Source organism: Leuciscus leuciscus (genome assembly GCF_965113295.1).
Source record: "Leuciscus leuciscus genome assembly, chromosome: 12".
In the NCBI taxonomy this organism is placed as follows: Eukaryota; Metazoa; Chordata; class Actinopteri; order Cypriniformes; family Leuciscidae; genus Leuciscus; species Leuciscus leuciscus.
In genome coordinates, this window is record NC_138736.1 from 16,299,633 (window position 1) to 16,511,224 (window position 211,592).

General features: G+C 39.3%; 5 protein-coding genes and 1 long non-coding RNA gene across 14 annotated transcripts; 4 read left to right on the top strand and 2 right to left on the bottom strand.

Annotated features, from left to right (window-relative positions):
- Window positions 1–26,739: 26,739 nt before the first annotated feature.
- Window positions 26,740–51,008, bottom strand: ftr56 (finTRIM family, member 56). 2 transcript variants are annotated; one of them, XM_082186723.1, is made up of 14 exons: window positions 50,369–51,008; window positions 50,134–50,229; window positions 49,784–50,017; window positions 49,526–49,673; window positions 49,408–49,449; window positions 45,503–45,648; window positions 45,334–45,418; window positions 45,121–45,251; window positions 44,937–45,036; window positions 35,186–35,331; window positions 35,017–35,101; window positions 34,804–34,934; window positions 34,560–34,719; window positions 26,740–33,587 (listed from the first exon to the last, which is right to left on the bottom strand). In XM_082186723.1, the coding sequence occupies exons 1-13, from the start codon at window positions 50,939–50,941 to the stop codon at window positions 34,600–34,602; spliced, it is 2,037 nt and encodes a 678-aa protein (XP_082042849.1). In that variant the 5' UTR covers window positions 50,942–51,008; the 3' UTR covers window positions 26,740–33,587; window positions 34,560–34,599. The 2 variants fall into 2 exon arrangements, with proteins under 2 accessions (XP_082042849.1, XP_082042850.1); XM_082186724.1 differs by lacking the exons at window positions 26,740–33,587; window positions 49,408–49,449 and having other exon boundaries at window positions 34,585–34,719; window positions 50,369–51,007.
- Window positions 51,009–51,669: 661 nt separating this feature from the next.
- seh1l (SEH1-like) lies at window positions 51,670–74,355 on the top strand. Of its 2 annotated transcripts, none has more exons than XM_082186752.1 (9): window positions 51,670–51,943; window positions 55,442–55,492; window positions 56,044–56,190; window positions 56,848–57,059; window positions 57,143–57,241; window positions 59,718–59,858; window positions 62,596–62,753; window positions 63,776–63,923; window positions 73,785–74,355. In XM_082186752.1, the coding sequence occupies exons 1-9, from the start codon at window positions 51,833–51,835 to the stop codon at window positions 73,966–73,968; spliced, it is 1,251 nt and encodes a 416-aa protein (XP_082042878.1). In that variant the 5' UTR covers window positions 51,670–51,832; the 3' UTR covers window positions 73,969–74,355. The 2 variants fall into 2 exon arrangements, with proteins under 2 accessions (XP_082042878.1, XP_082042879.1); XM_082186753.1 differs by lacking the exon at window positions 73,785–74,355 and adding an exon at window positions 64,805–65,972.
- Window positions 74,356–76,043: 1,688 nt separating this feature from the next.
- Window positions 76,044–166,021, top strand: ldlrad4a (low density lipoprotein receptor class A domain containing 4a). Of its 4 annotated transcripts, none has more exons than XM_082186785.1 (7): window positions 76,044–76,183; window positions 100,362–100,822; window positions 110,877–110,979; window positions 111,782–111,919; window positions 160,118–160,272; window positions 161,215–161,268; window positions 162,237–166,021. In XM_082186785.1, exons 3-7 carry the CDS (start codon window positions 110,949–110,951, stop codon window positions 162,765–162,767), a joined length of 909 nt encoding a protein of 302 aa, XP_082042911.1. In that variant the 5' UTR covers window positions 76,044–76,183; window positions 100,362–100,822; window positions 110,877–110,948; the 3' UTR covers window positions 162,768–166,021. The 4 variants fall into 4 exon arrangements, with proteins under 4 accessions (XP_082042911.1, XP_082042909.1, XP_082042910.1 ...); XM_082186784.1 differs by lacking the exon at window positions 110,877–110,979 and adding an exon at window positions 76,945–77,006 and having other exon boundaries at window positions 76,061–76,183; XM_082186783.1 differs by lacking the exon at window positions 110,877–110,979.
- A 1,269-nt stretch (window positions 166,022–167,290) lies between these two features.
- On the bottom strand, window positions 167,291–172,813 carry fam210aa (family with sequence similarity 210 member Aa). Of its 4 annotated transcripts, none has more exons than XM_082186807.1 (5): window positions 172,674–172,813; window positions 172,337–172,376; window positions 171,270–171,659; window positions 168,801–168,912; window positions 167,291–168,467 (listed from the first exon to the last, which is right to left on the bottom strand). In XM_082186807.1, exons 3-5 carry the CDS (start codon window positions 171,629–171,631, stop codon window positions 168,201–168,203), a joined length of 741 nt encoding a protein of 246 aa, XP_082042933.1. In that variant the 5' UTR covers window positions 171,632–171,659; window positions 172,337–172,376; window positions 172,674–172,813; the 3' UTR covers window positions 167,291–168,200. The 4 variants fall into 4 exon arrangements, with proteins under 4 accessions (XP_082042933.1, XP_082042935.1, XP_082042934.1 ...); XM_082186809.1 differs by having other exon boundaries at window positions 171,270–171,701; XM_082186808.1 differs by having other exon boundaries at window positions 172,337–172,379; window positions 172,674–172,798.
- A 409-nt stretch (window positions 172,814–173,222) lies between these two features.
- rnmt (RNA (guanine-7-) methyltransferase) lies at window positions 173,223–190,609 on the top strand. Its single transcript, XM_082186766.1, has 11 exons — window positions 173,223–173,347; window positions 173,721–173,878; window positions 175,083–175,221; window positions 175,361–175,483; window positions 176,028–176,143; window positions 176,293–176,474; window positions 181,681–181,845; window positions 182,138–182,255; window positions 187,806–187,907; window positions 187,998–188,031; window positions 189,802–190,609. Exons 1-11 carry the CDS (start codon window positions 173,329–173,331, stop codon window positions 189,837–189,839), a joined length of 1,194 nt encoding a protein of 397 aa, XP_082042892.1. The 5' UTR covers window positions 173,223–173,328; the 3' UTR covers window positions 189,840–190,609.
- On the top strand, window positions 178,562–181,228 carry LOC309511626. The gene is made up of 2 exons (XR_014210737.1): window positions 178,562–178,652; window positions 180,667–181,228. It is a non-coding gene; the product is annotated as an uncharacterized lncRNA (long non-coding RNA).
- Window positions 190,610–211,592: the final 20,983 nt, after the last annotated feature.

A 211,592-nucleotide genomic window follows, 5' to 3' on the forward strand; every position in this document is an offset into this window, starting at 1 on the left:
TGCTTGTTTATTTAGCACTACAGGAGTGAAAGTTTAGAAATCCAGTTAAAAGTTTTTAATACTTCTTTGTTCAAGAGTGTATAGGATACTAATGTATGTGAAGAATAATACAGGGCAGTTGGATTTAACAGACTGTACTGTTTTTCTTTATGTTTACGGATGACATTTAGTCAATGATATTAGGAAAACGTAACAGTTGCTGTTTACAGTAAATAAACGTGTTTAGGTCAGAAATAGCTAACAGCTGTTATTCGTATAACATTCACGGTGGGAATGTTACATTGTTGTCATTAGATGTCTGTCCCAAAACCTTGTGTTCCCTAACAAGACAACATTTATGTCGTTAATACACGTTAAAAGGTTTTGATTTCAATCTCAGCCTACACTGTTTTTTTCAGTTGCTATGACAGATTAACAAGTAACGTTATATTCATTTAAAAAAAAGTTAAACAAACAGACTCAGTTAGTTCACAAACATGATGTCTAGATAGGCAGTTTATTGGATTCTGAGATACAGCTAAGTTACACAGTTTCACTCACAACACTTCAGTTTACATCAGAACAACCACCATAACATCCTGGTTTTGCAGCTTCACTTTCATTTGATCCCCATTTCAACAAGAGTAAAAACGAAGAACAGTGAGAGCACACTGAATTAAAGTTAAAAAAGAGACAGATAAAGGATATAAAATGACATTTCTCTAACGGCTAACGGTAACTTAGATTGCGTGGCTCATTAGCATGCTAGCTGACTTAGCTTCACTTACTAAATAAAGGTTCTGCCAGCGGCCCTCTGAATCTATGTCCTCAAACTCCTGCTCCATATCTCCGTCAATTCCTTCCGCTTTAAGCTTGTTTTTATTTATTAAGAATGAACGACACAACTGTAGAAATCACTCATTTCTCGTCCTCACACTGAACCGTCAGAGTCTGTCAGTGTTTGTCCGTGTCGCTGACATTTGCGACGAGAAGCTCAGTTCTCTGCGCATGCGCGTCGAGGAGAGCGGCGCTGGTCTGCTCATGCGCATTGAAAGACAGCTTCCAAGATTTCAAAGCATGGCGAACATGTCGAACATTTTTACATTTGTTGGACAATTTTTTCATATATATATATTTGGTATATATGTGTGATGCTCACTATTCAATTATAATTAAAAAAAAAAAAACAATATATAAAATAACATAATAATATAATATGAAAATATATTTTAAATGTGTAGGTTACTTAAAGGCACAATATGTATTTTTTTTTATTTAAAAATATAAAAAATCACTATATCCATGTTATATATTTTTTAAAGTTGTGTATTTACATTATCCCGACAGTTCCAATTAACTTCTAAATCCAGAGAAATTAATATTTTAATTCGAAGACACGGACCGTGTCTTTATTTCCGTTTTGTCGCCGTCAATGCCGTCATATCCGTGTTGTCTCTGGTTTCCGCTCGTGCTGCCATGGCAACCAGAGCTATGAACCAGAGCCCTCTGATAGTAACCAAACTGACGCGGACAACTGTGTAGTTCGCAATGTCTATTTGCACGCTGTTGTTGTTTCGTTCAAACATTATGGACCATGGTAAGCAGACTTTGGATAAAAAAAGGAGAACTAAACCGAGAATCAATATCAGCGCGGTGTTTTCGAGATGTCGAGAGCTCCCATGGACACTATATAAACGAGAGCTCCACGTCCGAGACTTCGACAACTCCTACATGTACTTTATTAAACAGGTGAGCACATTTACATAAAACTAATCAAGGTTATATAGTTCAACAATGATAAAATGTTAGAATATGATCTGTATATTATTCTAATGTTGATCTAGCTAGCTTACTGCTAGTCTCATACAGACAAACTAACGTTAACACATACATTTGAACACATTTAAATGCAGTTTAGAGTGATAGTGTAATGTTAGACCAAGTGAAACAGCGCTGCGTTACCTCACAAGTTTAATTTGTCTAATAAACTGACCTGTGAGTAGTAATTCTGCGTGTAGTTCGGTAGAATGAAATGTCCATATTCCTTTTATATCCGCGGGACTCGCATCGATTTGGAGCTGATAGCTGTCTCTTAGCAATCCCGAACTGCTTCATATCACAGTCATGATAAAAGCATCGATGTATTCAGTAATCCATATACATTATTAGATCGGTCGGCTTGACGTTGACGACAAAATCCATAATTCATAGCAAATGTTGCGTCATCAATCTACGCCTTTGTTATTGTAAATAGGTTAGCGACCCCTAGTGGAGAAAAAATCCCATATTGTGCCTTTAATACATTTAGAATAAGGCATTTTACAATATAGTCTTCTGTATTCAGCAAAGGAAAGATATGCATGTGCTTAGATAAGTGTCAGTTCAGTTTTAAGTGAGATGAACATGTAACTGCTGAATACCAGATATTTCAGACACGAAGATGTTCATCTGAATTTATACAGTATAATAGAACTTACTGTATAAATAGATATCTCCACAGATGTTTTATTTTATTTATTTATTTAAATTTTATTTAACTGGGACAATGGACAGTCAATGACAGCCCCAGAATTAGCTACAGAGCTAAATTTCATCTGCAGTCCCTGGGCAGGACAAAACTAAAACATTCATCAGCAATAACATACAATACAATTCCCAGCTAACAAATGAAAATACATTCCATAGTACAAGAATACTTTCAAAAACATTACCCTAATGAAAAAAACCTACAAAGATTATATAACCAATAACTAAAACACAAGATGTTCAATGATTACAAGTTTGACTCATCTTTAACCATATTTTCAAATGTACCTTAAAATGTGCAAAAGTAGGACACCGTCTGATAGTGGTTGGCATATTATTCAAGTTATTCACTGCTATTGCAGAAAAAGCTGAACAACCAAAATTAGCTATAGTATTTAACAAATTCAAAAATGAAAAATTTTGAATTTATGATGGAGAATCGTAATTTATCAATGACCTTGCACTTGTGCTATTTCCTGCAGAATGTCTGAATCATCTATTGAACTTCTTACAAAGTAGACTGAAGGGCAATTCCATGCAAAGGTCATCTTTACCATGAAAAAATAAAGTTTTAACCAAAAGAACAAAACCCTTTTTAAGTTCAGAATCATTTCAGACAGTCTTCTTAATGTCAAAACAGCCATTATGCGTCAACAAAAGTGCCATGATGGTTTGATTGTTGATTTTCCAAACAGATTCTATGTAGGCTATTTCAGACGCGTCACATCCATAACAGGGTTTTTGTCACATCCATAACGCTGGTTTTTCCTCATAATACACTTCATAAATATATATATATATTAAACATTGATATTTTTATGTTCAGCTAAGACCCCTTCATCATGTGGATAGCAATATTTATACATTGGACTCAAAAGTTCACAGACTTTAAAGGAAATCGAACAGTATACCAAAAACTCTGTCATTTCCCGTCACATCCATAACGCATGCATATTTTCCTTTTTTGGGGGTGCTTAAATATATTTTAGAAAAACATATTTTGCCTGTCAATTCCCCAGATTGGGTGCTCTGAGAATATGCATTTCCAATTTAAATATTATAAGAAGTTTTTTTTTTCTGAGACATTTCACCTGTCATTATGAGTTCAAATGTCACATCCATAACGCTGGAATTGCCCTGAACAGATAAATGGAAAGCCAATCCTAAACATCCGGACAGAGAGGCTGAATGAATGTTGTCTGTACTCTCTGGAGGAGGGTTATTGTGTCAGAAACATGAAGAGGACAGAATTCCTGCACTTATATCCACATACACGCCTATTCTAGAGGAGCTATGCTCTACAAGGAGTTTAGTCTGTTTGTTATTGTGACAGAATAAGTAACCAGAGGAAGAGCAGTCCAAGCTCCAGGATTCGGTATTATATCGAAATCTCATTATCCCGTCCCTTACTAATGCTCTCATATGACACTGAAATATCTACATCATGACACCCACTCCACTCCACCTCCCAGTAACAGCATCTACACTCACATCAACCAGACCTTGAAAACCATGCTGAGGAAGTATGTTTCCAAGGCAAGGACTGTGATAAGTGGCTTCCATTCCTCTTGTTTGCATATAGGGAGAGTCTCTACATGGCACTTCTTGCCATTTGAACTGCTGTATGCTCTCCATGTACTGGATGTATTGAGGGAGAACTGGGAGGCCACTGATAAACCAGGCAACAAAAACATTATCTCCTATGTGCTAAAGATGAAAGAGCATAGGCAGAAGACAACAACCCTTAGATGAGTAAACCTCCTGCAGTCTCAAGCACGCCAAAAAGAGTGGTACGACCGAACAGACAGATCCCATACTTTTAAACCAGACGAGAAGGTCTTGTTGTTGTTACCAACGAGTAAGCATAAACTGTTGGCTAGGTGGCAGGGCCCCTATAAAATAAAGCGGAAGGTGGGCCCTGTGACATATGAGATAGAGATCCCATCCAGGATCCAACCCTCACAAATCAAGTCAAGTCAAGTCACCTTCATTTATATAGCGCTTTTAACAATATGGACTGTTTCAAAGCGGCTTTACAGTAATAATAGGAAATTAAAGTAACAGAGATTGTTTTGGCTTTACAGCAGCTCTAGAATAAATATATTGTCCAGCTAAAGTTAGTTTTGATTGATTCACTACTGTTGCAAAGATCATTAGTTAATAGTTATTAACTTAGGGGCCAGGGTGCCCCTTGGAATAGGTTCCAAGGTGCAAGCCTCTTTTGTGAGGGTCTGAAATCAGCTCGATGAAGCACTGGAGCCACTGAGCAGGGCCCCTTCCCTAACACCATAATAATAGAGCACATTAGCATCAGTGGTTCGCCTGCTCAATCGCGAGTTACTGTCATTAACTTTAGATACGGCCTGCTGGCTAGCTATGCCTTCGTCACGTAACTGCATATTACCTGGTTGCGATAATTTACAAAACAGCTCGCTCTCCTTCTTTAAATCTCCTAAAAACAATTGATATTAAGATGAGGTGGATTCATTTTGTGTAGAGCCTTGATGGAGAGCTGAGAATGCCCACCAACACCCGCCTCTGCACTGCAGTGAACATTTTACACCGGATCATTTTTTTTAGTTTTACTAGTCTCATTAATGTAATATTTTTTTAGACAAATTACATTTATTTACTTTAAAGCTGCAGTCCGTAGCTTTTCCTCTTTGCCACCATCTCTATCAACTTTTTGTGAGTTGTGCCTCGACACAGCACAGTCCCTGCATCCCAATGTGCATACTATCCGCCCTATCTGCCCTAAATAGTATTGACAATTACTAATGTCACATACTATTTAGGATGGATAGTATGCACATTGGGACGCAGGCAATATTTTGAGGAGAATGTGTGGCTGTCCGTCACCGCGCCGGTGTGGATACTGTCATTCAGAATCACAGATTATACTTTATGGAAGTATGATCAACATAAGAGTTTTCACTGGAAAATGTCATCTGAACAAGTAAGTAACTTTGTTCTGACCAACTATGGAAAAAAAAAACATTGCAGTAAATCGCACTGATTAAATCTAACGATCGCTTCATGTCACGTAAAACCGTGCAAATTATACTTTGTTCTCAAATTGTAATGTTAACAACATCAGCATTGCGTGACTACATTTAATGCCCTTCCGATATTTATCCTTGTTTTCGCATGGGCCCGGTTGCAGTTTCTTTTCTTCTGTAGCCACTCCGAAGTCTGAACGAAGTCTTTTGCATTTTACAACGGGTGAATCTCGTCACTGGTGATTGTCGTTTGAACCTTTCTGGATCCACAATAAGTTTAATTATAGCCTACTAGCCGAGACACCTTCTTTATGTGTACAGATGTGACGTAATGACGCAAAGACGTGCTCGAATTTCCCACGGAAATCTACCAGTACCACTGGAATTAAAAACATTATTACGAGCTTACCGTTTTGAATCGAGCTAAGGCAAGCAGATCGTTTTGAACACGGGCTGGTTATGTACTTGCTAAAAAAAATTATTTTGGATAATTTTTAGCCCAAAAAAGTTACGGACTGGTAGCCTGACGTCGTCATACTCAGATTCTAGTCAGAATGTGAGTCTGATACTGCTCCATTGGGGCGTGTTTCAACCGAACCAGGAAGGAAAATGCCTCTGCACTCAATTGGATAGACCTACAACCAATCAGAGCAACGGAGTAAGTGACGTATGTTTTTCATTCATGTTTCCGATCGACAAATGCTTTGATTGCGGTTCTCTGTTCCTCTTTTAAAATGAATGCGCTGCCGATATCTTCTATAACAGACGTGATGGCGGAATCTACACATAATGTTTTATAAACAAAGTTCGGGAGGAGCACGTTCAAATAATCAATCCAATCAAGTTGTCATCAAACAATTACCGTCTACACTATCAGCATGAGAGGAAGCATATATTTATTCACTATGTCAACTCACCTAACATTCCTTGACAGTTTTCAGCATCCCTCCACTCACTCTCGGCTAGCTTCGACAGCCTGGAATACGGGGGGAGTACTTTGGGTTCGGGCCGAATACCGAGCCCGGAGCCTCTCCTCGGACAGCACGCCAAATATGCATTTATTCTATTTGACTTATTTGTAAGTGTGAACTCGTGAAATAACAATTCTCCAGCGGCAGTCATCTTTGTTGTAAACGAATTCAACCCAAGCACTCGTTGGTGACGTGGATGATTACGTTCCCGTTGCTCATCTGTCCATCATCGTAAAGCCCGCCCTGACAATTTGATTGGTCCGAACAATTTTTGTTGCTCTTTTTCTGGACGTTCATCGAGCTTCATCGTGAGCTCATCGATCTGAGAGGCATCATCTGAATGGCCTTGTATGGCCGTGGAGTCTCCCATTTCACTGGGTTCACCTTCCTCTTCCTTAAATTCCTGGACCTCCTCCACTTCGTCCGCCCACGCTTCCTCCTGCACCTCACCAATAGACACCACACATCAGATGTGTGGAAGTATTTCATCAAGGATGACAAAAATATCGTAATTTGCCAACTCTGTAAGGAGCCGTTCACATATCGCGTCTAAAAACGCTCTCCTTCTTTCCACAAGTGCTTGCTTACTTCCATGGCGTCTGTCGTTGCTATGCAACCATGAACTGCGCTCTCCATGATGATGAGGAAGTATCAGCAAAGGATTAATGATTTCTAGGCCTTGCATTAGCTTTACCACTAGATATATTTATGGAGATGAGAAATAAAAACCCGCCCTGTACAGCTATGATCAGCTGTTCGGCCAAGCTTTCGATGTTGTTACGGAAATGCAAGCTTATCGGTTGGTTTTTGTCTCATGACCATAGACAGTATATAAACTGGACACAGCGACCCCATAGGTTTCAACAGAGAAAAGTGAAGTCAATTAGAAGCTCTCACTTCCTGATGGGTGACCGTACTGCACAGACCCAAACTGAGCTTGACGACGTAGATGTGACGTGAGCAACCTGTCTGTCTTCTAGAAGCTGTGCCAAGAGAAATCTGAATCACTCCCTTCCGAAACTTGCTGAGACGGAGAGTGTGAGTAGGAGGTGTCCATGAGCTAGGAGCAGGAGCAACTTTTGCTAAGTATTCTGATTAATTACTTTGTCATTTTGCCTCCACGTCCCCCCGATTGCCCGTGAGCTTCTCCTCCTGTCCATACGGTAATTTCTCTACTGTGCGACAGAGAGTTGCGTGGTTATGACGAAATAGTTAGCCTACTTTTACAAAAACTGCATCTACGGGGCCATAACGTAAGATACAAGGTAATGGAGCCTTTTATACATTTTCGTGTTTCTTTAGAAATAAATAATGGACAAATGGAGTCTTTAAACGCCTCATATGTAAAGTTATTTGCTGTCAAAGTGACGCCAAAATGAATGGGAGTCAATGGAATGGTAACAGCAGGTGGGGGTCCGCTAATCAATGGCGGCGCCCGGGGAAGCTTCAGTGTTTTCCGAAACACTGCCCCCTGCTCATGACCTGCGCACCATTTGCGGCATTCTGAAAAGTTGAGATGTTTTCATCTCGCCACGGCTTAGGCGTGCCTGGAAAAACGAGTACGCCGCGAGCGCGATGCTTCCATTATGACCCCTCATTTACACTGCACACGTCTGCGGTGCATTACGTCTGCGACAAGGTTTTATTCCATCCTCCACGCGGTGCCAACTCACACCAAGAGCATTTCAGAAGCGGAGCGACTGGATGCGTGAGAGTTTGGGAGTTTGCACAGGGTGTTTATTTTGAATTTGACAATGTTTTTTGACTTTTATTTTGTATTTCCGGTGCAACCTGGACGCGCGTCCATCAAAAATAGACTAGGCGCCTATATTTAGCGAAGCGGCGCGGAGAGCCGCTTCTGGGAAGCTTCTGAAATGAGGGGTTACACTGAGGGGTTACCCCTCATTTACACTGCACACGTCTGCGGCGCATTATGGCTGCAACACGCCTACCGGAGCTGAAATTGTGAAGGATGCATGCAGCCATCACAAGTGTGTCAAAATGTTTTGGTTGCAGGTTGATTCTGTTAAGAAATATTCTCCACCTGGAGGACAAAATGCCAAAGGCATTTTCAACCACCATCCTTGCTCTTGAAAGTCTGTAGTTGAAAATCCTCTTTTTGTAACTGAGGTTTGCTCCGGGGTATGGTCTCATCAAGAATGGTTTGAGTTGGAAAGCTGCGTCACCAACCATGACGAATGGCACATCACCCAGGTGGGCAGCACCAGGTAGAGAGGTACTGGGTGGCACATGCAATGTGTTGGTCTCCATTCCCCTCCCCAAATCCGAACTGGCGTACACACCACCATCGCAGGTTCTTCCGAAGTCCCCCACTTGAATGAATCGGAACCTGTAGTCAGCATCCACAAGCGCCAAAAGCACTATGGAGAAGGTCTTCTTGTAATTGAAGAACTGACTTCCAGACAGTGGTGGTGCTTGTATTATTATATGTTTGCCATCTATTGCTCCCAAACAATTTGGGAAATTCCATTTTTCACAGAATCCTTGGGCCACCTCTTTCCAAGTGTCTTGTGTTTGCCTGGGTAGGAACCTCTCCATCATCACCTTTTCAATGTCTGCACACACCATATGGACAGAGTTCATGACAGTTGCGTGCCCTAGGCGATAGCTGAATGCTAAGCTGACCATTGAATCTCCAGAAGCCAAGTACCTGTGAGGGAAGAAACAAAGGAAAAGTATTGTATTCATCTGTGTGTCTTCTTTGTTTCAGTCGACATGTGCAGGGTGAGATGGAAGACATTAAGAGATGCTTTTGTGAAAAACAGAAAAAATAAGAATCTGCCTAGTGGATCAGCAGGTGGAAGTCAAAAGGACTGGAAATATTCAGAGATAATGTCCTTCCTTTTGCCCCACTTACAGCCAAGAAGGTCTGTATAAATTTCAAACATGTAATTTACATTAAATTTAACAGTGATAAAATATTGTTGACTAAAGCAACAGTGTAATCTTTCAATTATTATTAAAAAGGTGGTAAGAAAGTATAACTTAAATTTATAACATTCCTATGGAATTTTTTTGCATGGCATAAAGAAATTGCAATGACTAACTAGATGGGTAAAGTTAGTAGACAAACTTTAAGTTGGCTTGAAAAAGCCTAGCCAGAAAGTTTTAAAAAGTTTTAAAAGCTTAAAGTTTTAGATAGATAGATAGATAGAGAAGTACGTTGGCTTTCTCAAATCAACTTAATTATTTTGTTTTTGCTGTTGCTTTTTATACAGTTCGAAAAGCAACTTGACCCTGCAAACAGTCTATGTGGAACACAGTGTAAGATCTGCTTCCCCACTGTCATCATTGGGTACAGATGAACGATCCAGTACCCCTGGTATTGCCATACAGAGGTCCATATCTGCATCTCCGGCCCAATCACTTGCTGCGCCAACAACCTCAGAGGAGAGGCAAATGCCCTCTAGGTCCCGTAGCCCTAGGGAGCGGGCATCCTCACCAGTAGTGGTACGTGCTACACAAGAAAAAAGAAGGAGCCACAGAACACAGACCACAGACATTGGGGAGAGGCTGATGTCCTTACTTCAACTAACCACAACTATAGTATCATCCCCACTAGCGCACGCATTCTTTCTGTTTACTTCTGCACGCAAACTTCTGCTTCCGGTTGAGTGAACTGTGTGTGTGTCTGCCGCTGCTCACCGGGTGTCTCTCCTTCCTTGCTATCGCTGGATTCCTTCTCTGTGTCATTTACCCCCGAAATCTAGTGGATTATCGCATCTCCTCCCGGTGTCTGCCGAACCTTCCTGCTCTATCGCTGGAGCATTATTGCTTTGCTGCTGTTGTATCAATCCGTGGATTAATGCTACAAACTTTGCTACAAACTTGCTCCTCCAGTTCTGTTTGCCACTGCCCGGCACGCCTGCTCTTCCCCTGCATGAGCTCTCTTCCTCTCTCCCCTCACAGTGACTACTGCAGAGGTGAGTGTGTCTCTACCCGCTTGCCTCGTTGTTGTCCCCAGTCTGTTCAGTGGTTGGCGTACTAAACTGTGCTGATTACATTGCGGACTGGGTTGTGTTGTGAGCCTGGTTGGCTAACATGTAGCATTAGCGTGGTGTTTCTGTGTTGCTTGTGGCAACTTTACTGTGTCGATGTCATGTTTCCCGATGGCAGCTGGATTAATGTCCTCTCAGCTCACCTTATGCTGTGCCTGTGTGTTTTTTGTAACTTGGCAATGGAGCCTGTTTACACCCCTGCTACTCTCAAACTTTTTCGCTGCCACGCCCCCCTGGACCCGACGCTGTATAAACTCTGCTGCTCGCTTGGAATTATTCATCGTCCGCGTTATGCTCATCGTTTCAAAAGAGAACCGACTCTCATCTATGAACATGATGCTCAAATCCCAACTGTTTACACGCCCGACCGTTGTCGACGATACCAGCCAAAGAACAGGGGAATTAACTTTGACAACCTTCGTCGCCCTCCTAGGCTGCCTCCTCCTGCCTCGTTATCATGTCAGAACTTTAACATTGGCCACCTAAATGCGCGCTCAATCACAAACAAAACGGCCTTAATAAACGATATCATCGTGGATAAAAAATGTGACTTGTTTTGTCTCTCAGAGACCTGGCAACAACCCGGTGACTGCATTAATTTAAACATGCTGACTCCCCCTGGCTACTACTTCTTATCCAAACCCAGATCTGTAGGGAGAGTGGATGGGTTGGCTGTAGTGTACCGCTCAGATCTGACTGTTAAAGAACTTAGCCCATTTGAAGTGACATCCTTTGAATATATTGCTGTGAAGGTTGTTTCTACCCTACCCCTTCTACTATTGCTAATCTACCGCCCCCCTAAACCATCTGTAAATTTTCTGTCTGAATTGAATGAACTTCTCACTGTTATTTCATCTCTTTGTTATGCTATGATTATGTTAGGGGATTTTAACATTCATGTGGATACTAATTGTTCTTACACCTCAGAGTTTAACTCTGTATTGGACTGTTTTAGTTTGACACAGCATGTTGACTTTCCTACTCACACTCATGGCCACACTTTGGATCTGCTCTGCTCTTCTGGTCTAACATCTCTGTCTCTGGTTCCATCTCAGGTGTCTCTGACCATAAGCTCATTGAATGCCGTTTTCATATGATCACTCCTCCTCCCTCCTCAGAGAAAACAACTATCACATATCGTAACATCAGTTCAATAGACCACAGCATGTTTGCTGCCTCTATACAGGCCTCGCCACTGTTTGACCCTGATGAGCTCTCGTCCGAGGATGACTTGGTTGCTACGTACAATGGCACCCTGACCAGCCTGCTTGATAGCTTAGCCCCTGTCAGGACTAGGCTTGTACCAGCAAACCGTACTTGCCCCTGGTTCACCCCTGAGCTCAGGAAACTTAAGGCCGCTGGCCGCCGTCTTGAACGGCTATATAAGAAAACTGGCCTTACAATTCACTCCATGCTTTACACCGAACATACTCAGACATAATAGGGATGCCCTCAATGCTGCCCGCTCAAACTATTACTCATCACTCATAACCTCCTCCATGTCCAGGCCTAAAACCCTGTTCAGGACCATGGACAAACTCCTCAAACCCCCTGTCACTGCCTGTTCTAAGACCCCTGAGCAGTGCCAGGCCTTCTTACACTTCTTTGATGACAAAATTAGCCAAATTTACCACTGCTTCAACCCCAATGCTATCTCTCTCTCTTCTTCTCCCTCTCTGGGCCCTCAGCCCTCCCATTTCACCGCTATAGACTCCCTCACTATCACTGACATTTTTAAAGGGATAGTTCACCCAAAAATGAAAATTCTGTCATAATTTACTCACCCTTAAGTTGTTCCAAACCTGTATGACTTTCTTTCTTCTCCTGAACACAAAAGAAGATATTTTGAAGAAAGTCGGTAACCAAACGACTGATGGACTCCATTGACTTCCATAGTAGGAAAAAAAGAATACTATGGAAGTCAATGGGGACCAGCAACTGTTTAATTACCAACCTTCTTTAAAATATCTTCTTTTGTGTTCAGGAGAAGAAAGAAAGTCATACAGGGTTGGAACAACTTGAGGGTGAGTAAATGATGACAGAATTTTCATTTTTGGGTGAACTATCCCTTTAATAAGTCCAACTCTTCATCGTGTCAGCTTGACCCTGCCTCCACCCCTCTACTTAAAGCCTGCAACACATCCTTATCTGAACCCATTGCATTGATTGTAAACACCTGCCTCAACTCTGGTGTTGTGCCTGCTGCCCTCAAGACTGCTGCAGTCACACCCATTCTCAAAAAACCGGACTGCGACCCAACATCACTATTAAACTACCGCCCTATCTCCAACCTCCCCTTCCTGGCCAAGGTACTGGAAAGAGTGGTGGCCTCACAACTACACACCTTTCTTAATCACCAAGACCAGTATGAGCCTTTTCAATCTGGCTTCCGTTCATGTCACAGTACAGAGACTGCCCTTATATGCATAGTTAACGACCTCCTCCTGTCTGCTGACTCTGGTTCACTTAACATTCTCATCCTCCTTGACCTTAGTGCTGCTTTCGATACCATCAACCACAATGTTCTAATTGCCCGTCTGTCTGCTATTGGTGTTTCTGGCACAGCACTCACTTGGTTTCAGTCTTACCTCTCCAACAGAAAGCAGTTTGTAACACTTGGTCCACATCAGTCTTCCAAGTCCCATGTCACTCGTGGTGTCCCCCAGGGTTCTGTACTTTCTGGGCCCCTCCTCTTTCTCATATACATCCTCCCTATTGGCCAGATTATACGCAGCCACGGTCTTAACTTCCACTGTTATGCAGATGACATCCAACTCTATCTTACCACTCCCTCTCCCTCTGACCCACCACCATGCTCCCTCACTGACTGCCTTTCTGACTTAAAATTATGGATGCAAAACAATTTTCTCAAACTTAACACAGATAAAACCGAAATTCTGCTGATTGGCCCTAAAAGCATCCTCTCCAAATCTCCCAGTCTCACTCTCAACATTGATGGTTAACCTGTCCACCCTACCCCTGTTGTTAAAAACCTTGGCATTCTGCTTGACTCCTCCCTTAGCTTTGATCCTCATATCAAATCACTCACTAAGACTACCTTCTTTCACCTCCGTAACATTGCTCGCCTCCAACCCTTCCTCTCTGTTAGTGATGCTCAGATTTTGGTTAACTCCTTCATTATGTCCCGTCTAGACTACTGCAACTCACTTTTCCTTGGTCTCCCTGCTAAATCACTTCAAAGGCTACAATATATTCAAAACTCGGCAGCCAGGCTCCTCACCCATACCAGACGATCAGCACACATCACCCCCGTTCTCCACCAACTTCACTGGCTACCAGTTCCGTCCCGGATCAAATACAAAGTACTACTACTCACCTTCAAAGCACTCCACAACCTTGCTCCCCCCTACATCCGTGACCTCCTGACCCCTTACACTCCTTCCCGCTCACTCAGATCCTCTGACCAAAATCTCTTGGCTATCCCCCGCTCCAGACTTTCCACCCTGGGTGGCAGGTCCTTAAGTGCCTTGGCCTTCAAATTCTGGAACCGCCTCCCACAACCTCTTCGTGACTATCCATCTCTTCCCTTCTTCAAAGCACATCTCAAGACCTTTTTGTTTAATGATCACTTCTCCACACCCAACTCATAGCTTCATACAGATAACTTGTCTTTGTTGTATTGTTTTCTTTGTTTGTTGTTGTGTTTCCTTGCCTTCCTACTATGTAAAGCGACCTTGGGTTTGAGAAAGGCGCTATATAAAATAAACGTATTATTATTATTATTATTATAAGAGCCTATTCCAAAACCACACATGCCAGATGCTGAACTATATGAAGCGTTCCTAAGCCTTGTGCCAATGTTGCACAGATTGGATAAGGACAGGAGGCAACAAGCCAAAATAGAGATCTTGACTACCCTACACAACCTAGAAAAAGCCCAACACCACCAAATTGTCCCCCCACAACATGCAGCTGGTTGGCATCCCCCCACTCAGGATGTTAGAGGGCACTCCACTCACATCTCCAGGCCAGCAGGATTTCAGACTATTACCTTCCCTCCACAGGGTACACAATGGGAAGACGAGAGCAATGAGGGGTCTTAGGGAAAAACTGGCTCAATTCTAAATAGCTACTTGTTTTTGTTGAGTTTCAGTTGTTCGTAAAAAAAAAAAAAAAAACCCGAAGGGTCTTCACCGCCGTGGCCACCCGAAGGGGCTTCACCGCCATGGCCAACCGAAGGGGCTTCACCGCCATGGCCACCCGATGGGGTTTCTCCGCCATGGTCAACCGAAGGGTCTTCTCCGCCGTGGCCACGCCCACAGCCTGCTCCGCCGTGGCCACGCCCGCTACCTGCTCCGCCCTGGAGGCTTCCTGCCTTGTCTCCCCCGTCAGCCTCCAGGGCGCCCACCCTCCCACCCCTTTGGTCTTTCTACGGCGCGAGGACGCGCCTACCGGGAGGGGGGAGTATTGTTACATGTTATGTGTTCTGAGTTCTGGTTTTGAGTCTGTTTCTGTGTTATCAGTTTTCTGTGATCTGTTTTCCCCTGTCTGCTGTTGGATTTTGGTTTAGTCCTGGTTTTCCCGGTCAGTTTAATGAGTTCATTTGTATCACCTGTTCTGCCCTCGTTAGTTTCGTCAGCTGTGTCTTGTTTTCCTGATCTGTTCTCCCGTGTATTTAGCCCTGAGTTTTGCCTTGTTCAGTGTCGGTCAATGTTTATTGTTATGGTTATTTTTGTCTGAGCACACGCTCCCTTTTTGATTGTATATATTTTTTTTTATCCTGATTATTTATATAGTTTAAGTGAAAGAAATTGCATTTTTACGTATGTTTTACGACAATAATTGTTATTAAGCAATAAGGTATAATGGGAAATATTATATAAATTATATATATAATATTAATAATATTATAAGGTATAATATATATACTTTTTTTTTTTTATTACAAGCATGTCATGTCATAATTCTTAAACAGAATTATGCTTGTATCATATTTGTTATAGAAGTTCAATGCAGTGTTGTTTTTTATTTCTTTAGACTTTTTTGTTTGTTTACTTATTTATTTTGCTAGATCCGGTTATTACAGTATTTAGTTTCTTTATTTGATTTTCTCTAGTTTTAGTTATCAGTTTTATTTTGCTTTTATTTCTTGTTGTCTTGGCCTGTTGAGTCTTGTCTTGTGTTTTCTCATGTTGGTTCCTGTCCCGTATCCTGGCCGTTGATTCTCCTGGTCTTGCTGATTCTATGTCCGGTCTCATCACCAACTGTCAAGCCTCTGGTTCCCTGAGCCGGTGCCTTGTCTCCATCTTTGGCCGTCACATCTTTGCTGTCTCATCTCCGACCAACCTGTTCTCCAGTTGTGTGCCCTCGACCCCCCTGTGCCCTGCCCTATTGTTTGGTCTGTGTTCCTACCTCACCTATCTTTGCTGTTATTTTGTCAATAACACCCCTTGCTTATTCTGCATCTGGGTCCTTCCTCTCAGAATTCTTGACACAAGGCATCATAAATGCTCACCCAAACCAACACTGAAAAAATCAAATAAAATATGAGCTATTACTCAAATGGACATGTGGTATCAAGTTTCACATACATTGTTCCATTATCACATCGCCCTTTTTTCATATATGCTCACTTTATTCTTTACAACAGAACTGTAGAATAAGAGTTCTGCTAAGTAAAATGTTCCCAACATCCCATTCATTTATACATATCACAATAAAAAAAGTCACTTCTCAAATCTTTGCTCACATTAAGTTTCAATGCAGTTTTGTCCTTTTTTGTGGCAGTTATACTCCCTTTCTGGCACTCATCTTCCTCTTTCATTCTAACTCTCCCATCTCTTGTTCCACCCAATAATCACACACAGAGCCTGAAAAATTCAGTGTTACAATACTGAATCTACCACTTCCGTCTATGCCTTAAAGACAAACTTAAAACATAGTTTTAAGTATCTTCCTTATTATTTGCCAATGCATTATGTTCTGTGTTCAATGTTTAAACGTCAAATTGCAGATAACTTAATCGTTTTAGGACACTCCTACTGGCTGTGATGGTTCTTGAACATTTTCTCACCCACACTCAATAAAATGTTTGGGTTTGTGGTGGATTTTTAATAAATAAGATAGTAAACAATTTTTTTTAGAGCTAACCTGTGTTAAACTTCTAACCTGAATCTAACCTGTGTTAAACTTCTGACCTTAATTCAACCTGTTAAACTTTTAACCTGACTTCTCCTTTGGGTCTAACATTATGACAAACTTTTACCTGACTTCCTCTTCTAGGTCTAACAATATAACAAACTAAATTTTACTTCTTCTTTTAGGTCAGGTCTTACTAACCTTTTGATAAAGGTTGAACACAATGTCACCAAAACGTTGTTCTTTGCCTGCATTATGTCATGATATATATTGAGTAATCAACTGACTGTTAACCCTTTACAATGTTTTTTTGATGATTTTGCTTATGCCAGTAACAGAGGGTAAAGAAGGGAGGGGCTTGCTTTACCAATTGAACCAATCATATTGATAGAAGGTGACATGTTAGTCACGCTGATTTTATTTTGATGTGTCTGTCTTTGTCCTATAAAACCTGATGTATTCTTTTGCTTGGGTGAGATTCTCTGAGAATTGCTCGAGTACTCTCCCGGCCGTAAATAAAGAACTCAAAGGACATTTGCTGAAGTCTGTCTGTCAATTTCTGCTGCGCAGCAGGTGAGATAGTTTAGAGAAATAGATTATATATTGAAGCGTCGATTGGAGACATTAGGGATCGTCGATTGGAGACGGCCCAGGGGGATCGTCGATTGGAGACAGCCCCGGTAGACTTAGGTCAGATGAGATAGGACTTAGTTAGGTTTAGGAAAACGACAGGTTACACTTTAATAACTGCATGCTATGAATCATTAGTTTAGCATTAGTAATTAGTTAATTCATAAATGATTAATAGACATTAATAAGCAGTTTATAAATACAGCTATAAATGCGTTATTCTTAATTTATAAGCATATCTAATGTGTTTAATAATTGTATTTTCATACTTTATTCATGATCAATTATCATTTCTAAATTATTACATTATTTACAAACCAGTTATTTAGGAATTGTCAGTGGTTCATAAGATCATTTAGAAAGTGTAAGTAAATGATTAATAAACTATTTAAATGTACATTTATACATATTATTTAGACATATAGTAATAGTTACTCAGTGTAACGTTTGATCAGGCACCAGTCCATCAGAGGGAGCCATCACCTTAATATTGAACTCTGTTACTTCCTGTTCCTGCCACATAATTTCCTGTCTTGTAATTTCCTGTCACCCTGTATTTAAGCCATGTGCTATCACTGCCTTATTGCAAAATATTGCCAGTTCTCTGCCTTACTAAGCGTTCTACCATTCTCTTTTGATGACTACAGTTATGACCATTGTTTTGCCTTTTGACTCTTGCTTTTGGATTGCTGTTTTTTGGATTTGTCTGCTATTGGATTGTTTTACCTGTGCTTCGACCAAGGCCTGTGACCTGACTACAAGTTGTGACTATTGTTTGGATTTTATGCTCAGATGCTTTAATAAAGACCCGCTTATGGATTCCACTCAGCCTTACAGAAGGAATGTCTTCCTTACAGAATACTTCGCCTGGCACGAATCCAGCGGAAATCTCTCAACTCCTCTCTACCACTGAGTATCAAAAGGATCTGCTCAATGGTTTTCAACACCAATTAAGGACACTGCAAGCCTCAAATGAGCATCTGACACAGTATATTCATTCTCTTCCTGCCCCACGTCCTGACCCGGTAAGATTCACTTTACCCGATAAGTTTGATGGCTCTCCTGACAACTGTACTGTTTCCTACGACAGTGTTCTATTTATTTTTCCAATCAAACTGAAAAGTTTAGCCAAGACCATACCAAGTGTTCCTTTATCATGACTTTGCTTACCGGGAAGGCCTTAGAGTGGGCCACAGCTGTTTGGGATCACGACACTCGTATCAAACAGTCATACAATTATTTCACTCAATTGATTCGTGATGTCTTCCAATATCCTGCTAGGGGCATGGACGCAGCTTCTCAACTAACTCAGCTACGTCAAGGCAATAGATCTGCTTCTGACTATGCTATCCAGTTTCGCACCCTTGCAGCCCAAAGTGGGTTTAATGATGTTGCTCTGAAGCACATTTTTCGTTCAAGTCTGTCTGCTAAATTACAAGCAGAATTGCTTTGTGTAATGGGAGATTTTTGATTTTCATTACTTACTTTGATTTTCATTAACATACACAGGATTGACTTCTATGTGTGCTGCTGACCATGTGATATAATGATTGATGTGGAACTTCTGTGAGGCAGGAGAAGAGGGGGAGATGCCGAAGCCCTGACCCCTAAGGTCAAAGGGTGTCCAATTTAGGACTTGCAGGCTGCAAGTTAAGCTAAACTAAAGTTCAGTGTATAATAGGATCACTGGTGGAGTGTCTTATCCGTCTATGGAGTGTTTAGAGAACCTTGAAGATAACAGTATAAAGATTGGCCTGCCTCTCTCTCCTGGTCGCACTTGTTCCACAGACTTTACTTGTGACTTCTGTGTGGCAACTGGGCCTTCTTGCAAGAATAAATTACTTTTTAATGATCATTTGATTCCAGACTGTCTCTTACGCCAAAGATGATTGTTTAGTGAATTAAATTGCCACAACACTTTGCTAAGATGGCTCCCTTGACTTCTCCCAGTTCGTTACCCTTGCTATCAAGATTGACAATCTCTTACGAACACAACCAAGTCCCAAGTGTGACGGGGCGCATAGCTACCGTCACGGTAGCGACGCGCTACCTATTCCAGTTCACAAAGACTGAGTGCAAATGTTGCCTGTATTTGTTTGTCAAGTGTGTCAATGTGTTTTGTTAATCCTTATACTGTTTGAAATCAGCGGTAACCTAACCATTATCAAAACCCCCACAGTAATCCCGTAGTTTTCGTGTGCACACTTATAATATCTAATACTACGGTGATTTATTTGCTATAGCTACTACTATCAATGCATATCTTACTGTTTAAAACATGCCATTTATTTCACAATCATGATCAGTTTCAATAACCACGCAACATATGTTTTGTTAATTATGTATCTGTTTATTTAGTTTAAAAGGAACATCGCTTTGACATACCATCTGTGTGTCTTACTGGCGTCTCTGGTTTGTTGATGTAAAGGAATTTTGCCGCAATGGTGGGGTTTAAATGACGCTATGACTTCCGGGTCAATTGGAAGTGACCCGGAGTTTGAGTTATTAATTTTTTGGCTGTTAATATGACTTGTGGCTTTGCCAAATGTTAGCTGGAACCATATAAATAATATTTTGTAATTTTCTAGTTGTATAGTTGTAGCATTTCGGCTGTTTTTAAGCATTTATGGCTATTCACCTGAGCCACCCCTGTATTGTAATATTGTGTTGGTATGTGCCAATTTCAGGGGTGCCTTCAGTTCTATAAAGACTAGTAGCTTCATTCTCTTGGGGGGAGAGCATGAGATGAGAGGACATAAGTCTGTGTGATGCTCTATGTATAGTGGCTTGTGCAAAGGTCAATTTCTAAGCAGCTGCAAAATTTTGATTGTGTTTTTTTTTTTGACTCTCATGTCAATTTATTTTATTTACTAAACAGTATTTTTTTTTTTCCTTTTTGTTTTTTCTTGTAAATTTGTATTGCCTTTCTTTGGCCTTAATTGGGGTAAATAAAAAGATCCCATCTGTTTCCAACTCATCCAACTTCTCCTGAGTGTTTACATCAGCTCACGACGACTCAGCCACATTTACCCCTCAACACCAAGTCAGCTTATTATGTGCCTGTTACTACTGCTCAAATACCATGTCAGTCTAGTCCTACTGAAGCCATGCAAATAGGACGAACTCACTTACCACCTGATGAACGGAGAAGAAGATTACTCAATCAACTCTGCTTCTACTGTGGTGAATCAGGTCATCGTTGTTCCAACTGTCCTGTTAAACCCGTGGCCAACCCCTCTCCAAATTATTGAGTGAGTCACATGTTTAATACTTTACAAATCAGTCTATGCTTGTCACTTCCCATCATTTTGTCAGTTGCTAATCAAGACCACCATTTCTCAGCGTTAATAAATTCTGGAGCAACTGCTAATGTGATTCATCAAGATTTAGTGAAGCAGTTGAACATTTCCGATGACCAAATGTGAATCACCTATTGCTGTTACTGCCGTTGATGATGGTCCCATCGGTAAAGGTCATGTCACTCATCAAACACTCCCCATAAACCTGCTTCACCGTAGAGTTGGCCTGCTTCACACTGAAGAAATCACTTTCTATGTCATATCATCACCACGAAACCCAGTCATCCTTGGATATCCTTGGTTATCTTCTCACAACCTACAATTTTCATGGAAGGAAAAGGAATTGGTCCGTTGGTCACCTCATTGTCACGCTCACTGTCTGGAACCCACCAAACTTACAGTCTGCACTACCCATCTAGCCAAGAATCCTTTTCCATTACCAGATAATGTCCCCAATGAGTAAGCTGACTTGGCTGAGGTATTTTGTAAAGACAGGGTCACCAAGTTGCCACCTCATCGCCCCTCGGACTGTGCAATCGACCTCCTTCCTAACACCTCTCCACCTAAAAGCCATGTTTACCCATTGTCCATTCCTGAAACCAAGGCCATGGAAGAATATATTGAAGAAGCCTTATCTTATGGATTTATTAGACCATCCACCTCTCCCGCAGCATCTGGGTTCTTCTTTGTTGACAAGAAAGACGGTAGCTTAAGGAGTAAACTTCATTGACAACTTCAATCTCTTCTGGAGTCAAAGACAACTGTTTCATCAGGATGGCTGCCATCCAAACAAACTTGGCTCAAGAGTGCTAAAGGACAATATCTACTTCTCCCTCAATCATCCTTCTGCAGCGTGTGCCAATCCACTCAATCTGAACGGCACACACACACCTGGACACAGTATGAATGACCACAGGACTTCACTTCAGAATGGACATGATGTTGACATATCACACAAGGACAATGATTACACCACTGAGCCACAACAACCTCTGCTCACGGACACAATCTCAGCTGAGCCCTGCCCACAGAGCTCATCACAGACAGACACATCAGAACTGCTCCAAGATTCAGCACCCAAGGACGACTTCCTGGAAAACAGCCAGAGAAGCCAGGACAGCATATTACAGCCTCCGATAACACCGGAACAACAGCCCCTTTCACCAGACACTTTTTCCCTCTCGCCAGCAACTCCACTTCTGTGCTTCTCACAGAAAATGGAAGAACTGGTGTATGCTGGAACCAAACTATCCCACTCTTTTGCTGCAAGCCCCCAGATATCAACCAAAAAACGTCAGGCACCGCTACCACCAAAGCCTGCGGCTCCAGCTCACCCTCCCCCTGCCTCTGTGAGAGCTCTTCGGCCTCTGCCACAACGCTAGGGCCCACACCCTCCTCCATCTGCTCGAGGTGAACCAAAAACAACTGATACCAGCTCTCAGTGATATGTGTCGGGTCCCCGCTTTGATAACAGTAACTTTCTCAAATGTTTACAGAACAAGCGGGAACCCAGTGTGCCTGTATCTTTCTCTATTGCTGTTCTATTACAAGATAGAAAGTCTAAGGCCTTCAATAGCCGTACAGCAAACTCAACTAATCTGGTGCCTATTGCACGTCTAACTAAGATTGGTGTAGGGAAAAAAAGTAAGACTGTTAAGTTAGCAATTTTAAACATCCGCTCACTTAAAAATAAATCACTTCTAGTCAATGACTTAATAACCACAAACAACCTGGATTTTATGCTTCTAAATGAAACCTGGCTAGAAGACAGCTGCAGTGCAACAATCCTAAATGAAACATCCCCTCCTAACTTTACTTTTATGAGTGTCTGCAGAGCTGTTAAAAGAGGTGGGGGTCTAGCTGCTCTTTTTAAAGATATCTATCAATGTAAGCAAATATCATTTGGGAATTACACGTCTTTTGAATATCTGGGTATTGTGTTAAAAGGTGCTCCACGCATTTTACTCATCATTATTTACAGGCCTCCAAAATACTCTCCAGCCTTTGCTGAGGACTTTACAGAACTGTTATCAACAATTACCTCAGAGTTTGACTGTTTTGCCATTGCTGGAGATTTTAACATTCACATAGATAATGCAGAAACCAATATGGCAAAAGAAATCAAAACTGTTTTAAAAACTTTTGATCTGACTCAGCATGTACATGGACCCACACACAATCACGGACACACTCTAGATTTACTTATTAGTAAGGGTCTAAACATCTCATCGATTGTTATTAAGGATGTAGCACTGTCTGATCATTTCTGTATTTTCTTTGATATATTGATCTCTCCTGCCATTGAAGCTAGATCTGTGTCTGTCAAGAAGAGATGCTTAAATGAGAACACTAGTGTACTATTTATGAAGGCTATATCCTTAACACCAAGCATATCTGCTGACTCTGTTGATTTTCTCCTGGATTCTTTTAACTCAAAAGTTAAAAGTGCAATTGATGATATTGCTCCTGTGAAAGTCAGGAAGAAGAGTGGCAGACAAAAAGCACCTTGGAGAAACTCAACAGCAGTGCAAAATATGAAAAGACAATGCAGAAAAGCAGAGCACATGTGGCGGAAGACAAAACTTGTAGTCCATTATAACATCTACAAAGACAGCCTTCATGCTTTCAATATGGAACTAGGCAAAGCTAGACAGACTTTCTTCTCAAATATTATAAACTGCAATTTAAACAACACACGCACTCTTTTTGCTACTGTAGAGAGACTGACAAACCCCCCAAGCCAGATTCCCAGTGAAATGCTCTCAAACAGCAAGTGCAGTGAGTTTGCTTCTTTCTTCTCTGACAAAATCAATAACATCAGAAAGGTGATCAGCACATCCTTGAGTTGCGCTGGGGTCAGACAGATCAGACCACCTGAGAAAGTAGTAACTTTGTCTGATTTCAAAAAAATTTATGGCAAAATTTTGGAAGAAACCGTACAGCACCTTAAAACATCAACATGCGCTCTTGACACACTTCCCACATCTTTTTTCAAAAGTGTGTTAAACAGTTTAGAAGCAGATCTTCTAGAAGTGGTAAATGCCTCACTTTTTTCTGGGAGTTTTCCAAACTCCCTGAAAACTGCAGTTGTCAAGCCCCTCCTGAAAAAGAGCAGTCTGGATAAGACCATATTAAGCAACTATAGACCGATCTCAAATCTTCCTTTCATAGGCAAGATCATTGAAAAAGTTGTCTTTAATCAGCTGAACAAATTATTAAGCTCGAATGGATACTTTGACAATTTTCAATCTGGTTTCCAACCGCACCACAGCACAGAGACAGCGCTCATAACGATAATAAACGATATTCGCTTAAATACTGATTCAGGCAAATTATCAGTGCTGGTACTACTCGACCTCAGTGCTGCATTTGACACTGTCGATCATAACATACTTCTTGACAGGCTGGAAAACTGGGTGGGGCTTTCTGGGATAGTCCTAAAATGGTTCAGGTCATACTTAGATGGGAGAGGTTATTATGGCAACATTAAGGATGCTTATGTAGCTAAAGCCAGACCCCCCCTCGGTAATTCTGACCATAATGTTATTCATTTGCTCCCCACCTATCGGTCAGTTTTTAAAACAAGTAAACCTGTTACAACGGTGGTTAAGGTGTGGTCAAGTGACAGTATAGAGGAGCTGAAGGGATGTTTTCTCTGTACGGACTGGGACATTTTTTATCAAAATGCAAATATAGATATGGTCACTGAAACAATTACGGCATATATCTCCTTTTGTGTGGATCTAGTTATCCCTCAAAGAGCTATTAAGAGGTATCCGAATAACAAACCATATGTTACAGGGGGAATTACAGATTGCATTAAAAAGAAAAAAATGGCCTACAGGTTGGGGGATACAATGGGACTTAAAGCAGCACAAAAGGACCTTAACCAGCAACTAAGGGTAGCACAAATACAATATAAGGAACAGGCTTAACAATAGTGGGCAAAATGTAATACTAATGAACTGTGGAATTCAATTCGAGGAATGACCAACATGACCCAGAAAAATAAGCCATTGTTCGCCGTCAATGAAATTGATAAAGCAAACGAACTGAATCATTTCTATAAGAGATTTGAGACAGACACTTTTAAGGAATGTCATGATATTTTAGGTAATGTAAACTGTAATATCAGTGATGATAGAATATTAATCTATTCAGGGGATGTTACAAGGGTTTTTAAAAATGTATGCTCTAGTAAAGCAACGGGACCAGATGGGATGTCATGTTTTCTTTTAAAGACATTTGCTGAGGAGCTCACATCAGTCTGGCATCGCCTTTTCCAGCTCTCAATTGATACGCATACAGTACCAGAGCTTTGGAGAAAATCTATTGTAATCCCAATTCCAAAAAATTCATGCCCTCAGAACAATAATGATTATAGGCCAGTGGCCTTAACATCCAATGTTATGAAATCATTTGAGAAGATTATAATAGGAGAGCTGCGTAAGGAAGTGGAGTCATCCTTAGATCAGTATCAATTTGCATATAAAAGCAATCGTGGTACTAATGATGCGGTTTCTACATTAACGCACCTTGTTTTAAAGCATCTGGAGAGTCCAGCTGCTTATGCTAGGCTGCTTTTTATTGATTTTAGTTCTGCGTTCAACTCCATTCAACCACACAAACTGTTAGAGAAATGAACTAATCTACAAGTTAATCCTTTTATAATTAATTGGTATTATTCCTTTTTAACAAATAGGACACAACAGGTGAAATTTAACTCAGTGTTGTCGGATGTTGCAGTAATTAGTACAGGGGCCCCGCAAGGGTGCGTAAGTTCGCCACTTCTGTTTACTTTGTATACAAACGACTGCATTAGTCAGCAATCAAATCAATTTATTATAAAATTTTCGGATGACACAGTAGTATTGCAATTGTAGACAAGTGACTGCAATATTGACGACTACAAAGCTGCTATAGAAGCGTTTGTGGGCTGGTGTGACGACCATTATCTACAGATCAATGTTAAAAAAACTGAAGAGGTCATCATAGACCCCAGATCAGTGACGGATAGGAGCTCTGTTGTGGTTCATGGTGAAGCTATTGAGCAGGTCACTTCGTACAAATATTTGGGGGTTTACATTGATAGTGAGTTTAAGTGGCACACACATGTATCATGGGTGTGCACAAGGGTCCACCAGCGTTTACATTTTTTACGGAGATTGCGATTGTTTGGAGTGAGCAGTAATATCATGTTGATTTTTTATAAAGCAACGATTGAGTCTGTTTTAAGGTATGGAATTATTGTTTGGTTCGGAAGTTTAACAGTAAAATTGAGAGCCCAAATAAATAACGTGTTGAGAGTGGCTGGAAAAATCATGGGGACACAGACAATTAGCTCTTTACAGGATATTTTTGAGCTTTGTATCACCCAGCAGGCCAACAAGATTGTATTAGACTCTTCGCATGTGTTGTATCCTGAGTATACGCTGATGAACTCTGGTCGGAGATACAGGGTTACAATATGCAAGTATAACCGATATAAATATAAATTTTTACCGCTGTTTATTAAATTAATTAATGAGCAACTTCAGGAGGATAAATAATGGTAATAGAGGGTACAAGAGGCAGGAATTGAGGGCTGTGTTGTGTTATGATATATGTTATATGTACTGTTTTTATTATGTGGGTTTTTGGGATTGAAATGTGTTTTATTTTTATTTTCATTTTATATGTTGTATGTTATATGTGTTATGTCTTGATGTGGCAGCAGTTTCCCTAATCTAAAACAAATTTCTCCTAAGGGAGACAATAAATGCTACCTTGACCTTGACCTTGACCTTGATTATGTGAGTATAGGAGACCATAAGTCTGAGTGGACATCCATGATATGCAGTGTAACGTAAACGACTCTGGGTAAATGTGAATTAGCTCAAGGATATAGGGAATTTTGGAAATATTAATAATTATAACTCATGGTCATAATAATTCAGAAATCGCATGTACATTTATTTTATCAATTGTCGAGATTACCTTGTTCTGTAACTGGTTTGGTCATCAGTCATTCGTCCAGCGAATAAATGTAAGATTATCACAGTTAAGAAGGGGTATCCCTTTACAAACTCCAAGAAAGTTTTATCTTCTGGCCACGAACATCAAACTTTCTGAGTTTATGAATTAAGAACTACTAAATGTAGTCTACAATATCGAGCTTTGTAGCTTAGATCTTTTAGTTTCATTGACTTATAAGGTGGGTTTTCAAACACAGAGACAATTAAAAGTATAAATGGGTTTATTAATAAAATGGCACACACTAGAGATTATATAAGCTACAGATATAAACGTACGTAAAAATGCAAACAATAAACAAACAAACATTTAACCGAACCAAAACATAAAACATAGCGTCATCAGAATGAAATGAAATGAAAGAAAGAAAGATATAGAGAGAAGGGAAAAGCTAGTAATTATTACATACAGAAACCTAAGTTCACGAGACACCTGGAACAGCTTTTATAGGAATCAATATAGCCTACTTGCAAGATTCTGTGCTCTTTCGGGTGAGGCTGAGGCTGAGGCAGGAAGCGAGGATGGTGTCCTGTTTCTGCTGCGTCTTCCGGTGTCGCGGGAAGCTTAAAGGTAGGGTAGGTAATCCTGTTCAGAAACACTTTTTTTTATACTGGGTGAAATGGTCCTTCCATCCTGATAGTAGTCAATACATTATGTGTTTAGAAAAAGGAATGAAAAAAATCAGACCTCTGTAGCAGCTGCAGGACAGTAAAAACTCTGACCAATCACTGCCATTCGGTGCGAATGTAAAGAACCAATCAGATGCCTTCATGTCTCGTGCCCGCCCCGAGCCCCACTGCGCGCGCTGCCCGGCGTGCACTCATCACATGTCACCGTTCCCGGAAATATTCAGCTCAAAGCACCTGCATATGCAGTCAGCGAAGGCAAACAAGGCAAAAACTACTTCCTCGGACCCTGCCCGCGCTCTTGAACGACCTCCTCTGCTTCGCCCTCAACCCCGGACCTGTCCTCGAACCGACGATGCGGTACTTGTCTCCGGACTCGGAGTGTACGTTAGTCTTCATTAGAGTCAACAATGTTTTCATCATGGAAACTCTTACATGCAAAACACCTTATATGTTATGAATCTTACACGAAATTCATCTTCATCACAGTGTAACTGATGGTAATGGAAAAACGTGTATCAATGCAACCTGTTTTTAGTTTTGCCTTATAAATATAGCTCGTTACCGAATGAAACTTTACCATTATCGATATGCTAGCTTGATAGTGAGTACTAAAAGAAATCTTATTTGTTTATATTCATAGTGATAAAGTTAGGTATTTTATTACATGTGATTCTGACATGATATCACTGTATGTACTGCGCTCCTTCCTCTCCACTCGTCTCAGGTAATAAATGCGTCTTGTTCCAGCCTGAGCGTTTGGCGTCGCGCGTTCATGTGTTTTGGGGGCGTGGCTTTGGAAGGAGCTCAGAAGGGAGGGGGTGGAGTGAATGGAAATAATGAGCTGTGTTTATTGCAGATTAAAAGGTCTACAGTCACTCGATTTTTATATTTTCTTTTTTCAGAGTACTTACATTTTAATTATGTATTGGTATATAAAGACAGTTTAAACAAATTTGGAATGTTTTTTTTTTAGAAAAATGTTTACCTACCCTACCTTTAAAAAGGCTCACTGAATGTAACGTTACCGAGAAAGTTCAGATTCATCTCCCGGGCAGGGAGAGGTTGCAAATCTTGGTTGCAAAGGACGCAGCTACGACTCGAACATGTGTTCGTTCGATAGAAAAGGCCAGGGCCTCCTTCAGATGTTCCTTGGAGAAGCGCTGCGCCGGGGAGAAAAGGAGGAAGGGCGACAGCAGGAGATGAGAGATGAGAGCGTTGAGAGTTGAGAGAGAGCGTTTAACAGGCGAGTTCCGTCTTTTGAGGGAATCCCGTGTACGCCTCCTTTTGCGTGAAGGGCAAATCGGATCTTCTGATCTGAAGCGGGAAGAGGTTTCTTTGTTTGTGAAGAAACGCCCACTTTGACTGTCATGTGAGAGGTCGAAAATAACATTCATATTTAGAAATATGGTATTTCCTGGAATAAATGCATATTATTGTACTTTGCAGTCAAGATTCGACTCCGACGTGTTTTTCCCATTACATTGACACCTCGAATGACGTTTTTGCATGAAAGAAATACAGGGTTACATAATTTCCTCATAATCACTAGCATAGTGATTTTGATTAACATAATAACGTTGCATAGATACCTCAGACATTATCTGGCCAATTATACACACATAAAAATACATATCAAAAACATTGCTATTGGATCATATGTGTGGAAATGTCTGGAATGTTGGCTTGCAGAAGAACTGGCTGAGCTGCAGCTTTGGAGTCATAAAGTTTATGACCAGGTCGAGGTCGGGTTACAAGGCACTATTGAGGAACCTTCTTTCAGTGAACCTTTAGAATTCAAAATTATACTCTAGCAAACCACACCTCTATTATAAGGCAAACTAACCACACATGCATAATGGAATTGTACATATATTTAAAAGAAATATTGCTTATCCTGAGTTACACACAAATGTTGGTCTCTTGGTGTGTGTGTGTGTGTGTGTGTGTGTGTGTGTGTGTGTGTGTGTGTGTGTGTGTGTGTGTGTGTGTGTGTGTGCGTGCGTTGGAATGTCATGAGGCTGTAAAGTCACAGGGAGTCCATGCTGAAATGGGGGTTTTAGAGGGGATTCTCCAAAACAGGGTTCCCTATGTGACTCAAATGTCCCTCTGGGGAGCCACAAAGATGCAATTTTGACCGTTCAAGCAGACTTAGAGGCGCCATGAACAAACTCGTTGTCTAAGGAGACAACGAAGGATGTGTTTGGAGATCAGGATTTACTAATTTGAACAGCATGTGACCGCATGTCATAGTCATTGTCGTTACAGCAGAGTCCCTCAAGGCTCAATTCTTGCGCCACTCCTGTTCAACCTGTATATGCTCCCAATGAGCCAAATAATGAGAAAGAACCAAATTGCTTACCACAGCTATGCAGACGACACACAGTTGTACTTAGCCCTATCGCCTAACGTTTACAGCCCCATTGACTTCCTGTGCCGATGCATTGATGAAGTCAACAGTTGGATGTGCCAAAACTTTCTTCAGTTTAACAAAGATAAAACTGAAGTCATTGCGTTTGGAAACAAAGATGAAGTTCTCAAGGTGAACGCATACCTTCACTCTAGGGGTCAAACAACTAAAAATCAAGTCAAGAATCTTGGTGTCAAGAATCCAGTTTCAGTAGTCATGTCAAAGCAATAACTAAATCAGCATACTATCATCTAAAAAATATTGCAAGAATTAGATGCTTTGTTTCCAGACAAGACTTAGAGAAACTTGTGCATGCTTTCATCACCAGCAGGGTGGATTATTGTAATGGACTCCTCACTGGCCTACCCAAAAAGACCATAAGACAGTTGCAGCTCATACAGAACGCTGCCGCTAGGATTCTGAGCAGAACCAGAAAATATTAACATATCACACCAGTCCTCAGGTCTTTACACTGGCTCCCAGTTAGATTTAGGATTGATTTTAAAGTATTATTACTGGTATATAAGTCATTCAATGGCCTAGGACCTCAATACATTGCAGATATGCTCACTGAATATAAACCCAACAGATCACTCAGATCATTAGGATCATATCATCTAGAAATACCAAGGGTTCACTCTAAGCATGGTGAGTCTGCTTTTAGCTATTATGCCAGCCGCAGCTGGAACCAGCTTCCAGAAGAGATCAGATGTGCTCCTACAGTGGTCACATTCAAATCCAGACTCCAAACACTTCTGTTTAGCATGCATTTACTGAATGAGCACTGTGCCACTGTTCGTCCGACTGTACTGTACTGTACTGTATTTCATTTTATTTTTCTAAACTGTTTTAATTATTCTTATTTCTTTTTATTATTTTAATTTCTTCTATGTAAAGCACTTTGAATTGCCATTGTGTATGAAATGTGCTATATAAATAAACTTGCCTTGCCTTGCCTTGCCTTAAGACCTTGTATTGACTATCGAGCACTCAACGCAATCACTGTTAAGAATCGTCATCCCTTGCCTCTTATTCCTTCTTCTCTGGAGCTATTACAGGAGGCCCAGTATTTCACCAAATTGGACCTCAGGTCTGCCGACAATCTCATTAGAATCCGTGAGGGTGATGAATGGAAGACAGCTTTTCTCACCACAAGGGGGCACTACGAGTATTTGCTTACGCCTTATGGGCTGGCTAATGCTCCTTCAGTTTTCCAGTCCTTTGTTAATGAAGTATTCAAAGATCTCTTGAATCAGTATGTGATTGTCTACATAGACGATATCTTAATCTATTCACACTCCTTGGAAGAACATATTTGTCATGTAACCAGCACTGTCAAGGAATTACAGCGATTTCTAGGCTTTGCAAACTTTTACCGTAGATTCATCCCTGACTTCAGTACCATAGCTGCACCCATGACCTCACTTCTTAAAGGAAAACCCAGGAAGTTAGTATGGCCAAAAGTGGCTAAATCAGCATTTAACAGGCTCAAGTCCAGTTTCACCACAGCTCCAATTCTTAAGCATCCTGACCCCAAACTTCCTTTTATCATAGAGGTTGATGCTTCGGACTGTGGAATTGGTGCTGTCCTCTCCCAGCGTCATGGAACGCCAGGCAAGTTACACCCCTGTGCATTCTTCTCACGAAAGTTAACTCCAGCAGAAACAAATTACGATATTGGTAACAAGGAATTACTATCTATCAAGGCCGCTGTTGAAGAATGGAGACACTGGCTAGAAGGTGCCCTTCATCCCTTTCAAGTCATTACAGACCACAAAAACCTAGAGTATATCAAAGACGCCAAGATTTTGAATCCTCGCCAGGCAAGATGGGCACTCTTTTTTACGCGTTTCAATTTCTCAGTCACATACCGTCCAGGGAGCAAAAATAGTAAGGCAGATGCATTGTCACGTATCCACAACTCTGTCGATTCACAGATGAGACCAGAAACTATTTTACCACCCTCCATCATCATCGCACCCATCCAGTGGGATATTATGGAAGAGATTCAACATGTCCTACATGAAGAGCCATCCCCTCCAGAGTGCCCAGCTGGGAAAATCTTTGCTCCATCCAGTCTTCGCAACAGAATCATTCAATGGGTCCACACATCCCTTGGTTCTGGACATCCTGAAATTAATCGCACCACCGCGTTGGTCAGAAATTCATTTTGGTGGTCCACATTATCTGCAGATGTTAAGAGCTATGTAACTGCTTGTCAGATCTGCGCTCAATCACGTACACCTCGACAACTGCCGGCCGGACTACTAGAACCACTACCCATTCCTCAACGACCCTGGTCACACCTATCCATTGACTTCATCACTGATCTTCCTAACTCTCAAGGATTCACCACCATCATGGTCTCCATTGACCGCTTCTCTAAGTCTTGTCGTCTCATTCCATTGAAAGGTTTGCCCACTGCCTTGGAAACTGCCCAAGTTCTGTTCAATCAGGTTTTTAGAATTTATGGACTACCTGATGATATCGTAACAGATCGAGGGCCACAGTTAACATCACGGGTTTGGGGAGCCTTTTGCAAACATTTAAACATCAATGTCAGTCTCACATCGGGCTATCATCCTTAAGCTAATGGACAAGTGGAACGTCTTAATCAGGAAATTGGTAGATTCTTGAGATCATACTGTAGCCAGGAACAGGAAAAATGGAGCATATTCCTCCCATGGGCAGAGTATGCCCAAAATTCCCTCAAGCACTCATCGACTGGTTTGACCCCCTTCCAATGTGTCCTAGGATATCAGCCTCCCCTATTCCCCTGGTCTGGGGAACCATCTGAAGTGCCTGCTGTGGATGATTGGATTAGGAGAAGTGAACAGGTCTGGGACAGTGCTCATGTCCGTCTCCAGCGAGCTGTTCGATCTCAAAAGATCCAATCTGATCGACACCGACGTCCTCATCCTGAGTATCAGCCAGGTCAAATGGTGTGGCTTTCCACTCGTAACCTACGCCTGAAACTTCCTTGCAAGAAATTAAGTCCAATGTACTGCATCTCTCCTTCCTTTCATGTGTCCCTCCTGAAACCTGCCCACGGCTCATCGAGCCCCGAGACCACTGACGAAGAACCTCCTCCACCACTCGAGATCGATGGAGCTCCTGCCTACCTAGTTCGGGAGATCCTAGATTCTCGCAGGAGAAGGGGTCAGATGCAATACCTTGTAGATTGGGAGGGATACGGCTCGGAGGAGAGATCGTGGGTAGCAACTAAGGACATGTTGGATTCATCACTCATCAGAGACTTTCACCAAGCTCACCCGAATCATCCGGCTCCCAGACCATGGGGTCGTCCTAGGAGAAGAACACTAGGGGAGGGGAATCTGTAACGTTTGATCAGGCACCAGTCCATCAGAGGGAGCCATCACCTGAATATAGAACTCTGTTACTTCCTGTTCCTGCCACATAATTTCCTGTCTTCTCATTTCCTATCACCCTGTATTTAAGCCATGTGCTATCACTTGCGAAGTATTGCCAGTTCTCTGCCTTACTAAGCGTTCTACCATTCTCTTTTGATGACTACAGTTATGACCATTGTTTTGCCTTTTGACTCATGCTTTTGGATTGCTGTTTTTTGGATTTGTCTGCTATTGGATTGTTTTACCTGTGCTTCGACCAAGGCCTGTGACCTGACTACAAGTTGTGACTATTGTTTGGATTTTATGCTCAGATCCTTTAATAAAGACCCGCTTATGGATTCCACTCAGCCTACATCTTCCTTACACTCAGTGTGTTAATAAATGGTTTATTAACATGTATTCCTACTGTAATTCATGATTAATTCAGGTTAATAAAATATTTAGTAGTTTTCAGTTAACTATTTTTGTGAGCTCATCTAAAGTTAGGACCATTTATGCCTCTTAAAGCTTTTACAAAGGAGATTTAAAGGCTTACAACAGGAGCAACTTTATTTACATTAAGAGAGGTAAACTGTAGATTTTGATGTTTTGGGTTCATTCTGACGCCGGTGAACCCAAGGTGCTTCGTGTACTTTGCCACTGCTATGTTGTAATCAGGGTTGGGGAGTAACGGAATACATGTAACGGCGTTATGTAATCAGGATACAAAAATCCAGTAACTGTAATCCGTTACAGTTACGTCAAAAAACATAGTAATCAGATTATAGTTACATTTTGAAAAAAGGGGGAATACTTTCAGGATTACAATGGTTTCATTTAAAACTAACTAAATAAATATTTTGGCATAATAACACTATATTAAGCGCTGCTTGATTATACAGTAGTTCCTGGTTCTGTTGCCAGTAATGACTCACGTGTGCCACGCACTGGTGCATGTGCAAATAACAGCTTTCTACAATCTCCTCAGACGCAGATTGAATCACTGCTGCTAGTAGAAACGATGCTGCCTGCGGGTAAAATCGCTTTTAATTCATGGAAATTCCGCTGCTATTTTGTAGAAATTAGGAGAGTAGCTTTTTTAGTACCCAAAATGTCCTTTCTTATCTTTTCTCACATAACGGGGTGTTCGCTGTCTAGGTAACGTAGTGGAACTCCCACTGCCAACGCCCCACGTCCAGTCAGGCAAATTAAGAAAGATCACGGCTTTAGTCAACATGTAGGCCTATTTTAAAATAAACTAAGATGTAGATTGTGTACATTTTTTTTATTTTTTAGTTAAAAATTAGTTAAAAATAAAACAAAATAATCTGTAATACCATACATTAGCCACTAGATGTCTGTATAGCCCTTTACATAAATATATATTCAGGCATGTGTGTATATTTTGCAAATATTGTACACTGGACCAAATTCTTAATAAATAAAAAAGAAAAAAATGTTTTAATAATATTTCTTCTTGCTTGACTTTATTTATATACGTGACCTTGAAGTAATCCCAAAGTAATCAGTTACATTACTTTCATATTATAGTACTTGGATTACGTTACTGAATACTTTTTTTATGAAGTCATTTGTAACTGTAACGGAATACATTTTTAAAGTAACCCTCCCAAGCCTGGTTGTAATAAACTTCATCTTTGAGATCTTCATCGTCCACATCATTTTTTCTTACAGTAACCTTGGCTAAAACGCTTGGCACGCCAGTAAGAGTTGGTTACAGTTTTTTGAGTGGCTTCTTTAGCCTGGTGAGCCTGAAGTACGTCCAACGCCTCTTCAACCTGTCAGACAAAACATTTATGCTTTTCAAACACTTCATTCCATACAGTTTCCATACAAAAACAACCATTCAGAAACCCTCCAACCTTGGAGTGCAGAGACTCTGGAGACTCCAGCATGTGGAGAAGCTCAGAGTTGTCGAGTTCCAGCAGCATTCCAGTGATTTTGCCAGCCAGGCTGGGATGCATATTCTGGATAAGTGGGAAGAGACGTTCACCTGCAAGAGGAAAATTAAGCATGAACCTCCTTTAATAGTGTGGTGTGAAGAACAAATAATCAGACAACTCCACAATCTTTACCTAGCATCTGCATCTGTTCCTGTGGAGGAGCAGCGGCGAGCATGGAGGCTGTCAGCGGTTCCTGTCCTTGCACATGCACTGCAGGCTAACCAAGAGAGTCAATCATTAGAGTAAACTCAAAAATCACATCTTTCATATGTGAAGGGATACATGTTGCGCAGAGTCTTACCTGCTGCATAGTAATCTGAGGCTGTGTGTTCATGTGCTGAGGGTTGCGGACACTGGGTGCATATTTGTACTGAGGCATGCCGCGAACTTGAGGGGCAGAAGCTGCAGCCGCTGCAGTGGAGGGCCGTGGACCCATAGTCTGAGCAGCTGAAAGAGCAGTGAAATCAAACGGGTTTAATTCAATTCATTTCAACTTATCAACTTAAAAGTCTACTTAAAACAGTGCACATTTATGAATCTTAATTTTTTTTCTTAACAAAACAGGATATATGGATATACACTATACTACTAAAAGTTTTGAGACGTCTGCCTTTACATGCACATGAACTTTAATGACATCCCATTCTTAATCTGTAGGATTTAATATGGAGTTGGCCCACCCTTTGCAGCTACAACAACTTCAACTCTTCTGGGAAGGCTTTCCACAAGGTTTAGGAGTGTGTTTATGGGAATTTTTGACCATTCTTCTAGAAGCGCATTTGTGAGGTCAGGCACTGATATTAGACGAGAAGGTCTTGAGGTCTTGAATCACTGAGCTCCTGAGAGTGACACATTCTTTCAAAAATGTTTGTAGAAGCAGTCTGCATGCCTAGTGCTTGATTTTATACAACTGTGGCCATGGAAGTGATTGGAACACCTGAATTCAATGATTTGGAGGGGTGTCCCAATACTTTTGGCAATATAGTGTATATATATTTTTTTTCTTCTTAATGCTTTTGTAAAATATTGTCACAGTTCTATTATGTTTGGACTTCTAGTTTGTTTATCTTCAGTCACATGTCTCCTTTGTTCTAGTTTCCCACCACACTTTAATCACTATGGTTACTGATTATGATTATTCAGTCTGTTCAGCTGTGTGTCATCATTACCCTCGTTTGCCTTTCTATTTAAGTTCCTGTGTTTATTCTTCTCCTTTGTCTGGTTACGTCAATGTATTGTGGTTGTTTGTTTGTTTGCCTGCCTGCCTGGTTTGGTTTTCCTTCTATGTGGACCATTAAAGCCTTCTGACCCTCATCCTCATCCTCATCCTCATCCTCATGTGATTTATACAACGAGGTGTGACAAATATATTTGACTTGTAACAAATATTCAGATGACACCAGAGTTAAAATGAACCAGAATAGTTTATCTTTTTAATGATTGCATTTCTTAAACTTTATTGAAAATAATATTAATAATACAATTTTTAAAAAAAACCTTGGCTGTTTTGAAAAGTTTTTTGATGTACTAAAAGCTGCATCTGATCTGGGTCAAAAAAGAACCAAATGCATTATGAGTGTATTTTTAGAGAACTGTCATTTAAACCAACAGTCATTGTACATTTTACTATATTAAACTTTCTTGGCTGCAGAGTTTTGTCTCTGATTTGAATTCAACCAAAAACGTACTCGGTTACTAACGTAACCTCGGTTCTCTCTAGAAGAGGGAACGAGTACTGCGTAAGATATCTTACGCTAGGGGAAAATCCTTTTCCGCGAGATATTGAAGCCAAAAATTATCCTTAATTTTGTAATAATGCAAAACGCGTTGCAGCAGCAATGCAGACATAGGCGAGACAGCTCGCGCGCCTATTGGCTGCTCTGCGGCAACTGCAGCAGCCTATCGAGCGAGGCCTGGCGTGACGTCAGACCCAATCAGGGCACTTCGCGCCCGCTGCGTCACGTCCCGCCGAAATGGGCGTGGTCTAGGCCTATAAATATCGCTCGCAGGCAGCTATTATCTGGTTTTTCATCATCGAAGCAACCAGAGCGTGTGCATTAGGGCTGGGGTAAACGATTATTAATTAAACGATTAGTCGGGCGATTATTTTATCGATTAGTCGACTAATCTAACGACTAATTGGAATTATTTATCCTGTCTGTTATTCGCATATCTCTGTCGAGCCGTTACTCCGATGGATTTCAAACTCGACAGCTGTCTGGGCACGAGTAAGTGCAGTGCCAAGTTTGACGTTGTTTGGATGAGAAATGCAAAAGATATGTTAAATATATTGGTAAAAGAAGCACTTAGAAGGTTGTGGTTTAAAAATAAACATTCTGACATAAACACACTGTCAGCTACAATGTTTACTTCTGAATAATATAGTATAAATGTGATAAATCCTTTTTTTTTTCATGCAATTAATCCATTGAATCAATATAAAAGTTAATTTTCACATTGAAACTGTTGAAAATACACAACAAAGTAAGTTGATCCACATATGACAGCCTCTGAACTCGGTCAATACTAATCTGGACTAAACATAGGCTACATTCAATCAGCCATCGCTAGAAATACCTTCTGAACGACGGCGACCTTCTTTTTTGACGGCGATCAGCTGTAAAATGGCTTAGGTCCTGCTCGGTTTTCGTTGACTTTGAGTACAAGAATTGAAAGTTTTTTAAAAGATCCCCTGGGGTTAACGTGTCAGCATTCGACAGAAGTTTGACGCTGTCGTGTGAGAACAAGCATCAGTCGGCATTTCTCTTCCTCCCGCGTGCCTCATCTTCTTAATCTCCTCACGTAAATGATTCGATTTCGATGGCTTACGTTTCTTCCCTACGGCAGAATCCACCACAGGTTCATCAATGTATTATTTTTTTTGTTTGTTTGTTGATCAAAAAGTGCAAAGTAGATAAGGAAAACTAGGATGCCGGGTGTCAGAGCGCCACCGTTACTGTTTACAATGCGTGGAATGGTGCGCTGTGATTGGTTGAGCGGATTTGTGGCATTCTGCAGAGAAAGGAGACGTGTGTGTGTGGCGAGCTGTACCTCCGGGAATGGTGCAAAAAAATAAATAGATAATAAATAAAGAAGCGTCGACGCAAAAAATATGACGTCGACGTAATTTTGGCGTCGACGCGTCGACATCATCGACGCACCGCTACAGCTCTAGTGTGCATGCACGGCAAGATACGCAGTACTCGTTCCCTCTTCTAGAGAGAACCGAGGTTACGTTAGTAACCGAGTACGTTCTCTTACGAGAGGTCTCTCGTACTGCGTAAGATATCTTACGCTAGGGGACCCAATGTAAAACGCCGTGCATGCTGAGATCTGACACCAAAGACCCAAGGGCGAAAGCCCGGGGTACATATAGTGCACAATCACTCAGGGAACTCACAGGGAGTCCGGGAAGAGGGAGGGGTGCAGCCTCACTCTTCCACATATAGTAGCGTCGATGGGACGCGAATTTCATCATACAGACAGGGCGGGGTACGGCCTGAACTGATGGGGAAATGTGGGTCTTACACAGTTTGCCCAGCTTTATACTGTCGAACATTGAGCTGTGCTCAGCAGACGCAGCATTCTGAGCTGATCGCATCAGGTCAGATAATACTGGTGAATTTAGACCGACAGCAGCCTGGCCTGCAGGGCGGGAACCTCTAGGTTATAAAACCTTATAAATGTAGACGGGGAGGCCCAGCCTGCCGCCATACAAATATCTTGCAAGGCAATCCCACTTGACCAGGCCCACGAAGAGGCCATGCCTCTCGTGGAGTGCGCTCTGACACCCAATGGGCACTGCATGCCCTTGGAGGCGTATGCCAGCGCTATAGCATCAACTATCCATCTGGATAGGCTCTGTTTCGACGCGGCTAGTCCCTTAGAACGTCCGCTAAACGAAACAAAAAGCTGCTCCGTCTGTCTGAAAACAGACGAGCGAGACACATAAGCTCGTAATGCCCTGACTGGGCAAAGGAGGCTCGCGTCTCTTTCCTCATCAGGGACCGGTAGGGCTGACAGGGAGATAACCTGCGCCCTAAACGGTGTGTTGAGGGATTTTGGAACATAACCGTGCTTAGGTTTGAGTATAACTTTTGAGTCATTGGGCCCAAACTCCATGCACGCCGCGCTCACAGAGAGCGCGTGCAGATCCCCTATGCGCTTCACTGAAGCGAGAGCCAGCAAAAACACCGTCTTGAAAGACAGGTGTTTCAAATCGATTGACTGTAAAGGCTCAAATGGCGCACCTTTCATGGCTTCCAGAACCGTAGAAAGGTCCCATACGGGGACTGAGGGAGGTCTGGGAGGATTCAGTCTCTTAGCCCCTCTAAGGAAGCGGATGACTAAATCGTTCCTTCCTATTGACTGACCAAGCGTTGTTTCTGAGAACGCTGCTATAGCCGCCACATAAACTTTGAGCGTGGAGGGGGCCCTGCCCCCATCCAACAGCTCTTGTAGGAAGGAAAGCACCTCCGTCACACCACAGTTTGTGGGTGACACACCACGGGCTGTGCACCAGCCCGAAAACACCGACCATTTCAAAGAATAGAGTCGTCTTGTAGACGGAGCTCTAGCCTGCGTGATCGTGTTTAATACTCCTTTAGGGAGTCCAACATGTACCCGTTGATGGCCCAGACATGAAGGGACCATAGTTCCGGGTGAGGATGCCAGATCGAGCCGCGGGCCTGTGAGAGGAGATCTCTCCTCATTGGTACTGGCCACGGGGCAGTACTTGCTAACTGCATCACGACTGGGAACCAAGGTTGGTTTTTCCAGAACGGAGCTACCAGCAGTACTGAGCATCCTTCTTCCCTGATCCGTTCTATCACCTGAGGCAGGAGAGAGACGGGGGGAAAAGCATAGAGCGGGCGGCGGGGCCACCCATGGGCCAGCGCGCTCCTGCTCTTGGAGAAAAATTCTTGACAGTGAGCGTTTTCTTGAGACGCAAACAGGTCCACTTCCGCTCTGCCAAATTTCTTCCACAGCAGATGGACTGTCTGTGGGTGTAGAGACCACTCGCCTGCCGGAACATTGTTCCTGGACAGTCTGTCCGGTCCTATATTCAAGATCCCTGGCACGTGCGCTGCTCTGAGCGAGCGCAGGTTGCACTGAGCCCATACCAGGAGGCGTTCTGCCAGCCTGTACAGTTTCTCGGATCTGATGCCGCCCTGGCGATTTATGTAGGACACCACAGACATGTTGTCCGAACGGACCAAGACGTGGTGACCTTTTATTTGGGGACAAAAACGCGTCAGCGCGTTGTCTACTGCCAGCATTTCGAGGCAGTTTATGTGCAGGAGCTTCTCCCGTTCTGACCATTGGCCGAAGAACGGTCTGCCCTCGAGCAGCGCTCCCCATCCCGAGGTGGACGCGTCCGTGGACACCACTTTCACCCTCGAGGAAGTCCCCAGGCTTACACCTGATTGGTACCAGTCGTTCGCTTTCCAGGGTTTCAGAGCTGTGACGCACTTCTGATTGACCCTGAGGCGAAGCAAACCGGGTGCCCACGCTTCGCGTGGGACTCGCGCTTTCAGCCAAAACTGCAGCGGGCGCATGCGGAGCAGACCCAGCTGGAGCACTGACGATGCTGAGGCCATGAGACCTAGCATCTTCTGAAATCTCTTGAGCGGGACAGACGCGCCGCAGCGAAAAGAGTTCGCTGTGCGTCGAATGTCTACCGCGCGCTGTTGTGATAGTCGCGCTATCATGGATAGTGAGTCCAGTTCTGTGCCCAGGAAAGATATTTTCTGACTGGGTGACAGGGAGCTCTTCGCCCAATTGACACTCAGACCCAAATCCTCGAGGTGATCGAGTAAAATGGTCGTGTGTTCTATGAGCACTGCGCGAGATTGCGCTAGAATCAGCCAATCGTCCAAATAGTTCAGCACTCGCATGCCTCTCATTCTGAGGGGTGCGAGCGCCGCATCCATGCACTTCGTAAATGTACGGGGTGCCAGGGACAAACCGAACGGCAGGACTGTGTACTGATATGCCTGGCCCTCGAAGGCGAATCTCAAATATCGCCTGTGACGTGACGCTATCTGTATTTGAAAATACGCGTCTTTCAGATCTATTGACACAAATCAATCTCCTTGGCGAATCTGCACAAGGATTTGCCTGGTCGTGAGCATCCTGAACTGTCGCTTCACCAGCACTTTGTTCAGTTGCCTTAGATCTAGTATGGGTCTGAGACCCCCGTCTTTTTTCGGTACCAGGAAGTATCTGCTGTATAGCCCTCCTTCGCTCTGAACTTGAGAGAGAGGCTCTATGGCCCCTTTGCTCAATAGTTTCGTCACTTCGGCTCGAAGTAGATGTGCTACTTCTGTTTTTACCGTGGTCTCGACGCGCGCCACATAGCGGCGAGGGCGTCGGCGAAACTGCAGCGAATAGCCTCTTTCTATAATGTTCAGCACCCACAAACCCCGGGTAGTTTTTCCCATGCGTTTGCATGGATAGCTAGGGGTTGAATACGAAGCGCGCTCCGCTCGCTCAGCGATGGAGAAGCTTCGGCGTGCTGTAACACAAGCGTGGCGCTCGTGACATTTGAGGCATGGGGCGCGCTGATGACAGCGGGCAGATTGCCCGCGCTCGACTCCTCTGCGGTGGTTAACCGCGAGGGGAGGGCTGGGCGGTTCCCGTAGGAACTGTCATGTCTATGTGTGGATGTGGGCGCGGGACAGCGGGCACATTTATCACACCGAAAGCATCGTTCGCTTGCGTGAAGCGAGTGCACGTTGGTTTCGTTTTTACAGAAACCGTGAGACATGCATAACGTGGTGTTAGTGGGCACTGGGTAGTGGGCACGTTCACCATGTTTGAAGCGCAACCGATCTGAGTCGGTTTTATGTGCGCGAGCCCTGTGTGACAGGCTGTGCTTGTGTGTAGGGATGGGCACTGGGCAGTGGGCATTCTTACTACACATGAAACACCATCGGCCATGGCCGGGACACCAGAAAATACACTCTTTTGGGGATTTATCTGGGTAGCCGTGAAAACGGCATTCGTGTGCAGGCAAGCGGGTGACAGAACCGACTTGTTGGCTGCAGAAAACACTGGAACAGTCACATTTTCTGGAACTGGATGAGCGAATAGCTTTGGTGTGAGTCCGGCCGCAGCGGGACTGGAACACCGTCGTTTTCCTAGCTGTGCTAGGACGACTTCGGGGCCTCGGGCTTCACCGTGATCCTAGGTCGCGAGCCACGTCCTGCGGGGCGGCGACCGGATGAGCGGGAGCGCGGTCTCGCGCTTCTGGCCTGGCGGCGCTGTGAAGTGGAGGCAGTGGACGGTGGCTGTGGCTGTGAGCTCTGAGCAGACGGTTTCGCACGGCCTGCTGCAGAGCTGGAGCGCTTCGGGAGGAAGTGCTTCATAGCCTGAGACGCTTTCTGTACCTCTGCGAATCTCTCCGCGAAGTCCTTGACGGAGGATCCAAAGAGGCCTGTGGCGGAAAGCGGGGCGTCGAGGAACGCGGTGCGTTCAGACTCGGCCATTTCCGAGAGCGTCAGCCAAAGATGTCTCTCAGACACGGTGAGAGAAGCCATAGTCCGTCCAATGGCTTGTGCTGCGGACTTAGTAGCACGAAGAGCGAGGTCCGTGGCACTCCTTAAGTCCGGTACGCAGATCGCGTCAGGTCCTTCCTCATCCAGCTTACGGAGGAGATCGGCCTGGAAGATCTGGAGCGTTGCCATGGTGTGCAACGCTGACGCAGCTTGCCCAGCGGCGGAGAAAGCGCGGCGGAGCAGGCTTGACGTCGTGCGGCAAGCTTTAGAGGGTAGGGCCGGCTTAGCGCGCCATCCAGCGGAGGGCGGGCATAAGTGGGCCGCTATCGCCTCTTCAACCGGCGGCAGCGAAAGGTATCCTTTGTTCTTGGCATCGTCAACGGCGGAGAATGCCAAAGAAACAGCAGGACGCACTCTAGCAGAATAGGGGGCGTTCCAGGACTTGGCGACTTCTTCGTGTAACTCAGGAAGAAAAGGCGCCGGTCTGGACGCAGGCGAAGCGCGCTCCCCAGGCAGGAAAAATCCATCCAGCCGGTTGTGAGCGGGCTGCTCAGGCGAAGACCACTCGAGGCCGAGGCTCGCCGCGGCCTGCCCAATCCTCACTGCCTGACGCCAGGATAGAGCAGGAATCATCCTCTCCCAGCAGGGCTTCCTCATCCGCGATGTCAACGGAAGCGGCGGCAGACGGCGGCCGCTGTCCGTCAGGAAGCGATACAGACGAAGCCGGGGAAGCAAGCGGGCGAACCGGCGAGCTTTGGCGGCTGAGGGAGGGTTCCGGGGCCCGCTGGGCACGGCGCTTTTTACGGCGTGACGCCGCGGCGGGCGGGGGAGCAGTCTCGGTGAAGACGGCTAGGCGAGTCCTCAGAGTCGTCATTGCCATCAGCTCGCAGTGAGGGCATCCGCCGTCAGCGAGCGCGAGAGCTGCATGTTCCTCACCCAGGCAGGAAACGCAGATCACGTGGCGGTCCCCGTCGCTGAGTGTGGCTCTGCACGAGCCGCAGGAAGGCATCTTTAAAAAGACGCTAGCTCTTTTAGAATGTGTGTCGCGGCGGCGACACACACACACAAATACAGAGTAATAAAGAGAAGGATATAAGCGCCAGAAAGCGCAGCAGGAAGGCAGGAAGGCGGCGCGGCCAGCGACTTCAGTGACTCGTCCCGCGTAAGGTGCTCTCTCTCGACGGCGCGGCTTCTAATCCAGCTCCAGCGATGCGTGTGCTTCGCTTGAAGGATGAAAAATCAGATAATAGCTGCCTGCGAGCGATATTTATAGGCCTAGACCACGCCCATTTCGGCGGGACGTGACGCAGCGGGCGCGAAGTGCCCTGATTGGGTCTGACGTCACGCCAGGCCTCGCTCGATAGGCTGCTGCAGTTGCCACAGAGCAGCCAATAGGCGCGCGAGCTGTCTCGCCTATGTCTGCATTGCTGCTGCAACGCGTTTTGCATTATTACAAAATTAAGGATAATTTTTGGCTTCAATATCTCGCGGAAAAGGATTTTCCCCTAGCGTAAGATATCTTACGCAGTACGAGAGACCTCTCGTAAGAGAACCTTAGATTCAGTCATGTTTGATTAGGGTTGGATCTAATCCAGGGGTGCAAAACTCTGGAGCTTAGCTTCAACCCTAATTAAATGCACCTGATCCCAGAGGTGGACAGTAACAAAGTGCATTTACTTGAGTCCAGCACAGGTTTGCACAGGTTTGTGGGTGATTTAAGGCCGCGAAGGATACATCCGATGCATCCTTCAAACGAGGTCGAATGAAGGACACGAAACGAAGGCTGCCTTCCAAGGATCCTTCAGCGTCATTTGATGACGTCTCAGCCAAAATAGGCGGCCTTCGTAGGATGCAGTCTTCCGTTCTATAAACACCCATAGTGTATATTCCTTACACGGCTCCATGGAATACTTGATTCTGATTGGTCAATCACGCCATCCAGCGGTATGTTATTCCTCATAACATACAGAAAATTCCTCATTTTCTCACGTAACGGGGTGTTCGCTGTCTAGGTAACGTAGTGGAACTCCCACTGCCAACGCCCCACGTCCAGTCAGGCAAATTAAGAAAGATCACGGCTTTAGTCAACATGTAGGCCTATTTTAAAATAAACTAAGATGTAGATTGTGTAAATTTTTTTTATTTTTTAGTTAAAAATTAGTTAAAAATAAAACAAAATAATCTGTAATACCATACATTAGCCACTAGATGTCTGTATAGCCCTTTACATAAATATATATTCAGGCATGTGTGTATATTTTGCAAATATTGTACACTGGACCAAATTCTTAATAAATAAAAAAGAAAAAAATGTTTTAATAATATTTCTTCTTGCTTGACTTTATTTATATACGTGACCTTGAAGTAATCCCAAAGTAATCAGTTACATTACTTTCATATTATAGTACTTGGATTACGTTACTGAATACTTTTTTTATGAAGTCATTTGTAACTGTAACGGAATACATTTTTAAAGTAACCCTCCCAAGCCTGGTTGTAATAAACTTCATCTTTGAGATCTTCATCGTCCACATCATTTTTTCTTACAGTAACCTTGGCTAAAACGCTTGGCACGCCAGTAAGAGTTGGTTACAGTTTTTTGAGTGGCTTCTTTAGCCTGGTGAGCCTGAAGTACGTCCAACGCCTCTTCAACCTGTCAGACAAAACATTTATGCTTTTCAAACACTTCATTCCATACAGTTTCCATACAAAAACAACCATTCAGAAACCCTCCAACCTTGGAGTGCAGAGACTCTGGAGACTCCAGCATGTGGAGAAGCTCAGAGTTGTCGAGTTCCAGCAGCATTCCAGTGATCTTGCCAGCCAGGCTGGGATGCATATTCTGGATAAGTGGGAAGAGACGTTTACCTGCAAGAGGAAAATTAAGCATGAACCTCCTTTAATAGTGTGGTGTGAAGAACAAATAATCAGACAACTCCACAATCTTTACCTAGCATCTGCATCTGTTCCTGTGGAGGAGCAGCGGCAAGCATGGAGGCTGTCAGCGGTTCCTGTCCTTGCACATGCACTGCAGGCTAACCAAGAGAGTCAATCATTAGAGTAAACTCAAAAATCACTTCTTTCATATGTGAAGGGATACATGTTGCGCAGAGTCTTACCTGCTGCATAGTAATCTGAGGCTGTGTGTTCATGTGCTGAGGGTTGCGGACACTGGGTGCATATTTGTACTGAGGCATGCCGCGAACTTGAGGGGCAGAAGCTGCAGCCGCTGCAGTGGAGGGCCGTGGACCCATAGTCTGAGCAGCTGAAAGAGCAGTGAAATCAAACGGGTTTAATTCAATTCATTTCAACTTATCAACTTAAAAGTCTACTTAAAACAGTGCACATTTATGAATCTTAATTTTTTTTCTTAACAAAACAGGATATATGGATATACACTATACTACTAAAAGTTTTGAGACGTCTGCCTTTACATGCACATGAACTTTAATGACATCCCATTCTTAATCTGTAGGATTTAATATGGAGTTGGCCCACCCTTTGCAGCTACAACAACTTCAACTCTTCTGGGAAGGCTTTCCACAAGGTTTAGGAGTGTGTTTATGGGAATTTTTGACCATTCTTCTAGAAGCGCATTTGTGAGGTCAGGCACTGATATTAGACGAGAAGGTCTTGCTCGCAGTCTCCGCTATAATTCATCCCAAAGGTGTTATATCAGGTTGAGGTCAGGACTCTGTGCAGGCCAGTCAAGTTCCTCCACACCAAACTCGCTCATCCATGTCTTTATGGACCTTTGATTTGTGCACTGGTGCACAGTTATGTTGGAACAGGAAGGGGCCATCACCAAACTGTTCCCACAAAGTTGGGAACATGAAATTGTCCAAAATGTCTTGGTATGCTGAAGTATTAAGAGTTCCATTCACTGGAACTAAGGGGCTAAGCCCAATCCCTGAAAAACAACCCCACACCATAATCCACCCTCCACCAAACTTTACACTTCTCCTGGCAACCGCCAAACCCAGACTCGTCGATCAGATTGCCAGACAGAGAAGCGTGATTCGTCACTCCAGAGAACATGTTTCCACTGCTCTAGAGTCCAGTGGGGCATCCTTTACACCACTGCATCCAACGTTTTGCATTGCACTTGGTGATGTAAGGCTTGGATGCAACTGCCCGGCCATGGAATCCCCTTCCATGAAGCTCTCTACGCACCGTTCTTGAGCTAATCTGAAGGCCACACAAAGTTTGGAGGTCTGTAGCTATTGACTCTGCAGAAAGTTGGCGACTTCTGTGCACTGTGGGCCTCAGCATGCGGTGACCCCGCTCTGTGATTTTACATGGTCTACCACATCGTGCCTGAGTTGCTGTTGTTCCCAATTGCTTCCACTTTATTATAATACCACTAACAATTGACTGTGGAATATTTAGTAGTGAGGACATTTCATGAATGGACTTATTGCACAGGTGGCAACCTATCACTGTACAACGCTTTTTTTTCTTCTTAATGCTTTTGTAAAATATTGTCACAGTTCTATTATGTTTGGACTTCTAGTTTGTTTATCTTCAGTCACATGTCTCCTTTGTTCTAGTTTCCCACCACACTTTAATCACTATGGTTACTGATTATGATTATTCAGTCTGTTCAGCTGTGTGTCATCATTACCCTCGTTTGCCTTTCTATTTAAGTTCCTGTGTTTATTCTTCTCCTTTGTCTGGTTACGTCAATGTATTGTGGTTGTTTGTTTGCCTGCCTGCCTGGTTTGGTTTTCCTTCTATGTGGACCATTAAAGCCTTCTGACCCTCATCCTCATCCTCATCCTCATCCTCATCCTCATCCTCATGTGATTTATACAACGAGGTGTGACAAATATATTTGACTTGTAACAAATATTCAGATGACACCAGAGTTAAAATGAACCAGAATAGTTTATCTTTTTAATGATTGCATTTCTTAAACTTTATTGAAAATAATATTAATAATAAAAAAAAATAAAAAAACCTTGGCTGTTTTGAAAAGTTTTTTGATGTACTAAAAGCTGCATCTGATCTGGGTCAAAAAAGAACCAAATGCATTATGAGTGTATTTTTAGAGAACTGTCATTTAAACCAACAGTCATTGTACGTTTTACTATATTAAACTTTCTTGGCTGCAGAGTTTTGTCTCTGATTTGAATTCAACCAAAAACCTTAGATTCAGTCATGTTTGATTAGGGTTGGATCTAATCCAGGGGTGCAAAACTCTGGAGCTTAGCTTCAACCCTAATTAAATGCACCTGATCCCAGAGGTGGACAGTAACAAAGTGCATTTACTTGAGTACTGTACTTAAGTACACATTTTGAGTATCTGTACTTTACTTGAGTATTTTTTTCTGGAAACTTTTTACTTCAACTTCCCTACATTTGAAAGACAAATATCGTACTTTTTATTCCACTACAATTCTGTCAAGGTCCTTGAGTAGAAAGTAGTAACGTCAGTCAGGGGATGATTTTAGTTGCAGGAGTTGCATTTGGGTTGGAAATGAAAGTCGGGTTGACGTCAGAACCCGACAGATGTTGGTTTCTGACGTCAACCTGATTTTCATTTTCAACCACAATACAACGTCTGTCCAATGTTGGAGATTAAAGGATAACTATCGCCAAAATGCAACCTAGGGTCTTTTTGTTAATCTACCCGAGGCAAACTTTCGTTTAAAAGCATAATTAGAATGGAAACGCCACTTAAGTATGACCGTATTTTCATTTTCGGTCAAATTGCCGTTTGAATGTGTCAAGCCTTCTAAGTGTTTTAAAAATAGTGATTTTTGATGCTATCATAGTAATGCCCCAAGCACTCCCATTCAAAAGGCAATTTGACCAAAAATGAAAATACGGTCAATCTTAAAAGTGCTGTTTCCATCCTAATTATGCTTTCAAACGAAAGTTTGCCTCGGGTTAGCATTTTATATGCACAGGTTTGTGGGTGATTTAAGGCCGCGAAGGATACATCCGATGCATCCTTCAAACGAGGTCGAATGAAGGACACGAAACGAAGGCTGCCTTCCAAGGATCCTTCAGCGTCATTTGATGACGCCTTCGTAGGATGCAGTCTTCCGTTCTATAAACACCCATAGTGTATATTCCTTACACGGCTCCGTGGAATACTTGATTCTGATTGGTCAATCACGCCATCCAGCGGTATGTTATTCCCAGATAACTACCGCTGAAAACAGATAACACAGGCTCATCCGTATTACTGAAGTCAGCAGCGCTATATGCTTTCTAGGAAAGTTTTTTCTTCGTGGAAGTTTTGCATTTGGTGAGCTAATAAAATATTAAAACTCAGTAAAATCAATATTTTGTGTACAGTTGTTTAATTATGCCATCCAGTATCATGGACTCGCTCTCTCGTTTCATACAAACGAAGCTGTTGCCATTTTGTGACTATTGTTTTGTACACTATTGGATAATAAAACTGTTTAACGTTAATCTGAAATCAATATCTCTTATCTTCATAATTATTTATGTGGCGAAATGCTGTGAAATAAGTGGTATGACTGTATACTGTATCTCTTAAATGTTCAGCTAGTTTGAACTTGCCGCCCTAGCAACTGCTCTCTCAGCGGAAGCTTTGCGTTTAAAGACTTAATAAAATATTTAAACTCAGATCAGTATTTCGTGTCTAATTATTTACTTATGTGGCAAGTAGCCGTGTAATAAGCGGGATAATGTACATCCAGCCGATTATTATCTCAGAATAAACCCCCTTTAGGCTGATGCAAGGCTGTTCATCACCCTGTCGGGGGTTTATTCCGAGATAACAACCGGCTGGATGTACATTATCCCTTACTTAATACTGAGATGCTTTTTGGGTAACTCATCCAAACAACATTATCTTCAAGGAACCCTAAGATGTCTTCTCTGTAAAGAAAAATTGCTAAATTTATTAAAGAGGGGGTTAGAGGGTGTGAACTCATTTGTGCTGTGTACCATGTTTACAATTTAAAACACTGAATTATCAATATCATATCACGATTTGTGATGTGTTCATTTAGTTTGAGGAGTAAATGAGTCTCCTGTCACTTACCTCTTAAATCAAAAACTACTTTTTCTGTTTTAGTCCTCTCTGCTGCAATTGATATATGAATTCAGTAATCATTTTTAAGCACTGTATTTTTACATCATATTTCAGTATATTTAAATACCTCTGCCAGATATTTTTTCAATCACCTCTCCGCAGAAATCCTCCAGTTTCTGCCTCAGTTGAGAAACAGATTTTCCTACATCATTATAACTGACAGTGATTCTAGGAACGACTGAAGATCCAGCAAGGACAGGGAGAGTTGGGAAACTCTACACAAACACAAAGACAAACAACCTGAAATTAAATTTAGCAAACTACTAATGTATATATATAAACATTGTGTAAGTAATCTTTAATGAAAAGTCTAAAGGGGTGCAACCTGGAGAAAAAGGATGTGATCAGGTGTTTGGGAAAGCTGCTCCAGCTCAGCGTCTGTCCTCCTCAGATCATCAATCTCCTGCTCCAGTCGCTTCAAGAGTCCCTCAGCCTGACTCAGTGCAGTCTTTTCTCGATCTCTGATAATCTGTGTGACCTCAGAACGTCTTCTCTCAATGGAGCGGATGAGCTCAGTAAAGATCTTCTCATTATCCTCCACTGCTGTCTGTGCAGAGCGCTGTAGGACACACATTACAATGACCTCTAACTGCTTCTCACACAGTCTGCTGTCCTTCTGTAGGACTGGAAAATAACTCTCAACTGAGTCTGAAACCAGTTCTTCTCCAAACTCACCTTGTGATTCTCTATAGCCTCTTTCAGCTCCTGAAGCTTCTTCTCTCGCTCATGGATTTGCAGCTGGAATTTTCTCTGTGTCTCACCCAAGTGTTTCTGTTGGATAAAACAACAGTACATCACAAAAACATGAGTGAAACTGAAAGTACAAATGGTTTTTGAGTAAATTTTGCATTTGTTTTCATCTAAGATAACTGAATAATCATGTCAGTGTGCAATGTCTTTCAGTCCTTACCTGTTTCTCACTTCTCTCTGCTGCAGTTGATGAAGTGTCATGATTTTTGTGTTCATCCACCATACACAGAATACAGATACACTGCTGGTCAGTACGGCAGTAAATTTCCAGAAGTTTTTCATGCTTACGGCAAATCATCTTCTGAAGCTCTCCAGTGGCGTCCATCAAGTTGTGTCTCTTTCCGCTGAAGAGATTATCATGTTGTTCAAGGTGGTTTTGACAGTAAGAGTTCAGACACTCCAGACAGAACTTGACGGCTTTGTGCTTTCTTCCAGTACAGACGTCACACTCCACATCTCCAGCTCCAGCAGGAACATCAGCATGGAGTTTAATTTTCTTCAGTTGCTCCACCACTTCAGCCAGCATGGTGTTTTTAGCTAAGGCAGGTCTTGGACTAAAGGTCTTTCTGCACTGAGGGCAGCTGTAGACTTTTCCCTGTTCTGTTAGATTCCAGTAGTCTGTAATGCAGCTCATACAGTAACTGTGCCCACAGGGAATGGCCACTGGATCCTTCAGTAGATCCAGACACACTGGACAGCTGAACTGGTCCTGAGAAAACCTGGCTTCAGCCATTTCACTACACGCACACAGACAGCACAAAAGTTTCGTTTTCCTTGAACTGGAGAGCTGATGTAATTTCCTGGTCCGTGATAGAGAGATAAAGAATGAGCAAAACATTCATAATACAAAGGTCCAATAGATGGCAGTCTTGTAAAGAAATGCTGCGTGAGCTTGAGATAAATATTGGAGTTTGTGAAAAAATGTGAACCATGCACTAATTTGACAAATTATATTTATGACTGTGTAATATGTCCTTTTTGACAAAGGTAAAAAAAAAAACACTCACATTTTTACTATCCACAAGTGGAAATTCTGTGGATACTCAGAAATGATGCTAGTTTGCGTGTAGACAGACCAATTTGGTTGCAAAAAGTGTCTTCATATTTTGGTTTACCTAAATAAATAATTCATAAAATGCGATCTTATTTAATCTAAATTTCTAAATAAAAAACAACCCTTCTATTCACCCTTCTATTTAAAATGTAATATTGAGCTGAACATGTTGATATTTAAGATTCACGAATTTTATATATTTAACATGTATTTAATATATCAAAACATTAAATGCTTGTTTTGTTAAATGTGGTAAAATTGCCTAATTTTTGGTAACTCGTTCATTCGGCACCTCGGTTGTGTGGTTAATAGTGGCAGTGTGGTTAATAGTGGCAGCAGTAACTCCGCTAGTGCAGTAGGTGGCAGTAATCCGCTCTCAGATGATTTTCATCTCCAATAAAGCAGCGAGCAACGTTCTCATGTAAAAAAACAAAAAAACAAAACATGGCACCGGTAGAGTTAAAAATTTCTGCTGAAGTTTGACTAAACGCCTATCTGCTGTTTCATTTAGTGAATTGTGCGAGATATTTTCTTGGTGGCGTCAAGAAGTAACGTTAGTTTTACTAGAAGATGTTCGTGGCGAAGAGCATCGCAGCGGATCATAAAGATCTGATTCACGATGTTTCTTATGACTTTCATGGTCGCAGGATGGCGACTTGCTCCAGTGATCAGAGCGTCAAGGCAAGAAAACACTGTTTTGTGTGATCTGTTTAACTGCACAGGACATTATAGAGACTTTGTCCAAACTTATATTGAGCTGCCTACCTAGAAAGTAAATCCTGCACGTGCCTGTGACACCCAAAAATGCGGTCTAGACGGGCAGCTCACCATGTTTTGAGATCTAGCTAAATATACATTTGACAGAAACTTTATAAGTGATTGAATGGGCTTTCCTGCAGCTGTGCATTAGTTTGGGAATACTATCCCTTAAAAAAACGGTGTTATGTATGTAAATAATAATAATAATGTTTTATTTATATAGCGCCTTTCCATTTATGTTAAATGTGACTGTATAAACCATCATGTTATTGTTATACATGCCTATATATATTTTTTTTGTATCTCCAGAGTATACTTTATGAGAGGGTATAGGTTAAATTCTATGAAATTAGATATTTGGTGTATTAAATAATTGATTGATCGATTGTATTGGAGACAAATATGTCTGTTAATCTCCATCACGTTGTATTTAGCCTAATTCAGTAGTAAAATATGTTCCAAAAATGGTAAAGTTGGTTTCTTGACCATTTTTTAATTTTCCTTTTTTTTAGTGATTACCTCTGTTTTGGTGACGCCAACCACCGTTTAAAGTCACACTGAAATCAAAATTGAAAATTCTTATTTTGATGGAATATTGCACTATTTATAATAATTGATTTATCTGTGCACGTCATTATTATTTTAATTTGTATGCCCTCATAATCTTAAATCAAAATAACGTCCCCTTCCTCTTGCAACATCTAATCTCTTATGACAGTGTTTGCTGGTGTGAGGGTGGGACAACTGTCAATCACATCACATTACATCACAGCAGTAGCAAACCACAACGACCCAATAAATTCCGATGGACAAAATCAAGTCCCACCCTACATTATTTCTTGTTCAAGAATCAGTTTCACTCTGATATATAGTTGTGAATGAAATTATTCAACCCCCATTGCAAATCAGTATCATTGGCAAACTTTACAGACTTTCAGCTGTTCGCAATGAACAAATCAAACAAAAGTAATTAAAATAGCTCAACACAATAAATGTTTCAAGTGATTTCTGCAAATTCAAATGCATCTTTTAGGGCGTTTTTCCACTGGGTTCGTTTGCTGCGGTCCGAACCCGAGTGCGCTAGTTCCCGGCGCCCCCCGCAGCGTTGGTCTGGTTTCACACTCAATTAGTTGTATCGAACCCAGGTGCGTTTGCAGTGATCTTACGTCATCGCAAACGCACACGGAAAACGCATGGAGAATACAACTCGACTGAGCATAGCTGTAATTTGTCTGTTTTTTTGGTGATATTATGCACAACATAGTGAGAGACAACTACGTTTTTGTTCATTACATGGTGTAATTCAGCACATATCCAGGGGACGCCGTGTTTCTGCTGCTCGCAGAAGATTTTTCACTGATGCGACAGTGATACGCATGCGCGGGATACTATACTTCCTGAACAAGCACGTACCCGAGTCCGTGTTGCTTGCACATTAACGCGAACCGCGCCACGGTTCGGGAGCAACCGAGCTCAGACCACCTCCTCCAGGTAGTCTCGGGTTCGGTACTCTAGTGCGCACCCGGGTCCGATGACAGCGTTCACATTAGCGATTTTTCATGCGAACCGTGCCCCGGTCCGCACTAAACTGCCAGTGTGAAAGCACCCTAAATGACTTCTGCAGTCTTAAAATTATACAACCCTCTGAATAGAATTCCTCACAACAGCACAAATCTGCAAAACAGGTGTTATCTCAAGCACACCTGATGCAACTAATCAAGGGCTTCATTAGTTGCATCAGGTGTGCTTGAGCTAGAACACATGAAATATCTGAACTGGCTAGGTTTGTTGAGTGTCACGTTTGACTGCATGTTAGAAATATGGCTAAGTCGAAAGAATGGTCCAAAAAGTTAAGATATCATCACCCTTTACAAACAAGGAACAGGATACAAAAAGATATCGAAGGCACTCAATGTTCCTAGAGACACTGTTGGAAGCATAGTTTGCAAGTTCAAAGTTAAAGGAACAGTGGTTACACTACCTGGAGGGCCAGAAAAAGGAAGCTATCAACGGCTACAACCAGTTTTCTGGGAAGACGTATTCAGAAAAACCCTCAAGTGACTGCAAAAGACCTGCAGCAACACTTGGTGGTAACAGGCACTGAGATTTCAGCTTGCACAGTAAGGCGCATACTAAACACATGCCAGAACTCCAAGGCGTACACCCCTACTGACCCAAAAGCACAAGAAAATTCTGCTCCAATTTGCTCAATCATAGATTTAAGCCACAGAGTTTTTGGGTTTCTGTTCTGTGGAGCGATGAAACAAAACGAACTTTTTGGCCCTATGGATCCGCGGTATGTCTGGAGGAAGAAGAATGAAGCATATCCTGAAAAGAACACTCTGTCTACAGTTAAGCATGGTGGGGCTCGTGATGCTCTGGGGCTGCTTTGCATCCTCTGACACTGGAAACCTGCTGCGTGTGGAAGGCAAGATGAATTCATTGAAGTATCAGAAAATCCTAAGGGAAAATGTGTCCTGGAAGATTCTACAGTGGCCATCACAGTCACCTGACTTGTACCCCTTTAGAAGGTGGTTGCAGCATGCAAACCAAAGAATATTACTGAACTGGAGGCCATTGCTCATGAGGAATGGGCTAAGATTCCTCAGAAACGCTGCCAGAAGCTGGTGTCTGGTTATATAGCTCATTTGCAGCAGGTCATAACAGCAAATGAGTGTTCTACTAAGTACTAAAGATGCTTGCCATGAAGGGGTTGAATAATTTTGAGACTGCAGAAGTCATTAAAAGTATCTTTTTCAGTAGAATTTTGGGAAACCACTTGAAACATTTGTTGTTAAACTGCTATTTTAATTGCTTTGATTTGTTCATTGCAAACAGCTGAAAGTCTGTACATTTTGCCAATAAACCTGATTTGCAATGGGGGTTGAATAATTTAGATTATAACTGTATATCACAATAGGGAATACAAAACTTTTGCTACTTCCGTTTTAGACTTTAACCGTGACAGCCATCTTTGTGTCATGGCCCACAACAAATTTTGGTTCTACAGATGTTTACGGAAACCTCAATAATATTTCAGCTCGGAATGGTCTAAACTGCTTGAAACAAACTGAGAGCAAATTTCAAGTTATTGAAACAATTTCTTGTACCTTAGACTTAAAATTTAACTTTACATGTAATGATCAAGAACTCTCAAAGTTTAGGGTTAAATAAAGTGAAAAGAAAAAGAAACAAGAAACAGATGGTGTTGCAATACATGGGTAAACACAAAAATTAGGAAAACCAAAAATGATCAAGCAGCCTCTGTTCATCACATGATATGGATTGACAGATTTGGAGCTTGGGGATTCAATTGATAGCAGCTTCAGATAGGAGCTGAGGTTAAGCTGTGGTTCTTTATCTTATTAGCACGCTTATTTATATTGTTGACAAACGTTTGGCTGTTGTCAACTGTTCTAGGTCTGGGACAAAGGTGATGATGGAGAATGGCACTGCACTGCTAGTTGGAAGGTATAATATTATTATTATTATTTTTTTTTTTACTTTTATGTGCTTTGGGGTAAATCTTCATGTAACCCTAAACTGCATAACTGACTTTAGTTTCCACCCTCATTCATACGTTGGTTAAAAAGGTGGTATACAAGTTGATGCATATTCATTGTAGCACTTTTTTTAATTTTACCAAACAAAAATATTAAAAATAAAGTTAAAGGACTGGTTTCACAGACAGGGCTTAGATTAAGCCAGGATTAGGCCTTAGTTCAATAAGGACATCTAAGTAGCTTTTATAAATGTGCCATTTATAAAAAACATTACTGGTGTGCATCTTGAAACAAAACAATGGCACTGACATATTTAAAAATATTGTCAAACATTCATTTTAATCTAGGACTAGGCTTAAACCTTGTCTCTGAAACCGGGGGAAAGTTTGTGTACCTCTAAAATAAAAAAGCAACACACTAAATGTGAAAAGAATTAATTAATTTGATCATAGACACCTTATTTGAGGAATTCCTAAAACGGTTTTAAACCACATTCTTCCGTCTTTCTGTCTGTTTTAGACCCATAGTGGTTCTGTTTGGAGGGTGACATGGGCGCATCCTGAGTTCGGTCAAGTGTTGGCATCTTGTTCGTTTGACCGCACTGCGGCTGTGTGGGAGGAGATAGTCGGTGAATCCAATGACAAACAGCGTGGTCAGAGTCACTGGGTATGTAAAATGATTTATTTAAAAATGAAGTTATTTACAGCCCTAATTTTTTTGCCAAATTCTGTGTTCATTAAAGTTTTAACAATAATAGTGCCCTATTAAATGTTAAATTTTTTCAGAAATTGTGTTGTCTGTTTTCTGGATTCTGTGTTTTATGATTTAATAAAAATGTATTATAAAAAATTATGGTAATCAAATGAATGCATAAAACTTCAACAATTGAATTAGTCTTTTAAAATGTAATCAAATAATTTCATAATATTAAATTCCTTTTTTGCAAAGAAAGTGCGGCATAATAGAGGTTTACTGTTTAAATTAAAACATGGACAATTTTCTTTTTGACTGGATTTTGCAATTTTTCATGTCATAGGCCCTTACTACTTGCTTTTCCTGTTACTCAAATAGTAGAGCATGCTGCTAGCAATGGGTTTAATTCCCAGGGAATCAAATGAAGTGCATGAAGTGAAAAGTATGGTATAATTACATTGATTTCAGAGTTGCTTTGGAAAAATTTTCTGCCAAAAGTTCAAATGTAAAATTGTGATTTTGAGGGTAACTTATGAATTTTCTAAAAACAAGTTGGTAACCAATCATGTTTTTGTGCAAATCTGAAGCAGTGCCATAGATCTTCTATTAATTTCTTCTGTGCTTCTCCAGATTAAGAGAACCACACTTGTGGACAGTCGTACATCAGTGACCGATGTGAAGTTTGCACCAAAGCACATGGGCCTGATGTTGACCACCTGCTCTGCAGACGGTGTGGTGCGCATCTACGAGGCCCCTGATGTGATGAACCTCAGCCAGTGGTCACTGCAGCACGAGATCTCCTGCAAGCTCTCATGCTCCTGCATCTCATGGAACCCCTCCAGGTCTGAACGCCATCTACACACAATAACACATGAATTTGAAAGAAGTATTCTTGATTGTCACAACTGTTTGTTCTGCCTTTTAGTTCTCGAGCTCATCCTCCAATGATAGCTGTGGGCAGTGATGACAGCAATGTCACATACAGTGGCAAAGTGCAAATCTATGAGTATAATGAAAATACAAGGTATGAGTTTCGCTTCATGGAATTTCACTACTTAGTGCAAAGAGTTACTCCTAGTGACAATTGTTAGAAATTCTTTTAGAAATGTGGGCGTTTCCTCAAAGTTAAAGAAAATATCCTAGTAAAGAAATAATTCAGAAAGCATCTTAACCCTTAAAAGAGGTCTTAAGATCCAACATTTTTAGGAGTACGGACAAGGACTTTTAAGAGGCTTAAAGGATACTCCACCGAAAAATGAAAATTCTGTCATCATATACTCACTCTCATGTTGTTTCAAAACTGTATGAATTTCTTTCTTCTGCTGAACAGAAAGGAAGATATTTAGAAGAATGTCAGTAACCAGACAGTTTTAGATACCATTGACTTCCATAGTAGGAAAAAAAAAATACTATGGAAGTCAGTGGTATCTAAAACTGTCTGGTATGAAGAAACTGTATGAAGAAATTCATACAGTTTTGAAACAACATGAGAGTGAGTATATGATGACAGAATTTTCATTTTTCGGTGGAGTATCCTTTAAGAGTTTCTTTAGCAGCGGAGAAAATGGACGAAACATGAAAAGGGAGAATAAATGTGTTGCACACAATGCATGTTAGTGAGTTGTTAAGATGCTACACATTAGGTCGTGGAGGGATCATGTTTGTGACTGATCTTATTAGAGACACGCAAACATCTCCGACACAGCGCAGAAATGCCATAGCGCCAGAAATGTAAGTAATCACTATATTAACTACATTATCATATTTGGCAACTGGAAAAATGCAACTGCAGCAGTGATGATTTATGTCTGTTACAACCTTCTATAAGCAAAGTGATCACACAAACAGTTACAGCACTTTCAGAACCTTGTGTGGCTGTTCATATCAAATATGTTAATTACGACATTAACAGCATGGTTAATAAAAATTAAAGTATATATATCAGGGATGGAAATTAGCACCCGCCACCAGCCAAATGCGGGTGATTTTGTGTTGTGGCGGGTAAATTCGCTTCACCTACCGGCCACCTTGGCGGGTAAATAAAAATATACTGTTTCACACAGACGGCGGACACTTTTAGAGGACATAAGTGTACGCTGAAATAAAGTCTTTCACCTCAGAAAAACGGACTTTCTTGTCCTGTCACGTCAGCCGTTATCCTGTTCTCATAGCGAACACTCTTCAAATGCACGCGCAAATGTGGCGGCGCGCGCTGTGTATCGCCTCACTGTATATAAAGTGCAAAATAAACTACGAGCATGCAACGCCGTTACGTTGTAAATTACACAAAATAAAAGTAATGCAGGGATGATTTTCATACTATTCACCAGGAGCAGTTTCCATGGTTCATTAACAGTTATTGTTAATATTGTGTATTCACCATGGTAACTGTCGTTTCCATATTAACCCCAAAATGGCACTTTATTTTTCTTTGTGTTATTTTTTATATTTTTAAATGACTGTAGTGGCTCATACCAACATTGTATTAACAAAAACTAGTTTGGAACTGCTATTTAATAGCTTTAGCATAGGCCTAATGTTTATTTATTAGTACTAGTCTTTACTATTAGTCATATTCTTACAATTTATGTTAAGTAAAGGGGGACAGTACTGTGTGTGGAAATAGCCGGTTTCAATAAAACTACTTGTGACGTCATATTTGGCTTTGACTTTGACTGAACATTTGCTCTCACTTTGCGGAAAAAATATCGGGATATATATCGTATATCGATATTCAGCCTAAATAATCGGGATATGACTTTTGTTCCATATCGCCCAGCCCTAGTTTCATTGTTGGGACTAAAAACCTAAAACTGGAAGCCATAAAAGACCACGAATCATTCAAATGCCACATCCAGGTAAAAAAGAGAAATATATATAAGAGAGAAAGAGAAAATGTCAGTATTTCATTGAGACTTGAGATTAAATAAACTGCTTAAGTATTGTAGATCTTGTAGTATTAATTTTCACATGCAGTTACACATTGTCGGTTAAAAACAAGAAAGTGGCTGGTAAAAACATTGAGTGGCTGGTAGATTTTGAAATCCACCAGCCACAGTGGCCGGTGGACAAAAAAGTTAATTTCCATCCCTGATATATATATATATATATTGTGTGTGTCAGAGTATGGTAAAATAGGAAAAATTGCACTTGTAATTTCAAAGTGAAGGCTTAGAATAGACCCTATACTTAATCTCTTTTTTTTCTTCTTCTTGGACAACCAACCAATCACAGTCTTCAAAGACTGTGTCATAACTAGCAATGGGGTCAGCCCCGCCTCCTCACTAAGATAAAAGATTTAGTCTTTTCCTCGCTCAGAGTTGTTCTCAGATTGGTCCTGAATCGCTCTTAAGCTAAGACTCCTATGTAGTAGGAATGTTTAAGATAAATTAGGAGCTTTCTGGGAGGATTCTTAGAAGCTTTAAGAATATGGGCCCAGGTCTTTAATTTCAATTTTTCTGTTATAATCATGTTTCTAATGGGTTTATGTTGACTTTCAGGAAGTATGCCAAAGCAGAGACATTGATGACTGTGACTGACCCAGTACATGACATCGCATTTGCTCCTAATCTTGGGAGATCCTTCCATGTGCTGGCGATAGCGACCAAAGACGTCCGCATTTTCAAACTCGTACCATTGAGGTAAATATGATATCACTTTGGTGGTAAGAAAGCTAAGCAGTCAAATTGGTCATCTTAATTGTTCACCCAAAAAGTAAATTCTGAAATAAATGTCGTTTCAAACATGTATCACTCTTGATCTTCTATGGAACATGATCTTCAGTCTGCAATTTAATTAAATATATGTGCTGCCGGTTTCAGAGTGAAATGCTGCACTGTGTTCATTTATATGCATACAGCTCATGATGCGTCTTTTGTTTCAATGTTAAAGCTTAATGGTTTTAGTTTTGAAAATAAAGAAATGAAAGAAAACAAAGACACTTAAATATTAGTTATGTAATTTTACAGTTAGATTAAATTCAGAAGAACTGCGGCAACGTCTCCATCCAAGATGCTTGAAGAAGCCTACCTGCAAAGCTACAGTACTGTGAAAAGGTTTAGGCACCTGTGTAAAAATGCTATAAAGTGAGGATGCTTTCAAAAATAATGTCATAAATAGATTTTATTTATCAATTAACTTCTATTAACTAAATCAAATCAATATTTGGTGTGACCACCTATTGCGTTTAAAACAGCTTTTGTCATAGTTACACATGCACATAGTCTTCAGGTAGCTTTGCAGGTAGGTTTCTTCAAGTGTCTTAAACGTTTCTGCAGTTCTTCTGGATTTAGTCAAAGTTTTTTACTGTAATCCCAAATGTACTTGATGACGGTGAGATCAGATCTCTGTTTGGAGCATATCGGCTGTTGTCAGACCAATTTCACTGGATTACAACAATTAATGGCAAAAGGAATGTTTGGAAATGTAAACTGATATTTCCTACTGGCACACTACAGCAAAATATATAAATAACTGGCTTAAAAACATTTTTTGTGTGTGAAAATACTAATGTGCCTTAGACTTTTGTATGTATATATATATACAGTGAGGAAAATAAGTATTTGAACACCCTGCTATTTTGCAAGTTTTCCCACTTAGAAATCATGGAGGGGTCTGAAATTGTCATCGTAGGTGCATGTCCACTGTGAGAGACATAATCAAAAAAAAAAAAATCCAGAAATCACAATATATGATTTTTTAACTATTTATTTGTATGATACAGCTGCAAATAAGTATTTGAACACCTGAGAAAATCAATGTTAATATTTGGTACAGTAGCCTTTGTTTGCAATTACAGAGGTCAAACGTTTCCTGTAGTTTTTCACCAGGTTTGCACACACTGCAGGAGGGATTTTGGCCCACTCCTCCACACAGATCTTCTCTAGATCAGTCAGGTTTCTGGGTTGTCGCTGAGAAACACGGAGTTTGAGCTCCCTCCAAAGATTCTCTATTGGGTTTAGGTCTGGAGACTGGCTAGGCCACGCCAGAACCTTGATATGCTTCTTACAGAGCCACTCCTTGGTTATCCTGGCTGTGTGCTTCGGGTCATTGTAATGTTGGAAGACCCAGCCTCGACCCATCTTCAATGCTCTAACTGAGGGAAGGAGGTTGTTCCCCAAAATCTCGCAATACATGGCCCCGGTCATCCTCTCCTTAATACAGTGCAGTCGCCCTGTCCCATGTGCAGAAAAACACCCCCAAAGCATGATGCTACCACCCCCATGCTTCACAGTAGGGATGGTGTTCTTGGGATGGTACTCATCATTCTTCTTCCTCCAAACACGGTTAGTGGAATTATGACCAAAAAGTTCTATTTTGGTCTCATCTGACCACATGACTTTCTCCCATGACTCCTCTGGATCATCCAAATGGTCATTGGCAAACTTAAGACGGGCCTTGACATGTGCTGGTTTAAGCAGGGGAACCTTCCGTGCCATGCATGATTTCAAACCATGACGTCTTAGTGTATTACCAACAGTAACCTTGGAAACGGTGGTCCCAGCTCTTTTCAGGTCATTGACCAGCTCCTCCCGTGTAGTTCTGGGCTGATTTCTCACCTTTCTTAGGATCATTGTGACCCCACGAGGTGAGATCTTGCATGGAGCCCCAGTCCGAGGGAGATTGACAGTCATGTTTAGCTTCTTCCATTTTCTAATGATTGCTCCAACAGTGAACCTTTTTTCACCAAGCTGCTTGGCAATTTCCCCTTAGCCCTTTCCAGCCTTGTGGAGGTGTACAATTTTGTCTCTAGTGTCTTTGGACAGCTCTTTGGTCTTGGCCATGTTAGTAGTTGGATTCTTACTGATTGTATGGGGTGGACAGGTTTATGCAGCTAACTACCTCAAACAGGTGCATCTAATTTAGGATAATAAACGGAGTGGAGGTGGACATTTTAAAGGCAGACTAACAGGTCTTTGAGGGTCAGAATTCTATGATCGACAGGTGTTCAAATACTTATTTGCAGCTGTATCATACAAATAAATAGTAAAAAAACCATATATTGTGATTTCTGGATTTTTTTTTTTTAGATTATGTCTCTCACAGTGGACATGCACCTACGATGACAATTTCAGACCCCTCCATGATTTCCAAGTGGGAGAACTTGCAAAATAGCAGGGTGTTCAAATACTTATTTTCCTCACTGTATATATATATGAAAAACTAAATTTTGCAATGGCAGTTTTTTTACAATATTGTGCAGCCCTAGTAAGCACAACTCTCAATAGCTATGAGCTAACATCTCAGAACTTCTAAGCCACCACCTGTCAACGCCCTAGCTTCACTGTGCCGAGTTTTACATGGGTAAACGCCACTCGTGTTTTACTCTGACGGTAAGAATCTTTTTGGAACAGTTGATTCATGTTATGTGTCTGACAGGAGAGAGAGCGCCAACAGCTCTGGTCCCACTAAGTTTGAGGTGCAAGTGATGGCTCAGTTTGACAGTCATAACTCTCAGGTGTGGCGCGTGAGTTGGAACATCACCAGTACTCTCCTGGCCTCCTCTGGAGACGATGGCTGTGTGCGACTCTGGAAAGGTCAGCCGTCAACTCAATCTACTTCCTGCTGAGTGAATCTTTAGAAAAACGTTTCTCAATAATAATTCTTTATCATTGCTTTAGATATTCTTTACAGTCCAACTCTTTAAATGTTTTTTTTTTTTTATAAATGCCAGTGTTACTTTTCATTTATAGATTCATATTACAAATAGGTTTTAGCTTTCATCAAAATGTTTTAACTTTAAAGTAGAGCTGCACGATTCTGGATAAATTGAGAATCACTCGCTCATAAAAACTTCGTTTCATTACTGGATGAATCTGTGTTTTTGAACAAATCTCTTGAATGAATGAATGATTCAATGACAAATACATTTTTTAACAGTTAATAGTGATGTAATTGATACCATTTGTTATTTGAAGCACCAAGTTACTTTGAAAAGGTGATTCACTCTATTTTGATCGCTACCTTAGACATCAGTGTTTATATAAACTTTTAGAAAAACTCAGAAATAATGATACTGTGAGGTTGAAAAGATTGTTTGTGAAGCTGTTTCTATACATGACACCTGCTCTCTCTGGGTCAGAGGCAGTGATCTGAATGTTTTGCTGTGATTTATAATTTTTTTAAATCAAATATTTAAAAGACATAGCCGAATCGTTGTCATTTAGAAATCAGATTGCCTGGGTGTTTTGAATCGAGATCATGAAATTTATTTAAAAAATTTTAACCTCTACTTTAAAGTCAGCATAAATTGAAAATTCACCTCAATTTTCTACATGCATGTTATATGATGTATCTTTTTGTGAACGATTTATACATGCATGTTGTTTTTAATTTTTTAAATTGTACCTTAATATCATAACCCAATCTTACGATAAAAATGCCAGACTTCATAAACCCAGCCCTTTTAAACTTTAAACACTTTTAATTTCTGCTGGCAATAAGGCTGCTCAGGCGGGGGGAAATGATATGGACTAATAATATCCCAGCCTAACATGTTTAATGATATACATCACATAATGTAAATTATGCTGTGCATTCTGGTTCATCTTGTCTGCAGCTAATTATATGGACAACTGGAAGTGCACAGGGATCTTGAGAGGAGACGGGAGCCCAGTGAACGGCTCATCTGGACTCACTGCTGCTCTGAGCACTGTGGGTGTCCCTGGAGCTGCTCAGATGGTTGTTGGGGCGGCTTCTGCTGGCAGGTATGTGGCGGTGCTGATGTAGAGTATGACCCTCGATATAGTTATTTTTGCTTAAAACGGTTAAAATATTAAATTATAATATGAAAGTTGATAGAATTTAGATAAGTATTCATCACAAATGAATAGGTCTGGTATATTCATTAGATTGCTGTACATTTTTTTTAGGTACAAACACTACTGCTTCACATTACTTAACTCTTTCCCCGCCAGTGTTTTTGAAAAAAGTTGCCAGCCAACGCCAACATTTGATCATTTTCACAAAAGTTTCATGGCCTCCAGAATATTTTGCCGTATGAAGAACAGATCCTCAGCTTAAAAAAAAAAAAAAAAAAAGGCATCTTCATGCCTTCCTTTATCACAACTTGAATGTGGGTACGATTCATTAAAAAAGCAACATTTTGAAATCGCGTTTTTGTCAAAGACTACGTCTGGATCTGATTCAGAATGATGATCAAAACATATATGGGGTTGATTGAGTGCATCAACTAAGCTGCACAGTCCTATAGCTCGTCCTGGGTGATATTTCATTTGGTAACATTAGGGAGTTTTGATTTATATTCTGTTTAATGATGATTGCGTTATTTTACATATCCATTTGCTTAAATATGATATCGCTTATTTCTGCTACTCCTTCGCCTGTGTTTTGATCAAGAGATTCCGTACTAGCGTAAGATGCGTAATAGCGCCCCCTACAGTGATAACAGTGAAAACAGGGAAAGACAGAAATTTCCATCAATAGCGAGGAAAGTGTTAACGAGTTCTGACTTTTTAAAGGCTTATTTTTTAAGGCTTATATCTTATTATATATGCATTTGACTGCATTTGTATTTTGCATTGCAAGTTTGTGGTTTATTCATAATTAAATGTCTTAATTTTAACAGAAAAAAAGCTCAGCTGATGCCAGGCTAACGGCATAACATGCTGATTGGCTGCTTGCTGCATGCACATGCACAGGATTGGACAGAGACCTCATTGACCCCTCTTCTGCACGGTGTGATACCCGCACACTCTTCTAGCTACTAATCTGACAGAAGCGTGTGCTGACGGCACGATCTGTTGTGTGGCTGTTAAAGGAACTGTGCTTGTGTGTTCTCTTCAGTGGCACTCACCTGACATTGAGCATTTTTTGTATTATTTAACAAATGACACTAAACATGATTCCAATATTGACATTCTTATTAATTGTTGTGATGTGATGCAGTATTAATTATTTATTTTAATACTTACATTTAGGTCATTTTGAAGTTTCAAAGCATAATTGTCTGCACCCGTTTCCATTGACTATATCCAAAAACTGTTATAGTTGCTTTTAAAGGAACCGGTAACTCAAAATTCTGTCATTGTTTATTTGCCTTCATGTTGTTCCAGAACTTTTACAACTGAGTTTCTTCTGTGATGCACAAAAGGAAACGTTCTAAAACCCCATTTAAAAAAAATGAAATAAAATAATTCACACTTGGAATAGCATGAAGGTGAGTAAATGGACTTCAGGCTTTCAAAAGAACACTACACATGTTTGCGCTGTTAGTTTGAAGCTGATCACCACCATCATATTCTGAATGGCATTGTATCATTCAGCCCAGTTCTGCTCAAATTTTGTTCTGTCTCCAAATATGCCTTTGGAATTACTAGCACATTACATTTAATTTGTCAAACTTAACTGTATTTCAGTAAGTATTTTAGGGTGTGGGCACAGATTGTTTGTGGTGAAACAAGCTACTTTTTGCAGCTCTAAAGCCTAATATTCAATGAAGAAACATTTGACCTGCTAAACATATCTACTTCCGTTATTAAACCATCACCAAAAGTTTTTTCAATACACAATTTTAGTGCATGAATAAATAAAAATCTGGCATCTGATATTTAACTCTGTATATTGGCAATATCCATTCATGACATTCTTTGTAGTGCTGCCTCTTCAATTGGGAATTCAAAAAGAGAAAATTGAAACAGTTCTTGAGACTATATGCAATTTTTTTTTTTTTTTTTTTTGTAAAATAAAGTTTGTTTTTCAGTTCTGATTTATGTAATAAAAACCTTTCTGAGGTTTCTCTGAGTTGTGTGGTCCTCATTTAAAGAGCCCTTATAAGAGGAAGAAGTTGGTCTGAAAAGACATTTAAAAGAAATAAAATAATATCTTAAGTCAAGTCACCTTCATATATATAGTGCTTTAAGCCCACCAGCAACTATAGTTGCCGCAGTGTATAGTTGTCATTTTCCTTTTGTAAATTTTTTTCTAGATGTTATCCTAGTTCTATGTCTCAATGACATGCAAGCAAACAACCAAATAAAGGATAGGCATTCACTTGCTTCCTGTCACATGAGGCTGTCAACTTCCTACCCCTACTTCCAGGAAGCATGGGGAAGGCAAACCCTCCCAAAGAAAGGTCATTTTCATGTTACTACTAAGTGTTTTTTATTGACATACAGTATATATATATATCTACATAATCATGAAGGTCTCTAGAATCATCCAAACAAAACAAATCTTACAAGAGATCTATAGTTTTTTGTATACTTAGTCAAAAGTCCAAATGGCAACTATAGTTGCCGGTGGGCAAATGCCTTGTGCATATCTCAGAGACCCCAGGCATCAAAATGTATATATATATATTTTTTAAACAAATGTAATTTTACTCTGTTTTTTAATGTTTTTACTCCACATTTGGACATTTTTACTCCATCAAATTTATATTAAAATATATATATATATTTTTTTTTTTATATGTTTTTATAAAAAAAGAAAGAAAATTTAAAATTCACCTTATAAAATGCCCACATTTCCAAATTTCATTCATGGGGATAACATGGATATTTTGATATGATTTAGTGTAAGATTTTTTGCCCATATTTTGGAAAATGCAGTTTTAAAAGTAAAAAAATCAACAACAAAAAAATCACTTTAACCAGTTGATGGCTGCAGAGCTCTAAACGTACTATAAGTTTAAAACTAAAAGACATCTTTTCACAAGTTCTTCCAGTTAGATTCATATCTACAAATTATGAAATCACAATTATAACAATAGAAGTTACTTTTTGTCAAAGTTTAGTAGTTTTTGTACTGAAAAAGAAAATCAGTTTTTCAATAATGTTACATTATGAATAGAATCAAACCTGATCAGGATGTAGCAAAGAGAAAATTTGGAGTCTTTAGAGTTCATCATTTATTTCAAACATCCGTTTTACTTATGATTCTATTGTTTCTGATTTTGAGGATGAGTCCATTGACAAAATTCATTTGATTCTAACCATAATATAACATTATTGAAAAACTGATTTTTTTTCCAGAACAAAGAATGCCTAAACTTTGACAAAAAGTAACTTTTATTGTTATAATTGTGATTTCATAATATGTAGATATGAATACAACTGGAAAACCTTGTGAAAAGATGAATTTCAGTCAGTCAAATAGTAAATAGTGGAGCTATGCAGCCATCTACTGGTTAAAGTGATAATTTGTTACTTTTAAAACTGCATTTTCCAAAAGATGGGCAAAAATCTTTCACTAAACCATGTCAAATTATCCATGTTATCCCCATGAATTTAAGTTAGAAATGTGGGTCAAAAAGACCCTGAACAGCACACAGGGGTTAAAAAAAATGGATTTGTTGTTTGTTGTGTTTTCATATTCAAGAGATTATAAGATAGATGCAGCTTTTTTGGGTTCGCATCAAATGTTCTTCAACTTTTATACATAATAAATTTGTTTATGAATAAAGATTGATCTGTTGAAAGCAGTTATTTTGAGATAGATGCCAAATGTTCTCCTCCTATTCATATTGACATTGAGGGGGTGCATACAACATACAGTATTTGCCCATCGCCAACTATAGTTGCCGCACATTCAAATACGATTTTCAAGAAAAAAAACTAAAACCTGGGGAAAATAAATGCAGAACATGTTCACATAGGACACTATTAACACAACTATATGCATGAAACCATTCAGAAAAAATTGGCCACAAATTGGTTAACAATATGGACTGTTTCAAAGCACTTTTTTAGTAAAATTTATAAAAGAAATTAATTAATAAGTAATTAAAGTAACAGAGATTGTTTTGGCTTTACAGCAGCTCTAGAATAAAGTTATTGTCCAGCTAAAGTTAGTACATTTTCTTCCGTTGCAAAGATCATTAGTTATTAACTTAGGGGCTGCTTACAACACTGTTCTAACAGAAAAACCCTTAACGTGCTCCGGCCCGCTCATTCGCATAATTGTTTATCACTTCCGAGTAGCCATGTGAACCGGAACTATTTTGACAAAGTTTTAACTGTACAGAGGTAAAGGGAAGGGAAGGAGGCCTTCACAGGGGAGAGTAGTTGACACTTCAGGACTGCGTTGTCGTCGTGTCCAGGCGCAGGTCCTTCATCAGATCTGGATACGGCCTGGATCCGGCGGACTGCGGTAAACCTCGGTATAAACAGAGAGACTAATATTAGCGTAGATGCCATTTTTCTTATGATGTAACGAGTACATCAGGATTTATGGGGAGTGTTCCCGGTTCCGGCTGACCTAATCTATGCAGCCTAACATTGAATTATAGAAGGTTATAATGTGTTATGTGTATGCTATGTCAAAGAGATGTGTTTTTAGTCTAGATTTGAACTGACAGAGTGTTTCTGCTTCCCGGACAATGTTAGGAAGACTGTTCCAGAGTTTTGGTGCTAAATAGGAAAAGGATAAAAAGGATGCTAAAAAGGCCAGCAGTCGATTTTGATATTCTAGGTATTATCAACTGGCCGGAATTTTGAGATCGCAATAGACATGAAGGACTATAATGCGTTATGAGCTCGTTCAAGTATTGGGGAGCTAAACCATTTAGTGCTTTGTAAGCAATCAGCAATATTTTAAAATGTATTAGATTTTTAATAGGGAGCCAATGCAGTGTTGATAGAACCGGGCTAATATGGTCATACTTCCTGGTTCTAGTAAGAACTACTGTAGCTGATGCATTTTGGACCAGATGTAGTTTAAGCGTGCAGGGCAACCACCCATAAGAGCATTACCATAATCTAGCCTTGATGTCATGAACACATGAACTAATTTTTCTGCATTTGTCATTGAGAGCATATGACGTAATTTAGATATATTTTTAAGATGGAAGAATGCGGTTTTACAGATACTAACGTGACTTTCAAATGAAAGATTGGTATCAAAGAGCACACCCAAGTTCCTACCCGACGACGAAGGTTTGACAGAGCAGCCTTCAAGTGTTAGACAGTATTCTAGATTATTACTTGAGGACGTTTTTGTCCAATAATTAAAATCTCAGTTTTTTCTGAGTTAAGTACTAACAAATTATTAGTCATCCAGTTTTTTATATCAGCTATGCATTCCGTTAATTTTGTGAATTGGCAAGTTTCGTCGGGGCTTGAAGAAATATAAAGCTGAGTATCATCAGTATAACAGTGAAAACTAATGCCATGCTTCCTGCCATGCCATGATATCTCCCAAGGGTAGCATGCATGTACAGAGTGAACAGCAATGGTCCCAGAACTGAGCCTTGTGGTACTCCGTACTGAACTTGTGATCAATAAGACATCTCTTCATTTACTGCTACTGTACAAACTGATAACGGTCAGATAAGTATGATTTAAACCATGCTAATTCAATTCCACTAATGCCAACATAATTTTCGAGTCTATTTAAAAGAATGTTGTGGTCAATAGTATCAAATGCAGCACTAAGATCGAGTAACACTAATAGAGAGATACAACCACGATCGGATGATGAGAGCAATTCATTTGTGACTTTAATGAGATGTTACTCTGTCTCAGTAATATGGTACGGTCTAAATCCTGACTGGAAATCCTCACAGATACCATTTTTTTCTAAAAAGATTAGATTCGAGATCGGCCTGTAATTGACCAATTCTGTAGGATCAAGTTGCGTTTTTTTTAACAAGCGGTTTAATCATAGCCAGCTAAAAAGTTTTAGGTACGTATCCTAATGACAAAGATGAATTAATGATATTACGAAGAGGATCTATGACCTCTGGAAGCGTCTCTTTCAATAGCTTAGTCGGTATAGGGTCTAACATACATGTTGTCGATTTAGATGATTTAACGAGTTTAGAAAATTCTTCCTCTCCTATAGCAATGAATGAATCGAGTTTTTCCTCAGGGAGACTACAATGCAATGTCTGATGCGATACTGTAGTAGTTGGTTGCATAGTTATAATTTTCTCCCTGATATTATCAATCTTGTAAGTAAAGAGTGCATAAAGTCATTAATGCTGTGCTGCTTGGAAACGTCTGGGGTTGAAGCTTTATTTTTCGTTAATTTAGCCACTGTTTCATATAAATACCTAGTGTTTTGTTTATTTTCTTCTAATAGGGTTGAAAAATGAGCAGATCTAGCTGTTTTTAAGGCCTCTCGGTACGCAATCGTGCTCTCTTTCCATGAAATGCGGGGGAAAAAACTGTTTTCTTCCAGTTGCGCTCCATTTTTCTGGCTGCTCTCTTAGGGGTCTGAGTGTGCTCGTTGTACCACGGTGTTGGACTATTTTCTTGAAGTTTCTTTAAGCGTAAAGGAGCAACTGTCTAAAGTGCTGGAAAAGAGAGAGTCAAATGTTTCTGTCGCAATATCGAGTTCTTCTAAGCTATCTGGGTTGCTGAGGAGATGAAACTGATCAGGAATGTTATTAATAAAGCAATCTTTAGTAACAGACGTGATATGTCTAACATATTTGTAACACGGAGTCGGCTTTGCAGCCTTGGCTAAATGAAGTATACACAAGACTAGATAATGATCTGAGATGTCATCACTCTGCTGCAGAATTTCAACGGCATCAACATTGATTCCATGTGATAATATTAGATCTAGAGTATGATTACTTATGTGTCTCTATATTTAAATCACCAACAATTAGGGCTTTATCTGCAGCCAGTACTAACTCTGATAGAAAATTTGCAAATTCTTTGATAAAGTCTGTATGGTGCCCTCGTGGCCTGTATACAGTAGCCAGCACAAATCTCAAACGTGATTTATCATTCACACTAGATAGTGTTACATTAAGCACCAACACTTCAAAATAATTATATTTGAAGCAAGACTTCTCAGTAATTCTGAAGATATTACTATAAATTACAGCAACACCTCCCCCCTTGCCTTTCAGATGAGGCTCATGTTTATAACAATAATCTTGGGAGGTGGACTCATTTAAAGTAATGTAATCGTCTGGTTAATGTAAAGCTTTACCATTTGTTCATTTGTATTATATCTTTTTTTATATTTGTTGAACATCAATTACATTTTTACCCTTAAATGGATTTGGGAGTTGTTTGTATTTCCTAATTCGGGAACAGACACAGTCTGTATATGATGACATCTAGGACTAGGTGATAGAGTCTCTATGTGATGGGATTTATCTGACCTCAGTGACGTGAGACAGCTAGCAGACGGTCGGTTTAGTCAGTCTGTCTGCTTCCTGACCTGAGCCCCAATTCAAGTTTGAGCTCTAAGACTATGTGCCATATTACTAGAGAGAAGAGCAGCACCATCCCAGGAGGGATGAATACCATCTCTTTTCAACAGGTCAGGTCTGCCCCAAAAACTTTTCTATTGACTATGAATTCTATATTATTTTGCAGACACCACTTAGACAGCCAGCCAATGAGTGAGGACAGTCTCTCATCACTCCGGCGAACAGGAAGGGGGCCAGAGCAAATTACAGTGCCTGACATCGTACTTGCGAGTTCACACACCTCATTAACGTTAATTTTAGTGATCTCTGACTGGCGAAGTCGAACATCATTAGTGCCGACGTGAATAATAATCTTAGAGAATTTACGATTAGCATTAGCCAGCACTTTTAAATTTGCTTTGATGTCAGGTGCTCTGGCTCCCGGCAAACATGTGACTATGGTGGCTGGTGTCGTTCTGTGTAATAGAATCACTAATAACTAGGGCACTTTCAACAGGATTTTCAGAGGGTGTTTCACTGAGTGGGGAAAGTCTATTTGTTATGGTAATCAGAACGGAAGAGCGGTGTTTTGTCCCGCAACTACAGCGTCTCACGGTCACCCAGTTGCCCTGCTGCACGGGCTCTACAGTCGGAACCGAACAATGTACAGAGTTCACTAAGCTAGTCACATCCAAAGCAGTATCTAAAGCCCTTGCATGCTTATTATCATCGATTCAAATTTGGATGCGTGTCTCTAGTTCAGAAATCTTCTCCGTCAGCCTGACTATCTTCCTGCATTTATCACATGAAAATTAATTTATAATTATGTTAATAATAATAATGAAAAGATTAATGTGCTAGGCAATATTAGACTACATCTAATATATGTTGATGAGTAAGTTATATTTAGCAATATAAACAAAAAGGAATGATAGTAAATAGAGATTCAAAACAGAAAGCTATACGGAGCATACAGACGCAAACCAGCAGCAAGGCAATTGATCAAATTTAGAAATTTTGAAGGCCAAAAAAGTGCATCCATCAATTATAAAAGTGTTCCACATGGCTCAGGGTTAATAAAGGCCTTCTGAAGCGAAGCGATGCGTTAGTGTAAGAAAAAAAAATCCATATTTATAACTTTATAAGCCAAAATAACTAGCTTCTGACAGATGGCCGTAAGCATTGTTATTTGCAAAAGAGTACCTGACGCATGACGTATTGACGAATGCGAAAAACGCAGAAGACAGAGCAAAACAAAACACCGGTCACAAATAAGAAGTCTAAAACGCTAATTTTTTAAAGAGAAATGTCGGAGGATTTTTGGTATAAGAGAAGAGGAGCTTGAGTTTGTTGCCCAGCCCTGTTTGTTTGAACCGCAAGAGGCGTCAAAGCTTGGATGGATGTGCTTTCTTGGACTTCAAAATCAGGACCGCCATTCACTCCCATTATAAAGCTTGGAAGAGCAATTATATTTTTTTAACATAAGTCCGATTCTGTTCGTCTGAAAGAAGAAAGTCGTATACACCTAGGATGGCTTGAGGGTGAGTAAATTATTAGATCATTTTCATTTTTTGGAACTATCCCTTTAATAAAAAATGTTTTCACTTTGAACAAAATCCTGATTCAGTCCCAGTCAGATGACATGACCCCTATACATTTAAAGCACAGACTAATTTTTTACACAAATCACTGTTGACTGCAAGCACGAACATTCAGTCCTGCAGTTTTTCAATTAAAAGTTACTGAACAAGTCATTTCTTCTTTATTGTCTATAGTTTAGCAGCAACTGAAAACCTTTTATTCCATTTTATTAAAATGTATTCCCAAACTAGGTAGTCACATACTGAGAGGCAACTTAATTTAGGCTAAATGTTTATTAAATAATTTTTAATTGTATTAATTTAGTCCTTTTAATTAAAATATTTAGAAGTGGAAAATGACAAAATCACAGAAAACTGGTTTGTAGACTATTAATTACAAATTTTGGTGGATGCAAATAATGTCCCAATTTTTGGTTAATGAAATTATGAAAACGATAAACCCTATTAAATCATGTGGACTAAAATTGCTCTTATAGTTAAGTATCTCCTTTTTAAAAAAAGTTTCTGGTTCTATTTTGGCTTGCCCCATAGGCTTCCATTGTAAAAGCATGTCGATAAACATGACTGTGGTTTTTACAAACTGAAGGATGAGCTGAAATGAACTTTTCTGGTCATTTATTAACATCATGTCTCAGATTCTGCAGATAAACCTTCATTGCATTGAAACTGGAACATTTCTTTAACTCCTCCTGATCTTGTGTGATGCGTACCTGTTCCGGCTTCATTCATCATCATTCACCTTTGTTTCTTTGTTTTTCCTCAATGTCCATTTTTCTGTTGTTCTTGTGTGTCTGTGTTGTGGGCGTTTCTCGTTTCTGTTGCTTATGGGCGTCATTCTCATTCTGTTCCTACAGGTACTTCTTCCCTCATTTGGACTCCCCCAGAGCTGGATCCCGACTCGGCCACCTCCTGCCTCCTCCGTCTCTCATCGAACAAATGAATGAGCCTGATCCTAACCATGCACCTCAGCTACGTCATCGACACATGGTGAAATCCGCCAGTCAACCCACTGACATTTTCCTTTTAAATGATCAGTAATGTCTTGTCCACATCATATTCACCCCATCCCCCAAGAAAAAGATTCAACAACTGAGACATAAACTGAGATTTTTCTCAACTCTTCCACCAAGACATTTGCAAGTTCTCGAACACGTCTGGGGGTTTGGCACTGCAAGGACAATCAGCTATCCTTCCTGTCTCCCTGTAGCACTGTCTTGGGCATCTTACATTACAAACTTGGTCCACATCTGCAGTCCTCCTGCAGAAGGAATATGGCATGTTCACACAGGTGATCAGGGACCCTGAGCATCTTGGTGTATTTCAGAGTCAGTATAAGGGTCTTTTTAGTGTTCAAAGTTATTGTAACTGTGACCTTTATACTGCCTGTAAACCGTTAGTGTCTTATGGACTCTTCAGGTGCATGTGCAATAATTAGTTATGGTTCACTGAACAAGCATGAAAAACATTGTTTAAACCATATATAATAATATTTGTATCTGATATTTTTTACATTCTTAGAGTAATGTAATACCTTACTGTAATATTTTTGAGTTTGGGTTACAGTAAAAAAAATGCAGTTATTAAATGTTTTTTATTCAAATAATCATTAAGGGCAGTGAAACAGACGCTACTGTGATGTACTGCATAAATACTGCATAAATAATTTTAAATATTTTTTGTATTTCAGTATTCAAATATTTGTATCTTCTAGTAATAAGAATTCGATTTTTTTGCGTTGTAGATTTAGAGAATTTTTATGAAAATGGAACAATGCAAAAATAAAAAAATTCATAGTTCTAAAATGGGCATTGTTTTAGGAAAGTACATATTGAGGCATGTCCTTGAAATGATTCCTCACATATGATCCAAATGTTTGTCTCATAATAATAATAATAATAAAACACTGTCAAATAAAAAATTTTTTTTAGCCTACTGTGCATTTTGTGAGGTTAAAACAGATTTATATATGAATTTGCTCTTTCAGTGAAGTAACAAATTGAATAGTGTCTATATCAGATTGTGATTATGTTTTTTAAGCCCTGCTTTAGCCATCCAGTACTGAGCGGATCTAACAATTTGGGTCACAGTAGTTCTGGGTTTATTTATTTTTTTCCTCTTCTGTCTGTGGCAGATGTAACTGGTCAGGGCTTTGGCCCTCAGGCTGCTGAGAGTGTGTTAATCAAGAGAACATAGTATTGTGTCCTGATTGCACACCTGCCAACCCTGTGGCCATGTCTGCATTGGGTTGGCAAGGACTCTCTCATACACAACCATACAGTAATGGCAAACACACTTGTTAAATCCCTGCCAGGGGGTTCAGTCATGTTTTGGTAAATTAGTTTTTAAGAGGGTAAATGACACAACACCTCTGCAAAATTAGCACCTCCCTTTCCCCTTCCTAATGCTGCCTCATCCCTCCAGACAGACTTACAGACTCAGAGGACTCATGCAGTTAAACTCACTCCAGGTGGTGATGTCTGGCCTTCAGTCGTCACACACAGGCAGACATTGCTGTACAGGTTGCTGAATAAATACCTTCTTTTTCATGCTCATTATTGTCTGTTATACACATATACTGTCTAGTCCGTCCGTCCATCCATCTAATATATCCATCATCTATCTATCTAAACACTGCAAAAAAATGATCACCACAATTTTTTTATCTTTTGTCAAATCAACTTATGTGGTTCAGATAACATAATATGTTGAGTTTCTATTCATTAATCCAATCTCCTTCATTGTATTAACTCAAATTTTAAATTTGAATGAACTCAAAATTTTAAGACAACCAGGAAACTTACTTTTTTTAAGTTAAACCAACATTAATTCTATCTATCTATCTATCTATCTATCTATCTATCTATCTATCTATCTATCTATCTATCTATCTATCTATCTATCTATCTATCTATCTATCTATCTATCTATCTATCTATCTATCTATCTATCTATCTATCTATCTATCTATCTATCTATCTATCTATCTATCTATCTATCCTTGGACACATTGTTAATGACGTTCGTGTGCGCTCATTGGTACTCCTGTCCTGCAGATGTCGCTCTAGTGTGTTGCAAATTACTCATAGAGCGAGACAGAGGGCTGGACTGACTGGAACACAACGGGAGTTTGTGCTCTGCTGAGTTTTGGCCATGAGAGTGAGACAGTCAGTCTAGACGCTCTTGACAGCCTCGTCTGGAGGAGAGACACTTCCCTCTGCGGCTCTGTCCCCATCACGACGACACATTTACAAACGTAAGCCGTTTCTATCTATCATATGGAGTTATTTGATGATGGCCCGGAGTGGTTAGAGGGAGTAAATGTGCTGCATTTCTGCAAGGAAAAAGCAATTGAAGTTGTTGCAGACAGTCGCAATGGAAAAGACGCGTTCATGTTCTTAAAGGGACCGTCGCTTATAAATTAATGCTGCATAAATGTTCAGTATTCCACCTCGCACTACTGCGGTGATCTTAGGTTAAATGCGCGGTAAATAACGGGGCTCTGTGCCATTCTAAACTTTCTGGTCTAATCAAGTTATCAAGTTTTTATTTTTATTTGCTGCAATGTCAGGACTTTAGTATCCTCGTCTAATTAAAAGTTTCTGTAGAGAAGGTAAACACAGTATGCACTTAGAAATATAAGTTATTTGTGACTGTTTAACGTCAGTTTGTATTATGCAATAGAAATATCAGGATGCTGTCTCTGCATTATTTTTATAGATTTGTTGTAAGAGGGGCAATAAGGCTTTTATGCAATGTTTCATGTTATGCGACAAAAACACTGACACACACACACACACACACACACACACACACACACACACACACACACACACACACACACACACACACACACACACACACACACACACACACACACACACACACACACACACACACACACAATAAGATAAATCCTGAAGCTTTGCTTTCAAAATGTTTTTTTTTTTTTTTTTTATTGCAGGGTTGTGTCTTTTTGGCATGTAATGGTGCTCTTACACTGTTATTCCCTTATAGGCGTATATAACATCCTCAGGGGCCAGTTTGAAGACTCATAATTCATCATGTCTGAGAGAGAGGTGAATCAGAGACCATGGCTGCAACCTCTTTCAGTCTCACAAAGATGCATAATTCAGCCCATACTGGTACCTTAAAATGTGGCTAGACAGTAATTCTTGAAAAAACTTCCTCTGTCTCTTTCCTGGGGTCATTTTGCATGGCTGAAATAACATAAAGTGGCATTATGTGGAGCCCCAGGCCCCAGATTCCCTCATTTGTTCCTAGTGATGCACACAGTCCAGCGCCATAACACGGATGTAGCTTTGTTCCGAAAACTAGAGAGCTGCCTGAGTAGGCACTATTTTAAAGCATCATGGGAACACTGCTGGTACAAAAAGTGATGTTCCATTTCAGATGCTGCCTTAGAAGGCAGTTGCCTTTGTAGGCAGTAGACAGCAAGACAGCTCAATAGGTTTTGGAACAGAGCCTGTGCTTTCCCTTTAAGCTGCCAAATTAAGTGATACTCCACACTGACCCCTCTACTTTCTGTCTCACTCAATGTCCATTTCATTCCACCTCTGTTAAACACCCAGCAAAAAGTACATCATGGAAACTCTTGGTCTTGTTTAGTCCTGTAGAGCAGTGGTTCCTGAACTCGGGTACGTGAGGTGACAGAGGGGGTACGTGAACAAAATGTTCACTTAATTTTACCCCACCCAAAAACAACATTAAAGTGTTAGTTCACCCAAAACTGAAAATACTGTAATAAATAACTCGTACTCAAGACATTGCAAGACTTTCAATCATCTTTGGAACACAAATAAAGGTATTTTTGATGAAATCTGAGAGCTTTCTGTCCCTCCATTGACAGCTACGCAACTACCAATTTGACGCTTCAAAAAGTTTAGAGAGAGATCATAAAACTAATCCATATGAATTGAGCGGTTTAGTCCACATTTTCTGAAGAGACTTGATCGCTTTATATGATTAACAGATTGAATTTAGGCTTTTATTCACATTTAAACATTGATCAGCGAACATAAACAGAAGCTCAACCTGCTTTACTCACGAGAACAAACCTCATTGGTTCTTGCGGAAGCTCAAATGTGCTGCGTAACACACGCAGCTATAAAAGCCTAAATTCAGTCTCTTCATCATGTAAAGCAGTCGTGTCTCTTCAGAAAATTTGGAAAGCTTTGGTCAAAAATTGGTCAGAAAGGTCTCGGATTTCATCAAAAAGATCTTGATTTGTGTTCTGAAGTTGAACGAAGGAATTAGGGGTTTAGAACAACATGAGGGTAAGTAATTAATGACAAAATATTATTATATAATATTACAGGAAATATTAATTTATTGAATATTTTGAATAATTGGATAACGCTCTCAGCTAAAAGTAAGAATCAGTTTAAAACATTTCCCCTCGTTTTCATAGACAAGGCTTAAGCCTAGTCCCAGACTAAAATGCATGTTTGTAAATATCTTAAAACATGTCAGTGCCATTGTTTTGTCTCAAGGTGCACACCAGTAATGTTTTTTTTTTCTAAGGCACGTTTATAAAAGCTACTTAAATGTCCGAATTGAACTAACTAAGGCCTAATCCTGGCTTAATCTAAGTCTTCTTTGTGAAACCAGGCCTCAAACACATAAAGGGGGTGTTTACGCTACACTTTTCAAACCATTGCCTTCTATTAATACATATGCAAATGCAAGATACTGGAATTTTGTACAGTTTGTGTTTTTATTATTTATGTCAAATTTGTGTTTTAAAAAAAGCGTCATTCTCGTTCTTTGCAGTTTCCAGTGAAATTTTGCGTGCTCAAAGTCTAGTGTGATCATATTCATGGCTTAATTACACAGTTTTTCACTAAAAATTGGGGAATAAATTCCTGAAATTCCATCTGAGCCTGTGCAATGAGCGAAGCCTGGATCACTTCCTGCAGCTAATGTTGCTCTAGAGAGTCTTCTGCACTGATATGACTGTATAAAGATAGTGCTGAGAGGATATGAAAAATAAAGTTGTCCTCCCTGAAGGTTTGTTTTTTGTTGACCTGTCTGAAGTTGGCCCAGCTGTTTATGCTGGGTGCTGCGGTTTTTGTTGTTCTCTTTTGCATGAGTTTGTTTTTACATCACAGTATTTTGCCAGTGACCTTATATTGTTGCCATTGTCCACTGAAAAACAGCTGATAAAAATGCAGTCCAGTTTGGAGCAAATATACACAGTAATCTTTTTAATCCTACCACAAATATGTTGATAGCATGACTCACTCCTTCAGTGTATTTATGCAGTCCATTCATGCTTATGTACTGATACAGATATAATATGGCTGATGGTTTATTTGTAGCAGGATTTTGTCTTTAATTTCATGTTGAAGATGCAATGAAATGGTTTGCAAATTCAATTTTCTTTCTACTGTTGATGTGTTTTATATTTGAAACTGAAAAATTTGGTTTTCAGGCAATAGCCTGAATGTCTATCAAATGCAATGTGTGTGAATTGAATGGTCTTCTATTTTTTTGTGTGATATGAGTGATTACAGCTGTAATTTTTTTACATTTCTTTTGTTTTGACTTGTCCATTAATTGGACTAACAAAAGCTTCAAAATGTATACACAAAATTAATTCAAAACTGTATAACTAACTACGTGTGGCATACTACTGTTAAATGCTCACGATAGGTTAATGCCTATTGTTTTACTTGCTATTTTTAAAGAATAGTATTCAGTATGCAGTGAATATGGCACAGTATTCAGTAAATATGGCACAGTATTCGGTAAATAGCAAGCTAGTGTTTCACTTTGTTGAACAGCCCATAATTTGCTATTTCTAGTCAGAGAGAGTGGGCATTCTCATTTTAGAGAGCATTTCAACAGATACATTTTTTTTATATGCCTGTGAAAAGATGATGATGATGATGATGATTTGTTTAATTTTCAGAAGAGAAAGGCTGTAGGTATTGTAAACATGTGTAGGCCTATATGCTAAATGCCTATATACCAGACTTATACTAAAACCTACAAAGCTTCACTTTTGATTTCATGGGGTGTAATGTATCGAGCAGAGCCAGCAAGCAGTGCTTATTGTGACTCATTCACATGCTTTCCATCAACAATCACTACATCATAATAGATGTGGTACATAAATCTACACTCCTGTGTTGCTGGAGCATTAGGGAACAAGCCTGTTAGCAACAAGCCATCTATGTACTTGTTCCTAAGCTTGGGAGACTGATTAGGGACTAACAGGCTGCTGTTTTTCCTCTTCTTCCTTCTCGATCTTTATTTTTAGCCATCTTAGGCACCCTTCCCAGTCCACCCAGGGAGTCTCTCTGTTCTAGCTCAGGCTAAGACTCCAAATTCACCAGGTTTTAGCATCTACGGCTGTGGCGAGGAAGAGAAAAAGGGCTTTTCTGTCTTTCTGCAGGTTTCTCTTAGCTGCCTTTGAAGAAGCTCAGTTTTATTCATGTATGCCCCATAAATATTGATCAGAGTCCTGGTTCAACGCATCTTTTTGCTTTGAAGGCTTATTGATGGATTAGTTTCCTGCAGGAATAATTCATTGGGCAGGAAGAGGGAGTGTTTGGGACAGAGCTTGATTTCGAAAGTCTTTATTCAAGGCCTGACTCAAGCCTGTGAGCACAGCACTGGAAAGAATGCCAAGGTCTTTCGTTTTTAATCTTAATATTTTTCAAAAAATAATTCAAGACTTTTAACTGAACGGATTTGGACCAGCAGCACAGTTTACTGCGGTTATAATATTATTCTTTGATATTCTTATTGTAGATTTTACTTTGGGAGCCAGTAAACAAAACAAAAATGGCCCAATGTCAATCACACATCCAGAATGCAGAGCGAGTGAAAGATCAGAATGAAATATTATATGTTGAGAGAGTGTTGATGCATATCTAGCCTTTGCTTGCCAACATATTTATTCATGGAGATTAAATCAGAGAACGCCCTCCTGCTTTCTCTTGTGTCCATTGAAGTGTAGTCTGTTCTCAGCCGTGTCTCAGATGCCTTCCAGCTGAATGGCTCTTAAACCAGAATTATTAAATTCGTAAATGTCCCATTGCTACTCTTCAGTTCCCCAGTGGAGAGGACCTGGAAATTTCAGATGCCACAATTCACATTCTAATACTATGCAATTAGTGTAGCATGTAGCACATAAAAAAAAAATAGTGTATTTATGCCACTGACCCCTTTGCGAACTTTTCAGCCTCTAAGCTTAATCCATTAGCATTAAATAAATTGTAACTTAAAGTTACAAAGTCTTGCAAAAAAAAAAAAAGCAACTGAAAGATGTTAATTTTAAGAACAGTTTCCTTTTCATTGCTCATGCAAATGTGGTTAATATTAGAAAAAAAAAAGAAAAAAAAAGTGTGTAATGTCTGTGCCACTTGCATCACTCCATGCTAGCATGCTAAAACCCACTCTGAGACATTCTGTGCGCTTAAATTAATCTCTTTAAAAGCTCCAACGCTCCAGCGACCAAAGCCTAAAGTCCTGTTCACAGCAATGCAAATGTTCTGACAGTAGGTGGTGCTTATGCAAAAGCAGAAATACAGCAGTATATAAGGACCAAATATTTTTGGTTGACTAGAGTTCTTTGCTGTGCAAAAAAAAAAAAAAAAAAAAGGTTAAAAATCTGTACACTTTAACAACTATTGATTCAAATGTTTGTTGCACACAATTTTTGCACAGAATATTTGTCAACTGTAAACAAGCCTTAAGACTGAGCTTTACATTGCATCTTTCATCATGACTTTTGCGTTTTAAAAATGGTTTGTCTGGTTAAAAATCTTTTGACTTTTAAAAACATGTAGTTAAGTTTTGCACATTCATACATACCTTGCAAACTTCAGTACTTTGGACAGATAATATACAATTGGGGCACGGAGCACTGATGTTCTGCGTCGCATTGTCGCAGATTAAAAATTGCATGTACATTAGTTCGATCCCCCAAACAAACAAATAGAATAAAAACATTCCCAACCCTGTCTCGTCTCGTTGAGCGAGTGAGCCAGACTAGGCCTGTAATTTGATCGCTGTGGTGTGATGAGTCTAGATGACTTTGCTGATCCATGCAGACATCATTCAGCCAGCTGTGGTGGTGCAGCATTCATCAGCTGACCTGAGACATGGCTATGGCTATGACAAAGATTGGGGTCAGGGATCCTGATTACAGTTCATGGAATGAGATGAGACTTGTACTTTAACTCTGACTGCTTGATGGCCAAACCTGGCAACAGATGCCACAAAACTGCATTGTGACATCAACAGTCATCGTGATCGTCTCCTTCCACCAGCTTCAGACTCATGTATGGTCATTTGTGCTGCTGCCACCTAACATGCCCATAAGTGGTGAGGCAGACTGCTCCTCGCCTGCAGCCTGCCCACGTCTCTCTCTCCCTCTCTCGCACGGCCTCCCTCCCCCTCTTCTCTTCCTGGCTCGAGGAGAGAAAGCCGATAGAAGCCTGCATTCCTACAGCATAGCAGGAAAGCTTCCTGACACAGGCGGGGAATGCGTGACGTCCCTCTCCGACCGTGCGGTCAAACTGCTCTCGGGACAGCACTCGCGCCATGCCTTGTGTTCAGCCAAACTCGGTTGGCCTGAAGGGGAAAGGTCTCACAGTGTAGTGCACGACACACACTTCTGAGTCAGACTATTCATCTACCCTTTGATCAACCAACCTTTTTTAATGGTTTTAATGAAACCAACATTTTAGATGCTGGTGAAATTTCAATTTCAAATTTCATCATTTAGATATCACAGCAAAATTACTAGGCAAACTAATGTGAGTAAAAAGTCCTTGAACAACTATTGAAGACAAGTAAACAGGATGTTAAGTTTGTGCTTTTAGGGTGGGACAAGCTGTAAAGGAAAAGTGTGCACTGAATTTATAATACAACACAAATTGAGAGCATCATTGCAAAACAGAATGCTGCACAATAATAGTTTTATTTTGATTATCTTATTTTCACAACTATTGGAAGCCAAAATTGAAATAGAAAAGAAAATTCAATTAATCGTCCAGCCCTAGTGCACACTGTAAGATTTGTCTGTCTAAGTAAAATTTCGGGGATCATAAAAGATTTCTCGCAAAATCGTCTTTGATTACTTGGTGTGATTGGCGGTTGTTTCAATTCCTTTGTGATGAATATCACACCGGCCCTGTCCAAAATGGCAAACTTCATATGCACTTTCGGTCTTGTGGACTTACAATGGCTGCCGTATGCGTGTGTCTGTTAAGTCCATGAGACCGTAAGGTCTCCCATTTGTCATTTTAGGTTTCAGAAGGGTGCTCGCAAGCGCCCACTTTGCGGTCGATATGCACCCTCGATTCACAGTTTTACCGAGCCTGGACTGATGCAAATTCTGCTGCACACTTCTTCCTGACAGTAAAAGCGGCATTATGTCACAAAAGTGCAGACTTGTAGGAAGACCGCGAGTGCTTAGGGTGCCATTTGGGACAGGGCTACCGCATCCTTGTCCTAGCCAAGTGTGCCAAATGTGTCCTGAAAAGTGAAGCTAAAACATTTATATAGGTCAAGTATAGGTCATAAACCCCACCCTCTCCATGTAATCGAATGGGACGCGAGCCCAACAAAAAATCGAATTACTCTTCAAATACTTTTTTTCCCCAAAGGTTTTAGTTAAATATTTGATGCTATAAAAACAGGGCGTAATGTCATGATTGACAACTGTGCTTGTGATTGAGTCTGCGTGAGCGGGAGTATGTGCAGGTCCTTGATGCCGCGGCTCCACCTCAGGCTCTGAATGACGAAATCAGCAATGACCATTAATTGGATTTTTTGGCTTCATTCTTCTACAGTGCAAGGAAGTGGAGACGCGCTGTTCATCTTTTTTTACAGTCTATGGTCCTATGGGTTCTCAAATCTGGCTCTCGGGATCCTTTTTCCTGCAGAGTTTAGCTCTGACCCTTATCAAACACACCAGAACAAGCTAATCAAGGTCTTCAGGATTACTAGAATGTTATAGGCAGGTGAGTTTGATTGAGGTTGAAGCTGAACTCTGCAGGAGAGTGGACCTTGAGGGCCAGAGTTGAGAAGCCCTGTTCTATTAAGAAGTGATGAAGCAACATGTGATAAAAGGTATCTCTTCCTTGCTAATCAGAGTTTTGTACTTATCAGCAGTAATTGCAAAATTCACTCCAGGGAGCCCTGCTCTGGAAGTACCGCTCACCATGTAGGTCCTATATTAAAAGGTTAGTTCACCCAAAAATGTCTAATTTATTGCAGGGCAGATGCGGGAACTGTATTAACTTATCAATAACAGGCAATTCGTTAGCCGAGCATTAACGTGAATGACTGATGTAACATTAAAGTTTGCAAAACAAATCTTGCTCCATCCTTTATCTTTACTCAAAGTAGTAAGAACGACAGACAATCTGCAGTAATAGACACAGTTTTAGGTAATAGTGTCCCACAGCTGATTAGCAGACGTATTTCAAGTAAGACAGTAATAATGTGAGTTAGCTAGAAACTTACACAATATAAAACACAAAACTATGTATTTTGAACACCCGGTAGAAAATATATACATCAATAATTATTCATACTTACAGGTTGTGATTCTGAGGAGCAAGCTGGTCCAAATAAACTGGGTACTGACCCATCTTTCAAGAGCAAGCATTTTGTGAATCCCGAGTTGAACTCCCAAGATTTGAGAAGCAGTCGTCAGTAAAACTACGTGTTTGAGGGTGGGTCGAGTTGTTCGGACAATGTACAACATAGGTGTGCGTTTTGCAAATGTATTTTCTAGTGACGTAGAACCGTAACGCAGTGGGTTTCGAATTACAAACGACTCGTTTAGGTGGTTCAGAGTTGATTATTTCTTTTGAGAGATAATAACATTATTTATCGTGCACTTTTGACTTTACAACTTTGCAGAACGTTTACATTCACAAACAGCTAGGCCTATATTACACACTGCATGAAAGGGAATATTCGAAAAACCATAATACGGGCACTTTAAAATGTATTCAAATAGAAAATGGTTTCTTTTAAATTGTGATAATTTTACAAAAATACTGTTTTTACTGTATTTTTGATCAAATAATTGCAGCATTGATAATCTTAAGAGATTAATTTAAAAAGGTAGTGTAAATGGGGTCAAATTTGAATTTATGATTCACCAAAAAATTTTTATCTTGTATTTTGAAGCACAGCATAGCTCTACATGCTTGCAGTATTTCTAGTTATACCCCTCAGTACAGACCATCTTTGTGTCTCATACCACAAATTAAGCCTTTGTCTTTTCGTAGCGTTGTCTGTCTTCTGCCAGTGCTGCTAAGATCTGGCTAGCTCTTGCGGAACATATTGCATGGACGTGCCCCAAGTTAGCGCCTGTGGGACATGATTTCTGATAGAAAGTCCAGATGGAGACGCTTCAGGCCTGCATAGTGTTTTTTTTAATCCCCTCCCGGGGCAAAGCCTATGACCCAGGCCATACCCCTCTGGTGCGCCTTCTCAGAGGACCGACTTATATGTTGAGCCAATGTGGTGGCGTTAGTTAGTTTGAACCGCACAAGGCTGCTAGGCAGACTTGCGCTGTTCTTACGTTTGCAGCAAATTAGACACTTTCTTCTTCTGCCTTATTTGAGTGAGAGGGGTGACCTCTAAACCATGTGCTCGATGACTTCTTACAGAGGCGTTTGGGTGAAAATTGTTGCAAAATCTTTAAATAGCAATGCGTAAATGCTAACACACATTAATGCTCCCCGTGTCTCTCTCTCTTGCACATACACACAAACCTCACCTTTCCTGTGTGAAAACTGTGCTATAAATGTTCACTGGTGCTGTGGCAGACTCTGTCTGCAGTTGGCATGGTTTCAGTTGAGATCTGCGCGTGTGTGTGTGTCTGCGAACGGAACGGAACGGAACAGCACTGTACAAGCCCTCATTCTTTAGATTGTACTGCACGTACAGCTGTGGCTTGTGTCTCTCGTCATCTGTTAACACAGGGCGTCTTTAGAAAGAGGCTGCATGCTCCGGAACATTGTGAATACAATCAGATGCATTCAGGAACGGAGAGACAGAACAGGCGAATCTTAAAAACACTTTAGCTAAAAGAACGGCAGAGTTGTAAATGTCAAAACTCACCATGTTTAAGCAGATGGGGCTTTTTGACTAAATAAATAAATAAAACAATCTGTTTTGTATTCTATGCTTTTAAGAGAAATTGTATGACGTTTGCTTGACCTGATGGGATGTAGGACAGTACATGCTGTCCTTTTTTTCCCTTCCCCTATACAAATGAAGTGATGAGAGAGGTCCATTGAAGGATGGATGGATGTTATGATGTCATGATCCATGTCATAAGCCCATGTTTTGATAGTCCTCACTAGAGCTCTCTTTCACTACCTGGTGGGCTGCCTACCCAGGGTGTGTCTCAGTCTGTTCCCTAGTTCATTATTGAGTACACTGCTCAGGAAGTCAAACATTTCTAAGGCTGTCCTGTATAAAATATAACAATAGTATAGTTTTTTTTTTTTTTTTTTTTTTTTTTACGATTACTTATAAACCGTAAGGACAAACCTACTGTGATGCTATACGAGGTTGTTAATTATTAATCAATGATAAATACTTTTGTAGAAGTCATCAGCCTGCATTGTTTAAACTTTTTATTTATTTATTAATTTGTAACTTTAATTAATACAGTGAAGATTAGTTAGTCTTAACATTATTTAGAATAGTATAGTTTTTGCTGTGGTATTGAGAATTATTTTTAGGAAGTCACCTACAGTATAATAGGCCTACTTGATAATATACTGTATATCGATATTGTGAAAAGAAAACCTACTCGTGTGTGTGTGTGTGTGTGTGTGTGTGTGTGTGTATGTATATGTATTTATATACATGTACTGTATATGCTTCATGAGATTATAGTTCTTTTCCTTATTAGCATTAAACCAAACTAAAGGGATAGTTCACCCAAAAATTCACTGTCATTTACTAAATTCATTAGCAAATGTCATTACTTACTCACCCTCAAGTTGTTCCAAACCTTTATGAGTTTATTTCTTCTTTTGAACACAAAAGAAGATATTTGGAAGAATGTTGGTAATCAGACAGTTGACGGAACCCATTGAATTCCATAGTATTTTTTTCCCTATGGAAGTAAATGTTTACCGTCAACGGTCTGATTACCAACATTCTTCAAAATATCAGTTTTTTGTTTAATTTTTGGGTGAACTATCCCTTTAGCTACACAGTATTTTTGTTTAATTTTTTTAAATACTTTTTTTCTTTAAATCAAATTTTTTAATGTTGTGATTCACCTAAAATCATAAATATACTCTCAACTCTTCCTATTTACCCAAAATGTTTGTGTATTATGCAATTTATGCTTAGTTGTGTCAGGCTGTTAGATAATCTTTCTGAAACAAGAATGTTTTATGTTTATAGCTACCTGAATAGGTTTAACGACAGACATTTGAAGTTAACTATTACTCCCTTGAGCACTGAGGTTTGTAACATCACAGTAACACAAGAGTGCACGTTAAGTATGTTCAACAGGCATTTTAGGAACTGAAATTGCTCTTACAATGCTTGAACCAAACAATGAAGTATGTGTTGGTGAACTTTTGTAAAGTAATGTCAGATGTGACTTTGTAATGTCAGGCCCACCCATCTTTGTGCCTAAACTTGAGCCTTTTAGAACACACGTTTAGAATTTAGTTTCGTTTTTCTAGTGTACTCATACATCAGAAGACGCGCAGACAGAACAGACATGCTTTAATTCACCACATGGCCTTTGAAGTCAAATGTTTAGTCTGCCAACAGATTGTGTGTGTGTCGAGGTATGTGGAGACGAGATAGCAATCTCCCCCCACATGCACGGTCAATGTAATGCCTTGTCTGTCCTGCTAGAGAGCGCGTGCCCTGCGTGCGACCTCTGTACTGAGACAAACACACACACACAGTTCTGAAGAGCAGTCAATGACCCTGTCGTCTAGACGCTGTTAGTGCTACCGTAAGAACCATTGATTGGGTGGAAGCTGACACTTCCAGCATTGCTGAGAGAGAGTGTTACCAGCAGAGTGTTTGGACCCTCTTTAGTGCCTTCTAATGCAACCTGTGAAAGTCGATTGTCAAACTGGTGACAATTTGCATCACGTGCACTGTACACGCCCAAAGGATATTACTGTACCTTTAAATGTAGATTAAGTATGATCATTTAAATATGTGAATATTTATGTGTAATACGTTATGACCAGCTGTGACTTGCCATGACTTGGCATGCGTGTAACATACCCATATATCCTCATTATCCTGTATACCTTTGGTATATTCAGAACGTTATATTTGCAGTATGTATACTGTGCGTAGTATACATTTTTTTTCAGTATGCACAGAATACCTGGATTACATGCTATATTTATCAGAATGTTGAGTATTCAGGCGAAGCACACCACGTGGAATACTGTATCCCACAATGCACTTTTCCACAATGCACAATATGACCTTCAATTTCAGTTTGATGAATAAATTGGAAGTAATATTTATTAATTTATTAAATTATTTATTTATTTAGTAATGGTTATTTATTTTTATTATGACCTTCAATAATTACACACTATACATGTGCAGTATGTTTATTGTGCGCAGTATGCACATTTTCAGTTTGTAGTATGCATAGAATACCTGAATTATACATTTGTCAAAATGAGTAATGTATTAATTGGATTGTTAAATGTTGGACTTTTTTTTACACATTTCTTGTAAATTTGTAAAATAAGTATTTTATTTTTTAATATGACCTTAAATACTTACATTTGCTATATGTATTGAGCACAGTATGCACATTTTGTTTTTTTTTATTTAAATTCAGTATGCACTAAATACCTGGGTTACATGCTGCTACATTTGTCAAAATGTTCACTATTCAACCGAAACACACAGGAATACTGTATCCTACAATGCAATCTTCGACAAAGCACAATGTGACCTTCTATTCCAGTTTGAAGAATGAATCTGAAGGCTGTCAAACGATGAACATTTTTGACACAATTTCTTTAAAAATTTTAAATTAAGTATTAACTATAGAGATGTGGCAGCAAGTAGCATGTTTGAAACATACAGTATCATTGGATATTGCATACTATTTCACATGCTAGTTTTGAATATTAGAGTAATAACAGAGTATAGTATAATACAGTAAGCAATATGCTAGTATTCTGAACATAGTTGAACATATTACTCAAACTCGTTTTGGAGTATGCAACATGTATTGTGTGCATAGTATAGAAAACCGGATAACCTTCTAGAGTACATTTGGCAAAATACTCTGCAGTATACATCTAGGGCGCACTGGATACTGGACAATGCACTCAACCTTCTATTTCCAGTGTGACCAATGAACCAAAAGCAATATCATATTTGTTTTCTTTTTGATCCATTATTTGATAGAACTGCCATGAGTTAAGACATACACATTTTCTATTAAACTTTAAATTCTTGAAAAGTTTATTGCTGCATACTGCATTCTGTTTCACACACTGTTTTAAAATAGTAGGTACACAGTACACAGTATATAGAGTGCAGTGAAGAAAGCGCATACTAGTATTCCATTCCCAACATTCTTTGACTTTATCAGGGTTTATCGTGTCCCTTTGTGTCTCTCCAAGCGCTTGGCATCCTCACACCTCTTTTTCTTTCTTTTTTTAATATCGCCTCCTTTATTCATTATAGTCTGGCACCCTCGGTACCAAACGAGACGATAATGTGCTTGTGCCCTTTCCATGCACTCTCTCTTGCTCTCTCTTGTCTTCTCGCTGTCCCTAAAGACGGGCTCTCAGCTGACACCTGAGGGGGCCATAGGATGGTCACAGACACCTCATGTCTTCATGCACCAGACAAACACGCATTCTGTCATTTTCTGTCTAGACTATTATTTTAGTACATCTCACCTGCTATTGTTTTGAATTTATCTCTGAGATGGATTTAAGTAGTAGTTCACCCAAACATGAATATTCTGTCATCATTTACTCACCTCCATGTCATTCCAAACCTGAATTACGTTCTTTTTTTTAATGGTACACACATTTTTTATTTTCCATACAATGAAGATACATTTGGGCTGTTAAACTCCAAAAAGGGGGAGAAAAACTACAACAATAATAAAACAACCACGAAACGTCTCCTCGTGTTCCACATAAAATAAATAAATAAATATATAAATATATGAATGGATAAATAAATAAATAAATAGGGCTTGTAACCAGAATTGTTATATTTGAAGGGACTATTCCTTTAAGACAGAAACGGATAAAATAACCCCATCAGCAAGAATAGAAGGTCAATTAGAAAGGACGAAATGAAGCCCAGGTCTGCACTTCTCCAGCCAATAACGTCAACCAATGATCTGTGAAAGTTTCTGCTGCAGATATATAAGATCGTGTTGTCTGGCCGAACCAGACGCAGTTTTTTTTTTTTTTTTTTTACCTGTCCTTTAGAAACAAGTACATTCTGATACAATCTTTAAATGAGGGATCAAGCTGAAATGGCTGCATTAGCATTTATCTGATATGTGATTCATCTCCTTATATACTGATCTGACTCTCATCGTCTTGAGCTTAAAGTTCTCTGGAGTCATAATAAGCAACCTTTCAACTCATTGCGTCTATTTTCTTTATTGCAATATTGGAGAGATTTAGACCCACATTGCAAATCTGGTTTATTGGCAATTTACAGACTTTCAGCTGTTTGCAATGAACAAATCAAACAAACATTGAAATAGCTCAACACAACAAATATTGTGGTTTCCCCAAATTCAACTGAAAATGCAACTTTTAATAACTTCTGCAGTCTCAAAATTATTCAACCCCTTCACGGCAATAATCTTTAGTACTTAGTAGAACACTCATTTGCTGTTATGACCTGCTGCAAACTAGATATATTACCAGATTCTGGCAGCGTTTCTGAGGAATCTTAGCCCATTCTTCATGAGCAATGGCCTCCAGTTCAGTAATATTCTTGGGTTTGCGTTCTGCAACCACCTTTTTCAAATCCCACTAGACATTTTATATGGGGTTCAAGCCAGGTGATTGTGATGGCACTGTAGAATCTTTCAGGACTTCTTCTGCAACCAAGCCTTGGTGAAATTTGAGGTATGCTTTGGATCATTGTCCTGATCATTGTCAAATGACGGCAAAGCTTCAGCTTCTGCTAGGATTTCCTGATACTTCAATGAATCCAGCTTGTCCTCCACACGCTGCATGTTTCCAGTGGCAGAGGATGTAAAGCAGCCCCAGAGCATCACCGAGCCCCACCATGCTTAACTGTAGACAGAGTATTATTGAGTGGCTTGGCTATCTTTTTGTATCCTGTTCCTTGTTTGTAAAGGGCGATGAAAACTTCTTAACTTTTTGGACCATTCTTTTGACTTAGCCATATTTCTAACATGCAGTAAAACGTGACACTCAACAAACCTAGCCAGTTCAGATATTTCATGTGTTCTAGTTCAAGCACACCTGGTACAACTAATGAAGCCCTTGATTAGTTGCATCAGGTGTGCTTGAGACAACACCTGATTTGTGCTGTTGTGAGAGATTCTATTCAGGGGGTTGAATAATTATGAGACAAATTTTGAAGTTGCATTTTCAGTTGAATTTGAGGAAACCACTTGAAACATTTATTGTGTTGTGTTGAGGTATTTCAATTACTATTGTTTGATTTGTTCATTGCAAACAGTTGAATGTCTGTAAATTCTGCCAATAAACTTGATTTGCAATGGGGGTTGAATAATTTCTATTACAACTGTAACTAAATAAAAAAGTACCAAAAGAGTACCATCATGGTGTATTACCATGTTTTTTTTAAAACATGTATCATGGTAATGCCATGGTGGTGGTTTTTAAAAAAAAGTATTTAGTAGTTTTCAATAAAAGTGTTTTTTAATTGTAATTACCTTTTGTCCAACATCAGTGTTTTGACAATGATGGGTGAAGAAAATGTACAGAATTTTTTTTTTTATCTGACATGAAACTTTAGTTTAAAGTGTTTTAGATTTTTATAATATAATATAATATAATATAATATAATATAATATAATATAATATAATATAATATAATATAATATAAATAATATATAATATAAATAATATATAATATAAATAATCCCAAAGGACAACAATGTTTAAAATTGATATTATATTATATTATCCAGATTCTGGATTCTGGATAATATAATATAATATAATATCAATTTTAAACATTGTTGTCCTTTGGGATTATTTTGCTATTTTCATATGAAAAATAGCAATGTTGCGATTTATTTTTCATTTTTGTGTTGAACTGTGCTTGTTTGTTGAGTCACTTGTAGCATCATACAAAAGAAGTCTCTCACCTGTCACAAATCGTGAAGACTTTCTCAGTAAATTTTTGTGTTTTAATAAAAGGAATATTTCAGGAAGGAAAAAAAGTTCTGGAGAAAAAACAAACAAATTTAATGATGTTAATTTTTTTTCAAAGTCAGTCTCTACATATGTTTTATTTGATAGACAGTTTGTACTCCTTGAATGGTTCTTGTTGCTTACATCACTGAGGGTAAGAATAATTTTCTTCAGTTCAACTCAAATCACAAATTTTTTCAGTTCCCAATAAAATTAGCGGCCAACTTATTTATTTACCTAAGCCAAATTTTACTTGCATTTGGCACTTGGGCAATGTTTACTTTGGACCCTGCTAATATAGATAATCTGATATAATACACATGAAATGAAATTTTTCACTTATTATATGCAATATTTACTCAAAACTCATGAAAAACATTTAAAAACAGAAAATGTTTATTAGTTGTTGACAAGGCTGTCATTTAGATGTTGGAAAAAGACTCAAAGAGCACTTCTGTTAATCAGCCAAACTGACAAAATATTTTCTGATGCTGATAATGTCCAACTATGCAGTTCAGTAATAATTTGGTACAATGGTATAAATAAAAATACCATGATGTTAACTGTACTATAGTACCTCTATAGTACTTTGTTTATAAAAGAAAAAAGCCCCCGTCATAACTCCACCCACACTGCAACTCTTCTCTCCTCTGCTTTTTCATTCCTATTTTTTGTTAAAAAAAAATCTTGTCAGGAACAGGGTAGAGATTAAACATGTTCTGCTGGCTTTTCTTTTCCCCGTGAGCTCTCAGTCTCGCCAGCCGATTGAAAAACGACGCAGACGGATAATGATGCGGGCGAGAGACGGAAGTTTTTGTGCAGGGAGGGGGAGTCACATCCACCCACATTTTTTATTTCCATATTTTATTCTGTCGTAAATGAAATAAAAGAGAAAATGATGCTGTTTACATCCGACATGCTCTGCTACCATCAAGTGTTATGATTCCCCTCTGTGCCAGCCGTCCCCCACCCCATCAGCCCACACCCTGCATGAGTGTGTGAGACGGTGTCTAGCTCTGCCTGCAAAGCACTTGTCTGAGGGGGAAAATGTGATTGTGATGGGGGTGGGGTGCTGGGGTTGTTTTGGGGACTTTGTGTTTTTTAAAGAGAGACAGAAAGATGGTGTGAGGGGGGTGTTGCCTCGTTCTCTATGTCTTGATAAATCAATCTTGAGGCTGGCAGATGAGGCAGACACCACAGAGACACTCTTAGACTGGCACCATTCAGCCCTGAACCCCTGTGCACACACACACCCAGACAATAATGAGACCTCGGCACAATACAATGATACACAAATTCCAAATGTGAGATGCAAATACAGACAGTACACAACATTTCTAGACCTGTCAATCTTTTCCATGTTTTATGTTTTATAATACATTCCCATGGAATATCATCTAATTCAGGGGTGCCCAATCCTGCTCCTGCTGATCGACTGTCCTGCACAGTTCATCTCCAACCCTAATCAAACACACCTGACTTTAATTTTCAAGTGATCCTGAAGACCTTAATTGGTTGCTTCAGGTGTGTTTGATTAGAATTGGAGATGAACTGTGCAGGACAGTCGATCGGCAGGAGCAGGATTGGGCACCCCCAACTAATGTATATTGGCCATATAAATGTCAAGCACTTGGTATAATCTTAAGATGCTTTCTGAATGGCCGGAAACGTAAATTCCTGGGGTCAGAGGGCTCAGGTTATTAAAAATAAAATGTTTAAATGGTACTGGGCTGCTACAATGAGTGTTTTTGGATGAATTATATTTTCATTGTGGTGGGGCTACCCATTGTGACACCACAGAATTAGAAACTAAAGGCTTTGATATACTTCAAGCAAAATGAAATCACTGACTAATGTAGAAAATCAGGCCAAAAATATGTTTGTTTTCGGAGTTTAAAACTGCTTACAAAAGCAAACTTTCTGGCCATAAACGACTTCAAACTAGTCAGTCCATGGTGATTACGTAATAGGTAGGTATGCTCTGTGGCTCCGCCGCCTTTGACGTAGAAATCTTCTCCAGTTCATCCCTTTTATTCAGTTTGTTGAGGTCTGACACGAGTAAAAACACACTGGAGAGCTGCTTTATAGTAGAAATTGAGGTTGTATTTCTAATTGAAAGCAACACTGGCACTGTTTTTTGTTTAATACTGTAAACTGCTTGTTTTAAAAGTCATCTTTTGTATAAAATGTTAAATAAATGTGACTTGACTGGAGTGCCAAATAGCAGAGTTTATGCAAACATATCCACATCTCTATGATCAGATGCTTTCTTAACTGCTGTTTTCTCACCACTGTCGTTTTTGTTGTGCGTTTACTTTGTTATTGAGAGAAAAGCGTGCAGCATTTTACATATTCAATTAAACGGCACTCTCAGCAGTAAGACGTTTGCTAACAGTGTACCGCTGTTGAGGTATTTCAAACGTTGTTTTACACTTAAGCGAAGAACCAAAAAAAAAAAATGCAGTATGCTGTAAGTATACTGGGGCCTTGAGCAACCTATAAAGTTGCTTGTTGCAGTCGTGTCTGATTAGAATAGAAACTGATTTATTTACTGCTTGTCGCTTTGTCACATCATGCCTGGTTAGGGATAAGCTGCAAAGTTGATGGCTGCATTGAGATTTGGATCCCAATGGCAATCTCACGGGAGTGGGCAGTTTTACCTTTGCTGCGGGTGGGAGTGGGCGGTCAAAAAATACAGAGCAGGTCCCGCAATTTGCCGCGTAACAGTCAACACATGAAGTTCACCGCATTCGATCAGTAACATTCTCTTCCTCCATAGCAGGCTAGGCCAGGTGATTCATTATCTAATTCAATCCTGTGATTGAATTGTCATTTGTGGTGCTAGCATTACTTTATCTTGTCAGTTTAATTGATCACAATATTTTATCTCTGTTATTCTAAACATTTAGCATAGCCCTAATATTTGTGTAATTTTTTTTCACAATTTCGACAAGCTGTAACAATGTTTGCAGGTGCGGGTGGGAGTGGATACAAACATTGCCGGAGTGTGTGGTAATGGTCAGAAATTCAGCAGGAGGGGGCTGGAGCGAGATTAAGAAAACAGTCCCGCACAAGGCTCAAAATGGGCCTGACTTTATGGCCATAATTAAAAGTCTGAAAGAGATGTTTGCCTGAGGCCAGGTCTGCTACAGCCAGTGCCACCCCCCTGAGCGCTCAGTCTGCTAAAAGTGTGTGTGTCTGCCAGGGGAGGTTTAATTGAGCTGTGACTCATCTAATGGAGAAGGCAAAAGGCTTGTGTCACACTTGGGTGCATGGCAGGACTGTAATGAATCAGTGGTTGCGGAGGACAACAGGTGTGTATGAGTGTCTGTCCAGTTCGGAATAGACAAGAGGTAAAAAAAAAAATGTTAAAAATGATAGTTTGAGAGTAGGTGGATGTTCTATAAATGGGGTACTGCAGGTTATCTGCAGGTTTGTGTATGTGTATCAGTGTGTGTTTGAGCACTGTTTAGGTGGCAGAATATGCCTGAGAGGATGAAATCTAAGCTTGGCACATCCGGGCTGATTCACAGCTCCTTATAATAAAGAACAACAGAGACTAAGAAGGAAATCCTTCATTGGAGAGCAGATAAGGAGACGATGATGGGTTTTGGGACCTTACGTAAGATAAAAGATTCATCAAATATTCTTGCTGGGTTATTACGTGGGCACTCCTACACCAGAAGCAGGAACTATGCCAAATAATGGCTGAACAGCATGAGTGCTTAGCGGTCTATATTCTTTTTGATTCTAATAACAGTTACTTAAAACATCTTCATTTGGGCACGAATTGGGGTGGTTTGACAGACCCTACTTAATGCTTGAACTCTACAAAGGTGGTGTAAACAAAATTCTAAACATTTACATTTACATACTTTATATTACACAAGGAAATATTTTAAGAGTGTGTTTCTGTAACCACAAAAGTTAGGTTACGATTTATTCAGAAGGTGAATATTCATCTGGTGCCAAATAAGGGATCCCCCTCTTTAAAAACGGAGTCTTGGTAGTCCTGGGGACACGAGATGGAGCCCCCCATTGTAGTTGCAGATTGTTGGTCCTTGACTCTCTAGATTATGTATAAACAAGCCAACACAAAAAGTGTTTTATTTTAAAAGTCTTCAAGATTGCCCAAAAGGCAACTTGGTTTGTTTGAGACTTGTGAAACCTCAATAGATTGTATCCTGAAATTTAGCTTTTAAATATATATATATATGTTTTTTTTTTAAACTCTCCTGGAAGTCATTGTGTACTTCGCACACTGGCTGTTAAGTATGCACAGTTACATAAGACAGCTGGTTACATAAAATGTTGGGAGTGTGAGTGAGGAGGTTATCCTAAGTGTGGCCAGAGGCAAATCTAAGATTAAGATTAGGGTCAGGAATTAGGGTTAGGGATTCTCAATAGGCTTGGGTCATGGGGGGGACATAGTGAAACTGAAACTAAAAGATCATTTGTAGGAAACTAATTCTCTGTATATTCTGGCAAATTCCTTCCAACCTACTGACAGTGAAGGGTACTATCAACAGCACACTAGCTTTGCAGTAGTGGATAGAGGGAACTCCTCTGTTTTTTCTTGAGTCTGAAGAGAGTCAAACCAGAGTTTAATTTGGTAGACAAAGTTAGGCTGACTCCCCCCTCTCAGTTTATCTTCTTCATCAGCTACCTTCTGAGGTGTGTGCAGAAGGCTGCTAATGAAGTGCTCATAAGGTGTCTATGTAATAACATACAATTGCAATGAGAGTGACGTGGGGTTTTGGTGAAGGTCTAGGAGCACTTCTGTAATTTGTTGTTAAAGAGTGTGCAGGTGCAGGTGGCCATTGGTAAAAAGTTGGCCTGTCTTTTACGCTGTCTTGTTTGTCTCATCAGCAATGGGGTACCACAGGGTTCGGTACTTGGCCCATACTTTTCTCCATTTGCACTCAAAACTGTAATGCATTCATTGCTTCTCTTAAAGTATTTTGCTTATCTCAGCACATCTCATTTCCTCCTCTCTGCCTCTCCACCTATGATCTTTTGAGTGGATCTCGTCATGCCTTTCTAACATATCAAACTGGATGCAGACTCTCTCAATTTGAAAATAATCTTTATAAGCCTGATCTGCTCTTCTTCTGAGCCTAGAACTTCCTTTAATACATCTCAGTTAAAGGTCATACAGTCATACCTACCAGTTCCCTAAAACAGTAGAAGTCACCCTAGACTTTGCTGACCACTTTACGGAAACTGGCCATTTGCAATGATATATGGTCTGCAATTCTGCCTTTTCTTGGCTCAAGCTTTTAAGCTGTTCATTCAGGCAGTAGTTATTTCATGGCTAGGCTAATACAACTCACTTCTTGCTGACCTACTTGTGTCTTTCAAAAGCCCCCCAGAAAACTGGAACTTGACCTGTGTTTAACCTCCTTAAATTATCTTATGTCAAGCCTCTGCTCGGGTCTGTACTTCAGCTCTCATTAACTGCAAGAATTACATTAAAGTATCTGACCTGCAATGCTAATGTCTAATTTACTATTTTGTCATTTAGATTATTCTTCTATCCAAGGTGATTTAAAATACACCTGTAGCAACTTGGGAAGGGATTGCACAAATGTGGTAGTTCATGATTCAACTCTTAGGGAGTTTTAACGTACAATGTTTTTGTTACAAACCAAGCTCTTTCAATACTAGGCTACATCATCCCAGTGGCGCAAATAACCTGGTCCCCTACAACCTTCAAACACTCCATTATCCATCTCTCCCCACAAAGGGTTTCTGCTTGTCCAGGTCTAGAATTCTTTAAAGTCATTACTCAAAGTACAAGTTTTATATGTCACATGATCAGTTGAAATAGCACTGAAATGTTTTCACAAATTTGCGTTTGGTCTCCACACCATGGCTGTATGTGGAACGACAATAGTGTGTGGGTGAAGGTTTCACCTTCACTGTACAGTACATGTGTTTGTGTGTGTGCTTTCGTTTGCCCCTCAGCCAAACTGCCTTTATCTGGCATGGTGGGAAGTTGTTAGATCGTTAATCAATGTCAGAAGAGCAACATGCCCTATGGCGTTTCTCGTCTCAAAGGAGAGTGCTGCCATGTGGCTGTGTCATAATGGAAATGTATGGGCAGCCATTGATGGGCGAATTCAAGGATTAGTCAGTATAGTATGCCAAAGCCGAGCCTCAAGATTCCTGTCTCACAGAACCTTTTGTTTATCATTCAGTCATGACCAGAAAGCATTTATATATCTCCTGGATAGCCTCAGCTTCAGATGTGCTTTTTGGCCTAGTTTCGAGGAACAAGATGTGGCCTGTTGAACAGATCTATGGTCAGATGTACTGATATGAATGAATTGTGTGCTGCAAAGAGACACACCTGGGGTTTCTGTACAATGATTCCTGGATGGTGTCAGCTTCTCAAAAAGTTTAAGAAGTTTTAGAAAGTATCAGGGACACTTAAAACAGTACAGAAATGAGAACAGAAATGATGCAGATCAGTCCTTCACATTACTCTATATCTGCTGCAGTTGTTGCACTGAGGCCCTATCTTCCATTTTCTGTTCGTCACAGTGCGCCGCGGCGCTCTGGCCGATCTCCAGAGAGAGATATTCGTCGCATAGAATGCTGACACAAGGAGGAACTGTCCTCAAGGAGGAGAGGAGCGAGAGAGAGTCTTGGCTTGTGTGTGCTGGCTGATATCGGAGCTGTCAGTCAAACAATGAACAAACTCTGTCCTGGGGACAAAAAGAAAACTTCACTCACGCTCCTTCCTAACTGCCTCCACATCCTTATCGCTATAAATCAAATCCACTGTTTTTCAAATGAGACATTCTCATCCTTGAGTTAAACACACTGTCTGTGCCAATCTGCATCCACATATTAGTAGTCTGTCTCCTGATCAGGTCTTGCTATGTGAAAACCTAAATATTTTCAAAATTGACTAGCTGGTTGTCTGAACCCTGAGCTTTGTGTAATTTTGCAGACTCAGGGTCATAGTCAGACTAGACAGCGAGCAGACATGTTTCTTAATGAGTGTTCACATCATTCTTCTGTTTGAAAACATTTGGACTTAGTGCTGCAGAAGTCTCAAGCTAAAATCATTCAAAGTTGGACTATTGGAATATGGTGTTAAAATTTGACAGCACTGATTTGGTCGGTCAGGTCACAGGGGCTTGTTTACGGGCTGGTTTAAGCCCTTTCCCATTACTTTTATTATTGTTACAATCCTATGCATTCAGAATAATGGATTTGTCCATTGTATTGCTTCGTGTGCTGTTTTTTTGTGCATCCATGAGAGTTCAGGTTAAAAACAATTCCTCTTTTAATCTTCCTCTTACATTCTTCCAGTCTTCCACAACTTCACTTACATTCTGCTACCCTCCATCCAGCTGTTTTTGAATGTAAGAATGTGCCTTATATAAGCACCCATTTAAAACCATGTACAGTCAGGGTGGAGTGAACTTTAAAACAGCCTAATTATACAGAGCTTTCTTAAGAATGATTAGTCAACTAGTCGTTAAAGCATCCGATTTTGAAAATATGCACATTCCTAGACTTTAGGGTCAATATAACGCCCATGTAGACCTCTATCATAGATGGCTATAGAGTCTCCGGTTCCTAATGACTTGACTGTTACATGGTGCTTTGATAGATAAGAGCAATCAAAACCAGACTGCTGTGTCCATAGCTGCCCTACACATATCCATATTCTTTGCTTTATATTTTTTTTCTACGCATTTGTACTTTTTGCTAACATTTTTTCATTTGCCTTTTCTTGTTGAGCGGGCTTCTCTTCTCCCTGTAGTGTTTGAAGTGGAGATGATTTTACTTTCAGAGGTGTGCACGCCACCCCCAGTTATATTTATCTCCAGACTTCAAAGTGCCACCCTGCTGTGTTTTTGCATCTGAACAAATAAAGAAGGTTGTTTCTCCAGTGTAGTCTTCCATATGGCTCTCTTCCGAAATCAACCAGCCAAGGGGAACAGGAATCACTTGTTCAAATATAATCATGTTAACCAGTTTTCTCTCTTTCTTTTTTCTCTACAGTTTCTCCTAAGAAGAAACTCCAGCACTCCTGAGGAAGGATGACACCCATGGCACATTGGATAGGACGGTGCCTATGGGCATCTGTGTCACTCACATGCCAAGCCTGAAAAGTGGAAAGAAAGACAGTTTTAGCAGACACGTTGAACACTTCCAAGCTTTAGAGTGAAACTTTGCATAGTTGGCCATGGCTGCATATCCATGGCTTGGAGGATAGGGTCCCTTGTTTAGCAAGCCTTTTCACCACAGTGAGTTTTGTAACTGGTCATTTAGCAAATCCAGCACTTCCTCTGGCCAGGAGGACTTTAAAGAACAACTGCCATACATGAGCTGAACCAGAGGATCCAAAATGGAGGTCACACAGCAACACTCTTTCTACTGGACTGGTTAAAGCTGCAGATAAAAGCATTACTGCAGGGGCAGTATGCAGGCAGCTGACTACCCAGCCACATATAATAACACAGGTAAGAATCACTTTACCCCTTGATATAGGTATACTAAGTAAATTAAGTTTCTCCTTAAAGTTTTATGCATAAATAAATGAATAGTATATATGAAATATTAAAATTGATGTACAATTGCATCTGATTAAGACTTCACATCATTTATCACTTTTATTCTATATAAGGTGAGTCCTTGTAGTTGCTGCCACAATCACATAACCAATCAGTTACTTCCCAGTTCAACATCCTGTTTTTATATCTACAACAACAATAAGAAATAAGAAATCTCTCATTCATGTGTAAATTAGGTCCAATTGAGTTACATCTTCCGCAAATTATGTTTTAAACTGAAAATCATCTAATCTCACTTGAAATTTAGAATTTTTTTATGCAATACCAACAAAAAACATGGGTGCATGATGCCCCATAGGTGTCAGTATCAACAAATTTATTAGTTCACCTTTAATTGTTTGAGAATACATTACTTTTTTACACTTTTGTTATACTGGTTTAAACTCTGTTCACACTCTGATAGCAATCAATAATAGAAGTGGTCTAAATATTAACACATGTACTTCATGTATGTCTTCTGTGGAAGTCTCAGGACCAAAACATTTTCATCCAATCATTGCGTCATCAGCACGTTTCATGAGGCTATGCAGAGTTTTTAGACAGACAGTCACTGAGCACCACAAACAAACAGCAGCCACCTTTTACAGTTCCTCCTGAACCAAAAGACAAGCTTATGCTACGTAACCGTAATTACAAGATGGCAACTCGTGACGTTCTACTCGGAGCTGTTCACGTCCTCATACACAGCTTTTTGCGTTTCTATGTCAACTCTATCAATGCCGACATGAATCTGCAGCAGTCAGGTGGTACAAGTAAGAGCTCTGTAAGTTGTTTACGTTCATTATTATCGTAATGTTATGTGCTTTGAGACATGAGGTAATTTAACGGTATCTTTTGTAATGCTTTGCTGGCTGTGCGCGTTCATGTGTTTTGGAGGAGGCGTGACTTTAGAGAGCGCTCTGGAGGGAGGGTAGGATCTTATGCTTTCAAAGCTAGCTTGCTATTGCTAGCCTCTCCGAAATTGCACATCGCATCGTTTTAAACTGCAAGGAGTCACTATCATGTTAGGAGGTTATGTTTCACAAAAATCAAAAAAGAGAATGTTTTCAGAAAATGAAACTTCTGTCTTTGTCCGGGGCCAGCCAAGTGCTGACACTGAAAATTCTCCAGGATCCAGTTTTTAATATCAGATGTGGAATTTGAACTTGGAGTGGAATTTGGACCCATACATCCAAAAATTCCTGAGAGACCTGAGGTAGAGGATATTGTTTTAACAACTGGATGGCCCCCAAGCTGAGCCGGGGTCACACTGTTCTGCTCTTTATTCATCATGGCGAGAAATGAAAAACCAGAACATTTTGTTCAAAAGCATGTGATGGGCTCTCCAGCTGAGGGGGAAGAGCGCCGGCCCACGGTCTTGAGCAACCTGTCAGTCAAAGTAGTCACAACAGAATTAAACGTTTAAACTAGCAAAACCAAACAAAGCTGGTTTAAAATTTAACACAAACAAAGTTTGCACTAAAATCAGAATTAGAAAAAGCTTTATTGTCAAGTGTGCTTGCACTCACGAAATTGACCTTGGTATTGAAGCTTCCAGTATACACATATACATATAACAAGACACAATAACATTTTTGAATAAAATATAAAAATATAAAGACATGGGTAGGTGTAGTCAGAAAAAACATATTCAGATATAAACATATTGACATAAACATAAATATATTGACATTCTGTCATAATTTTCTCACCTTCATGTCGTTCTAAACCTGTATGACTTCTCTGGAGCTCAGAAAGAAATTCTGTAAAATGTCAGACCTGCGTTTGAAAAGTTGTTCACATTACTTATGTGCTGTATTCATTTTTACGCTCAATTCAAACATGGCTTTAACCCACATCACCTATAGAAAAGCTTCAGTTTGCCATATTTTAATAAACTAAAAAACTTTTGTTGCATGGAAAAGAGCAGTTTGAACATTCCAAACATCTTCTCTTGTGTTCCATGCATAAAGGAAATTTAGGTTTGAAGGATAAGTTTAACTAAAATACAGAATGACAATATTTTATTGCTTTAAAATATTTGACGGAGACAAGCTCAGTAACGAGACAAGCGTTGAAGCTTAGTAAATCTTTTTATACAAATACTACCAATCACAATTCAAGTATCATGTAAATTGTTTGATACATGTCTCTGGCATTGTTCAGTCAAGTCGCTTTTCATTTAATATCTGTTAAAGTTAATTTTATCCTAATCAAAGAAATGTATGCTGCCACTGTTTTTGTGTCAATATGATTTGATTTAATTTGCTCATGATTTTGCCTAGCAACAGAGACTGAAACTACTGATGCCTGTGCTTGCTCTCCCTCACACACACACACACACACACGCACACACACACACACACACACGTATTCTACATGAAGAAGGAATTGTGTTGGTGTTTCATGGCAGAGGCGTTTTGAGTGTGGACAGCTTCCAAATCGATTCCCGTCATTCTTTGAGCCCACAGCACGCAGGTTTGCGTAGGGAGATTCAGATAGGTTGGGGGAGTTTACCGTGGGCTAAATGCCGGGGAATACGGCGATACTAAACAAACAGGATGGGGGAGATTGGTCACACTTTATATTAGGTGTCCTTAACTACTATGTACTTAAAGGGATACTTCAGGATTTAGCATTAAGCTTTGTATTAGTAGAAAACCTGTAGTATTTTCAAATTACCGTGCTTTCTACTCTCATATCTCCCTGAGATGAGAGATTTATATATTTTTTGTCTGGAAAAAATCCTCAGATGACGCAAAAATCGTCATTTTGCGTCATCGGAGGATTTTTTGGCCAGAGGCTAAAGACTACAGCCAGTAGTAGGGGCTGTCCCGCATGTTTTCAGCCCGCCCATAGGAGGTGGGATCTCACTCACAGAATGTACACAGTATCAGCCGTCTTTCTTTGGAAGCTAAGCTAGCAGGCTCTTGTTCTGTGGAGAAAGCTGAGTAGTAGGTGAAAGCTGAGTAGTAGGGGTTACCATACTCTTTTTCCCGGACATGTCCGGCTGTCGAGATCGTCCAAAATTTCCGGGATTCGGCTTTTGCTTTCTGCAGTCGCCATTCATTGTTTACATGCACACCTTTTGTTTCAATCTAACTGAATTCATTCCGATTGGTGAATCTGAATGTAGTGTTTACATGAGCGCTAAACAAGTGATCGGTTGATGTGCGTTTTAACATTGCTAAGAAAATTCCCGCTCCTCCGTGAGAGATACGAGATTGGCGCGTCTCAGTAATCACGCCACCGGCCTCACGCCGTTCTCACACGCCCCTCAGCCTCGTCCTGCTCGCCACAGTAAACATAATGAATGGCGACCGTAGGAGGCAAAAGCCGAATCCCGGACATTTTGGGCGATCTCAAAATACCGGGCAAACTCGTCACGGAGTCTCACTAGTAGCCTAGCCGCCTTGTTTTCAACTGTGCTCTCTAACCGGTAGGCGTGGCCTCCTAGGGCAGCGAAGCAAGTGCATTCTGGGAGTTGTTGTCTTTCATCCACATAAGCCAAAAATACATTTTCTGGCTTTTCTCAGTCTAGAAAGCTCCAAATTCAAAAATAATTTCTCATTTCTTCTACATAAATGACCTATTTTAAATACACATTCATCTTTCCAGAGGTGAAGTATCCCTTTAAATCAAAGAATTTGTACAATGTAGTTATTGTGTTGATTTTGTATTGCAAAACACTTACTGCTATTGAGGTGGGATATGGGTAAAGGTAGGGGTAGGTTTACGGGTGGGTTAAGGGGTAAGGGAAGGGTAAACAGAGTAATTACAGATGTAATTACAGAGATTAATTACAGCTGTGATTACATGCAGGTATTTAAAAAATATATAAGTACATTGTATAAACATACGCGTACACAAGTGTATTGTATCAAATTATTAATTTAAATGTTAGTACATAGTTAAAGACAGCTAATAATTGTGGGACCACAAAAACAATTGATACTTGCAAGGTTAAACTCTGGTTAGCTGGGCTTGTTTTTATAGGTTTTGAGCCATTGCGATGGACTGACCTATTTAAATGCTCCCGTCTAATTACATGCACTGTAAATCTAAAGTTAAAGGCGTTTCAGAGTCTGACAAAATTAGCTTAATAGTTTTTCAACTTTAAAAAAAGACCATCACACCAGCTATATGTAGTACAGCGTCTAGCCCTTGTCTGTTTTACATTTTACTCAGAAATGTTAATAAAGTGAGAACATATTGCGACGGCTGCTCCGTCTCGCACTTTTTGACTCGGTTCTGCTATGCACGCACACTTAATTATCCAAGCTCAGCCGGCGGAGGTCATTCTCTTCTCACCACGACACACACTGCTCCCCCTCAATGTGCTGGGGAATTTGGCGCAGAAAATTTTCGCAGGCTTCCTCGCTCTTATTTTCTTTTCTTAATAAAGGAGCCAAGACCTGGAGGCGGCGACAGACACAGACTGAGGGAGAAAGACAGGGAGGGGAGTGTTGAAAGTGACAAAAGATATAGCGTGATGTGTGGGAGACAAGGTCCAAATAAGATTAAAGGTATTAAGAACAAAACTCATTTCGCAGCCTTGGAGGAGAAATCCAGCGGAGAAGTACACAAGACTTGTGTAATGCAGCAAGACATCTTATCCAAAACTAGACGGCAAAGTATCAAAATACATAATATCTGATTCTGGCTAATTATGTAGTTTTTTTCTCCATCTTTTTAAAGATAGTGTGCGTAATTCCTTATGACTTTCTCCTATCCCCGTTTAACATGCAGAGACAATTATCAGTAAAGCCATTTGCACGTGGATTTGTAAATACAGAAGCTCTGTGGCTCAAAACACTGCTCTGTTTGTTTGAAGATCCTACATAGCTTTACATAGAAACTTTGTCTCAACCAATGATGTGATTTGGGGGTGGGACCAGGGTTGCCAGGTCTGCAAAACAGAACTAATCCAATAGCCAATCAAAAATAGCCCAAAATTAGCCCAATGACCGTATCCCAAATATCAAAACTCAAAATATGTTACTCCCATACCTAAAATACATATTTTACAGTCACTGTTGTGTGTTATGCACAATTTCAACTTGAAAATCACTATATAGTTGTGATCATAAGCACAGTCTATCATCATAATGGAGCTCAAAGGCTCCCTACCATTGTCCCTCCGTCGCAAAACGCATCATTTAGCACAGTTTTATCATTGGTAGACTATAAAATTGGTCATATATTTTAATAAGAGCATTGTCAAGTGACCAGTACCGAGTTTTTGATAAAAAATTACAAGCTCCAAAAATGGATGGATGAATAATTTACAATAAGATCAAATAAGATGCATTTAGAAAGTAGAAAGAATGAATTTCTGTTTCATGCTAACTTTCAACAGGCTGTTTAGGCTATTGGTTAATGTGTTAACCAATAGGCAATTAGCCGTTTAGACATTGGCTACGTTTACATGCAACCTAATAATCTGTCAGTAATCGGATTGACGGCTCAATCGGACTGAAAAGCCTACATGTAAACACCTTAATCGATCTGAATGAGCTTGATCCGAATGAAATTTCGAAAGAGGTGGTTTATTCCTTTTCTAATCTGATCGAGAGAACATGTAAACACTTGATCAGATTGAAAAACAAAACTGAAAGGACTGCGCATGTGCAATGATGTTGAAATGGCATAATGACGTATGACGCTTGGAACAAGCTGTTCTTCCGGTTCAATAAAGTGTCATATAAATGAGTGTCCCGTCATTCTAAAATTCTCCTTTCACTCAGCGTCTGTGAAGTGGAGCAGGACAACTTCCTACCAGTCCTTGTTTTGGATTCTCATCCACAGACGACATTTTTACTGCGTGATAAATATAAACAGCATGGTACAACGGTTCATATGTTCAATGTCTCCAAATTATGACCAGAAATGGATCAATATTAAGTCTTCTGTTTAAAACAAACAAAGAACCAAAGTAGGAGAGTAGTTATTATGTGCAAACAGCAGGAAACTCTATATATTTGTGCAGTGTGCGCATGTCAAATTTTTTTTCCCGATTTGAAGCTTGTGACATATAAACGCGCACATCAATCCGATCACATGTTTAGCGTTCATGTAAACACTATGTTAGGATTCATCAATCGGAATGAATTCAGTCCGATTGAAACAAAAGTTGTGCATGGCTAATATTGTAGGCATTGCATGCTTTCTGATGTCTTGACAATAGTTGACAAAGTAATTTAATGTCAGTAAATGATAGTTATAAAGTTTACTGCAATAATAGCGAATCATTTGGAAAATAAGTATTACCATTTTGATTCTTGTCGTCAAAACGTCTTAAAAGTAAGTGTTGGCTGTGCTCCAAGATGGGAGTAGCCCATGTCGAACTGGAATGCCCACTTTTCATGATCCAATCAAGTCCCACTATTTTTTGATATCCTGTTTCACTTCATGACTACATTGTGGAAATAAAGTGGGTTGCGAATGCTATTTCATGATGTCAAATGGAAAATTAAGACAAAAAAGACAACAAACCGCAGACATGAACAGCTGACACACTTGGCCTGAACTTGCTGGCGGACTCCAAATCCCAGGTGCAGGGTAAATTTAGGCACTGAGGCTCCTCTAACACCCATCCATCCCATGATCTCCACCGCCACACACAGATGGCCTTGTCTGACTGCTTCAGGGGAGTGGAGGGCAGGTGACTTCAACAGCCGGGCCAGGGAAGAGAACCCAGACACGCAGGGTGGTTTGAGGTCTTATCAGGGTCGGATGAGTCATGAGAATGGCAGGCGATTGTGCGATGGGCAGACGATGACACGGAGAACGGTCAGAGAGCATCAGTTTGGCTGAGCAGACAGGGCAAAGCGAGCGAGAGAAAGTGTCCTGCTCAACTGCAGGACAAAAACACTGCTGCATCAGACACACTGGCAATGTACCAAATGACAGTCTAAAGGCACGGTTACATTTACTCTTGATCTGCGAAATCTTGCGTTTGAAATTCATTTCAATCTGGAGTTTAAAGTGAAGGCGACACATTAGGTTCAAGTTGGTCCTGCAAGTTTGCCACGCTGACCAACAGAAATTTTGTTTGAAATTGAGTTCTGTGTAAGCTTTTACATACATCACTACACTATTGACAGTCGATAATGTTCCATTTTTGCTCATGAAATTTCGCCAAATTTCAGTAATATGACCACACCTCAAAGCAAAAATCACTATTACTGTTGCTTATGGGTTAATGAAGTAGACAAACTATTTATCTGAAGTATTAAACGTTGGTGTGTTACTCGCCCTTCACTGTTTTTGATACAGACATGATTGATACCTCAAATAATACAGTTTTTTGAGTGCGGTTTTAATAGTTTAGTTTTAGTGATTAGACTTACATTTAACTTCGAAAAATAGCTCAGCATTGTAAATAAATGCTTTCAATCTTACCTGTACACAATATTCTCAATTAAGCGGTACTCTATAACAAAACTCAACTGCTCGATTGTAATATCGTTAAAAAATATAAACTGTATTATCGCACATCTCTGTATATAAAGTTGGAGATAAAATTATAAATTTTTTCTGCATACACTTGCACAAATTGATGTACACTATATAGCACAACACAACTACCTTTTTTCTTTTTTTATTGCAAAATGTAACTATAAATGCCCATCTCTTTTCATAAAGGTAGACATACAAGTTTGTCCAACTTTATTCATATACATACAGTATTCACGTAAAGCATCTCGACTGCTTGATTGCTTGTTTATTGTCACAAAATGTAAACAATATTATCGCACCGCTCTAATCTGCTAAATGCAACTACAAGGATTGAATGTCTTAAGATATTATAATAATTAAAATGTATTTTTGTAAAGCTGCTTGGAAACAATGAAAACTGTGAAAAGCGCTATGCAAGTAAATTTGACGATGTTTTTAGCGTCTGACCGTAATGTAAAGCAACCAACCACAAGTTGTTTTTATTTTACTTTTTGGTGAAGTTAAATCTGAAATCTGAAATTGGACTGGCTAGAAAAATAATATTGTGTCTTCATTAACGTTTGTACAAAAAAACGGAAGAAATCTGTACACAATTAAAATATATATAGAGAAAATAAAGAAATGTTGTGATATGAAGATCTGTTTGTTCTACTAAGTGACTGCAAAGTGACTTGAAAGCCACAAACCTAAACACCCTAGCATTATGGCAGCGGGTTTTGCACACAACACGCACCACTCACATTCTGGACAAAAATTTTAAAAATCTAGTTTATATTGCAGTGCACAGAGATAATAGCAGCAATGTCTGCATGGCTCAGACTTTGGTCTACATTTCTAGATCATCCTGAAATTGAGTGACACGCCTGGCTGTCTGCTCAGGACAGATAGATGGTTGTCTGTCCTCAACCAGACATTCAAATGTGTTCGAGTTTGTTTGGCCGTTGTTTAGAGACTGGCGTCTTAAACATGGTGTCTCATTTCCCTTGTTGGTGATCAAATCTGCGATTAACGCCACAGACGAGACAGCGGCCAGCTTACAGCCTGATACAAGCTTGCAGAAATCCCTGCCAGCTATAATGGCTCTGAAGTGAATGTTTTATGGTAGATGTTATGTCATCCGGTGCGGCTTCAGGTCACGCATCATGAGTCTGGGTAGATTAGAGACATGTAAAACTCTATCACAGCATCCCTGACCTCTTTTATTCCGAGCAGCCTGCTGAACAACTGCCTCGTATGTGCTCTTCCTTGGGATCTTTTAAATGCACCTGTACAAAAGATTAACAAAGGCTCTTTTTTGTTGATTGGAGGGAGAAATTACGATGACCTTTACAATGAAAGAACATTTTTATCATTATTTTATCGTACATGTTATCTTTTAAGTGGTGTTGATCTTATCCTTAAAGGAACAGTTTAACCAAAAATGTAAATTATGTCATCATTCACAGACCCTCATATTGTTCCAAACTCATATGACTTCTTCCTTGTAAGAAAAGCAGATTGTTATTTTTCAAGAATGTCCAAGCTGCTCTTTTCTATAAAACGACATGAGCCATTTTTGCACACTTTTGAGCTCTAAAAATAGAACATATTTTTTTAAATAAAAGAAAAAAAGGTCCATGATTTACAGGTAAAAATGACTTCAATTTGGGCCTGTTCCAGTTTTATTGTTAACTAAAACTATTAATAATATTGCTGATATAAATGTGAAAATGTGAAATGTTCTTGGCAACAAAAAATTGCATTGCAAATTGGAATTAAAATAATTTTAAGTTAAAACGAAATAAAATAAAACTAAATACAATTGTAAAAAAAAACAAAAAAACAAAAAAACATTGCGTATACAATCTGTCGCCACGAGTTATAACCCATGTAAATATCTTTGTGTTCTTTCATGCTAGAGTTGTACAAATGAGGGTACTTTCTAACTTCTTCGCACAATCTCTCATATAGGCTTCCATTGCCGCTGTAGCTTGCATGCGTTCCAGTGTGTTCTGTTTATGCAGTTTTTTTTTTCAACTACCTTGTGAATTGAAACCCCCAGGGCACGGTTGGAACCTTGTGGATAAAGTAATTATTGCAAAATAAAAATCTGGCGGTGCACGTATAGTAGGCACAAACTCTTCTAATGATGAAATTTGCGTCACGCAAATACAGTATGCTGACCCTCGCGTACATGTAAAAATATACTATGGCCTCAACTGTGCACAGCGGGAAATATGCATTTAAAGCGAGTAAATGTAAAAGAACTACGTCAAATGGCTCAATAGCCACATCCATAAGATATTTTAAATTTAGATGAATTTCATGTCATAGGATGTTATAGGTCACTTTCAAACGAATGTGAAGTTATCATTTGCAGCTCAAATGTTTTTTGTTTTTGAGTATTTATATAAAAAAAAAAAAAATTATAACCTTATTATTAAAGAAATTATATAAAACTATGTTGTCAGTGCACTACAAATAAACTGGTTCTTTGCCTTTATTTTGTCATTAAAACTGATAGAAACAGATCCTAAGTCAGGGATGGGCAACATCGGTCCTGTAGCGCTGCTGTCTTGCAGAGTTTAGCTAATCAATGTCTTCAGGATTACTAAGGCTACACGCAGGTGAGTTTATTCAATTGCTAGCCTCTCCAAAAATGACCCAACTTACCTTTTAAATGAAAAGCTAATTCAAAATCTTAATAAATACAATATTGGTATATAAATAGTACTAAAATAACTCTGGCCAGTTACTCACATAAAGCATGTAATAGGTTTATGTAAACATTTTTAATATGTTTTAAAATATTTCCATTGCTACCGACTTATCAATAACGTAATTTACAACATTTATTTTAATGTATATTTTATTTTGTGCTATTCTGCTGACACTAGAATATATAAAATAATTAATATATTCAATAATATTTCATAATTATTTGTTATCAAGACTTATCTTATCAGTCAAAGATGTTGTCACTTATTGAAACCATGGCCTAGCAGTTAGATCAGAATAAAAACCTGTGCACTCTGAATCCCATAAATTGTTTAGAAACCAGCCAGTCAGATTGGAGCTTACTGTTTTAGCCAGCTCATACCATTTTTGTGTGCAGTATCCATCAGACAGCCCGTGAATGGTCTATGGGCGTAGCGTCTGAGGTTTAGACTAGTCAAAGAGCAACCGGGTAGAAATGTTTCACATGTGCTGTAAAGTTTTGAAATATCTCTTTTATCTTAGCACTCCACCCAAAGCCAAATTATAATTGTTATTTTCCTCCATGTGGTGCATTACATCAACCTGCATTTACTTAATTATTCAGTCTGTCTGGTATGTGATGCCTTCAGTTGTATAATAGTGCCGCATTGTGTATTAACAATCCTAACCATCCACCCTTGAAGGCACATTTTTCTCTTTGTCTTACTGCAGAGTGCAAGTTCCACTGCACCAATGGCAGATGTCTGAAACTTCTCTCGCTGATTTGTAATCATCTGAATGAATGTGGAGACAACAGTGATGAGGAACATTGTCCTGATGCTGTACCTCCACCCCCAGACACCATCCAGTGTAAGTCCATCCGCCCACTTCTGTCTCAACACCACATCTGCATCTCTGGCAGGTGATATTGCATCAGTGTTGGGGAAGCTACTGTAGAAAGCTTCTCAGAATTTAACACTTGGCTAACTGTCCTTTTAGAGAAGACGGTAGTAAACTATCCAAAAGTAGTTACATTGAAGCGAGTTAGTGTCTCTAAATTAAAGGGGTCATGACATGAGAAATCAAATTTGCCTTGATATGTTTTTTTTTTATTAATATCCTGCAAGTTTCATAGCTTAAAAAGTCATCCTCATTATTAACAAAACATTTATTTAATCAATGTGTTAATACACATATTATTTACACTAAACAAATAAAAATGACCCTAATTTATACACCTGAGTTGACAACATAGTACTAAACTGCAGTATTTAAATATTTATGTCACTACAAAAAAGAATTGTTGAGTACATTTTTCTTTCTTTGAACCAGTATATTATGATAATCCAAACTAAGCAACTGAATCAGACTTCTCAATGCTATTGGAGCGTGAATACCAGAGTGTTTGATTACTGTCACAATTGGTTGCAAAGCTGAATGTGTTATCTAATGTGACATAAAAACAGCAATATAACACTACTTGTTGGAAAAAAATAGCTTGTTACTGGAAAAGCTGCACTATTATGAAAACAGCTGAACTGCTGTTATGCTACTGAACAATTAAACCCTACTCGCACTGGATTAGTATTATCTGGGGACCTCGTGTGATTTAGAAATTACCCCCCACGTCTGAATTTCGTGTGGCGCATTCGCACGGGATAAGCGAAGCCTGTGATTTTACTTGAATTTACTTACTTATCGCCCGGATATGATGTCAATAGGCTATTGCTTGGAAATGTCTTGTCGTTATTATAGGTCTAGCTGTATGATATATCATAAACAGAAGAATGCTCCATACCACATGCTGCTATACATGTCATCCTTCTCCATCTAATCATTCTTTTTGTTTTTGCTCTTCTGATGATTTTCAGCTTTCTCGTTTAGTTGTTTGGTGTATAGCGATATTACCCAGCACCCAAAATACTATCAAAACACTCCAACGCAGCCTCCATTCTTCACAAAAGATGGATAAAAAAGCGCACAAGAAACAAAAACCTTGAAAAAATTATAAACGACCCCGCCAAATCACAGAGATGCCGATTCGCACGGGACTAATATTATCACAGGACCTCTGTGTTTGGCGAAATATGGTAGGTCATTTGCAGGGGAATTTTTACTTTACAAATTACAGACATGGCCGATTCGCATGGGATTAAGATCACAGACAACCTCCGTAATTATTACAAATGACTAGAGGTCACCAGGTAATACTTACCCCGTGCGAATAGGGCTTTTAGTCGCCCTGATCCCTTTGCTGTGTGTTCTCTACTGTTGTCTTTGCTGGTCCATCTTGCTTTATTGATATTTTGTACAACAATATGCCAAGAGTGGTGTGGTACATTTGATTTACCACAGTTAAGTTCCTTGTCCGAAATTCTTGTACAAAATTTTTGCACGTTAAAAAATAAATACGACCATGTTGTGTCAATCACGTTTACACACTGGCACTGCCTCCGAAACTTTCATCCGTCATACATTTTTTTGGATCGGGTTCGATTTTCTGTTTTTCGCATCCGGAGCAAGCATTTTGAGAGGTGTTTTGACAATTCAGGGCCAACGAATGAAGAAAACAAAAAAACGAATACGAAACTCTGTGTGCAAGGACTTTTAGGCTATAAACATATAGAGTGTATATACTGAGAACAATTCTTCTGCTGAGGAATACAGTAAGCATAACTGTAGATGATATTGCAGATATGTTAATTGATGTGTGTTAGCTGTTTTACAAAGAAAGTGGCTTATCCAATCAGATTTGAGATAGTTTTGAGTTTGAACTATTTATTGGAACTGCGACTAATAATTATTTTGATAATTTATTAATCTGCCAATTTCTTTATTCTTATTTAATCAAATAATACCCTTAAATCTCTTTCAAACAATGTTCAAATTGAAGTCTATGTAATGTATAATATACATTATGTGCAAAATGTTTTAAAATATAGGCTAAAGGTTGCAATATTATGTGAAAGGAACAGAACATTCTAAAGAACCAAAATTACCCAACCACAATTTTAAGTGTTTACAAGTTTACAAGGTAAAAATTTGCTTGAACACACACATTCCCACCTCTGAACCCAGCCAACATTTGTATGTGGGGCCCATGTGGGTTTGAAATGGGTTGTAAAATGGGCCCCCATGTAGGATTGTCCGCAGGTTCCATAATGGCCCCATGTTAATTGCCCAGATGGATTTCATGTAGGATTGCACTTGGTACTTGGTATGACCCAAGTGGGCAACATGCACAAGACCCATCTCAGTCCCAATTTTAATGTCAACATTCAGTCATTTAAGGCACTACTCAATATTTTCTGTAATTCAATTAAAGTTAATATTCATGTAAAACATCATGATTTAACAACAAATGTTGTTTGATGATTGCACTCCCTTTCTGTTGCAGAAAGTATTGAAGTATAACACAGACAGCAACATTTAATCATTCGGTTGATGTGATGTGTTAACTGGAAATGATTGCAATTTAAGAATATGACACTATACTTTTCAAGAGTTTGGGGTCTGTAATTCCCCCTGTAATATTATCTCTTCCTGTGATGGCAAAGCTGAATTTTCAACATCAATACGCCGGTCTTTAGTGTCACAAGATCCTCCAGAAATGATTCTAATATGCTGATTTTCTGCTCAAGGAACACTTCTTCTTATTATGAATATTAAAAATAGTTGTGCTGCTTAATATTGTTTTGGAAACAGAATTTCCAGTATTCTTTGATGAATAGAAGGAGAAAAGAGAACAGCATTTATTTGAAATGGAAATCTAACCATGTAAAAGTCTTTACTGACACTTTTGATCAACTGAATGCATCCTTGCTAACAAAAAATATCAGCAAGTATTAGTGATTTCATCAAATTTATTAGATATTGCATTTTGGAAAAGTGTTTGGTACTGAACAGCTGTCATGTTATGCTGATGTTATTTTGACTCTGTCTGCATCAGTGTTGCACTGGTTGTTGTTGAAGGTTGATTTTTATTTTATTTTATCCTTCGCTAGCAGACTGCGTTTGTGTGTTTGTTTAACAGGGGCTTTTACCGAATCGGTTTGTATAGTTGTTTGTATGACCTTCCCCTTACATCCTGTGCATGAATGCGTTGCTCATAGGTGTCTGAATTTGTGTTTGTATGTGGACGGACGCTATTTGTTTATGAATGTGTGTGCTTTAGTTCTCTGGTTTACTCGCATACATAAACACTCTCTTTTTCTTGCATGATGTCACTCACTCAAGGCCAGACAGGCGGTTAACTCTTTAAAACTTCAACAAATGTGCTCAAGGTTCTTTTTTTTTTAACTGAGTGTATATAAGTGGGTTTAGTTGGTTTTATTCAGCAATGCTATCCACTCTATTCTACGGAAGCTTATTTCTGCCACAAAATATAAAATAAAAAAAGGTAATTGCAACCTTTTTATTGCACAATTCAGATTTTTTTTTCTCACAATTGCAAGTTTACATCTCGCAATTCTGACTTTTTGGCGTGATATAAAGTTGCAGTTGCGAGTTATAAAGTCAGAATTGCAAGAAAATTGCGAGAGTTTTAGTTTTTGTTAATGACAACAAACCTGCAATGTGCATGGCTACAAAAGCTGATAATGGATACTAATTTCATTGAATTTCCATATGCATCCACATGATAGTTGAGCTAATATTACCCACAATTCCTCACGTTTTAAGGGTTTATAACTATATCAGTTGGGAAAATGAAAAGGAATACATGGCAACTGGCAAGGGCTCTGCAGAGGGTTTTTGGTATGAAGACATAATTGTATAACTTATATATGGAAATTTATTTTAGTTTCGATTTTTTGTAATTATTTTTTGTAATGAAAATGTTTTCGTTATTCATTTTAGTTTTCGTTGTAAATTTTGCTGATGATAATATCTCTGCCATTAACTGACTTAGATGTGATGTTATCAAAATATTTGACAATTCATAAAAGTGAATTCACACATGATATTTGTAAATAACATCAATTCAGATGGACGAGTTTTCTATAACCAACAGAACTTTTTGTAAAAACTTTTTATTTTTGTATTTTTTTTTACAGCTCAGCTTTTATTGGCTGTGTCCATTTCCTCCCTCTTTCTCCTTCCCCAGCATCCATCTCTTCATGAGCACTCCCCACGTTGGGATCGCTTGGTTTTATGTGCTTTTTTTAAACATGCTTTTTTTCTATTTTTTCCTTTGCTGTCTGCAGGACAAGGGCCACTCTTTACCGATGGAACAGGTCCAACTGCTGCACTTAAAATATTTAGCAGTCTGGGCCGCATGTTAATGAAAGCGTCTGCGGTTGGCTGCTATTTTAGAGACACCTGTGTGCGCTGTGATTGAATTTTCAGAGGCTGAGGACTGCTGATTTTCACGTCGAGAAAGAGACAGCAAGCGAGAGAGACGCAGAGGAGGCAAAACGAGAGATGAACAGACAGGGGTGGGGGGGGGGACTGAAAAATTATTTCAATTCTAATGGCTACAGCGGTAGTGTAGCGTTCAGTCAGACAGATGGATCATGAATATGGTCTAGACACTTGGTGTCTGGGTGAGTCAGGGGGGGCCCTATACGAGAGGGGTCTTCACACTACCCCACCCCCACATACACACACACACACAGTCACACACACACACACACACACACACACACACACACATACACACACACACTCTGTGAGTTGAGAAAATGAAAGCGTTTTCAGGCAGAAAATAAATGTTTGTTATCATACGCTCATCAAACAGACAGGAGAATGATGTGAGCACAGGGGTTTTTGGTTCACTGAAGAGCCACAAGATGGAAACAGACAATGTAAAACGATTGTTAAACAACATTGTTAATTGTTAAACATAATCCCTGACATTCTGTCTTAATGAGATGTCACCCATTTTTTAATTCTATCATCATTTACTCACCCTCATGCCATTCCAAACTTTCTTCTGTAAAACACAGAATGATCAAGTCATGTCACAATACACATTGTTACAAACCAGCTTGACTGAAAATCATGATGCTAATGTTTATTATATTAATATCTTAATACCTTCATGCCTTATAGTTGCATTAAGCAGATTAGAGCTGTGCGATATGTTTGCATTTTGCAATGATACAATCAAGCATTTGAGATTCGCTCTATATATAATGCTTTACTTGAGTTTTGATGACCATTGCCTTTTATTGTATGAAAAAAAGAAAGAAATGAGACTTAAATCTGAAGACTGAATTCCAAGAACATTTTACGATTGTTCCCTGAACCAAACTTAAGTAGATTTGGATGGATACTTTGGGATGGCTGTCCTGCATGAAAAGGCCATTGATCATCAAGCTTCAGTCTCTGCTCCTCCTAAGGCATCACCATCTTTGCCAAAATGGCTTGATACTTCAAAGAATTCATGATGTCCTTCATACAACTTCCTGCAACTGCAAAGCACCCCCATAACAAGACTGGACCACCTCCATGTTTGACCATGGAGATGGTGTTCTTCTGCTCTTAAGTTTTGCCTTTTTTCCCACCAGACATACTGCTGATTCATGGGTCCAAAAAGTTCCAGTTTGGTCACATCACTCCATTAAACATTCTTCCAGAACTCCACAGGTCTATCCAAATGAATTTTAGCATAATCAAGTCGGCCTTTTATGTTCTTGTTCTAGAGTGGCATTTGGCCAGATGTCCCAACATGTCTAGTGTTCTTCTTAATACTCTGCATTGAAATGTTAGTTTTTTTTCCCTCTTTCATCAGGTCATCTTGCATTTATGAAAGTTAAACTTATGAATACGGCTGCCAGCTGTGTCTCTAGGAACTCTAGGAAATCTTCTTGTAGCCTTAGAGACTTACTAATGTAATAAAACATTTTGTTCTCTATAGCTTTTATGGCATATTTGTTCCTCAACTTTAGCACATGCATGGGCTAAATGTATGCATGTATAACAGCACAAGCTAATTCTGTTTTGATATAGATTTTCCAAAGGATTAATTGTGTTTTAACACAATTTTGTCCCATGCCATACAAATAAGTGACTTAAAAACAGCAGCATTGAATAGGGGTTGAATAATTATGACAGCTGTATTACAAAAAAAAAAGTCCTGTAACATAAAAGCATTACATTATATATCGACATTATCACTTTTAATTTGCCACTAAACTGTTATAGATGCAATTTTTTAAAAACTGTATCTTAAATTTGTCAATTATTACAGTCTCCGGGGGGTTGAATAATTTTGATTGCAGCTGTATATGCATGCTTGTCTTGGTGAGAGGGGATGATAGGTGCTGACGCCCGCTTAGGTGGAAAATCTGGAGTGACTCAGTCCAGGTTTTTTTCCTGCTCAACATAACCTTCCCACAGAACTATGTGTGTGATATCGACGTACTCGTTACACTCGACCAGTTTATCTGTGGTTGGATTCCAGCGGTGATATATGTTTGAGGTCAAGAGGTCACCGTCACAGTAGCTATATTCCAATTCTTGTACACTTTAAATATGAAATGTGTTGCAATACAGACGGAAAGATCTGTCTCTACTTCTGACTTTGAGGCTGCCAAAGTTAATGTGTTAACTAATTACATTTAAGTGTTTACTTTTAGCTGTAAATGTTCCTCATTCTTAATATACCATAAATTATTTTATTTTATTTATCCTTTATTTTAACAGGAATAATTCTACCAGGGAGTCCTGGCCAAAATGGCAGCACAAAAGGTTTCACATAAACAGATTACAAACACATAAAACCAGAAATATATGTCTCATCCGGCAATCATATGAAAAATTACGTTTTTCCTTCAGGTAGGACTCCAAAAGGTTTCCAAAAATATTTAAAGATAAAGACCATCGTAATGCACTGCATTTTATTCCATAACCTAGAAGCATAAGAGGAAAAGGCAGCTTTGCCAAACTCAGAATATGCTTTAGGAACAATTAAAAGTAATTTAGAAGTCCTATAATTACAAGTCTAATACGATAAGAGATTATAAAAATAAGTTGGCAATTTACCTAATAATGCCTTGGCAATAAACAGCAGCATATGCATTTTTCTCCTTTGGCACAAGGAGGACCAACCAACCAATTCGTACAAAGTACAGTGATAGGTACGGGAAGATGTATTCGTCACAAATTGTATTGCAGCATGATATGTACAGTCCAGCTTCTTTAGTAAAGATAGGTTTGCATGCATATAAATCACATCACCATAATCCAACACTGAGAGGAAACAACTTTGGATAATTCTCTCTTTTGCTTCAAAGGGAAAACATTTCTTTATACGAAAGAGAGAACCCAATTTAGGTCTAAGCTTTTTGTGAAAGATTTTCAATATGTATATTAAAACCCAGCCTTTCATCAAGCCTTATGCCCAGGTATTTAAAGCAATTAACTCTTTCTATACAGTCCCCTTCCAAGGTTAAAATAGTTGGAACAGATAATTTAGTGCGACTGAAGAGCATTTTTTCTTTTCTTTTTCTTTTTCTTTTTAGTTTTTAAAACCAATTTTAAATTTAACAATGGAAATTGCAATGACTAAAAAGAGTCTTGTAATAGCTCTATGGCTTGATTCATGGACTGTGCCATTGCCATCAGCATATTAATTTTGTTGTGTTTATCTCGGGACCTATGTCATTTATATAAATAAATAAATAAATAAATAGGTGCAAAAATAGATCCCTGTGGATTATTATTATTATTAAAAAAATGTTAGTTATTTTTTATTCATTGTAAACATTTTTTTTCAGTTTCAGTTAAAGTATGCATCCACATGCTTGTTTAGCAAAAAATACCCCTTGTGTTTCAGGAGTTTGTGATTGTTTTCTTTCAACTTTATCAGTTGAGAAACTGAGAAGAATACATGACCTGCACCCAGCAAAGCAAGTACTGTAATAGTTCAGCATGTAGTCAAAGCTTGTGAATAGTATTAAATTAACATAATTTTATAATTATAGTTTTAATTCAACTCCTTTGTGTTATTTGAGATCACATTTAAAGTAAATATATATTTTAAATATACTCATTTGCAAATTCATCTTTACAATTATGTAATTACAAATTAATTACTTACAGTAGTGGCCAAAAGTGTTGTCTGGCCTAGGAAAATCTTTGGCCTTTATTAAAATATTATTAATAATTTGTTAAAGATTTTGTAAGCATGGAGTCATTTTGTTTTATTTGTGATAAGCAATGAAACAAGTGAAATTGTGCGAAAATAATTTTTGGCCAGGCTATCATAGAAATAAATTATGAACACATGCAAAAACAACCAGCGAAAGATTATGTTGAAGTCAATGTATGCTTTTTTGTGAGCTTTTTGATTTTCTACGCAATTTTTTTGTTTAGTAAAATAAAACCTTTTATAATTATATAACGATGTACTTATGTTCTGCTGCTTAAGTGGGTCAAAAAAGGATTAAAGTTAATCTAACTGCATTTAATATAAATTCAAACTACTACATTTTCATTTTGAGAGCTGTTTTAACTTGCATTAACTCCCATTAACAACCTGCTGATTGATAACACTTGGCAAGGTGTTTTAATGTGGCACTCATGTCGCAAGATGCTGAAAAAACAATACAGTGAATAAAGACGTTCGTCTACCACATGTGTAAGTAGACTAACAATTGAAAAATAGTGCCGATGGAACACAAGAACTTGCCCTGTGTGAGCTGAGGAGAGCATCTGTTGCCAATTTTCCACAATGTATGTTCAGTCTTTACCATATTATCCTATAGTGAACTTTGGGAGGTGGAAATATCCTGACATTGTGGCACCTGGACACACAAAAGGAATGAGAGCATTGAGTCTGTCTGTGGGATGTAATTGGAGTGAATTGAAAAGCACTGTCGCTGTGTTCTGTCTGTCTGTCTGCTCCGCACAAACAAACACTCATATCCTGACCAGTGCAGCCTGCAAATAGGAAGAGGATTTGTATGCTCTTGAAAGAATAATCCAAAATTATAAGACAATAAAAGACATACAGAACATAAGGGAAGCTAAAACTGCATAAAATCATTCTCTTTTGCATTTGCAGTCTGTCTTTGTCTCTTTTAATGTAGGGAGAGGTTCAGAAAAATATTGTGATATGATAACGTTTCATTGTGCTTATGTCACTGGTGTTCAAGATGTCTGCCTGTTGTTTGTCAGTCCGGTAGAGTCGGCCCTTAAATATTTTTCTGCTCCCTCCCTCTGGCAGTTGTGCGCAGAGTGTGTTCATGTGTTTGGGGAAGGAAGTGAGTGTGTCGATGGTGAAGTGCACACTACCTCCCTCTCTCTCTCTGCAGCAAACCCCCAAACAGTCAGAGACACCGCATCAGCAACAGGAGGGACAGCAGACTGCAGATACTTGATTTTAAAGCTAGAGTCTGCCTCGAAACTGCTGATTTTAGATTAAGCATGTGACTGTTTGGAAGTTATCTAATCTCACATGGGATGAATAAAACCGCATGCTTTCATAGATTGAATAAAGTTTATAAAGAGCGAGTGGAACATTGCAGTTTATGTGCAATGAGGAGTGACGAGAGAAAACAAGTTGCTGGTCTGCCATTCTTTCTGTGATGAAGGAAGAGACAGACTGTTTTTCCTGGGGTAGAAATGAGAATGTTCCTGCAGCTGTCAGCTGATCCTTGGGTGTGGTCTGTCATCCACAAATCAGACATCTCCCATAAGCACTGTTCGGATAGGATTAGTCTTCTAAGTGACGTTTGAGTTACAGTTGAGATTTCTATGATTTCTTGCAGTGATGAAAAAGGATATTGCTAAGGTGGAAGTGTCTGTTTTCTGAATGTAGCCATTGTAGTTGGTCCTGTGCTTTAGATGCATGCATATATATGTGATTCATTTTAAAATCAGTTTGTAAAATCAGATACACTTTATTAAAAGATATAGTTTATGATTTCTTTCAGTACACAATCAATAAAATTATCCGATGCATGGTTCCAGTTAGATAAATGAATCTAAATAAATTAAAACTTTTATTCAGCAAGGACACATGACACATTAAATTGATAAAAAGTGACAGTAAAGTAAATGAAATGCTTAATATCACAAAAGATTTATATTACAAATAAATGCTGTTCTTTTCAACTTTGTATTCATAAATGAATCCTGGAAAAACATCATGTATCAATGTTATCATCAGCATAACATTGTCAAGTCAAGTCACCTTCATTTATATAGTGCTTTTAACAATATCGATTTTTCAAAGCAGCTTTACAGTGATAATAGGAAATTAAAGTAACAGCGATTGTTTTGGCTTTACAGCAGCTCTAGAATAAGGTTATTATCCAGCTAAAGTTAGTTTTGATTGATTCACTTCCGTTGCAAAGATCATAAGTTATTTACTTAGGGGGTGCTTACATGACACCGTTCTAACAGAAAACCCTTAATGCGCTCCGGCCTGCTCACAACAGTGCTTGGTGGCTCGAGAATGCAAAGCTTGAAATAGGTTCCAAGGTGGAAGCGTTAAATTTTTTTGAAAATTTGTATCATCTCCGCGTAAACTTCAAAAACGCGAATCTTTGAAAACGCTGACAGTTTGTACATGCATACATGCATACCAGTCTATACCAGTTCAGTCTATAGGTATGCACATTTGAATATAGAGGTACGCAGGCGTGTAGTCTTTCTTTACAAATTGACCCCACCAAATTACTTGTGCAGCCTTAAAAATTAAGAATTCAGAATGATTATGTTTTGTCGCTTCCGCGTATCCATGTGAACTGGAATCATCTTGACAACGTTTTATCTGTACAGAGGTGAAGGAACGTAAGGAACCCTTCACAGGGGGAGAGTAGTTGACACTTCAGGGCTGCGTTGTCGTCGTGTCCAGGCGCAGGTCCTTCATCAGATCTGGATACGGCATACTGCGGTAAACCTCGGGATAAACAGAGAGACTAATATTAGTGTAGACACCATTCATCTTATGATGCAACGAGTACATCGGTATTTATGGGGAGTGTTCCCGGTTCCGGCTGACCTAATCTTTGCAGCCTAACATTGAATTATAGAAGTTGATCATGTATTATGTGTATGCTAGGTCAAAGAGATGTGTTTTTTTAGTCTAGATTTAAACTAGATTAGTGTGTCTGCTTCCCGGACAATGTTAGGAAGACTGTTCCAAATTTTAGGTGCTAAATAGGAAAAGGATCTACCACCAGCAGTCGATTTTGATATTCTAGGTATTATCAACTGGCCGGAATTTTGAGATTGCAATAGACGTGAAGGACTATAATTCGTTAAGAGCTCGCTCAAGTACTGGGGAGCTAAACCATATAGTGCTTTGTAAGTAATCAACAATATTTTTAAATGTATACAATGTTTAATAGGGAGCCAATGCAGAGTTGACAGAACGGAGCTAATATGGTCATACTTCCTGGCTCTAGTAAGAACTCTAGCTGCTGCATTTTGGACCAGCTGTAGTTTGTTTATTAAGAGTGCAGGGCAACCACCCATAAGAGCATTACCATAATCTAGCCTTGAGGTCATGAACGCATTAACTAACTGTTCCGCATTTGTCATTGAGAGCATATGTCGTAATTTAGATATATTTTTAAGATGGAAGAATGCGGTTGTACAGATACTAGAAACGTGACTTTCAAATGAAAGATTGGTATCAAAGGTTACATTGTATCACCCAGGTTCCTAACCGATGATGAAGACTTGATAGAACATCCATCAAGTGTCAGACGGTATTCTAGGTTATTACGTGAGGACGTTTTTTTTCCCACTAATTAGGATCTCTGTTTTTTCAGAATTAATTAGTAGGAAATTACTAGTCATCCAGTTTTTTTTATATCAGCTATGCATTCCGTTAATTGTGTGAATTGGTAAGTTTTGTCAGGGCGTGAAGAAATATAGAGCCGAGTATCATCAGCATAACAGTGAAAACGAATGCCATGCTTCCTAATGATATCTCCCAAGGGTAGCATGTACAGAGTGAACAGCAACGGTCTTTGTACTGAGCCTTGTGGTACTCCATACTGAACTTGTGATCGATATGACATCTCTTCGTTTACTACTACAAACTGATAACGGCCAGATAAGTATGATTTAAATCATTTACATTTACATTTACATTTATTCATTTAGCTGACGCTTTTATCCGAAGCGACTTACAATTGCTATATATGTCAGAGGTCGCACGCCTCTGGAGCAACTAGGGGTTAAGTGTCTTTCTCAGGGATCATGCTAATTTAATTCCACAAATGCAAACATAATTTTCGAGTCTATTTAAAAGAATGTTGTGGTCGATAGTGTCAAATGCAGCACTAAGATCGAGTAAAACTAATAAATAAATATTTTTTGAGCAGCAAATCATCATATTATAATGATTTCTGACGGATCATTTGACACTGAAGACTGGAGTAATGGCTTCTGAAATTCAGCTTTGATATCACAAGAATAAATTCCATTATAAAATATATTACAATAGAAAATTGTGACAGACGTAACAGGTTTAGAATCTAAATGCGGAAGTTTATTGAAAATAAACAGAGCAGACAAATCAAAATCATGAGGCAATGAAACAGTCGAAAGGCAGGCCAAAGATTAAAACACAGGAAACAATCCAACCAGGCAAACACAATGAAAACGGTAATCCAAGAGACAATATCCAGTAAACAGGCACAATAGACATGACATAATAGTCGGCTACCCATGATCTCTCCTCTGGTCCGTAGCTCTCCCAGTCCACCAGGTACTGCATCTGGCCCCCTCTATGCCTAGAGTCTGGGATTTCTTTCACCATGTAGGCTGGTGCTCCATCAATCTCCAATGGAGGCAGCGGTTCAGGATCCGTGGTACCAGGGCCAGATGCCCGGTGGACCGGTTTCATGAGGGAGACATGAAAGGAAGGAGATATTTGCTAATGAGCAGGAAGCTCTAGAACGTATGTAACGGTTAATCTGACATCATTGTTTGAAAGGACCCACATACCTAGGGCTGAGCTTCCTTCAGGGTAGCCGGAGCTTGAGGTCACGTGAGGACAACCAGACCCTTTGACCGGGTTGATGGTTGTGGTGAGGACGTCTTCACCTATCCGCCTGAATCCTCTGGTGAGTATGGCTCATTGTAGACTGACGTGTGCACAGTCCCAAACCAGCTCACTACGCCTGATCCATTCATCCATCGCTGGCAACATAGAGGGTTCACCTATCCAGGGGAACATTGGAGGTTGGTAGCCCAGTACGCACTGGAATGGAGTGAGTCCAGTTGAAGAATGAGTGATGGAGTTAGGGTGCATATTCAGCCCATGGGAGGAAGTCGCTCCACTTTTGTTACTCATGACTACAATAGGACCTGAGGTATCTGCTGATTTCCTGGTTATGTCTCTCCACCTGTCCGTTAGCCTGTGGATGATACCCTGAAGTGAGACGGATGTTAATCAAGTCGCTGGCAGAAGGCCTGCCAGACTCTGGAAGTAAACTAGGGTCCTCTATCAGATTGTCTCCATTGCAGTGGGTAAACCTTTCATGGGTATCAACCTGCATGACTTAGAGAATCTATCAATGATTACCAGTATTGTGGTGAATCTGTTGGAGTTGGGCAGATCAGTGATGAAGTCTACGGACAGGTGGGAGCATGATCTTTAGGGAATGGGCAATGGTTGCAGCAAGCCGGCTGGTAGCTCCTTGGGGGTCTTGGATCGTGCATTCCACACACTTGGCATGCCTTTACATAAGCAGTTACATCATGAGTCATTGATGGGAACCAGAATAAGTTAAGGACCAGTGAGATTGTCCTGTAAATACCTGTGTGTACAGTGCTGAGAGAGGTGTGTATCCACTGAATGGTTCTCTGACGTGGTGCTTGAGGTACATATTGTTTTTTTCTGTGGGCATTCTGGTGGTGCAGGGTTCATCTGTGGTGTTCTCTGGATTTCTTTCATAATGTCCCAGCTGATGGGGCCAATGATGACAGATGGTAGTAGAATGGGATCATTATGTGGTTGTGCATGAGGTGGATCATACCTTCTAGAGAGAGTGTCGGCCTTGCTGTTCTTGCCGCCAGGGCGGTAAGTAACGGTAAATTGGAAGCATGTGAAAAACAATGGCTAGCATGCCTTACTTGAAATGGATGAACAGCTCCCTCTAGCCAGTGGTACCACTCCTCTAAAGCTGCCTTCACGGATAGTAACTCATTATTACCCACGTTGTAGTTTCATTCGGCTGCATTACATTTTTTAGAAACGAAATCTGCAATGAGACTGTAATTTCGGATAAACCTCTGGTAGAAATTGGCAAAGCCCAGACTTGGGTCACTCAGTCACTGCCTGGATTTTTTGACACATCCATCTCTCAACTCCTTGGTGACTGATGTTATAGTCAATAAATGTATTCTGGGTGGTATGAAATATGAAATATTTGAAAATTTCTTACGTTTTACATACAGTTGATGCTGTTGGAGGCATGAGAGGCCTGTCTTGATGTGCTTGATATGCTCAGCTTTGCTCTGTGAATATATAAGGATATCGTCAACACAAGCAATGACACATTGGTTAAGTAGGTCTCTGAAGATCTCATTTATGAATGATTGAAACACTGCTGGTGCATTGGAAAGATCACAGGACATGACCTGGTATTTGCAGTGTCCCCTAATGGTGATACATGCAGTTTTCTACTCATTCCCTTCTCTGATCCTGATGAGGTTTATAAGCACTCCTTAAGTGTAAATTTGTGCCTCATGAAGTTGTTCCACTGCTGATGGGACAAGTGGAAGAGGTACCTGTATTTAACTGTGACAGTGTTCAAACCTCTATTGTCAATGCATAGATGGAGTCCGTCATCTTTTTTCCACAAATACAAGCCTGCTGCTGCTGGTGAGATTTAGGGCCTGATGAACCCAGATGTTAGGGCCTCTTCAATGTAGCTCTCCGTGGCTAAGCTTTCAGGATGTGAGAGAGGGTATACTCTGCTCGCAGGTGGGGCTGCATTGGTTAACAGTTCAATGGCGCAGTCCCATGGATGATGAGGTAGTAACTGGGTTGCCTTGGTTTTACTCAATACCTCTGCCAATTCTCTGTACTCACTGGGAAACTTGATTTCTTTGGAGACCTCTGGGCTCGCAATGCTAGTAGTGAGACATGGCATGGAAACGGTGACATGTAGACAATTGGCTTGACAGTAATCTGACCATTGTGTGAGCTCACCCTGGTTCAAGGATATGGATGGATCATTAACAGCTAGCCATGGCCCAGGATGAATACTTTCTTGAGAGTGTCAATGACAAACAGTGAAATAACTGCAGGGTAACTGGAACAGTTTGATGGGTTATTCCAGTGCCAATGGGTTCTTTATTAACAGCGGTGATGTTGATAGCATCCCCACTGTTCCATGTATCCCTGCTGAGTTCTTTAACCAGATCTGCCTGAATCAAATTAACAGCTGCTCCTGAATCCACTAGCACTGTAATACATTTGGAAGCTTCATTGAAGGAGATATCAACAGGCAGAGAAAAACTATGGTGAATTTGATGCCGTAGTGTCGGGCATTTGGCATTCTGGTGACCGGGTTTACCACAGTAGTAGCAGAGCTTTTCATCGTGGCATTCTGCAGATTTGGGACATGCTTGTATAGAGACTGTGGCTTGGGAAACGGGGCGTACTTTGGATCGTGACGAGTTATGAATTGAGTTATCAATCTTGATAGCAATGTTTATGAATTCAGACAGTAGTGTAAGAAAAAATTATGTGGACGTCGAAGATCTCAAAAATGAAGTTTATTACAGCATAGCAGTGGCAAAGAACACAAAGCACCTTGGGTTCACCGGTGTCAGAATGAACCCAGAAGATCCAAACCTTAAACCTTTTATCCTATTAAAGTTTACCACTCTTAATGTAAATGAAGTTGCTCTTGTTGTAACAACTGTGGTCTGTATGTTAATGAAGTTGAGACACCCTATTGTCTGAGATGGTTCTGTGTGTCCCACACCCATTCTACAATTGATGATGACCATTTGCTCAGGATGTGATCAACCCAAAGGGTGAAGAAACAATATAACTTCACTTCCTTCATCTCTATGATAATTAAGCCATTTTAGGGATGAGCTCATTCTAAAATATATTTTGGAGTGGAATCTGGGTCGAGGCAGACCCACATTCCAATTTCTTACAGTAGCATTCTTACTTTTGCATGCAAGCTTGACCTGTAGCTCGTGGTTAAGCCCCTCTCGGAAAACAGTTTTGAAGGCCACGTTGTTTCATCTGCTCTGAACCGCTAGAGTTCTGAATGTGATGGCATACTCAGCTGTATTATGTGACAGACTCGACATGGAGGCAGTTTATTGAAAATAAATAGAGCAGACAAACCCAAATCGTGAGGCAACGAGATGTGATTTGATATTCGGCCTGCCCTTTAACTACATGTAAAGTCCAACCAGGTAAACAATGAAAACAGAGATGATATCCAAGAGATGATATCCAGTAAACAGGCACAATAGTCATAACAAGCAACATTAACAGCAGGCAATGGTAAACGCTCAGTAGTGCAGTGAAGCTGGCAATTCTTCGCAAAGTATCCTTGGAAATCAGCAGGAAATGAGCAGTGTAGAACAGGCCCATGACTAGTACTCAGGAAAGGGCTTCCTCTGGTGAAAGAAGATTTCTTCCCATTAAGAAAAACAGTATTTTAAATTGCAATAATATTTCACAATATTACTGTTTTTACAGGGTTTTTGATCAAGTAGCCTAAATGCAACCAGGATAATTTTTTTTTTTACACTTTAAAAAATCTTAACGACCCAAAACGTTTGAATGGTAGTGTATAGTTTAATACACTTTTGTTAATCCATCCATAGTCTAACCAAATTGAAAGCCCCCAAAACTAATTTAAGTATAGTAATATGTAACGAAGTGCTGCACTCCAGCACTATCAGCATTTGAATAATCCTATAAATGCACAGAATCTCATTAATCAAAAACTATTGAATTGTGAATCGAATGATACCGATTCACTGTCTACCCAAAGATTCACTCCCCTAGGGTCCACAAAGATGCTTTATTTGTTTTGTATTCTAGTTTCTCTTAGAAAAAGTTACATTTAAATAAAAAATTTATTGAAATGTATCCATCCATGAAAAAAGATGGAAATGGCTAATAATGAGCTTCATAGAAAGTATTTTTCTGTCCCACTCTTTAGAGCAGAAGAAATGACAAACAAGGAGATGTGTCCTGATCTGAGGTGACAGTCATGTAGCAGAGACTCTAAAGGTTGCTAAAAGCCAGACGAGACAGTCAGTGAGGACAAACATAGGCATATGTTTCCCCTGGTAGATTGTGTGCGGTTTTTTATGAGTAGTTTTACTTACCATGAGTGTCCTGTGAGGAACGAGAAAAAGCAGGAGAACGCTAGAGCCGTTTGGATGGAGAATTATTCTAAAACCGTGTCAAAGAATGGCAGAAGTATGTGAAATGTTCAGGGTTGCCCCCAAATAACAATTAACTATAGATAGGAGCATTTTTCGAAATATATGCACCATATTACATATTCATTATATATTTATTTTTTTACGGTTCTTCAATTATTTAATGTATGTTTGAATAAATCAGTCAAGTTTTTATGACAGCCACCATTTAAATGTTTATATAAAAAAATATATAAAAAAACGAATTGGAGGAGAAACATAATTAGGCCTATGCAATTATTTAGTTAGTAGTATTATAATTCTATTATTATAACATGATAAATGCATTAAGGGAGATTGAGAGGCAATTGTCATTAGATTCGATTTTGCATCTGTGCGTCGGCTTGGACCATAGACTGTAAAAAAAGATGGACGATTCATCTTCAATCTCCATTGTAGAAAAGTGAAGCCGCCAATGTCTTAATATGGAGCTGACATCTTGGAGCCCGAGTCTGCGCAGTAGTGAGCGTGAAGGGGAGCTGCGGTATCAAGGCCCCGCCCACACTCCCGCAGAATCGGTTAATACAGTTTACTGCAGAACAACTCATTATGTCAGTGTGAAACAAACAGTTATGGAAATGTATAAAAATTAAAGTTAAAGCTCCTCGGTGCTCCTAAAGCTCCTTAAACTGCCTCAGTGACTACTTCTCTCACAGCTCTCAATCATGACGTCAGAATGACAGAAACCATCTTTGGAAATAAATTATTTGAAGTGTAATTTGATTTTTTTTGTGTGTGTGTGTCTCACGTCCCATTTGATTACACGGAGAGGGCGGGGTTTATGACCTATACTGCATCCAGCCACCTGGGTTGATCGAAACGTTTTGGCTTCACTTTTCAGGACTTGTGTGTCACACTTGGCTCGGACAGACACCTTCTCTGGCTTTTTTAAACCAGTTCTGCGAAATCCCGCCATGCAGCCAATTTCATTGGTTAATGTTGCAGTGACGGCAAGGTGCAGGGATCAGTGTTTGGTGTAGGCAATCAGTACAGTGATTGCATGACCAATGAAATCTTTAGAATCGGCTGCAGTGGGGAATTTTTTTAAAAAAAATTTTTGCCCTGTAAAGCGACTTTGAGTTAGAGAAAAGCGCTATAAAAATTCAATTTATTATTATTATTATTATTATAAAATTACAGACGGCCTTCTGCTAAAAAATTCAGCCAATGACAGAACATTTTAGGTTAACGCGACCTCTGATAGATAGATAGATAGATAGATAGATAGATAGATAGATAGATAGATAGATAGATAGATAGATAGATAGATAGATAGATAGATAGATAGATAGATAGATCCTGTTTCACTATGAAGTACATAAGATTATGGAAGTAAAATCGTTTGTGAACGTCATTTCACATTGACAGTGAGTTTTTCCACAAGCATTTCAACATATTTTCCTCGTAACATGTAAAAAGGTTCTTATTGCTCATGCATCAAAGACTCCCCAGAGCTGCAGTTTAGGTATGGTCTGTAAAGTCTGTAAATGAATCAAATGAGGTGCTGTGGAGCTCTAAGTGGAAACAGAGCTCAATAACAAAAGTCCATGTTCAAGAGCAGCTACTCAAACAGAAGTTGTGGAAAGTGTGTTAAAGGTAAAAGTGTGTGTGTGTGTGAGAGAGAGAGGTTCAGTCTAGAGCGAAAAGTCAATAGTCTGAGTCTGTAAGTCTGGTTAATGAATACCGCCCCCTCAGGGTGATCCCTTCATGTAAACACTTCATCACACCAGCAGTGAGAGACTGCATAGCTCCCAGGGGAACGGCCACTCAACGCCCATGACTTTACAGCCTATCAATATCTCCCATCCTCAGGTAAACGCACACACACAAACAAACTTAGCAGTCTTGGTGCAAACTGACAAGTACCTGTACTTGTATTGGTTTGTTCCCGTCTGATTTATCCGTGTCTGGCATTTCTTCCTTTCTACTCTTTAGTAGCACATTTTGGGGTATTACCATAGTTGATAGTCTAGTCAGAGATAGAGAATTAATGAGGATTACATTAGTCCATGCTGACTGCAGCTATTCTAATCACTTCTAATCAATACTGTTGCCTATTCATGTGTAGTGCTTCAGTGTGTGTAGGGTGTTTATTCAGTGTTTATTCAACAAAGTTGTCTCAGAAAGTTATAGTTAAATCTGACAAAACCTCCCTTTAGGGGCAACCCCAGAGCAATGTTTTTATTATTATTAACATTATTACTCAAAAAAAAAAAAAAAAAGAGAAAAAAGAAACTTGGGTATAGGTTTTATTGAGTCAAATGATGTCAATCAGCTGTCAAATGGGCCAAATATTGTTTTTAATTAAATCTAAAAATGTAATTTGAACTGATTTTTATTTTATTTTTAAATGCTACTGTTAGAAAAATGTTAAGTGTTTAATTATTTAAAAGTGTTGATTATAAGTAAAAGTTGTTTAATAAATTCTAGAATTAATGGATCCTACACCAAGCTACTTGAAGTCCCAAAACCATAAATTTGACAGTATTTTAGAGTAAAATTACATAATTCGATGTTAAACCATTTATGGTATAAGGTAACTTACAGTTAACCAATTAACATACTGTTGCTTTTAATAAAAAAATAAAAAAATTACAGTGACCGATATAAAATGTAATATATTATGAACTGTATTCCGTGTTGTATTATAATCAGTATAACGTAATATAAAAACCGTTAGTGGTCAATGGAAGGTTCTCACTAGTGTATCTGTACAAGTTTGTGTTGATCCTACAAGTTTGATCCTGCTGTGAGGAAGTGATCCTGGTTCAGTTAGTTTAATTTTTGTTATTCCCATCTTATAGTGTCCAAATACATAGTGCAATATATCAGTCTAAAGTTCCTGCCTGCTTCCACGAATATAAGGCACAGTTACTTGGCTAGACTTGGTCTAACTGTGATGTTGATCTCTGCTGATGTGATGGCTGACGGCAGTGTGATTTAGACTTCCACCTGAGCAATCACAGGTGGTGTGACGGAGGCAGACTGATGTGTCTGTGTCTCAGCTGTAAGAAGCTTGGCCTCCAGCAGTAGACGCTATGAGTCACCCCTAAAGACACTGACAAGCATTGAAAGGAGTCGTCTGTGGCGTGAGGTGATATTGTAAGAAAGGTTGATTAATATTGGGTAACTATAAAATGATTTATTATATATTTTCATTTTTCATTTTAACTTTTTAAATAGGCTATGTTAATGTTTATATATATATATATATATATATATATATATATATATATATATATATATATATATATATATATGTATATATATGTATGTATATATATATATATATATATATATGTATGTATGTATGTATGTATGTATGTATGTGTGTGTGTGTGTGTGTGTGTGTGTGTGTGTGTGTGTGTGTATATAGTTAGTTTTAATAAATTAACTGTTATTTCAGTAAGTTGCCAAAGCAACTAAATGTTTTTGTTTTAAGTTTCATTGAATATTTATATTTTATTATTATTTCAATTAAAGGATTTCTAATAGTTTTTAATTCTATAACAACACTGGTATTATACATCATCATGGTATTTATTTTACTGCCTATATACTGATTAAAAATGATATTATATATTTATTATGACCGTTAAAAATGACTTGCAGTAATGATAATCGCTATTGAAAATAATGGGGAATTAAAAAATTCTATATGCTACAGATGCTACATTATTTGAAGGGGGAAACTTTATTTTCTTCTTTCCTGTCAAGTGTCTTGAGTTGTGTTTACTAAGGCATTACTATTGCTCATACTTGAGGTTAGGGGTTTGCACAATTACTAATCATTGGCGTGTAATTGTTTGTGCTATGGTCATTAATGATACCATAAATCATTTGTCTTACTTATCAGACTTATTTTTGCCTGGCTGACAAAGTCGTGCAAAACAGTATAAAGTGTAAGTGTTTTAAAACTCATAGTTATAACATTGAAATGGTACCCCAGTAAAATCGGAGGTTGTCATAAACTCTTCTTATCTGTCTGACCTTACTGTGACCGGCTCGCAGTCGCACAAGGAAAGCTCGTCTCACCACAGATTGTCTTATCGTAAATATCCTCACACTCGCGTATCTGTTACCGCAACTCGGCCTGAAACACTTCAAACCGTCAGTGAGAGGTCACAGGAGAAAGTAGGCCACAAACACCGGTCACTCTTCCCACATTTAAAGCAATGCAGTGGTGCCATGACCCCAGATGCCACCAGAGGGCGCTAAAGCAAAACCTGCATCTCTTTCCACTTCAGTCATAACAAGGCCAATTTTAGCTCTCAAGTCTGACAAACATTCCTTAAAAACGACAACAGTTAAATGGTGTAAACGTTTCATCTTTGTAAACATGACTGAATGAAGCGGCATGTCCTTTGTTTTTGAGACGTAAACATTTCTTTGTTTTGTCTATTCACAGCTAGTATGTGTTCATTTACTTTATTTAGAGTTAGAACATTGGCCAGAGTGTCACAACAACATGTCCAGGTCACATTTCACATCAAAGTCAAGAAGAAGAAGATGAAAAGATTTTTCAAATGATCTTCTACACATTTTCTAAATAATGTCTAACCGGAATTTTTGCATTCCCCATCATTTTCAATAGCTATTATCATTACTGTAATAGTCATTTTTGACTGCCACAATCAATTTTTTTTATATATATAACTGTTAAACATTTAAATCAGTATATATAGACAGTGAGAGAAATACTATGATATATAAATAACAGTGTTGTTATTGTTAGCTGAAGCAAAAAATATTTAATATTTAAATTGAAATATTTTTGCTAATTGAAATAAGGTCAAATTAAATAGATGAAACTTAAACTAAAAAACAAAAAATAGAAATTAAACTAAAATAAAGCTAAATAGAAATATTAAGAAATGAAATTCAAATGAAAACTACATATATAAAAAATCATTAATAAATACTATAAGATTATATAAATAATACTAAAATAACACTGATAAATAGTGTTAATAATATATAATAATTTTCACATTACAGTAATGAGAATTTCCGTGGAGTACCCGAATGCTTAAATTGTTATAACTGTATGTCACACAAATGATTTAAAATAGAATGTTTTTTAAACTGGCTTCACTTTCTCTAAAGAAAAAAGAAATTAATATTTCTTTCTTTTGATTTTGGAATGAAATATGTACATGACAAGTGAGATTCACCAATTAAGAGTTACACACGTGGCCCAAAAATATTATGAGTTTTAAATATCAAGGCAAATATATCATTATATAACAATATATCATTATAAACTAAGATTTTCAAGAAATGATCTAAGGTTTGGAATTAAAGTCAGCATAAAACAGAAGTTGCAATAGACTTTTCTTCCCTATTGTGACGTACAGTATATCCGAGTACAATGTCTTCTCAAAAAGAAAAAAGAAAATAGGACTGGACTTGATTTTGTCCATCAGGAATCGATTGGATTGTTGGATGGTTGTGGTTTGCTATTGCTGTAATTTCATGTAATGCGACAGATTTTCCTACCCAGAGTCCTGAACGTGGACAGGTACCCAACGGGTAAACCTCTAATATTTAAAAGTAACGGGTGGAATAATATTTATGTTGTCATTTGCGGTGCGGGTTGGGAATCAATAGACTCAATTCTGTAGCCACTGGGCAAATCCTTTTAAATGGTCTCGTGCTTATTTGTGTTCACGCTCGGTAGCCTGAAGACCGTCAAGGTTTCTAATTACAATGCGATTTACAGCATTGAGAATAGCCATTCACGCTGTTGGGCTGCATGTCTATTTTCTTAAAAGCATTAACTCAGAATGCCTAATGGGAGTTTGATTGGTTGTGTTACATGAGAAAATAAATATTTTTTGTCAATCTATTTGTAGATTTAAAGGGATAGTTCACTTTGAAATTAAATTTTGGTATGTTTTAGCTTACCTCAAGGGCATCCAAGATGTAGGTGTCTTTTTTTCCACAGTAGTTTCAATTTTGATATTTTTAGGTCAAACCGTTCTTGTCTGTCAGTCATATAATGCAGGTCTATGGTCATTATCTCAAAACACAAGCACAGAGTCCAAATTAAAACAATTCCCCGTCGTCCAAATTAACAATTCCCCATCGTAAGTACACATTGATGGCCTAAGACACGAAACGAGCGGTTTGTGTGAGAAAACGAACAGAATTTATATCGTTTTTACCTCTTATACGCCGCCTTTAAGGCGACATCTAGTGTATAAATCTATGCACCAGTCTGCGTACACGTCAGATCAGATCACTTCGACATGGCAGCGTATGAGAGGTAAAAACGATATAAATACTGTTCGTTTTCTCACACAAACCGCTCGTTTCGTGTCTTAGGCCATCAATGTGTACTTACGATGGGGAATTGTTTAATTTGGACGACGGGGAATTGTTTTAATTTGGACTCTGTGCTTGTGTTTTGAGATAATGACCATAGACCTGCATTATATGACTGACAGACAAGAACGGTTTGACCTAAAAATATCAAAATTGAAACTACTGCGGAAAAAAAGACACCTACATCTTGGATGCCCTTGAGGTAAGCTAAAACATACCAAAAATTTATTTCAAAGTGAACTATCCCTTTAATGTGGGTTCAGTTCGGGTCACGGTCTTTGTCAAACAGGTCAGGCATGGAATTAAATTAGTGCTGCTAAAATAAAAAGCTTGAATCATTAAAAAAAATTGTGCTGCTAACGATCTCTCAGTAGCAGATGGTGCTTGTGCTTCTCCGCATCAAATATTGGGTTTGACGGGGAAAAAATGTATTTGGGAATCGCCCACTCAATTTTAGCAAATCAGGTAAAGAGGTGGGAAACCTCCTATTTCAGTTTGAATATGCCCAAAAATCGGGAAACACACTTTTTTGTTCCGCAGAGACCTCATTCTCATCTCCCTAATAAGACCATCTCTGGGGTTTACCAAACAGGACCCATGCAGGACTCTGGACCTGCCTTTGCGTCAGAGAAGAGATGTAGCTGCAAGAGGGAGGGGAATTTATTTTGATTAAAGATAATGAGGACACATGACAAAAAAATTATGTTAGGGGTGCACGGATTAGGGGTGTGCAATATATCGTCAACGAATATATCGAAATTGTTGTTTTAACGATGTGCGATCTGACATTATCGAGCTTGTCCCTCACTTTAGAAATACACACTCAGAGAGTGCACGCATACACTATGCGATACAGTCTAGTATGTTAGACTAGTGCGCGTGCACATTCACTGCGTGATTTAGTCTATTAAAATCTAAATTCAAGATAAGGAGACAAAATGCTCCTGTATGTCTTTTATATTTATATAATTTAATATAGTTAATCAATTTCACAAGTTTCTCCAAATATAAGCATGATTACAAATGTGACATTCATTTTTATACAACAGATCAATAAAAAAGAAGACTTCAATTTTAGATGCAATATTGCCTGTTTTAGCACTGTTTTGTGTCTGAGCAACACACGTGGTGTTTTGTTAGTGAATGAATCAGTTTTTTGAACGAATTGGTTGAATGAATGATTCAATGACTCACTCATTAATACAGTCAAGTGCTTCGTTCCCAAGGGGGTAATCCAGCATCCGGAAAGCGTACCTTCTATGGGGCATCCATTGGCTAACAAGCCAACAAGCCATCACCTGCTGTTTGCATCCCATAAAGACACTATTTGTCCATTGTTTATTTCTAAAGAAACACGACAATGTATAAAAGGCTCCATTACCTTGTATCTTACGTTATGGCCCCGTAGAAGCAGTTTTTGTAAAAATAGGCTAACGATTGCGTCATAACCACGCGACTCTCTGTCGCACAGTTGAGAGATTCCCGTATGGACAGGAGGAGAAGCTCGCAGGCTATCGGGGGAACGTGGAGGCATAAAGTTCGATAAATTCAAGAATACTTGCCAAAAGTTGCTCCTGCTCCTAGCTCATGGACAGCTCCTACTCACGCTCTCCGTCTCTGCAAGATTCGGAAGGGAATGATTCAGATTTCGCTTGGCACAGCTACTAGAAGACTTACAACTGTAAGACAGGTTTGCACACGTCACATCTACGTCGTCAAGCTCAGTTTGAGGCTGCGCAGTACGCTCAGCCATCAGGAAGTGAGTGCTTCTACTTGACTTCACTGGTCACCGTCGAAGTCTATGGGGTCGCTGTGTCCATTTCTTTTACTGTCTATGTTCATTCCTGAATGAATCAGCCGTTTGAATGAATCTGCTGAATCTCAATGACTCACTCATTAACAGTTACTTGCTGCCACCTACGGGCGGATTTCACATTTAAAGTATCTTTTCATTTTTTTAATGGTTTCAAATATCAGTATTTAATGTTTTTTTTTTTTTAAATCACAACATTATTTATGCATTTGTAACTGCAGGTTAAATGCATTCATGTCCCCTCTGAGCTCCATTAAATTATCTAATATAATGCATTAAAAATATCTAATTATTATCAATTAAATCCCAGAATATATTGAGATATTACCCCTAAATAATTTATAATAGACACTGAAATATGTGCATGACAAGTGAAATTCAACAATTAAGAGTTTGACATACAGTGGCCCAAAAAACATTATGAATTTTAAATATCAAAGCAAGTGACATTCTTTTAAAACTAAGATTTTCAGGCAAAATATTTTACAAAAAAAAGACAAACTTTGTGTAGGCTATTTCACAAATTTCTTCTGGAGGAGAACCGACCTCATACATCCACTTAAAAGCACATCAGCGACATCAGTTATGTGATAAGTTTTGATAAAAGCCCTAGAATTGTGTTTGATGACACACTTGGTTTGATATTTTGTATTCTGTATTCACAAATTGAAGTGACTTGAGAGTTCAAATACTTTGGTGGTGTTGGTGTTACTTCACTTTTGCCCACTCAGCCGGACATTCCCCACACCAAAACCACCCCGGATATTTATAGACCGCAGACAGTTTGGGAAAGAAGGGGGGTGTCTGACACATCTGCTGAATATCTGCTAGACTGCGGGGTCAGCCCAAGGTTAAAGCCTCTTCAATGCCTGCCTTGATTGGTCGTGGCTGGCACTAATGAGTGTGTGTGTGTGTGTGTGTGTGTGTGTGTAATTCTAACCGCCGCTACACACACACACAGTCCCATTGAGGGTAGAGCAACCTCTCTCTCTCGCTCTCTCTCTCTCTCTCCCTCACCATCGCCATTGTCAGCGCCAGTCTCCCCTCCCACCGCTCCTGTCTGTCTGTCTGGAGCTGCTCCCCTCTCGGAGGAGGGAGGCGCAGGAGGAGGTGGGCTGTGAGCCTGAGACCGTCACAGAAAGCCATTCTACTGAATGAAAGCAGAGGAAAAGGCCGTCAAGATGCGGGGAACGTATTTACCGTAGTCTAGAAGCAGAAAATGCGTCGGAGAGAGTCGTGAGAATGGCATGAAACGCGCGTGCACCGAGACCGCAGGCTGCTGCTGTGGAAGTGTTCCTCAGTTCATGTGAGGGCCGCGGCCGGCGGCTCTCTTTCCCCCGTCCCGTCACTTCCCCGAGCCCCCATGCGAAACATCACGGTCCCGGACAGCAGCTCCAGCAACAACAACAACAACGCCGCCAACTCCAATGACACATGCTCCTGCAACTGCACCCTATCCCAGCCACAGGGAATGGATATATGTAAGTAGGGCGGGTTTTTCTGAGCCGTTTTCGAATGCGGAGGGAACGCAAACTGTTACATTTGATCAATTTTCGGACGTGTACCGAATGCAAATAGAATGTTTTTAACCTACCGTTATCAACTCACCCTGGTGGCAATGTAACAGTTTTAAATTCAATAATTTAATTCGGTCTGCATTAGTAAATGAATCAAATGTAACTGTGGCAGTTTCGAATCCGTTATTATGGAAGCTGTGCGAATGTCAAACGCGAACGTATTAAAGATTTATCTGAGTGTAAATGTCATTCTCAGGTCTAATTATTACAGTATTTGGCCGTTATTTGCCACTATCTGACTTGTACACCCATTGAATTTGTCTGTGGCGTATTAAACTATTCGTTCAGCCCCCCCAAAATGCGACGTGTTTGTCAAAAACGACTTTTTGATAAGCCCCTGTTGTATTTTAAACAGCTTGACCAATTAAATATGATAATACAAGTGAGTGTTGCTGATGACTCGGGCGTCTGGGAGTGTTTGGCACTGGAACACAACTCAATGCATCAGTTGGATATTGCTGGTATTGCTGTGGGGGCTGCGCACAATATGGCAAGCCGTTAAACATTTATCCCCGAAAACGAACTGGTGTCTGTTTTATGTTAGAAGTGCTTATTTCTTAATTACGAGTAGGTAATGCAATAGTGATTAGTATAATTTTCAATTTGTCACTACTACTTACTTGATAGCTACTAGCACGGATTTATGAGAAAAAAATTGTGACTGTTAGCCTAGCTTTTCTTATCTCGTTAGTTACAGTTGCTTTTATTTTTTTTATTATTATTTTTTTTATACTTATGTCAGGTGTTCTCACTAGTCAGAATGGATACTTTGCATTTCGGATAAAATCGTACTTTTTATTGTAAAACGTTTTCTAGTAACAATTGGAATACACTACGTCTAATAAAGGTCCTATCGTCTGTTTAATTCACACCAGGAAAACTGGAATAGATTTTTTATGTTGAATTCTATATAGTAACTTTGAATAGATACTAAGTACTATTAGAACAAGTATAAGTACATAATGATAGTTACTAGTAAAAAAAAAAGAAGAAAAAAAAGGTAATATTTAAAAAAAAATTTATGGACAAATGTTAAACTAGCTTGCCATAGTGCACACATTCTTTAACTATATCCCTTCTGTTGGGTTCACAGACAAACACACCTCTAGTTGTCCAAATGTGTTTCTTCCCTCCATTAATGTATTATTTAATCTATTAGCATTTATGCTATACATGTGAACTGCATGTACTTAATGTGATATTAGTAGAAGCTTTGTAGAAGCTCTTGTAATTGCCTCTTGTTGTTTAACATAGAAGCTGTAGGGTAAGATGTTGCTGAAAATCTTAAAGCTGTGTGTACGTCCGCTGGCGTTGTTGCTGGGAATTGGTTCACTGCGGTCTGGAGCGGGCAGCCAGTCAGTCAACCCTTCCCCCACTTCAGCCCAGACTGGCTGAGACTCTGGGCTGTCTGAATCCACAGAGGACAAAAGGGCCTGTCATAATCAGTACTCGCACTGGCTATTTCTGCCGCAAATGGGATGAATTATTAAAAGTAAACCTTCATATGAAAGAATTGTCCCTCTTCTCAGAGCCCCTTGGTAGATGGCACTGATGTCTTCTTGCCCCAGAAACTTTTCATTTGCTCATGAACTTGAATGGATTTCTGTTCTGTAAGATGCATGATGCATATGCAGTTTCCCTCAGCTAGTGAGAAGAGAGAAAAATATATATATATTTTGTGTAAAGAATATTAAGCATCATTTAGAAGTTTGCATTGTTTATCGGCCAGTTAGAATTTTTGCATTATTTTCATGAAAGTTCTTTCTATAACAATCCCCCATCAAATTTTGCATTACCGCAAATCCGAAAAGATGTTTACTTTTGAGGTTTTTGTTGTTGTTGTAAAAATAGTGTACATTTATAACACTATGCTTTGTGTTATATTACCTTGGGATTAAATTACAGAAAACTAGTTAACGCTGCTGTGTGAGTGTTCTAATACAGTGGCTAAGGGAGTGATGGCAAATTTGATATCTCTTCTTACCAACGTAATCAATCTCTCAATATTTTTTTTTCCTCTTTTGTAAAGACATAGAAGCACAATCATAATTCATAATCAAAAATGATATGTGTTGTAGTTTCCGTTAACCACTATAGAATTTTACACTACTATGATGACTTTAAAATTTATAAAGGGTCTGTGGTAATTCTCAACGTCATAATACAATGAAATAAATGATTGTAATACAATGACTGTTTAATTAAAATCATCATAAATTAAAGCCGTTTTTTGAACAGTTTAAAAAACAGTTTGCTTAAATGTCATGAAAATGTCACAATGCAAAAATATATGTGTCAAAACAGCCTATATGTGTTGGCACATGAATGTGAGAGTGCATTTGTGGTTTCCATGTCTGTGCTGTGGTGTTCAGGACGGGCCATGCAGACAGTGGAATGCTTGGTGACTTGGCGCTTAGATTCTACTGCAGTGCTGGCTGCATTCAGGGCCGGAGATCCAGTGAGGCTGGAAAACTGGGGGAGCCAGTGACACAGCAGACACACACAAAACGCAAAAAAAGGACACACCTTTCAAGGGCTCAGCATGCAAAACTTGCCAGTATAATCAGTGTTGTATTAGCCTTAGCATTCAGCACACATCAAACGAGTGGAATAGATTCTTCTGTGTGTACGTTATTGGATTCTAGGAGTTTCCTTCCCTGTTGTCTTTTCCTGGTCCGGCCCCATATTGTTCTGTCTGCTGTTTTAGGCACAGTCTACATCTGAGGTTTTGCGAGCTAAAGGCTGCCTATCTTATCTGACAAAGGCCTTACACCATACGGCTATTTCAAGTGAAAACAGAACACAGCTATTAATAGAGCGCCGTGTATAACGGCACTGTTGCATAGCTAGTCGTGCTGCATGGAAAAAGAAATGCGTCTTTCTTTCTCGCTCTCTTGCTCTAACTAACAAATGGCTGCACACACAGAGTTAGTGTAGTCCATTTCCAGTGGGGCAGTGGCCAAAGTCAAGCTCCAGAATGGAGAAACAGGATATTGGACTGGCATTCGTCTCACTAGTGTGCTGCAGCTCGTATGTAACGAATACGCAGGGGACAAAAACACCATCCTTTTCAATATCTGATCTCTGCATCAATTTGGCACCTTTCTTATTTTCCACTGGCGGGCCGAAGCTTGGCCCAGACTAGAGGGTGAGGCCTGAGACGGTACACAAGAGTCGAGTGTTTATTGTCAGAGGCCAGAGGTTCTGTCTGTGTTGTTAACTATTTATTACAGATGCTGGCTTTAGAAAAATGGTAGTAAAAGTTTAGCGTAGGAGGATGTTGTGTTTTTAAGGCTAATTTAACATGTTTTAAAACGTCATTAAAGTTTATGCAGTCAGCTTTTCTTCATAAGATTATAGTTTGGGATTGAAAAACATTTGAGTTTTTAGACATACTTTTTCATAATGTAAGACAATTTTTGCATGAATAGCCAAATTTGGCCAATATCAGTAATTTTCCACTTATTTTGTTATAACTGATAAAATTGGACTAAAATTGTATAAAAAAATCAAACCTTACCGTTTTTAGCCTATGGTTCGGCACACACTTGCACCTCAGTTAATCTCGAATCTAATGAGGTATCTATAATAACGCATAAAACAGACATTCAGCTAATGTATTTTTCTGTCAATGGCTGCGCTCTGCATGCGTTTCACGAGAGTAGCGGAGCGGTCCAATCAACTATTAGTATGTAAATCTATTGCTGACATCACAGTTCCTCACATGTTGGTGTGTTGCAGTTCAGCATGGCAAGCGAAGGAGACAAGTCGCTTGTCATATAAATATCCTGTCTGGGATCATTCTGGCTTCCCAATGCTTTACATCGGAGGGGAAAAAATTAAAATAAACGTGGAATAAACGGTCACTCTTTGTAAACTTTGTTCGATGCGAGTGCCATATGCTCTAATATGAACACTCATATATACTGTCATTACCCAGGTGTTGATAGTGCGCGAGCGCAGGTGAGACCAAAACAGCACACATTGCCTTCTGTGTTTAAACAGGCACTCAGTGCTAATTTGGACTGGCACAAAACAATAACGGAAGCGCTGGGCAGGGCTCGTCAATAAGGACTACCTGATGGCCTGGGGCCAGCGTGAAAGACGCTTGGGACAGTTGTCGAAAGAGTCACTGTCCTGATTGGGCCAGTGCTACATTGTCACAGAAATGTATCATTTGCGCGTGTTCTTGCACCAATTTAAACATGCAAGTGCAAGTAGAAAAACTTGCACGCACTGTGAGAGAAGATTTGTGTCCGCACACATCCGAAGCGCGTACATGGAAAGCCACATCTCAGATGGCACGTGAATACTAAATTAAGTATTAATGAGTCTTATTGCGCTTGAACAGACAAATTCACACAAAAAGGATGTCAAATGCCCATATTGGCAAGTATCCTAGCAAACATAGTCAGTTATGTCTTAAGTGAAGGTAAATAGTCGAGAAAGACAACGCATGTGTATCAGTATCAGTATGTTGGATCCGTGCATTATGTCTTAAAGTGACAGCAGCCTAATATTCCTGCTGCTGTCTGTTTTAATGTTAACCAAACAACAAAAGACAAAGAAATCACTCACTGCTCTTGATTGAATAACTTTTAAGTTTAACTTTATTTCTATTCATCTTAATTAAATGTATACATTGTAGATTATATGCAGTGTTATTTTAGATTTTATTATTTTGTTCAATTTCTGTACCTGAAAACTAATGTTAGACCTACCTGAAAAACCTGAAAAGCATTGGTTATTTTATTTGTATCTTTGTTCTATTGTATTTATTTGTTTTTTCTTATTTTCTTTATTTCTATTTGACAGTAGTCTTTTTTTCCTGAACATAGCACATACCGAACCGTACCGAAACCGTGACCCTAAAACCGTGATACAAACAAACCAAACCGTGAGTAATTTTACACCCTTATTATAAATATATACTGTTTGACTTTTTTTCTTTCTTTTTTTTTTAAACACTCTTGCTAGTGAAGCTGATGCTTCACATCATAGAGACCAATGGCATTGATTCAATGCATTGACCAGCGCTGACACCATTGACAGGATGCTACGACAAAGATTTCACTTTCCTCTTCGGACATGGCAGACATTTTTTTTAACCAATATATGGCTTGACCTGATGAAGGATAGATGCAGGTAATCGCACACATTCAGTCGATATCTCTCTCTGACTGGCTGTCTTTTTAGGCTTGTTTAGTACAAATCACAATTGTACATGGAGTCTTCAGTAAAAAAAAGCCAGTTGGCTGTAAAAAAAAGCCAGTTGGCTGAAAAAATTGCATTCTTCACTCTTGTTATCTTGTTATCAGTTATTAATAATAATAATTAATATTTCGTTACATAGGCTATATATAGCGCTTTTGTGGGTACTCAGAGCACTTTACATAGAAGGGGGGTATCTCCTCAACCACCACCAATGTGCAGCTTCCACCTGGATGATGCGACGGCAGCCATATTGCATCAGAACGCCCACCACACACCAGCTTATTGGTGGAGAGTAGAGCTAATCAGTATATGCGGATGATTAGGAGGCCATGCTGGACAGAGGTCAATGGGAAAATTAGTTTCTGTATATCCACCAAATTTTGGCCTAATCAGACAACAATAATTCATTGATATTGTCCAGTATGATAAACAATATTTTGTGCAAAATTTTAGTCACATTCATTATTACTACCAGCTTTTGACTAAGTGAAGTTGCCAAAAATGTGGTAGTGATTCACATTGTGTGTGTAAGTGTTTGTGAGCAAAGCAGTTGTGTGAAGTGTGCGAACACATCGGTGAGATCAGTAATTGCCTTGTTAGAGAGGTGTCAGTCAAGCGACCCCATGGGCCCTAGCACTTTATCCAATACAATATGCATACTCTTCCTCTCCAGCATCGCTCCAGGGTAGACTCAAGGTCACACTTCTGCCCCAGTAACCCCGGGCAGGGCAATCAAAACTGGACTTTACAGGCCCATCTTGGCCATAACAGCGCTCCATCCAATAATCTAATGCACCTAATGCATGAGCTGCATTGGCACGTCTGTGAGCAAGTGTGATGAGGTCACAGCGGAGGTCAGCTGTCAACCCCTCCTGCTAATCATTGTATGGCCTGTTCGCGCTCCTAGGAGGGTGTGTGCGCACTCTGTCATGTCAAAAGGGTTTTAAGGCACACAGGGGGTGGGTCAGCCTGCTGAGGGGTAACTAGATTCATTTTTACAACACTACTAAAATGCACCATTCAATTTCCGTCAGACCATTAAACGTAGTGAAGATCCACTCCACCAAGATAACAGTGCTGTGCTGACGAAATGTGTAACTTAAAAAACGTGTGTCTTTGTGACTGGCAGGAAGCTACTTTGAAACAGTAGCTTCATAAGCTACAAGCTAATTTGAAGCTACTTAGAACGACAGACAAGCTACTTTTTTTGGAAAATGTAATTAGCTAGTTACTACAATCTACTAATAAAAATGAGGTCACTACATTAAAGCTTTCTATAAAGAAAATGTATTTTCTACAGTATAACTATGCAATGGAATAATTTAAAATTTAATCAGAGGCTTATTTTCTGGCACGTAACAATGAGGATTTGTAAACGAAGCAACTTTTAAACTCAATTTTAAACTAAATACAAAAACACACAAATAACTAGATCACACTCTAATTTATATAACTAAATTGATGAAAGAAACATAATGAAGTAGGTAGCACTTAACTAAATACTTGAAAAAAAAGACCTGTAATTTTTTATCAGTTCATTGACCACTTCAACAAATTGATTCACTAGAATGAATCAGACTTTTAAATGCATTTCTTCCCAAGACTTTTCAACACACTCTCTTGGCAATTCGTAACTTGACGTTTTGGTGAAATTTGCGGCAAAATTTGTATCAATTTGTACAATCTTGTTTATACCGTTTCGTACAATCTGCTTACACCCCACTGATCTGTAAAATAGTTAAGTTTTGTCATGACATCTTGTTGTTGGACATTTTAAGAGAGCACATTTGATTACTGATTAGGGCTGGGAACTGTATCACGATATAAGTGTTTCATATCGGTCGATATCGATAATTATTGATATTTTTTTATGACCTATTTAAAAAAAGGACCAGGAGGAAAATATATTACATTTAAAAAAAAATATTTTAAACTTCACCTTCCGCTGATTATAGTCCTCTCAGTTATAAAGGCAGAAATGTCAACACAACCATGGAAAACACTCAAATAATTCAAATGTAAACATAAGTCTAAAATCACAATGAACACTTAACAATTATCTCTTAACATTAAGGTGCAAAATTAAAGAATACGTAAGAAATGCTTACTAAAGTGTAATACAATAGTGCAAAGTGTTAAATATAAACATAGAGAAACCGACGACGGTCTTGCGTAATTTGCAGATGACATTGGTCTGACTTCGGTCAGACTTATAAAATCCCCAAAACTGCCATGCTGGCGAGCTGACTTTTCCTGTTTTATCAACAATTTCCTCGCTCGCTGCGGCACTCATTTTCCACTTATCACTCCAACACGAGACAACAATATGGCGCAACCAAACATGATACTGTTACATGACTGGCTGTTAGCATGTCACTCCCTACGCTGCTAGGTTACCAGCCTTTGTTCATGCAACCAAACTTGCTTCGCAACCTCGGTTTCTTCCGTCGAAGAAAAAAAATATTCGAACGTTTATCAAACGCATATTTTATTGATATTGATTACGTGTCTATTGCGAGACATATCGTTATCGTTTTATCGCTTAGCCCTATTACTGATTATAGCCCTCTATTGCACTACAATATGACTTGTTGGAAAAATAAATGGAAACATTCATGAGAAAGTTTTGGAAAACAGTTGAGCTTCTGTCAAATTACTTAAACATGTATTTTAAGTCAACATCACTATTTTAGATAGTTACCCCTTGGTGACTCAATAGTCTCAAACCCCCAAAAATGTTGTTTTTGTGAGTGTTGTTGGGTCATTTTACCACCGTATTCCGGGCTTCTTTGGAAGACAAAAAGGGGGCAGCTTTAGGGTGTCACCCTCCACTCTTGCCCTCTGACAGCAGCAGCTGAGCCTCACCCTGCAGCAGTCAGCCAGCCTTGACATTGGCCATGGTCCCCTTCTTTGTGTCTGGTCCTGCACCCACCTTCTGGGATTCTCCATGGGCCCCAGGGGACTCATCTCAGAGGAGATTGGTAGTCATGCTGGGAGTTTGACGAGCCCTGCAGGGAGGCATGTTGTGTGTTTTGTACGGGTCTGGCAGAGTCGTATCTGGACAGACCCATCCATTTATGTATTCATGCTGTCTGATGGGGGTGTGCTGATAATGGATAGAGTTTAAGAGTTGCACGTATCTCGCCTGTGTTTGGCTTTTGTGTAACCAGAGGACCAGACTTGTGTCTGATGTCAGCCTTTTTGTTTTAGAGGTCGTTTCCTTTAGGCAGTCACACAAACACAGTGGCAGTTGTGTCTTGTTCAGCATATTATTATTATTTTATTAAGCCAATTTCTGATCTCCCTTAAGGATCTATTGGTCAACTGATACAGGTTTTAAAAATAGCCAATACAGCATCCAGAATATGATGAGTGATTAATAAAATGATGTACTGTATAAGTTATTATTAACTATTCTATTTTAAACAAATTTTCTTAAAAATTCACTAAATGTACACTACAGTTAAAATGACTAATTTCATGAAAAAAAACAAATATTAATTTCCACCAGAAAATTTATAATAAGAAATGTTTCTTGAGCAGCAAATCAGCATATTAGAATGATTTCTGAAGGATCATGTGACACTGAAGACTGGATTTATGATGCTTACAATTCAGCTTTGCATCACATGAATATATTACATTTTAAAATAAATTACAATAGAAAACAGTTATTTTAAATTGTAAAACTGTTTCACAATATTACTGATTTTACTGTATTTTTGATTTAATAAATACAGCTTTAGTGAGCATAACTTTTTAACTGTAGTGTATATTTTAATTTGAGCAGAAAATATGTAATCCAAGGAAGGGGCTAGATTTTAAAACTAATTTTGGTAATCACAAATTATTTTGGTTTTCGATCTAAATGGGCAAATATGATCAGATTTAGTGGCCTGGTCAATATATATTGATCTATCACAAGTTACGGCACAACGCAGACCTATCTAAAGCAGCTTCCCTGTTTAGTTTTTACCCAGGAATGTAAACGATTTGTCCGCATAACACACACAGCATCTGGCCTCCCTTCCGCTGCCTTTTTTTGTTGTTGTTGTAAAATGGTGCATTGGTGCTCCGGGCAAGAGAGACAGCCGAGCAGACAGCAGACGCAACAGAATCAGATCAGACGTGATGTTATCAGACTGTGTGTCTCACACCCATCCCCTCTCATCAGGCATGCATGCACTGGGTCCTGCTCTCAGACATCACTCCTCCAACCCCCTGCTCTCAGAGTTGAAAGGTCAGAAGGTCTCTTCGGTAACTCTTAGCTTCTTATTCATCGGGCTCGTCCTCGTGGAGTTCCGGCTGCCTGATTTAAATATGAAAACAATCTCTTCTGCATTGGAAATTACCAGAAAAGAACCCTGCGTAAACATAAAGGATTATTTTAGCAATAATTTGAATATTTTAGGTTTATTTCACAGATCACAATTAACTTGATGATTGGATTTGTGGAGTTTTCTGCAATTCATGGAATCTTTTCCATAGATTTTCACTAAATGAACTCAATGAAAAATTATTTATATGCACCAATGTAATGATACACAGTAATAAACAGTAATAGTTACTTATGTAAATGTTTTAATACATTTTATTACATGAATAATATCACAACAGTGACTTCCATTTTTGAGTGAGGATGCACAAATCAATGTAATGGCCTAATAAAATGTGCATTTCAATCATTGGAATGTTCACAATTGTGCTTATTGTACAATTGTGTGTTGCATTGCTGTATTTACTGTATATTAATTTATTTCCACATGATATTTTAGAGTTTATCATATATTTGACATATATCTTTTAGCAACATGAAACCTTCATCACGTTAAAGCTTTGTTGTCGTGTGGCTGGTATTTTGGATGAGGGATGTGTCCAGACTCCCATTTGAAAGTCAGTCGGGGATCTGATTATGTCGGTCACCCCTTTCGGAGCCTGACCCCAAACTAAGAATGGGGGAGCATAATTTTATTAAGATCAAGTCAGCAGTTGGTCTGTCTGGGAAAAATTACATCTTGAATTTCACCTTTCATTTCTATTATCTAAATATTTACATTGTATTTAAAGGGGACCTATTATGCAAAATTCACTTTTACATGATGTTTGAACATAAATGTGTGTTGGCAGAGAGTGTACACAATAGGGCTGTCAACGAATATTCTAAATTCGAAAATATATATTCGAATAGTTTTAAAAAACAGAAATTCGAACGTGAAAATGAATATTCGAATGTGAATTTCGAATATGGAAAAACACGCCCGCGGAAGCAGAGGCGCGGCTGTCTGCTTTGCGAGTGGGCGCGCGCGCTGCCTGAGGGACAGGTCACACGAGTCGCACTGTCTAGCACAGCGTCACTGCTGAAAGTTGACAGTGCACTATAAAAGACAATGGAATAAATTGCAGTCAGTTTTTCCTTTTTTTAATACAAGCACCAATAATGTAAGTAGCCTTTTTCTTTTTTAATAGCACTTTATTTTTTATGAACCTCAGGGTAAAAGTTCTTTGTTGTCACATTTCTCAGAATTGTGTGCCTCATTTTATTTAACGTTAAACAGAAAAGTTCCATGTTTACCACAGCACAGCTCGCTCGGAGGGTTCAATGTCGGTTCTATACTGTAAAACTTCAATTAATGTTAATACATTTGTTTCAATCACTGAATGAAGCCTGCTATATTTGGGGCAAGAGTCGCGACCTTAAATTGCTTGCACAAAACTCTTGATCAGCACTCAACATGTGCTTATTGTTGTTCATTTAAACCGTTATGCGCAGAGAGAGCGTGAGCGCGAGAGAGAGAGAGAGAGTGCCTGCGAGTGAGCGAGACTGAGGTCTGCGGTCTTGGCCATTAGTTTATTTACTTGGTTTTGTGTTGGTAATACATTGTCAAATATGTTTAAACTTAAATTAACTAAATGTGCAACCAGATGTTCGAATAGTTCGAATATTCGTGTGTTTTTTAGAGGGAATATTCGAACGTCATTTTTGAGCAATTTTGACAGCCCTAGTACACAAGCACCCAATAATGATAAAAATCCTCCCGCTCCATTTTTTTAATCCCCATAAATCTTAAGCACTGTCTCAGAACAAGTCGTTTGTAGATTCTAACTTTTATGACGTCACAAAATATGTATACTGCAAAATACTGCTGACGGACTCTGGCGTATTAGCATAGACCCCACCCTCAGTGAGCTGTACACAGTGCGCCGTTTTCTCCATTTGTTTACTGTAAGTGTTTCGTGTAATTCGCTGTGTATGTTGATGATAATGCAAGGGAGAGAGAGAGTTTATGGATAAGACTTTAATGCGCATTTCTTGTACTGTGTTTTATTCAGCTCTTATGGTGATTTTCTGGAGTGCAAACGGACACTTTGTCTTTAGTGTGATGTACAATTAACTTCATAAAACTCATCAGTAAAGTTTTGTCCATCATTCAGACGGGGTCCGCTACAACAGGCTTGTTACTAATAGTGGATAAAAGCAAGATGACAACATAAGTTATAACCACGTAATTAAACTATACCTGTTATATCTCCATGCAGCATATATTATCTGGCTCTGTAGTCCAACTACAATTCGAACCGAACACTGGTACTGACATTTTCAGTGCGTGAGATTGTCCGGTTTTGTTGCCGGTATGAGCTCTGGAAGCTCCGCCCTCTTCTTGAAAGGGGGCCGGGAGCAGCAGTTTATTTGCATTTAAAGGGACACACACAAAACGGCACATTTTTGCTATAAAAACTGATCTGTGTGGTATTTTGAGCTAAAACTTCACATACACACATTCTGGGGACATCAGATCACACAAGACTGTTAGATATATATGATGCTGCCTATGTTATATTAGATGTTATGTTACATATAAACAGGGTCCAAAAAACATTCACCAACTGCCAAATGCTGGTTAAAATGTGACCTTTTTATTTCCCTTTAGAACTCAATGTGGTGACATGTGTATATAGAATCTTCCTCAAATTAAGCCGCTACATTTTAAATACGAGTAACAAATTCACTGTCTGTCCTCATGTTTTTGTGACAGGTGCAGTTTTACTGAGAGAGTAAGACTGGTTCACCACTGCCTGACTGTTTGATGACAAGAAAAAAACTGCTAACAGCTGTCTTAAGGACAAAAATATTTCTTTGAAAAAAATGCAGAACACAGTTTCATGGAAGCTAAGATCTATTAATGGCTTGCAAATGTTCTCTAATCACCTACAATTGGCTGGTAGCAAGAAGTTAATAGTTTTTAGTACTTTCCTTGACCCAACATGTCACACAATACTGTTTACAAAGTATCCTGCAAGTGGCTTGTAACATGCAGTTATAGAATCTAATATCGATTTCTACACTGGGCCACAAGTGAATGACCAGACAATTAATGTGTTGTTTTTACCCGTCAATATATTTTGTCCTCATGGATACTTAACCAAAAGTATACGATAGGATGCCAATATAGTCACAGCTAAAGAGCATTTTAAGGACTGGTCCACGCAGAAGGCATTTTTGCTGTTAAAGACACGAGTTGCAAGTCAGTGGAATGGAAAAAAGTGCAAGGTCCAGAGACGAGTAAAAAAAAAATAAAGACAACTTGAGCGCTGCGTTTTTGGAATACCGTGTCCTGCAAAAGATGCAAGGCGCAATGATTAAAGACATCCATCTAGCGCATTTATATTGAAAAACAATGTAAAAGTACCGTAGTGTAATGGAAAAATGTTCTCTTTGTGAATGGCTCCTTAGGCGTGATGAGCTGTGAAGTAACTGCAACCCCTAAAGTAATGACAATCATAAAATAGCACAAGTTTTTGTTTTATTGCTTTTATAAAGTAAAAAGCAAATTTATGAAGTGATATTTTTCTGTTAGAAGATATAGTCTCTCTTACATGAAATATGAAAACTAAGGTTGATAGTTGGCCTTTTTTGGTGCTGCGCAATGAACTGGTGTTTCACGTCATAGATGTTACTATATGAGATATTTTAGCACGACTGGAATGCTGTATTGACCAGTCAGCATCCAAGATAATAATTATATCCATTCTGTGATCAAGAAGGGCATGGTCAGGATGTTTAGTCTGTCTTGGATTTTATTGCCAGGTCTTGTTTTTTTAGTTTTTTATGGTCCTGTTCGTCAACCACTCATTCTCTCTGCGTGTATGGCCGTGCAGCTGCGTAGGAGATGATGCACTGGATGTAGTGTGTTCCTCAGGGAGTGCATGGAGGCCGAGGGGTTGTATGTGTGTTAATCTAGTGAGTCAGTGTTCAGATTGGATGGGCTCTTACCTTCACATCTCATATTACAGCAGTCAGTGAAGTCACATGCTGAACCCAGTCATAATCATCATGTTGTTGACTTGATGTTTGCAGTTATTCTATGAGTCTCAGCGCTATGTTTAGAAGACATTCTACTGCCTGGACTAAAGCTAGCAAGGTTTAGCGTTCTTTCTTTATGGTTTCCCTCTGTGATAATTTCCATTATCTCTTTGGAAAAGTAGAGTTTGTCTGGGGTTTGGCAGTGTGACACATGCATATTTGAGAGCAATTTGCACTGTGTCACTTGTGTCTGTTGTAAGAGCCACCAAGCCATTTGCCCTCCAATCATTTATGTTGTTCGGTTCATGCAGAGAAGATAAACAAAATGGAGGAAAATTGAGCTTTTAAAATGAAGGTAACTATGGCAATTTAATCTTTTGATCCAAATATGAGGGTTTGGCTTATTGATATCAGTGCAGTTCAGAATATGCAAATGTCTTTGTGTTGTTTCTGCTATTGTGTTGTGTTGTTTCCTTCTCTGCAGCATGTTAACCAATTTAAAATCCAAATGAAATTAAAATTTCCTTTCCTTTCTTAATACATGTTCCTGGTATTGTTGTGCAGTCCGTCAGTGCTTTGTTTGCACAGGAACCAAATGTTTCTATTAGAGCTGAACGATTCTTGACTAGTTGAGAATCATGACTTTTCTTGTTGTTGTTGTTGTTGTTGTTTAAAATAGAGATTTTGAATAGACAACGAAACAAAATAACGTAATTTACTAGAGGTTCTGACAAAATGTTAACAGCTGCAGACTATATTAAAAAACAATTTTTTTTACATTTTGGTTTGAATGAATGATTTAATTACTCACTCATAAAGACTTCATTTGTTTCATTACTGGATAAATCAGTGATTATGAACAAATCTATTGAATGAATGATTTAATGACTTGATTCAAACCCACCTACTAGTATAATGATGTAATTGATACAACCCTTGTTTGAAGCATCAAGTTACTTTCAAAAGGTGACTTCCTCTATTTTGATCGCTATCGTAGTGTTTATCCTAACCATAGACTTTTATCACAGTACTTCTGTGATCATTTAAATTATTATAACAGAAATAATGATACTGTGTGGTTTAAAATACTGTTTGTGAAGCTGATTCATACCTTTACATGACAAATGCTCGTTCTGGGTCAGCAGCAGTGCCAAATCAGATTTGAATGTTCCAGTGTGATCGTACTTGTCAAAGGTTTAATAGACATCCGAATGGTCATTTAGGAGTAAGATCGTGTAGATGTTTGAATTGAGATCACAATCGTTTAACGATTAATCGTGCAGCTCTAGTTTCTATAGGACAATTTTTATTGTATGCAGCATTTGTCTGTTGTGCGTACACATGCGGTTGCATTGTAGAGTGCTTGAAGAGCTCTGTCATGCCGTCAGAACTACAGAGAGAACATCATGTACCAAACACTATTTGATGAAGAACTAAACCCAGAGCTGGGTCCAGTTTCAAGGGGATATGACTCAATCTGCCTGGGCGAACGGTAGTGAGAGGTGGAGGAGGAAGAGAAGGGGGTGTCGAATTGAAGAAGAAGAGGAGGAGAGGGGTGTAAAACAATATTTGTGGTAAGTCGGCGTCACCGGTGGGATGAGATGAGCTGTAGGTTGGGGGTGGGTGTAGGGGGACTCTGTAGCAGGTGGCGTCTGGGCCCAGGCAGAGCTTATCTTGTACAGTCTTACGAGGAGGTTAAATAATTAAAGAAAAGTGGGTGTTATGGCATGGGGAGTCTAGACGTGTCTGGCGCCCTAATGGGGCGTCTCTTTAATACGAGAGCTTTATCTCAGATTAGAGAGCGAGGTCAGTGGCTTGCGCCCTGCTTAGGTGACAGTGCCGCTTTGCTAGCGAGGCACAGATGAACAGCTCCTGCCACTGGCACGATTAAATCACCCTAGTTCTCCATCACACTTCCTGCTATCTCTCCCACTGTGAAGGACCATGCGTTAGATAGCGGCGTTCATTTTTAACTCATTGATTGATTATGGTGTGCCTCAAGTTCGTAGATTTGGCCCGTCTTTGTTTTTTTTGGGTGGCTCTTTGAGTTGTTTTCTGATCTCATTTGTTCCATGAGACTCAGTTTATTGAAGTGTCCTTACTTTCTCTCTTTTCTTTCCTCTGTCTCCCACATTCTCTCAGTCTCTCTTGCACTCCGTCTCTTGCGTTTTTTATACACCTTGTGTGTGAATGGAAAATGTCTGTCACACAAGAAAAGGGCTGCTCTGGTGAAAGACTTCACAAGCTCTCCCTCCCCTTTCTCTCAGTTTCCCCAAAACAGAAAAACGGGAAAATTCCACAATGCTTAAATGCCTCTTTCTTTCTTTTCTAAATAGAATAAGCCCCAGACACTGTTGAAGCCTGCAAATATTTACTGAAATAGCAATACTTTGGTCTATCGTCCTTCCACAGACATTTCTTTTCTGGCTTTCTTTCGTTATTTTGCCCCTTCCACAGCCTCTCATAAAATTACTCATAGTGTTGCTAGGGAATGTTCCAGAAAGGGACATTTACTGCACCAGGTTCAGGCTTCTGTTACGTTCCCACTTTAGTCTAGGGGGTTTAAAGAGGGAGTAACAAATTATGTAACAAAAAGTAAATAAATAAACGTGAGAAATCTCCTCTCCATCTATCCCAGCTCTAATTCCTGTTCACCTTTTTATCCAAAAGGCTACACAACAGCCATTGATTCGCACCTTGCAACAAAAAGGAAACTGAAAGATTATACTTAATGAGTTTCTTTTATTAAAAGGTTTAACCAATATATTTATAAAGCAAACAAAAAAATCAACAAACAAACAAACAAACTTAAATAATAACCAGATCGTCAGGAGAGGGCCAGGCCAAAATAACAAACAAAACAAGGACTTCCTAAAGTTTAAACCCAAATAAATTGCCTAACAAAAGAAACGAAAAATTAAAGACAGTTATCTTACCTCTCTCCCTGACTAGAAATAAACAGGAGAAAAGTTTAGGGATGGATCATCCAAATAAATTGGCGCCCATCTCCCTACACGGTTTTAACTATTTAAACTCACACAGTCTAAATGGTCATTGAACTCAGACAACAGGTTTCACAAAAGAATATAAGTTCTCTTTTCAACAGCAAATCACACAATAATGTCTGGGATAGCTGGAGAGGGATTCTGACGATCACAGTCTCTTTGCGGTTTTATACAGGCTGCAAACAGAAAAGCCACGCTCCTGCTAATTAACATCAGCTGCGGATGATTTGGAGTTTCTGGGTGAAACCTTATGATTGTGTTTCTGGGTGAAACCTGCCGTCTTTCAATCGCACATGTGCGTCTGGCATGTGCCCTTTCCTTTTGTCTGGCATTCTGATGGGACAACTCAGATAACACAGGAGGAGGGGGAAATGCGTCCCCTCTTAAGTTCCCATAATGCCTTTGTTGTCTGGTGAATGCTGTGACGTGGGTGAATGGATGGTTAACTACATTAAGGCTTGTGCTTGATGAAGCAGTGCTATTGTGACTGGTTATGTCCATCTCAGTTTTTCTCCTGTTACCGTTACAACCTGCAGTCATAAGTGCCCACATGGGTGGCTGATGGCTTTATGCATGTCCAGTTTGTGCATGGGATCTACTGGGGATGCTCACTTTTAGTGTTGTTTGTACTCACTGCACCACAAGCTGGCCCAAACTAGAGAGGACGCAAGGAAACTTTCAATGTTTTTCTCTCATCTTCGCTGTCTTGCCATGTCGATGAAGTCACTTGGAAATTAGTCGTTCACCGTGCACACACACAATCTTTCCCGTGGAAATCTGTTGTGTAATGTGTGCTTTGGTAGGAATTCAAAGCCCAGTCTAAGAACTTTTCCTCACTGCTGTGAGTTCAACTGTTGGATCACTCATGACATGATCTCCACATACTGTGCCCGACTCCATGAGAATAGTACTGTACCGGAGAGACATTTGGAGACGGAGCACAGATGGCTGGCAGTGAGCAGCAGTCCCCATTCTCCAGCCTCTCTCTCCCCCTCCTCCTCCACCCTCTCCGTTTCTTTACTCCCAGATCGTGAGAGCACAGCTGTTTTCCTTCTGTTATGAAACTGCGGAGAGGAGGAAACAGGAAATGGCTTCATGAAATATAGATCTGGAGGCCAGACTTGGTTGTCTTTGCAGCTTGTGTGCACAGTATAAAAAAAGAGAGAGAGAAAGGGGGAAAAAGTTTCAGATAGGCTTATGTAATGCCTCCTCCATTTCCTTCAGCTCAGAAATGGAATGGCCTCCACAGAACAGAGCGGTCTCACAGCTTCTAGCACACTTCTGTGCAGCCAGGTCTTTTTCCGACCTTAGAGACGAGGTGACGACTGCTTGAACAACATTCACCGAAGTTCCAGTTTACCTAAGAGTCTGTTAGTGGCTCTGTGACAGGTGTTAGTGCATATCTCCTCTTAGCTATAACAACACAATGGAGCAGCATACGTAGTGGTAAGAGGATTGTGCTGTCTAATCTCAGAGAGTCCACATAAGGCTAACCCGAATTAGCCCAGCTGCCTCTCTCCCTCGCTCTAAGGCTTGCTTTTGTGCAGTTGTTGCCACATTATCACAGCCTGTTTACATTTCTGCCCTGTTGCAAACAGGCTGACGACGGTTTGTTGTGTCTGCTCTGTCTGGGGTTTGTGTCTGTAATCATAACACATTAACAGATCTTCCGGGATGCCGTCACGTCTGACTTAGACTCGAGCCCTCCGATTAGCACAGGGAAGGTTAAACAAAGCTCAAGCAATATGATTTTATATAAGGATTACAAGTTTATGTAACTTGCACTCTTGGCAAAGAGATAAAAAAGAAACCGTTCTGATGACTCACAAGTCACATTGAATTCAGTTGCATTGTTATCCGAGCAGTAGCTAATTTGGCTACAACCAATAAGGACCCGACACACTAATTACACACCTGCTTTTAATGGACCCTAGTAAGGGCATCTATTGTTTGCACATTGGGTCGTTTGGGTCCGAACAAGCCATTTTGAAGGAGGATAGATTGAGGCTACTCTGATGAGATTAGCCTGTCAATTTAGAGAAAACTGTTAGATTGTGTTACAGCGGCAGCGGGCAGTCCTGGATGGGGGAATGGTGCTAGAGATGTGCCTGGTACTGTAGGTTGGCAGAGATTACAAACTTAATATCTCAGAGGTGTGTCAGTTACAACATGTTTGCCCCACCCCCAATCTACCACCAGTTGTCTGTTTCTTGGATCTGGTCCAGGCCGTAATCCGGTTATGGGCAGCAGATTTGGGCCGTTTTATCTCCTATGTTGGGTTAACTCCTGGGATGTGTCTGGTCTCTGGTCCTCTCCTCCAAGCCCTCAACAGATGGGGTCTTGTCTTGCAAGCACTCTCTCCAGAGGAGTCATGGCAAAGAGCCAGCGCCAATGCAGCTTATTTAACAATGCCACTACATGGCCCAACTGCATCCTGGGAACGGCCTTTCTGCTGTAGAGAGAAAGTGATCATGATGGAAATGATAGTAACTCAATTTTGAAACAGCTCTGAGCTCACCTATAGAAACTATTAGCTGGACATCTCAGGATGGATGACTAGTCGTTCAACAACTGACAAGTAGTTTATTGAGATTAATTAAATTAAATTTATTTTCTTCGTTATTTTTTTTAAGATCGCAATGAAAGAAGCAGATATTTTCTTCCATGTTATTTTCCGTTATTTATGACATGCATCCGAATGTAATGGATTAACAAAAAAGAAAAAAAAATTAGGGCAGGGACTTGGTTTTGTGCATTGGTTGTTGATTGGATTTTGAGATGTGGACATTGCAATCAAAAGTGGAGGCAGATGAACGTGAGCTTGCAGAGGCGGGTTTAAGCAAACTAAATTATTGGAGAAGTCCGGCATATGTCACAGAGAGAAGTCTGATGTTTTCACCGAAAGATCCAGCTGTGACATTTTGATTAAACATTAAATATATGTGGACAAATTGTTCACAATAAAACCTATAACAGGCGTTTGAAAAATAGATAAGGTGAGTTTTCATTGCATGCTAACTTTAAAGAGGATGAATTTGAGTTTGTAGCTTCTTGGAGAGAGCCATCAAAGCACACATTTCATTCAGATCTTCTTTCCTACGTAAACCAAAGTACATTGTGTTGCTGATGTCATAGTCGTAGGTTTGAAAATTATTACCCTTAACATCAGTGTAGATTGTGTTAGACAGCTAATGTTGTTTGTGCAAGGGTTTACTTCAGTACCGCAGCTTTGCAGCAGTTTTTCCATTGTCTCAAAACATAAACCTTCATGTGTCACAGTGAATTGTGGGAGTTCCTCAGTGGGCAGCAGGGATAACAAGAGTTCTCTGAATATACGGGTGGCACATTTCTACATGATTTTCATGTGACTGGAGAACAAGTCTGTATTGACTGGGCCCATCTGTGTGTGAAAGTGTGTCGGCAGGGTGGGCTGTGGTTAACAGGAGGTTGAAAGAGAGGTCTACCCTGTTTGTAACAACATTTCTGTTCCCTTTTTTACACTAGTGCAATTTGCTGGAGAAGTCTAAAACAGGATATTAAGAGGAGACTGTCATGTTCATTCAGGCATTCCTTTCAAAGGATTCCCAATACATGTGCCTCTGTGAAGAGGAAGTATGACGAGAAACATAAAATATTAATTCCGTCCTTTGACTGTGTGAGGTCTTCCCATGACATAATCATCAGTTCATAAAATCAGAGCTGTGGCCTAGCAGTAAGTGCACATGCTCTGACATATTGAGCTGTGTTGCTCATGTGGGCAGTGCAAGTTAAAATCTAGCTCGCATCATATCCCCATTATATCCTCTGACCTGTCCTATAAATAATAAAAATGACCCAAAATCTCTTTATCTTTTTCTCCCTTCTTGACTTGATGTAGGTCAGAAAAGCCATTTGAAATGTCATGTTATCACATTTTTGTGGATTAGTCTGTTGCGTAGCTTTTTGAGCCTGTTCCCCACACCCAATCTCAATACTCTCAGAAGTGTTCATTTTATTGCCCCCTGGTGGTAAGAATGAAGAACATGTTGTGCTTGCTGTGTCAATACTTGTATCCATCCATATTCAACTGTCTTATCTTTACGTTGCCTCTCTGATGTTCCTGAAAGCTTATAAATCATTAAGAGTAATCATTAATACTATTTTGAATTACCTATAACCCCTAAAGTTGAATGCCTAACTTGTCTTGCACTGTTTGAATAATATCTTCTGAAATTGTGGGCATTTTTGAGGTTTTGCGTATTTGAATTGATTTATTTGTTGTTGTTTTTTAAAGCAGACAATTACCATCTTAGCAACTGCATAGCATTGCCCTGGCAACCACCCACGACACCTTAGCAGGGAGTTTTGCACAGGGAAACACTACTCATTTTCTATTGAAAATGTAAAAATCTATTTATTTTTTTGCAATTGTGTGGAATATGCAAATAATTTTCTCTCTGTTTTCTTGTCTTGCAGCTGAACTGGAGTTTGTTCAGATAATAATCATAATTGTGGTGATGACTGTAATGGTAGTTGTGATCATCTGTTTGCTGAACCACTATCGGCTGTCGGCCTGGGCCTTCCTCACACGCCACAGCCAGGCCCGAAGACGAGAGGAGGGCATGCAGCCGGTAAGTGTGCGTGTGAATTTTATTCTGAGTGGGTGTTCGTTTGATTCTCCAGTCGCCATGTGTGTCCTGTCTGTGTGAGCTCTGAGTGGGTGTAGAGTTCCTGTTCTTTTGTTTGATCACCATGTGTGTGACTTTGTGACCGTGTTCATATGGGACTCGGCAATGTGCGTGCCAGCTTCAGGGTCTTTGTGTCGGTACACCTGCACAAATGCATAACACAGTTCCTAGGGATGGGTCATGATGGTCAACTGGCTCCATCAGTCAGTTTTTTTTTTTTTTTTTTTACTGTGCATTATAATCCACAGGCCTGTTTTCTGTGAGGAAAATGAATGGGATAAAATGAAATGAGGTAATGAATATTTCATTAATAAACGTCTTACAGTGGACACAATGCTAAACCAACCTAATTATATAGGGTTTCTATTAGTCTAACTAGTCTTTCAGGCAACCCACGGACTAGTCGATTTTGGATTTACGTAGTTCTGCACATCCCTGGTTGTTCTTTATGTTGATTTACGTCCTGTAGTTGGGAACGCCAAGACAAGCTTGTCTAGACTGCAGTCCATTTCACCTCCTAGCATGAGAGAGAGTCGTAAAAAGATAGGAAGAAGGTGACGATGTGATTTAGCAACAGATGCAGAGCATGAAAGGAACCGAGCTCTTAAATTTAGAAACAAGCTCATAAATTTAGAGAACAGCACATTTTCTACAGCTGCATTCTCAGAGGCCACATAATTTACCAGCAGCCCTGAATTAATAATACATGATATATTATTGTATTCTCATATTTACTGTATGTACATTTAGATCAAGTATTCTGATGTCTGGAGCAAATTTGGTTTTCTAGCCAAACTCAAAACTCTAATGCATCAATTGAAGTTGTTTTTAATTTGATGTCTTTAATGCATGACTCACATCGGTCCTCTCTCTTCTGCATCATAGGACGGCTGTGCATGGCCAACAGACAGTTTGGTGACGCAACAAGGAGCCACTGAGGTTAGTCAGCTGACACGACCTATTATTCAGCCTTTCTGCATATTGTTATTTATTACTCTAATGTTGTATTGTCATGTTTAGGGCTGGGCAACATAGCTAAGAGCTAATAGCTCAAAAAGCTCAATATTGTTAACACTTTCAAAGACAGTTAATCTATTTCAATATTTATCTATTTGCTCTGAAATTACTATATTTTGCACTAAATAAACACATTAGTATTATTTTTATTTATATACAACAGTATAACACTGCATAATAATAAAGATCTGTTTGGCAGTTTTTTTGTTAGTTTTTTTTTTTTATGTACACTACTGATCAAACGTTTTGGGGTCAGTAAGATTTAAAAAAAAAAAAAATTATACTTTAATTCAGCAAGGATGTGTTAAATTAATTAAAAGTGACAGTAAAGACATATTACAAAAGATTTCTATTTCAAATAAATGCTGTTCTTTTGAACTTTCTATTCATTAAAGAATCCTGAAAAAAACTAATGTATCAATATTAAGCTGCACCACTGTTTTCAGCATTGATGATAAGAAGAAATGTTTCTTGAGCACCAAATCAGTGTATTACAATGATTTCCAAAGGATTATGTGACACTGGAGACACAGAATGGCTGCTGAAAATTCAACTTTGCCATCACAGGAATAAATTACATTTTAAAATATATTCAAATAGAAAATAAACATTTTAAGTTATAATCATATTTCATAGTATTACTGTTTTTACTGTATTTTTTATCAAATAAATGAAGCATTTGTGACCAAAAGAGACTGTATGAAAAAAATCATACAAACCCCAACCCCTTTTGACAAGTATAGTATATTGATTGTATAGTTAATTTATTGTGTGATTATTCTGGCTGCATGTTTACAAAAACATTTTTAACTTTTTATTTATTTATTTATTTATTTATTCCTAGGTTAAATTCTAAAGGTTTAATTGAATATGTTGTTCTCTGTGTTCAGGTGATGTATGGGCCACGGAGCGGAGAGCGCTTCAACCCACCTTCATTTATGCAAAGGGACCGATTCAGTCGCTTCCAGCCCACCTACCCATACCTGCAGCAGGACATCCACTTGCCGCCCACCATCTGCCTGTCAGATGGCGAGGAGCTGCCGCCCTACAAGGGCCCCTGTACCCTGCAGCTCAGAGACCCCGAGCAGCAGCTCGAGCTCAGCCGTGCATCCGTTCGCGCGCCCCCCAACCGGACCATTTTCGACAGCGACCTGATAGACGTTTATGTGCACGGAGGCGGGCCACGGCCCCCAAGCAGCAACTCTGGCAAGAGTGCCTCGAACTCGCACGTGGAGGGGCCGCCGCCCACCTATAGCGAGGTGATGGGTCAGACGTGCCCAGGCTCCGCCTCCTTTCTGCACCAGCACAGCAATAATGCACCACCCTCCAACCAGAGGACAGCCAGTCGCTCCCCCCAGCCTGGCGCAAGCACAACCCTGTTCGTCAAGGTTAAGGAAAGCCGGCGAGACAAACCCGTGTGACTAGGAGGCATGGAGAGGGCCATAGAGAGTGCGTGCCATCATCTGTGCTCTCTGGTACTTCCTCCTGGACCTAAAGGGGAGTGGCTTCACTGTTAGACCACTCCCCTTGCACAATTTGAATTGAATATTGCGGAACCAAGCTTACAAAGTTTATTTTTTTGTATTTTTTTGTTTAGTTTTTGCTAGAACTTCGGGGCCTTGTATGGATGTTTGGGCTCCTTGGCTAAATCTCTTTTTTTTGTTCGGTTTTGTATGCTTTCATGTATTTAAAGAACACGCGTGTTGGCACAGATTGTTTGTGTGAGAGACCACATAGGTCATAGGATTGAGAAATTTTCTATTCTTTTGTGTGCATTTCCAGGACTTGTGCACAAAAACTGTTCATAATCAATCAAAATCCAAATTGAGTGCCATGATAAAATCTTAAATCTTGGGGATGTGACTTACAACAACAACAACAACAACAACTAAAGTCTTTATGTTGCACTTATTCTCTAAAGAGTAGAAACAGCAACCCTTAGTTAGTTTTTATATGTCAATCTGTCACAGGTCTTTGATGGTTCCTGGGAATTATTTCCTTCCTTTTTATGTTTTTCGTTTTCCTGAAATGGAGATGTAGAACTCTGATCCAGCCTAAAATCTCTACAAATGAACTGCATCATGGCACTTATTTAAAGAAAAAGGGTTGTTCAAATTCCAGTTCACTTTTTCCACTGACCAAGTGAGAGATATTGGCATGGATATCTGCAGATGGAAGTCACGACACATACGCCACTTTCATTCTGTCGAGTAGCACTTTAAACTTACGTCACTTCAGCATTGTCATGGGGTCCAATGGAAGGGAATCATGGGAACTGTAGTCTTATGCACATCCTGTCCCTTTCTGAATGAGTGTGTCATACTGTTTGTTTTCCACTATAAAAAGCATGCGTATAGTTTTTTTTCCAGTTATCCATACTATACTTTTAGTTCACAATCATATATGGATTTCATATTTTATCCCTTATTTTCATCTCCTGGAATGCCGTTTTATTCCAAGGCAGCACAGGAACACATTTTGTCTGTTATTTGTCTGTTTATTCAACACCAGTATTTATTCTTTTATCTGTTCTGAGATTTTCATCCAAACAAAAAGTGTACCAATCATGACGAGGTACATCCCGCTTTTTCCTTTCTTTATTTGAAGTTGTATTCAATCATCACCACATCCACATGGCACACATTTGGAATGCTTTCAGACATGTTGATTGTGTTTTTGATCACATCTGAGCTTTGTAAACCATCAGTCTTTGGCCTTCCCTTAAAAAAAGTACCATAGAAAACCTATTTATTAACTAGCTATTTATTAAAGTGACCAGTTTGAAAGGATATTTAGTCAAAGTCAAAAATAGGCTTTTATACAACCTTCTTAACCCTTAAATAGCAAGATTCTACTATCACCCATCCGCTTTGGCTCCGAAACGGCCTCCTGTCATAGGCTCTGCTTCTGTCACTCATTCTGACCACGCAGTTTGAGTTCGTACTGTATTGCTGCTGCTGCTATGCGCTGCTACTGCTACTGCTGCTGTTGTTCGTTCGGTATGTAGGCCTATGTCCGCTTCCCCATTACTTTATATTTGCTTACCAACCGAGACATAGATGTTTGTGCTCCTTTTTTCTTTTCTTCGTTAACATTAGTGCATTTCCGCTGTCATAGTCGTGCTAGGAAAACAAATCCAAATGTATTTTTTACATTTGCAGCCGAGAGGTTTGCATGTTACTATTTACATGAGCAAATTCGGTGCCTAACAGTCATGTTTAAGCAGACATAGAAACCCACTTGCACTCAAAAGTCCCCACCTTTGTTGTGCCTCACTTCCTATGGTGCTTCTTTCAGTAGTCGGACTCTGTTTATTTGTACGGTGCTGTATATAACTTGAATATATTATGCACATATCCTACCCAATGGGTAGAAAACCACAAGAAAGCATTGTTAATACTGTAATATAATGTATAGATAATATTAAAAAGAAAACTTTAACACGGTGGCATCAAGTTTTGTGAATGCCTTCAATTGTGCTTTGTCTTTTTTGTAAAACAGAGTAATGTTTGCAAAGAGAAATGCTACAGTGTGGTCACATAAATACAAAAAGACTTCTTATATATTTTTTTCCTATACAGTAAATGCAAATCTGTTATGTGATTAAAATATTCTGAGGCAGTTATATAAAGGATAACTAGCTGCTGCTTTTGTAACTTCCAGAGAAAGAATTATTATGCCAGCGCTTGTCATTTTATTTATTGAAATTTATTTTGTGACTGCTATAGCTGTTTGGACGTGTATTAACCACGCTCGACCGATCACAGAAAATAACTCGGCATGACGTAATTGTACCGTAGTTATCGAAACGAACGGAACCGACTGCCGACTTTTGGGCTCCCACGAGGCCTTTTCTCCAGCCCGAGAGATGGTTTAGTGGTTCATATCAAATAGAAGCTCAGGGTGAGGCTTTATTGGATCGGTGAGACATCCGTGGGAAACGGTTAACATTTTGTTCTTTTTTTAAATGCACATAATCGAGTTGTGTGGTATATAAAAGAGCATCAAATGCATACATGAGAACCCAGCCCATAGCTGATTGTTACTGCATGTTCATGTTGTCATTTTCCTCGGCATAGCAGTCTCGCTCCGCACCAAAAGGATCCGCCTCTCCAGAACACTCGGTAATTATTCCCTGTAACAGTTACCCGCTTGAATGAACGAATCAACGAGTGAATGACTGACTGACGACTTTGACGTGTGGCTGTCTGGCTGACTTCAGCATCTCGTTCCATGGATCTGGAACTCCGACGAATCCACAGCACTGTTCATCATTGGCCTTGAGCGAGATCACAGGACTATGAAATTTTGGACTACAAACTTTTTTTCCTTTCTCTTTTTTTTTTCTTTTTTCTTTTTTTTTTAAACAAGAAAACAGTTCAGTGAGCGAGGAACACTGCTGTCCTTACGCCTTTTTATTTTTATTGTTCTATTTAATTGTGATGTCAGCGGTTTTCAGTTTGAGGTCTGGTAATTGCAATACTTTTACAGGAAAAAGGTGACTAAAAATGATTTAAAAAAAATTCATAAAAAATAAACACACGGGGAAAAAAACTAAATGAAACTATTGCTCAAAGATACTGTTGTAGTCCCTCATGAAACGATTCCACGCTTGTTCTTTCGCTGTCATCAAATGGCTAGAGAGAGCAATTAAAGTTGAGGAAAAGAACCAGAACGAGTCTCTTTTGTGCTTTGTGTTTGTCATTCTGTTATACTACTGAAGGCGATGTGAAGCTTTCCTTTAAAGGTGAAAAAGGTTTTCCCCACAATAAATAAAATGATTCAGAATTTAAATAGGCATAGTAAAAACAAAGCAAAAAAACAACAACAAGGAAACTACACATTATTTTAAACTCAAGTTTAAACAGTCAAGCTACCCTAGTTTGCAAATTATTATTATTTTGCCAAAGTTTGAAGTTTACGTTTAAACTTAACTACGTTTAAATAGCCTATATCATATCAGACTTGTTTCACAATATAGCCTACTATGATTACCAATTTTTTTGTTTTGTTAATTTGGTGAATCAATTTTACACTTAAAAAAAATATATAAATTTTTTTCACATACATTTTCTAAATTTAATAGTAAAAAGTTAGTTGGTCCAACTAATGCTGTCGGAAAATTCCTACTTCCCACTTTTGAAGTCGTGATTACGAGCTCATCGCATTCGAATTTTGACTTGAGAGGGCGTTCATGTCCTAGGAACTATGCAACTATAGACCTTATTCAGAGCAGCGCCATGACAGGTATGAAAGTGAGGCTGTGAGGGATAGACTTACCGTGTTTCCAATCCGCTTTAAAAAGCTGTATAAAGCTCCTAGATTACTTAGAATTTTCCACAGCTTGTCGGGAGTTTTTTGTCAACTGAAATTTCTTGGAAAGATATTTTTCTAGTGTTTCATGAGCAGAACAATCCAAAAACACATTAAATAACAGTACAGCGGCAGCCCATTGAATAGATGAATGTCTGTCCCTCACAGCCTCGCTTTCATTCACATTAAAAATCAGAGATGGCGAAAAATCAGAACGACCTGTGAATAAGGTCTATAGGGTTTACGATCATTTCGATAGCACGTGAAGGCAGCTCAAGTCAAAATAAATTAACTGTAGCTGTAGGTCTACTTCTCTCCAAAAAAATTAATAAAAAAAATGCTGAGATGACTAGCCTACAAAAATGTGCTTCCTCCTCATGGGGTCCTTCTTGTTGAGATCCAATGACCAGTTGTGCCTTACAAATTGGACAGATTATCACTTCCAAACAGCTCTGGTAATAAACCAAGTATTCACGCTGAAAACTGCCAGTATAAAAAAAAATATAAAACACTGCACCTTTATATTTTGATTTCACTGGTGATCATTAATCATCATGAGTAATAAATGTTCTTTTAAGTGATGTGTTCAATGTGCATGTTAAAAAAAAACTCAATGTTTAATACACACATTAAAACACTATTGTTTATTGTTACTGTTGACAGCCAGGTGGAACATCCTTCAACAGACAAAAAGGCCTCGAAGTCCCATCAAACTTAAACAGTCCAAGTGCTGCACCAGTAGAGACCTTTGCTGTGGAATAATCACCTCAATTATCAACCTTCATTTCAAGCAAAAACAGGGCTTTGAAAAATATGTGACAGTACCAACTGAAAATAAAGGTTGCATAAATTAAACATGAATATGGCAGGAATCTACTGAATTTGAAACAGGACGTAAAGGCTGTTGATGATTTGCAGAATGACTGTCAGGACAATTTATGATTTTTTCCCCCTGCATTATAAGCAACGGTACAAGTTGTGTTACATCTTAACGTACATTTACAACTTTCTGACAAACACTACTTTGCATAACTAAAGTTACAATCGATTTTCAAGATTTTACAATGTGACCATTTCATTCTCAGTAACTTGTATGACACGTCCGTACTGTTTTCAGTCCATAACTTAAACATTATTTAACATATGTGAGAATTGAAAGAGGCAGTGCTATTTGTTAGGGAACAAAGCATTAAATATATAATATTGGGCACATTACACCTTCTGTTCTCTTTAGAAAACACACTCTCATCCGTTAAAAGGTATTTCAAGTTAAGTCCAATGCCTTTTTATTGACTTTTGTGCTGTAATATTTTATATCTAAAATCTATGGTCAATTTATAAATCATAATACCACATTTTTTGTAATAGTTTAGGCTATTACGTGAACAGTGAGTGTAGAGCATACAGCCTACATTATATTTTAAAAATACTAAAGACAGCTTGCTTTCCTTAAAGTGTATTATATTGTTAAATAACGTGAATCTTCATGACATTACGGGAAGATAAAGTCACTTCATGACCTTTCGTAAATGTATATAAACCTATTCCTTTTTCTTTCGGAAAGACACTTTGTCTTTGGTTTCTTGAAGTTTTTCGGTGAACTTGTCTTTCGTTTCCTCCATTCTCTCGGATAAACGATCCTTGGTCTCTTCCATTTTCCCAGAGATCCTCTCTTTGGTCTCCTCCATCTTCTCCTGGAGGTATTCCTTCACGGGCGGAGGAGTGGACATGTAGCCGTGCTTCCTCAGGTACTTCACGGACAGTGACGTTCCTCCTAGAGTCGCGGTGTACCTCGCGGGTGTGGCAATCTTTAGGAGATCAAGAAAATTAAACCAGCGTCACATTAACTTGAACTGAAAAGAAGTTTGTTCATGTAGTGAGTGAATCTCACAAGGTTTGAAGTCAATTACATTCTAATTCGTTCAATTCAGATGAGCTGTCGTGTGGGTGAAAAGATTCTGTCTGAAAATGCTTTTTATTTATTCAATTTTATGATACAAATTGTCCAGGAAAACTGAACCTAAATTCACTTAATTTTGCTTGCATCTCGGTGATATTAATAGCTTAAATTATTAATTATTAGTAAATTAGTAAATCATTTTATTTAAACAATTTATTTATAAAAAAATAACTTAGCCCACCTTGTACATGGCATATGCCGTCAGTGCATAGCCACTCTGAGAGTTCTCCAGGAGTTTCACAACCTTGTCAGGAAACCCAACATACTCAAGAAATGGCACCAAATTCACTCCTCTAAACAAACAAACAAAGAGAGAGAGAAAGCAAGCATATTATTTATTTATTTATTTACTTATTTTAATCAAGTCTTAAAGGGTTAGTTCACCCAAAAATGAAAATTCTGTCAGTAATTACTCACCCTCATGTTGTTCCAACCCCGTAACCCCGTACGTCACACGCATCACACACATGACCAGCATCGGCCAACAGTGAGCCTACGTGGTGACGTACAGCACAGAAGCGCTGCGCTGTTACACTACGTAAATTCATTCAGGCCCACACAGACGAAAATGAATAGTTGAATAAAGTCATTATTTTTGTTTGTTTTTATGCGCACAAAAAGTATTCTAATCGCTTGATAAACTTATGGTTGAGCCACTGTAGTCACTCGGACTATTTTAACGATGTCTTTAATAACTTTTCTGGGCTGGCAAGTTTCGATCCCATAGAGGCCTATGGAGGAGTGAGACAGCTCTCAGATTTCATCAAAAATATCTTAATTTGTGTTCCGAAGATGAACGAAAGCCTAACAGGGTTGGAACAACATGAGGGTGAGTAATTACTGACATAATTTTCATTTTTGGATGAACTAACCCTTTAATTTTCTTAAAAGGACAATTCACCCAAAAATGTATATTCTGTTATTCACCCACCCTCATGTCATTCCAAACTTGTATGACTTTCTTCTGTGGAAGATTTTTGACAAAACATATTTGAAGAATATTTTGCTGACCATTGACTTCCATTGTATGAAAAAAAAAAAAAAAAAAACCATAACAAAAAATACATTTTTAAAAAAGAAAATCTTTTATGTTCCACGGAAAAAAGTAAGTTTTACAGGTATTTATGACACAAGGGCGAGTAAATTATGACACTTTTCATTTCTAAGTGAAATATCTCTTTAAGACCATCATTAGAGAAAAAAAAAAATTCTTAAAGGGATAGTTCACCCAAAAATTCTATCATTCATACCTTTAAAACGTACTTTTTTCGTGGAACATTTTTCTTCATAATATTCATATTTCATATTCAATGCATTTATTTCTTCTGCTATGGGTATATGGAAGTCAATGGGGTCCATCAACTATTTGGTTACCAACATTATTTAAAATATCTTCTTTTGTGTTCAGCAGAAGAGAGAAATTCATACAGGCTTGGAACAACTTGAGGAGTAAATGATGACAGAATTTAAATTTTTGGGTGAAGAATCCCTTTAAAACCTGTCCTGAAACACAATAAAGAAACAGCTTCAAAAAAACACATCAATTTAATAAGCAGACATTTTTTTTTGTCTTTTGGTAACTGAGATGAAGAATGGGTATTAAAAGAATGAACTATTTAGAGCAAACAACAATTGTTTTTTTAAAAGTATTTAAAAAAAAGATCCTGAAGTACTTGATATAAACTTAATACAATACTTAACATAAGAATCAAATGTTTAAACAGCTAAAATATTCAAGTGTGAAGATTAGTGGGGAACGTATGACAAGGCAAGCTGATAACTCAGAGCTTCTCTGCAGAGTGAAGTCATGGTGAATGAAATAGCCCATATTCAAGCATCCATTACCACCTCCCACATTTCTGAAATGTCTAGACAGTGGTGACCCACATTCAGCCAGATGTATTGCAGAGTAAACATTCCAGTGTGCCATTTACCTCAATCCAGCATACGCCATATACAGACAGAATGACCGGGCAAAAAGAAAATTACCTATATAACCCCACAGACACCTGGTCAACAGATTACTGCCTGAGAACCAACACCTAACTGACTTTTACAATGTATGAAAATCTGACAGACATTCCTTATTTATCGGTTTGTTTTGTCAGAATTTAACTTTATGTTGTGCTTCTTTGTGGGATACTGGTCATATTTCTTCTTACTTTCTTTGACTTTAATAAACTAGTATGAAATATCATCAACAACACACTGATATATCTGGCAGGCCGATATATTAATACAGAATATATTTATATTTAATTATGTATACATATTTAAATCATATTACATGATTTTTTTCGTGAAAGACTTTTTGTCTATTGTTATTTCTTATTAAAATATGATCAATTTTATCATACCATTTTTTTTTATAACTGGTCATTAGCCCCCTATCCTCTCTACATATCACAATATGGCTTAGTGTGTTTCTCAAAGTGATTTAAATAAATATATGCATTGTGTAATTCAAAGTGAAGCACCGCACTGTGTACATTTACACGTGAACAGCTCATGATCCAGTTTTTCCAGCGTCTCGGTTCTCAGTTAATAGTTAGTGGATTTGACTAACAGGTTATTATTGTGGATTGAGTTACTCTGAGCCATCTTAGCCTCTAACCTAAATGAACATAACTGTGATCCATCATCTACTTACTTCATTGCAGCATAATAAAATGTACCGAACCACACTGTAGACGTCAACAGGTGCACAGGGATCATGACTTTGCCGTACTGCTTAAAGGTTTTCTTGAATCTCTGAATGATGCCGATGGATTTGTCCTGCAGAGGGTCTGGATCATCCTGCACTGGAGCTGAGTTTACCAGATGATCACTGCTGGTGTTCTTCTGAGAGGCCGGAGAGCAGAGCGCACTGGAGCTGCTGAGCCATCGTGCGTGTTTCCAGCACTGCTGGGTCGGGGGATGCAGTCTCTGTGCGGTCCGGCTACAGGACGGAGGACAGATCTGCAGCAGGACAGCAGTCTGCCTGAAGACACTAGCACACACAAACCGCTGCATCGCAAAACAAGCTTCTTCTCCCAAGGGTCTGTCAGCATAAAAACAAGTAGACAGTCTGACAGGGGCCTGACTGTGGGCGCAAGACAATGGATACATACATCTCACCAAAAATCCAAAAAGAATTCTAGACAGATAAAACAGATTGACAAAGGATCCTTAAATAGATGGCCAGTAGTACTAAAGATGCACAATATGCAGTAGGGTGCAAAAGCTTGAGACCACATTGAATTTATAATTATTTGATTTAAATCCTGAAATATGTTTTAAGGATTAAAATAAATAAAAAGAAACATGAAATAAATTATACATTTTTACTAAAATTATTAAAAATTATATAATTGAAGAAATCTGTGACACTAATCATCTACAGTATGTAATTTAAAATAGAGGCGTTTAAACCTAATTTTTTCAGACTTTCCGACGCCACTGCATCTGTGAGCATCTCAGTATCTACCATAATTCACCTTTATTTAATTATTTTGGTGCTACATTGATATTGGAAGCACAAATATTTACATGCATAATGTGTATTAATACTAATAAACATTTGTCCATATTTTCTACTGTACATTACAATGTGCTGACACCTGAATTCAATTGAAGCATGGGATTTCACTTATTTTTTGGATGAAAACAGGCAAACCCTGTACATTAATAAAAAAATATCGGGTATCATATCAGTTTGACGTGGATTACTTTCTCTACCTTCAATATTCCATCGAGAATGACGTCACTGGTGCTGGAACTGCTGAAAACATTAAGGGAAACATAATCTACACATGCTCAATCACATTCATAAAGAAACTCTGGAAATAATCACAGACTAACCTCCTAAAAATCGTATTTAAAACTCAGATATATTAGTATAACTTGTAAAAACACATGTGTGAAGTATCCTACGATAGGCACCAAAAGTGAATCAGCTAGCATTGCTAAGGGATGTCTACTGTCTAAGTTAATCTACTAAACGAATCAAAGTTTCACTCGTCCTCCTGTCTAAACATACAGAAACGATACTAGAGAAATATGCACAGTTACATACATGAGTGACTAGATCCGGCATGATGTGATTTTCCCACTACAAACACTTTCATGTCCCTTCTGTCATTCACAACTCCCCACAAGACGCAGCAACATTACACATGGTGACTGTGCTCGCACTGTGTTGTGGGAAATGTAGTACAGTCGAGCTATGGAGCTTTTCTCCCCGGAGCAATGTTTCTCTCTGGAACTACATTTCCCATAATGCACGGCAACGTCGCGAATGATTAGTCTTTGACACGTGCTTATGGACGTGTTTTAATACAAAATAAATGAAGATACGTTAAAATGCGGTGATATGTAACTTATGTGTATGTGGGGAACAAATACGAAAATGTTCGTAATTTATTTAAAGAGAAAAAACGATTTCCTCCTGTTCTAAATTTATACCATGTATGTAACGTTACTCTATCTGTCTATATCTATTTATAATGCTGTTACACTTAAGTTATGTTTAGAATAACATACTTCCATTAACTAGTATTAAAACAGTATTCCAAGTTGGCAGTATGCAGTGCTGCCGCTGCGCAGTGAGTGATTAGTCAGAAGTAGCATTTGGACTGCTGTTGTAGACGCCAGTCCTTTAGGCGGCGCTGCGCTGGTTTTCTCATATAATACTGCAGTGAAGATCGGGAAGTGCGCTGTTTGTTGGATACATGATGGCGCAAAACTCAAGTGAGTGTAGCAACATTGTTTCAGTCTTCAGTGATCTGTGTGTTACACAATCATGGCGTTGAGCACATAAACTCTTAATATGATTTATGTTTGTCTCATTTTACATTCAACTAGACTCAATCAGTTTTTGCATATGAAACACGTGCCGAGACGGACGCTTAACATGAGCTGTTGTAATGAACGCAACACTGTCGCACTACAATTTTTCGTTTATATTAGTCTATCTACGTAAACTTCATATACACGCATTGCTTTCATTTTAAATAATTGAAATCATGACTTATGTTTTTTTCCCCTGTGGTCCATTACTATTTTTAAAAGGCGAATGCACATTCATAACATAAATATTAATGCTGTGCTTTTCTATGCAAAGGATTGTTTGAGGCGGACAGTAAATATGCTGATCCAAAGGACGATCAGGACAGCATAAGATCTTTAGATGGTTCCCAGACTTCATCATCATCATCCTCACTGAAGAGACACAGGGACGGCGATGAGGGGTATGAAGATCACTCTCCCAGGAAGAAGCTGGTAAGCTCGCACCATCATAATTGACATGTAATGTTCCATAGACATGTATATTTCTATGTAATGTACGTTGACTCTTTATAAACTCAAGACTGGGACTACTTGTTTACTAGCTTATTAAATATTTAATATTTACTGTTTATTAAAATTTAGTTGAAGTGCTCAGCCAGGATATATTTTTTTGACAGAAATAAAAACGAGCCAGGGACTGAAGTACAATATGTTTCAATAGATTTTACTGTTGTTTAACAACTTGCAAGTCCTTCAGTTGTTTCTTAAGAAAACTAAACTATAAGATAAGAAGTCCATAAAAAAAAGGTGTAATGTTTCCAAAGTCTTGACAGGTACTGTTAATCACAGACTAATGCAATCTTCATAAAATTCAATATGATCTCCCTGACTAAGGTTAATACTAATTATTATTATTTCCACAACATATGTATTTAAAATGCATGAAATGTATAAAAATATAAAATGTTAAAATGGACCCTTTCCAAATGTCCTCAGAAGCGGAAGTCATCATAGTTCGGTAAACTTTTTTGGCTGTGAACGGAAATTACAACAATTATTATTTTTGCACTCCCATTTGCTCCAATAACAAAAGAAAAAAAATCCACAATAGCATTTTTATGATTTTACAAAAGAGGAAAAAATATAGAGCGATTGATTACATCAGTAAGAAGATGATGTCATTTGCCGTCACTCCCTCAGCCATTGTATTAGAAACCCTCAAACAGCAACGGTAACTAGTTTTCTGTTATTTAATGGCAAGGCAATATAACATAAAGTATAGTGTTACAAACATCAACAATAGAAAATGTAACATGCAAAATATCAAACCATTGTTTGATATAAACAAATATTCATTTATTTGATAGGGACAGCTGGGCTCATCAATCAACAGTCAGTCAGACACTGTAAATAAGCCAGAGTTTACCCAACAGGCTCCTTTTCATCTGTTGTCCCTTGCCAGATTTTAAAGTGGCAGCCTAAATTTAGAAAACATGGCAAATTATCACAAATAAAACTCACAATTATCCACAAATAATAAAACATTTCAAAAAGTATTCAAATGAAGAAAAGAAAACAAGCTACTGGTCATTCAACTCTGGATCTAGTTACTGAGAAAAAGTGCTAGTATTAATAACATCTCAGTGTGCCAACTGATCTCCCCTGCTCAGTTCAGTACATGCTTTATGTTTTGCAGGTCACAGAGGAATCATTACACAGTCAAAAAGTGGCCACACATTACAACAAACTTCAGGAGTGTGGCCTGGCAGAGCGTAATAAAAGCAGGATAGTCCACATGCGCAACTTCAACAACTGGTTGAAGAGCGTTCTTATTGGTGAGAAGAGCACAGGCTAACTTTTATCTCTCATGTTTCATGGCACGGTATTGGTACATGGCACATGTTTGTTTGTGGTTGGGTGAGTCAGGGATTAGAATTATTAACTGTTCTGAGGTCTGTGTGTTGGTCTCCTCAGGGGAGTTCTTGGATAAGGTGAGGCAAAGACGGAGAGATATAACCGTGCTGGATCTGGGCTGTGGCAAAGGTGGGGATCTTCTCAAATGGAAAAAAGGACGCATTGATAAACTGGTCTGTGCAGGTAACTACACAATCCTCTTCATACTTTAGTGTCTGTTAAGTTATATGGTCCTGTTTACACCATTAATACGATTTCTCAGTGAGCCATAAAATAAAAACTAGGACTTTTTTTTTCTTTACTAAATGGTAAAGCCATACCTAACCAACAAAGTTTAAAGACCTTTTATCACAATTATTGCATGGTAGTGGTTTGCTTATAGTAAATAACACGTTGCAATGACATTTCAGTCCCTCCAGAATTCCACGATTCTGTGTAATATTTAATGCAAAATCAAAATAACTTTTTTTTAACAAGCAATTTTTCTAAATGTGGATAATAAAAAAAAAGCGAAATATCGGCTAATATATTGATCGACCACTAATCAAGAGCATTCACACTATTATTTAGCTCTATTCACTTGTGATCAGACCATCCAACACTGATGTTAACAGCAGGTGTAAACGGGGCCTAACTTGCTCGTAAATGTATAAACTGCATCCTTTTTTAAAAATGTCTTCATATTGGGAATCACACTTACGTCTGTATTTATGTTTGCACGTCACAGATATCGCTGCTGTGTCCATTGAGCAGTGTCAGCAGCGCTATAATGACCTCAGACGGAGGGGTCACCCAAACGACCGCACGTACTCTGCCGAGTTCATCACCGCAGACTGCAGCAGGGTACGAGCCAGTGTTTTTTTTAGCTGTGCAAAAAATTACACCATGTTTAATTTGTTAGAGGGACTCTGTTCATTGTCAAAAAGGAGAAACATGAAAGTCATCATTCAGTACCCGATGGTACAGGGTCACATACTCTCTGTCTTTCTCAGGAGCTGCTGTCGGAGAAGTTGCGAGACCCTGAGATGCAGTTCGACTTGTGCAGCTGTCAGTTTGTGTATCATTATTCCTTTGAGAGCGAGCAGCAGGCTGACACCATGCTGAGAAACGCTTGTGAGAGACTCCGGCCTGGAGGATTCTTCATCGGAACAACTCCAGATGCATATGAACTGGTGTAAGCTCTCACACACTCTCTTACTATGATGTTTACATCTGTTACGGTTTAAATGCACAATGTGTTGTAGGGCTGGGCTACTTGTGATGTGTATATTTAGTTGTGAATTTAAACATTGTGAATTCTTTGGGTTTAGTTGCTGTGTTGCAGGAGGAGCACATCCACAACAGGAGTTGCACATTCTGACTAGCACATGACTTAGTTCAAGTTCACTTGTGCATTCCCGTCATTTTATGCAGGAATAAGTTGTAATATTATGTTTATGTTGTATAAATATCTGATTAATCTCATATAGGATACAGTATTTTGTTGAGTTAATTAGCCCGCTAACAAAACGCTTCAGTTTACGCACGTTCATTCAGCTTTTAGCTTCAGCGCGTGCAGCTCAAACAGCAGTGCTGTTATTTTAAACGGTAATATTAATTTTAGATGTTTAGTGTGTAAAATTATTTTTTAAATTTGCACTGGTTCAAACTAGGCTACTACTGCATACATTTGATTTCTGTTTAAGTGCTTGGGACATGGATTTTAATGGTGATTCTTTTGTTTTTTAAATCAAGCTTAAAATTAATCAAAAAATTATATAAAAATTTGGATTTAGATTTTTCTGCCAAGTGCCAATATATCTATTATCGGCTAAGAGTAATCAGTAATTAGTATCGACCAAGATTTTCTTATCGGTGCATCCCTAGTATCTGCTTCAATATTTACACTACTGCCGAAACATTTTAGGTTGGTATGTTTTTTTTTGTTTGTTTGTTTTGTTTTTTACATAAAAAATTGTCAAGGTTGCATTTATTTGAACAAAAATACTGTAAAATTGTGAAAAATGATTATAATTTAAAATAACCGTTTTCTATTTTAATACATTTTAAATTAATTTATGCCTATGATGCCAAAGCTGAATTTTCAGCATAATTAATTAGTATCAGAAATTATTCTAATTATGCCGATTTGCTGCTCAAGAAACATTTCTTATTATTAGCAATGTTGAAAACTGTTGTGTGTCTGCTTAATGTTTTTGTAGAAACGGTGAGAAATCTTTTAACATTATAAATGTCTTTACTGCATCAATTTAATGCATCCTGAATAAATAAAAAAATCTTACCGAAAAAGCAACTTGAGCAACATATTGAGCAACATATTGCTTTGGATGTGCGTGCTTTTGATCTGATTGTACACTAGTGGGAAATACAGTTAGCAAAACTATATTAATTATTTATAGGGGTGTCCCCGACTATGGATTTTCATAGTCGAATCAGAATCGTCAAGTCTTGCCTATAGTCGACTAATAGTCGAATCATGTGTATGGGGGCGGGGCTTTAACAATTCAAAGCCGCGATGTACAGAAAATCACACAAAGATATAGAAGAAAATGTATAAAAACATTTTGGATCAATAAAACTAAGAAATAACATAAATAACTCCAGAAAGGCCACACTGCAGACAGGATTTACATGCAAATCAAATTAAATCGGCTAAATGACCTGTGCGAGCAGGCTCTAAGTAGGCTACAGCACAACATCGATGCACCGAAAAAAAAAAAATTTTAATTTACTGAATTAAATTAGAACAGAATATACATTTCTTATAAATAAAAATACAATACGAAATAAATCAGAATCAAGTCACAAGATGAGGAGCAAATGTGTGCAAAATGCCTAAAGTGCAGGGGAACATATATTCAAAACACAAGCCACAAATAGTTAGATTAGATAACCCTGACAGATCAATAAATAAAATTAAAATAAAGAAATTATTAAAATAACGACAATAGCCAGAATTTTCTACTTTGTCTTTTTAACTGCAGAAACAACAATAAATGCTAAACTGGAGTGGCAGTCTTTTTAGCTAAAAATGTTCACAGCATCCAAAAATCGAATTAGAACCGGCTGAAAAGTTTTGAAACCACTTGTACCCTACCTGATCGAGAGAACAAATCCAGTCTTTCACTCTGTCTGTGTCCGTTGGAGTCTTTTCAAATTGTGCGTGCGGATAAAATACATTCTAAAACACGTAACGTGAAAAACGTTTAACGACTTAATCTCCTAAAATAGTTAAATTAAAATATGAAAACGCTTCACTATAGGAGGAACGCATTGCGTTCATATTCTGGGTTCATCTGCTTATCTGCACATAGTATGGTTTCTTAATAAAGTGTTTACTGTGTACATGGGCGTCAGTTTGGTTTGAAATGTGCTGGGGACAGAGACGCATTCGGAAGTGCATTTTCAGAAGTGCTGGGTACAATGACGCATTCATTTTTTCTCTCTCTTTCGCGCAGGTTATGTTTTGAAAGACAATGTCCTGTAGCTCAGGCACGGCCCCACTTTTCAACAGGCCCACCCAAAACTTTCAAAATTTTGTTTTTGTTTTTTGTTTTACTATATTCTAATTTTGTCAATAATTATTAAAAAATCGCCAATAAGCTCATCATTTGTGCTAAAATAGTGTTTAGTTTTAAAAACCATTTTAAAAAGCTGGTTATATTTTGATGTTTCTGCGCAAGTTCGGGTTTGTTCCGATCAGAGCTCGTGAGTGGAGAGCGCATTTCTGAATATTCCGCTCCGCTCGTTCATTCCGCAGGGTCGCTCGCTCAACACAGATGTCCTGTTGCCTGGTTTGAAAATATGTGGAATAAGGGCTGCTTCCGACTAAAAGTTTTTTTTTCTTCTAGTCGACTAGTAGGCTAGTTGTTCATTTAAGTCATTCGTGGACAAATCTCCCCTTTATATTAATTTAATTACTTATATAGCCTACAGGATAATGAGCGTTTACGTAATATAGCCGCACTCAAGCGCACGACCGCACACGCATAAAGCTTGCCACAAAGAACCGGTAAAAGTAATGATTATGAATGCGTCTAAATGTGTCTAAATACGCTGTGAATGTGCATTATACGCTGAGTTTCGGTTCATTTATGAGACGAACTCCAGTTCACTCGCCGGCGCCTCCATGTCGTGATTCTGCTATATTTACTACTTATTTATTAAATCCAGGCAATGAAACATTGATTAAAATTAAGATATAATTAATACAAAACGAAATTCAATTTAAAGAAAGGCAGCTGTTCTGTTTGAGGTCTCTGTGAAAGTTTTAAAGCAGTCTTTTAGTGCCGCTTTCAGAGCGCTCACGTCCGAAACCGAGAACTGACACGTTGGCTGTTTCTCAATATGCGTTCTTCAGTGATCTTGTGTCCTTGTGTTCTCGTACTACGTCATCATCAACCGTCGAAGTTCAATTCCAATACTCAAGAACGCAAGTACAGAGGACGCATGAAGTGCCCGGATGTGTCCTTGATATCGAGGATGCATCAAATGCAGACTTGAGAGAATCGAACCGCTAAAAATCCCAGAAGACGTTGCGGGCAGTCGACGTACGGAAGGCTGTAAGCTTTAAACTTCTCGTTCTCACTTAAGAGATTACCGCTGCAAGCTCGAAATACGTGACAGCTCGTGAAAGTTTACATTTGTCGGTCTCTTTTGCTTCATTTTAATAAAGTAATAAAGACCTTAAGAAAGCGGCAGTATTTTTATTGGCATATTAAAAAGAATCTTAACATTGACAAAACATAGGTAACACATAGGCTACTCATAAATACACACGGTAAAATAAAAAAGATATAAACTATGAAAACAATGTCTATAATAATATGAAAGAAATGTTTAAAAGGTTGTGACATTTGTTTGTGATGTGTTGTATTTATTGCGCTTTGGTCGTGAATCGCTATTTGCCGAGATGGTCAGTTAAGCAGCAAGATCGCAGCACATCTCAATTCTCATAAAGATGCGTTCTGTGTTCTCGCGTCCTTCCAAATTCGTTCTTTCAAGGTCGCCTGGCAAGACCAGTCTCAAAGAGAACGCAAGTCTGTTCTTTGCGTTCTTGGAATTGAGAAACAGCTGTTGTTTTTTTCCCCTCATAAATGCGAACACGAAAAATAAAATAAAATGAATATTATAATGTTTTTTTGTTGGGTCAGACAATGATTACCAAATTTCTCTCTCATATTGCTCCTCATAACCACTGAAAACGGTCAAAAAAAATTTAACCAAAAGTCAAATTAATATGGACAGAAGTTAAAAGTGGTGGGTACAAAATGACTCATGACGAAATCTGGTGGGTATGCGTCCCCCCCGAAATCGACGCCTATGACTGTGTACATACATTAAGCCACGTTAAAGTGCCTTTTAAGCGTTTTAAAAGCTTTTTTCACGTTAAGCATTTTAGAATGTCCTGTGGAAAACCAACTTGTTAACGTTGGCCGGCAGAAGTGCGATCATGGTTTTCCTAATGCTAAATCCAGCCTTGGAGAATATCCTTTCTGATGGTGTACATCCACACTTTAGATTTTCTTATCCCAGACATTGTTAAAGATTTAAATCCTTGCCACCAAGACGCTCCTCTGTCAGTCACGGATTGAAAGTGAAACTTAAATCTGTCACGGGGTGTTTGGATTTATTCACGCACGTTAAAAAAAAATTATTTAAAGCTTCTTTCTTTGCACATTTTTATATACAGCATTATCATAATAGGCTGAATGTTAACGTATTGACAGAAAACCGGTAGTTCTATGTGAAATCAGACATTGAGCGCCCTCATATAGCCAAAGTGGCATGATCCTCGTTTCATAACACCTCTGCGAAGATTCGACTGTGAGATCGGTAGTCGAATCAGGCTCCTCCTATCGAAGCATCGAATCATCGACTATTCGGGGTCACCCCTAATTATTTATCATTTATTATTCATATTTAATAGTTTATTTTTATACAGCAACATGACAATCCTTAGTATTATTGACCTACATATATTCTTTACTCCAATGTTTTAAAGCCTACAGAACTTTATTTTTAGCTTTTTGATGCAAACAAATCATTCATTATGTTTTAAACTGATTCATTGAAATGGACGGCTTCAACTTATTCATAGAAATGAATCGTACTTTCCAACACAATCTGCATTTTCGCTACTGATGTTTAAATCAGAGATGTGTGCAAAATATCTTTGTCATTATGGTCAAATTAAAAACACTAAAATCATTGCAATATTAAATTGTGTGTTTCACAATTCACAACCCCAACCACATAACTGATATCGCAATTTTTTTTCAATTATTAAACCACACACATGTTAGCTATGTTCTAAAGCAGAACAAAACAGTAATTTATTCATGTTAACCAAAACTTTCAAACTGATTGTTTTTAAATAGGAAGCGCTTGGAGGAGTCAGACTCCAACAGCTTTGGAAATGAAGTGTTCAGTGTGACCTTCCAGAAGAAAGGAGAATACCCTCTGTTCGGCTGTCAGTATGACTTCAACCTGGAGGGGGTTGTCAATGTTCCAGAGTTTCTGGTGTATTTTCCCCTGTTTGAGGAGTAAGTGTCTCATCTCATCTCAAAACACATCGCGTCATCATGATTGTTACTTTCCTGATGTGCCAGCAGAGGGTGCAACAGCTTCATAAATATGTGCTGTGGTGTCAGAGATGGTCTTGATTTCTAAGTGTATTTCAGCTTCTAGAAAATTCATATACAAACATATTAATCAACTGTAATTTTTGTGTTATGGAAGAAGTATCATCAATGATTTCAAAAGTATTTTTTCAATGACATCAGTCTTTTTAATAATTATATTATTTTATTAATTTACTTATTTTTTTCTGTCCAGAATGGCAAAAAAGTACAACATGCGCCTGGTTTACAAGAAAACCTTCAATGAATTCTTTGAGGAGAAAGTTAAAGATGAGAAGAACAAGGTTCTGATGCAGTGGATGCAGGCGCTGGAGGTATGAGTGTCGGACTGTCACTGGCTTTTCATAATTGATGAATCCGTTGATAGATTATTTTATCTATTCATTCTTTAGTTTCTTAACAATTTTATCTGATTCTGATGTTTTTATTGATTATTGCAAAACATCGTAACTACATATTTTGTCACTGTGAATGAGTTGGGACTGAAATCAGGTTTCTCAGAATATGATCTGTCCTTACCAGTCACAGTACACATGCGAGCTGACGCTCACCAATACTTTAATGTGTGCCTTTCTCTTTCTAGTCTTGATCTTTTAACCCTTTAAGCCTACAAACACATATATTTTTCAACTCTTAACAGAGTTATGTCACACAAAACTCCACAGGCGCTAACTGAAAACATAGATTGCACTTGGCCTTTCGCTCATAACTTCATGAAATATGAGATCGTAGAAAATGGCACATCATTACATACAGTGAAGGCTCCCTATTGAAATGAGTCCAAAATCAACATAATCCATTGCGTCATTCACAAGATATTCCTTATGAAGGAACAATAAAAAAAAATGCCCATTAGGGGGTGTTAAGGGTTAAACAAAAAGCTACCGTGGTTCCAAATGCTGTCCAGATGCAACTCTCATGTAGGGGAACTTCACCAAAAAAGAATTTGCGTGTCAAATAAGAAAGATATGACTTTGACTTTTCTCAGCATGAGAACACTTTTTAAATTTTAGAAAAATTATACATTTTCATTATCAAATGATACCTATCTTTTGACTCTCCTTGCTATAGTTTTGTTTTTGTGTCTTTACTTTTATGTATGTCACTCAGAAAAAAACTCTAAGGCAGCGTGTCCAGAGCGTTTCAGTTGAGAATGAGATGCTTTGCTTGCTATGATACGGAATATACGCTGAAGTGTTTTTTAGTATCTCATTTCACAGATAGTTTGTTTCTGTATTGTTTCTATATAAAAATGTCTTTTCAATGTAGAGTATTTGCTCTGGCTCTTGTTTTAAATTCTTTTGTTTCGTTATTATGCTTGTTGTGCAAGCAGAATAGGATGGTTTGTCAGTGTGGTTTTTGTCCCGCCCCTCCTCCACTGTGATTGGATGGCTGGGTATAAAGTGACAGTGATGAGCGCTGTGTTTTACCCAAAGTTGAACATTCTTCTATTCTCGCCGAGCGTTCAGCGTTCAGCGGCTAAAATGCCTTCAGGGTTTAAGGGGCTAAATGCAGCTGGTTTTAACTTGTTTAGTTTGGAATGTGTTCTCTTTTTTTCATTTGTTAGTTGTATTTAGTGTCATTTTATCAATTTTAAGTTTAGTATTAATTTAACTTCTCCTGGTTTTGATGACATACTTTTTCATGACTCTGAAGTGTCATCGATGTTGCATTAATTAATTTAATTTGTTTATAAAATAACTATTTTATGGCATACTTTTGTTTTATTAGTTGTTTGTGTGCATTTTCCTGTATGTGACTGATGTCTTCAGTGAATTTGACTGTGTCCAGACAAGCGCACATCCTCAATGAAATGCAGTTGTTATAACTGCAAATTATCTCAAATTGAGCATATTTAACACACTTCAAACCTCTTTTGCCTGTGAGAAATCCCCCTCACAATCTGCTGTAATCACATTAGCATGCCAGTGGCAATGTGAATATATCTGCTCCATGGTTCCGTTTTTTGTACCTCGCTTTATACATCTGTGATAATTTAACAGATTCCATATCTTCTAATTGTGATTATTGATCTCTGGCTAATTTGGTTCTTTAAACAAATTTGCAGATGGATTAAAATATCTGGATTAAGTTTGATATTACTTCGTGTTCTTGTGTCCATTGAGAGGGCAGATATATCGATCCTCAAAGCAATGCAATCATCAGCAATGCAGTGATTGGCTGGTATCAAGACATCAACATAATGACATCAAATAATTACAAAAGAAAACAGCCAAGCAGGAAAAATGACATAAGTTTTAATATATAAATGAAATGTGTAGCCTAAATGTTTGTTACACGATTCCCGATTATTATGACCGCCGCTAGCGTAGCTAGCGAAAGCGGTCATATAGGGATTGTCAAAGTTTTTTTTTTTTTTTTTTTTTTTTGTCACCTTACTGAATTTTTCGTCAACGATACCAGGGACACCGAAGCACCGGGGAACATGAAATTTGGTGGGCATGTAGCCCCACTAGACTTCTAAGGAAAAATTTCGTTTGGTCCCCGGGGGCCACTCCCCCCCCGCGTTGGGCCCCCCCAAACCCCCAAAAATGCAGTTTTTCCTAAATAACTACCTGAACCGTGGCACCGAGGATGAAGAAATTTTTATGGTATGTTGGTCTACTAGACTTTTACGGAAAAATTTCGTTTGGTCCCCGGGGGCCACTTCCCCCCCCGCGCTGGGGCCCCCTTAAATTTTTCGTCAACGATACCAGGGACACCGAAACACCGGGGAACATGAAATTTGGTGGGCATGTAGCCCCACTAGACTTCTAAGGAAAAATTTCGTTTGGTCCCCGGGGGCCACTCCCCCCCCGCGCTGGGCCCCCCCAAACCCCCAAAAATGCAGTTTTTCCTAAATAACTACCTGAACCGTGGCACCGAGGATGAAGAAATTTTTATGGTATGTTGGTCTACTAGACTTTTACGGAAAAATTTCGTTTGGTCCCCGGGGGCCACTTCCCCCCCCGCGCTGGGGCCCCCGTAAATTTTTCGTCAACGATACCAGGGACACCGAAACACCGGGGAACATGAAATTTGGTGGGCATGTAGCCCCACTAGACTTCTAAGGAAAAATTTCGTTTTGGTCCCCGGGGGCCACTCCCCCCCCGCGCTGGGCCCCCCCAAACCCCAAAAAATGCAGTTTTTCCTAAATAACTACCTGAACCGTGGCACCGAGGATGAAGACATTTTTGTGGTATGTTGGTCTACTAGACTTTTACGGAAAAATTTCATTTGGTCCCCGGGGGCCACTTCCCCCCCCCGCGCTGGGGCCCCCGTAAATTTTTCCTCAACCATACCAGGGACACCGAAACACCGGGGAACATGAAATTTGGTGGGCATGTAGCCCCACTAGACTTCTAAGGAAAAATTTCGTTTGGTCCCCGGGGGCCACTCCCCCCCCGCGCTGGGCCCCCCCAAACCCCAAAAAATGCAGTTTTTCCTAAATAACTACCTGAACCGTGGCACCGAGGATGAAGAAATTTTTATGGTATGTTGGTCTACTAGACTTTTACGGAAAAATTTCGTTTGGTCCCCGGGGGCCACTTCCCCCCCCGCGCTGGGGCCCCCGTAAATTTTTAGTCAACGATACCAGGGACACCGAAGCACCGGGGAACATGAAATTTGGTGGGCATGTAGCCCCACTAGACTTCTACGGAAAAATTTCGTTTGGTCCCCGGGGGCCACTTCCCCCCCCCGCGCTGGGGCCCCCCTAAATTTTTCGTCAACGATACCAGGGACACCGAAGCACCGGGGAACATGAAATTTGGTGGGCATGTAGCCCCACTACACTTCTAAGGAAAAATTTCGTTTGGTCCCCGGGGGCCACTCCCCCCCCGCGCTGGGCCCCCCCAAACCCAAAAAAATGCAGTTTTTCCTAAATAACTACCTGAACCGTGGCACCGAGGATGAAGAAATTTTTATGGTATGTTGCTCTTAAGGGCCCACATCAACCTAGCCCATAATCACTCATTTGTGATTTGCGCCCCTCCCATAAAAAATGAAAATGCAATATTATTCTGCTTTAATCGCTGTTCAGAACTGCACCATATTTCATGTGTATGATTAACTTGACAACCTCTGGGGGTATCCTCTGCTAAGTTTTGTAGAATTTCATCCATGGGGGGGTATAAAATAAATTCATTTATGTGCACATTTAGTGACTGTACACTCATCGGCCTGTAGATGGTGCTGTTGAGCGAAGGGTTGCTGGTTTAGGATGATACTGTCACACACACACATGCAGGAATACAAACAAACGCAAGCATGCACACACACTGACATCCACACGCACAGACACACACCCATACACACACATACAAATCCACATGCACAGACACACACACACAAACACACACGCGCACACATGTACGCACACATACATACACGCACAGACACACACACACACACACACACAGACACACACATACACAAACACACACACATACACACACACACACACACACACACACACACACACACAGACAGACATGCACATACTATTACTTTTTTTAGGTATATACATAAACACGCAATACAGCCAAATTACTCCACGTCATTTATTTTTGTGGAAAGCCAGTGCAGGCCTGAGCGGCGGTCATATTTTGTACCGCGATGCGGTACATCTAGTTTAAATTCACATTTCTAGTATTTGTACAGGCTTTACACTTGATGTCTTACAATTTTTCTCAGTGTCAAGAGTAGCGTATTTTAAATGAGCAATTCATTTAATTTTACTCGTGAAGTAGATTATGCTTCATAAGGGTCAATAACATTTCTAATGGCACATCAGACAGCATTTTGTAGGTTGTGCACTGCTTCAGGCCACCCATATAATATAATAGCTGTCACCATTCAAATGAATGCATTATGGATACCTTTATAATGCATTATAGGTAAAGGCCTTAAGTAAAGTTACCAGCATATTTCTTGTAAGAAATTAGCAATGGCTGAGACAGACTTTCACCTTTAAAATCAGTCAAATCTTGTTTATGTGATACACGGTTTGAGCTGACAGGCTTGTTGCTTTGACAGGAATTCCAGGATGAGCTTCAAAGAACCTAGCCTAACAATCCTAGATCATGTCAAATTGTCAACAGTAAAATCCAGATAACTGAGTAATCCACATACGGAGAATGGGCCCTTGGCTTGAACTGGCTTAGAAAAGGTTTGATTTTTACCCTTTTCACTGTCAGCCAGACCTCTTCCTTTTCTTCTGTAAAAATTATGGCATATCACGCACATTTTGTCATGTATAAGGTATCAAATTGTCTGGCTTGAATACTGCTATTACTGTTCTAACGATGAGACACCGACAAAGAATATAGAATCTCGTAGAGATCTGGGGTTTGCCTTATTTGATTCAGACTAGCAACCAGCCAATAAGTAGTGACGCAAAAATGTCTTAGCCGTGCCCCTAGCAACAGTATAGTAAAATGAACTGGCGTATCTCAGCACCATAACACTATATAGGGATATATTGGGGTGGGCTGTTTTGACTTGACAGGCAAGCAGTTTACATATCAAACTGTATAGCCACGCCCTAGCAACCATAGTGTATCCTAGCAACTGTACACCAACGTGAATGTCGAATCTCAGCTTTACAAGATCATAGAGACATAGAAATTGGCTTTTTTTTTTTTTTGGACTGAAAATATCACCATGGTAAAGGTGTACAGCACCCTAGCAAATGTATAGCAGCCATCTCTATGTACCAGAACATCATACACACTTAGTTGCCTCTCTTGCAGTCACCCAGAACAGTAGAAACTGTTGTACTTAGTGTTATCTGTAGATAATGATGCCTATAGAACCATATCACCTTATCTTTCAAACAGTTTTGTGTCATCTTGTTGTCATAGCAATACCCTCCGGATGAGAGGGGCCGACTGGCGTCCGACAGTCCAGGGGAATATGACCATGCCAAGAGAATAGCTGCGAATCCTGCTGTTAGACATCCACTGGTGAGTCTTAATGTGTTTTTTTCTTTTCTTTAAAAACACAAAGAACATTTTTTTTGTATCTTTGTGCTAATTGTGATGTGTTCTCCACAGGGAACCTTGAGCAAGTCTGAGTGGGAGGCTACAAGTACGTGGTGATGTTCTTCCTGTTAAACACTGGTGTCTTTTGATATAGAAAGATGCTTTCTGAAACATCTCAGATGTTGTCTCTAAGGTTTTTCCGATTTCACAAAACATGACAAAAAGATGTAAGATATTAATACAGAAGTCATGATTGGCTTGTTTGCTCTGCGTATTCATAAGTATGACATGCATGAAGTCTCATTTGTATTGAAAGCTCTGCCCGCATATAAGCCAAGCAATTAAAGACCCCCGCTGTGAAAACTCTTTTCTTCTAAAGATACAGTAGTTAATATTTTTCTCCTACTGAAGTACAGCATATGGTTTGGCCATCAAAGAAAAAATGATTAACTTTGAAGAGCTTACTTGCATCTTCACTAACACAAAAGTAATGTCATGCTAGTACCTTCCTTGAAGCACCACGTATAAGATGGATATGGATATGAATGTGGTTTGCATTCAGTACTATAGTATATAAAAAAAAATTTATGTTTATAATATTTCATGACACACACACTCTTAACGGTCCTCTCTCTCTGTTTCTATGTAACATTCAAAAGTTTGAAAAAAATGGGATACTTTTTTTTTATAAGCAAGGAATTAATGAAAAGTGACAGTTAATACATTTACATTTATACAAAGTATTTTTCATCAACTAATCCAGATTTTTTTATCACAGTTTCTAAAAAAAATATGAAGCTGCACAACCGTATTTAATATTGATAATTAGAAACGTTTCTTTAGCAGCAAATCAGTATATTAGAATGATTTCTGAAGGATCAAGTGACACTGAAGACTAGATGAATGATGATGAAAAAAAATCACAGGAAGAAATTACATTTTAAAATATATTAACATAGAAAACAGTAATTTACAATTTGAATAATATTTCACAATATTACTGTTTTTACTGTTTTTTATATCAAATAAATGCAGCCTTTGTGAGCAGAAGAGACCTCTTTCAAAAGCATAAAAAAAATGTTTTGACCCTAAACTTTTGAATGGTAGTAAAGCTTTGAAAAGTTGGATTTATTTTATTAAAGATTTAAAAAAGATTTTTAAAAAAGAAAAAAAGATTTAATTCAAGTTTGTGTGCATAATTTTTTATATTGAGTGAGAAATATGTAGTTAAATGCTTGGGTATATGTATTTAGAATTTTTTGTTGTATTTAGTGTAAATATTAGTTTACTTAAAATAAAAATATTGGTTTACACCTGGTATCAACATTAATTTTGGGTGATCCAATTGAAATGAGATGTATTATATATATATATTATACTATTAGATTCATCCATGTAAGCCGCCTAACAAGGGTTTTTGAAAGTGAATGTGTAGTTGAGTGTGACAAAAAAAAAGGAGGCGTGGGTCTCCACAAAATCCGAACGTAAGTGTCCGTGTTAAATAATGGGCGATCTGGTGCTGGAATGTGAAACGCATCTTAATACCAGGTGGAACCAGGCTTTCTTGCTCGCACGATTTCCGGGAAATTGTATATAATTTGTGGGCGTCAGGGAGCCGCTATCAATATGCGGGAGGCTCCCAGACCTTTCAGGATTGGTGGGATGTGTGCATTGTTTTATGATTAGTCCACAAAGAAGTATCATCAGCATTCACTTTCACATTTGTGTACTTCCAGTATATTTCTGGTCTTAATTTATTTCAAAATAAGTGATATTTTAGCATAGTTTATTTTAGTACATTTTGCATGTGATTACCATGATGTCTCGTCCTGAACCTTGACAAACAACACTCCTTCCTTTTTCTTTTCTTTTTTAGGCATATACCTGGTGTATGTGTTTGAGAAAATGTCATGAGTCTGAGGGATTCACCATCGAGCTGATGTATCTGGATGAGTGACCCACAGCTGTGGAATCTCATTGTCATTCATTCGGTTTCCAAAACCCTGCTGAGCGTGTCCATTCTGCAAACTATCAAATATTTTTATACAAACTGAGCTTTTCTTTTCGTGAGTGTTTGTGTGTTTTGAGCTTGTGTAAGGAAATGAATACAATGCAAATGATCAATATTCTGTCTGATACTGTATTTCTTTTTTTCTGTAACCTTTTCTCCCGCTACCCTTTTTTTTTTTCAAGTCGAGCAATGTAATAACCCTGCAGATCTTATAGTCATGCAGTCCCTTTGGGTTTTACTTGAATTGTGGTCTACCCTTCCCTTCAAGCTTGACTGAACTCTGTCTTGAGTAGTTTTTTTTTTTTTTTTTTTTTTTTTACCAAACAAAACAAAGCTGTCCATTTTTCAAGAATATTATATGAAGTCAAAACTAAAGTTTTAATTGATATCATGTTTAATGTATGACTGGGCTGTTTTCTGAGGGAGGAGTTCGTCCAATTTAAGACAGAACTTCAACTTTAATCCATAAAATCTGTATTTTTCTTTTTTACTTGTCATTTTAGTAATGATGGCACAATGTGTTTCTCTCCAAATGTATTTGAATACCAGAAAATACGTTTATTTCTGTCTTTACCCTTCTGATTTCAGTATGTAGAGTGTTGTTAGTCCTGCAGTTTGTCAGGGAATGAAAACCTGGTTTAGGAATATTAAACCTTGAATTACTTAAATTGTATCCCTGTGTCTATTAAGATTATTTTCAAGGTACAATACACTTGCTGTATACACTTACATTACAAAAATCTAATGGTCATTGCAGGAAATTACATTATCATTAAACAATATTACTAGAGCTTCAATTTCAAAGTTTTCTGAAATTGTAAAATGTTACAAAATATTAGAACATTACAATTTGAATACACACTAAAATAATGTAGTCCTGTGATGGCAAAACTGAATTTTCAGTAGCCATTACTGTAGTCTTCAGTGTCACATGTTCCTTCCTTCATTCTTATATACTGAGTTGGTGCTCAATAAACATTTCTTCTTATTAATGTTGAAAACAGTTCCCTATCAAAGGAATTTGTGATACTCTACCATTAAAAAATAAGAGAAAATAAATAGTTTTACTCCGCAAGGATACAGTAAATTGATCAAAAGTGACAGTAAAGACATTTACAGATGTCTTTAGATACAGATTCTTTTATTTCAAATAAATTTAAAGAATCTTACAAAATAAAAATCTGGATTCCACAAAATTAATGCTGCACAACTGTTTTCAACATTATTAATGTTTCTTGAGCACCATATCAGCATATTAGAATGATTTCTGATGGTTCATTCTATTTTTTTTTATTTTAAATTGTAATATTTCACAGTATTACCATCTTTATTATTATTTTGACCAAATAAATTAAGCCTTGCTGAGCATAAACGACTTCTTTCAAAAACATTTTAATGATCCCAAACTTTTGATTGGTAGTGTATATCGTGCAAGCATGTTATTACAGAGAATGGTGTGAAAACCAATTCACGAGTTCACACTTACATATAATTTGAAGGGGTAAGTTTAATGCGTATTTGGCGTGCTGTCCGGAGGGAGGGCTCCGAGCTCGGAGTTCGGCCCGAACCCAGAGTGCTCCCCCCGTATGTAAGTGTTTTTAGGACTAGAAGTGTGGAGAAGGGGTGGTGGAGGGATGCTGCAAAAACTGTCAATGGAATGAGGTGAGACTGTGGAGTATATATGCACCTCTTACCATTGATTGCTGAGTGCTTTCCACTTGTGTTAATTATCTGAACGTGCTCCTCCCGAACCTTGTTAATAAAACATCATCTAGTGAGCGGCAGTTCTGTGGACTAAATTGCTTTTTTAATGAGAGGTCAGAATGGTTGAAGCTGACTACAGTAGCTAAAATAATCATGCAATTGCTATGTCTGTCAGGTTAGAGCAGGAAACTGAGGCCAAACTAGCGACAAGCCCACAAAAAATAGACAGCAGAATACTGGAAAAATGATGCCCGTCTGACGCATCTTTCTGTAGTGACATGCAGATGGCAGGATCAAAATGTGTAAACAAGATCAATGGATTCATCCTTCTTGAATCAACAGTTCAGACTGGTGGTGGTGTGAGGAGTATTTGTTCTGTCACGCATTAGGCCTCTTAATACCAACTGAGTTTAAAGTCTCCATGAAATCAAAATAGACATTTCAAACTTGGATATTGCGGTCCTATAATTGATTCATCTTTTTTTTTCCATTTTTTTTTTTTTTTCATGTGCCCTCATAATATTTAATCTAAATAACTTCCCCTCTCTCTTGCAGCAATATCTCTTCTCTGATGACGTGTCACTCACATGAGATCATAGCAATAGCAAACCACAATGATCCAATGATACAAACAATTCCCTTTGGACAAAATCAAGTCCCACCCTACATTTTTTTTCTTGTTCAAGAAGCCATTACTTGGATATACATCACAACAGGGAAGAAAGGATTGTCGCAACTTCCGTTTCATGTCGACTTTAAGGGAATTTTCCAGATTAAATACAAATTAAGATCTACATCTGCAACAAATGTTGACATGAATACACTTGATTTACATGCATAAATGCGAATCTTGTATTCTTAAAGTATTTTTTAACAACTCTGTATGAAAATGTGAGTTATAAATTTGTTCAAATCATCCTTTCATCTTATGTTAAAAATAATCTTGTGATACTTTTGAAATTGTGAATTTTACTATGTATTCTGATACAATTTGTTGCCTTAAGGACAATTCTCTATTCTACCTGAGTATTGTTGCTGTGGAGCTGAGACACAAGGAAACAAAGATGCAAATTAGAAATGAGAAGCACCCAGGGTTTCCTTCCTTTCCTCGCATCTCAGCTTCACCTCCGTAGAATGTGAGGGTGTTTCCTTGCTCATGACTCCTCAGCAAGCTTCCTTGCTCCTTGCCTCCTTGCGGTGCAATTAGAGAATTGAGATGTCCTTCAAGATAGCTGAGTTTGAATATTTATTTACCACAATAGTGATTACTCGCTAGAAATGACATCAAAAGTGGAAAACGTTGGTCAAAAACATTTACACACAAACTGACCACCAACCACAACTTAATACGCAATCGTTCTGTTTTAGCTTAACTGTCACGGAATGGAATGCACAGGATTGTGGGATTTCAAAGGTAGTGAAAGATACATGCTGCCTTCAAAAATCAATCTGATGAATGTATCTCAGGAAACAGGAAGTGAAGCTAGCTAACATTGGATTCGTACATGCCTTGATGCCTTCCTACCTTGCAATGCATCCTCTGAAGGCAGTGTTTCACTGATTTCAAAGATTTCAGACGCAGCCCCATAATGCTATAACAAAGATTAACCCCTAACCGAACAGGCAGCTTTCACGACCAATTGTAAAGACCTTTCGACACGGCCCCTACCTTTTGGCACTCTGACTTGCAGAGACCCACACCTGAAGGGGTGCCCAACCCAGTATTAGAGAGCCAAAACCAAAAGCCATTGGTGCCTGCAGCTGGACATCCAACTGACCTGAGAAAAGTTTTCCGTGCAAATATTTCCGCATTTACTATTATGTGTCCCATATTTCTGTCAACTCAACCAGTGATGCCAATCATTTGTTAATTAAACATTCTTTTGAGTCTGTGTTTTCTTTTCAGTGAAATGACCAAACACATTTGCAAAGCAGTCTGATTGATTTGCAGTCATTCTTACTGCTCTCTCTGTGAATCATGAAGTGGTTTCTCTGTCAGTAAAACAAACAGATGGTTGATGTGCTCAGATTATTTTTTATTAACTGAACAGACCAAAGCACGACATGGTTTGTATAGTACTGATTACTGACATCCGTCCATCTACCATAGAGCTTTTAATATAGCTCGTGGGAGTGCACAATGATTACAGACATACAGCAGGTTACATGACATTGCCCAGGTTACATGACATTACGAAAAATTACAATGGTTTTACAAATACAACCAAAAAAACATTTATTATAGTTAAACGGTTACCACAAATGGTAACACTGTAGTTATGCAAACGATAATAACAAATAAAAAAAACACAAGGATGGTACTACACTACTACACTTTTACTATAATAAAACCATGGTTGATTTTCGTACGGGCGGAGTTAGGAGGTTATGGGAGCGTTCTTGTCATGTTATCAGAATGTAAATAAACTGCACCTAAAAACGTTCTATTTCTTTAAAGTAAATGTTCCTGGCTAACCAAAAACAAACCCTAAACATGCATTTTTTTTAGAACATTCTGAGAATGCTAGTTTTTGATTCCAAGAAAGTTCTCAGAACGTTCTCAAAAAAATTGACACAGTTTTCTAGACATACCTTAGAAAAAAATTTCAAACCAGCTTCCAAGGCACCAAAAACATCATGTCTTATGACCTTGAACAAATCAGCTTTAAATGACTACATTCCTTTTTTCTCTGTAGAAATATGTAAAATATATTAAATAAATGGACATTAATAAACTAAATTCTCCATCACAATGCATTTTTCTTCTTTAACCAACTGCCAAACTCTATGAACAGGATGTTATAGGTTATCATATCAATGCAGCCTTTAAAAATCAACCAGGCATTGTAGAAGACAGGATATTACACAAATATTAGATTTGGATGGTCTTTGATGCTTTCCTTCCTCCAGATATAATCAGAGAATGCAGCATTTAGGATGCAGTCAGTAATTATACACACCTTATAGAATCTGTAATTATGTGAGACGCACACATCAGACAGTCTTGAGGCTGACTCATTGCTCCACAGGTTCTTTGCTGCTGTAAATCGATGTCCTCATCCTGACGCTAATTGTTTTTGTTGAGAAGGTGAATGGGGGAAAAACTGCTAGTTTGTGTCCTTTAAGCTCTTTAGGTTCAGTCGATTTGTTTGGCAAACAGTAAGGGTGCAAAGTGATTAGTTAGCCGTGGTTATTGACAGTTCACACATATTCTCCTCAACCAAAGTAAAATCGATTCTTGTCACTTCCAGACTGAAATAACCAATAAATCAATGAGTAAGATGGAGAGTACTTGTCTGTGCCATTAGGCAGACTGAGACAAAATGGCAATGTTACAGGGTCATCTGTAACATTCCTTAAAAATTCTTTGCTTTTATTATTTGATTGATTCAATAATGACTGATTATGTTTTTCCTGTGATCTTTTTTTTTTTTTTTTTTTTTTAAGTTTAGTGTTTTTTTCTTAAAAAAGTTTAGTGTTTTGTTCTATTCTCATATTTAATATACATATATATATATATATATATATATATATATTAATATTTCAATGGTTTAATTAAACTTGTACAGTCATTAAAACAACTATATCCCCTCCTGACATCACTTTTGGCCACTACTGTATGTTTTAATGAATAGCAAAGATGTCTGAAGGTTCAACTCATGCAATTGTTGAATATTATACAACAGTTAGTTCAGGTCCTCAAATCTGATTGGCTGAGAAGCTTTCGAGGAGTGCTGATATTTCACCAGTATCAGCACTGGAACTGTTAATCTAATTTTCTTTTGTTGTGTCACGAAATGTAGTTTTAAGAGTTTTTTTCAAGCAAGAGTATAGTTGTTTAAACCTAAAATCTGCAGTTTATTTATATCGATAGCACCTATGTGAAAATTTGCTCAGACATTTTCAGAGTTGTGAGGTCCGGAAGATGTACCCCGCAGAGAACAGCCATTTGTCGGCTAGTCCTTCTGACATTTGCCGCTGGCTTTGATGTCTCAGTAGTGGTTAAACATGATATAATTTGTTTTGGCTTTATCTGATGGGCAATGTTTGGTCTTGTGAATCTATTATTTATTTCTGGGCAAATCATTTTGGCTGAGGGCTGTCACAGCAGTCCACTGAAGGCGAGATTAAATTTAACCCATGTGCAGTTTATTGAAAATAATCCAAAGTGGGCAAAACATGGACATGGACATGGACAAGGACAAGACAAGGTAACTTGGCAAAAAAAGAGGGCTTAAACGTACAGTATGGAATTTTTCGCCACTAGGGGTCGCTAACCTATTTACAATAACAAAGGCGTAGTTTGATGACGCAACATTTGCTAAGAATTATGGATCTTGTCGTCAACGTCAAGCCGACCGATCTAATCTATGGATCTAATAATGTTTATGGATGACTGAATACATCGATGCTTTTATCATGACTGTGATATGAAGCAGTTTGGGATTGCTAAGAGACAGCTATCAGCTCCACACGCGACGCGATATGGACATTTCATTCTACTGAACTAACGTTACACGCGAGTGCAGAATTACTACTCACAGTCACAGGTCAGTTTATTAGACAAATTAAACTTGTGAGGTAACGCAGCGTTGTTTCACTTGGTCTAACATTACACTATCACACTAAACTGCATTTGAATGTGTTGAAATGTATGTGTTAGTTTGTCTGTATGAGACTAGCAGTAAGCTAGATCAACATTAGAATAACATACAGATCATATTCTAACATTTCATCATGTTGAGCTATATAACATTGATTAGTTTTATGTAAATGTGCTCACCTGTTTAATAAAGTACATGTAGAAGCGGTCGAAGTCTCGGACGTGGAGCTCTCGTTTATATACTGTCTATGGGAGCTCTAGGCATCTCGAAAACACCGCGCTGATATTGATTCTCGTTTTAGTTCTCCTTTTGTATCCAAAGTCTGCTTGCCATGGTCCATAATGTTTGAACTAAACAACAACAGCGTGCAAATAGACATTGCAAACTACCGTCAGTCGCTTTGGTTACTATCAGAGGGCTCTGGTTCATAGCTCTGGTTGCCATGGCAGTACGAGCGGAAACCAGGGACAACGCGGATATGACGCCATTGACGGCGACAAAACGGAAATAAAGAAACGGGACGTTTCTCGAATTAAATTACAAATTTCTCCTGGTTTGAAAGTTGTTGGAAACAGTCGGGATAATGTAAGTACACAACTAAAAAAAATATATAACATAGATATAGTGATTTTTGCTATTTTTAAAGCAAAAAAGTTACATATTGTGGCTTTAAATACACAAGGACTAATGACTAAACAAGACACACCTGAAAGCAATCAAAACAATGAACCAATGAGAAAACAGAACTGAGAAACACCTCACGCCTCATGCATGACCAAAACAACCAGTCAGAACATGACACATTAGACAAGGGAAGCACATGACATGATCACATGAGGGCAAACGAAACACATGAAAAAAACAGGAACCGTCCGTGACTGAATCTGAAATCGCTCCCCAAACCCTCATCCCTACATTAGTCCACTAATACAGTTCACTTGAAGGAGTGAATGAAAATGAGTGAGCAAATTCGGACAGCCGTTGAGCGTTACACTCATTATTGCGGTGCAATGTGGGATAGAATGAGTGCACTCGATAACGTCCACTATGGTTTCGGACACCACTACAAATGGATGTCCCCTCAAATAATGTATAGGGGGCGATTTCGAATTCAGCCTGTGACTAAGAAAATTACAAAATAAGTTAGGTTTCATAACCTTTTATATATTTATTTGACTTTAATGATATACTTGAGCTTTGTAGTTTTCACTGAACTGTCTGCTTGTCTATTTCTTGTTGTGAAAACTTCTAATGCTTATATGGCTTTTATTGTAAATTATTATTGTTTAGTAATTTATTTTACATACACTTATTTAAAAATGTATTTGTCTTAGAGGTGAGGAGCCTGACTAAATCTTATTAATGTTGATACTCCGATAAAATGATTTATGCACTGTTTGTTTTTCAGACTTGCAGGTGGTTGTCGAAATTGGAAATTCTTGAACCCCAATGATCCCACAATCCCATTACGGGTGTTGTGACATTTTACCTGACCTGTCTTTACTTGTGGTTTCAGAGGAAACGTTGGTGACATTTCAATTATTTTCTGTCTCTACCCTGGAGAAACGTTGATTCCACAATAATGACACTTTTCTCCTTCTCAATCAATCTTTGCAAGCTGTCGTTGGAGATGTGCCTCCTTGACGGGTCTGGTTTGATTCTTGAGCACATTGTCTAAATATTAGACTTGCTTGTGCTCAGATTTTGTATTTAGATTGGAGGTTTATTTTGAGCTCTACTTCTGGTATATCAATGATTATTCATGTTCCTTCCACTTGAATGCTAATGTAAGTAATTAGCATCTAACTCTATGCCCTGAGCAGGTGTTCACTCTTGGCTTGGAGATCAATATATAGTCCACACCAGAGCTCCACAGCATGGCCGTATGTCCTCAATACTGTTGTATATCTTTTCTGTGTTTATATACAGATTCATTAGTCAACATGAAATCAACATGGACCTTAAGTGCTGAAATGTCACCTTATAGAACGGCTTGCAATTGTAGCACACGCTTGTATTTTGAAATGTTTAGCCTATTTATCATTTCCTATGATGCCAAAAATCTAAATAAGCTCTTAGGGTGGAGACACCAGCAAAAATGGCTGAACCAAAAAACAAAGAAAATACATTTTTCAAAAAGAGGAAATTAATGTTATTTTAGAGGAGGTCGAGCCAAAAAATTTTTCAGCAGGTTTAAGGGCAGTCATACAAATAAATAAAAAAATAAATAAAAACAAAAAATCTAGAAGGATATTGCTACAAAACTAACTGCAACCAGGGGCATTAAAAGATCAGGGAAGGAGGTCAGGAAGAAGTGGGAGGACTTAGGGAGGACAAGCCTCAAGGGCACTGCAGATGTCAACAATTAATAAAACAGATGGTGGGCCCAATGACTCCCCCCTTCTTAAACCGCTTCCTGTTTATATCCGCGCTGCGGGGCGGGGTGGGGCGCGTGACGCAATTCACGCACGCCAACGTTCATTGGCTCGTTCTGTAGACACTTGAAGATGATAGGGCTCCCTGAAGAGATCCCAATTACGTCATCACGTCGACGTTACGTCGAACGACTGAAAGGGAACTTCCATTTCTTGCAGACTTGAAACATGAAATTTAGAAATTTGCCTACTCCAAAAATGTTTACAGTGTGGCGGAAACGCTCTTCCATAGATTGTTGTTTAGCATAGCTGGTAGGCTATCACTTAAGTTAGGATCACATTACTGTTCTATCATCAAATTTGAACACAAATTGATTCTAAAACACAAGTCTCTATAACCTACTCCTACAAAACAAACCAACTTCTGTCGAACCATAACCCTAAGTAAGTAAGTATTTATTTATTTATTTATTTAACTTGATGGGAGCTTGAAGGCTAGAAAGGCTTGAAGTGTTGTGTTGAAGTTTGGTAATTTATCATCCTCGTGATAAACTGAGTTGTTTACATTTATGAAAATGACAATTGCAGCACTGTATTTGTTGGCTGCTGTGACTGAGCTGTCCTCTGACAGTCATGTGCTGAAGCAGGCGCGCGTATATGTGCACAGTAGTCCTAATGTAACGAAGCCTGTATGCTAATGAGGGTCAGAGTCATCTCAAAATCACAAGATAACAGATTAGGAATGCTACAGTATTATATAATAGGTTGCACTGACATCATGACAAAAGTCCCCACTGGGAGCATCAAGCAGAATGCTGGTTTGAGACAGAGTAACGTGTTATGTTATGTAACGTATCAGCAAGAGGGGAGTGACAAATGATGCGCAAGACTGAAGGGCTGTCATTATCTGAAGGTCTCTGGGGGAAAAGCTAACGGGCTCCTCTGAACTGAAGCTCTGAACTGAAGCTCTGCTGGAGGAGACAGACACATAACCTCATTTCCACTCTCAAAGCCATTAAGAATGAAGCTTTCATAAAGCCAGTAAGCTAAAGTGGATGAGTTTTACTTGTCCCACACTGTTTATGCTACAGATCATTCAGCTGGTTGAAGAGAGGTGTGCTATTACATTTCTAGGCAACTGGACTTAAGATTTTAATTTGGCAGACAATAAATTGGGTGAAAAATATTAGACTTACATACACAGACTAAACCATATAAGAAGATCAAAAGATCATAGAGACTTGGAGGTGGACTCTAATTGGGCCATTGATCTTAAGACAGACTTTTTTTCAGTATAAATTTATGTAATATTGATGTTCTACATAATTTCTGGTTTAAGGAAACACAGTTTGTGAAAGATTTTTGAATGTTTTTGAAAGAAGTCTCTCATGCTCAACTAATGCCGGATTTATGTGATCATACAGTAAAATGGGTAATAAAAAATACAGTAAATACATTAATATTACAATAATTTTTACATTTTTATAGGATTCTTTGGTGAGTAGAAAGTTCAAAAGAACAGTATTTATTTAGAACAGAAATCTTTTGTAGGATTATAAACATATTTACTGTCACTTTTGATCAATTCATTGTGTCCTTGCTGAATAAAAGTATTTTATTTTAAAGAAAACTTTTACCAGAAACTTTTACTGACACCAAGCTTTTGAACAATATTGTACTTTAACCCTTTCTACAATATTTTTGTATGTTTATATTAACACAATGTTAATAAAATCAAGTCACATGGTTAATGTTATTATTAAAATGCATGCATTTTTATTTAACAACTACAATAATGCAGTACAAAGCATATTTTGTGTTAGTCACTACTAACTGTGATTTGGCTATTATTATCAACAGTCACCTTATTTTCTCACCATTATTCATCATATCCTCTTGTAGTTGTAACAGTCATCAGTCAAAAGTTCCAATACAAACTTTTACTTGCAATATAATTCAAACAGGTACAGACGGGCAGAAGGTTCACACACACACTTAATAGGACTGAGAACGGACGAAGACTGACTGAACGGAAAGGAACTAAATACAAACATTGATGAACAGAACACAGGTGACATAGATGATGAACTGACACAGGTGATACAGATGAACTGGTAAAGGTTGTCAAGGAAACAAATGAGTGGTGGGAAAACAGAAAAAAAGGAAGAAGTGACTATAAAAATACAAACAAACACTGACACGTGACAGTTCAGGAACAGGGTCAGGCTCGGGAACTGATTCAGGCTCTGGATGGGTGGTCTCGGAACTCTGGAACGGGGACTGGAACAGGTCTGGGAATTTGGATAGTCCTTGGGGCAGGAACAGGTCAATGCACAGAACGGGGAACAGGAACATGTCTTGGCGGGCATAGGGCATAGGGCATCCTGGCTGAGGGCTCAGGCGGTGAGGCGGAGGCCTTCTTGGCTGAGGGCTCAGGTGGCGGCCATCTTGGCTGAGGGCTCAAGCGGTGAGGCGGTGGCCATCTTGGTTGAGGGCTCAAGCGGTGAGGCGGCAGCCATCTTGGCTGAAGACGAGGGCTCAGGCATTGTGGGCATGACGTGAAGAACAGGTTCGTCAGGCATGACGTGAAGATCAGGCTGGTCAGGCAGTGTTCTGGATCGGGGCACAACGCTCTCCAGACACCTATTGACAGTCTCTTTCCAGTCCAAACCTGTGGTGTCTGGGAAGTCGCTATGGTGGTGGAAAGTTGCCCCGATCCAGAACAGGGCCCTTAGGGTCTCGACTTCCAGGGCGCTGGTGGTGGCTAGACACAAAGTTCTTCATGAATGAAAAAAGGTTAGGGCTCTCCTAAACCAGGACAATTATTCTGGCCCTATCGTCCATTTTGGGCGGTCCGTTCTTCTATCAGGGTGTGGTGCAGGCAGAAGAAGACAAAGAGGAGTCAAAAGTTCCAATACAAACTTTTACTTACAATATAATTCAAACAGGTACAGATGGGCAGAAGGTTCACACACACTTAATAGGACTGAGAATGGACAAAGACTGATGAACGGAACACAGGTGACATAGATGATGATGATGAACTGACACAGGTGATACAGATGAACTGGTAAATTTGAATTTATTGAAAGGATAGTCCCTTTAGATGTAACATCTCATTTTCAAGGGGGTCCTAAAAACACAAACAGAATAATATAACACAAAAAACAACAACCTTACAAAACAAACACACACTACAAACATACAAAACAAAATAAATGCTCAACCTGTCCCCCACACCCAGTTGAAATACCTAAACGCAACATCATACATCAGTAACATCAACATAAAACCAGTTAATAACTAAAAATCCTCGAATTCTCAAAAAAAGAGAAGAAAAATCAAACACATGAACAAGTTATTTTAAGATAAGAAAATAAAGATAGCCTAAAGTGATTAAGGGAGGTAGTAGATCTCAGAGAAACAGTAAGATTATTCCACTCAAAAAGGGGCTTTATACTGAAATGACCTACATCCGACTTCACTGAAAAGTTTTGGAACAAGAAAAAAAGAATACTGCCTAAGTGAATAAGAAGAACTATATGGAATAAAAAATTGTTTCAAATAAAAAGGACAAACAGAAGCCAATGGAATTGTCTTCAAGATTTAGGAAGCAACCAATTAAGCAATTCATACAGGTGACAATGATGAGTACGATATGGACACCTTAACACAAATCTGCACAAAGAATTGTAAACAACATTAAGAGGCTTAAGATAAATATCATGGGTATTTTGATAAACAATATCGGCATAATCAATAAGATGTAATATTAACTGAAAAACAATTATTTTCCTGACTTGAAATGTAAAACAATTGATTGAGCAATAAATTAAACACAAACAATAATATGTTCTATTAACAATATAATCAATATGGGGCTTAAAAGTAAGTTCAGGATCAATCCAAAGGCTAAGATATTTAAATGAATCAACTTTATCAAGAGATAAGCCATCATCAAAAATAATATTCAAATCAGAAGGATAGGAATGACAATGACGCGTCCCAAACATCATTCAACACGATTTCCTCTTATTCAATATAAGCATATTGTTATGAAACCATTTTTTAACCAAATTAAAATCAGATTGTAAATAATTCTGAATTTGTAACAAATCAGAATTAGTGGTGTAAATAACAGTGTCATAGGCATAAAGATGTATCAAACAATTTGAGCATATCTGAGGTAAATCATTAATAAAAATAGAGAAAAGCAATGGTCCAAGAGTAGAACCTTGTGGAACACCTTTTTCAACAATTACATAATCTGACTGAAAACCCTGGAAAACAACACATTGACGTCTGTTATGAATATAAGCACTGAACTAAAGAAGAATATTTCTAGTTAAACCAATAGAATACAATTTATCAAGAAGAAGATAATGATTGACCATATCAAAAGCCAAAATTGAAAGATCAATGAAAATGGCACCTGTGGCTTGGCCTTGAATGTTGTTAAAAGTTTATCTGTCACGGAGCAAGGAGAGAGGACCCAAAAGCAGAAGGTGATCTGACAATGTTTAATAGTTGAAAACAGTTCTGGGAAAATAACACAGGTGGCCGGTAGGCATATAAATCCAACAGAAAGTCTCTCAGTACTAAATCCAACAGAAGAAGATCTCAGCCAAAGGAAACAGAAAGTCTCTCAGCAATATTGGAACAGAAATACACGGTCAGGACCGGCAGCGGGATCTCCCGGAGGAAGAGAGAGAGAGACTGGGTCCGTAGAGAGCACGGGAACGTCAAACCGTGGACCACTCACGTAGCTGGAGGTTGGACAAAGCAGAGGCGATGTAGCAATGTAGTCAGTCAAGAACACGCACCAGACAGGACAGGGACTGGAACAGCAGGAAAACAGGTACGTAACATTCGGCAATAATCTGACAAAGAACAAAGGAAAGGAAAGCCTAGAAATACATAGTCTAATCAGAGAAGGTGGGAAACAGGTGAAGAGGGAGGTGATGAGAAACAGCTGAGAACGAATGAGATAATGAATGAGAAAGTGTGTGCGTAAAAGGATGTAATGATGAGTGTGACCAGAAGAGGGAGGAAGAGTGAAAGAGAAGAATACCAGGATCATGACAGTACCCTCCCCTCAAGGAGCGCCGCCTGGCGCAACAGAGGAGGACTGGCGGGAGCGGTAGAAGTCATCAATCAGCGAGCGGTCCAGGACGTCCCGGGATGGAATCCAACTTCTCTCCTCAGGACCGTATCCCTCCCAATCGACCAGGAATTGATGACCACGACCTCGAGGACGAACATCGAGAAGTTTGTGAACCCTATAGGTGGGTGCGCCCTCAATACGGATCGGAGAGGTGACAGGACGAGGAGGGGCACGAATAACGGGTTTAATACACGACACGTGAAAGACGGGGTGAATGCGTCGGAGATTGGGAGATAACTTGAGTTTGACTGAGACAGGACTGAGAATCTTAAGGACACGGAATGGCCCGATGAATTTAGGAGCCAACTTACGCGACACGGATTGAAGAGGAAGATTAAGGGTGGACAGCCAAACCCTCTGCCCAACAGAATAACGGGGGCTTTTGACACGACGCTTATTAGCGGCCCGCCGAGTACGAGTGCGAGACTTGCATAAGGCGGATCTGACCCCTCTCCAAGTACGTCTAGCACGTTGAATAAAGGCTTTGACGGACGGCATATTAGAATCAACGTCTTGTGACGAAAAAAGCAGGGGTTGATAACCGAGACAAGACTGAAAGGGAGATAACCCTGTAGCAGAGGACGGAGCGGAATTGTGAGCGTACTCTGCCCAGGACAGTTGTTCTGACCAGGAAGCAGGATTACGGAAAGCAAGACTACGGAGAATGCGTCCGATTATCTGGTTGGTCCGTTCGGCCTGGCCATTGGTTTGTGGATGAAAACCGGAGGAGAGACTAGCCGACGCTCCAATAAGACGACAAAACTCCTTCCAGAATAAGGAGGAGAATTGGGGACCCCTATCGGACACGACGTCGGAGGGGAGACCATGGATCTTAAAAATGTTGTCAACGACAATTTGGGCTGTCTCCCTAGCGGAAGGGAGCTTAGGTAAAGGAATAAAGCGGGCGGCTTTGGAAAAATGGTCCACGACTGTAAGTATCACGGTGTTCCCCTCAGAGGGGGGAAGACCCGTGATAAAATCCAAAGCGATGTGCGACCACGGGCGAGACGGTAACGGAAGAGGACGCAGCAACCCCGCCGGGGGCGAGTTACTAGATTTAGTCTGGGCGCAGACGGTGCACGAAGCGACAAAACGGCGTATGTCGCGTTCACGAGAGGGCCACCAGAACTTTTGCCGGATAGCGGCGACGGTGCCCCTAACACTGGGATGGGCAAATAATTTGGAGGAGTGACCCCATTGAAGAACAGAGAGACGAGCAGAAGGAGGAACAAATAAAAGACCCCTAGGACAAAGACGGGGAGTAATGGCGTGGGCCAGGGAACGCTTGACCAAACGTTCTATTCCCCAGACAGCTGCGCCCACCACCATACCCTGAGGAAGGATTTCCTCCTTAGTGGGCACAACCTCTGGAGAAGCGAACTGTCGCGAAAGAGCATCTGGCTTGAGGTTCTTTGAACCGGGGCGGTAGGAGATAGAAAAGTCGAAACGCGTAAAGAAAAGAGCCCAACGGGCCTGACGAGCGTTGAGTCTCTTAGCGGAACGAATGTACTCTAAATTTCTATGATCTGTCCAGACGATGAACGGAACAGAGGTACCCTCAAGCCAGTGACGCCATTCTCCGAGGGCTTGACGGATTGCCAATAATTCGCGATTACCAACATCATAATTGCGTTCGGCGGGAGAAAGACGATGTGAAAAGTAAGCACAGGGGTGAATCTTTTCATCAGACGATGAGCGTTGGGAGAGAACGGCTCCCACGCCCACCTCCGATGCATCAACCTCTACAATGAATTGTCTGGAGACGTCAGGAGTTCTTAAGACAGGAGCGGTAGTAAAAAGGGATTTGAGACGATCGAAAGCTGTTTGAGCCTCCTTCGTCCAGGACAAACGAACCTTGGCAGATGTGAGAGCCGAGAGCGGAGCGGCGATCTGACTAAAGTTACGGATAAACCGACGGTAAAAATTTGCAAAGCCCAAAAAACGTTGAAGGGCGACGCGTGACACAGGGATTGGCCATTCGGTGACCGCACGGACTTTGGAGAGATCCATGCTAATACCCTCTGCGGAAATTACAGATCCAAGAAAGGAGACGGATTGAGCGTGGAAAATACATTTCTCGGCCTTGACAAACAGTCGATTCTCGAGGAGACGTTGGAGAACCTGACGAACGTGTTGAGTATGTACTTGGAGAGAGGGAGAGAAAATTAAAATATCGTCGAGATAGACAAAAATGAAAATGTTCAGCATGTCTCTGAGGACATCGTTAACCCTTTAAAACCGCACGTATCATATTTGATACACGAGTTTCTAAGACATATATTGAATCAGTGAGAGCAATACTTTCTTTGAAAACCTGTTGCATCTATTTTGATACGTGTATTCTGCCATCTTGTGGAATTTCATTGTACTGCAGGCAGTAGAGGGGTGATTTTTTTAGCTTTTCAAAATGGCGGCTGCGATTGGATCAAGCCAGACGCTTTCGGCAGGAAAATAAAGGCTAATTTCAAGTTGTTAAGGTAAAAAATAATATTGGATTGCGCCTGATATAATAAATTTAACACTTTCTGAATTGAAATAATGCCTAATTACTTAATAATTTAATCGTTAAATTACAAGTAAATCGTGTTGAAATTGTGTATCAAATTTGATACTGCAGGTATTAATGGTGCTTTATGTCTAAACAGTAATGTCAAAATGTAGTAATGTTATCTACTTTATGACTACCACAATGCAAACACACACAATATTGGGATGATTCAATTAATGGCAATTAATGACTGAAATGCCATATTAAAATATATATTGTGTTAAAAATGCACATATTAAATTTTAAACTGCAGGTATAAGGTTCTTTATCCCTGAATAGTCGTGTCACATTTTTTTTTTATGTAATCTACAATATGCCTACCACAATGTCATCTTACAATACATTTAGGTTATTTTTACAGTAACAATTCCTCTAAAATTATAATCAATATGCTGGAATCATCCATTTTTTTATGTGTATTTTTAGATGTCAAAAAGATTAGAAGAAGAAGAGAGGAAAAAAAAGCATCTTCAAAATGTAATCGACATAATAATGGATGGCAATTCAAGTGACCTAGAGCAGTTAGAGGAAGAGGAGGATGATGATGATGATGAGGAATGGATTCATCAGGCCATGCATGATGATGGAAGTTCAGACAGCAGTGATGAGGAAGATTATCAAGTTGAAAGTGTAGTCCAGAGCAGCATAGAAGTTGAGGTCCCAACAACACAGGACACATTCAAAAAGAAGTCGGTGAAGGATAATGCAAAAAAGAAAGAATACAGATGGAGAAAAAAACAATTTCAACCTCCATCTGTCGATTTCATTGCATCTGATGAGGAAGGGACAGAAGACAGGTGTAACTGGACTCCATACATGTATTTCAAACAGTTTGTCACTGATGAAATGCTACAGGAAACGGCAGAACAAACAAATCTGTACAGCGTACAAAAAGAGGGCAAGTCAGTAAACACAAATGCCAAAGAGATAGAGAAAGTTCTAGGCATGTACATGCATATGGGGTTAGTACAGATGTCCTGTGTGAGAGCATATTGGGAGATGGACACAAAGCTTCCTGCAGTTTCAGTGTTTCTGATGATGCAAAGAAAGATAAACTGTGGAAGCTTAGGCCATGGTTACAAAACCTGCGAGAACAGTTTCTTTGCATACCTCCTGAAGAATGTCATGCAGTAGATGAAATTATGGTGCCATTCAAGGGAAAATCTCATCTACGTGTCTACATGCCTGCAAAACCACACAAATGGGGTTTTAAGATGTGGGGATGTGCAGGACAAAGTGGCTTTCTTTATGACTTTGATGTTTGTCAAGGTGCAGAACATCAAGACAGAGAAAAATCAGAAGTGGGTGTTACAGGAGAAGTTGTGCTGAAAATGACATCAACACTTCCAGCAGGAAAAAATCACAAGGTCTTTGCAGACAATTACTTTACATCAGTTCCCCTGGTGCAGCACCTAAAGGAGAGAGAAATCCACTACATTGGCACAATCCGGATGAACAGGATGGCCAACTGCACCATGATGGATGAAAGGGAAATGAAGAAACATGGAAGAGGGTCAATGGACTTCAGAGTGAACCAGGACAACAACATCATTGTAAGATGGTTTGACAACAAAGCAGTGAACCTGATTTCTTCATTTGTGGGTATTGAACCTGTGGGAAATGTGAAACGCTGGGATCGCAAATCCAAAACTCACATAATGGTTCCCAGACCAGCCATCGTTGAAGCATATAACAAGTTCATGGGAGGCGTCGATCTCCTTGATATGCTGTCTGCACTTTACAAATTCAGCTTCAGATCCCGAAGATGGTACATGTACATCTGGTGGCACACTGTTACAGTGGCAGTCATCAATGCGTGGAACCTCTACAGAAGAGACCAGAAGATGCTAGACCCCAAGATGAAAACCATGGCTCTGCGAAGGTTTCAAGCTTTGGTTGGTACTTCACTCACAAGTGCTGGAAAGGCTAAAAAGGTTGGCCGACCACTATCCTGTCCAGAAGCAGCTCCATCAGCACCCCGTAAAAGGTCAAGCTGCAGTGTGCCCCTGGATGTCAGAAGGGATGCCATGGATCATTTTCCAACATGGGAAACCCGACAAAGATGCAAGCATTGCACCAACAATCGCTTCTCACATGTGTACTGTGAGAAGTGTAAGGTGCATCTTTGCCTGAACAAAGACAGAAACTGCTTTCGTGACTACCACAAAGTGAAATAAAAGGACTGGAAAAAAGATCTATGTAAAGAAAAAAAGAGAGAAAAACTGCCTAAAATGTTCTATGTTTTCAAACTGTTAAAGGCATAATAGATTTTTTGTATCTAAAATCTACACTGTTGTAAGCAAAACGTTCCCAAAAAGCCTGATGTATCAAATGTGATACAAAAAATATATCATAAACAAAATGAGTTGGCAAAAAACTCAAGGCTTATTAAACATCTAATTTCCAAAAATATATAATTTTCTGCCATTTTTTTAATGTGTCAGGCTTTAAAGGGTTAATTAACGCCTGGAACATGGCAGGAGCGTTGACCAAACCGAAAGGAAGAACGCGATATTCGAAGTGCCCTAAAGGCGTGTTAAACGCCGTTTTCCACTCGTCCCCCTCCTTTATGCGGACAAGGTGGTATGCATTACGGAGATCGAGTTTAGAAAAGATCTTAGCCCCCTGCAGGATCTCGAAGGCGGATGACATGAGCGGCAAGGGATAACGGTTCTTGACCGTGATGTCATTCAACCCTCGATAATCTATACAGGGGTGTAAAAAACCATCCTTCTTCTTAACGAAGAAAAAACCCGCACCGGCTGGGGAGGAGGAAGGGACAATGGTTCCGGCGTCGAGCGAATCAGATAGATATCTCTCTAATGCTTCGCGCTCGGGAGCAGAGAGAGAGTAAAGTCTCCCACGGGGGGGCGTGGTACCCGGCAGGAGGTAGATGGGGAGGAAGAGAAGTGGCCCTGGAACGACTAAAGACCGCTCGAAGATCATGGTACTCCTCCGGAACCCCGGACAAATCACCTGGCTCCTCCTGAAAAACAGAGACAGAAGAGACAGGAGGAACAGCAGACATCAAACACTTAACATGACACGACAAACTCCATGAAAAAATGGAGCCCCTGGACCAATTTATCTGAGGGTTATGCTCAACTAACCAAGGATGCCCTAAAACAACAGGACTATATGGAGAATGAAACACTAAAAAAGAAATTGTCTCTTGATGATTGCCGGAGATGGTGAGACTCACCGGAACTGTGGAAAAGCGCACTCTAGAGAGGATACTACCGTCGAGGGCGTGGACAGGGGTGGAGTCTTTACGTTCGACGAGGGGAATCCCCTGTTCACTGGCCCAAGTCTCATCCACAAAGCTTCCCTCGGCTCCCGAATCGATCAAAACCGGGCAAGACACGGAAAAACCCGGCCAGTTGAGGAGAGCGGAGAAAGTAGTGCGTGCGCGTGGTGGAGGGTCTAGGGTTGAAGCGCTCACCAGTAACCCTCTCTCTACTGGTGAGCCTTGGCTTTTACCGGGCAGGTGGAGACTTGGTGGGATGCGGAGCCACAGTACATACAGAGGCGAGCCATGATGCGGCGTTGACGCTCTGCCGCGGAGATTCGTAGCATTGGCTCGGAGTCAGCGGAGGGAGACGGTGTAGCGGAGAGCGCAGGAGTAGAGAAAAAGGAACCTTCAAGGTTGCGGCTGCGGCGGCGAATCTCAAAGCGCTTCTCCACTCGAATGGCCATGTCAATTAGAGGATCCAGTCGAGTTGGTACCTCGCGGGCAAGGATCTCGTCCTTTAAATCGGCATTAAGCCCTTCGAGGAAACGAGCTACCAGCGCTGACTCGTTCCAATCGCAGGAAGCAGATAAAGTGCGAAATTCAATCGAAAAATCTGCTGCTGACCTCTTCCCTTGGCGAAGCGTAGACAGGAGCCGGGAAGCCTCCGCTCCGAACGCAGAACGGTCAAAGACCCGCAGCATCTCTTCTTTGAAGAAGGTATAACGGCAGAGACAGTCGGCTTCAGAATTCCATACCGCAGTTCCCCATTCCCGCGCACGGCCAGACAGCAAGGAGATGACGAAGGCGATGCGGGAGCGATCACTGGCATACGTGGAAGGCTGTAGTGAAAAGACAACCTCACACTGGGTCAAAAACGACCGACACTCCTTAGGCTCACCGGAATAACACGGCGGATTGTTCACTCTTGGCTCAGGAGCATCCTGACTTCTAGTAGAGGAAGACTCAACACGGAGGTGATGAAGCTGTTGCGAGATCTCGGTCACGCGAGCTGCAAGGGAATCCACGGCATGACGAGCGGCGGCCAGCTCATCCTCATGGCGGCCAGCTCATCCTCATGGCGGCCCAGCATGGCTCCCTGGAGTTCAAGTGCCGACTGAAGAGGACTCTCCTTTGCTGGGTCCATATCTGGTCAGATTATTCTGTCACGGAGCAAGGAGAGAGGACCCAAAAGCAGAAGGTGATCTGACAATGTTTAATAGTTGAAAACAGTTCGGGGAAAATAACACAGGTGGCCGGTAGGCATATAAATCCAACAGAAAGTCTCTCAGTACTAAATCCAACAGAAGAAGATCTCAGCCAAAGGAAACAGAAAGTCTCTCAGCAATATTGGAACAGAAATACACGGTCAGGACCGGCAGCGGGATCTCCCGGAGGAAGAGAGAGAGAGACTGGGTCCGTAGAGAGCACGGGAACGTCAAACCGTGGACCACTCACGTAGCTGGAGGTTGGACAAAGCAGAGACGATGTAGCAATGTAGTCAGTCAAGAACACGCACCAGACAGGACACGACAAGACAGGGACTGGAACAGCAGGAAAACAGGTACGTAACATTCGGCAATAATCTGACAAAGAACAAAGGAAAGGAAAGCCTAGAAATAGAGAGTCTAATCAGAGAAGGTGGGAAACAGGTGAAGAGGGAGGTGATGAGAAACAGCTGAGAACGAATGAGATAATGAATGAGAAAGTGTGTGCGTAAAAGGATGTAATGATGAGTGTGACCAGAAGAGGGAGGAAGAGTGTAAGAGAAGAATACCAGGATCATGACATTATCAAGGGTTCAACCGGATTAGGGCAGGGGGCTTTGTTGAATAGTATGCTAGAGCATGATATGATTGCTACCCCAGTAGACTCTCCACCATCAAGAACACAAGTCAGTTTGGTGTAAGGTGTGACTCACCAGCCTTTCATAGTGAAATACATGACTCTGTAGGAGGTGACCAAGCGAACCAGTGGCAAACCATGGCAGACCTAATGAAGCAGTTAGGTAGTGAAACAGGTAACCAGATTG

Bases quoted from the DNA above. Each gene is read 5' to 3' on its own strand.
- ftr56 (XM_082186723.1), bottom strand. From the start codon at position 50,941: ATGGCTGAAGCCAGGTTTTCTCAGGACCAGTTCAGCTGTCCAGTGTGT. The intron at 35,102-35,185 runs GTAAGACTCTGC...TCTCTTGGTTAG, and splicing joins CTCAGATTACTATGCAGCAG to CCTGCAGTGCATGTGCAAGG. The intron at 34,720-34,803 runs GTTGGAGGGTTT...TTTGTCTGACAG, and splicing joins CAGAGTCTCTGCACTCCAAG to GTTGAAGAGGCGTTGGACGT.
- seh1l (XM_082186752.1), top strand. From the start codon at position 51,833: ATGTTCGTGGCGAAGAGCATCGCAGCGGATCATAAAGATCTGATTCAC. The intron at 56,191-56,847 runs GTATGTAAAATG...GTGCTTCTCCAG, and splicing joins AGCGTGGTCAGAGTCACTGG to ATTAAGAGAACCACACTTGT. The intron at 63,924-73,784 runs GTATGTGGCGGT...CTGTTCCTACAG, and splicing joins GGGGCGGCTTCTGCTGGCAG to GTACTTCTTCCCTCATTTGG.
- ldlrad4a (XM_082186783.1), top strand. From the start codon at position 100,783: ATGCAGGCAGCTGACTACCCAGCCACATATAATAACACAG. The intron at 111,920-160,117 runs GTAAGTCCATCC...CTTGTCTTGCAG, and splicing joins ACCCCCAGACACCATCCAGT to CTGAACTGGAGTTTGTTCAG. The intron at 161,269-162,236 runs GTTAGTCAGCTG...CTCTGTGTTCAG, and splicing joins CGCAACAAGGAGCCACTGAG to GTGATGTATGGGCCACGGAG.
- fam210aa (XM_082186807.1), bottom strand. From the start codon at position 171,631: ATGCAGCGGTTTGTGTGTGCTAGTGTCTTCAGGCAGACTGCTGTCCTG. The intron at 168,913-171,269 runs GTAAGTAGATGA...TTGTTTGTTTAG, and splicing joins TTTTATTATGCTGCAATGAA to AGGAGTGAATTTGGTGCCAT. The intron at 168,468-168,800 runs GTGGGCTAAGTT...GATCTCCTAAAG, and splicing joins CGGCATATGCCATGTACAAG to ATTGCCACACCCGCGAGGTA.
- rnmt (XM_082186766.1), top strand. The intron at 176,144-176,292 runs GTACGAGCCAGT...TGTCTTTCTCAG, and splicing joins TCACCGCAGACTGCAGCAGG to GAGCTGCTGTCGGAGAAGTT. The intron at 181,846-182,137 runs GTAAGTGTCTCA...TTTTCTGTCCAG, and splicing joins TATTTTCCCCTGTTTGAGGA to AATGGCAAAAAAGTACAACA.